Source organism: Scyliorhinus canicula, chromosome 10, assembly GCF_902713615.1.
Source record: "Scyliorhinus canicula chromosome 10, sScyCan1.1, whole genome shotgun sequence".
In the NCBI taxonomy this organism is placed as follows: Eukaryota; Metazoa; Chordata; class Chondrichthyes; order Carcharhiniformes; family Scyliorhinidae; genus Scyliorhinus; species Scyliorhinus canicula.
In genome coordinates this window covers 168,877,449-169,143,370 of record NC_052155.1, presented here as the reverse complement: position 1 = coordinate 169,143,370, position 265,922 = coordinate 168,877,449, and the positions used below count along the sequence as shown (strand labels likewise).

Here is a 265,922-nt window from a genome sequence, read left to right as displayed (position 1 = left end):
TGGGGGGTGGAGTTTCTGGTTGTGGGGGGATGGGGTGAGGGGGTGGGGGGAATGGGGTGAGGGGTGGGGTGGGGGGAATGGGGTGAGGGGGTGGAGTGGGGGGGATGGGGTGAGGGGGTGGAGTGGGGGGGATGGGGTGAGGGGGTGGGGGGAATGGGGTGAGGGGGTGGGGGGGAATGGGGTGAGGGGGTGGAGTGGGGGGGATGGGGTGAGGGGGTGGGGGGAATGGGGTGAGGGGGTGGGGGGGAATGGGGTGAGGGGGTGGAGTGGGGGGGATGGGGTGAGGGGGGGGGGGGGATGGGATGAGGGGGTGGGGCCAGGCAGGGGAGTCTCTCACTTGCTGGTGCGCCTCCGATCTGGCAAGGGGAAACCTCCCGGTCCCCGGCTCCGCCAACAAGGTCCAGTGCCCTCTGCTGGTGTACTGTGAATGGGTGCAGTACAGGTGAACACCCTCCAGTTCTCGCATGCTCCCTGTGGTTGCGGGCGGTCTTATCCGGGGGGGGGGGGGTGGCAAAGCATCAAAGGTAGGCGGTCATACCGCACAGGTACCGCCTAGATGATGGCATGGGAGCACTGGGCACCCCGCCTCGGCGGCTCTCAGATATGTGTGCAGCCCATGAGGGTCAGGTGCGGGATTTGGCACCCCTTCTGGGGGGGGGGGGGGGTGGTTACTGTCACATGTATGGATGTTAGGGGTTGGGTGGTGCCAGGGGCACGTCTCGCTGTGCTCACCCTGGCTGCCCTCGTCAGGTCGTGTATCTTCTTGCGGCACTGTTCGCCCGTCCGTGGGGAGTGCCCCACCGCGCTTACGGCATTGCCCACCTCACGCCAATTCCGCCGGACTGTGCTGACAGGGTGCCGGTGGCCACGTCTCGGGCACAGGATCGCCCTCCTCTCCTCGACCACATCCAGCAGCGTCTCGAGGTCATGGTCCCTGAACCTCGGGTTGGCACGGTGGGTGGTGGCCATCTCACCGCTCGTGCACATTTTATACGTGCAGCATCGCGTCATCGTAGCGTCGCACAAATGACGCTGGTCTGGTTCCACGCCCCCCCCCCCCCCCCCCCGTGCTTTCGGCGCCCCCGTGCTGGCCCCTTTTTGAGGGCCAGAATTAGTCCTCGGAGCGGGCTGTTCACGCCGTCGTAAAATGCGACGGCGTTTACGACGGCGTGGACACTTTGCCGCGTGATTAGAGAATCCCGCCCTGGATGTTTAGACAGGCTTTCGAGTTTTTAGCACCTCCTGTTTGAAATAACGTGGTGCTGGTGGAGAAATGAATAAAGGGGGAAGGATTGCTACAATATTTAAGTCCTGTGCTCTCAAACCCCTGGGGTAAGAGAGGGTGTACCTGAAATGCGCCACTCCAGTGGCAGGAATTTAAGGTGCGACCTGGATCCAATGGTTTCCGCTCCACTTACATTGAGGTCCAAACTGGTGGTTAGATGAATCTTCAACCCAACTTCTCTGAATCCGCGATACATTCCGTGGGTATCCTAGAAATTTCATACATAATGCCCTCCTCTAGAAGCTCAGAAGAAATTAAGCTTGATGAGAGCAAGCCTAGATTCAGTAATGACCTTCAGAAGACTCCAAATATTTGAAGAAGGTAAGGTTGTTAATTCGAAATGAAGGTGACAGATGCTCTTAGGGAAGATCTTAAAAATGTTAAAGTTACTTTTACGTCCTGTTAATCTCCTTGAACTCCCAGGGCACTGTGGTAGTCACCACTGTTTGTATATAGCACGTATATGAGAAGTAATACGGTATGGCTCCTGTACTACAGGTGCGGGGGTAGGTCCCTGCCTGCTGGCTCCGCCCAGTAGGCAGAGTATAAACGTGTGTGCTCACCGAGCTGCAGCCATTTCTCTGCTTAATAAGCCTCAATTACTCTCTACTCTCGTCTCGTCGTAATTGATAGTGCATCAGGCACCACTCTGATTTTCCGCCAAACACTGAGGGTGCCCACGTATGTCATATCTCTCCAGTTTGAGCCACCTGCCTCAACTATTTGTAAGTAATGCTCTCTACACAATTTGGGATTCGTCATCTCCATGGCACAGTGATAGTTGAAAATCTCGCCTCCTTGCACATGAGGTGGTGGAGTCCAGAGAACGAGAGAATTCCGGGCTCTGAGTCAAGATTTTTCTATTTTAATAAGCATCGCAGAACATAGTGTGGGGCTATCAGTCCTTTGCAAAGTTATGACTGACTGAAGCAGCTGCACATGGTTGGATACATTCTGCTCTTGCTCACGTATTTGCTTTGTTTGGCCCTTGTTCTGCACTGTAGCCAATCACTATTTGTCGATGTAGTATTTGTCAATGTGTTCTGTCAATTATTCTTTTTGTCTACTATGTATGCACTGTGTACGTTCCCTTGGCCACAGAAAAATACTTTTCACTGTACTTTGGTACATGTGACAATAAATCAATCAAAAAAAATAAAAGGGAATTACTGCGGATGCTGGAATCTGAAACAAAAACAGAAAATACTGAACAATCTCAGCAGGTCTGACAGCATCTGTGGAGAGAGAAGAGAGCTAACGTTTCGAGTCTGGATGACTCTTTGTCGAAGCTCTTTGTGGATACGTTACACGTTTGTCATTACAGGAGCTGCTGTAGGTGTACCTCTGAACTCTTCATCAGTGCAAAACAAGCTCCGCTAAATACCAGCAGCACGACGTTATGGTTGGCGAGCGGGAGTTTGAAGCACACCCGTCCGCCGACAATTAAGACATGAAAGGAGCCAATTGTTAGTGACTTTACCTGGCCCGTCCACTTTGGAGGACGGGTCAGGCGGCCTTCCCTGTTATCGCCACAACCTCGATCCAAGGGAGGGATTAAAAGTCTGGGGTGAAATATAATGGGGCCCATCAATCGCGTGTGCCTGACAAGCTCAGGATTCAGGCCCTGGTTTTCTTCTGGTCTCTTGACAAGAGGTCAGTCGTGTGATCCCCACCTCCAGGCTTCCAGCAATGCAGCTCGGAGACTGCAGCCACAAAGAGCTAATTAATCAGCTTGAGCCCTCCCAAAAACGCCCTGCTCTGCTGCACAATAAAAGTAGTCTGATACACAGCAAATGATAACTCGAACCCCTGTCCATTCAAGCTGAGGTTGGCCAGCCATGGAATTCAATGGCAAGCTAGAAAATAATAGCTGCTAGTTGTTGATAGATAGATGAAAGCAAAGTACATGTACCAGATATCTGAAGCTGTTAACGTGGGTCATTAGTATATATGAATAATTCGATCCTAGGGTTTGGCATGGAAGTTTAGGTTGGCGAAGAGATTTTTAAAGCAGGTATTCACCGATTAATTTCTTAAATTTGTGGAATTGCTCCTCAAGTGTTGTGGCAGTGTAGCACGATTTGTAATTATTTTTTTAAAATTCCATTTATTTAATTCATTTTGTTCTTTACAAAGAATGAGAATTGTTGCCAATACAAAATGGCTGAATGATGAGAGGTTGGGAGTGGGAAGTTAATGATATACCTCAGAACCTTCCGGAGAAGGGAAAGGAACGTTGCGATGGGAGCAATTAACATGTAAAAGGAGCCATTACAACTGCCTAGATGTTGTCTAGATAGAATACCCTTCTTTCTGTTGGTGACACAACCAGGCGGAATAGTTACAGAAATGGCAAAAAAAAACACCAGCAGGCGGAGCAAATCCGAGGAGAATCCAAAATGATGTTTGAATGAGTCACAGTAAAAAGAGATTTGCTCAACTCAATTTTCTGATTAAAATGATCAACCTTGTTTATAAGGAATACCAGGAATATGGGTGCACGCTGCACTAAATTCAATTTCCTCACACAGTGCACATAAGAGGTTAGATGGAAGTAGCATTTTTGCTAATTTTAGTTTTATTTGCATATGCGCTTTCTCTTTAAAAAGCCTAATTGCGGTCAGTGTTAAATGAACCTGATGCATTATGATCCAGAAATTGTATGTTTTCTATAAACTGTCCTTATACAGCCAGGTGCTGTTGTTCTCACCATATCCCATTTGAACAGATTATTTGGTCACTTATCCCTATTTTCTGTGGGACCTTGCTCCGTGTAAATTCCGTGCTGCGTTTTCATACATTTCAACAGTGTAGTAGCATGACTAGAGGAATTACGGTAACTAGCAATGCCGAGACACCATTGGTGGAGAAGGCTCGCTGCTCATTGGCCCAATGGTATGTAACACTAGTCACCCATTGGCTAGAGCTGTAAGGTAGCTCCGCCCTGTAAGGCGGGGTATAAGAACCCGTGTGTTCCCCACAGCTTCCTTTCTGTACCTGAGCTGCTGGGGAAACATCTTGTCTATTAAAGCCTTCAGTTCGGACTACAACTTTGCTTCTGTCGTCAATTGATCGTGCATCAATTTAATAGACAAGTTTTAAAGGATGGAGCTCCGCATCGAGCCGGAGTGTCTGCAACTCAGCCCCCACGCAGCTAACGCAGCAGCAACCTTTAAGCACTGGTTAGCTTGTTTCAACGGCTACCTCGGCACGGCAGAAAGCACAACCACGAGGGAGCAGAAACTACAGATCTTGCACTCGAGAGTGCAGCTACACTTTATGAGTTATAAAGGCAGATGCTATACAAATGCAAAGGGTGGGATTCTCCACCCCCCCCCCCTCCCCAGCCATGTGTTTCTCCACGGAATGCCGTTCACTGGAATTCCGCCGCTTGTCAATGGGATTTCCCATTGAAGCCACCAAACCGCACTGGGAAAGCAGAAGGCGGGCGTGCTCTGCCAGCGGGAACAGAGAATTGCAACAGCCGGAGAATTCTCATCCACGGCCAGGATGTTCCCGTTTCTCTCCTACCTCCCCCCCCCCCCATCCCAAAATGTTGCGTGTTTTGGATGGTCTGCAAGGTTTGTCAATGTAAAGAAGTATGGCGGAGTCTTCCTCCAATGTAGCAGAGGGCAATTTCTAATAGCTTTCCCTCCTGCAGTCTCTGCTGCATCTCCCAGTCCAAGAGGCAGTGCAGCTGTTGCCCTCATAGCTGCTGCAGTCCTGTTGTGGACAGGTGATCACACCTTCTGCCCTCTTACTGGGGATTGTCTTGTTATGCTCTTGTCGTAGCGTAAGCGGCTTCCTTGATGTGCACTCTGACAAAGGAAGGTTCAGACGTGGAGATAACTTCAACACGTTTATTGAACTATTTACAATTCTCCTACTCAGGTTCGCCACTATTGTTAATCCTTCTATAGCTACTCAGACTGACGAACCAGTCTGCTACAATCCAGTCTGTTGGGTGTGATGTTGAATCAACCCTGTGTACTCACTGAGTGTCTCCACTAGAAAGAGGAAGATCATGTGTGCTGTGTCCTTTATATATGGGTTGGTGTAATGCCCTCCTGTGGTAGTGTCACCTCTGTGTGTATCGTGAATGCCCATTGGTCGTGTCCTATCTTATTGACCTATTGGTTGAATGTCTGTGTGTCATGTCTCTGGTGCTCCCTCTAGTGTCTAGCTAGTCTACGTGTATTTACATTAACCCCTTGTGTATCTACAGTGATGCATATCAGCACAGGGATTATGTAACACTCCCTGTCAAATCCAGCAATTGACCACAATCCACTCCATTGTATTCCTGTGACTTTTCAATAGCAGAAGTTCAAGTTTGCAAACAATGCAGCCAGTAAGGCTGTTTGACGTCACAATATGGCCAAGTGGGATGTTTCCACTGTACACATGACACTCCCACATGACACCCTGATGGACCGTCAATTACCACGAGACGAGAAAAACGCAAAACTGTTGCAAACACAGAAAGACTGTCAAAAATATTGAAAGGTTTCTGATGCCATTGAAAAAAAAAGCTCTTGCAAGTTTTTTTTCCATTTGCAAACACAGTACATGTCAGCTTAACCACATCAATTCTAGTACTTGCAAACAGCAGCAGTTCAGCGCTTTTGTAAATGAAATGAAATGAAAATTGCTTATTGTCACAAGTAGGCTTCAATTAAGTTACTGTGAAAAGCCCCTAGTTGCCACATTCCGGCGCCTGTCCGGGGTGGCTGGTACGGGAATCGAACCGTGCTGCTGGCCTGCTTGGTCTGCTTTAAAAGCCAGCGATTTAGCCGAGTAAGCTAAACCAGCCCCTTTTCCATGTAGACCAGACAGTAGCTGCATAAATATATTAATTGCTAATAAATTTATTAACATGTTCTATCCCTATTTGCATTAAAAGAGGCGAAACAACGTTTGCCAGTTCTATCGACCACGCAGAATATTGAACGAGGAGAAATTCTCTGATATCTAATAATCAGTTCTAACTATGGTTAGACAGGATCTCATTGATACAGGTGCTTCGATAATGAGTCAAATATGTCTGCTGCTCATTAAACCTCAAATAGTTAAATAGTTCTCGGTGAACCCATCCTGGTCGGATAGCTTTGTCACTGATGTGTTGGAAAGGAAAGCATTTCTGAAAGTCCTATATCACCTGGAGGTCTAAAGGATTCCTTTTCCGAATTCGTGCGGAGCACTCGACACTGGGAACACATAGCAGGATTGTTTTTTTTTAAATATTCTTTCATGGGATGTGGCTGTTGCTGGCAAGGCCAGAATTTTTTTTCCCGCCCCTAATTGTCTTTGAACTGAGTGTCTCGCTGGGCCATTTCAGACAATGGTCAAGAGTAAACCACATCGTAGTGGGCCTGATGTCACACTTAGGCCCGACCAGGGAATGGTGACAGATTTCCTTCCCCAAGGGGCATTAGCGGACCATTTTCTACGACGATCGATATGACGGTTGTCACGATCGTCATTACTGAGACTAGCTTTCAATTCCAGATTTATTAACTGAATGTAAATTCTACCAGCCGCCAGGCTGGGAGGATTTGAGCCCTTGTTCCCCCTTCATTGCAGCGTTAATGTAAGTCTACTTGTGACACTAATAAAGATTATTATAATTCGGCATGTGATTATTATACTTTCCTGATATTACCCCCTGTGGACAAGCTACGCAAACAAGCTGCGCAAAATTGCTCCTCTGCTCCACTTGCCACATTTCAGGATCATTTCACTGCTTTCCCGTGGAAACGGATACGGAGGCGAGTGACAAATTTTAAATCAATTTGGTTGAAGATGCCTTTTAGAAACATGCTTTGCAGCTGTCGAGACTTTCTCAATAACGGACAAGGCACTGAAGATTTACATTAAATTGTGATGGCGCAGTTTGATCTTTTGTCCACAGGTAAGGCTGTGCGCCAGTTGAGGTGAGCAAAAAGGGCAATGTATGAATATGAGGAGAAGGGCATGCTTTGTTGGCTGGCCAGCCAGGGGATCGTTCAGGTTCAGGGATGGGGGGGGGGGGGGGGGGGGGGGAGGGAGGAAGTGGGCTGGTGTCCCCTCCGGATAGGTGAATGGGGTTTTTCAAAAAGTTGCACAGGTCAGAGCCACCTGGAGCTGAATCAGATATGGCGGAGAATTTGTAGGGTTTGGAGAGTCCCACAGTGGAGGGGGAGGATGGGGCGGGGTTAGAAGCGCCATCAGGGATTGAGGAGGTCCGGACAGCTATAGGGAGAATGCAGACTGGGAAGACACCATGGCCGGATGGGTTCATGGTGGAATTTTATAAAAGGTTTGCTGATCGGCTGGTGCCGTTGTTGATGGAAATGTTTGAGGATTTGGTCGCGTGGGGGCTGCTCCCAGAGATGATGATGCAGGCATCCTCCTCGCTCCTATTAAGGAAAGATCAGGATGCAGTGGAGTGTGGGTCATATCGACTGATCTCTGTCTAAGATCCTCGCTAAGGTGTTGGTGCTCAGGTCGGAGGAGTGTCTTCCTCAGGATATTGGGAAGGATCAAACAGAGTTCGTAAAGGGTCGGCGTTTGTTCTCTAATATGCGGTGCCTGTTGAATGTAGTGCTAGCCCCCGTGGAAAGGAGGAAACAGGAGATTATTGTTGCTTGATCCGGAGAAGGCTTTTGATAAAGTAGAGTGGCATTATTTGTTTGCAGTGTTGGAGTGGTCCGGGATAGGGCCCAAATTTGTGTCATGGGTCAAGCTGGTATATAAGGACCCCATTTATTTGTGATACTTTCAGCTGCACAGGGAATGAGGAAGGGGTGCCCCATAACGTGGCTTGAGAGATGGTGCAGGAGGGAGGGGTTCAGATTTTTGGGACATTGGGTTCAGTTCTGGGGGAGATGGGGCTACTACAGATTGGACGGTCTACACCTGGGCCGGACTGGAACCAATTTCCTTGGGGGCTTTTGCTAACGCTGTTGGGGAGGGTTTAAACTAATGTGGCAGGGGGATGGGAACCAAATGAGGAGGTTAGTGGACAGTAAGGAGGTAGTAACTAAAGCCTGTAATGAACTAGATCAGGAAGTCAGCGTGACTAAGGGGAAGAGTAGGCAGGGAGCAGATGATGAACGCAAAGGGACTGGTGGTCTGAGGTGCATTTGTTTTAATGCAAGAAGTGTAGTAGGTAAGGCAGATGAACTTAGAGCTTGGATTAGTACCTGGGAGTATGTTGTTATTGCTATTACTGAGACTTGGTTGAGGGAAGGGCATGATTGGCAACTAAATATCCAAGGATATTGATGCTTCAGGCGGGATAGAGAGGGAGGTAAAAGGGGTGGAGGAGTTGCATTACTGGTCAAAAAGGATATCACAGCTGTGCTGAAGGAGGGCACTATGGAGGTCTCGAGCAGTGAGGCGATATGGGCAGAGCTCAGAAATAGGAAGGGTGCGGTAACAATGTTGGGGTTGTACTACAGACCTCCCAACAGCGAGCGTGAAATAGAGGTACAAATATATAAACAGATTATGGAAAGATGGAGGAGCAACAGGGTGGTGGTGACAGGAGATTTTAATTTTCCCAACATTGACTGGGATACACTTAGTGTCAGAGGTCTAGATGGGGCAGAATTTGTAAGGAACATCCAGGAGGGTTTTCTGGAGGAGTATGTAAATAGTCCAACTCGGGAAAGGGCCATACTGGACCTGGTGTTGGGGAATGAGCCTGGCTAGGTGGTTGAAGTTTCAGTCGGGGATTACTTTGGGAATAGTGATCACAATTCCGTAAGTTTTAGAATACTCATGGACAAAGACGAGAGTGATCCTAAAGTAAGAGTGCTAAATTGAGGGAAGGCCAACTATACCAAAATTCGGCAGGAACTAGGGCATGTGGATTGGGAGCAGCTATTTGAAGGTAAATCCACATTTGATATGTGGGAGGCTTTTAAAGAGAGGTTGATTAGAGTGCAGGACAGACATGTCCCTGTGAAAATGAGGGTTAGAAATGGCAAGATTAGGGAACCATGGATGACAGGTGAAATTGTGAGACTAGCTAAGAGGAAAAAGGAAGCATACATAAGGTCTAGGCAACTGAAGACAGACAAAGCTTTAGAAGAATATCGGGAATGTGAAACGAGGAATCAAGAGGGCTAAAAGGGGTCATGAAATATCTTTAGCAAACAGGGTTAAGGAAAATCCCAAAGCCTTTTATTCATATATAAGAAGCAAGAGGGTAACTAGAGAAAGGGTTGGCCCACTCAAGGACAAAGGAGGAAAGTTATGCGTGGAGTCAGAGAAAATGGGTGAGATTTTTAACGAGTACTTTGCATCAGTATTCACCGAGGAGAGGGACATGATGGATGTTGAGGTTAGGGATAGATGTTTGATTACTCTAGGTCAAGCCGGCATAAGGAGGGAGGATGTGTTGGTTATTCTAAAAGGCATTAAGGTGGACAAGTCCCCAGGCCCGGATGGGATCTATCCCAGATTACTGAGGGAAGTGAGAGAGGAAATAGCTGGGGCCTTAACAGATATCTTTGCAGCATCCTTGAACACGGGTGAAGTACCGGAGGACTGGAGAATTGCTAATGTTGTCCCCTTGTTTAAGAAGGGTAGCAGGGATAATCCAGGTAATTATTGTGGTGGTATGGATATGAGCACTGCCATTGATGCAGAGCACTGGCTTCCCATTGGTTCTGGCTGGTCATGTGCCTCTCGTCCGATTGGTTGGGACTAGTCATGTGACTGCTCTCCAATTGGTCGAGAGGCAAGTAGGCCCCGCAACCGAGGCGGGGTATAAGTACCCAGAGATCCCGGCGGTCGGCCATTCTCTGTAGTCGACCACCAGGCTAACAACTAGCTGATTAAAGCCACAGTTCGGATCCTAAATGTGTCTTGAGTCGAATTGATGGTACATCAATTATAGACTGGTGAGCCTGACGTCAGTGGTCGGGAAGCTGCTGGAGAAGATATTGAGGGATAGGATATATTCCCATTTGGAAGAAAATGGGCTTATCAGTGATAGACAACATGGTTTTGTGCAGGGAAGGTCATGTCCTACCAACTTAATAGAATTCTTTGAGGAAGTGACAAAGTTGATTGATGAGGGAGGGGCTGTAGATGTCATATATATGGACTTCAGTAAGGCATTAGATAAGGTTCCCCATGGTAGGCTGATGAAGAAAGTGAAGTCTCATGGGGTCCAGGGTGTACTAGCTAGATGGATAAAGAACTGGCTAGTCAACAGGAGACAGAGACGAGTAGTGGAACGGAGTTTCTCAAAATGGAGAACTGTGACCAGTGGTGTTCCACAGGGATCTGTGCTGGGACCACTGTTGTTTGTGATATACATAAATTATCTGGAGGAAGGTATAGGTGGTCTGATTAGCAAGTTTGTAGATGACACTAAGATTGGTGGAGTAGCAGATAGTAAAGGAGACTGTCAGAGAACACAGCAGAATATAGATAGATTGGAGAGTTGGGCAAAGAAATGGCAGATTGAGTTCAATCCGGGCAAATGTGAGGTGATGCATTTTGGAAGAGCCAATTCAAGAGCGAACTATACGGTAAATGAAAAAGCCTTGGGGAAAATTGATGTACAGAGAAATCTGGGTGTTCAGGTCCATCGTACCCTGAAGGTGGCTGCGCAGGTCAATAGAGTGGTCAACAAGGCATAAGGCATGCTTTCCTTCATCGGAAGGGGTAGTGAGTACAAGAGTTGGCAGGCCATGTTACAGTTGTATAGGACTTTGGTTCGGCCACATTTGGAATACTGCGTACAGTTCTGGTCGCCACATTACCAAAAGGATGTGGATGCTTTGGAGAAGGTGCAGAGGAGGTTCACCAGGATGTTGCCTGTTATGGAGGGCGCTAGCTATGAAGAGAGGTTGAGTAGATTAGGATTATTTTCATTACAAAGACAGAGGTTGAGGGGGCACCTTATTGAGGTCTACAAAATCCTGAGAGGTATAGACAGGGTGGATAGCAACAAGCTTTTTCCCAGAGTGGGGGACTCAATTACTTGGGGTCACGGGTTCAAGGTAAGAGGGGAAAAGTTTAAGGGAGATATGTGTGGAAAGTTCTTTACTCAGAGGGTGGTGGGTGCCTGGAACACATTGCTGGCGGAGGTGATAGAGGCGGGCACGATAGCGTCATTTAAGATGTATCTAGACAGATACATAAATGGGCAGGGAGCAGAGGGATGCAGATCCTTAGAAAATAGACAACAGTTTTAGATAGAGGATCTGGATCGGCGCAGGATTGGAGGGCCGAAGGGCCTGTTCGTGTGCTGTAATTTTTCTTTGTTCTTTTTTGCTATAACCCCCTCCTTGGCGATTGTGCCTTTGGCCATCGCGTTGAGGTATTCAGATAAGTGGAGGGGGAATAGTGAGGAGGGGGATGGAGCATAGGGTTTCCCTGTATGCCGATGATCTACACTTGTGGATCTCGGATCCGGTTCCAACAATGGGGGATATATGGGGTTGTTGAAGCGGTTTGGGGCTTCCTCAGGATATGAGTTGAATTTGGTGAAAAGTTAGTGTTTTTCAGTCACTCCACCTGGGAAGGCAGCTATTATGTGGGTGTTGCCGTCTAACAGCCACTCACTTCAGGTATTAAGGGTTGCAGGTGGCCTGGGATTGGGCCCGACTTCGGACACTGAACTTTGAGTCCAATGGGTAGGGTTAAGGCCGATTTACAGTCTCCCTCTATCGTGGCAGGTCGAGTTCAATCGGGGAAGATGAACATTCTACTGCGGTTTTTGTTTCTATTCCAATCTCTACCAGTTCCTTTACCAAAAGCGCTCCTTGTGGTGATGGACACCAGCTGCGGTGACAGGGAAATCCTTCAGGTGAAGGCGGAATGTATGGGGAAGGGGGGGCGGGTGGGAGGGGGGGGGAGTGGTGTCAGATCCAGAGAGGATAAATGAGGTGTCCAAGACGTTCTTTTTTTTTTCTTTCTGAGGGTTGTGCGACTGTGGATCTCTCTGCCTCAGAAAGTGTGGATGCGGATCACTGAATATTTTTAAGGCAGGCGGAGATAGATTCTCAGCAGGTCTGGCAGCATCTGTAGGGAGACAAGCCCTGGAAATCACGGGGTTCATCGGCAGCGAGGTTGGCCTGCGCGCAAAGGTGAGAATCCACTGCCCCTTCTCCCAGCTGCCTGTCTCCAGTGAGTTGTTCGTATCATAAAAAGGATCCTTCTCTCTCACTGACCACAAGTCCATTGCCTCGCAGGATCTCCATCTGACCGGGCCAGACCATTCCCAACCTTTCCCCGACACCCCCCCACCCCCCGCCACCACCCCACCCTCCCGCCGCCAAGAGCACACCTCGGACGATACGAGAAGACCACCGACGAGGTGTCACAGCTATCACCCCCACCTTCCGCCAGCGCGGAGTCACACACCTCAGTGAGCAACATTAGTGGATGGGCTTCTGGGGCATTATCTGATGAACTTCACAGAGTTGCTGATGCACATCAGGTGCAGGCAAGAACATCCAAGGGAGACAGCAGTCGGAGGTCTGCTGGACCCCAGGACTCAGCTGAGTCCCAGTCAGATGCCGAGCTTCTGGGCAAAGGTTATCCCAGAGCTGATGCAGATGCTAGGATACGGCCGTGAGATTCAGAAGCGACATTCCAGCAAGCACATAGCCGATTGGAGGAGTCCCAAAGGCCCATGCAGGAGATGATGCTGAAAATGCGTGGCACTGAGGCCAACACTGCTAGGGCAATGACCAGAGTGGAAAGCCTGCAGCACGACATCCCCGTTTTGAGTTGTGGTGCCCTAAGCATGGCTCAGTCTGTGATGACTGTGGCTGAAGACCTCAACATCATGTCCCAGTCACAGAAGGGCATGTCCCAGATACAGGTGGACATTGCCGAAGCACTGCAGAGTATTGTCCAATCGCTGAGAAGCATCGCTGAGGACATCAATTCCTGGTGTACACACTGGGGAGCCGCCAGGTCTGGCAGAGCCAGAAGACTCAGAGGTCTCTGGAGCTCACTCCAGCTGCCTCTCTTTCTCATGGAGACCTGCAGGGCTCGAAGGGAGTTGTCAGGGAGGAGGAAGCGCAGGAGGCTAACCTGGGGCCTGCCACCAAGGGGATGATGGCGGTCTCCAGTTTTTCCGAGTCCCCCCCCCTCCTGACACTGGCACATCTCAAGGACAGCAGGCAGAACAGGGTGGCACAGCGTTGCTAGTCACACTGGTAAGTCGGCCAGGGCACCCCAGGCTCCAGGTCCTCCAGAGGACCAAGGGCATCAAAGGCTACAGGGCGTGGAAAGCAGCAGGATGCCTCCACCTCTGATGTGCATCCTGGGTTCCTCCTCGGCCTGATGGGAGGCAGGGTCTTCGCGGTGTGCGGCAGCCCCTTGCACACGGGTGCTGTCTCCAACCTGCATTGACGCTGCTGCCGTCTTCTCCAGCTTCTGCCTACCTCGGCTGCCACCTGCACTGGGAGGGCAGCCACTGCGGGACTGACAGCACCAGCTATATTGTTATATCTGTAAGGAACTGCAGAAGGAGAGAGACCGACAATCAGTTATGGTTTCCATCCGGGGACCCTCAAATCCCCCAAGCCTGCCACACCCTTACGCATCCTGCCTTCGATCAGAATGCCATCCAGTTATGCTGGAAATCCTTGCTTTGCACACTTGTCGCCAATCGGCACCGGAGTAATATTGCCAATTAATAATGATGCCCTTTAGAGTCGCCAGGTATCAAATGATATCATCACAAGGCTTTACCGGATATCGATCAAAGGACCACATGGCCAGTTAGTCAGTTCAAGTTCAAAGATGGTTTATTTACACACAAGGATTACTTCAACATGCAACACAAAACACTACAAGTTAAACTACACCAAACAACTACAATAACCTATACTTAACTTCAGGGCAACCGGCTCTATGCAGATGGACAAGGCCTTTGTTCGGATCTTGTGTGGCTGGGTGGAAGATGTGGCTTCGTTTCTGCTAGGCTCATCCGTCTGGTAGCGATCGTTGGTCTTGAACTTGTCTGTCTGGTCGTTATGCTGCACTTGGGTTGGCATAGGCCGGATCCAAGAGAGACCAAGCACATGACTGTGCCTCTTATCCCTCTGGGATTTCGCACTCTTTGGGGTGGTCCTTAACTTGGACCCAATAATTCGGCAGGCTTTGATCTCTGCCTTCGATTTTGGCCAGTAAAGGGGTGGGTGCCTTGATGGCTGGGCGTATCCCTATCGGTCATTGACCTTGGCTGTTTGGGCTCCCTGAGTAAAGGGAGTGGCGCCGGCTAGTCTGTATCTGTATCGGTTACCTGAGTACATTTCTTTTGTTTTGGGGAAATGGGCCATTAGAATGCAAACGAGCGGGGGTTTCGATCGCGTCTAGCTATCTGGGTTGCAAATACACACAGAAGCTCTGAGTCTGTCTGAGTCCTGGGTTGGCCATAATTCCCATGGTCCTTTGCAGGTGGCCATCTGAGATGGCTACACACTCACCTCCAGCCACAGCAGGGGCCCTAGACCCCAGACCCCTGCCAGGAACATTAGGGAGACCGTGCTCAGACACCCTCCCCTGATTCACACACTCACCCTTTGGTCGCGAGGATATCCCCAGTGCTGAAGCTCAGCTTTTGAGTGTTTGATTGTTGGCTGCTGCCTCTATGGTGGTGGCGATTCTAGAGATCAGGCAAACTGTTCAGACTTCAAAGTTTGATTAAAATGCGATGCAGTACTCATCGTCTAAGATATGGCATGTATACCCATGAGACGGCACTTGAGAATATTTTGTTCATTAAATGGATAACAGTATCTTCATATAAAATAGATGAAAACCAACTAGTTAACAGTTCATAAATCACACTAACCATTAATCGACAAGAAAAAGGCATCGTGCCATTCCAGAATATTGGTACAAACACAAAGCTGCATCAGTTCATTTGTACAAAAAAAACCAAACACACTGTATCCCCCCACGCAGGTCATCAACAAAATGGAGGATCCATGTGGTGTGGTCATTTTATGAATCAATCTCTGTCCGCGAGCCTCCGTTGTACCGGCCTTCTCCTATGGCCTAATTTCATCGGAACCAAAGCTCGGTTTCCACATGTTCCAGTGGCGTTCAAGGTGCAGTCAAACAGTCCTGATGTCCAGCGTGTTAGACTCGCAGCAATGTGTTAGTCGACATGCATTACTCACCACACTCACAATAAAATCTCCAGCAATCTACAAAAGCATTTCTTCAACACCTTCATCAAGTTGCTCATTGGGATCAATCCGCCGCTCTCTCTCCCTCCTACAGCTCCCAGTAGTAGACTCAGCAGCGGGAAAGCACATCAGGCAGCTGTAGCTGCAACAAGCAGCAAACGCCGCTCAGTCGAATCAATCTGCCTCACTCTTCCCATCTTGCAGCTCCCTGGAGTAGACTCCTCAGTAGTGGAAAGTCGCACCAACTCAGAGCATGCCAGAAGAAAGAGCTCCCTTCCCCTTCTCCAGATCAGGCAGCAGGTTATCTTCCTATCCACTCATTCCTTACACCAGGCCACAGAAAAAAATGAAACAGCAGCAGTCTCCAGGCATTTGCAGCCACAGGCAGCAGCAAGCAACAAACACAACCTGTAGCACCACTTGAGAATATTTTGTTTATTAAACGGTCAACAATATCTTCATACAAAAAGATGAAAACAACTACTCAACGGTCCATATATCACATTAACCATATAGCCAACAAGGAAATGGCACCACAACACACCTATTAGTACAAACACAAAGCTGCAACAATGCATTTATAGAAGGAAAACTAAATATACGTTGAACATTACACAGTCAATAATACAATGAAATATCTCACCCCAGACCACAGAAGCAAATGAGACGCAGCATACAACCGCACAGCCTCCAGGCACGAAACATTAAACAATCAACAATACAATAAAGTCACCAGCAACTGAAAACGCATTTTTTCAACACCCTCACCAAGTGACCTATTCAGAGCAGTACTCCCCTCCCTCCCCCTCCAGCAGCCCCCAGCAGTAAACCCTCAAAGGTGGGTAGAATCACACCAGAAAGTTGCACCGACGCAGGGAACGCCAGAAGAGAAAGAGAGAGAGAGAGAGAGCACCCCTTCCCCCTCTAAAGCAGGTCATCGTACATCCTCCCTTTCCTTGCTCCAGGGCACAGAAGCAAAAGAGGCGGCAGAAAACACACAGCATCCAGGCATGAAACATGAAACAGTACAGCTTCCTTCACAGTTCAGTGGCCGAAGTGGTGAAACACCTCTTAATCTTACTAGCCTTAGTCTGTAGCTCGCCCTCAGTTATTTCTCCCACTGACCTACTGCTCTGGTCCCCACTCCCCTGCCAGACTAGGCAGTTCAATCTGTTTCTCTGCCTTTCACTTTTCTCCTTACTAGCTTTTGTTTCTGTCCCCTCTTTACTACCCTCTGACTTCCTGCATTGATTCCCATCCTGCTGCCACATTAGTTTAAACCCTCCCCAACAGCGCTAGCAAACAACCCCCCCCCCCCCCCCCCCCCCCCCCAGGACGTTGGTTCCAGTCCTACCCAGGTGTAGACCGTCCAATTTGTAATGGTCCCACCTCTCCCAGAACCGGTTCCAATATCCTAAAAATCTGAATCCCTCCATCTTGCACCATCACTCAAGCCACACATTCATCTTGTCTACCCTGTCATTCCTACTATTACCAGCATGAGGCACTGGTAGCAATCCTAAGATTACCATCTTTGAGGTCCTACTTTTTAGTTTATCTCCTAACTCCCTAAATTCAGCATGTAGAACCTCATCCCATTTGTTTACCTGTATCAGGTCATGGGATTTGAGGGGGAGAAAGATGATGTAATTAATGGGAAGAGCAAGGGGTTGAAGCAGTCAGGTTTTGAGTCAGTCAGTTTAGGTTTGGCTGTAAACAGGACGGCAGCTTCAAGAAAAAGCTGTGGTTTGACATAGGCAAGAATCGAGGCTGTTCCTGAAGGAAAACTTAAAAGTGGATTTTGAACTGAGGTGGGTTTTGCCTGATTGGCGATAAAGAAGATAGCAGTTAGGATGTTAAAATGTTTAATTTTATTGTTAAGCATTGTTTAACTGGTAATTGCAAGTTAATTATTTTGTGATGTCAATGTTAGTTTAATAATTATTTGTTTTAGTACACCATGTCCCTATTTGTACATCCACGCACTCCTTGAACAAAGTATTCTTTCCTCACAGCTTTAAATATTAAAAAAATATTGGCGCTTCTGTCCAAGATCCGAGCAAAGGTTGGGGTTTGGTCCGGGATCGTAATATTGAATATGCAGAAAGGTTGGAACACATTTTCATCATAAATTTAATCGCAGACAAGGCTAGAAAGTGCTCAATTCTCCTATGTGTGTGTGGGATGAAGGCTTACAAACTAGTTAGAAATTTAGCTCCATCACAAAAAACAGCGCGCATTTATTTGTAGATTTACTTACACTCATTCAGAATCACCACAATCCTAAGCCCTCAATAATTGTAAAATGTTTCAATTCCATAGTCATTTTCAGAAGATGGGAGAGTCTGTCAGTAACTTGGTAGTTGAACTGCACCAGCTGTCTGAACGTTGCGAATTTTGGGCAGTTTTGGAAGATATGCTTCGGAACAGACTAGTTTGTGGCATTACGAGGAGAGCATTCAGCAGCTTTAGCTGGGAGAATCCACATTTACTTTCAAGAAGACTCTAGAAATTGTTCAGGGCATGGAAATGACTGCCAGTAATGAAAAAGATATTCAGAAGGCCAATGGCAGCATGCAGGCAGGGGCACGGCATCAAGTAGAAAAGTAATCTGCAGTTAAATGGTGAAGACAGTGGAGTGTTTTAAGTGTGAAAGATCACACGTTGCAAAAAAAAAAGGGGCAGCAGGGTAGCATGGTGGTTAGCATAAATGCTTCACAGCTCCAGGGTCCCAGGTTCGATTCCCGGCTGGGTCACTGTCTGTGTGGAGTCTGCACGTCCTCCCCCCTGTGTGCGTGGGTTTCCTCCGGGTGCTCCGGTTTCCTCCCACAGTCCAAAGATGTGCGGGTTAGGTGGATTGGCCATGCTAAATTGCCCGTAGTGTCCTAATAAAAGTAAGGTTGGGAGGGGGTGGGGGGTTGTTGGGTTACGGGTATAGGGTGGATACGTGAGTTTGAGTAGGGTGATCATGGCTCGGCACAACATTGAGGGCCGAAGGGCCTGTTCTGTGCTGTACTGTTCTATGTTCTATGTTCTAAATCATTGTAAGTCTATGGGCGCTGTTTGTTACCAGTATGCATACAGTGAGGAGACCTTCAGGAGGATTTGGGGCTCCAAGCAGGCACCAGACCTTATTCACCCTTTGGACGTACACCGGCGAGGATTAGAGGTGGACATTGCATATTACAGCCAAGGAGCAAGTTCACAGCTCTTGGTGGTAAAAGGGTTAGTCTACTCGAGCGTGACTGGCTCAGGAAAATCCAGTTGAACTGGTTGCACACAAAAGTGACAGAGGACGTCATCCAGAACTATCCGGAGGTTTTCAAAGATGAACAGGGTACATATCGGGGCACCACAGTTAAATTGTTTGGAGATCCTTGGGCTACTACTCATTCTTTCAAGTCACGAACAGTGCCCTACACCATGAAAGGTAAAGTGGAGGAGGGGTTGACAGAGTCACCAGTGGTACTGTGCAGATCACAGCGTAGTTGCAAAGCTCCTGAAGACTGACATATAATGAAGGTATTGGTTTTGTTGTATTTCTATCTTTAATGGGGATTAAAATTAAAGAGGGAGAAGTGCTATAAAGTTTTATTATTATGCATCTTATTTAAATCCATTGCTAGTGTTATCAGTGTGTGCTGTGGCATCATTAGTTGTTGTTTTTAATCCATTCAAAACCCCTCTCCACTGTGCGACTGGGGACCCGCAGTGACACACTCTCCTTAATTGTTGCAGTCAACTTGGACTCCATTGTACAGATCCTGTCGCTGTGGTCCGGGAGAGCTGTCTCGATGTCGGTATGGATGTTGGCGTGAGAATCAACAGCTAGTCGAATGGTGTCGAGGGAGGACCAAATTGGACACAGTGACTCTTCGAAAGAATTTTTCACTTCCCGAGCCTAACTTTGTCAGGATTTGTCAAGGTCAGTGGCAAGAATTTTGGTCGGAGTTTCAACCACCAAAGGCATTGGGGAGCTGGTCGGCATCTTAAATGAAGCTGTCTTGGCCAGCCCTTTCTTATCATTCGATTTTTAGCACTATCTGGATACCTGAGTGCTTAGAGCAGATGAAAAAATATATTGGCGTAATGAAAAACAATTTATAAAATATCGTTGGGGGAAACATGTGTGTTTCCTCTATATTTTTCAATCGGAAGTTCCCAGAAGCGCAGCATCTCTGAAGCATTAGCGATGGAAAATCGATTCATGTAGTCCAAAAATAACAGATCCATATGAAGCGTTCAATTCCAGTGGACAATTTCAGAGGTGGTGAAGAAGGTCAAAGGGAACAGACCAGCAGATTCATGGGAACCCAACCATTCGGAGATTTTCCTCCAAGCCACTCCTCCTGACTTGGAAATGTATCGCCACTCCTTCACCGTCACTGGGTAAAAGCCCTGGACAACAGCACTGCACTGTGGATTTACCTACACCACATTGGACTGCGGGGGTTCGGGGGAATTATGGCCGTGCCAGTAATGCCCACATCCCATAAATGCATTTTTAAAAAGCTGGTAGCGTGGTTCAATGCCATATTTCCAACTCCTAACCTGCCCAGTCCCACCCAAAATGATGGGTATTGGGATTGGAAAACTTCTGCTAACTAAACAAACTGCAGCCACCTTCTCCAAACAGTATCCTCATGAAATTCACTTTTTTTTGTGCTAAAAATTTTGAAATATCCAATAATTGTAATTAAGGAACTCTGAATTGGCAGTGGATATTTGACAACCTCTTATGGCCCCTGAACACAATCAACAATTCTTCAAAATGCAGGAAATCCTGATAACTGTTCTAGGAGATTAACAAACTACAGTTCTTCAATCTTGATGATCAGATCTATTGGTGATAAGAGAGATAGAAGGAATGAAAGACTGTATATTGTGCTGTTCTCCAAAAGGTTAGTTATGCAGTACCATATAAAAAAATATACATTGGCGTCGTGAAAAGCAATTTATTAAAAAAATCATCTGGGGGAAAAAAGAGCTGAGCATTAGATTTAGACATTTTTTTCTTTAAAAAAAAATAAATTTCGAGTACCCAATTATTTGTTTTCAATTAAGGGGCAATTTATCGTGGCCAATCTACCTAACCTGCACATCTTTGGGTTGAGGGGGTGTGAAACACACGCAGGCACAGGGAGAATGTGCAAACTCTACACGGATAGTGACCCGGGGCTGGGATCGAACCTGGGTCCTCAGCGCTCTGAGGCAGCAGTGCTAAGATTCAGACTTTCTTTTAATAGATTTCCTGTCCAAAAGGATTCTAAATATATTTGTGTTACAACAGGTAGTTATTTGGTCAGCTTCTGTAAAATAAATTTGCCGAATAATTGTTTTCTTTAAAAAGGTCTGAGGTTGTGATGCTCCTACAGCTTATCAATGCTTATCCGTGACCTGTGGGACTGGAGGGTATATTGAATGCAGGTGGCAATACTGATATTCATAAGCTTTCCTTTTTTCAAGATGTACATGGGATACACAGCACTAAAGCAGGCCATTCGGTCTAACCCGTTCATGCTAGCATCTAAGTTCCAATCAAGCTTCCTTTCACCCTTCGCCGTCTAACTCAGCATTTCCTTCTCTTCTCTTCTCCCTCACATAACTACTTAGCTTCCTATAAAATGTATCTATACCATTTGTCCCAATGTCTCCCTGTGGTAATTCTCACCCCTCTCTGGGTAAACAAATTTCTTCTGAATTCCTTGTTTGATTTCTTGGTAATTGTCTTATATTTGATGGCCTCTAGTTTTCCTTTTCCTCACAAGTGGAAATATCCAATCCTTGGCTACCCTAACCAAACTTTTCACAATTCATTTTTTGAAAATATTTTTATTGCAGTTTTTCATTTTACAGTAGACAAGGGTATGTGCATCAGATACAATATACAAGAAATTTCCATCAGTATACGACCACTCCAGCCCCCCATTCTGATTTTTTGTTGGCCTTGATCTAGACACCCTATTATCCATTTAGGCCGTTCTCCAGCCTCCCCCTGCCCCCCCCCCCCCCCCCCCCCCCCCCCGCCCCTGTCTGTTCCCTGCAGTCTTGCTGGCTCCCATGTGCCTCCCCCTCCCCATGCTCTATAGGCATTTAGCTTCAAACAGGTCCAGGAACAAGTTAGTGAGAAGTATTACAGTTCAGAAAGAAAAATAAGGAGGTCACATGTCACTTGTGAAATAAGAATCTAAATGGGGCAGAGGAGCAAAAATTGATCCAAATTGCTTAACATGGCAATATTGATTAATGAAGCCATAAATTTTGTTGAAGCCTTCCTCTGACCCTCAGATGGTCTATTCAATCTTCTCCAGGTGGAGAAATTCTGACAGGTCTGCCAGCCAGTCTGCAGCTGTGGGTGGTGCTGCTGATCGGCAGCCGAGAAGGATTCTCCGGCGGGCGATTAGGGAAACAAAGGTAAGGGCGTCGACCCTCTTCCCCATAAATAGTTCTGACTGGTCTGATACCCCAAAACTGCCACTCTTGGGCATGGCTTCACCCTCACCCCCACACCTTGGACATTACCTCGAAGAAGGCTGTCCAGAACCTGACAAGTCTGGGACATGCCTAGATGATGTGGGCGTGGCTGGCCGGACCTCCGTGGCACTGTTCACGTTGGTCCTCCACCTCCGGGAAAAACCTGCTCTTGCAGGTTGTCAGGTGCGTTCTGTGCATCACTTGCAGTTGTATGAGGCTTAGCCTTGCGCAAGTGGAGGTGGAGTTGGCCCTGCTTAATGCTCCGCTCCAGAATCCCCTCCCATTTTTCTTGTATTTCGTCCAGTGGGGAGCGTGCCCTTTCTACTAGTCATCCGTACTGGTCCCCACAGTACATCCCTCCCAGATTACCTGTGTCCAGTAGTTCCTCTAACATTTCTCAATTTTAAAGAGCTCCAATTATCTCTCAGCCTACTCTTTCCAGGTTGTAGTTGTAGCCATGCATTTCTGGTATCTTCATTTTAAATCTGTTTTGGCACCCACTCCAATGTCTTGATGTCCTTTTGTAATACGAGGACCAGAACAGCACAGTACTGTGCTCTAAGTGTGATCTAACCAAGATTTGATACATCTCTGGTTTTCAATTCTGCCACTCTAGAAATAAACCCTCGTGCTTGGTTTGCATTTTTATGGCTTCATTAATTAACATTACCATGTCATGCAATTTGGATCCATTTTTACTCCTCTACCCCATTCAGATTCTTAGTTCACAAGTGAGAGACCTCCTTATTTTTCTTTCTGAGATGTAATACCTCTCACTCAACATGGGTTGATCTCATTTATCAATTACATGTCCACCCTGCAAGTTCATTTATATCTTGTAATTTGTTCCAGCCCTCTGGAAAGTGTTGCCCTTTCCCCTTGCAAATTGGCACGAAAGGAGATTGCGCTGCCCAGAAGTGTGATGGAGGCAGGTTCAATTGAGGCATTCAAGAGGACATTAGATGGTTATGAGGGAGCTCAGTTAGCTCAGTTGGTTGGACAGCTGGTTTGTGACGTGATGCTTCGCCAACAGCGTGGGTTCAACGCCCAAACCGACTGGGTGTGGTGACCCAAAGGGTAGAGCCGCCGGTGGTCCTCTGGGGTTGTGAGGGCTTTCATTTCAGATGATTATTTGAAGAAAAACACTTCAATATACAATTTACAGTGCAGAAGGAGGCCATTTGGCCCATCGAGTCTGCACCAGCCCTTGGAAAGAGCACTTAAGGCCACACCTCCGCCCATACCAGTAACCCAGCAACCCCACCCCTTTGGACTCTAAGGGCAATTTATCATGGACAATCCACTGAATCTGCACATTTTTGGATTGGCACACCCGGCGGAAGCCCACACAGACACGGGGAGACCGTGCTGACTCCACACAGTGACCCAGGGGGGAATCGAAACTGGGACCCTGGAGCTGTGAAGTCAATGTGCTAACCACTGTGCTAACCTGAGGGGTACAATGTGCAGGGGTATGGGGGGGACAGGCTGGGGAATGGGCTAAAACCATAATCCTCATTTGGAGAGTGAGGACAGACTCGATGGGTGGAATGACGCAGTGGGCCATTTGTCACGCGGGGGAGGGGGCATGGCCATTTGTTACGGGAGGGCATGGCCATTTGTTACGCGGGGAGGGGCGGGGCATTTGTTACGAGGGGGCGGGGCCATTTGTCACGCTGGGGCGGAGGCCGGCACGCTCCTCGCCGTCACGTGTTCCATTGGCCCCGCGAGGCGTACGACCGGAAATGCCCGTGGCTGCAGCCGGATGTTGCTATTGGCGCGTGCGCAGTGAGTTGCGGCCTGGTTGCTCTGGCGGTTGAACGTTGTGCGGACACAAAGTGAGTGAGTGGTTCAGCTCCCAAGATACAAACCCTCAGACCGCCCTTTTCCTCCTCAGCCGATCTCCCCCGCGTGTCCCATGAGCCGGCTGTGCCTGGACTCCGACCTCGAAGGCAGGCGGCGCCGATAACCTTGGGTCAGCTTCCCAGGGTCAGCGCGGCTGAACGGGAAGTAGCAAAGCCGGAGCCTGCGGCTTAACGTGTCTCAGAGCCCATTGAACCCGCGCTTACTCTCCCACTAGCCGCTCTCTGGGTGAGGGTGGGACAAGGAAGCTGGGCCTACTCACCAAGGTCATGGGGAAGATACAAACATCCCCTGGGGAAGTGGGGAGGGCTCCCTCTGGGGGGAGAGAGAGTTGAGTGGGATGGGGGGCTCCCTCTGGAAGGGGTGGAGGGGGGCTCCCTCTGGAAGGGGTGGAGGGGGGCTCCCTCTGGAAGGGGTGGAGGGGGGCTCCCTCTGGAAGGGGTGGAGGGGGGCTCCCTCTGGAAGGGGTGGAGGGGGGCTCCCTCTGGAAGGGGTGGAGGGGGGCTCCCTCTGGAAGGGGTGGAGGGGGGCTCCCTCTGGAAGGGGTGGAGGGGGGCTCCCTCTGGAAGGGGTGGAGGGGGGCTCCCTCTGGAAGAGGTGGAGGGGGGCTCCCTCTGGAAGGGGTGGAGGGGCTCCTCCCTCTGGAAGGGGTGGAGGGGCTCCTCCCTCTGGAAGGGGTGGGGGGGCTCCTCCCTCTGGAAGGGGTGGGGGGGCTCCTCCCTCTAGGAGGGGTGGAGGGGCTCCTCCCTCTAGGAGGGGTGGAGGGGCTCCTCCCTCTGGGAGGGGTGGAGGGGCTCCTCCCTCTGGGAGGGGTGGAGGGGGGCTCCCTCTGGAAGGGGTGGAGGGGGGCTCCCTCTGGAAGGGGTGGAGGGGGGCTCCCTCTGGAAGGGGTGGAGGGGGTCTCCCTCTGGAAGGGGTGGAGGGGGTCTCCCTCTGGAAGGGGTGGAGGGGGGCTCCCTCTGGAAGGGGTGGAGGGGGGCTCCCTCTGGAAGGGGTGGAGGGGGGAGCCCTCTGGAAGGGGTGGAGGGGGGGCGCCCTCTGGAAGGAGGGGGGGGAGGGTGCGCCCTCTGGAAGGGGGGGGAGGGAGGGGGCGCCCTCTGGGAGGGAGGGGGCGCCCTCTGGGAGGGGGGGGGGAGGGGGCGCCCTCTGGAAGGGGGGGGAGGGAGGGGGCGCCCCCTCTGGAAGGGGGGGGGGGGGAGGGGGCGCCCCCTCTGGAAGGGGGGGGAGGGGGGGGGCGCCCCCTCTGGAAGGGGGGGCGGGTGCACCCTCTGGAAGGGGGGGGAGGGGGCGCCCTCTGGAAGGGGGGGAGGGGGCGCCCTCAAAGGGGGGGAGGGAGGGGGCGCCCTCTGGGAGAGGGGCACCCTCTGGGAGGGGGGGCTCCCTCTGGAAGGGGGGGGGGGCTCCCTCTGGAAGGGGGGGGAGGGGGGGCTCCCTCTGGAAGGGGGGGAGGGGGGGCTCCCTCTGGAAGGGGGGGAGGGGGGGCTCCCTCTGGAAGGGGGGGAGGGGTCTCCCTCTGGGAGGGGCAGAGGTGGGCTCTCTCTGGGGTGGGCAGGGCTCTGCCTGGGGGGGTGTAAAGGAGGGCTCCCTGTGGGGCAGGGGCGAGGCCACTGTCATGGTGGGGAAGGGGTGCTCCTTGTTTGGTTCGGGGGAAGAGATGTGTGTGGATGGCTCCCTACGGGGGTGGGGACCTTGAGGTTTATAATATCTGGTTTATTACTTGAGCCACATGCAAATTGATGCAGTGATGAACTGGTTAAGGACCCGAACATGTTATTGAAGGATTGGTTGGTGGAAGACGGGTTCCATTTCAGGGGACTTTGGTTGCAGTATTGGGAGTGGACAGAACTGTGCTTTCAGGATAAACTTCACCTGAATTAGGCTGGGACCAAAGTGGAAAGGGTAAATCGGGTCAAAGCTAGGACTTTAAATAGTAAATATCAACAAGGGCTCCGGTGCAAAGTATAATAGTTTGAAAACAAATGAAAGGAAAGAGTAACAATTGATAATTGTGTTTTAAGCAATACTGGTAAACAGATAACTAAAAGGCATAGTGATCAGACTGGGTGTGAAACATTGGAAATGTGAGTTAATCTTTACAGTTGAAGGGCAGGTTAGGATCTGTGGCCCAAATAATTTATCCTTGTGCAAATGCATGTAATGTAAGGAACAAATTGAATGACAAATCAACTTTGGGTATGGCATGGTAACCATCAAGAAATGGCTGCAAACTGGGAACCAAATGTACAAATTGGAAGTTCTATAGGAAAATCGGCGGCACAGTGGTTAGCATCGCTGCCTCACAGCTCCAGGGGCCTGGGTTCAATTCTAGTCTTGGGTATTGTCTGTGTGGAGACTTACCCTCTGTGTTTGCGTGGGTTTCTTCCAGGAGCTCCAGTTTCCTCCCACAGTCCAAAGATGTGCAGATTGGCCATGCTAAATTGCCCCTTAGTGTCCAAAAAGGTTACAGGAATAGGGCAGGGGCTTAAGTAGGGTCCTCTTTCCAAGGGCTGGTGTAGACTCGATGGGCTGAACGGCCTCCTGCACTGTAAATTCTATGGCAAAGGGAGAGGCACAGCGTTAACAATTAAAGATCAAATTATTTGAATGACAAGCAGGCAGTGGAGAATTTGAGTAGAACTTAAGAATGTATTTGAAATACAAATAGTTGTTTGTTAGTACAGAACTTGAGTATTGCTGAAAAGAGACCTGCTGTTGAAACCTTTCACCTTCATTCGTCAGGACAGGTCTAAGAATGTCAAATTTCAATGGATGCAATAATTTATACTGCATGAGAAAAGGGTGTTGATTAGTTGGAAAGTTGATTATCATAGAATTTACAGTGCAGAAGGAGACCATTCGGCCCATCGGGTCTGCACCAGCTCCTGGAAAGAGCACCCTACCCAAGGTCAACACCTCCACCTTATCCCCATAACCCAGTAACCCCACCCAACACTAAGGGCAATTTTGGACATTAAGGGCAATTTAGCATGGCCAATCCACCTAACCTGCACATCTTTGGACTGTGGGAGGAAACCGGAGCACCCGGAGGAAACCCACGCACATACGGGGAAGATGTGCAGACTCTGCACAGACAGTGGCCCAAGCCGGAATCGAACCTGGGACCCTGGAGCTGTGAAGCAATTGTGCTATCCACAATGCTACCGTGTTGCCATGGAGCATGCACCAGATAAACATGTGTCATGAAGCTGGTGATAGTATCTGAGGTTTTGGGAAGGGTGGGTGTGGGTTCCTGGAAACTTGGTGGGGTGAGGGTCCTTCAGTTACTGAGAAGGAAGCTCATGCATGGTGGTGGTCTGATTTCAGTTAATTATTGCGGTTAGAAGTTTCACTGTTTAAGAATACACCATTATGGGTTTATTAAACACCCCATAATTGTGTTGATTTCATCCAAAGCTAAGTAATGGGGCATATATCATGCATGTTCCAAATAACCACCTGTTTTCCCCCCAGGTAAACCATGTCTTCTGTGATTGCCAAGCCTGCGATGAGAGGCCTGTTGGCCAAACGTCTACGGTTTCACTTGGCTGTGGCTTTTACTTTATCTATTGCGTGTGCTGCTGCCTTCAAGGTAATTTTGCTACTCGTATTTTATTTTTTGACATAAAACTTTCTATACTTTCTTTCCTTCTTCCTCCTGCATCGCGCCGCCCCCCCCCCCCCCCCCCCTTCCCTGAGATTGGCATTGGGGCCTCTGAAATGTATATAAATGAGCACAATATCAAAATTTTAATGTTCTGAAATATGGAAATACAATCAAAGAGGATAGTGACTGATTTGCAAGAGGCACATAGATGAAATTTTAAAAGAGATGCAGGTACAGAAACTTGGAGGTTAAGTACACTAATCTTTGAATGTGGCAAGTTTAGAAGACTTAGTTTCAGTTAGTCTTTATTAAAAGTAAGGAATTAATGCAAAACCTCGGCCTCAACTGGCACACTGTTCATTTCTGGGCATCACACTTTTGGAAGGATGTCTAGATCTTAGAAGGTGCAGAAGGATATACCAAAAGTTACTAGGAATGAGGGAGTTTAGTTGCAAGGAGAGGCTGACAAAGTTGGGGCTGCTTGTAGCAGGAACGTTATGAGGGGATCTGAATGATGTGTTCAAAATCGAAGGATTTTTTTCATGAGTAAATAAGGAAAAGCTATTTTTAATGGTTGTAGGATTGACAACCAAAGGACACAGATTTAAGTTGATTGGTCAAAAAACTCAGAGCTAACTTAAGGAACCATTTTTGAGTGAGTTTACCCCATTTAAAGCGGGTCTAATAGTAACACGAGAATTGGTTACGTTTTCAGGGGAGTGGGATCAATTGGAGAGCTGAATCAACGAGCTGGCATGGGCCTCTATATATTGTATTTTTTTGAAGGGTAGAAGACAAGGGTCTTATATATTCTTGGATCCTCTTCAATTAGATTGAGATTTGTAATAGTTGCAGTCAGGACATAAAAGGTCAAAAATTACTGATTACTCAACGCCGATCTGTTCCTGATATTCGCGTCATTCTTGCCCTAACTGATGAGACGCGTTTGATGCGAGATAACCCAAAATAGTACCTGTTAATGATGCTTGGTTGATCAGGAGTATTGAGCAAAGTGCTGATTTTAATGATCAATTACGTCTGTGCTTCTTATTCTGGCATCATGCACATCCCAGTATTAGTCACTCTACCCTTGGCAGCAGAATTGTTGGTTGCCAAGGCCTTTGCGCTGGAAATTCTCTCTAACCCTCTCTCTTTTGAGACATTCCTTAAAACCTATCTCTGTGACCAAATATTCGGTCATCTGCTCTAATATTGCCTTCTGTGGCTTGCTGTCAAATATTACTTGATAATACTTGCCTTGTTACATTTTACTATCTTGAACATACTATATAAATGTAGTTTCTGTCATTCAGGTAATGCTGATTGATGTTTGTCATACCCCCAAGTGACCTTTATATTATTTTGTTAAAATTGGTTCTCAAATTTAAATCTCCTGGATTCATTTAATTCCCTGAACTGCCACTCATAAGTTTGACATCCTGGTCCTGTGGGATTTTTTCTTTTAAATTCTCAAGCATGGTCTGTGATTTGCTACTTTTGTATTTCTTTTTGCGGTGGGGGAGTTGGGCTGTGGATGGTGGATCCTGGTTGACCCAAAGCTTCGCTTCAAATCATTTCTAAATCTGTTAGAAATAGGCTGGAGCTTTTAATCATGAGACACCATGGCCCTTTTTTAATGCTGCTGTTTATTTATATTTAATTGGTAGAAATACTGAAAGTGTAATCTTGTCCTATTTTGTAAACCATTGTAGGTTGCAGTAGGTGATTCCAGGAAAAAAGCATATGCTGACTTCTACAAGAAATATGATGCCATGAAGTCATTTGAAGCCATGAGGGATGCTGGTATATTTGAAAGTGTGAAACCAAGGAAGTAGATTCATGCAAAGGTAATTCTTTCAATTGCAATTAAATGCAAAAAGTAGGTTGACTTGTGTCTCAACAGCTCAACGTCAAGATGTTGCTGATCCAACATATTTACTGAAGAATTTACTTATGATTGAATAGAATGCAATGAATATTGTGTCCCTTTTCAAGGTGGCTATAGGGTGCAAATTGTCTCGTCACCCCACCTTTGTAATTAGAGCCATATAGACTAAGACAAGTGTTCATCTCTTTTTCCATGGGCCCTTCAGAGTTCACATTCCATTTCAAACAAATATCACATTTCCTACATTCCATTACTTCCTTTAAATACAGAAAGGTCCCAAGCCCCACATTGAAGCTATTAAGATCAGCAGTTCCTCTCATAATATCAAAAAAAAAAGGTTTCCTTTTAAACAGATGACCTGCCCTAATAATTAATACATGGATTTATTTAAACATAAGGTGTCATCCTAAATTTAAACTGCTTTCAACCATTCCTTCAAACGGATTTTTAAAAAAACACGTAATTGTATTGTGGGCAATGGAGGCCGCACGTGGCTGCTGGACGCAGGAACTTAAAGCCGTAAAACAATTCTGATTTTCGCGAAGAAGTGCCTTCCTGTAAAGAATTCCAATTAGCAGAAACTCTGAACTGAGCCATTTAAAAAGTGGTGGAGGTAAGTTCCATCGATAGTACAGACCCTAAAAATGTGCAGAATTATCAATCTCACAGTAATGTTAAATGTAAAAATGTTTGAGCTTGTTCATACATTACTGCTTTTTGTAAAAACTTAAAAAATGTGATTAAATTTGAATTGATCTTCCATTCTAATGTAGGAGACTTGATGTTGATCTCCATCCCCGCAATGGTGTTAAAATGAACTTTTAAAAAACTTTTTTTTAAAAACAGGAAACTTGGAACAAGTGCCGGGACTGCACCTGCCGACGAAAGAATATACTATGTGCACTCTGTATCTGATGTATAAATAAAACATTTAATTTTCTGACCATTAACATCTGTATGTGGTTCTTGCCTGTTTTAAGTACAGAACATCTTTCCATTTTTAAATACATCATGAGGGAATTTTTAAAAATTCAATAAAATTGACCGTGGAATTTGAGTTCTCGTGAGCTGCGTTACAGATCTTTGGGTAGAGCTGAGTGTGGCAGATGATCAGATGGTAAACATGTATGATGCCTCCCTGGTGCTAGGGTCCAGGATGTCTCTGAATGGGCATTCTGAAGGGGGAGCGGGAGCAACCAGAGTTTGTGCTACATATTGCGACTAACAACATGGATAGGAAGAGTGACATAGTCCTGCAGCAGGAGTTCAGGGAGTTAGGTAGAAAGTTAATACACAGAACCTCGAGGGTTGTAATCCCTGGATTACTCGCTGTGTCATATGCCAGTGAGGCTGGAAATAGGGAGATAGTACAGCTAAACACGTGGCTAAACGGCTGGTGTCGGAGAGGGTTGGGATCTCTTCCAGGGCAGGTAAAACCTGTATGAGAAGTACGGGTTCCATCTAAACTGGAGGGGCATGAATGTCCTGGCCGCGAGGTTTGCGAGTAGCACACAAGAGGGTTTAAACTAGGTGTGGCAAGGAGTGGGAACTGGAGCAATAGGTCAGAGGGTGAAATAATTGAGGGGGAACTAGAGAATGGGGCCAGTAAGAAGCAGAGGAAGAATAAACGGGGAGATGTTGCAAAACACAGCAGGACTGCTGGTCTGAAGTGCATTTGTTTCAATGCTAGGAGTATAACAGGTAAGGCAGATGAACTTGAGAGCTTGTATTAGTTCTTGGAACTATGATGTTGCCATTACAGAGAGGTGGCTGAGGGAGGGACCGGATTGGCAGGAAAACGTTCCAGGATTTAGATGTTTTGGGCAGGATAGAGGGGGGTGTAAAAGGTTGGAGCAGAGAAGACTTGCAGGTGACCTGATCAAGGTGTACAAGATTGAGGGGCATGGATAGGGAGCAGCTGTTTTCCTGAGTTGAAGGGCCAGTTACAAGGGGACGCAAGTTCAAGGTGAGGGGCAGGAGGTTTAGAGGACATTTGAGGAAAAGTGCTTTTACCCAGAGGGAGATGGCAATCTAGAATGCACTGCCTGGGAGGTTGTAGAGGTGGGTTGCCTCACATCCTTTAAAAATTATCACACATCGTAACATTCAAGGCTATAGGCCACATGCTAGCACATGGGATTAGGTAGGAAGGTCTAGTGTCTTTCATGCATCGGTGCAGACTCGATGGGCCAACGGGCCTCTTCTACACTATTATTCTGTGATTGTGGGTGGGAGAGTTGCACTACTGGTTAAGGAGAATATCACAGCTCTACTGCGTGAGGGCACCTCAGAAGGCTCATGCAGCGAGGCAATATGGGTAGAGCTCAGGAATAGGAAGGATGCAGTCACAATGTTTGTTTACTACAGACCTCCCAACAGCCAGTGGGAAATAGAGCAGCAAATATATAGGCAGATTTTGGGAAGGTGTAAAAACAACAGCGTTGTTGTGTTAGGGGATTTTAACTTCCCCTATATTGATTGGGACTCGCTTAGTGCCAGGAGCTTGGATGGGGCAGAGTTTGTAAGGTGTATCCAGGAAGGCTTCTTGATGCAATATGTCGATAGTCCAACTAAGTAAGGGCCTGTACTGGACCTGGTATTGTGTAATGAGCCTGGCCAGATGGCCGACGTTTTAGTGGGGGGGCATTTTGGGAAATCAGTAAGTTTTAAGGTACTGTTGGATAAATATTGGAGGTTGCGTCTCACTAACTTGATCGATTGTTTTGAGGAAACGACACATGGTTGATGAAGATAGGTAGTGGATGTTGTACACGTGGACTTCAGTAAGACCTTTGACAAGGTCCCTCATGACAGACTGGTACAGGAGGTGAAGTCACATGGATCGGAGGTGAGCTGGCAAGATGGATACAGAACTGGCTAGGTCATAGAAGGTAGAGAGTAGCAGTGGAAGGGTGTGTTTCTGAATGGAGGGCTGTGACTAGTGGGGTTCTGCAGAGATCAGGACCAGGACCGTTGCTGTTTGTAGTATATATAAATGATTTGGAGGAAAATGTAACTAGTCTGATTAGTAAGTTTGCGGATGATACAAAGGTTGGTGGAATTGCTGATAGCGATGAGGACTCAGGATACAGATCGGTTGGACAGAGATGGCAGGTGGAGTTTAATCCGGACAAATGAGGTAATTCATTTTGGAAGGTCTAATACAGGTGGGAAATATACAGTAAATGGCAGAACCCTTAAGAGTATTGACAGACAGGAATCTGAATATACAGGTCCGCAGGTCATAAAGTGGCAACACGGGTGGAGAAGGTAGTCAAGAAGGCATATGGCATCTTTGCCTTCATCGGTTGGGGCATTGAGTATAAAAATTGGCAAGTCATGCTGCAGCTGCACAGAACCGTAGGTCACATTTGGAATATAGTGTTCAATTCTGGTCACCACATATCAGAAGGATGTGGAGGCTTTGGAGAGGGTACCAGGATGTTGCCTGATATAGAGGGCATTATCTCCGAGAGAGGTTGGATAAACATAGTTTGTTCTGACTGGAATGACGGAGGCTGAAGGGTGACCTGATCGAAATGTACAAAATTATCAGCATGGACAGAGTGGATAGTCAGAAGCTTTTTCCCAGGGTGGAAGAATCAAGAAACATAGGTTTAAGGTGCGAGGGGAAAAGCTTAAGAGGAGATGTGCGAGGGATTTTTTTTTACACCGGGTAGTGCGTACCTGGAATGCGCTGCCGGAGGTGTTGGAAGCAGGTACGATAGTGACGATTAAGGGGCGCCTTGACAAATACATGAATAGGTTGGAAATAGAGGGATACAGACCCCGGAAGTCTAGAAGATTTTAGATTAGACAGCATGGTTGGCGCAGGCTTGGAAGGCCGAAGGGCCTGTTGCTGTGCTGTACTTTTCTTTGCTCTTTTGAATGCTATTTTTAATGTTCTATTTATTGAGAACAATAATCTGTGATCTTAGAAAGCGACTTTGCAGAGTTTAAAATTAGAATGTAGAAATAGCCTGCACGTATAAAAAATATAAGTGGGTGTTCACTGGCACGGTGACTAATTGTTGCAAGTCAAATTGTTTTATTATTTTAAGATGCCTAGAGGTAAATGTTAGCTCGTGTTTGCCTGATGCCTCTGGGAGTACCAGCAAGGTGTTTGTCATAGGTATTTTAATGAGGCCCCATCTCAAAATGGACTGGGCCTCCTGTCTGAGAGATCGGGTAGGTAGCCAATGGTATTAAGTTTACCCCCAGAAGAGATACAAGAAGAAGACATTCAGCCTATCAAAACAGAAAATGTTTGAAAGTATGCAGGTCAGGTAGCATCTTTGGAAAGAGTTATTGTTGCCTTTGCTGTCACAATTCATAGGACAAACCTCTCATCCCAGGGATCAGTCTAGTGAACCTTCACTGTATGTCCAAGGCAAGTGTATCCTTCCTTGATTATAGAAACCAAAATGGCGCAGCAATGCGGGTAAATTCTAGCAAACCTTTTCTTATTCTGTATTCAAACTATTAAGCCTGTTCCACCCAGAAACCATAGAGTGCTGTTTAAAGTACATCCTTTTCTAAAAGTAATTGAGTAAACTGGTGGAACCAAGAAACCTCTAGTTGTGAGAATCTAGCATGGGGGCTGGGACTTGTAAATTACCCCTGTTATTGAAGATCAAGTCCTCACTAGTGGACCTTTATCAGCCCAAGCAGCAACAGAGGTAAAGGTCTTGTACGTTATTAGACTTTTTGCATAGAGGAATGGGCTTCCGTTTTACAACTAAGTTAGGGTTAACTGCCCAATTACTGCTTTCATACAATTGTTTTTTTTAAAAAAAAACAACTTCCAACTTTGTCTTGCTTCAATTTAAGATAACCAGTCAATAAAAAAGTGACTCATTTGCACTTGCTGGAAGTGATGCAAATTCATATGCAGGAGCCTGTTCTTTGCAAACAAAGAATATGCTCAAGTCTTGTGCCTTTTTGAATTACCCAGGAACTTGGGGAGCCGTTTGTTTCCCAATGCTTCCTCCGTGAGAGCACACCTGACAGTCCGAGTCGACATGCCAAACCAACCAGCATCCCCTTCTCTCCTGTCAAGATTGTTTGAAATTTGGCATTCTTGTGTCTGTCCTCATGAGGGCAAGGTGAAAAGCTTTGGTCACATGTCTCCAGCAAAATGGGAAAAGTAAGAGGATGCGACAGACATGATGGGAGAAATTTTGAGTTGGATTTTGAAGATAAGGTGAGAAAACGCAAGGCTGGAGGTAAATATTTCAGTGTTGGGTCTAGGTCGCTGAACAGTTTCATTAAAGGTGGATGTGGGCAAGAGCCTAGAGTGGGAAAAGCGTAGGATGTATATGAATTGTTGAGGTATAGCCATAGAGTAAGAAACCTGACATTGCGATACAATGATACTTTATTTTGAGAAGTAAAACAAAGGGACAGGTACCTTAGCTGTATTTACCCGTTCAAGCAATCGAGCCCTGTTGCTGCTTCTAGTAAATCCCTCGAAGCTTGCAAAAGCCCAATTTCCCTATTTTATACTCCAAAAAAACTACAGAAGGATACATCTAGAACCATAGAATCCTTACAGTGCAGAAGGAGGCCATTCGACCCTTCAGGTCTGCACCGACTCTCTGAAAGAGCACCCTGCCTAGGTCTGCAACCCCATAACCCCATTTAACCTGCACATCTTTGGACTGTGGGAGTAAACCGGAGCACTCTGAGGAAACCCACGCAGACACGGGGAGAAAGTACCAAACTCCACGCTGACAGTCACCTAAGGCTGGAATTGAACCCGGATCCCTGGCACTGTGAGGCAGCAGTGCTAATGACTGTGCCACCCCAAAGAAACTATATTTGTTGTATATATGTGAAACGAAAATCGCCACAGTCCCAGAGGGCCATAGACTGCTCTCCCCTGTGAGAGATAGAACTGGTTGGTGGTGATTTAACCTGAGGGTCACCACACCTTGGGCGAGGGGCAATGTTGAGACAGTGGGCCCTTTATGTATAACCTCAGCCTGCACGGGGGCTGAACCTGCACTGTTGGCATCGCTCCGAGTCACGAACCAGCTGTCCAACCAACTGAGGTACTGACCCCCTTAATCTAATCAGGTATTTCCCCAGTACTCCCATTGTCATTGTCCTCGATGCAATGTTTCTTTGTTCATGCTGGAGATGGTTCAGTGCTTTGGACTTAATGTTTAAAAAAAAAAACAATTCTTCCTCAGAAAAGCCTTACATTTTCTGCAAATCATAAGCATAATCTGGAGGTTGATTGTTCAATTAATAACATGTAGCATGGTAAATGACCCCAGGTATCTTAAACGGGAAAGAATACCGAGCAATAAAATGGGAAGAGAGTGGCTTGGTACAGAACTTTACTAATGCTGAAAAGGGAGACGTGTTGCCTAGGATTCTCGTCTTGCTCCATTTTGAGATGATCCGTCAATGGTTTTGCTCAGTGGGCTAGACAGCTGGTTTGTAACGCAGAACAAGGCCAGCAGCGCGGGTTCAATTCCCGTACCAGCCCTGTGTACCCAAACAGGTGCTGGAATGTGGAAACTTGGGGCTTTTCACAGTAACTTCATTGCAGTGTTAATGTAAGCCGACTTGTGACAATAAAAAATTATTATTAGAACAATGTGGCTTATTTGCACTTGCTGAAAGTGACGTGAATTCACACGCAGGAAAGATAAATGCCTCATCTGTGAAACCTCTTTCGATGTCTTTTCATACATTCCAAAGAATAAAATAAAATACACCAACAAAGCAATACAATCTAGCAAAGCTTAGTAATACATAATACTGAAAGTAGTAAATTATGTGGAATGTGGAAAATGAGGATTTTTGAATTTAATCTGGGGATGGGGTGTCCATGAAGGCCAAGGGAGGTGAGGGTGATAGGCAAGTAAGAGTTACAGGGGGATAGAATGTGGACTGGATATTCTGGCGGGGGGGGGGGGGGGGGGGGGGAGGTAAGAACAGAGATGGGAAAAAGAGATATTGGTATGTGTTGGGTTTGAAAGGAGCCCAGTATTAAATAGAACCTCAAGCTTTACTGTTCAAGCTGCAGTAGAGTATGGAATTGAGGCCGAAGGAGTGACCTTTAGCCACTAAACAGAAATGACTTTGGTTTTGATTATTCATGTTGGAAGAGTTGGAACGTATGAATTAGGAGCCATTCGGCCCCTCGTGCCTGCTCTGCCATCCAATAAGATCATGGCTGACCTGATTGTAACTTCAAACCCACATTCCGGCCTACGCCCGATAACCTTTCACCCTCTTGTTAATCAAGAATCTATCTAGCTCTGCCTTCGAAACATTCAAAGACTCCACTTCCACTACCTTTTGATGGAGAGAGTTCCAGAGATTCAGCCCTCAGAGTGAAAATTCCTCCTAATCTCTGTTTTACATGAGTGACCCCTTATTTTTAAACAGTGACCCTTAGTTCTAGATTCCCCGACAAGAGAAACCATCTTCTCTACATCCAACCTGTCAATACCTCTTCAGGATCTTAAAGATTTCAATCAAGTTGCCTCCTACTCTTCTAACCTCTAGTGGATATAAAGGGAACCCGTTCAATCTTTCCTCATAAGACGACCCACCTATTTCTGATATTAAGTCTCTAAACTGCTTCCATTACTGTTACATCTTTCCTTAAATAAGGAAACCAATACTGTACAAAATACACCAGATGTGGTCTTGCCAATACCCTGTGCAACAGAAGCATAACCTCCCTAGTTTTGTAATCAATTCCTCTCACAATAAATAATAACATTATATTAACTTTTAATTAATTTTATTTTTTAATAATCTTTATTGTCACAAGTAGGCTTACGTTAACACTGCAAAGAAGTTACTGTGAAAATCCCCTAGTCGCCACAATCCGGCGCCTGTTCGGGTACACAGAGGGAGAATTCAGAATGTCCAAATTACCCAACAGCACATCTTTCAACAATTTGCTCAATGTCACTTCCATGGTGATTGTAATTTTTCCGTGTTCCTCCCTCTTCCATATCATGATTTACTATTTGTGGGTTGGTACTCTGTAGTGAAGACAGATGCAAAATAACTGTTTAACTCATCCGCCATAGCCCTACTTCCATTACCAATTCCTCAGACGCACTTTCTAAAGAACGAATGTTCACTTTGTTAACTCTTTTGTTATTTAACTATCTACAAAAAACTCATACTACCCATCTTTTTTTAAAGAAATTTAGTCTAGCCAATTTTTTCTCTCCCCCAATTAAGGGGCAATTTAATGTGTAACACCACACGGACAGTGACCAGGGGCCGGGATCGAACCTGGGTCCTCAGTGTCGTAGGCAGCAGTGCTAACCACTGCTTACTACCCATCTAATAATACTAGCTCGATTGCTCTTGTACTCTGGGGTTTCCCTCCTTACCAATCTTTTTGCCATTCTTTGCTGTTCTTTATATTCTTTCCAATCTTCTGACCTGCCACCCGTTTTTGCATAAATATGTTTTTTTCTTTAAGTTTTATCATGTCTAACATTTTTAATTAACCACGGATGATAGGACCTCCTCTTAGAATTTTTCTCATTGTCCATTCTTCGTATTCTGAGATATCCCTTTAAATGTCTGAACCTCTATTGATCTATCCTTTAAGCACATTTGCCAGTTCACTTTAGCTAGCTCCTCTTTCATACCCTCATTACTGACTATTCCTGTTAGCCGGTTTATTAATTCTCATATTAGTACCATTCTCACTCCCCTTCTCTCTACTCTTTGGTATATAATATCTCCAATTTTATCCCTTGCTCCCATTATTTAGTTTTGAACTCTCTCTACTTTCCTAGTTATGCGGCTCGCTGGAACATCAGCCCTGGCACAGTTCAGGTATAGACCGTTCCACTGGTACAGATTTCACTTTCCCCAGTACTGCCTCCAGTGCCCCACTAACTGGAACCATTTCTCCCACATGAGCCTTTGAGCCACTCATTAATTTCTCTAATCTTTTGCCCTATGCCAATTTGCATGGCTCTTGGTACAAAGCACCCAGGTACCTCTCGCCCTCCCTGATGTGTCAGTGTCTGCAGCTCAGCCTCTACCTCGACGACCCTGAGCTGAGGCTCCTTAAGCCGCAGCCACTTCCTGCAGACGTGCTTGCCCTGGATAACACTGGCATGAGCTCCCACACCCTGCAGTCCTGACGCATCACCTGTCCTGCCATACCCATGAGCTTTAATGAATTGCTTAATTGTTTTATTGAAGTATTTATTTTCTTTTCACAAATTCCAGTATTATTTTAAACACCAGAAAAATAGATGATTACTTACCCGATAATCACCAACAGCTCACTTCTTCCCCGATAGCAGAGCAGAAACCAACTCTGACAGGGTGAAAAAGTTGGGAAAACTCCCGCTCCTCTTCGCCAAATGCCCGCACTCTGTTGAGGTCACACTCATTGCTGGTCGCACAGGGGAAGTTCTAGCTTGTCCATGTAGTCAGTCAGCACAATGATTCAAATTAAAGGTTCTAGTGGAGACAAAGGGCTCAGTCACTCACTGTCACTCTGTACCTTGCTGTTGCTTGGGTTAGCATGTAGATGAGGAACAGGAATGATTTGTTGGCAAAGAAATCACTTAAATAATCTTGCATTGGGGCAGGTAGAAGTAGAAACCCAAGAATCATAGAATTTACAGTGCAAAAGGAGGCCATTCGGCCCATCAAGTCTGCACCAGCTCTTTGAAAGAACACCCTATCCAAGTTCACACTTCCACCCTATCCCCATAACCTAGTAACCCCACCCAACACTAAGGGCAATTTTGGACATTAAGTGCAATTTAGCATGGCCAATCCACCTAACCTGCACATCTTTGGACTGTGGGAGGAAACCGGAGCACCTGGAGGAAATCGACGCACACACTGGGAGAACGTGCAGACTCCGCACAGACAGTGACCCAAGCTGGGAATCGAACCTGGGACCCTGGAGCTGTGAAGCAATTGTGCTAACCACCATGCTACCCATTAATATAGATGAGCCAGAGAAAAACGGAAGCATGTCGAATGCTATGTGGAAAATGAACAGAGAAGAGGATGCCACAACTGAATTACAGAGAATTAGTGATCTTGGGAATTGGCAGATTGTAGGTCATCAACAAGATTCAGAGGACAATGACTATCCTTCTAGGAATTCCTATCCTCAGGAATTTGAGGATGAGGGTAAGTAGGAGCCGTGATCAGAGGGGGTGCTGCCTCTAGATGCGAAAGGTTGTAAACACTCATCCTTAGTTATCCACGTAAGTAGGTATGTCAGGAAATGTGTCCCTCTGACATGCCAGCCCGGACAAGCACAGAAATAATCTGAATGTTGGGAGGAGAGAGGAGTGCAGTAATTGATTTGCATAAACTGTGAGCTGGTGAATGACTACTAACGCAGCTAGCATTTCTAACAATTTGAAGTGTGAGCCCTTGGAAGATGAGTGATTTTCTATTGTACTGGATGGCATAAGGAGCTAGTATGCATGACGTGCAGTGAAAGAAGCGGAACCAGCAAGGAGTAAATGTGGAACAGGTTGGTAGGTAACGCTTTGTGGCAAGCAAATGTGAACCGTCATATCTGATGTGTGGATTTGCCTTCTGCAAACTGTGGTGTCTCTTGCGTGCCATCAGGTCCTGAAGATTACTCAAGTGTCGAGCCTGATCTCGTCTTGTGCTGCCGGGCATGGTACATGCCTACAGGATCTGCTGGGTGCCTCTGCATTTCTTTTCCATTTTTAAAATTTTTGCCTGGTGCTTTTTATTTCATCTCTTACCCCTTCTCTGCCACCTTTCTCTTTACCTACCACCCTACCCCTCCAGCCCAAAACTTGACAAAAAATAATTCAGAATCTTTATTAGGAAGGAAATAATGTGCTTATATGTAGCCGCTTTTTAAATATCTTCATTAGATTTCTTGCATCTTTGTTGGACTGTCCTCCCCACAAAGCCAAGGTCGCACAGGCAGTTCGGAGTAATATTTCACATGAGCAGACATTGGGGACAAAAAGACAGGAAATGCTGGAAATACTCATCAGGTCAGGCGGCATCTGTGGAGATAAACAGAGTTAATATTTCGCGTGGATGACCAAAACATTGGCCTGAATGTTTCACCCACGGGTGCACTTGGCAGGCCCGGAGGCGGCCAACTAATGGCCATCTAGCATGTCACGCATTCTGTGAAAGGCTGACGCTATTGGGCAAGATGTGTGCGGGCTGGTGTTTCCAATGTGCTCCCTCAGGGGGACAACCACTGCGAAGCTGTCCCATGTAGCTGCTGACCCGTGAAAAATATATATCAATGTTATAAGCTGTGCCACGAGTGTCTGGGCAGCACAATCACACATAGGCCTCAGGCACATTTGTTAAATCTATTTGAGCCCTAAACTTTCAACCCGTCTGGATCGAGGTTGCAGCTTAAACTTAAGGCCGCCTGGCCAATTGGCTTGCCTGCCAACAGTAAAGGCAGATTGGCCACATCAAATCCCAGTCAATTGCTGTTTTATTAATTTAACTTGGCTTCTTGTCAGCAGGTGTGCTTCCGTCTTGCGCACGTGCTCATCGGACAAAATTTGCGCGATGGCGTGATGATGTCAGGACACGTCCACGAAGTCTTCTCACACTGTTTTATGAGCTCCCGGGTCGGGCAAATGGCTGAATTATATACGGAAAATTCTGGCCATGGTCCTGAAACGTTAGGTGGGATATTATGCCCGTCCACGCTGGTGGGATCTTACGGTGCCATCGATCCTGCACCCCCGCCATGGATTTTGCAGCAGTGAGCGGTTCATTCAACTGAAGCCCTGTGACAACAGCAGGACCAGAAGATCCCTGCACTGACGAGCTGCAGCCCCCCTCCGCCCCCCCCCCCGCCCTCGCCATCACTGCAGAACACGCCATCGTGGATGCTGCCTAACCTGCTGAGTATTTCCAGCATTTTCTGCTTTTATTTCAAATATACAGCATCCACAGTATTTTACTTTTGTATTAGAGGCATTGGGTACAGCTTACTCAAAGCTGTGCTGACTAGCTCTATATGAGCTGCAAGATAGCAGAGCCTACATTAAACTGATTAAGGAAATAATACCCCCCTTCACTTGAAGCACAGGCAATTGTTTCCCCCCAGTGCAATTTAAGATAGTTTCAGTCTCCCAATATTGTAACTTACCACTCCAAATCTTCAGTTGCCTGCAACTCTCTTCCTCAAATTTCCTTTGCATTACTTGGTGGCCCATAATGTACTCACAACGTGAGAATGGAACCATTACTTAACTAGCCAGAGACATTGTCTGAGCACCACCGATTAAAGATTATCTGTCCTGTGGGTGTACTGTGCCTTTATTAAGTCATCACTCCTTCATTTGTTTCTACATCTATCTCCTGAAATATTTACAGCAGCAAATATTAATTCCGAATCTCAACCAAAGTTTCTAACAGCACTATATGATCATATTCTTCAATTCTAATTGCTGGTTGCTTTTATTTCTTTAAAAAAAAAAGTATTTTATTAACAAATGTATCAAAACACGTTACAGCTACTAAACAATCAACTATACAGTCTGTACAGATTTTCCCCCTTTTTCACCGCGATGAACAGCCCCTCAAATACGGTCACAAAAATTGGCCACTTTTCCTCAAACCCCCCTGAACTCCCATTTTATCTTCTCTAAGGAAGTCGTACTGGCCACCCAACCAAGCCCCTACCCCCCAACGGCGATGCCGACTGCCACTTCAGCAAAATTTGCCGCTGTGCAATCCGAGAGGTGAAGGCCATGACATCGGCCTTCCTCCTCTCCATGAGTTCCGGCTTCTCTGAAACCCCAAATATTGCCACCATATGGTCTGGGTCCACCTTCTTCGCCACTATCCTGGCTAAGACCGTGAGAACTCCCGCCCAGAATCTTCCCAATTTTTCGCAACCTCAAAACGTGTGCGTGTGATTCTCTGGCCCCCGTCCATACCTCTCACACTCATCTGCTACCCCCTGAAAGAAGCCACTCATTCTCACCCGAGTTATATGCATCCTGTGCACCACATTAAACTGTATCAGGCTTATCCTTGCACAAGAGGAGGTCCCGTTTACCCTAAGCACTGCCACACTCCATACTCCCCAATTGATTTCCCCTCCCAACACCGCTTCTCATTTCTCCTTGATCTTCCCCACCCACTCACCTCCCTGCTTCCCCAGCCACTTGTATATATCCCCAATTCTTTACTCCCCTTCCATATCTGGAAGCAGCAGTCGCTCCAGCAGGGTGTATCCTGGCAACCTAGGGAACCCCCACCAGACCTTTCGTGCAAAGTCCCTAACCTGCAGATACCTGAACTCACCCCCCCTCGGCAGCTTCACCCTCCCTTAGCTCCTCCAGACTGGCGAACCCTTCCTCCAAATACAGATTCTAATGCTTTGTATATTTCCACGTACACATAATACCCCTCAATACTCCTATTCTTTCTGTATATGCGGAAAATACTAGAGATGTAGAGAAAAGCTTCTGGAGTCAAAGTTGGTGATGGACAGAAAGCAATTTCAGTTTGAGAAGGAATCAGGAAGGGGTATCTTCTGCCATTCATGTTGTTTAACGCTGAGGGAGAGAACATAATGAGGAAGCGGGAGGAATTACCAGAGTGATGTGGCTGTATCATGGAAGGTCTTGGCATATGGAATCTCTGGCATGCAAACAGCACCAGTCACAGCCCGAACAAAGGAAGAGCTGGATACCAGGTCAAGCACAACCAAAAGACAGTTATCTGGATTATACATAAATTAGGCAAAGACCAAGTTGGAATCTTATTTTAAGAGCGATTCATGTCCATAATGTTGATGGACTATAACATATTCTCCATTGTGTGGCAAATTGCTCAGCTGTTAACCCACTGTCTGGACAATGGAAACAGCAATACTGTTGTGACATGGCAGAAACTGGCTTGTGATAGAAAACACTTTGAAGCACCTAATTAATCCACAAGGACAGGCCAGGGCAAATCGGTTTGGGATACAAAGACCAGCGTGAAGCAGTCTTGCCCAGCACAACCGGTGTATAAATTTCCGCCAACATTAAGGCCGTAAATGGCAATGAAAAATTCAAGGTTAGAAGCACCGAGATAGAGGCAGTAGATAATTTCAAATACCTTGGCTCGATAATAAACACCAAAGTTACGGAAATGGGAGATGTGGAATTTCTCCCACCTCCCGACTGACTGCAACAAGATTTTTTATTTTGAAGGGAAGTGCATCCTTTGAATGCTGTGACTGCAAAGAACGGACACACAAAAAGCGGACGTTCTGCTCGGCTTATATAAAAAAAAAAGAGGATAAACATTTATTTCTCATATCACGCCCATACGTACGTAACAAACCCATTCACGGAGAAACACACATAAGAAAATAGAAATTTGAGAAAATCAAGACTACTTTAGTCCTTTATGGTGATGATTGGAATGTTGCAGGTATGGAAATTGTTTCAGTCCAGGTCAGAGGTATCTGGCTTTTCAGTCAAAGTTATGGTTAAGCATCTGGAGTGCAGAAATATAATTTTGCAGGTAAAATGGAATTAGCCCCACTTCTCTGCCTACTGTGGCTCTACCTACACCACATGGACTGCAACCGTTCAAGAAAGCAGCTCACCACCACCTTCTCAATGGTAATTAGGAATGGACAGTAAAACCAATTATCGATTTACATATATGGGACATTTGATTCACAGTTGCAATTTTCATTGAACACCTGAAACAAAATATAGATTACTTACAACTATATTTCTATTTGTGGGTATTAGAAATAAAGTTTAGCTTTATGCGAGTTTAATTTTGTGTAAAGGTTGAAACTTTAGTTATCTTCATCATGAATATAGGTGCTTGCATGACTGTAGGTTTTGGTTACTGTATTGTAATTAAATGGGTCATGATGTGAAAGGAACAAAGTATAAAGAAAGACTATACTGTTGCTCGGCAACCAGGGGCCACCATAGGTTCGAAAGAACTTTAGTTTAGTTTTAAACTGGACTGGACCAGAAAGCTGGGAAAAGCAGACTTGCCAAGAGAACAAAACAAAGTCCAGGAACCAGGGAGTTGGGACAAAAGGTATGTCTCAGGAAGACAGTTAAGTTAAAGTAACAAAGAACAAGAAGTTGAACAAGGTCTTGTTGGGGCAAGTTAAAGTAAAAAGCAAAGAAAGTGCTCAGAGTTAAAGAGACAGCTATAAGAATCAGATTTAAAGTGAGAAGCCAGACCTGAGGTAAGTCAAAAGTTTGGTGAAATCTTAATGCAGTCTGTTAAGCGGTAATGTTCTGGTGGCATTGCTGCGTACCTGAGATTGTGTGGAAGCTCGAATGCATGTAGCAATTCAAGGCAGGGGAATGCTGAAAGGAGAAATTGAAATCCTGGAAGTGAATCCGCAGTGAAAGCATCAGGGAAAGTATTGGGAGAAGATTCTAAGGCGTGATTTTTCGAGAATGGAGTTTGGAAACACTCGTGTGGAAGTCAGAGTACTAGTGAGACTGCACATTCTCCCCGTGTCTGCGTGGGTTTCGCCCCCACAATCCAAAAACGTGCAAGCTAGGTGGATTGGCCACGCTAAATTGCCCCTTAATTGGAAAAATGATTGGGTACACTAAATTTATTTTAAAAAAAGAGTACTAGTGAGACCAGTTGGTTCTCAGTGTGAGTAACATTTAGAGAGGTGGGGGGGGGGGGGGGGGGGGGGGGAAAGAGATTTGTTGACAAATTCACAGACGTTATATTGGGTGGTATGTCACGTGGTTTTAGAGTGTGGTATGTCTGACCAGTTAGCCTATTGGTTTACATGTACTTTGTACTTACTGGGAACCTTTTGAGTATAAGATGTGTAATCCTTATAGATGTGTGTGTATCTGTGAAGGTGTGGTGGGAGTGAAGGAGCAGAGTAATATAGTTAATATTTTCTTGTGAACATATGTTTCATTTTTTGTAAAAAGTTAATCCTACGACTTGTTCATTCATCCCTCGTTATGTAAGGGAGATATTAGAGTCCAGAAATTAGATCGAAGATGGAGCAGGCAATTTATGGATTAAACAGACTGAAGGATAAAAAACTGCTAGCACAGACTCAGAGGGATATGCCCACCTCTGGCATGAGTTACATTGCCCCATTCAAACTTAAACTTGTTAGTAGGAATACGCAGGACGGCCCAATTCAGCAAGGGTGAGTCACTCAAGATCCATTGTCCTTTGGGATACTTCTGTCTGACCAACTAAAAAAAAGAAAATCGCTTATTGTCACGAGTAGGCTTCAATGAAGTTACTGTGGAAAAACCCCTAGTCACCACATTTCGGCACCTGTACGGGGAGGCTGGTACGGGAATTGAACCGTGCTGCTGGCCTGCCTTAAAAGCCAGCGATTTAGCCCAGTGTGCTAAACCATCCCCAGCTAAACTATTAGCCCATTACAGAGTCTGATGGCCTCTTTGTCCGTCAACAGGAGGTTAGTTGCATATCAATATCATGGCTGTTCTCTTGTATACATGTGAGTGGACAATCAAACAGTCAAGATAACGATGATGGGTTCAAATCGGAGTACCCCAGAAGAGAAACTTTGTTTAAAGGGCTGTGCAGAGCTGAAAGAGAAAGAATCCTGTTTTGAACAAGTACAGAGAGAAGCCTTTGGAATGTGACCGAGAGAGGTCTTGAAAGTTGCAGAGGCAGGCTTGGAAAAGCGTTCTGAAAGAATTTCCCGAACAGAAGAAAGATTGTTTCATAAATGCAAGTATTGCATTTGACTGCCTAAGTGGAGTGAGAGCTGTCCGTGTAAACTGCTGTTTAATGGAACTGGTGTGTTACAGTTAAGAAACTACATGTAATCTGTTATTGTTAGGATTAAAGTTTGAAAGTTTAAATATTGTTTCGTTTTAATAAAGTTTGTTTATAAAATAACCAAGCCCTATTTCTAAGATTATCACCCCTGGAACGAATTGATCTTTCTGCACGCTTTGAAAGCTTGGTTGCGGCTCTGGTCTAGAATCTTAGCCACTGCTGTGAGCTGACCAGGCATCCGTAACACTCAATAACAAAATAATAATCTAAAATAATGTTTGGGGGAGGCACAGGCAAAACTTGAAAAAGCACCTCTCTCAAACAACACTGTGAAGTTTTTTTCTGAATATGAAATGGCACAGGGAATATTCAGTGAGCTACATGGCGGACAAAAGTATTCTCTGGGTTTGCCAGGTCGAATTGTGTACTGTTGTTCCATGGCAGTCTGACCTTCATGTCTTGGTGCAACAATCGCTCCACCTGCTATTTGGACTCTTTGGGATCAATGAACAGCAAGAGAACTGAGCACAGACCTAGGAGCTAACTACATTAAACCTCACCCACTTTGTGCGTGTCTGCTTCAAATCTTGCAGAGCTGGGACCTGATCATGATGCAGTGCTGTTTCACACTGAGGCCCGCTTGCTGTTGAGAGGATGGTACTGGAAAGGAGTTTGAAACTGAGGGAATGAATTTGCAATCAAGTGCCAAAAAAGGGAATTCATTGATTTTCTCTGTGACCAAAACAATGTACCTCCTTTCTATTTAAAAAAACTAAATGAACTGAATGCAAAAATGCAAGGAAATGGCACCGAGTGATCAACTCACCAGCACGCATGAAGAGAATTGAATTTTGGAAGAGTAATGTCCTGAACTTGAACTAAGACTCTTGCTCTCTACATTCCAAGTTTAACTCTGACAAGGCTATTGAACAGCGTCCATTCTTCTGATGACCATACCCGCCTAGAGAAACACTTTGCATCCTTTTTCTTTCTTTTTTAAAACAAATTTAGAGTACCCAATTCATTTTTTCCAATTAAGTGGCAATTTAGTGTGGCCAATCCGCCTAGCCTGCACATCTTTGGGTTGTGGGGGCGAGACCCATACAGACATGGGGAGAATGTGCAAACTCCACATGGACACTGACCCAGAGACGCGATGGAACCTGGGACCTCTGCGCCGTGAGGCAACAGGGCTAACTCACTGCGCCACCAGGCTGCCCAAACACTTTGCATAATTTTTCCTTGATTTGGATACGACAATGTTTTCTTGGGTCTGAAACCGCGCCCAATGTCAGCCTGAGAAGTTCGATTTGCCAGCAACTGAAATTGAACGGCGTATTGAAATTTCACGTGATTGCTTTTTACAAAATAATTTTCCAGTGTTCCTGTGACAGAATTATGGTTTGGTGTGAAGATCGACTATCCTGACATTGCACTACAGCTTCACAAGTGATGCCAGTATTCGTGTGAAACTGAATTTAGCTCATTGGTCTGCATCAAATCTCAATATCAATCAAGCCTTACGTCACAGTGGAGATATGCATGATCACACACGGTTGGATTTTGAGAGGCTATGGCACAACCTGCATGTCTATGTGTCTCATTAGGTTAGGCTAAGTGTCCTTTAATTACAGTAGTGAATGTCATAATGGTTTTGTCTTCTGACCTTTTGATACAGCAATGACGGTTTGCATGCTGTTCAGACACGCAGAAGATCCGAGACTTTGCATCACAGGATGAGATCATGAATTGGGTATTGTCAAGTTGGTTGGTTGAAAATTAACTTTGAAAAGCTATGTAATTGGGAGGGAAAGAGTGTCCACAGATGGGCGCCTTGCTGGTGTCAACCGTATCAGGGGACTTCAGATGGAATACAGCTGCTGGTGAACGTGTCTTGAGGGTCATATCAATTGGATGAGCAACTGAGAGATACTGTCAGATACTGCCTGAACCCCGCCAAACTGAACGCAGCCAAGTTCTGATGCCCGTATCAAAAGCGGCGTGAGCGACTCTAGCATCAACGGGCCTCCAGGCCCAGGCATTCACTCCTTCCTAGGGGGCTAGTACGACGCTGGATGGTGTCCGCTGCTTGAATGCCAGCGCTGGTCTGCACATGCGTTGCCGTCTCCTGGGCAATATGGCAAAGCCCCGGAATGAAGAAACATAAGCCCCCCCCCCCCCCCCCGGAATTAGTTTGCCTGCCAACCTGTAGGCCCCGATTGCGGGCCTGGCCACCGTGGAGATCCCCCCGCCCCCCCCACCAGGACGGCCCCCGCAGCCAAAACTCCGAGGTCCCGCTGGATATGACCCACACCGGCAGCACTCGGCCCGTCGAATCACCGGGGGATGGGCGCGCGTTCAACGGCCCCCGGCCGGCGACCCCGTGGATGGGATTGCCACCGATTCTCCGGTTGCCGGAGATTCTCGCTCCCCCAGCGATTCTCCAACGCTGCATGGGATCGGAGAATCCCGGCCCCTATGTACCAGAGACCGGGTTGGAAAGACCGAGATTGTTTTGTGCAGGGACTGATGGAAGTGCTGATGTATCTTTATTGTATCAACTATTTAAAGTGAAATTTACCATTTCAGTTAAAGTTGCACCTCCCTGTGAATTCATCTGGAAACTTGTCGGTACTGTAATTTCTTCATGGGGGAGGGGATGGGGGCGATTGCATAGATTTGGTTATTCCCATGGAAATCGTATCAAAATCTTGAAAAACTGCAAACTTGTCCTCTTTCCTCCCCTTGCAATAAATAATCTGTTCACAAGGTCTGATTTATAGCAAATTAACAGCATGTTTAATTGCAAGCTTTGTTCTGTAAATGTTAAATATCAAATGGAGACATTTTTTGAACAATTAAGGAAAAATACCAAGCAAGGATTTTCTTAACTTTAATTTATATAAAACAAACTATCATTGCCCATAAAACAAAGCTAAATGCATACTCCAGCATAATAAAATGAGTTAGTACACCAGTAAGTGGTTTTGACAGCAAATTTGCAAGGAATAACCTCTGTACTACAAAAAGTGGAATTCAGTTACTCGATCAGCATTCAATCAAGAAACCTGGTCTAGGCATCTAGATCCAATCAGGACTAATCACACAGACAAATGAAGTGGAAATAAAGGTTATTCAAAAATGTGCAGTTCTCCATTTCCAGAGTCACTGCCAGGTACAATATCATTTATTTGAGGTTATGCAGTCAATGTCGCGAGAACATGAATATTCTTGTTCCATTGTAAATTCTATGTTAAATTAATTTGTCCAAACACGTCATGGGTGCTGATAACTGGAGCCTTCTAGTTTGAGTTCAAGGCGATTCATAGGCTTGCTATATTGCAGCAGAATTGAAACATTTTTGTCAGATTAAAATAAAAGATATGGCGTAGATCGATTTATTGAAAAAGGCTTGAAATGGAGAGCAGAGAAGCATGATTGTCATTCAGTAATCGTTTTTTTGGCCTATATTCCGTATTCCCCTTTACACAACCCCTAGTCGCCACATTCTGGCACCTGTTCCCGTACCAGTCTCCCTGAACAGGTGCCGGAATGCGGCGACTAGGGGCTTTTCACAGTAACTTCATTTGAAGTCTACTTGTGACGATAAGCGATTTTCATTTCACTTGAGCAACATTAAAAAAGTGATTCTATACATTATAATGAAAGTTATCCCACTGAGAGGCACATTATAATTCAAAGAGTAGTTTTATCTTTTGACTGCTTTATGCAGTCATTAACAGTTTTAATATCTTACTATAAAATTCATAAATTAAAACTGGTTCCATTCTTATGATTAATATTGTGTTGCCTGTTGAGCATTGAAAGAAAACCAAGGTTTCACATGGACCACTTGTTACATTATATGTGGCAAGGAACAACCACTTGCAGATTAATCACATTCTGCTTTTAGTTCCGCATTATTAACCAACCTTTTACTGCAAGTTTTAAAGACTGAAATCTATATAATCTAAATATTTACTCCAAGTGCAGTTCAGTAGCTAAAAAACGAAAGTGCATTACGGCGAGATGTATTCTTTTAGAAGAGTAGAAACTACATTTGTAGCAAGGTACCATTTATCCTTGATCCTATTTTCTGTTTCCATTCTTCCTTTGCTTATTTGATCTCTCCCCAAAGCGCTGAACAATGCTTAAAGATACTGTTGCGTCTCGAGTCTTGTTGTCTCACCCAAACCACCATTTCTTACATGTGAGGCAAGGCTGCTAGTATCAGCCAGCTATTGGATTATGATATTTCAGCTGAACCCAATCCCGCTCTCAAATCAGCAGGCTCACTGGGCAGCAATCAGGAGCGACAACCTTGTTGAGTTCCCCCTCGAGCTCAGGAATGCAGAATCTAACAGTGGCATCATTGCTGCAGACAGTTGTTTGAGGTGGGTAACTAAGCACAGTGTTGGAAACAAAGGGTGCCGTTTACTGGTCTCAATATCACACCATGTAACACATTTATCCAATAACTCAAAGAAGTCCAAGGTCCATATTTTTACAAATTTACACTGGTTAATTTTGCTGTGAATTGATAAGATCACAATTTGTGCATTAAGCTGGATATGCTACTGCAGAAGTTAGTGGTTTGTGGTAATAGCTGGTTTATCTGAACTGTTACTAATTTAAAAACTAGGCGCAAAGCTCTTTAACAGTGTACATTAGATCTGACAAAAGAACATATTGAACATCGTTTGAAGGAAGTGCTTTCATTCTGTAGCTGCTAAGTGTATTGGCTTAGCTGGTCCTATCTCTATCATACAGATGCAGCTGTAAAACCAACTTCTGTTCTGCAATTGGGGTACAGCCCCATAGATACCAACGTTAACTGCACTGCGATACTTAAGTTTGCAGAGGATTCTGATAAAGATGTATGGCACTGACATTAGATGTCGCTTGTGCAAGGTAGCGTTTGGACCCCGAATAATGCTGCACCTTCGACATCCGATGTTAAGGAGGAAGTGTTGATACGTATGCTGACATAAGGTAGGTCTCTATGGGTACTTCTTTGGAGATCCTTGTCGGGTGGTCTACAGCAACTAAATAACATAGTTAACTACCAAGTTAAGATGTAGCACTCGTTGGGAGATATTCTATTTACTTCAGTATTGGATAGAAGTAACATGGCTGGATAAAAATGTCTCTAAACCTGCTTCCATTGCTTTAAAAAAAAAATTAAGAAGGGTGGAAGACCCGACTGAATTTAAATCGAAAATATTGGCCGTTTACCCTGAACTATTATTAGCTGTTTCTTTACGAGCAGTGCACTTCCTATCACGGTTATCACAAGGAAATTTTTAAGCAGCAGCTGCTGAAGCAGTAGCTTTCAGGTTAATTTCATTAGATGTCAACAACTTGTTTACATTTATTGCAAAGCCATAGTAGTACAATTTGATTTCAGATGCATAACTATCAAACACAAAGTTACAAAATAATCACAGTTTGGTTTCCATTCTTGGTTCACACATCAAGAATACAGATACTGGAGTCATCCTTTTAGTAGTAAAATGAATAATGTGAAGGTGGTCCCTTGAAGGGACTGTATGTTCTTTGAAGAAATAAAAAAACAGGCATGCATTTTTCAAAACTTTAGGTGTCTCTGGCTCAGGTAATAAAATGTCAATCAATCCAGTTCTTTATAATCAAAAGCAAACAGCAGTGAAGAAAACAAATTCTCAATTATACCCGAAGGATTAGTGAGTAGTCTGCACTTTCTACCACAGTGACTCATTTTCTATTTACAAAAACAGCCAAATGCCCAGAATGATAAGGCATAATGTTTCTCGTTAGCTGTTTTGCTTTTTGTTGGAGGTGGGGATGGGGAGGGAAAGATTGGTGGAATAATGCACAAAAGAAAATATGCTCCTAATGGGAACTCTCTCTTCCCACAACCTCATAAACCATCACACCTGCTTCAAGCCCACAGTGGAACTCTTACCATCTGCCAGATTTTGTTTGCTAGATAAAGCCTTGTGTCAGATATCACCTCACTGCACAGCCTGTTATTACCTTTACTGACCTTTGTCCTGCGCCTTGGGATATTATACCCAGAAGACCGAATCCTGGGGATTCTCCACCAATATTCACGGTCAACCAGGACTCATTCCATTATGGCAGATAACAGAGGTTCCACTGTGACTCTCCGCATCTAAGGAACATAATGTAATTTACATGATCATTCAAAAATCTTCTCGCCCAGGTAGCCTCTATATAGAGTGCAGGTCAAGCTGGGGGGGGGAAGACAAAAAAAAAAACTTGCATCATATTTCCAACCGTCTTCACTGATGTTAAAATGTAACATACACTCCATCATTTGGAAATCCTAAGAGAGCACAGCATTTAAGCACACATTAATCCCTTTTCTTTTCTACCATGCTTTTCTCTTCCAGTTCTTCATCTTGGAGCTCTTTTGAGTCTTCTTTCACTTCGTTATCAGCTTTGTGATGTTTGTCATGGTTTTCCTCCTTTTCCTCGTCACTGGCTTCGGCATCTCCCTGCTCAATGGCTTCATTCTGAAGCAGCTCTCCCTCCTCTGGTTCATATTCCCCATCGGCAGTCCAGATTCCATAACACATGATGCTGATGACACCCAAAGGCAGACCGAAAAGAAAGCAGCCCAGGAGAGGAGACGTCTTGAAAACAGACTAACAAATGAAGCACAAAAGAACACAAAAAGGTCAGCTTTTGTTTTCTCTCCGTTCTATGAAAAGCAAAAGGCAAAACAGTTCAACCGATGGCACCTAACACGCTTCCTGAAATAAGCACTGAATTAAACTATAGCTAAACAATGTAATGGTTTTACAACACCAAAAACTGTCCTGGACAGTTATTTGAGATTCTTGGTCACTCTGACTGATGGGTGTTTGTGACGTTTTGGGCGTCTTCTCCATCTTTCTCACCTCAGACTTTGACCTATATTTTAGGTCATTCTCACAGACAGTCCCAGATTTCAAACTCTTTGAGAGGAATCTCACTAGCATGGATGTAGGTAACATTTTGGCATCATGCAGAACAACAAGTTACTTTTTTAGCTACTGGAAATTTCCTATACTTCAGTCAGCTCTCTCCCAAATTCAAGTTGCAGTGGAGCACATAACTTACAGTGCAGAAGGGAGGCCATTCGGCCCATCGAGTCTGCACGGCCCTTGGAATGAGCACCCCACTTAAGGCCACGCCCCACCCTATCCCCGTAACCCAACGCAACCTTTTTTTGTACACTAAGGGCAATTTAGCATGGCCAATCCACCTAACCTGCACATTTTTGGACTGTGGGAGGAAACCGGAGTATCCGGAGGAAACCCACGCAGACATGCAAACGCTGGACCCTGGAGCTGTGAAGCAACTGTGCTAACCACTGTGCTACCGTGCTGCATCACATCATCAGACTTCATTTTAGATTTAAACAATTAAAAAAATTATTTAACATGAAAAAGCGAATAGAGTGCATGCAATACACAATCGATTCCCCCATGCCAGTGGGTCATCTAGGTTCTGAGCGTGGCCCATGAGACATTTTGTTGACCGTTGCCCATGCGCAGGGTTGTCACATTCTGCTGATTTGGTCTGGTTTTCTCCCGGTGTGATAGAAGCGATACGCACGTAAAGCAAGGGCAAATTAAGTGAGGCGCGTGCTGATTGCACACTACATTGACTGAGAGAGTCATGCCTATTTTGTTTTTTAAGATTTGAAGTTGATGATAGTTCTATTAATATATAAATGATTTAAGCATTTTCTAGAGCTCATTATGAAATATGCAGAGTGTACTAAACGTATTTAATCTTATTCACTGGGTCATGATTAGTGAGTAAGCCTGATTTCAATCTTGCGGCCCACTGAGATGAAGGAGCGACACTCATGCATCCCACTCACTAGCCTAGGTTGCCCATCACTGCTCCATGTTGCAGCAACATGGCATATTTCTGAACAGTAAAGGCGCTATTGAAATTCAAGTTGCAGAATCACGGTCAAATGTAAAATTCTGGTGAACTGGATAATTGGAGTAGGCATTGGAGATAGAATCCAATCTCTATTTTAAAGACAAACTAAAATGTTTTGATTTTATACCATTTACAGTCAAACAGCAAAACTTCTGATTGGCGTGGATAATTTTTTTTTTAATGTGCTCTTGGGATGCAGGTGACATTGTCAAGATGTCTTATTGCTCAACCATTGTGGCCTTGAACTGTGGGGTGGTGGGCATTCCCCCGGCCCTCTGCAATCCTCATGCTGACTGTGTTCCAGAAATGGTGAGAGGTAGCGAGAGCAGTGGAATAGCTGAATTTTGCTGGAGGTGACAACAGAACAGATGAAAGTTTGGGTTGCAGCAACCAATGGGCTAACAAAGGTGGAGGATGTTGTTGGAGTTGAGTGATATAGAGTATGTGGGCCAGTAATTCAGCTCAAAGTTGAACAGAATGTAGAGCAAAGTGGTTAGCACTGTTGCTTCACAGCGCCACGGACCAGGTTCGATTCCGGCTTGGGTCACTGTCTGTGTCGAGTCTGCACGTTCTCCCTGTGTCTGCGTGGGTTTCCTCCGGGTGTTCCGGTTTCTTCCCACAGTCCAAAGACGTGCAGGTCAGGTGGATTGGCCATGCTAAATTGCCCTTAGTGACCAAAAAGGTTTGGAGGGGTTATTGGGTTACGGGGATAGGGTGGAAGTGAGGCCTTAAGTGGGTTGGTGCAGACTCGATGGGCCAAATGGCCTCCTTCTGCACTGCATTTTCTATGTTCTAAAACTATTTGGCAGACAGGAAACAAAGAGTAGGAATAAACAGGTCTTTTTCCAAATGGCAGGCAGTGACTAGTGGGGTACCGCAGGGATTAGTTCTGGGACCCCAGCTATTCACTATATATATATATATATATATATATTTCCTACCCCCCCCCCCCCAACTTTGCCCCCGGATCTTCCGACACCCCAAATATTGCTAATTCTGGACTCGGAGTTAACCTACCTTCCAGGATTTCCGAAATAACACCTGCAAATCCCTGCCAGAATTCCCTCCGTTTCGGACATGCCCAGAACATATCAACATGGTTGGCCGGACTACCCCCCACACTGCCGACATCTGTCCTCCACCTCCTCGAAGAACCTACTCATCTGAGCTACCGTCATGTGGGCCCTGTGGACTACTTTGAACTAAATCAAGCTGAGTCTAGCACAGGACGAGGACGTGTTTACCCTTTTCAAGGCTTTTTCCCCACAGTTCAGTTTCCAGCTCCCCTCCTAGCTCCTCTTCCCACTTCCTCTTCACCTCTCTGATAGGGGCCCTTTCCCACTCTAACAATTCCCTGTATATGTCCGAAACCTTCCCACCTCCAACCCCTGTTTTTGACAGTGCTTTATCCTGTAGTCCCCTCAGGGGGAAGGAGAGGAAAGCTTGGAACCTGTCTCCGTACAAAGTCCCACACTTGAAGATACCGAAACCCGTTCCCACCCGGCAAATCAAACTCCTCCTCTAATGTCTCCAAGGTCGGAAAGCCCTCCTGGATAAATAGATCCCCAAACCTCTCAATCCCTGCCTGCTGCCATACCTTAAAGCCCCCATCCAGCACCTCCCCCTCCCCCCCCGGGACAAACCGGTGATTGTCACAGATCGGTGACCACACTGACGCCCCATGAAGTCTCATGCTGCCTCCATTGCCCCCACACCCTCAGGGCTGCCATCACCACAGGACTTGTGGAGTACCGAGCCGGCGAGAACGGCAGGGGTGCCGTCAGTAAAGCCTCCAGACTCGTACCGTTGCAGGATGCTGCCTCCACCCGCTCCCAGACTAACCCCTCCCCCACTACCTGACCATCGATATGTTGGCAGCCCAGTAATAGTTAATAAAGCCAATCCCCTTTCCTGCAGGCCCTTTCCAGGAGGGTTCTCTTTACTCTTGGGGTTTTACCCACCCATATAAACCTCAATATCGCCACATTCATACTTCTGAAAAAAGCAGTTAATAAATCTCGGGAGAGCCAATCCCCCTTCCCCGCGCATTCACAATATATATTAATGATTGAAGGAGAGGAGAGCAGTGCCTGAAAGGAATGAACTGTTTACAATGTCAATTAGCTTGGGGCCTAGAAAGGGTACTTGGCCGGTCGGAAGTTCAGTGGGAATGGGTCAAGAGAGTAGGAATTAAGTGTCATAGACAAGATGAGCATGGTGAGGGTAGCAAAGAGAAACTTCAGAAAATTATGGGTTCAGGATAAGGTAAGCAGTCTGGAGGATGTTTGGCCTGACGGACAAGGAGTTGAACAGTCGGAGCTCCTGATAACTGTGGGATACAGTGGTGGAAAGTTCAGGGGGGGGTGGGTTTAAGGAGACTGTTGAGCGTGACGAAAAGATGGTGTGTGGTTTTGGCAGAGGAAAATGTGGCACACTAGTGCTAGATATGGTCCAGTCAGGCCTGGTGATGGATGGTTAAACCTGTGCTCCAGGGGTCTGGTCTTAGTAGAGTTAACGTATTTTAAAATATACAAGTATATTTTCTTTTGAATATTCAAAAGAAGTTTCCTTTTGAATTATATGCACCAAGGTTAATAATGGGACGAGTTATTTATTTTACATTGGTCGATTGACAATAACTTAAAACATTCTTACATGCCAAAGTTGTCATTTTACGCAATTATTGTGCAAAGGCTTGCATCACAACTTTGCCTCCTTTACTCAGACATTTAACTCCAAAGCTAAAATGTGATGCGTGGGCTGGTGATAAATACCCTTTGGGGAGGAGGAAGGAAAGCTTTTTAAAACTGCCAATGAGCCATGTAGTAGCATTTCTGTCATGCTTTATGTGACTTTTATTGTAAGTTATCCTTCCTGCAGTTGTAAAAATACAAAAAAAAAGACACTTAAAAACTTCTCAATCATTGCATTGTACATTGGTATACAAATGAACTGTGAACATATTATTTCTCGGCAGCAAAACATCTGGAAAGCACACTCCTGATAATTCTAAATGTGAGTACAAGTGAAACTTGCTCATACTCACCAGTATGGTGGATTTTCCATCATACAACAATCTTCTAACGCGATAATAGAAACTGTCTCCTCCTTGTGCCTGGAAATCAGGTGCAAGAAATAATTGGATTTACTGTCTAACATTAAAACAAAGCTGTAAAAAAAAAAAAATAGAAACGTAGAAATTTGAAAAAAGGAGTTAAGTGCAAGATGAATCAGATCTGGGTGTTAAGAGCAAATTTGAAACAAGCTTCCTAAATTTACAGTATAATTCAGTCCAAGTAAAATTTGTGAAATTTGGTACTCTGGAAATGTCTGTTAGGAAAATTATACCATCCTTCCATTGATAAACTCATTAATGAGCTGACTTGGTACCAGTCCCACTGTGTAGAACTACTTCTTGAAATTGAAAACAGTCCCCACACACTTTCTGGCAAAACACTTACCATTCAAACTCTCACTAGATTGGTTTCCTTCTGTTGTTCAGTATAAAAGGTTAATCCCATAAGCAGGCCCACACACACCATAATCATAATCTTCCGCACAATGCACCTTAGAATCTGGCTGCCACCATGGTGAAATGGCGAGCGTGGGAATGGGAGAGCAGGAGAAATTTGTAGAGGTCAAACATGCCACCTTTTTGCTTAAAGCGGAGTTGTATTAAAACTATTTATTACGCTTAAACGTACCTGTGCTGATCCTTCTAAGATGTCAGTAATAAACTTAATCAAGTCCTCAATGTTCCCAATTGCTGTTTCTGGTATAAAGTATTGTTGGTTTGAAGTATTCAGTACAACAATGGAAGGAACGATGACTTCACTGAAAGAAAGTAGGCAAGGAAATTTTCAAAACAAATAGTAACTGTTGAAAAAGCGATCCAACATTCTGGGTGATACTTCTCTTGAAGACTTTCATTAACTTTGTGAAATGGGACTGAGAATGAATAAATGAATGATATTGAACTTACACTGCCATCCAGTGGTGGCGATTAGAATTGCGCCTTTAGCACAACAAAATTGATGGACTTCCATACTAAAACTATTCATGTCGGTGTGATCCTTTGCACATTTTACAATTGGTACAATTTAAATAGGGCTTCTGTAGAATGTGGTGCTGGATTTTATTGAGGGGCGGGGGGGAAATAAAGAGATAGAAGGGACGTGCACTGATTGCCCTCCTGAGAAAAATTGGGTCCTGAATGGTGGGCTGGGCTAAACAAGCTCAGGGTCGGACCTTTGCCCCTCACATGGTCAGGTCCCACCCTTCAAAACTGCTGGCCAATCAGACTTCTTCTTCAGCAGTCCCGACACTGCCAACTCAGCACAGGGCTCCGCTGGGACAGTAAGGAAGTGCAGGAATAGCGATGGCCACCGGATTCAGTTAAGATCTGGGGTTTTAACGCAGGGAGGGATCAGAGGTTGGGGGAGGAGAGAGAGAGGGAGAGAGAGAGAGAGAGAGAGGGTGTGTGTGGCTGAGTTTTGGAGGGAGGTGGGGAGGCACACAGGACGATAAGGGACATCTTCAGGGGGGTGTCACCGATGCATGCAGGGCATCCCTGAGTGATGGGCATCCCCGAGTGATGTGCACCCCCTTCCATTCTGCCTTTTCAAAGAAGTCATTTCAAAAATGGCCTTCACACTCGGGCCTGTCTGCCGCTGCAGTGTTTTATGGCAGTGGAAGCAGATTGAGGACATTAAGTGGACAATTAAATACCTCAATAGGGCTACGGACAGGCGGCCTAGTGGGTGAATGACCCCACCTCCCATATGGGCGGCACAGTAGCACAATGGTTAGCACCGTCGGCCGTCAATTATGGGCTTTTTACAGTAACTTCATTGCAGTGTTAATGTAAGCCTACTTGTGACGATAAAGATTATTAATTAAAAATTATGGGAATCAGGTCAGAGGTGGGCAGGAAGGTGGTGGACTGGGTACCCAACATATTTTATGTTCCCCCTGCCGAAAACACCATTGGTGGAGTCCATAAAATCCAACCTGTGAAATTACAAATAAAAATTCTTTAAAGACTCATTAAAAACAAGAAATAGGTTCGCCAATTGCTCATTGGTGCATTGCAGCATAATACTAAACCAGGCGAGTTAGAAATTTAGGTTTGATCCTACATCTGTACTGACTTGGCCAATACCAAATAGGATGAAAGTGGAGCTGCTTTTGTTGATGCAAGAACTTCTGGGTTACAGAAGCAGTCATAGGAAGAAAATCCATCAGAGTTGTTGGTCCTGATCACTGCCCAGTGATCTCCCTACAGAATGCACATGTATGTAAGGGGTAGGATAAGGTCCAACAGTGATGCCACTTATAGTAAAATGTCTAAATCAATTCAGTGAGGCACCAGAAGACTCACAACTCACCAGAAGACTGTTAGAATTTGCTGCACGATCCCATTTATTTCTAAGCCACTGAAAATTTTGCAATAGTTTCTTACCCCAATGTCATCAACATTGATGAAACACACATATTTTAAAGTATTTTCCTCTATGCTGTTACGTGTAGTTCCCCAAACAGAAATAAAGATAAAATCCTTCAAAATATTAAATGATGTGAAACACTTCATAAAACCTCTTCACAGTACTTCAGTCAAAAAGCTTTGCCAGCCAGCCACCCCCTCCCCACCCCACATTGTTGCTGTATCCAAATTCACAGTTTGAGAAATGTTTGGCATCTTTGTTCCTCTCTTGCTGTCATTCACTGTTCTCATAATCTCTAATTTAGCTTTTGGACTGATTTCTTGGTCTATTTCTCCAGTTTATTTAACTTTCTGCATTTCTGCCTTTATGTTCGTAGAATCTATTTTCTCTCTCTCTCTCTCTCTCTCTCTGTATAATCTTCCTTGCCTCCCTTTTTGGAATGAAAAAGAAATAGCGGATCCCACTGCAAATAAATCCAAGGATTTAAAGATGAGCCAGTTGCAGGGTGATTTTCCAGATTAAATAAAAATATTGTAAAACATTATTTCTCCATGTGGATTAGACAGTAAGACTGAACAGATACACTGCTCAGCTCAGTGGGACAAGTCACACAATAGAGAGATTAAACCAGGTACTTCATTAGATAGTTCCCCCCCTCCCTCGATTTGGTCCAAGCAAGTTACTTTTCCAGGGTTTCAGACAACACAATCACCAATAATTTTAACATTCAGAAACATTTCCTATTGAAGATACTGGAATTGAAATTCAAAACAGACAATAGTAAGTTTAAAAATGCTCTGTCCAAAAAAAAATGAATTCTTTTCATAGTAATTAGTTAAAGTGAATAAAGACTTACTCCATTATGACACTGTTGATGTAATCAGCTCCATCTATATGCCCAAACTGGAAATTCCTGGAACAAATTGAATACGGCATGTTTCAAGTAAGTATATTCAGAGGACCCTCAGTGCACCTTTTGAAACACGATTCTCATTTCCAAAGATGTGGATTTTGGTGATGACTAACACAGAGGAAGTGTTGCACTGTCAAGAGGTTGTTGCCTTTCAGGCGAGATTTTAAACCAAAGGCTCATCTGCCCTTACAGCCGGATGTAAAAAGAAAATTCCATGACACTATTCGAGTAAAGGCAGGGGGGGCTTACTCAGTGCCTCAATCAACATCACGAATGAACAAATTATCTGATCATTCATCTCGTTATTATTTGTAGGATCTTGCCTGCACAACTTGGCATCTGCGTTTCCATACATTACAACAGTGACTACACTTCAGAAGTTTGTTGTTGGCTGTGAAGCACTTTGCGATGTCCTGAATCTTGAAAGGTGCTTTATAAAGTGCAAGCTTTTCTTTCATATCTAAGGAAGAATGTGCTGGCCTTGGAGAGAGTCCAGAGGAGTATGACAAGAATGATCCCCCGGAATGAAGGACCTGTCATATGAGGAGGGATTGAGGACTAGTTTAGAAGGATGAAGGGAGATCACATTGAAACTTATAGAATACGGAGAGGCCTAGATCGAGCCTATCAGCTCGTGTTTTAAAAAATCTATTCACCTAGCCCCAATCAATTGCCTTTTCACCATATTCTTTTATTTTTTTCCTTTTAGATATTTATCCCCTTCCTCATTGATACAGAATCCATAATAACTTTCAATGTCTTATTTAAGCAACACTCTTAAATCTGTGCCCTCTATTCATTGGCTCAACAGCTAGAACTGGTTTCCCCCATTCACTTCAGTAAAATACCCCAGAATTTCAAACTCTTGATCTTTCTTTGCTGGACTGAAAAGAGCCAAGTTTTTTGGCCGCTACTCGCAACTAAAGCCTCTCATCCAAAGTGAACTAGGACTAGTTTACTAGTACCTTTGTATAACAAAAAGTGGGAAAATTATGTAACAAAAGTGGAAATAGTTGCTTGCTTAAATGCAGGCAATCAAAAGAACAATACATTGACGTGGTTAGGCAAGTCATAACAATCGCCAACAGCAAATCTTGGAATTACAGAATAGATACAGCACAGGTGGCAATTCAGCCCATTGTGTCAGTGATGGTCCTGGAGCTGCAACAGCAACTAAATTAGTCTCACTTCCCACCCCTTTCTCTGTAACATTACAAGGTTTCTTTCTTCAGGTGCTTATCCAGCCAATTCCCTTCTGAAAGCCCCGATTATAATCTGTGTCCATAACACTCTCAGGGAGTGCATTCGGGAGTCTTATCAACTCAATGTATTTTATCTGATGCCACTGTTGGTTCTTTTGCCAATCACCTTAATTGGTGTTTTCTGATTCTTGACTTTTCCACCAATGCAAAGAGTTTCTCTCTATCTAGATCCTTCATGGTTTTGAACATATCAATTAAATCGCCTCTCAGCCATTGCTTCTCGAAGGTAAACTCCAGAGGTGGGATTCTCCGCCCCGCCATGCCACATTTCTGCCCTGACCGGCCGGCGGGATTCTCCATTATGTAGCTGGTCAATGGGGTTTCCTATTGTTGGGCAGTCCCATGCTGACAGGAACACCCCCCCCCCCCCCCCCCCCCCGGGGGGCCAGCATAACGGAGAATCACGCTGGCGGAGAATCCTGGCCAAGCTTTTCCAATCTATCCACGTTCAGGTCACTCCATTCCAAAATCAACTTTAGAACTGTTCTCATTATGTTGCTTCCACTTATTCTTTCTACCAAAATGCACAACTTCACACTTCTGCCTCATGTCTGCCCATTCCACCAGCCTATGCCCTCTTAGAATCTATCCTCTTCACAATTCAGGATATTTCAAAGTTTTGTGTCATCTGCAAATTTTTAAATTATTCCCTGCACAACCACGTCCAGGCAATTAATACATAATCACGAAATGTGCACCTTCCTTGAAAAACAACTGTTTACCACTTCTCTCCTTTTCTTGCCGCTCAACCTGCTTCGTATCTATACTGCCACTTTCCTTTTTATTCCACGGGCTTCAACTTTGCTGGCAAGTTAACAAACACTTTTAAGGGAGACTACATGTATCAACCACCATCACATTGACCACCTTGGTTAACTTATTAAAAAACTCTAGTTAAACAGAATTTTCCCTTTAAAAGACTATGCACGCTTTTCTTAATTAATCTGGATTTATTCAAGTGACTCTTGATTTTGTTCCAGAATATCGTCGCCAAAATTTATCTCCCCCCCCCCCCCAAACTGACTAGCCTGGAGTTGCTGGATTTATCCTTGCACTCTTTTTTGAATATGGGTGTAACATTTGCAGTTCTCCAGTCCTCTAACACCACCCCTTTGTCCAAGGAGAATTGGAAAATTATGGTCAGTACCTCCACAACCTCCAACCGTACTTCTCTCAGCATCTCTCATGCATCCCACATCCTATCAAATCCTGGTTACTTATTAACTTTAAGTACAATCATCCTCTCAAAAACCTCCTCTTTACCAATTCTTAGTTCATGAAGGAGCTCAACTACCTCCTCTTTTGGCAGCATTTTCTTTGTTAGAAAACACAGATGCCCCCTTTCCGGTGCCTAATCAGCCTCAGTCCTCTCTTGCTCCTTATATTGTTTACATGCTTACAGAACGTTTGGATTCCTTTTTATCTTAGCAGAAAAGATAAGACAGGACTTGGACGAAGCTGTTTTTAGAATTTTACAGTTCCCCCACAGTGGAATATTTGGTATTATGATAGGGACAGTTATGAAAGGACGGGCAGGTACACTGGCAGCTTGCTAAAGTGATAAAATATTTACATCTCTTTTACAAACCTATTATGGTCAGTTTGCTCGGAGATTTTATGGGCAGTATCCTATTAAATATCACTTTAAAATGCAAACACTACATTTTCCACCAGTTAGATATGTAGCTTTTCACGTTTCCATTTCTCTCCATCCAATTTGTTTCAATAAAATTATTTTTAAAATCTCCAAGGCTGTGCAATAATACCTTAATTACATTTATTTAAGGAATCGGATCCACTTTTTGCAATTCCCTATTCTGTTCTGATAAGAATATTGATTATATGTAAACTGCCAAAGGAAATGGGAGTTCAATGTCAGAACTTCAATATTGAAATAAATATGTACATACTACTACAATTAGCTTTGAACAGAATAAATTAAGATTTCAGAAGCTTTCCTTGGAGACAGGAAACATTTATAAAATCACAGAATGTAGCTCATTTGGCCCATGATGAAGATTGTTTCAAAGAGTTATCCAATTAACCCCACTCCCATGTTCCTTCCCCGTAGTTACTCAAATTTCTCCCTTTCAGGAATATATCTGATTCCCTTTTGAAGGTTAGTACTGAATCTGCTTCTACTGCCCTTTCAGGCAGTGCGCTCCAGAACAACTGGCTACATCAGAAACAAATCTCATCTCCCATTTACTTCTTAAATCTGTGTCCTCTAGTTACCGACTCTTCTGCCAGTGTAAACAGTTGTTCCCTATGCACCATAGCAAAACTCTTCTCAAGTTTGAACTTCTCTGTTCAATCTCCCCTTAACATTCTATGCTCTAATGTGAGCAATCCTAGTTTCGCTAGACCACCGACGCAACTGAAGTCCCTCAGCTCCTCGAATTAGTGTAGCAAATGTCCTCTACACCCACTCCAAGGCCTTGACCTACCCAAAGTCTGGCTGCCAGAATTGAACGCAACACTCCAATCTATAAACGTTTAGCATACATTCCTTGCTTTTATGCTTTACTTTCTTTGCAAAGCCCGGATTTGGTAAGCATTTTTAACTGTCTTATCAGCTGCTCTTGCCACCTTCAAAGAGTGTGTGTGTCTCAACTGATCTCTCCCCATTGAACGTGGTGAGGGCTAAATGGGAGAGTGAACTAGGCCCTACACTCATAAGCGAGGTTTGGAGAGAGGCCCTATACAGGGTCAACTCCATTTCCTCACGCGCCTGATCGAGCCTAATTCAGTTCAAAGTACTACATTGGACATAAGGCAAGGATGAGCGGGTTTTTCCCAAATGTTGAGAACAGATGTGACCACTGTTTGCTTTCCCCTGCAGATCACACGCATATGTTTTGGTCCTCTCCCAGACTCGCCAGCTCCTGGGATTCCTTCTTTTACACTATATGTTGAGTATTCTCCGATTAGAATTACAGCCATGCCCGCTGGTGGCCATATTTGGGGTTTCAGTCTCTCCGGCAATTCACTTTGGGGTAGATGCGGATGTTATCACCTTTGCCTCATCGACAGCCTGGAGGTGGTTACTGCTCAGTTGGAGGTCTCCCGCTCTGCCTCGTGCCTCTGGCTGGTTAGAGGATTTAATGTCCTTTTTGCATTTGGAGAAAATGTAATTTACCATCAGGGGTTCTGTTGAGAGATTTTACCTGTGATGGCAACCGTTTGTCTCCTTTTTCAAAGGTTTACACACCATCAGCTGTTTGGGATTTATGGCAATGAGTTTAAGTTATTTGCTTTTCCCTATATTCACAATAATTCTTGTTCTATCTGTACCTGTTTTGCATCGTTTATTGCTTCCTTTGTTGTGTTATTTGTAACAAATTTAAAAATCTAATAAAATATATTTTTAAAAAAAGATTGTGCACGTGAACCTCAGGTCTTGCTGTTTCGGCACCCTCTTTAAAAGTGGGCCAATTTGTTTCAATTGCCTCCCCTCCCCTCATTATTCCTCCCAAAATGCATCACTTCAGACTACATTTGCCACGTGTCTGCCCATTTCATCAGCCTGTTGTCCTGAAGTCTGCTTTTACCCTCTTCAATGTCTACTACATCCTCAAAATATTTATCAACAAACCTGTGAAACTGCTCTCTGTATCCAGTAGCAATTTCCTGAGTCATGGCTTTTAAGCTGGAAGAAAAGAATAATGTCATAATGCATTAACAATTTTACAACAGAGACCATGTGCATTGCATACTTTGTAGGGAACTAGAATTGTATTAGCTTTGCAAAATGTTGGTATTTTTTCCACCTGGTCCTTTAATCAGCTAATTCAGAGTGCATTAAAAAATGTCACCCGAATTATCAAATAGTTTGGCTGAAAAAGACTTCTTTCCTTTCCATCTCTTGTGCAATCAAAAACAGGTGAGGAGCAAGATGTGGAAAGGGGGGCGGGGGTGACAAGGAAGTGCAGGGCAGTGTGGTGTATGAGATGGGGTGATGTACAGGAAGGAGATAATGCATGAGGAGAAAGGGGTGCATTACACAGAGAAGCATTGAATTATGAGGAGTAATGAATAGAGGTTTGAGTTGAAAGGTTGTAGGGCACAAGAAGCTTACTGTGATGAGGAGAAATTAAGCCGTAGAGGGATGCAATTGTGAGGATGGGGATTGTAAATTCAAAGCTTTGGGAGACGCAGTGCCAATGCAGGTCAGTAAGGGCAGAGCGGAGGGGTGGAAAGGGCAGGATTAAGATCGGAAGAGTTTGGAATTAGCTGAGGTTTACAGAGGGTGGCAGATGGGAGGATAGCAAGACGATTATTGGAACAGTTGAGTCTAAAGGATAAGGCACCAATGAGGATTTCAGCACCAGATATTGGGACAGAGGCAATGTTAGAATAGATATTTAGAAGTCCAGGGCATGGTCAAAATGGGACACTGAAGTTGCAAGCAGTCTGGGTTAGCTTGAGTTTGGAGCAATGGCAATGGATGGAATTAGTATCAGGCTGGTGTTTATTTGGGGAAGGAGTGTAGAGAATGTGGTTAGGATAATCAGCAATGCAGTGGGAAAGGGAGAGAAAATGTTCAGTCTTACAGACAAGATGAGACCCTAGGGGGTTTAGCTGAGATACTAAACGTGGCAAATTGAAATAATTCTTAATTCATTTAATAAAAAAGTGAGCAAAATAACGAACTGAAAGGATATATTTCTCTAATGTGCAAATAAGAACTTATTACAGTATTATCTAAACCACCTACATGATAAATTGGTAAGCTAGTCATTAATTCCTCGTATTGCAGCAAGGTAGAAGATCAAACGCAATCTTATTGAATGTTGGAAAAGCCCTCAAGGGTTGAATGGCTTACTCTCAACCCATTTCTTACGTTCGTATGTATGGTCACAATTACATAAAAACAATGGGAGACATTGACTGATAATGGTCTAAACTCTGGGATTTGTACCTGTATCCCGTCAAATCCATGTCTGTGATTAATTGGAGCGCTCTCGGGTAAAAGGAATTCATACATACTTAGCTGAACAGAACTTCCTATTACACCACCAAAATTGCACTCCCAAAAATCTTTACACAGCTCCTTTGCAGTAAACTTGGAGTAAATTGAACTTGTGAATACATTCTCTCACTTGAATTGTAACATTATATTCCAGGTCACTTGCACATTAGTGCGTGATAGCACTGTTTTACAAATGTAATGCAAAAAATGCAAAAGTTTGTTCTAACTTGGAGTTGAGATGCCTCACTGAGGTAGCTATAGGAAAGCTCTAAATATATAGACATGACCTACGAGCACTTAATGATGATATTCAGTTTTGGCATGGCACTTATCACACTTCAATGAAAGTGATAGTTTACATCTTGGTTGAAAGAAGTATCAAAGAAACCTATCTCAGAGTTTTTAGGGCAAGAACCCACAAACCTTTCCTGATATTGCCTATAAGATGCCTAGTTAATGAGGGCGGAAATGGGAAAGAACTTTTCTAACCACCGACAAAATCATAAAAACAAAGAAATAAACTTCCCAAAGACTTGATAATTCTAACTTTTATTCATCTGTTTGAAGGTCAGTGCTGGCCGTTGGGATTCTCAGTTCCCAGAGGCAGAGCACCCCTGGGGTTTCCCGGTGGAGTGGGGTGGCTTCAATGGGAGATCCATTGACAGGCGGCAGGAGTAGGGAATCCTACCGCCAGCAAATGGAGCGCTGCCGAGAAACACCGGAAAATCCAGTCCTATATGTTGAGAATGATCTTTACAGAAAGTATTTGTTCATTATTACAGTATTAGAAATAAAACTGGAGGGAGTGAAACTGGGGCAAGTGTACAGATCACTCAGCATTCATGCTTACCTTACAAAAAGGACCCTTTTTTGTGGGATGTAGCGTTTCAAAGCAGATCAGAGCTCAGAAAACAGCTGCTTGATATACAGAATCTATTTGGAAGGGCTTTGTTTACACATGTTGGGACCAATTAATCAAGAAGCGAATACAAATGCACGAGGGCGAGACAAATACTACAATGAAAGATTGCAAAGTTCAATACTTCTTTCTTGCAGGCACAGAATATCCCTCTAACTTTCCTTCCATGTGGGAAGAAAGCAATGTTAAATTGTCAATTCAAATTTATACTGGTTTTGACAGCCAATTGAAAATTTAATTATTTGGGATAGTAATGTCGAATAATGCATGCAAAGAAACATGCTTAATCAGAATATTTTAATTTTCTTTCCTTCTTTCCTTAAAAATGTAGTTGACTACCCTGCATTCATGAGGAGTGTGAGGCATGTTTAGGTCCATTGAGGAGTTGATAGGGAAGGATCTACAATTACTGTGTTGAAGAACCGATGATTGATATGTTGACTGAGGTAAAAGGGCATTGGTTGAATCTTTCAAAATAGCACGCCATTCACCAATCCTCATAATTGACACCAATTATTATTAATTAATCAGATATATTTTTTTTTAAGAATTCCCTCATCCTCATGTCTTTATTTTGACTTCCATAGGGTAATGGCACAAACATTATGAAATGATGGTGCCACTATAAAGTATCTTGGGTGAGGGTGTGGGTGGGGGCGGTGAAATAGAAGAGAGTGTTTTATACCACTTCCTATAGTTCCCACAAAGGAATAGTTAAAGTACAATTTGCAATGTAAGGTTTTCACTGAGGCAGCAGGGTTATTTGTATTAGGGCCCACAACATCAGGCTCACCCCTGTCCTCATTGTCATGACCACTGCCATCACAGTATGCAAGATGACAAAAAGTTGGCTTCATATGAAAAGTACACAACATGTGTTAAATATTTACTTTGCTCCAGTACATGACAAAACAAATCATTGGAGAAGTGTCAGTTTTTGGAGTACAATGTCAGATACAAAGCTATATTTAGCTGTAATTGTACTGTTGAGGTGCATTATGGCTGTCAACCCTGGTTGAACATATTGCTTGAGGTTTCATCACACCCCATCTTGCCACCTTACCCAGTAAGTTAACCCCCCCCCCCCCCCCCCCCCCCCAATACCTTTATAACTAATACATCTAGTGGTGAATGAAAATTCCAGGAATTCCTAGGAATTCCTAGGGCAATACTGAAGGGCTAGCAAGTCGATTAAGAATATTGTCTCACCTAATATGCTCTTCAGATGAATTTGTGCTGTCAATAACTGCAACCACCACCAGTTTTCCTGAAGAGATAAAGCAGACATGAGAAGTAGTGAAGGATTTTTGATAAGCACAAAAATTAGCAAAGAACAGTCTTACTCCCAAATTAGTTCAAAGCAATTAAAGCATGAATGCATTAAGTTGCCATAGTCCCTGAAGACCATAGCCTGCTCTCCCCTTTTGAGAGCGCGCTGACTGGCGGTGATTTAACCTGAGGGTCACCACACCTCAGGCAAAGGGCAAGGTTCAGAAGGCAGGGCCTTCATGGATAACCTCAGTTGGTACAGGAATTCAACCTGTGCTGGTGTGTCTCTCCGCATCACAAACCAGCGGTCCAGCAACTGAGCTAACTTTCTGCATCTTTATATGTTTTTTCCCCCCATCATTGGTTTTCCATTTCAAGTCTTTCAGAAATATCTTGCTATTTGGCTACAATTTTAAGCTAATCATAGAATCCTTACAGTGCAGGAGACCATTCGGCCTATCGAGTCTGCACCGACTCTCTGAAACAGCACCCTACCTCGGCTCACTTCTCTACTAATCCAGTAACCCCACTTAAGCTACACATCTTGGGCCACTAAAGGGCTATTTAGCATGGACAATTGACCTAACCTGCACGCACATCTTTGGACTGTGGAAGAAAACCCACGCAGACACGGGAAGAAAGTGCAAACTCCACACTGTCACCTAAGGCCAGAATTGAACCCGTGTGTCTGGCGCTGTGAGGCAGCAGTGCTAACCATTGTGCTACAATGTCGCTGTTGTCTCATGGAACAAGTCCATTTAAAACAATTATAAAGAATTAAGTGTGATACGCATTTCTGTCTGGACTAACATTTGTCAACCAATACAATGTTCTAGGGTATTTTAATTTTTGAAGTACTTGGGGCGGAATTCTCCGCACCCCAGTGGCGTGGGAGAATCGTGGGAGGGCCTCCCGACATTCTTTACGCCCCCCTGGCGCCCCCAGGGATCCCCCCCCTCCCCTCCCCCGGCTCGGAAAAATCGCCGCTCGCCGTTTTTCACGGCGATTCTCCGAGCCCGATGGTCCGAGCGGCCGGCCCTTCACCCCCGTTTCACCACGGCAGCAACCACACCTGCTCGCTGCATTCGTGAAACGGGCGCCAGATGCCTGTTTGGGGCATCTAGGGGCCTGATTGGGACGGGAGCACCGCGACTGTGCTCGGGAGGGGACAGGCCCGCGATCGGTGCCCACCGATCGTCGGGCCAGCGTCCAAAACGGACGCGCTCTTTCCCCTCCGCCGCCCGGCAAGATCAAGCCACCACGTCTTGCTGGGCGGCGGTGGAGAAAGACGGCACCGCACATGCGCGGGTTCGTGCCGTCTGCACGCTGATGTCATCCGCGCATGCGCGGGTTGGAACCGGCAACCCGCGCATGACATCAGAAAAGCGCCGTTTCTGTGTCATTTCCGTCGCAGCCGGAAACGACGGGTGCCCGCTCCTAGCCCCCCGGGTGGGGGTGAATTAGGTGCAGGGAGCGGGCCCCGAGGCTGTCATGAAGCTCGGCCGATTTCACGACGGCCATCCCGATTTTTATCGGGAGCGGAGAATACCGCCCTTGATATATTGAGGTAGTTTGTCCAGAGAGAGCAAAGTTTTCACGACTACTGTAAAATTATTTCTGACACTGCAGAAAACCTGTCATGAAACAGATAAAACAGCTAAATAAAACAGATCCCTGCAGGTTTCTCACAGTTCAATAAATATTGGAAGGCACAGCAACTCCAAATTCTGAATTAAGCATTAATTGGGTGTGTTTCTCTGAGGTCAAGGGCAAGAGACTGGGACTGAAAGATGCGGGGCACGGGACGTGCACTGCAATGTTAAGCCGGCATTGAATTAATTCAGGACACTCAAGAAAGTCACCCTGCCAAATTGGAAGTATTTTAATTTACGATCAAATTAACAGGCAGTTTTCAAAGATAAGATTTCATCCGTATTTGAGTTTATGAACCTTTTTCTTTCGTTTTCTTCCCTTCTCCTGGAGATGGGATAGCATGAAACAATTTCTCATAGAACCATTGCAGCTGTTTCGTGCAGCAGAGAACCTGAAGCTCAATGAAGTGTCATTTAATTTACGTCACACCCTAAATTTCCATTTTAAAATTTGGGTCCCGCCACCCCCGTTAGGTTTTGTCAACAACACCCGCCGTTTCTACAACGTTGAGCCCTTTAGATCAATGTATACTGTTCTTCTTGTTCAGTAATTTATACAAACTGTCATTTTTCTGTAAGCATCCAGCTCGCCTTTCACTTGCTAAATCCTCCCCTAATTTAGATAAACCCAGGAACTTACATCATGAGGATGTAAACCATTGGCAAGTCAAATATTAAAAACTATTCAAATTCATTTAAGAATACTCCAAATCATTAAAAAAAAATGTTGTAAGTCAAAAAAAATTCATGAAACATGCAAGAATGAAACTGTAAGGTACCTGTCTCTGCAAGTTCATATAAAGTGAAACCATCAATGTGAACATATCCTAAAAATCTTTCTTTGGTCACCCATGAGGAAAGATCACCATCTTCGTATTCTGAGGAGGGAATAAGTTTAAGAGCAGATATGGTCAATTTTGTCAATTAATTTAAAAATAAAATCACACCATTTAAATAAAACACATTTTCCATCAAGAAATGTTCAATACTAATTCTCACCCTTTTAAAGATATTCAGCATTTGCACACAACTGGGGTAGTACTATCATCCCACCTATTGGTTGACTTGTTGGGGGGAGGGGGAGCAAGAGAAAAGGTGGTGGTTTGGGAACATTGGATGAATGAATAGAACATAAGAAAGAATGCAAAGAGAAAGGTCATTTAGCCAATCACGATCATCCATTCTGTAGACCATGTATTAGTTTCATCGTCTTGGGTTCCAACTAACTCCCATAATATCCCAAGTAAAGCTTTCACAATGTTAGAAAAGTCCACGTTTTGCCTATAATCAAATTTCAAATTCTTAATTCTCCAGAAATAATGTTCCTGAAAATATGCACTGCAGTCCTGCAGTCTTTGATTGCTCAGTTGGCAAATGCACTGCTAAATATTTCATAGACTAAGGGGGACCTTGGTTTCATCTGCAGTCTGTACTAACCTCAGCTAGGGTAGCAACAGCAGTGCTCCATTTAGCCTCAGTTCCCCAGACTAGGGAGAAGGAAGAAATAAATCAGTGTTACAAACTAAGTGAATGTTAGTCAGTCAGGCATGCTGGAAATATATATTGTGAATGTTCAGGTGAAGAGATGATTAGGTTCATCTGCAATGCTTCAGTGTCAAATACATTAACTTGATCACAAATTAAGAAATGGCTACTTAGGCAAGGCTGACCGGACGTACAAAATGGATCCCAGCTGACTCTCTGGCTAACACTTCAAATGAACAGCAAACTGGACCAGCTCAATTTTCTTCTACGTGCTGCACCCAGGCAGTTCTCTATACTGATCACAACAGGAAACTCTGCCCTGATATTTTGCATAAATGTTGGATTGCTGATGAACTCTTATCTTGAAGCCAAACAAAATACATCAAGTCCAGTGGGGAAATGAATAGTACATACATTGAAATAATCGGGCAAACTGTAGCAAACTGTTCATAAGTGCCAAAAAGTCTGATGCCGTTTACACCAGATACACTGACCTATCTTTCCCTTTACATACGTTGACTGATTAGATGCATATTTCCAGCATTTTGCTTTGTCATTTCAGGTTCAAACATATGCAGATTTTTGAAACAGCAACAAGGGCTTCAAGATCAGAAGCCACCAAGGATCATATGCAAGGGATATGGCTTAACTACATTCAAAGACTCGGTTTAGGTACTCTCCATATTCTTTCAACATCCACTCAAATGAATAAAATGTAAAGAGAGCCTAAAGCGTCTTCTCCATGATAGATATAGATGACTCTTTACTACATAAAGCAAGCAGGAATCCTCAAGACATCCAATTAACCATGAAACAAAATCCTGGGTCAACTGGCCAATAACGACAATTGAACACAGGCCTGCCTCACAGTTATGAGTTTATAAAACCAAATCCTGCTGTCAGTAGCATAAGACATTCAATTATGGATGATATTTTTCTTATCCCCATTCTCCTGCCTTTTCCCCATAACCCCTGATCCCCTTATCAATCAAGAATCTATCTTATCTTTGTCTTAAAGACACCCAGTGATTTGGCTTCCACAGCCTTCTGCGGCAAAGAGTTCCACAGATTCACTACTCTCTGGCTGAAGAAATTCCTCCTCATCTCTGTTTTAAAGGATTGTCCTAATTCCTACGGCTTTCCTTCATAGATTTAACATAAACAGGATCAAGTTTTGCTACAGGGGTGCGAAGCCCTGGCTAGATGACATCAGGAGCATTGCGTACAGTTAGTTCCCTACATTAGGGTTAAAGCTAGAATATATTAGCCTTGCAAGGAATGCAGTGCAGATTTGGCAGGATGCAATCAGGGCTTTAAGGATTAGGTTATTAGGAAAGATGGCATAGACTAGGGCTGTAATCTTTGGAATATGGAGGTTAAGGGGTGATTTGAAGTCAAGGATTTTCGAAGGAATAAGGCAGGTAAAGAGAAACTTTGTCCACTGATAGGGAAATCTAGGACAATGACCTGTGCAGGTTAGGTGGATTGGTCATGCTAAATTGCCCCTTAGTGTCCAAAGATATGCAGGTTAGGCAGGATTATGGGGATAAGGCAAGGGAGTGGGCTGGTAGGGTGCTCTTTCAGAGGGTCAGTGCAGAATCGTTGGGCCGAATGGCCTCCCTCTGCAGTGTAGAATTCTATGGCGAGATAACCTTAAAGCCAAGAGCCTGGCCATTGAGAAGAGAAGTTAGGAATCAGTTCTACATGCAAAGAGTGGCAGAAACGTTGACTTCTCTCTCACAAAATGCTGAGCTAGGTTCAAATAATATTAAATCTGAGATTGATAGCTTTTAGCTAACCAACAAGCATTAAGAAATATAGGTGAATAGAGAGGATAGATTTAAGAGAGTTAGAATAGAGTTAGATTAGTTATAGGCGGCATGGTGGTCAGCACTGCTGCCTCACAGAGCCAGGGACCCAGGTTCAATTCCAGCCTTGGGTCACTGTGTGGAGTTTGCACGTTTTCCCTGTGGGTTTCTTGCGTGTGCTCCAGGTTCCTCCTACAGCCCAAAGATGTGCAGGTTAGGTGGAGTGGTCATGCTAAATTGCCCCTTAGTATCTAAAAAAAAAAATGAATGTGCAACCTCCACACCCATGGTCAGGATCAAACCCGGGTCCACGGCACCGTGAGGCAGCAGTGGTAACCACTGCGCCACCCTTCAATGATAGAAAGATATGTTGTTTTGCTGAACAATTCAAATACTGCATCACCTATGTTAGAGTATGCAAATTTAAATTTGCAACGTTCACAGTATGTTATATGTTTGAGCACCCATACTCTAGCCAATAGAGAGCATTATGATACTCCTATTGGCAGAAGGAAGTCATTTTTTGGAACTGCTTGTATCTACACCTCACAAACATGTCTCCACTCAACCCAGTGCTAATTGCACACACAGTATTGTAAACAAGGAAGTAGGGATTTTACTTAACAAGCTAGAATCAAGTTAAAAATTAATAGATGTGTTAGCAATTAAGTTAGATAGAGCTGCTCAAATCAGCCAGCTACCAAGTAGAGAAGTAGACACATCTTTTTAATATTCCTTTAAACTTATAATTAACAAAAAGACGACCAGTGCTCAGCAGAGTCATCAAGTTAAGCAGGTAGGTTATTTAACTTTTTTTTTTAAAGAGAGTAAAAAATACGAATTATACCAAAAGTTTAAATTAAAACTGCAAAAGTTCAGCTCTTTAAGGCAACAAGAACTGAACCAGAGATGCTGCAAAGCCATAAGCCTGAACTATGCTGGGTATGGTTTAAATCAGGCTGGTTGTAGGGGTGGTTGGGTGGAGAGGCAACTAGAAGAATGTTAGAAGAGCAAGAACAAACGCTGCTACAAATCTGTGGATGTTGGACAAGGCCAGCATCAGTCTCTGATGTGATGGTCCCAGCAGTCAATGTTCACATATAGGTTCACACTGTCACTTGGCCACAGCACTAGTGTGCAAGGTAAAGCTGTGGAACTACACCCAGGCAATAAATTAGTGTCTCCAGAGTTAGTGTACAAGCAGAAATGGATAATGTTGTCATGTTTGAGCATTCATACTTTAGCCAATAGAGAACATGATGATACCCTTATTGGCAGAAGGAAGTTATTTGCTGAAAAGGAGACCAAATGATGAACTGGGGATAAAACAATGAAGCAGCATTGTTTGCTTCATCACAACAATCAATAAAGTGTTTTTTGCCTCTTAGGCTCAAAAATTTGCCTATACAAATACTTCTACTCAGGATGTACATTTCATGTTTACAGTTATAAACTGCTGACACATTTGAAGTACATTAATACTCAACGCATTTTGAAAACATAATCACCATAACTTAAAATAATTAAAAATCATATTTGTAAGCACATCTTATTAACATTTTTCATTACAAATTGATTTTGCTGCCAAGATAACAGTGAGGCTGACCTCTTTGGCCGTTGCTTATGTATTAATTTTTTAATTATTTTTTTATTTTTATTAATTTTTAAAAAAATTTAGATTACCCAATTATTTTTTCCAATTAAGGGGCAATTTAGCATGGCCAATCCACCTACTCTGCACATTTTTGGGTTGTGGGGGCAAAACCCACGCAGACACGGGGAGAATGTGCAAACTCCACACAGACAGTGACCCAGAGCCGGGATCGAACCTGGGACCTCAGCGGCGTGAGGCGGTTGTGCTAACCACTAGGCCACCGTGCTGCCCCGCTTATGTATTAATGGTACAGCAACTTCAGACATTACATAAGTATACCTATGATAACATGGTAAATATTAACCTCCCAATAACTACTCTGGAATGGAGTCTCATTCTCTGTTTATGAATTGTTTCAGGAGATTTTAAATATGTCTTTTTTTTCTTCCTCTCGCTCTTAATCCAGTCTTGCTTTCCCTCTATTTCTTTCAGTGCCTGATTGGAAATTGAATTCAGCCCTTCTGCTTCATCCGTTGTTTATTTTCCGACCCCAAATCTCATTAGTTAAGGAAATACCCTGCAGGTTGTTGTGTTCGCTAAGGTCCCAGCTGCTCTGTTCCCTCCCTGCACTGTTAGCGATTTGAGCAATTTTGTGGCAATTTTTCTACCTGAAGGGCAAGTCAAATTATTGGTAAACATCATTAGGTCTGTCCCACTTGGTCAACTATAAATAGTACAGCACACTGCTACAAAGATACTGCACTAAATAAAAAAAGTGCAGCTGGGGATTTGACAAAAGCTAGGTTTTTTTTGGTCAACTACAATGGCAATCTAGAAATGATCCAATTCAAAGCTACCTCTTCATGGCCATTCATCTGCAGCCCAGGGCAAGCAAGTAACATAATTAACAAAAAAATTCCCCTTCCCACCTTCATTGACAGTTTCTCTTTTAGCCTACAGGTTATCTCCATCAATTGACATCATGGCCCAATCTCTCAACGCAGACCACCTTTCTATTAAGGTACTTGAAAACGACGCAGAAAGTTCCTTGTTCATGGTTCAGGCAACTTCCCAAAATCTCGCACTGCTACAATATTGGTCCGAAAAACCCTTTTTTGACAATACTCAGATAAAACAGACTCAAGCCATAATTTCAAACACAAATGACAGCATCCAGTTTGTTTTGAAAGTCTTGCGTCGTTCATCTTCATTGCAAAATTGCGACTACTGGACACCCTTCATTATTGGACTTGTGTTGGATGCACTGTCACGAGGTTATCAACTGCCTTCCAGAACAACGTGGAATGGAGACATTAAGCAACTACTGAAAGACAAGGCCATTCTATTAATGAAGTAGCAATGGGTTTGCATTTTGCAAAACGGTCACCTGTTAATCTCTGTTGTACTCTAGTTATATTCAAAATATATGGTCAATCTCAAACTACTCAACTTGTGTTTATCAAGATTGATCATCATATTGCTTTAATCCTCATTTACAGGTAACTATCTCTCGGACAAATCACTCAATACATCCAAAATTACCAGAAATATTATAGAAATCATAAGTCAACTCCTCCCCACACTGGTCCATTACTTTAAATCAACAGGATGTTTTAAATATTGATTTCTATTTATTAATTTCTTACATGTGGGCATCTACTGCCTATTCCTAGCTGCTCCGCAAAATCAAGGTGCTGGCAAGTAACTAATAATCTGTGGGTTGTTGAGCCAAGGTACATGTCCCCATTTAACATGATGAAATTCAGAAAATCCGAGCATAAACAACTTGGAAGCTATTCACTGTTATTTTGTTGTACATAACCGCATTTAAATCTACAGGCTGCACCATTTTTACATTCACAGCTTCAAATACACTTTTGTACAGGACAATTTTTCTTTCCAAGATACCTTTATTGTATCTTTTGTGCACTAATTAAAGTTAATCACACAAGACAGTGATCTCTGTACACAGTGGAGCTGATTTACAAAATTACTTGCCTTTTTCTTAACCGTCATGAAAATTAATACTGCAAACATGGTGACTGGGCTGCTCCCAGGACACAACGATTATTATCATTCCTTTCCAGTTGCTAGCTGACACATCATGGATCTGGTGAAAATTCTCTCTGATTTTCTCTGCTCTCCACTTCCATGTGGCTCACTGTGCAGATTTGAACTTGTACCCATTGCTCTGTGGACTAATTAATTGTCATTTCTCTTTTTTTGGGAATAATTATATATATTTTTTTTATTCGTTCATGAGATGTCAGCGTTGCAGGCTCACCCATCCCTAATTGCCCTTGAGGGGGCAGTTAAGTGTCAACCTGGTAGATATCCTTCCTTAGAGCATCAGTTTTTACAATTGACAATGGTTTCATGGTCATCATTTTTAATTCCAGATTTTTATTGAATTCAAATTTCACCATCTGCAATGGTGGGATTTGAACCTGGGCCCGCAGAGCATTACTCTGGGGTCTCTGGTTTACCCGTCTAGTGACAATACCACAATGCCACCACCTCCCCTGTTTGCCATGTTTTCTTTGTTAATAAATGTCCCCAAGCGGTATTTTCAAATCCATACATGCACATGCTTTCTGTTCACAAGCATGACTTTATTGTTATTTTTAATGTCAATTGGTAACATTGAAATTCTTGGTGTAGTCACATATAATTGAAATTCGTAATTCCAATATTTACCCGAGTGTTTGTTATTAATTCAACTGAATCATTCAAAATGCTTCTTCAAACAAATTCATCCATACTTTTCCCTCCGTAACTGTCTCAAATGTGGATTTAAACAATTATTTTCAATTACGTATTTAATAACAATTATACTCACTAAAATAATTGTCTTGCGTCTTTTAATGTCTTCATTAGTTACTTCAGACTTCAGCACATTTCAAAACCCCAGGCTTTGACTAGATTTTTGTTAGCTCCTAGCAGGTGGAGAAGTTTAAGACATTGCGGCCTGCATATGCAGTTTTCAGAATTTCTCTAAATTACAATCTGCACCAAAAGGAGTAGAAGTGTGCATCCTTCTTGTCCTGTGAAGATTTGAGACATACTTTCTTTTATCCAGGGGACATTGAAAGAAACTGCAGTTTGAATTGTCTAAGCCATATTCCAGGTGTGTCTAACATTTACTAACAAAAGGCAACGGGCAGAATTTTCCTGAAGGTCTTGCTGCTGGCCAACAGCGGGCCACCTCAGTCGCTGCGAAACAGCCAGCCGCCTCAGCTAGAGCACTAAAAGATGACTGGCCTTCTCCCTATATTCGTAGAAGGGCTGAGCGTCGCACCTGGTTCACTGCCGTACCCGTCGAGAGCAGCTCAAAATCCGTCTGAAGTTTCTTCCTACTCGTCAACAACTCTGACGTTGGGGCAATTGAGTACTGGCAGCCCACCTCGAGGATGGAATCCACCAGCCTCTGCCTCTCCACCCGTGCATATTTATCCTTATGCGCCTTGTAGGAGATTATCTTCCCTCTAACCACCACCTTCAGAGCTTCCCACAGCATGCAAGATAAGACCGCCTCGTTCCTATTGAACTCAATGTACTCCCCAATGGCGGAGGATGTACGCTCACGGAAACCCTTGTCTGCCAGCAACACCGTGTCTAATCTCCACAGGGGTCATTGAGAGGGGCATAGCTCCAAGATCAGGTCCACAATGCGGAGTATGATCACGGATAACGATTGCCGAGTACCTCACCCCCTTCACCCCAGGAAGACCTACCACATAAAGAAGTCAATCTTGGATGTGGGCGGGGGTGGAAAATAAGAAAACTCCTATCCCTCTGCTACATACATCTTCACAATCTGCCCCCGTCCCTTCATCTAATGCACGGTAGCATTGTGGATAGCACAATTGCTTCACAGCTCCAGGGTCCCAGGTTCGATTCCGGCTTGGGTCACTGTCTGTGCGGAGTCTGCACATCCTCCCCGTGTGTGTGTGGGTTTCTTCCGGGTGCTCCGGTTTCCTCCCACAGTCCAAAGATGTGCAGGTTAGGTGGATTGGCCATGATAAATTGCCCTTAGTGTCCAAAATTGCCTTTAGTGTTGGGTGGGGTTACTGGGTTATGGGGGTAGGGTGGAGGTGTTGACCTTGGGTAGGGTGCTCTTTTCAAGAGCCGGTGCAGACTCGATGGACCGAATGGCCTCCTTCTGCACTGTAAATTCTATGATAATCTATGATATTCCAGAAGACCATTCTCACCTGTAAAACCACATCAACCTTTAAATTTCTCTGGTGCGCAAATACCCATGGCCTTTTTATTGGGCCGTTTAACCCCCTTACATTCCAAGTTACCAACCAGACAGGGAGTCTTATACCCCCCCCACCCACCACCAAAAGAGTTGGCCATTCCCACCAAGTGGTGTAATCCAGCAGCAACTCAACGGGTGTTGATATCAGGCCCACCCAAGATGGCTGTCAAACCCCTCATAAGACCAGAACAAATAATCAGTCACCATCAACAGTCTACCCCTCCTCCCACCTCTTGCCCCAGCAATACCACACCCCAATAAACAATCAAACAGCCAAACAGAGAACAAAGACCCCGATCCTCCCTCTGGCACTCCCCCCCCCCCCCAACCCCAAACAACACAAGCACAAAAATCCTAAACTCATTATCTAAAAGAAAATCCTAAAGTAATGAGCTGCAGATACTTCCACTCCTTTGCTCCCGTGAACTAATTTTACAGCTAGCAGGTTGACCCCTGCAGAGTGAACCAGAAAATTAATTAAACCGACAACCAGCACCCCCACCCACATCAACACAAAGTTAGAGGGGGAAATAATCTGACACCCATCCCACAAGTACATAGAACACACAGGACAGAAGGAGGCCATTTGGCCCATCAAGTCTGCACCGACCCACTTAAGCCCTCACTTCCACCCTATCCCTGTAACCCAATGACCCATCCCAACCTTTTTTTTTGGGTCACTAAGGGCAATTTATCATGGCTAATCCATCTAACCTGCACTTTGGACTGTGGGAAACCTGGAGGAAACCCATGCAGACATGGGGAGAACGTGCAGACGCCGCACAGACAGTGACCCAGCGGGGAATCAAACCTGGGACCCTGGCGCTGTGAAGACACAGTGCTATCCACGTGCTACCCTCTACAAAATACAAACTGCAAATCTACCCAGTAAAACCCCCCCAGCAAATCCCCATAATCACATGCCCTCACTCACAACCCAAAAATCCTGCAATAAATAGATACAAATGAACCTAAGATTTAACAATTAGTTCGCCCCCAGTCCATGCTTCTTTACAAACTCTTCCGCATCCCTAAGTGCATCAAAGTGACAATCCCTCTCTTTAAAAGTCACTCAAAGACGAGCCGGGCATCCACACCGAATCACACATACTTTTTTTACAACATGACCATGGCCTTGTTGTACGCACTTGCCTTCTAGCCAGTTCTGCTTCAACGTCTTGATGTATCCTGATGGTGTGGGGATGATCCTTTAAAACAGAGATGAGGAGGAATTTCTTCAGCTAGAGGGTGGTGAATCTGTGGTACTCTTTGCTATAGAAGGCTGTGGAAGCTAAATCACTGAGTGTCTTTAAGACAGAGATAGATAGGTTCTTCATTAATAAGTAGATAAGGGGTTATGGAGAAAAGGCAGGAGAATGGGGTTGAGAAAAATCAGTCATGATTGAATGGCGGAGCAGACCCGATGGGCCGACTGACCTAATTCTGCTCCTATGTCTTATGGTCCCAACCAGAGTCTCGATTGCCTTCACCTAACTCAGAATCTGTTCCTTGTCTTGGTACCTGCGGAACCTGACGATGATTGCTCATGGTGGTTCCCCAGATCGGTGCTTCTGCCTTAGCGACCGATGGGTCCAGTCCAATTTGGGAAGGCATCGCAATCCCCCCAACCCCATTATCTTCTCAAACATTTTGGACATATGGTCTGTCGGCGCTCCAGACTCGCCGGCAGCCCATCAATTCTTGTGCCATCTGGGGCGGTTTTCCAAATCGCCCACCTTGGCCTTCAACGCTTTATGCCCTTCAGCCAGCAATGCCACTTCCTCCTCCAGAGAAACAATTCGGTTATAGAATATAGAACAGTACAGCACAGAACAGGCCCTTCGGCCCTCAATGTTGTGCCGAGCCATGATCACCCTACTCAAACCCACGTATCCACCCTATACCCGTAACCCAACAACCCCCCCCCCCCCCCAAACCTTACTTTTATTAGGACATTACGGGCAATTTAGCATGGCCAATCCACCTAACCCGCACATCTTTGGACTGTGGGAGGAAACCGGAGCACCCGGAGGAAACCCACGCACACAGGGGGAGGACGTGCAGACTCCACACAGACAGTGACTCAGCCGGGAATCGAACCTGGGACGCTGGAGCTGTGAAGCATTTATGCTAACCACCATGCTACCCTGCTGCCCCTAAGGTTACTTTGGTCAGAGAGAGTGCCACCTACATGCCTTGTATCACCTCGCCTTGCTCCTGTACCTTCCAATCAGTCTTCTACAAGGTCGTATGGATGGGGGCGAGAGCCTCTTCAATTGTCTTATCAAGGTCCTCAGAGGCTGCCTGCTGCTGCTTCTTGAATTAATCCACCGAGAAGCTTGCCAACACCTTGGCCGGCCCCGGAGAGGCCAAAGTCGCAGGAGGAGCTTCCGCCATTTTCTCCACCAACGCTTGAGGGGCTTCTGAGTTTGACGACAATTCTTTGCCGTTTGCTGCCTTGTATTTTACTTGTTGGACATTAGTTTTATGTGGGGACCTTATCCCATCGAACTACTCAATTTTCCCTCAAACATCACCTATAAACGTGGAGAAAAGAGCCAAAACAAACGACTCTGGCAGGAGCCACTGCTTGTGTTCATCACATAGCCGCCATTGGAAGTCCCATGTCTTCTTAGTTAATAGATATCCTAAGTGGTATTTTATGAAGGATAGTCATTTTCTGTTTGTATTTCAGATTTTCAGCATTTTGCTTTCATATATATTACTAGTGATGTTCGAACAGTAGCCACCTGCACTCGAGTTCCTCACTGGCAGTTAGAAAATGGATTCTAATTGAAACTGGATAAAGGATGAATTTATGTTTACGAAGATTTCTGCTCACTTAATAATGTCCAAGACTTCATAGGTTTAAGGTGTGAGGGGCTAGGCAAGGTTTAAAGGAGATGTACGAGGCAAGCTTTTTACACAGAGGGTGGTGGAAGTTTGGAACTCGTCAGGGTAGGTGGTGGAAGCAGATACGATAGTGGCTTTTAAGGGACGCCTTGACAAATACATCAATAGGATGGGAATAGAGGGATATGGTCCCGGAAGGTTAGGGGTTTTTAATTCAGATGGCTGCATGATCGGTGCAGCCTTGGAGGGCCGAAGGGCCTGTTCCTGTGCTGTAATTTTCTTTGATGTGGTGATGCCAGTGTTGGACTGGGGTGAGCACTGTAAGATGTCTTACAACACCTGGTTAAAGTCCAACGGGTTTGTTTCAAATCACTAGCTTTCAGAGCACTGTTCCTTCCTCAGGCGAATGAAGAGATAGATCCCTGGTTCGAGACAATTCACCCCTCTTTAACCTGGGATTACCCCTCTCTCTGGCTTTGTAAAGACTTAATTACTTGCAAATGCTCACATTCAAAGTATCGACTTGCATATTTGACTTTGTCTATATATATGTTTCTGGAACCTACTTCTTCATTCACCTGATGAAGGAGCAGTGCTCCGAAAGCTAGTGATTTGAAACAAACCTGTTGGACTTCAACCTGGTGTTGTAAGACTTTGCACTGTAATTTTCTTTGTTCAAACTCACAAAGCATTTCATGTCTCTGAATTTCTGACACAGGAAGACAGATTTGGAAATTGTGCCTCCTTTGTTCATATTTTTCCATCTATGGATGCTGAGAAAGTGTTCGACAGGGAGTACCTTTTTAAGGTGCTTGGGAGATTTGGGCAAGATGTTAATTTTATGTGTTTGGCTATTGTATACAGCCCCTACAGCCTGTATATGTACTGATGCGATGAATTTGGGGTATTTTGTATTGAGTATGGGAATGAGCCAGGAGTGCCCTCAGTCGCCGTTCATGCTTGCCTTGCTGTAGAATCTTTGGCCATAGCACGGAGGTCACTGGGTGAATGAAGGGAGCATAAGGTGTCTCTATATGCTGATGGCCTGCTCTTGCATGTTACGGATACAGTCTCCTCTCTGGTGAAAATAATGAAGCAACTGAGGAGCTTTGGCTCCTTTTCGGGATATGAATTGAACCTGGAGAAGAGTGAATACTTTCCAGGGAGGGGAGCCAATCTGGGGGTATTGCCTTTTGTCTTGCCATGGCTAACTTCTGGTATCCGGGTGTTTGAGTGGCCCATGCTTCACAGATTAAACTATTCAGTCTGGTAAGTAAGGCAAGGTCTGATTTACAGAAGTGGGGTAACCTTCCACTGTCCTTGATGGGCAGAGTCCAGACTGATAAGATGAACATTCTCCCCAAGTTTTTATTTCTGTTTCAATGGCTTCCTGCTTTCCTTGCTAAGTCTTTCTTTGCCCAAGGTTAACAAGTTAATCACCTCTTTTATTTGGGCGCGTAAGCCACCAAAAATTCATAGGGTATTCGTTCAGAGAGACTGACAATGGGGGAGGGGGGGCTGGTGTTACCTAATTTGCTCACTTATTATTGGGCAGCCAATATTGAGGGTGATTGGGGGAGTCAGGTTCCATATGGGAGCAGATGGAGGAGAGTTTGTGTCGGGGCTCGGGTTTACTGGCTTTGGTAACATCTTTGTTCCAGTTCTCACCAGTGAGGTATTCCTTGAACTCGGTGGTGATATCTACCTGAAGAAATGGAAGCAGTTTAGGCAACATTATTGAGCTGAGCTAAATGTCACTGTTGGCTCCTATCTGCGGCAACAATTTGTTTGTGTCGTCGTGTTTGGATACGACCATTAAGTTGCAGGAAGGAAAGGAACTGGAGTGCTTCTGGTCTTGGAAGGATGGTTTGCTAGTTTAATTTGTCATTTTGCCTGCAAGGCCTGTCCTACATTACTTTAGCGGCATGGGGGGGGGGGGGGGGGGGGGGGGATGCATTTCAAACATTAACAGGAAGATCATGTCAATGGAAGATGTCTCGCTGGATCGGGTGAGAGCGAAGTGGGAGGGGGAGCTGGGACCTATTTTGGATGAGGACGTGTAGTCTGAGGCTCTTTGTATGGTGAACTCTACTTCCTCTTGCGTGAGGCTCAGCCCGACTCAGCTCAAGGTGGTACATAGGGCCCACCTAACTAAGACTAGGATGAGTGGGTTCATCACGGGAGTGGAGGACAGGTGTGAGCCATGTTCTCATGGGCCATTAACCACACCAACGTGTTCTGGTCCGGTCCAAGAGTGGTAAGCTTTTGCGTCTCCTTCTTTAGCACCATGTCAGTGCTCCTTAACATGGATTTGGAGCCTTGTCTGTTGGTAGCCATTTTCGGGGTGTCAGACTCGCCAGGGTTTCAGATTAGGGTGAAGGTGGATGTTCTTGCCTTTGCCTCGTTAATAGCCCGGTGGCTCGTTCTGCTGGGATGGAGATCCTCCGCTCTGCCCCGTGCCTCGGTCTGGTTGGGTGACCTCATGGTATTATTATTTGGGGTAGGTTATTTTTGTATTTCTTTGGGTGGGATTTATATGATCAGTTCAGTTGTGTGTATTTTCTTTGCGATAGTGTACTATGTAACATTTATTTTCTGGACTGTTTCATGTTGATGTCATATTGGTTATAAATGAAAATGAATAATTTCATTTTTAAAAAACTGCGGAGCATGGTCAGGGTGCCGAAAAAACAATGATCTGACAATGGTTGCAGCTTCACAGAAGATTTGGGCCACGGTTTCATGTTAGCCAATCCTCTTTCAATGTTAATATATCACCTCCAACACCATAAACGCTTATTTTCTGGAGTGACCTTTTATGTGGCACCTTTTTGATCACCTTGTGGAAATCCAAATACACTAGGACCAGGATTCTCCACCCCCGTTTTCAGCAGGCGAGGAGGCAGCGGTGGGGGATATCCAGTGGGAGTCCCCAAACAGCTGTTACACTGGGGCTGGTGGGATTTCCTGGTCAGCTGGTCCCCGCCAATGCCGACAGGCAGCACACAGCTTTTCCCACCATCATGGACGATTAATTAAAAACTGACAAAACTCTGCCTTAAATCTACTGGCCCTCCTTTATCTACGCTACCTGTTACATCCTCCAAGAACTCTAATAAATTTGTCAAACATGATTTCCCTTTCACAAAACCACGTTGTCTTCCCCCAATAGTATGATTTTCGAAATGCACTACTTCCTTAATAATAGATTCCAGCATTTTCCCAATGGCAGGTATCAGGCTAATTGGCCCATGGTTTCCTGCTTTCTGTTACCCTCCTTTCTTGAACAGAGGTTATCACATTTGATGGAACCGTTCCAGAATCTAAGGAAGTTTGTAATATTACATCCAATGCATTCACGATTTCTGCAGCCACTTATTTTAAAATTCTAGGGTGCAGGCCTTCAGGTCCAGGGGATTTGTCAGCCATCAGTTTTTCCGACACTTTTTCTCCCTTCCTGTTGGCTCTTGTTTTCTGTTATTCTTGGGATGCTCTTTGTGCCTTTTACTGTGAAGATGGATATAAAATACTTACTCAAGGCCTCTGACATTTCCTTGTTTCCCATTATTAAGTCTCCAGTCTCACCCTTTAAGGTGATCAGTGCTTTCAGCGGTTGGAGGGGAGCAAAGAGGAGAAACTGGATGAAAAAGGGAAAATGAAGAGACACCCTTGGGAGCAGACTAGGAAAGAATGGCAGACAACTAGGTTCAAAAGAACACCTGATGGGCAAGATGAGGCAATCCATATTATTTCAGTAAGCATTAAAGTTTCCTGCTACTATAACGTTTCCTTCTCCTATAAAAGAGATAAGAAGAAATTGATTGGATAAATGTAGTGTCTTTCACAACCAGAAGACATCCCAAACCACCTGGGCATCACGCTTTAGGAAGAATGTGAAGGCTTTAGAGAAAATGTAGAAAAAAGATTTACAAGAAAGATTCCAGGGCTGAGGGCTTTCAAATACAAGGTTAGGTTGGAGAAGTTGAGGTTGCTCTCCATTGAGAAGGCGGAGTGGATTTGAAAGAAGTGTTCAAAAGCATGAGGACCCTAGACAGGAGAGATAGAGAGAAACTGTATCCTTTGTGGAGGGGCTTGTGAACTAGGTGACGCAGAATTAAAGATGACTGGCAAAAGAATCAAAGGTAACTAATGAATACATTTCTTAAGTGGCCCGTGATTAGGATCTGGAATGCACTGTCTGGGAGGGTGATGGAAGCTGGTTGAATTATGGCACCTGAAGATAAAACAAACGTGTTGGATTTTTATGGGGAAGGATGGGATAGTGGGATTAGCTGAATTCCTTTTACAAGAAACCAACACGGATTCAAGGGCCTGTATGGACTCCTGTGCTGTAACCATTCTATGGTTCTATAATTAATGAAGTATTTTTGAACAGGAGCCAATGTTGTAATGCAGGAGACATGGCAGCTAACCCGTGACTAACATGCTCCTACAGCCAACAATACGAGAACGACCAGTCAATTGTGTTTTGCAAAGTTGATCAAGGAATAAATATTCGCCAGGACACTGGGGTTAACTCCCCTGCTCTTTTTCCAAAATAGTACCATGGGATTTTTTTTATGCCTACTCGAGAGAGGGCAGACTGTTTTAATATCTCAGCCAAAAGACAGTACCTTCCTTCATACTACAATACGAGTGCCAGTCTCGACTTTTCTGTTCAAGTCCTGGAGTAAGACTTGGAACCCACAATCTTTTAGTTACGAGGTGAGAGCACTGATTTACAGCTGATACCTAAATTTAGAGATGGACCTTTAAAATGTTCTCCAGATTTCAGGGTCTGATCAAATATGAATCCTGGTCAGCATGATGAATCACCAAAGACAGAGTTAAGAGTTAGAGTTTTTTTTCACAGCACGGAAAGAGGCCCTTCGGCCGATCGTGCCCGATCCGGCCATCAAGCACCTATCTACTCTCATTCCATTTTCTAGCACTTGGCCTGTAACCTTGTGTGCTATGGCATTTCAAATGCTCATCTAAATACTTCTTAAATGTTGTGAGGGCTCCTGCCTCGACCCACCCTTTCAGGCAGTCAGTTCCAGATTCCAACCACCCTCTGAGTGAAAAGGTTTCCCCTCACATCCCCTCTAAACTTCCTGCCCTTTCACCTTAAATCTCTGTCCCCTGGTTATTGACCCCTGCGCCAAGGGTAAAAGCTCCTTCCTATCCACACCCCTCAATTTTATACACTTCAATCATGTCCCTCCTCAGCCTTCTCTGCTCCAAGGAAAACAACCAGCGCCGGCCCTAGGGTTGCTGGCGCCCCGGGCAAGCTGAACTTCGGCGCCCTTGGGGGGGGGGGGGGGGGGGGGGGGGGGGGGGGAGGGGGGCGAGGGGCGGAGTGGACCCGAGGGGGGTGTCGGGGCCGAGGGGGACGGGGGGGGCGGAGCGGACCCGAGGGGGGGGGGGGGGGGGGGGGGGGGCGGAGCGGACCCGAGGGCGGACCCGAGGGGCGGGGCGCCCTGGGGGAGTGCGGCCACCGCGCATGCGCTGGTTGGCACTGGCCCAACTGCGCATGCGCGGGTCCAGAGTCTCTGGCGCCCCCTAGCACATGGCGCCCCGGGCGACTGCCCGAGTTGCCGGTGCCTTGAGCCGGCCCTGAAAACAACCCAGCCTAACTAGTCCCTTGACAGTATCCTTGAAAATCCTTTCAAACTAATTTGCCTCCCTGAACAGGCTAGAAGTTGATATTATCTATTACCCCATCTTTAACACACCTTTTGAACTCTTAAAAGCAAAACATTATGGCTGCTGGAAATCTAAAATGGAGAAGGAAATCAGTGGAGTTGAGGAAGTTGCTCAAGACAAGAACAAGTTTTTATTTCAGGCCTTTTATATTGCCCTTCCTATGAAAAATGCAACACTATTATCTTAGGGTACGTATATGGCTATAACGTTTATTTGTCAAAATGTATAGGTTGCATAAATTAAAATAAATGGTTAATCAGGTCAGATGCAAATTTCTTGCAAGTTACAAATAACCCACTTTCACATTCCTGGAATAAATCTAAATAAAATCAATATCAACAGATATGACAAGCAATAGCCCTGTAAATGTGCAGTATTAATTACTATTTCCCAAAAAAACCTAAGCATATGCATTCTGCTCTACTTGTTGGGCCAATGATATGAAAAAGAACAGTTTCAACATTGGAATATGTTAACTTTGCCACCATTTTAGTAAATATTATTTGCGGTAATTGAACGGGGAGGGGGCAAGAAAGAGAGAGTCAGGCTGGCAGACAAGAAAGGAAAAGTGAAATGTCAGCTATTCTCCCTTCCTTCTGTCCTGATGATGCATTAATACTCTGTAAAATTGATCATCTTCAAGTGCTGACAATGCTGCACTCAGACTAAGACCCCACAGAAATTGCAGTCAGGATTTTGAAAGTTGGCTTTCTGAAGTATTAGAGGAGAATATTTAAGAAGTTGCCAGTAAATGCTTTGATGTGGTTACTTTGATTCTCCCCCCCTCCAAGAACAAAAACCCCTTAGGGAGTACTATGAACATATGTTATTCCAGAACAGCACAAAATATGGTACTTAAAAAAAGGATGCGGCAATACTTTTAAAAGGACAATGAAAAAATATTCCTGATGCAACCTAGAAGCTTGCAGATTTTACAAAAGCTAAACAAACATAATGGGCGGAAAGGTACTAGATTATAAATAGAGCAACATGAGGCCGTATTCTTCCTTTGAGGTTGATGCAGACGAACTCCTAACAGAGGAGGCTCCCAATGCGGTCACCACTAGGCAGACCGATAGGCAGTGCTGGGTGAGGATGGACAGCCCCCCAGGTTGAGTCAACACCACCGCCTTGCCCCCAGCACCAACCCCCATCCCACACAATCGTAGCCTGCTCCCTCCCCCGAAGACGGTCAAACCCCACGTGTCGGCAGTTCGCTCGCACCCTACCCTGCACCACACGCCAATACTCATACTGCCCACTATAGCCGGGTATCCTGAACACAGACCACTGGCTGCAGATCCCCTGCGCTTCCCCCGTATCTCACACTGTGCATTAGCTGTTCCCGAAAGAGAAGGTGGTCCACAACCCCAGGGGGAGAGAGAAGACCAGATGGAGCACACCGGACCTGTGGGAAGTCAGCATTGCAGAGCAGATGCTGTTGGACCCAGTCAGCAGGGTTGGAGAGCTGGCACTTGCCGAGGCGGAGGTCAGCATCAGACGCATGTGAGCCCCAATGAATTACAATGCCCTTCTGGCACGTGTGTCACCCCTCCCCCTCACCGACACGTGATCTAACCATGCATCATGTCTTTTGTCTTGCAGGATCACCTGATGATGAGGTGAGACTGGCTGGTGACCCATTCCCCCAGCTGCAACCCCTCAACACCACAGAGCATGGGCGGAATTCTCTGACCCCCCGGCGGGTCGGAGAATGGCCCGGGGCCGGCGTCAATCCCGCCCCCGCCGTGTCCCGAATCGCGGCGCACCAGTCGGCAGGGCCCCCGCGTCGATTCTCCGGCCCGCGATGGGCCGAAGTCCCGCCGCTGACAGGCCTCTCCTGCCCGCGTGGTTTAAACCACCTACCTGAGCGGCGGGATTGGCGGCGCGGGCGGGCTCCGGGGTCCTGGGGCGATCTGACCCCGGAGGGGGTGCCCCCACGGCGGCCTGGCCCGCGATCGGGGCCCACCAATTGGCGGATGGGCCTGTGCCGTGGGGGCACTCTTTTTCTTCTGCCTCCGCCATGACCCTCCCATGCGCATGCGCCAGTATGACGTCAGCAGCCGCTGACACTCCGGTGCATGCGCGGACGTACGTCGGCTAGCGAAGTCCTTTCGGCTCCGGCTGGCATGGCGCGAAAGGCCGTTCAAAGGAACCACTCCGGCGCGGGCCTAGCCCCTCAATGTGAGGGCTTGGCCCCTAAAGGTGCGGAATTCTCCTTTGGAGCGGCCTGACGCCGGAGTGGTTCACGCCACTCCGACACGCCGGGACCCCGTCCGCACCCCTGCTTCCCTAGGGACTCGGTGGGACCGGGAAATAGAATGGCCAGCACACAAGCAGGGATCACTTGGGCTGACAGTGGAAAGTGCTACCGAGGGCAGGAGTCAGACTTCATCAAACAATGCGGAGCACCAGAGCTCATCGCAGAGTGTCATCACCATCTTCCATCTCATGGACCAGGCCTGCTGATACTACCAACCAAGACCAGCAAGCTGTAGTGAAGCAGGTGGGAAGCATGGAACAGGGTGCAGGTGTGTGTGTGTGGGGGGAGGGGGAAAGAGAGAGCTGTGGGGATGGAGTGCTCGAGCTGCTGGTGGCCAGGTCCCCTAGTCGGTGAACCTGGAGGCGATTGGATCCTGCGCAGTGCAGCCCTTGTGCACACGTTGTACTGCCTCCTGTGGCTGCCCATCCTTGCCCTCCTCTGTCTCACCGGATGAGGCCTGGTGTTCTTCCTGCTCTTCAGGATGTCGCCCCTCTGTGCACAATGTTGTGGAGAATGCAGCAGTCCGTCACAATGAGGGAGACCCTCCTAGGGCTGTACTGGAGGGCCCACCAGAACGGCCAAGCACCTGAACTGCATCTTTAGGAAGCCGTGCACCACTCGATTAATTCCTGGTCGCTGCATGCATGTTGTTATAGCGGTTCTCCATGTTAGTTTGAGGCTTCTGGAAAGATATCATCAACATGAGGGAGTGACTCGAAGGTGTCGGGAACCGTTGAGTGTTAAGATGAAGGTGTCATGCACGCTGCCTGGGTATCGGGCGCAGACGTGCAGTGGTGCTTGTAGGGGGGACATGTGTCCTGTTGATTACCCACTGGACCTCGTGCATACCGGCGATGGCGGTGAATGCTGCTGTTTGGGCAACCTGGTGGGCTCGGTCTATATTCGTGGTGACAATATTGTGCCTCCTGAGCATACAGGGCCTCCATTAAAGTACGAATGCACATGTGCACAGAGGTCTGGGAGATCCCATACAGGTCCCCACTCGGCACCTGGAAGGACCTCGAGGCAAAATAGTTCAAGGCGACCTTCACTTTGACAGCCACCGGGGGAGCGGGTATCCTCCCCACAACCCCGCGGCACCACATGCGCAATGATGCAGCAGATAGGCCGTTTGGACTCCCTGGTCAGCTGGAGTTTTTGGCCACACAGTCAGTCCGGCAGGTCCTTGAATAACAGGCGTTGCCTGTGATAGGTTATTGATTTATTGGTGTCGTTAGGTACTGTCAGGTAAGTGCATAGCTAGAGAATGGAATTATTCAAAAGACCATGACTGTGAAAACGTAGTAATTGTTTCAGATAATGAATAAACTTTGAGTCATGCCTGCAGAAATTTGTTTTCAACAAATGGTTTCGTACAATGAATAGACCATTGTGTTGCAGTGCATGTAGTGATAAGAAGGTATCAAGTAAGTAGCTACAGCAAGGTTGCTGGCTAGCCGTGGCGTGAGAATCCCCTTCTCGTAAGGCAGCGTACGTAGACACAAAATTATTCCTGATGGATACCAGTCAATCTTCAGCAATGGTCAATGTTTATTTTTTTTTAAAGTTAAGAGTATCCAATTAATTTTTTTCCAATTAAGGGGCAATTTAGCGTGGCCAATCCACCTACTCTGCACATCTTTGGGTTGTGGGGGCGAAAACCATGCAAACCCGGGAAGAATGTGCAAACTCCACGTTGACAGTGACCCAGAGCCGAGATCGAACCTGGGACCTCGGTGCCGTGAGGCAGCAGTGCTAACTACTCTGCCACCGTGCTGCCCCGTGGCCAATGGTTAATGAATAGATTGCCCGCGAAGTGACAGAAATCTATTTTAATGAACCAGGTCAGCTGAGAATTAAAACCCAATAAGTGTAATTGAGGGACAAAACCATAGATAAGGATTTCCTTAAGAGTAAGGCCTCGTGGTCAAGGTTTGTTCCTGCGTTTCTACCGTCCCAAGTCCTTGATTCATTCCAGTCATTTGTGTTTTTTGATTAATGAACTCTTTGCCCTGTATTTGAACGTTTTGTTTAAAGTTTTGCTTTAATTCTTATGCAAGTCAGTTGATCATTCGTAAAAAAGTTGTATTTTGGATACCCCCAATCAACCGGACAATTGACTCTTATGAGAAGATAGATTAAGACATCCTAAAGCCGGTATACACAAGGCATAATGCAACGCCTCCTTCCCACCTCCTCCTTGGCCTGTTAGGCAGCAGGCTCTCCAGCCTCACCACTGGCTTCTGCTCCTCTGGGGTAGGCTCCGGTTCTACAGGATCCTCCCCGAGCAGCTCCTGCTCATGCAGCCTCATTGTGTCTGCTAGGGTGGCAGCGGCTAGGCACATGCTGACCATTCCTGGTTCAACACCAAAATCCATTGTCGGGGGTAAAATGTTAGCATGGCGAGTATGCCCATCCAGGTCCAACTGTCTGCACGGTGGCCCTGGTTCACCGTGCAGCCCCGGCCCCCTCATACCCCACCCATTCCCCCTGGCCCCAACTGTGCCTGGCACCCTGCCACCTGTCCCTGCCAGCAAGGGTATCAATGGCTGGCGCTACCCATGACAGCGGTACACTCTGCGGCCCCTGTCCTGCAGCCTCTTGTGGGTCAACTGTGGGGGGGGGGGTTACTCCTTGGATGGGCTGTCAGCAGGTTGTGGCGTGGGGCGGGGCATTAACCAGCTCCATGTTCCATGGGTGGGGCTCGGCCAGGGGTGTGGGCACCTGTTGGGATCTTAGCTGTGGTGTTCTGTGGGTTTTGTGCAGTGCATTGGTTGTGCCTACACTTCTTGGGGCAGGATGGATGGAGCCAGGGGCAGAGTGGACAAGCAGGTCTTGGTGACAGCTGGTAGTCCTGCAGGTTGGGCTAGCCGATGGTGTTGCTGGTGGGATGTCTGCCCTGAGAGGGGCTGTGTGCCAGGGAGGGTGTCGATGGTCACAGAGCATGTGTCCACTGGTTGAGGAATGCCCCACGGTCCCACTGCTGCGCTTGAAGTGGGGCAGCACCTTGGATAGGTGCACCGGTTGTTCCAATACCTGGTGGGCCAAGGGCTGCACTGGACTATGCCTATGCTGTGGATGGGTTGGATGGGCTCTTGGGCTCAAGGGGGGTGGCACCTATACGACCGGTGATGCTCTGCATATCTATGGACGCGGTGGGCAATCAGTGGGTGTGCAGCCAGATGGCTGCCTTGCAGGCCGCAGCAATGGCAGCCCAGCCAACCCATCCTGGGGAGATATCCCAACCCCACAGCCCATCTCCCGGTCGCCCCCGCTACTCCCCCCCCCCCCCCTGCCCTGGCGGACACCCCCCAGCCAGTGGCACAACTGGCAGACCACGGTTGTGCTTTTGGGAACTGACTTACCTCCTCTCTCGCCAGCCACAGCGCCGGGTTTTTGATTTTAAATACAAGTGAACCGTGTCGAGTCACTTCCGCCTGGCGGAGGCGGAGCATCGAGGGAGGCCGGAGACTACCCGGTCGAGCCCATTAATGGTGTGCTAACGCCTGTTAGTGTACAATTTGCATACCGGCACGCTGTGTGGAATGCATTCACGGCGATTTTAAGCCATGGTACGGTGTTCCATGGGCGCCGACACCGAGCTCTATTTTCGGCTGAGATACAATTCTCCGCCTGATCGCGATACCGGTGTCGCTGGCCGGAGAATTATTTACGTAATCAACGTAAGTGTCTGCTGTTCACATGCAAGGTTTGGCACAGAAATCACTGATTCTAGTAGACTGGGGAGCACTATTGTTCGGCCATTTCAGTGAGCCATTATGAGATATCCATGTTGCTTTGAACCTAGAAGTCCGAGGGCTGAATTGGTGGTAGGGTTCCTTCCATAAAAAGAACATGAGTGATTCAACAGAGTTCTTTTTTACATCAATGTGACACTTTTACAAAATTCTCAAAACATCACAGTATGATCTAAACTTGCTTTCGATTATTAGTCCAATATGGTTTAAGAATTCAGTAACATAACCACAACAGTAAAATATCCCTGTTCTGAGTAACACCGGGAATTTTCCTCACATCCATCAAACGAGGCAGGTGGAATGGTGATTTATTATCTCTGCTGAAAAAAGCACCTTTGATAACATGCTCCTTCAGTACTGCAGTGAGGTTATATTATTTAATCCTGCAGAGGGGCACAAATTCATAAAGACTCAAGAGTTAACAGTGCTACTATTGAGCCAAGGGTGGAGTGGAAAATAGCAAGGCAGAGCATGTGTGTGCAATGGAGACAAAGAACGCAGGCGTGACAGGTAGATTAAAAAGAGGTGGTGCTACAGCCAGTCATGTGAAAAGTGAATACCGTTGTACTGAAAAGTAGAAGGATGCCTCCTTGTGCACTTTGTCCCATTTGTTGAGTCTAGCCTAGTTAGAGAGCAAAATGTACTGGTTTACTCATGGTTGACACGCATTGATGGTTACAGGGGAGTTCGGGATATTACTTTTATTGTGAAATAAATGATGTTGTGCGTTTTTGCTCACTCTTTACTGAATGTTCACGTTAGTGTTCAGTGCTATACTCACCACACAGTTGGGACCTATTTGAACTGCAGGATCAGCTGAACCTTCCTTTTATACATTGCAAAGGACATTGTCCTAGATCACTCTCAGCAGAGGTAATGGGAATGTTGCAGGTACTGAAAGTTCTGTAAGGATTTTGCCAGCGACACCCTGAGATGGACCAACATTTGGACAGTACTTACACTGCCCCTTAAGCTCTTATTTTCCTACCACGACACCCAGATGGCAGACCATTCCCATTACACTCCTCTATGCCTGTAAATTACCATCTCTGTCCTTCCTCAGATCCCTCTTCCATTTCTCCATGCACTTGAACCTCAACTTGTTGCAATCCCAAAATGGAACCCTGGCTCAAAAGACGATGGGCGTGTTTCTCCCTCCAGCGACAATGGAATCGTGAAGCACGATTAGGCGGAAGAATCGCTCGCCAATTGAAAATAGAGGCCAGAACCGGTGTCTAACGGAATGCCATGCACCGGTGCCTCGACAGCGGCGTGAATGCGTTCCATACCATACACAGCCGGGGTCGGAAGTGGCACTCGAGCGCCTGACAAGCAGGAGCTGCATGTAGGCACTCCACTTCCCATATATCCTCATACCAGCCAAGAATATGTCAGTGGCTGCTCTGGAGCAGCCCATCCCGTTGATGGGTCGGCTGGGGCTAGAAGGTACCTAGGAAGATGGCCTGGGGAGGCACCCATATGACCCATAGCACTAAGTTCACAGTGGGCAGTTAGCAGCGTGCGTAGCTGCATGGCTGTCCTGCAGGCTGCAGCAATTGTTGTCCGTGCCCGTCCACCCCGACCCTACAGCACACATGGCCGCCCCGCTACTGCCCCTGGTCCTTGCGGAAGCCCACCCAGCAAGCAGCACAACTGTCAGCACAATATAGCGATGTTGGAAATTTTCATACCCCTCTCCCTGAAAATACTTTCATTTCAAGTGTTTACTCAATTTTCTTTTACTATTGAATCAGTTTCTACTGCCTCACCCTTTCGGGCAGCATCCACATCACCATGAGGGGGTTCTGGCAGGGGTTCTCAGATGTCATGTCCGAGAATCTGGGGGTAGGGGTGGCCCGGAGTCCGGAGATGGCGACAGTTTGCATGTCGGAAGATCTGGGAGTCCAGGTGGGGGAAGCGATGCTGATGTATTGGCTTTTGCCTTCCTGATAGCCCAGAGACGGATTGCTTTGAGCTGGTATTGGTTGGTGACTTGGTAGAAATTCTGGAGAAGGTCAAGTTCACCTTATGGGAGAGGGGGCTGGAAGCCGTTTATCGATTTCTTCAAGGGGAATTAAGATGTCAGTGGGGTGGGGACGGGGCAATTAAGAGGGCAGGGAGTGTTGTGGGATGGATATCAGGGGATGTTGTGGGCCTGTGTTCTTTGATCCTGAGTTTTGTGGTCTTCTGATGTTTTTATGTACATATGCAAAATACCTTTAGTAAAAATATTTTTAAAAAGGTAATAGGATGGGGGATTGGGCCTGGGTGGGGTGGTCTTTCGAAGGGTCAGTGCAGTCTCGATGGGCCAAATGGCCTCCTTTTGCACTGGAGGGATCCTATGAAAACGAGCTATTAAAAAAAAGTTCTCATTTGTCTGTGCTACAAATAATCTTAAATCTGCTCTTCTGCTCATCGACCCTCCTGACAGTGGAAACAGTTTCCCCATATTATCAAAACTTCTTATAACTCGAGCACCCGATATTAAATCTCCCTTCTAAGTTTCTCCGCTTGAAGAAGAACAATTCCAGATTCTCTAGTCTCTCCACACATGACTGAAGCTCTTCCATCGTACCATTCTTGAGGATGTTAGCTGATGCAAGACTCCCCAAATGTTGCCTGTTCTGTTGTACTTCTTTCAAGCTATCATTTCTGATTTTATCTTGAAAGGATGATGTAATTAAAAAACATTTTTGCACCAATGAGCAATCATGTCATACAAATCTATTACAACTATTGAAACCACCACAGGATGGCATGTGGCCAACACAGTTTATATGTTGCTGATTTAATCTCTGCATCTGAACCCACATTTGGGAAATCAAAATTTTGCTTGCTGCCTACTTTAGTCACCTTGTTCACTATGTTTCCCACTCCTGCGTACTCCGTAAAATTTCCCCCTCAGCTAATTTTAAACATCCTGACTTACAGGAAACTTCCCATGACAGGCATTTGCACAATTTCAAACCCTTTTGTTTCAATAAAACGTGAGCACAAAAGAATTTGTGATTAATCCAGGGAATTTACTGGTTACTGGCTGAAAGAAGCTCAGATTTAAGAATTCCCCCTGCAATTAATGCTGAAAAAGATGCAAAAGAAAAGTAGAAGGATGCCTCCTTGTGCACTTTGTCCCATGAAACACGCAGAGATTTATTCATCTAATTGTGTTATTTTTCTCTTTAGTCTCAATAGTGTGTTAATCAGTCGAGGAACATATATACCATGTTTTGTGAATAAAGCAGATCAGTATGTTTTCTTTATACAACCAAAAAGGGATTAATTCACGGGCAATGATAATTTTGAAAACAAATGTTGCCTTAGGCAAGAGCAAAGAACATGTAACACGACTGAATTGGGTGATGCAAGTTATTGGTGTGACTCGATGATAATTGAGGGAATGCTTGGTTGCGGACGGTCACATGTCCATACTACAACCTGAAGATGATTTACAGGAACCCATAGCCCAGAGAGAAGATATCTCCTATTATGCTTGATAAAAAGCTAAAAGCAGCAAGTTATTTCAATATATGCAAACTTTTAAAATGCACTTCTGTACACATTTTGACGTAGTGATGAGAAAGAGATTAAATTCACAGTGCTCTTTCACACAAGGACTTTGAATAAATGTCTCTGTCAGTTGCAAGGATCCTGCATAAAATATTAGCCCACCTTAATTCACTTTTTCCAGGCTATTGTGGATCCACAGCATAAAATGTCTGTCCCACAATTTGGTAGATTTTGTCAAAGTTTTCCATCACCTTGCAATCATATTTGTAGACTTCCTAACATACCTTCACCAAACCTAATAAGGACTCATTGCTGTGGAAGTGAGTTTTTAAAAAACATTTTTACATTTTGAAGTTCTGTCAAACTAGTGAGATCCATGCATGTCTATGCTCACAAGTGCAGGCCTGGGCGGTCCATCATTTTATAGCCCGGGGACTCACCTACTAAGTGGTGAATGCCGATTCCTTGGTCTGACCGGGTGGCTTTGAAGCCCAGTGTTTCAATGCAAACAGCATGAAATATGATTTGAGATGCGTCTCCCTCCATTTTATGTGCCTATGGTGCAAGGGGCTGTTTAGCACACTGGGCTAAATCGCTGGCTTTGAAAGCCGACCAAGGCAAGCCAGCAGCACGGTTTGATTCCCGTAACAGCCTCCCCGAACAGGCGCCGGAATGTGGCGACTAGGGGCTTTTCACAGTAACTTCATTGAAGCCTACTCGTGACAATAAGCGATTTAGGGGCTGGCTTAGCTCACTGAGCTAAATCGCTGGCTTTTAAAGCAGACCAGCAGCACGGTTCGATTCCCGCACCAGCCTCCCCGGACAGGCGCCGGAATGTGGCGACTAGGGGCTTTTCACAGTAACTTCATTGAAGCCTACTCGTGACAATAAGCGACTTTCATTTCATTTCATTTTCACTCGGCCATATTTATGGAGCCGCAATTTGCCAACATAAATGGTCATGAAAAACTGCGGAGAGAAGGTGATGCAGCAGACCACGTACCATATATATTTTTTCATCTCTGCCCACCCCAAATCCATTGAAAAGCTTTGTGGGGAAAGAGACGACAAAAGCTTAGATTGACATAAATTCAGTTTGAGTCAATACAATTTCATGAGGAAGGGAAACATGTTTCTAACCTCATTTTGAAGACTGCATTTTTACTCAATAATTGGGGTAGAAAAAAATTAAAAATATTAAAAAATCTTAACCCAGGATTGGAGATCTTTTGGTAGCATCCATATCTCTGGGCCAGAAGCTCCAGGTTCAAACCCCATTCTGGGACATGATAATCTGACCAAACTGGTTGATTAACAGCCTCTAAATCCTCCCAATATGCCTGACGGCAGGTGGCTAAGAACAGGTGAGTTTCCTGGTCGGCTACACTGCATTTGGCAATAGAAAACCACTGCAGTATTTTCCCAAGCATAATCATAGACCAATCCTTTGAAGTTGATGGTCGCCAACGTTCACTCGGGGCTTGGTACCTGAAGGAGCAGGAACTCAGGATGCTGCCAATTTTAGAGTTATTATCAGGGATCAGAACACAGCTGCAGAATAGCAACCTAAAATGCTGGGAACGCTTCGACGGTTTGATAGCATCTGTGAAATGAGACACACTTAATGTTTTAATGTTTGTGACTTTTCATCAAAACTCTGTTCCTCACTTCACAGATGCTGCCAGACCTGTTGAGTGTTTCCAACATTTTTGGTTGTTATTCTGTTTTTATTCCAGATTTTCAGTATGTATTGTGGGCTGCAGAATAGGGTTAACATTATAAAAAGGAGTGAAATGATACATTTAGAGTTTGAAAACCCTTCAAATAAAACGTTGCAAATGTGCACATATCTTAAGTGCAAATGTAAGCATTTCAAAATCGAATTTTAAAGTATCCGGGACTCTTTTAGGGATAAGGACCGATAATTCACCACACTAGATTTTCCTTGGTATACATTGAAATACAAGCTGAACACGCCCCATTAGCTTTTTGCTGTGTCTTTTCTGACTGCATAATTTATGATTTTCACTTTCACTTTGTGGTGAAATGAAACTCTCAGCTGATGAAATTGGACTTCCCCCTCGATTTCCCACATAAAGAGAGTAGGTGCAGGAGGAGCATTCACACACCTCAAATAGACCCAACTGCACTGACTGAAGAAAAGATGCCGTTAATCTTCCTGATTTTGTGGTAAGTAACACTTTTCACATTTGATATAATTCCCTTGTAATTTAATTGCTGTTGATTTTTTAAAAAAGGATCATCTTTTCCTGAAATTGCAAAATTAGATGGCAATTTGTTTGCATTTTTTCCATTCTGTGAGAGAATATCTATTGATAAGTAAGAATCTCATACACCTATTACCTAGGCATATTTCGTTCCACTCGTGTGAACAGAAAATAAGAGTATAGACGAAGGAAGTTATTTTTCTCAAATGGCATTAATGATGAGTAGAACAAATATACTTGAGTGGTAGACATTATACATTTTTCAAAAGGGACACTGGGATAAATCCACATTAGATAAACAAAGGTCATTTCCCAACAGACCTGATTTGATTAAATCCGTTTTGTACCAAAAATGATGAATTATCTCACCTATTTTAAGATTCAGTCTAAAAATGTTTTTGAACAAGACTGGTACACATCCGTGACTTCTACCCTGTAACCACGAAAAATTTCCGATCAGACTGAAAAAGTGTGAGACCTGCAACTAGTACAGCCACTATTGGACATATTTACTAAGAATAACTTTGAAATAGCTACAGACAAATTTTTCAAAACAGTATATCTAACCAAATTTGAAAGTTGGTCAATTTATCTTAGTTGCTTTTAAATTCTGCCCAGCTGTAGTTTAAAATTATTTGATTTACTTTTGCTTCCACAGCTGGTACCACTGCGGGCATCCATTCACAGTATCGACCGAGTACAATGCCGCTAAGCACAGAGTGACTTTACAAGCATCCTGTCAAATGCAAACTATAATCGACACCTTAAAAAAGATTTCATACAATATGCCCCCCGGCATTGAACAAGATGTAACAATAGTTAGCAACAACACTGAACTCTCCGTCGACTTTATAACCACAAATAACTCATTTGACTCCATTGAAGATTACAAATGGACAATCATCGAACAAATGTTATCAAGTGTGTCAAAACAAGGGTACAAGTTTCCTAAGTACAACCATCTTCTGAAGGGGCAACAGCACTTGATGCTGGTGCATTTCATATGTTTTAAACGATGTCTCACTTTAACAAGGAGAGGCACTGCAGAACTATACAGAGGGATTACAAAGGAACTGAAAATTGCAGATAGAAATACTAATTTCAAAAGTACGAGACATCAAAAACACAAGTTGATATCAATGCATAAGGAAGACAGTAGCTTGAAGATGAAATAATGGAACAAATCTTCCAATGAAATTCAACAATAATGCCAAAATGCCAATATAAGACAAGACTGATAACACAGAAAATGCTCTAAATAAAACTGTTGAGTTAAATGGATTGTTCCATTGATCATCAAGATACTTTTTCTCTGCCCTTCATGTGGACCTCTTGCCATGTGAAAGCTCACAGCTAATTTTCCACAGATCAAATTGCTGTTTCCCAATTTGCAATGGTATTATTTGCACAATGTTACAAAAACACATGTTATAATATATCAAAGAACAAAGAAAATTACAGCACAGTAACAACGGGCAACTCAACATTTGATCTACTGTTACATTTGTCAAATGTATAGTCACATTTTATGTTCAATAAATTTTTAATAAAATTTGTGTAACACTGACATGTCTCACAAGCTTTCTTTTGAAAAGTTTGGGGTGGAATTCTACCAGTGGCATGCCGTATCCGCTGGTGGAGCTGGAAGTGGGTGACACTTCCGCTCTCTGAGTTATGTCCTGTTTCTTATCTGATTACAATTAAAATTTTAAATGTTCGTGTCATGCCCGAGAGGCACGTGATTCTGCGGCAGGGGAAGCTTTTCAATGGTGAAACTCACCGCCGGCTAACAGTGCTGTAACTTCGAGTGATCTGTAAAAGATCTTGCTGGTCAAACTGGGGAGGCTCCGCATCATGGCCAAAACTTTCCTGCCCAACTCAGTTACCATAAGACTTATTGAGAGTACAAAGGTGACACAGCTATTTTTTTTATTTAAATTTCAATTGTAAATATTTCATATTATATTGGTTTCACTTTATTCATGTGTGCAGCATGATTATTTGTTGAGTCTAGCCTAGTTAGAGAGCAAAATGTACTGGTTTACTCATGGTTGACACGCATTGATGGTTACAGGGGAGTTCGGGATATTACTTTTATTGTGAAATAAATGATGTTGTGCATTTTTGCTCACTCTTTACTGAATGTTCACGTTAGTGTTCAGTGCTATACTCACCACACAGTTGGGACCTATTTGAACTGCAGGATCAGCTGAACCTTCCTTTTATACATTGCAAAGGACATTGTCCTAGATCAATCTCAGCAGAGGTAAAGGGAATGTTGCAGGTACTGAATGTTCTGCAAGGATTTCGCCAGCGACACCCTGAGATGGACCAACATTTGGACAGTACTTACACTGCCCCTTAAGCTCTTATTTTCCTACCACGACACCCAGATGGCAGACCATTCCCATTACACTCCACTATGCCTGTAAATTACCATCTCTGTCCTTCCTTAGATCCCTCTTCCATTTCTCCATGCACTTGAACCTCAACTTGTTGCAATCCCAAAATGGAACCCTGGCTCAAAAGACGATGGGCGTGTTTCTCCCTCCAGCGACAATGGAATCGTGAAGCACGATTGGGCGGAAGACTCACTCGCCAATTGAAAATAGAGGCCAGAACCGGGTGTCTAACAGAATGCCATGCACCGGTGCCTCGACAGCGGCGTGAATGCGTTCCATACCATACACAGCCGGGGTCGGAAGTGGCACTCGAGCGCCTGACAAGCAGGAGCTGCATGTAGGCACTCCACTTCCCATATATCCTCATACCAGCCAAGAATATGTCAGTGGCTGCTCTGGAGCAGCCCATCCCGTTGATGGGTCGGCTGGGGCTAGAAGGTACCTAGGAAGATGGCCCGGGGAGGCACCCATACGACCCATAGCGCTAAGTTCACAGTGGGCAGTTAACAGCGTGCGTAGCTGCATGGCTGTCCTGCAGGCTGCAGCAATGGTTGTCCGTGCCCGTCCACCCCGACCCTACAGCACACATGGCCACCCCGCTACTGCCCCTGGCTCTTGCGGAAGCCCACCCAGCAAGCAGCACAACTGTCAGCACAATATAGCGATGTTGGAAATTTTCGTACCCCTCTCCCTGAAAATACTTTCATTTCAAGCGTTCACTCAATTTCCTTTTACTATTGAATCAGTTTCTACTGCCTCACCCTTTCGGGCAGCATCCACATCACCATGAGGGGGTTCTGGCAGGGGTTCTCAGATGTCATGTCCGAGAATCTGGGGGTAGGGGTGGCCCGGAGTCCGGAGATGGCGACAGTTTGCATGTCGGAAGATCTGGGAGTCCAGGTGGGGGAAGCGATGCCGATGTATTGGCTTTTGCCTTCCTGATAGCCCAGAGACGGATTGCTTTGAGCTGGTATTGGTGAGTGACTTGGTAGAATTTCTGGAGAAGGTCAAGTTCACCTTATGGGAGAGGGGGCTGGAAGCCGTTTATCGATTTCTTCAAGGGGAATTAAGATGTCAGTGGGATGGGGACGGGGCAATTAAGAGGGCAGGAAGTGTTGTGGGATGGGTATCAGGGGATGTTGTGGGCCTGTGTTCTTTGATCCTGAGTTTTGTGGTCTTCTGATGTTTTTATGTACATATGCAAAATACCTTTAGTAAAAATATTTTTAAAAAGGTAATAGGATGGGGGATTGGGCCTGGGTGGGGTGGTCTTTCGAAGGGTCAGTGCAGTCTCGATGGGCCAAATGGCCTCCTTTTGCACTGGAGGGATCCTATGAAAACGAGCTATTAAAAAAAAGTTCTCATTTGTCTGTGCTACAAATAATCTTAAATCTGCTCTTCTGCTCATCGACCCTCCTGACAGTGGAAACAGTTTCCCCATATTATCAAAACTTCTTATAACTCGAGCACCCGATATTAAATCTCCCTTCTAAGTTTCTCCGCTTGAAGAATAACAATTCCAGATTCTCTAGTCTCTCCACACATAACTGAAGCCCTTCCATCGTACCATTCTTGAGGATGCTAGCTGATGCAAGACTCCCCAAATGTTGCCTGTTCTGTTGTACTTCTTTCAAGCTATCATTTCTGATTTTATCTTGAAAGGATGATGTAATTAAAAAACATTTTTGCACCAATGAGCAATCATGTCATACAAATCTATTACAACTATTGAAACCACCACAGGATGGCATGTGGCCAACACAGTTTATATGTTGCTGATTTAATCTCTGCATCTGAACCCACATTTGGGAAATCAAAATTTTGCTTGCTGCCTACTTTAGTCACCTTGTTCACTATGTTTCTCACTCCTGCGTACTCCGTAAAATTTCCCCCTCAGCTAATTTTAAACATCCTGACTTACAGGAAACTTCCCATGACAGGCATTTGCACAATTTGAAACCCTTTTGTTTCAATAAAACGTGAGCGCAAAAGAATTTGTGATTAATCCAGGGAATTTACTGGTTACTGGCTGAAAGAAGCTCAGATTGAAGAATTCCCCCTGCAATTAATGCTGAAAAAGATGCAAAAGAATGTGCTACTCAAAACCTTTCCAATAAGGACATTAGATGATTCATTCTTAACACTACAGTATTTGCTTGGTCAACTGGAATGATAACACAAGAAATTTAGTTACTGGCTGGTACAAACTCAGATTTCAGAATTCCCCTTCAAAGGTGCAGACAATGGCTAAAGAATAAGGGCTTTGAATACAAGGAGTTAGAGTGTAGTGCAGTGAATAACATGCAGACAAACGTACCAATCATTAAATACATAGCAAGACTTCAGAAAAAAAAACTAGCAAGGTGAACGCCCAAGTTAATCTGTTTTTGGTGGATCTATTTAAGACAATGTTGATTTGAACACTGGGAGAACGTCTTGCTATATTTCAGAGATTGCCATAACATCTTTCATATTCAGCTGCAGGAATAGAAATTTAATAACTCAAAAAGTGAGTTCTGACGCTACATTTGAGTGCCAATCTGGATTAAGTGTCTGATGGTCCTGTGTCTCCCCAACTCTTGCCTTCCCTTATATCCACACACCTGCCCCACCCATTGGCCCCAGAGGGGGCTCTGGGTGTTCTGGTACATAATCACAAAACGTTGGTGTGCAGGTATAGCAAGTGATTAGGAAGGCAAATGGAATTTAGCATTTATTGTAAGAAAGAGAAATACAGTATAAAAGTAGGAAAATTGTACAGGGTGAAGTCCTGTGTAACAGTTTGGTCTCCTTACTTAGGATAGATAGAATTGCATTGCCAACTCAGAGACGTTCACTTGAATGATTCCTGGGATGAAGTCTTATCTTATTAAGAAAGGTTGAACAGGTTGCCTTTACCCATTGGAAGTTAGGAGAATGAAAGGTGATTTTATTGAAACATATAGGATCCTGAGGGAATCTCTCTTTGATGGGAGAGGGCAGGGGCATCTAGAACCAAGCAATACAATTCATAAATTAGAGGTCTCCCTTTTAAGACTGAGATGAGGAGAACCTTTTTCTCTGAGGGGTGTTAATCTGTGGAATTCTTTTCCACAGTGAGCACTGGAGGTAGGGTCATTGAATATAGTCAAGACGGAATTAGATATGTTTTAATCAACAAGGGAGTCAAGGGTGATCGAGGGCAGACAGGAAAGTGGAGTTTTGGCCACAAACAGATCAACCATGATCTTGCGGAATGGCACAGCAGGCTTGTGGGGACTAATGGCCAACTCCTGACCTAATGCTCGAGTTCAAGAGCTATATTCCTCTGACTGGCCTCTTGCACATCCCATGCCCTTCACCTTAATATTGGCGGCCATGCCTTCAGCTGCGTAGCACAGACATTGACAAGTGTGTGGCACTCAAGAAGTGCCGAGTCTGAGTCCAAAAATATGCCCAGGAATGCAACCCTATAGTGCCTTTAACCGGAGTTCCAAGGGGCAGCACGGTAGCATGGTGGTTAGCATAAATGCTTCACAGCTCCAGGGTCCCAGGTTCGGTTCCCGGCTGGGTCACTGTCTGTGCGGAGTCTGCACGTCCTCCCAGTGTGTGCGTGGGTTTCCTCCAGGTGCCCCGGTTTCCTCCCACAGTCCAAAGATGTGCGGGTTAGGTGGATTGGCCATGCTAAATTGCCCGTAGTGTCCTAAAAGTAAGGTTAAGGGGGGGTTGTTGGGTTACGGGTATAGGGTGGATACGTGGGTTTGAGTAGGGTGATCATTGCTCGGCACAACATCGAGGGCCGAAGGGCCTGTTCTGTGCTGTACTGTTCTATGTTCTATTTCATAGAGATCGAGTCAAAAATACGTCACTGAGCTTGTTACTGAATTCTTTATGTTGCAGGTTACATTTGGAGTTAAAACCCATTATTCTACTCATTGCAGTACAAAAAGTACATTTGGAGCAATTAGCTTGGCAGTATCTCAATAAAATTGATTTGATGAGACAGGATGTGGGTTTACACCCGTAGCTCTGAATATTGCTACCAAACTGCACTGCAGAAATGTTGTACGGAAGCCTGGTGATTTGACAGAACAGCTGAGTCATCGTGACAACCTAGAACAGTCGTTTGACTCCTTGCTGATGAAGGGTGCCAGTTTTCAAAGCTCTGGAAAAATTGGGCTGCCCCAAGAGGGGGAATCATTTGGCCTGCTCTGATCAGCATTTGCTTGTGTGGATGAAACTAGAAACTAGAAAATTATGGATGTTTATTAAAAAAAGTTACTGTTTAAACTTACTGTACATCCAGGAGCAGCAGGAGTGCTCAGGCCAGCTCCACGGTATATTTTGGTCACAACTACACCTTCCCCAAGCACCTCCCCCACCCCTCTGACTTACCAGAGACTTTCCGGCAAGATAAGGGGCGCGGTTCTCCGCAAATGCGGAGAGTCGTAAAGGCTGCCGTGAAACTGGCCGTGTTTCACGGCAGCCTCCGCGCCCCCTCCCGAGACCCGATTCTGCTCCCCGGTCGGGGCTAGCAGTGGGGCCCCGTGAACCACGGCATCGCAGGCTTAGCGAAAGTCGCTAAGCCCGCGCGCCAAGGGTCACGGCGGCTGACGTGCACGATGGCGTCAGCCGCGCATGCGCGGATGACGTCATCATGCATATGCGTCAAACCCGCGCATGCGCGGGCCGTCATGCCCCTCAGCCGCCCCACGGACTGATCCAGCGGGGCGGCGGAGGAACAAAGAGTGCGTTGGTTTCGGACCCGCTGCCCCCGATTGGTGCCCACCGATCGCGGGCCCATACCACCCTTGGCACGGCCATGCCAATCGGTGCCATGGTTGTCGGGAACGGAACTTTGCGGCCGTTTTCACGAACGGTGAGAGCAGGTGTGTACACTTTCAGACCACTTAGGCAACTCTGATAATAAAACACCTCTGCATTTGAGTGGTAGTTTAAATAAAAAATTTGATGTCCCTACTTGTAAGACATGCAGTATTGGAAAAACAGAAATTTCATCCAACTGGTATTGGGAAGACCAAAATCAGTGTATTTTGGTCCCTGCTACTCTGTTCCTTAGCCACAAACTCGACCCTTATTCTTGGCAACTATCTGAGGCTGTTGAACCTATCTTCCTGCACTTTTGTGTCATAATTTATTCAAACAGCATATTAGCTCTATATCCAACTTGTATTTCCGTAACAATACCAACTCTCCGCCTCAGCTCATCTGCTGTTGAAACCCTTGTCCATTATTACGATCCCAGACCTGACCCCAACAGTGGCTGGGATACAGGACCGAAACACCAATATTTTAGTTAATTTGTTGGACTGTGCGGAAAGAATGATTTGCTCCAGGAGTGATTGCATGAAGAAATAGGGCTTGATTACTTTTAACACAAAAGATTCATTATGAATACATAACCTGTTAACATCAAAGAACAGATTACAATCACCCCTTAAACACCACTACTCAATTTCCCACTAAACAACAAGAAGAAAATCATAGAGCTCTTAATCTATCTCCGTGTCAGGCAGATCAGGGACGGAATTCTCTGACCCCCGCAGGGTCGGGGAATCACCGGGGCCGGCATAAATTCCGCCCCCACCGTGGGTGGAATTCTCCGCCACCCAGGAATCGGCGGTAGCGGGAATCACGCCCCACCGATCGGCGTGCCAACCCCCGCGGCGATTTTCCAGCCCGCGATGGGCCAAAGTCACGCCGCTGACAGGCCTCTCCCGCCGGCGGGAATTGGAACACCTCTGGTGCCGGCGGGATTGGGCGCGAGCGGGCCCCGGGGGGGGGGGGGGGGGGGGGGGGTTAGGGTTAGGGTTAGTGGAGGTGGAAGAGATCCCCCCTGTCGCGCATGCACTGGTGGTGATGTCAATGGCCGCTGCGCACCGGCGCATGCGCGGACCGGCGAAGGCCTTTCGGCCAGCCTCGACGCTGGGCGCCAAAGGCCGTTGGCGCCGGTTTTGGCGCCAGTCGGCGTGGCGGAAACCACTTCGGCACGGGCCTAGCCCCTAAAAGGTGCAGAGAATTCCACACCTTTGGGGAGGCCCGCCGCCGGAGTGGTTGGTGCCACTCCGCTACACCGGGATACCCCGCCCCGCTGGGTAGGGGAGAATCCCGGCCCAGAATTCAACTCTTGTGGGAGAATTATGGACTCAGCGTCAGGCAGATCAGAATTTAACGGTAGCATAGTGGTTAACACAGTTGGTTTTCGCATCTTGTTCGATTCCCAGCTTGGATCACTGTCTGTGCGGAGTCTGCATGTTCTCCCCATATCTGTGTGGATTTCCTCCAGGTGCTCCAGTTTCCTCGAACAAGTCCCCAAAGATGTCCTGTTAGGTAATTTGCACAATCTGAATGCTCACGCAGTGTACCCAAACAGGCACCGGAATGTGACGATTAGGGGCTTTTCACAGTAACTTCATTGCAGTGTTAATGTAAGTCTACTTGTGACAATAAAGATTTTTTAAAAGCCCCTCTCTCCAAAAGCTTTTTTTCAAAAACTACCTCTCTAAAGCTTCTCAAAATGTCCATCTGCGTTTCTTGGCTCCACCCAACAATGACCTCATTTCCTCAAGCTGAGAAATAAATGATCTCTTCAGGGGGACATCAACTCCCCAAAGACTTTCCCAATCAAACCACAGTCCATTAATCCAGACTAAAAAATATATTCCTTTGTCAATTTCACCGTTTGGCTGCCAAAAGCACCCAGGCCATGCAAAACAGATTTCTTTAAAAGAAAACATGACCACTGCAGTCAAACACATTCTAACCAGCAGGGCAGCAGGGTAGCATGGTGGTTAGCATAAATGCTTCACAGCTCCAGGGTCCCAGGTTCGATTCCCGGCTGGGTCACTGTCTGTGTGGAGTCTGCACGTCCTCCCCCTGTGTGCGTGGGTTTCCTCCGGGTGCTCCGGTTTCCTCCCACAGTCCAAAGATGTGCGGGTTAGGTGGATTGGCCATGCTAAATTGCCCGTAGTGTCCTAATAAAAGTAAGGTTAAGGGGGGGGGTTGTTGGGTTACGGGTATAGGGTGGATACGTGGGTTGAGTAGGGTGATCATGGCTCGGCACAACATTGAGGGCCGAAGGGCCTGTTCTGTGCTGTACTGTTCTATGTTCTATGTTCTAACCGCAGGCGTTTAAACCTTAAATTGCCCAACACTTACAATCCAATCGTCCTAAAGTCTTCCAGTCATCATACCTTTTTACCTCTGTACTTGGACTATTTCAATGCTCTGCTGGCCAGCCTCCTACTTTGCACCCCCGAGCACATCCAAAGTCTATTGCTCATATCCTAATGCTCATAAATCTCAGTTTACCCATTATTTCTGTGCTTGCTGACATACAGTGGCACCTCGTTCTGCAATGGCTCTATTTTAAAATTCTCATCCACTTTCAATCCCTCCATCAGGTTGCCCCCACCAATCTCTATGCTATATTATATCAGAATCCAAGCATAAGCACTGCTTTGTATGTTAACTTGCTATCTATAAAACAAAGTACTTTAATAGCTCACACCTGACCTTGCGCACAAATCTTTTCCTCAGTTTGCTTTTGAAAACACTGAGGCAGAACATAAAGGCACAAGGAAAACATAATATCCACTTTATTCCTCAAGGCACTGCACTATTTTACCTGCTAGGTTGTGCTACCATGCAAATAGCAAGAGTCAATTCTGTCACGCGAAAGGCATGGGGTCCGTGCACAGGATATACAACAGCATCGAACCGCGATACATTATCTACAGTAGACAGCAGCCTAACATTTATGGCGTTACCCTTTGTGCTGAAAGTAACACTGAGGATGAGGGCAGGGATTTTCTGTTCCCACTGGTGGGTTTGGCCTCGGGAGTGGAAAATATCGTGACAAGCCCAATGTCACATTTTATGATGCTGTAAAAGCAGGAATTGACAATCACCTTACCCAGTCAGTGGCAGGCTGCAGTTTCCGCTGTTTAAATGTTGTGAACCACATTGCAAAAAAAAATATCAAATCCATATGACAAAATCATGCCCGCGAGTCAAAAAATCCATTAGGATCAAGAACAAACCATGCTTTCTGGACTCACCATCATATGTGTAGTAGGTTCCATCTTTGACCACCAATACGGCAGGAAGTTCCTGGACGGAGACATCCTGGTGGAAAAACATCATCACAAACTCATGCAAACTGCCCAGATTTTTTTTGCATTAGCAATGAAGATTTTTGCAGGCTAACTAAAGGATATATTTTCAAAATAATCCATCCTCCTTGGTTACACTATACTGACACATGGAAACAGCTAGTTAACTTTGCTGTTGTTTTCAGCAAGAACATCCGAAACCCTGCCGCCTTCAGACACACAATTTGTGGTGTGGGAGGTGGTCAAGGGAATGTAGTTACACCATAATTAGAAACAATTTCTTCCTTTAAAGAACACATTTCTACAACTCAGTACACTTTGTCAATTTGTAAGAGCCATGTGATACCATGAGGTGTCAGCCATGGCTCAGTGTCAACACTCTCTCAAGAGTGAGAAGGGCTCAAGTTCAATTCCTGAGCACAGAATCTAGGCTGATACTTCAATGCAACATCAAGGGCACATGCCAATGCTAGAGATGCTGGGGGAGATTCTCCGAGCCCCGCGCCGGGCCAGAGAATCGCCGCAACCGCGCCACGAGATTCTCCAAGGTGCGGAGAATTGGCGCCATTTGCACCGGCACTTTTGCCGTGGCACTAGCCGCGGGCCGCTGAAATCAGCTGGGCCGCTAATTCTCCGGCTTGGATGTGCCGAGCGGATCCGACAAGAGTCCTGCCGGCGCCGTTCACCCCTGGTCACTGCCGGCGGGAACTCTGTGTGAACGGCTGGGGGCTCCTTCACCGGGGGGGGGGGGGGGGGGGGGGGGGGGGGGGGGGCTCCGATGGGGTCTGGCCCGCGATCGGGGCCCACCAATCGGCGGGCCGGCCTCTCCGCGCCCCCCCCCCGGCCTACTTGCTGGCGTGGCCAGCCCCTGAACACCGACGCCATGTTGAGTCGAGGCTGGCGGCTAAAGAAGTCCCTCGCGCATGCGTGGGTTGGCGCGGTGCCCATTTAGCGCTGGGAAAGGAGGCTGGAGCGGCGTGAACCGCTCCAGCGCCGTGCTGGCCCCATGTGGGGGCCAGAATTGGTCGTACCCGGGCCCCGTTCGCACCGTGATGAAACGCAACGGTGTTCACGACGGCGCGAACACTTGGGCTCCATAATTGGAGAATCGCCCCCGCTATTTTTCTGATGAAACATTAAATGCAGGCCCAGGCAGCTCGGTGTGGTGATGCAAATGAGTCAATGGTAATTTTGGAAGAACGGGCAAGTTTTCCTGGTTTCCTGGCCAAAATCCATTCCTCAACTAATAACACAAAGAACAGGTTTGCGCTTGCTCTTGAAATAACCATTTAAACCATGAGCCTTGAGGGACAGCAGGGAACCTGTTCATCAGGTCTCTTCCAACAATCTTCTGATCCGTGGTATCATTAATCCAGGGCAGTTGGGCAGATAGGGTGGAAAACCAGAACAAAAACTCTAGGAGAATATGTCCATTGTCAATGAAGGTGCACAAATTCCATGTTTAATCATAATCATCAGGCTTACCAGGCCCCATACATACACTTCATGTTGCAGGCCAACTATCGTATACAAGCCATTCCTTAAAATTGGGACCCACAAAATTCCATCATCGCACCAGCATTCAAATTACTGAGAAATCCATCTAACTATTCTCCACTTGCCAGGTATGGTGAACAGCAGACTTGGTTCAGGAATCTCCCAGCATGGGTAAAGATAGTTGAATTTAACCAACTAAAACCACAATGTACTGGCAAATGTATTGCTGCTTTTATGGTTAATTACAGATACTAGGTAGAATCGCAGCCCCCAATGACAGGATTGCACCTGAAGTCCCAATGAACTAGTTCAGTTGGACAATCATCAGCACCCCAGAGGGTCTCCTTAGTTTGGGTAAGAGATTATGCAGTCCGCCCACAGAGATCAATTCAAATTCAATCTTGTGCACCTGTTGTGGCACCTGTAGGAAAACTCAACTCACCCAAGGGACACCCAAAACACAACACTCTCTTCAAAGAATAAACAATAATCAAAAGCAGCTTATACACGTGTGTGTATGTGGTGCATGTGTGAATTAATAAAATCAGCACCATGTTACCAGCACGGTAGCATGGTGGTTAGCATAAATGCTTCACAGCTCCAGGGTCCCAGGTTCGATTCCCGGCTGGGTCACTATCTGTGCGGAGTCTGCACGTCCTCCCCGTGTGTGCGTGGGTTTCCTCCCACAGTCCAAAGATGTGCGGGTTAGGTGGATTGGCCATGCTAAATTGCCCGTAGTGTCCTAAAAAGTAAGGTTCGGGGGGGTTGTTGGGTTACGGGTACAGGGTGGATACGTGGGTTTGAGTAGGGTGATCATTGCTCGGCACAACATCGAGGGCCGAAGGGCCTGTTCTGTGCTGTACTGTTCTATATATGGGATCCTGGGCTTTATAAATAGAGACAGACTTATACTCCTGATAGTCAGAAGAAGGAAGAATCCAAAGCCAGTCTTTTCTTAGGACAGATTTATATTTCTGACTCCACTCCAAAACCTGTGTCAGTGTCTCGTTATATGTGCGCAGGTAACCACTCAGTTAATGCTCCCTCAATACTCAACATCAAATGATACAATTAACAAACTGGAGTGGCGGCACGGTAGCACAGTGGTTAGTATGGCTATCTCACAGTGCCAGGGACCCGGGTTCGATTCCCACTTTAGGTGACTATGTGTGTGGAGTTTACATGTTCTCCCCGTGTGTATTTGGGTTTCCTCTGGGTGCTCTGGTTTGCTCCCACAGCCCAAAGATGTGCAGGTTAGGTGTATTGGCCATAATAAGCTGTCCCTTAAGTGTCCAAAGATGCGTAGGTTAGGTGGGGTTACAGGGATAGGATAGGGTGGGAGAGTGGGCCTAGGTAGGGTGCTCTATTGGAGGGTTAGTGCAGACCCAATGGCCAAATGGCCTCCTTAGGCACTGTGGAGATTCTATGGACTGCTCTTTTGAAAGAGTAGGCATTGACTCAGTGGACTAAACAGCATCTTTCCGTGCTGCATCATTAATGATTTTCTGTACAAGCATCTCAGGCTATGAAAATGAAATGAAATGAAAATCGCTTATTGTCACGAGTAGGCGTCAATGAAGTTACTGTGAAAAGCCCCTAGTCGCCACATTCCGGCGCCTGTCCGGGGAGGCTGGTACGGGATAGTTGAGGAATTCTGCATTTCAGTGTTTACAGATTTCAACTCCTGCAAGCTATTCCTTCCAACATCCCTGTATTTCACTACCACTAAACCAGCTAATGTACAGGCAATTAACTGAAATTAAAACTGGAACAATTATGGGTGGCCAACATTGAAAAAGGGTGAAACACTGTTTTGGCAGACTAAACAAAAGGGATAAAGTTGCTTGTGAGTAAAAGAAAGAAAGATTTGCACTTTTCACAACCACTGGCCATCTTTAAACCTCTAACATGAACTCCATTTTACTCCACAGATGCTGTCAAACTTGCTGACCATTTCCAGCACTTTGATACTCGGAATAATTTCCCTTCGCTAAGAAATAGTGCCAAGGGATCTTTCACATCCAGCCAAGCAGGCGGAACCAGAGTTTGATCTCTCATCCGAGATGCAGCACCTCTGATAGTGCTGTGCAGTGCTCCCTCAGTATTTCACTGGAAAGTCCGCAGTGATCATTTTTTTGTACTCAAGCCCTGGCGTGTGATTTGATGCCCAAACTTTATGATTCAGAGGCGAGCGTGCTATCAACAGCGCCATGGCTGACAGTAGGAGAATGAGTCGATAATAGATTTGCTTATATGTGAAAGAAACCGCTGGTAGGACCTACTGGCATTTGCAGCAGAAAAAAATATAATTACAATTTGAAAGGCACATGACAAATAACTTGAAAAGAATCACCTCTGGTAAAGCATCCTCTGAAGCAGAAAAGAAGTAGGTATACACAATCAGTTCTGCCGCCACCTCAAAGAACTTTTCCTAGTGGAGAGCAAAATTATAAGAATGCTAAGGATTAAAACACAGTTCTTGACAGTACTTTTCCCCCCTATCATGTAGCTAAGAACTCATTGCAAGCTGAAATAAATTGCAAATACATTTTTCAGATTTACTTAACATTTTATGACTAATAGTTTTTATTAGATGCATTTCTGGTTTTGAGACATAAACCCTGCAGAAAATCTGGAGCATCCTCCTCAAAATAGAAACGCGTGGACTGCATATCAGTTTCTTCATAGATTTTAAAAATAATTTATTTCTGTACTATTCCTTTTTTTTTAAATTTAGAGTACCCAATTATTTTTTCCAATTAAGGGGCAATTTAGAGTGGCCAATCCACCTAACCTGCACATCTTTGGGTTGTGGGGGCGAAACCCACGCAGACACGGGGAGAATGTGCAAACTCCTCACAGACAGTGACCCAGGGCCGGGATTCGAACCCAGGTCCTCAGCGCCGTAGGCAGCAATGCTAACCACTGTGCCACCGTGCTGCCCTCTTTCTGTACTATTCCAATCAAAAAACGATAGGTAGATGTAAGAAGTGGAAAAAATAGCTCTGCTCTTTTGCTACGTCAGATGCACAGTGTATAAAGAAGTTAAAGCTTTGGATCATAATTATACAGCACAAGAGGCCATTTGGGCCAGTGTGTCAGAACCAGCTGCTGGAGCAACCAATAAATAAATAAATCAGAGTGTTCAATTTATTCACTATTATTGTTGCTTATTCAGATCCAAATATTCATCTATCTTCAGTTAAAAGATACAACAATCAGCCAGCTCACGTCATAATGCATTCTATTCTATGCTGCAACAACCTCCTCAAGGGCAATTAGGGATGGGTTAGCAGTGAAACCCACATCTCTTGAATGAATGAATAAAAAACAAATACGTGGACAAAGATTTCTTCTAATTTGTCTCCTTACTGGCTTAGTGACCATATTGCATTAATGACCCCTCATTACTGAATCCCAGTCAGAGGAATGTCATTATTTATTCATTCTACTAAAACCTTTCATAATTTAAGAAATCTATTAAATCTCTTCTTAACCTTTGCTGTTCCAGTGGAAATTATTTTAGCACATAAAGTCTCACCTCGTAAGCACAATTTCCGTTTCTGGGCATATTTCTGGTGAATCTACATTGTGCATTCTTTTGTGACTTTTATTAATGGCAGTGTTTTGTTCAAATTTATGATTGTTTCTTTACTCATGGGCAGGATTTAGCTAGCAACCTGCTGCGTGTTTTTCGGCAGTGGTGGCGGCCTGCCAGCGGGATCTTCTGGTCCCGCCGTGGTTAACGGGATTTCCTATTGGATGAGCCCCTCGTCACCGGGAAACTCGAGGAGGGGGTGCACCGTCGGTGGGTCCGGAATATCCTGCCGACGTGAACAGCGGTAAATTCCACCCTTTATTCTTTATGTTCTTGTTTATGAAACCCAATGCACAGCTGTGTTTTTTAAAAATGGCTTCAGTTACCTGCACTGGCACTCTCTGGGAATTAGGGTCCCCTCTTCATCCACCTCTATCAGCGCCTTTTCATTTCCTGGATCCATGCATGGCACTGCTCTCACAATATTCTTGGTCTCAACACCTGGTCTATGATACTTCACAGCAGAGTACTGTCTTCCTGTCCAGCAAAGGTCATCACACACACATCTTGCTGACACTCAACTGACTGCAACTATGATCAGAAGTGGAACTCTCCACTTAACCCTCTTCCCCCGACTTCCTGTCCTCTGATGATGTGCATTTTTTTGTGTCATGAATATATTCTGTGTCAGTAAGGAAAGCAGTGTCTGTGGGCCCGGGACTAATCGGAGTCAAATTCTCTGTGGAGTCTAAGGGATGAAAGGGCAAAAGTATTTTATTTTTGCATTTATATTGAGGCCTGATGCTGGCTTTCGATTTACAGTAAAGAGAGTAGATTTGAAATTTACATTTGGAATTAAGTGTTGGAATTGTTGTGTAGCTATTGAATTTCAAAATAGGTTCAAAGATGTCATGGAACATTTGCGCCTTACAGGAGATTCGTAAGTAAGCAGGGGCAGACGCTTTTAAGATTTTATTGATCCAAATTTGAGATATGACAAGAACATGAAACATTTTAATATGTGGGAAACTCAAGTTTGAAGGAATTTGTGAAGACAATAGAAAACAAAGATAAAAGAGCAAAAAGGTATTCAAGAATTATCAACTGGGAGTTGCTATGGGGGAATCTCTCATCGAAGGCCAGCTTCTCTGTTTTGGCTATGAGAGATTTTTAAATGAAGAAAGCAACTCAATCTTAGGTCAGGATGATATTTCTCCTGTGAAGTAGAATTAGTTTGTTCGAATCTGCCTTTGGAAAACCACATCAGCAAGTTTTGGTTCTGGGAAGTCATACATTGCAAATTGGTTTGCAGTGAAAGGCAATTTCTTAATTTGGGTAATATTTCAAGGATTGTTCAATTAAGAATTGATAACGGCTGTTGCTGAACTATATAGTTTCATTGTGTACCGTTGATAAAACATTTTTGGGGATTATTTTGTACGTTCTTTTCTGTGTATCTTTTATCTTGCGTGTTTAAGTTTTATCTTTTCTTTTAATAAACATTCTTCAAATGTTAAAAGTTATCACTGGAGGTCTGTGCTTTTGAGTTCAGTAGCTATCCCTCCTCGTTTCTACAATATAAAAACAAAACAGATTATGATCAGCCAAAACATCAGCTGCGGTCGTAACACCTCACACCTTTTGTGGTGTTCCTCCCGACTGGCTGATGCAAGTTTGGTGGAAGATTGGCGGAAGCCTCGTTTCCATCGATATTTGAGACATCCTCCAATTATCCAAAGTTAAGGCAACTAATCAGGAGAAATTACTCGAGATTGAGCTATGTTTAAAATGCATTTATTTCCAAACCTTCAACGGAGATTCACCGCCAACATACACAAAGAAAACGGGATGTCTCTTTTGCCAGTGGTCAAACAGCTGCTGAGTGGAAAGTGATCTGACCAGTGGCCTATTAATAAAAACAAATGAAAAAAAGGATCAATTTCACAAACAATAATCAAATGTGCATGTATTGCTGTTTCTACATATCAACTCCCATTCTTTCGACAGTTAGCAACTTGAACACAATAACATGGTGACATTTGGCCTGCAAGCGGTATAGTGAGGAAAATTTGTAATTTCTTGAAAAAGATCTGCGGAATTGGTAATTGTTTTTTAATGAGTTTGCATCAGTTGTAAAGAGATCAACTGTAATTTCCTTGGGGAATAAGAAGTACTGGTTCATGTGACCGGGCAACCCTTCACCTGGAAGCATTACCAACAGGAAGGCAATTAAGACTTGAAGCCACTTGGCTAGCAGACACAAAGCAGAGCTGCAGGCATAAAGGAGAACCACAGGCAGAAGAGCTGGACAAGGAAGGGCAAGATGCATACATTTCTCCAACTAGAGAAGTTAAATGGAGAAAGCCATCAGATAGTAAAGTGAAGAGAAATACCTTAGTACCCAGAACCACAACACAATGCAATTTAGTTCATCAAAGAGAAAGTTGACAGGAACAGGACCACATTGAATTCTTGAGGAGAAACAAATCATTTAAGGAAGTCAGTTTTTCTGTTTGCCAGAGATGAGAGCTCTTTGGAAGAAATGCGTTAAACAGCTAAATAAAAAAAAATCTAAAACCTGGAAATCTGCGTAAATAAATAGCAGATGAGAAAAAGCTGTGTGTTTTCCCAGAAGTGGCTAAAACCATGAGCCAGATTAGTTGGTTGGCTGAAAAGAACTCTGGGAAACTATACCATCAAGACTGTCATGACCCTGGAAAGAAAGGGTTCATAGAAAGTGTGTCTTGCTGATGGTAATCATGGGCGGGATTCTCCCCTACCCGGCGGGGTGGGGGGTCCCGGCGTAGCGCCAACCACTCCGGTGTTGGGCCTCCCCATGGGGGCGGAGAATTTCGCCCCATATCTGTGAAAGCTGTTGTCGGATAGGACTCCTGACCTACCCTATGTGACTATTTGACAGCACACTGTGAACCTGTAGTGCTAATCATGCTGAAGGGGAATGCTTGCGGTTATGCAAGATGTGTCTTTGTCGCGTTGACTATTTAAAGTGAAATTTATACATTTTTATTTGAAGTATCATTTGCCTGTTAATTCATGTTCACTTTGTGTTGGCTCGGATTCATATCAAAGTAAAAGCAATAAAAGTTAGAATCTTGTTAGTAATTTCTTCATTGGGAGGTCATTCAGTAAATTTGGTTATTTTAGTTTACAGCTCCCAGCTGGTTCATATCAATGAACATGAACAACCTGAAGATTGATCTCTGCAATCTCTCCTCATGCAAGCATTATTCAGGTTGGCGTGCAGTTCCTCTCTTCTCATTTCATAATTCTGTCAACAAACATGGCTACTTTATGGTGTAATGGCCTGCAAATATAATACAGATTCAGCCAGACCGCTACAAAACCCAAGCAAAAGAGGCAGAAGTTAGCGTTGCCGAACTTGCTTCCTTATTATTGGGCGGCGAATGTGGACAAGGTGTGGCGGTGGTGGGAAGGAGAAGGGGTAAAGTGGGTTAGGATGGAGGAGGAATCTTGTAAGGGGTCTTGTTTGAGGACTATGGTGACGGCAGCATTGCCAATGGCTCCGAGTAGGTACTCAGGGAGCCCAGTGGTGCTTTCCACGGTGAAGATATGGAATCAGCTGAGGGGGCATTTTAGGGTGGAAGGGATGTTGGTGCTAACTCCGCTGTGCAAGAATCATGGGTCTGAGCCGGGGGGGGGGGGGGAAGGGATGTGAGTGTGTGGATAGTGTATACGGGAGGTGGAGGGAAGTGGGGCTGGTCAAGGTGAGGGATCTGTATTTGGAGGAAGAGTTCGCCAGTCTGGAGGAGCTCAGGGAGAGGGCAGAGCTGCCGAGGGGTAATAAGTTCAGGTGTCTACAGGTTAGGGACTTTGCACGAAAGGTCTGGAGGGGGTTCCCTAGGTTGCCAGGATACACCCTGCTGGAGCGACTGCTGCTTCCAGATGTGGAAGGGGAGGAAAGAATTGGGGATATATATAAGCGGCTGGGGGAGCAGAGAGGCGAGCGGGTGGTGAAGATCAAGGAGCAATGGGAAGTGGAGTTGGGAATGGAGATCAATTGGGGAGTATGGAGTGAGGCACTGCTAAGGGTAAACGGGACCTCCTCTTGTGCAAGGATGAGCCTGATAGAGATTAAGGTGGTGCACAGGGTGCATATGACTCGGGCGAGAATGAGTGGGTTCTTTCAGGGGATAGCAGATGAGTGTGAGAGGTGGGGCGGTGTCAGCGAATCACACGCACATGTTTTGGGGTTGCGAAAAATTGGGAAGATTCTGGGCTGAGTGTTTGCGGTCTTAGCCAGGATAGTGGAGGAGGTAGACCTTTGGTGGCGATATTTGGGGTTTTAGAGAAGCCGGAGCTCATGGAGAGGAGGAAGGCCGATGTCATGGCCTTTGCCTCTCTGATTGCACGGCGACGAATTTTGCTGGAGTGGCGGTCGGCATCGCCACCGGGGGTAGCAGTATGGTTGGGTGACCTGTACGACTACCTGCGGTTAGAGAAGATAAAGTATGAGTGAAGGGGCTCAGCAGGGGAGTTTGAGAAAAAGGTGGGGGATGTTTGTGACCGTGTTTGAGGAGCTGTTCGTCGCCCGGGGGGGGGGGGGGGGGGGGGGGGGGGGGTGTGAAAAATCTGTACAAACTGAATCGCTGATTGTTGGAAAGTATGTTTCTCGGGGTGTTTCATTGCTGCAACCTACTTTCATACAAGTTTGTAATAAAATGCGTTTAAAAAAAAACCCAACAAGACCCATGCAAAACAAATAACAGGTAGATTGAAAAAAAAATGTATAACTACCCCTAAACCTCCTATTAAGTTTTGGGTCTGGATGTCAATTATATTATGGATACAAAAATGTAAACTTAAACTAGCTACTATGGCTTTGGATAGAATAACATGCTATATAGCCCATGTACAAGAATGAAGCAATGGGAGAAAGTCCTTATAATAGAAACAAATTGAACAAGGTAAATTAAACATGCGATGTGGTTGTACAACACAAGTGAAGAGAAATATCCAGTGCAGGAGGCCATTTAGCCCATTGAGTCTGTACAACCCTCTGACAGCACTCTATCTAGGTCCATTCCTCCCCCTCATCCCCATAACCCCACCTAACCTGTACTTCTTTGGACACTGAAAGGGCAATTTTAGCATGGCCAATCCACCTAACCTGCACATGTTTGGACTGTGGGAAGAAATTGGAGCACCTGGAAGAAACCCACGCAGACACGGGGAGAATGTGTAAAATCCACATGGTCACCCAAGTCCGGAATTGAATACGGGCCCCTGGTGCTGTGAAGCAACAGTGCTAATCATAGTGCCACCATGTCGCACAAGATCCACATTATGACCCAATAGTTTAAAAAGAATAATGGATACACACTGAACGTGATTGCATCAAATCTTTTCAAAATTAAGCATGGCTGAAACTGCCAATGTAACATATAAAAGACAGCCTGTGAGTGTGGGAGGCTTATTAGGGAAGGGGTTTGCACGTGCAGCTCCCTGCTGAATCTACCTTACAGTATATCATGCTGAAGGTTCACAATAGCAAAAACTGGTATAATTACGGGGATTCAGGAGCAGTTCAGTACAGTAAACACCTGCCATTCAAGGAGGTTTAGTTTGCAAGAATTCTTACAAAGTGTGAAATTGTGAATGGCAAGCTTGAGCACACGCACTTTCTCTGTGATAACAACGTGGGAAAGGAGCGAGTTCAACATTTTAATTTATGGTGAGTGAAGCTTTGGGCTGCAAACAGTGATTAGATGTACAACCATATTCACGTGAGTAAATTAATTCGCAATACAGGGAGCTGTGAAGGACGGAAGTGAACGGTCATGTAAAATTAATACAGAAAGTACAAGACAACACGGATTAAGACTTCTAACTCTTGATACCATTATCTTTTCAACTTAAAATTTATAGATAACAGCATGCATTTTTATATAGCCCCTTTAACATAGTAAAATGTCCAAGACATTTTAGAGAAAAATTATCATAGTCACAGAGATATTAGAGACATAGCAAAAGTTTGGCGAGAGGTAGGTTTTTAAGGAGCATCTTAGAAGGATGGGACAGAGTGGTAGAGAGGTTTAAGCAGAGAACTTCAAACCTTGAGCCTCAGCAGCTAAAGGCACCAGGCATCATTCTCAAGGTAAATAGTTTGAGAACTAATATTTTACTTTTTCAATAATAATTAAAGGCCATTATGCTAAACCCCCATTTAAAATCTTTCGGTACTGCTTCCACCTACTTCACAAGATTAAAGCTGCCCGGGCAACATGTTATAAATGACATCCCTGGTCATTGAGACTCCAGCGCATATCTCTTCTTGACCATTCCTCACGATTGGTTCTCCTCCACTCTCCAATTGCACAACTTCCATTCTCATGGAAAGTTATCAAAAAAAAAGGTGTTTCACCAGCAAAGACTTCCCTTACCCTTGCTGTGCCGCCATCCTTGGCCTTCTCCTTTATCTTACATACATGCTGCCCTAGGTGACACTTTTTGCACATAATGCATAAGTTTGTCGAATGAAAAGTCAGGGACGAATCAAAATTTTCAAAAACTGACATTCGATTTTAATTGAGTAAAGACATCAAGGAATATGGATCAATGGTCTGGGTCAACAACGATCTGATTAAATGGGGACATGCTTGCAGGGCTACAGGACCTACTCCTGTTCCTATGTTTCTTTTTTGTATCCCCAACGTAACAGTCTGTTCTCTTGCTATTGGTTCACCACTTCATCTGTTTAGGCTTAAACAGACCATGTCTAACTTAATCGGTCATCGTGACTGCTTATTGCCACTTTTGTAACATCGGGCGCAATTCTCCGACCCCCACGCCGGGTGGGAGAATCGCGAGTGCCGGGCGATTCACGCCACGCCGCCCTGGCACCCGCACACGATTCTCCCACACACCCCCAAAACGGCGTGTCGTGTTTTGCGACAGGCCGCTCGGAGAATCGCCGCTTCGGTCGAGCGCCGATTCTCCGGCCCGGATGGGCCGAGCGGCCTGCCTAATCCGACCGGTTCACGCCGGCGCCAACCACACCTGGTCGCTGCCGGCATGAACAACGCGCGACCGCTGTGTGTGGGTCTATCGGGGGTGGACGGAGGATCGAGCACCAGGGGGGTGCTCAGGAGGGGGGGAGGGGGGGGGGGGAGGGAGGGGGGGGAGGGAGGGGAGGGGGGGGGGAGGGAGGGGGGGGGAGAGGGGGAGGGGGGGGGGGGAGAGGGGGGGGGGAGGGGGGGAGGGGGAGGGGGGGTTTGAGTAGGGTGATCATGGCTCGGCACAACATTGAGGGCCGAAGGGCCTGTTCTGTGCTGTACTGTTCTATGTTCTATTTGTTCAAAATTCTGGGGCTTAATTCCCATGCTTCTTCCCACTATTCGATGGCAGTGCCCTCAGTTGCTTAGGTCCTATACCATATCTACAAGAATATAGCCCCAGCCTAAACCTTACCATTTTTCTACTCCTCTTAGTCTTAAAGTTCATTTTGACTGTGTATTTTGTCAAATCTTCTATCTAACTCTCACACATTGTCTCAGTATTTATGTCTTTATTTCTTTTTTCCTCCAACTCTGCAAAACGCCAAGGGGAATTTTCGACCTTAATGAAAAGTTGCTGCCGGTTATAACAAAGTGACAACTTACGGTCAAATAGTGATAACAGTGTAGTTCCATTAAGTGAAACAGCACAAATGATTCATAACGAGCTCTGCCTGAAAGCAGATTTTAGTCTTTGTATTAATAAACCAACTAAGAGAATGTCTATTACTCTGCAATGTATCAACTACACAATTGTCTAAGCTTTAGAGAACTGTATTAATAGGAAGCTAAATGAGCTCATTTCAATTTGTGCCAAAGTGAGAATGCAATCAATGCACTCAATACCATTGCATCAGCAATCTCTATTGCAGGATTTTGAACGTTATTGCATCAGCAGCACAAAACAAAGCAGTTAATTAACACATACATTGCTGATTACGGAATAGTAGCAGTGATTTCAGCCAACTTGATTAGAAACTTGGAATTTGCAGAGTAATCCATAATTTAAAAAAGGAAGATTCTCCCAGTGTCTGTGGGTCTCACCCCCACAATCCAAAGATGTGCAGCTTAGGTGAATTGGCCACTCTAAATTTATATTTTAAAAAAAATATGGAGGCACTTCCGCCAGCATTTTAAGCTGAGGGAATCCTCAAGGCTGGTTCCCATTTGTGATAATCAATTGTTTGAGCCGGAAAGGCTGAATGCCACGTTTGGTGTATGGAAAGAGAAAGGGCTGGAGACAGTGACTGATTTATTCATGATGTGGAGATGCCGGCGTTGGACTGGGGTGGGTACAGTTAGAAGTCTTACAACACCAGGTTAAAGTCCAACAGGTTTGCTTGGAATCACTAGCTTTGGAGCGCAGCTCCTTCATTACCTGATGAAGGAGCTGCGCTCCGAAAGCTAGTGATTCCAAACAAACCGGTTGCACTTTAACCTGGTGTTGTAAGACTGATTTATCCATGGAAGGGTGGTTTGCCAGCCTGGAGGAATTGAAGGAGAAATTTGGGTTGGCAGGCTGGGATGGGTTTAGGTACCTCCAGGTACGGAGCTTTGTGAAGAGGATGTCCGGTGGTGCCGCCACCATCCTCATTCGAGAGGATTCTCTCCTGCTCGGGCCTAGGTGCTTCGGGTCAAAGGTGTGTGACACGTCCGGCATGTATGAACAGATTACAGGGGAGGAGTTGAGCTCGGTGGAAGGGTTAAAGACTAAATGGATAGAGGAATTGGGGCAAAGCTGGAGGAGATGTGGAGTGAGTCGCTGTGACCGGTGAATCCCACTTCTTTGTGTGCAAGATTGAGCCTGATACAGCTCAGAGTGATATTTTGGGCGCACCTCACGAAGGTTAGGATGAGTCAGATTTTTCAGGGAGCGGGGGTATAAATGTGAGCGTTGTTTAAGGGAGCCTGCGCACCACCACACATGTTCTAGTCCTGGTCCAGATTGCTGGATTTTTGGCAGTAATTTTTCAACACCATGTTGCCGAACTTAAGTATTGAACTGGAGCTCTGGCCTTTGGTGGCCATTTTTGGTAGTTTCGGATGTGCCGGAACTATAGAAGGGTGCGGGGACTGATGTCCTAGCTTTCGCCTAGTTGGCGATTCGGAGACGTATCCTGTTGGGGTGACGGTTGATAATGGCGCAAGTGCCTTTGTGTGGTTAGGGGACTTACTGGAATTTTTGCACCTCAAGAAGGTCAAATACATTGTGAGGGGGTCGATTGAAGGGTTCTATCGGAGATGCCGTCCATTCATATTTAATTTCGGGGAGTTGGTCACTGTTAGCTATTTTGGGGGGGGGGGGGGGGGGGGAAGAGAGAGAGAGCTCGGAATAAAGGGTTGTTATTTGGGGTTCTTGCTGTTTGAGTTGAGTTAAGGGTTTTTGGTTGAGGTTTTTGTAAGTTTGTATAAAAAGTGTTAAAATTTTGAATAAAAACATTGAAAAATATTGGTGGGAGGGGCTGTACTGGACCTTACAATGTCCTGTCTCCTAGCGTAGTGGATATATGGAATAAATCAACGTAAATTAATGCTATTGTTTTTAATGTTTTGATCATGTTTAAAAATAATAGGATTTGAAGATGGTCACAACACAATTCATTTGAACAGATTTTTAAAAAAAATTACATAGAGCGAACCAATCTCTAAATAACTCTTTTTTAAAAATCCGTGCCACTTTAAGCTCCACAGCAGTTTGAAACATCATAACTATAATCTTCCAATTGTGTCCATGAAATGCAGGGAAAGAGAGTTTAAAACATGTTGTGTTTTCAGCTGGGTGAAGTAGGCGGAATGGATGAATTTTGACTTGCAACTGAAGCGTGTTCAGAGTCAGGAGTCAGTGAACCAACGGGAGTAGGAGCAGTGGAGAGTAAATGACAGCTAGCAAGTTCACTGGAGGGAGAAAGAATGCACAACACAACATCACAACTGGCTGATGAGCTATTCAGTCAGTTATGTTGAAAGTTGCTGTGCTGGCATATGACATCAAAGGTATCTAAAGTAATAAGCAAATGCAAACATCACAGCTATCCGACCAGTTTGAAACTGAACAGGATCCATGCTTTGTTGAAGAAATAGATAGCTCAGTTTAATCATAATCTTAATGTTAATGTTCTGACTCAAAATAAGCTACCTAATTCACTTCAATGGTCTGGAAACACTGGGTTGGAGTGGTCACATAAAATAATCTGTGCATTGAAATGTAATTCACTTTAGTTGGCTATTCACGTATCAGGTACTTACAAAGGGGTCTCTATCTCCTAAAGAACATCAAGGTTTCTAATTTGCTGAGAAGATGGCAATATCCTACAAGAAAATTTAGCTGGTCAAAGTGAAATGAAGGTTAATGTCAGGTTAATAGCCTGGATTCACAGTAGATTGTCTTAAAATTAGGGGGATATTTTAGTTTTCTTTTAGAGATTGAGTATGGTCATTTAACTCCTCAAAAAATTAAAAACAATTGCACAAATTTTGATAGGACAAATGACATAATATAACAGAAGGAACTGTTACAATCCCAGCAGGTGTTACTCCTGGACAAGTCATATCCTAGGGTGGAACTAGGCCTTACAGATCCTAACCTTGATTTGTTGTTTAGAAACGTGGAAGGTGGCTGAACAAAGTCGCACAATCTGGTGAACTTTTAACAAAGTAATAAAACATTTATTAAACAAGAAAATACATAAGCTACACTACACTACTCCTTCACCCACAACTATACCTTGATAGATATGTACAGATTTGTAAGGATAACACAAGTTACAAAATCTATCTTATACACTAATGTTCTCCGTAACTATACAGACCAATAAACCAATAGATGACCTGTGATCTGACACACCCCATTCTGAAGCCAAGTGACCGATGCCACCCAAAGCGACTTCCATATTCGTCTCATTAACCCCCCCACAGGCGCTTGCCACACTATGAGCCAACAGGTCTTACTGAACTCCGTCTTTCACAAGAGGGTTTCCAATCTCGAAGAACACTGCTTGGAATCTTCTCCCAACTAGGCTTTCACTTGGACATTTTCAACAAGGATCCACCTCCAGGATTTGGATCTCTCCTTCCGATGTTTCTCTCTCCTGGATCGATACATGCATTCAAGCTTCACCTTTCGCGCACTCTCTCTTTGCTACTCAGCCGTTCCAACACACCACTGCTTCAGAGACCCAGAAACATTTGGATGTCTCCTTGGATCTTCTGGTTTCTTGCAGGTCTATATAAATCTGCTTCCTGCAGCTTTCTCTTTTCAATTTGGAGTATTTTCCTCTGTCCCTGTTTTAACGTCACTAAACAGGATCAGTTCGATTCCATCCTTTTATTTATTTTTTTTTAAAAATTTAGATTACCCAATTATTTTTTCCAATTAAGGGGCACTTTAGCGTGGCCAATCCACCTACTCTGCACATTTTTGGGTTGTGGGGGCGAAACCCACGCAGACACGGGGAGAATGTGCAAACTCCACACGGACAGTGACCCAGAGCCGGGATCGAACCTGGGACCTCAGCGCCGTGAGGCGGTTGTGCTAACCACTAGGCCACCGTGCTGCCCTTCCATCCTTTTATTTAACGGTTTTCTAGGACCTTTCTCTTTAGGAACTGCGCAGTTTCCTTTCCCAGTGAACTGTTAAAAACTCGGTTATTTTCCTCAGCAATCTGTTCAGATGACCAACTAGTGAGAGACGTAAACTGCTCCCTTTACACTAGAGCATAATCACCAACTGACATCAAACTACTTTCTGTTTCTCCCAGTTTGTGTGGGTTCCCTGCTGCTAGGCAACAACAGTTTGCCCTACTTTTAAGTTCCCTAAACCTCTTCAAGGGTTGTCTAAAATCATTAAAACGTAGGCACACCAAAAGCCTTGCTGTCTCCACTCAAAAATGAAAGGAGATCACAGGTTTCACCTTTTAACGCAGAAAATATAAATTAAACTTAAAAACGACCTTATTCCTAACCCACAGAAATACAAATACAACTTAAAATTATCCCCAGTTCCTGACAGAATGGACACAATGGCCCTTTTCTCAATTGTTAAGTTCTTATCTCAGTTTTAAGCCACAGGCCATTATAGAATCCATACGATCCTGTCATTCGGTCCATCGAGTCAACACTGGCCCACGAGCACGCCCACCTAGGCCCTCGTCCCATCCCCGCACTTTGATCATGGCCAATCCACGTAACTCGCACATCTTTGGACTGTGGGAGGAAACTGGAGCACCCGGAGGAAACCCAGGCAGACACGGGGAGAATGTGCAAACTCCACAGTCACCCAATGCTGGAATCGAACCCTAGATCATAAAATAGAAATCATGGCAAAAGCCACTTCAAAAAGGCTGTTCATAAGCCATTTATAGACTTTGTCAAGTAGTTATGAACCATTGGCCTACATAAAACTACTGGCAATTGTTAAATCTGCAGCCTTTTTACTACTCTTCTGAACGGACCTTAGAGCGGTGGAACTAATACCAGCGGATTCAGTTGGTGGGCCTCTGGTAACAAATAGGAGGAACCCTAGTCCTTTGGCTCAATCATGGAGGTATCCTCGAGAGGATGCCCTGATCAATGTCTTTAGGGTTTGGTAATACTGCTCAAAGCCCCTTGTGATTACAGGTAGCAAGTTCAGAACTTCAACCATGTTAAGCCAAGATTACTCATTACCTGTTGAAAAATACTGGACATCAAATTCACGCCCGATTCCACTGGTGTGCAGCCCATTTCAGGCAAAGAACTTTAGGCCCTCGACCACTACTTCTGGCTGAGTGCTCAGGGCTTATGTGGAAAAATGGTAGCCACATCCATGGTGGCAAGATGAAACTGGTAACTCTATTTTGTTTTTAATAAGGACTCCACACAAATCACCAACACCTTTTGCTGAATGGTTGCTCAAAAGCTGGTGTGGAAATCAGTGGAGAAGGTTTTATTGAGGGTTGGAGCTTCCGCACAACTTGATATGTATGGCAGGTTTTACAGAACTCTACCCATCATTCTGGAGGTGCTGCCAATATAAAATGCTGGCTTATGTGAACTTGGATTTTTCTGACGCCAACATGTCTAGCCATTAGAATTTGATTGGCATCCTCAATATCTCTCTACGGTACCGTGGCAACACCACAATCAGGTGGACCATTGTCCACTCTTCATCCGCAGGTCTGTGAGAAAGTCTCCACTTCCTCATCAGGACTAATTTTTAAAAATAGTAATAGTCCAAACCTGTCTCTGCTTCATCTTCAGGCAGGGCAGTTTGTACTAACATTTTTAACACTGAATTGGCTTTCTGAGCCTTGACCAAAGAATTGCTTAATCGAAAACAGAAACTAGGGCAGGCATGCTGAGGGCGTGACACCGAGAGTGCGCGTGGCTGACGGGGCGAGAGAGAACGCAACGGAGAGGGAGAGCGCGTCAGAGAGAGCGTGACATTGAGAGAGAGCGTGACATTGAGAGAGAGCGTGACATTGAGAGAGAGCGTGACATTGAGAGAGAGCGTGACATTGAGAGAGAGCGTGACAGAGCGAGCGTGACAGAGCGAGCGTGACAGAGCGAGCGTGACAGAGCGAGCGTGACAGAGAGAGCGTGACAGAGAGAGCGTGACAGAGAGAGAGCGCGCAACCGAGAAAGAGAGCGATGGAGAGAGAAAGAGAGCACGCCACGGAGAGAGAGAACGCCATGGAGAGAGAGTGTGAGTGACAGAGAGAGAGTGAGCGACAGAAAGAGAGAAAGAGAGCAACAGAGAGAGAAAGAGAGCGACAGAGAGAGTGAGAGCGACGGAGAGAGAGAAAGAGCGACGAGAGAAAGAAAGAGAGCGACTGAGAGGAAGAAAGAGAGCGATGGAGAGAGAGAAAGAGCTCGACGGAGAGAGAGAAAGAGCGATGGAGAGAATAAGAGCCACAGAAAGAGAGCAACAGAGAGAACAGCAGAGGGGTGTGAAACCCACTGTTCTTTTCGCATCTACTGCTTGTTCTCTTCTGCAGTGAAAGCAGGTCCTTGAACACACAGGGTTGTCTTGTCACATGACTGCCCCTCCCCTCCAAATGTCCAGTGACCCAAATATGGTTGTGGTCAGTATATACCAGTTATCTTGGGTTAGATCATGGCGGTGAACTTCTCTCTCAGCCAGGTCCCCTACTCCAAGTTATCATGTCTCCTTTGTTCTCCACTTATGAGTATCCAGGTGATTATCTGGACACTTTGCTAATTGAATAGGAAAAGACCCCACTCATGTCTTTCAAGGCAATTTTCCTGGTATGGCTTCTAGGTATAGTGATGCAAAAATGCAGCCATCATAAATTCAATTGTTAAGTCAGATGACCTCCACTTCATGCTGATTATCCTGCATTTAACTGTGCCTTTCTAAATGAAAATTAATACTGCTCCTCAGGTTATTTTCCAATTGTTTGCCTAACACCAAGGTTAGGGATGACAGGTCTTGTGCAAAAATCAAAGTAGCTCCACAGCAGCTTAAGGTTTCCATGCTCCACTGAATTATCCAGATAACCCCAGTTTATAACTAAATCCGATTTCAAGACACAATTTAATGCTGTCCCCTCCCTCCATAGACGGGTTTGGAGAAGGGAGACACTTGATTGGGCGTTGGACCCCACTGTCCCAATTCAGACTATCAAATTGCAGGTGGCAGCCACTTTAGAGCCCGATCCTGCCACTGCAAGTATTGAACAGCAGCAGATGGGGAACATGTCAAACAATTTCAACCGTAAAGTACATTCATACGGGTTTGCTTGCGGCTTGAGACTGGGGGTCTCACTACTCAGGGACCCTGGGCGGGATTCTCCGACTCCCCCGCCGGTGGAGGCCCTTTGGCGAAATTGGCACAGCGCCAACCATTGCAGCACCGGCCTGGCCCCCGAATGTGCGGAGGATTCCGCACCTTCCAGGCGGGCCAACGCCGGAGTGGTTCACGCCACTCCTTGGCGGCAGTACGGCCCGCCGGATACCGGAGATGCACGGCCCCTGTGTTTGCTCAAGGAACCTGGCATCAGGTAAGTCATCTCCCTGCCCTTTCTATCAACTCCGTTCCCCATTTTCTGGCACCTCCTCCCTCTTACCCCTAACCCACCCAGGGTTTCATCACAATATCTGGTGAAGGCCAAGTGTAATAATGGCAGTGGCCACTGCTCCTCGTGCTTCTGCCAGTACTGGAAAGCTTTCAGTCTCTGACTGGTTGGCAGTTTTTGGGGTGAGACATCTGCCTTGCACCGGGCTTAATTCAACTGAAGCCTGACCATGCACAAGTACGTACTGTCACGCGTCCCAAAAATGATTGGCACCGGGTTCCCACCAGTAAACATTAGCAATGCTTACAATGTAGTATTGCTGTGTTCAAAACTAATGCAGGGTGACACATTCAAGGGACAGGGGTGAGCATTCCACAAATCCAAATCACACACAAATTATGTCTGGGATTAGGAATTGCAAACAGTAAATGGTGGAACTACTCAGCAGGTCTGGTAGCTCCTGGGTAAAGAGAGTTAACGTTTCAGGCTGAGATGCTGGCAGACCCAATGAATATTTCCAGCATTTTCACTTGAATTTCAGATTTCTACTTTCTACACGAGTTTGCTTTTGTATATTAAGCATTGCATGCTTAATTGATGATTATATTCAAAGCTGAGCATAATGGATTTCTTAGCATGATGGTGCTAAATAAATGAAGGATCTGAGGTTAAGGCAAGAGAGCGGAGTCGATGTAAAGGTTCAGCCAGGATCTTATTAAATTGCACAACAGAAATAACAATGTCTTGTATTTACATAGCATCTTGAATGTGATAAAATGTCCAGAGGTGCTTCACAGGGGATCATAAAACATAATCAGACATTGAGCCACATTATAAGTCCAAACCTTGATGAGAGAGGTAGGTTTTAAGCAAAGTCTTAAAGGGGCAAAGCACAATAGAGAGTCTGGAGCTTTAGGAGGGAATTTCCAGAGTTAGGATCTAGTCTCATGAAGGCATCGCCAGTAATGGTGGAGTGATTAAAGTTGGGGATGCTCAAGAAGCTAGAATCACAGGATGGCTCACAGGGTGAAACAGGAGCTGGCTACTGCAATAGGAAGGATTGAGACCATGGATGGATTTGAAAACAAGAATGGGAATCTTAAAATCAGGAATTGAGGCACCACTTAACTTGAAGCAATATAGGTCAGTGAGCACAAAGGTGGTGGGTGAATGGGACTTAGAATCTTTACAGTGAAGGAGGTCATTCAGCACATCAAGTCTGCACCGACCCCTCAAAAGAGCACCCTAACTACGTCCAATCCCCTGCCCTATCCCTGTAATCCCACATAATTTTTGGACATTAAGGGGCAATTTAGCAAGGCCAATCCACCTAACCCGCACAGCTTTGGTCTGTGGGAGGAAACCGGAGCACCCGGAGGAAACTCACTCAGAGATGGGAAGAACATACAAACTCCACACAGAGTGACCCAAGGTGTGAATTGGACCCAGTCCCCTGGCACTGTGAGGCAGCAGTGCCAACCACTGTACCACTCATTAACTTGCTGCATGCTAGAACACAGACAACAGAACTTTGGGATGCCCTCAAGTTTATGGCAGGTTGAACATGGGAGGCTAACCAGGAATGCATTAAAATAGTCAACTTCAAAGGTAACATAGGCATAGGTGAAGATTTCAGCAGCAAATGAGCTGAGGCAGAAGATGTTTGGAGTAGAAATAGACACTCTTCGTGACAGCATGGATCTCCATTTGAAAGTTCATCTCAAGGGCTCCCGAACAGGCGCCTGAATGTGGCGTCTAGGGGCTTTTCACAATAACTTCATTGCAGTGTTAATGTAAGCCTACTTCTGACAAGAAAGATTTTTAAAAAATGGCACTGAACCTGTGAGCAGTCTTTGTGGAAACTGACCTTGTGTTTTAGAATTATGTCAGCTGACAGGGCAGCAAGGTCAGATTAGAAATAAGAGATGGTCAAGGATAGATTCTCGGAGGACAATAGAGGTAAATGATCTACTGTATGAGCTACCCTGCTCTTAGTTTTTATTTTTGGAGGAATTGTAACCATTGGTAATGAATGGATAGGCTGGGACTCTTTTCTCTAGGAAAGAGAAGGCTAAGCATCCTACTAGAAGTCTTAAAAATTATGAAGTGGTTTGATTGGGTACATGTAGAAAAGACTTGTTGGGGAGTCCAAAACTAGAGGCCAAAAATGAGATTAACACTAATAAAATCAATAAAGAATTCAGGGGAAACTTCTTTACCCAGAGCATGCTTACAATGTGGAATTTGCTGGTACTTGGATTAGTTGAACCGAACAACATGGATGCTTTATGGGAAAGCTAGATAAATACATTTGGGGGAAAGGAATGGAAAGATAAGGCTTGATGAGGTGGATTTCCAGGAGACTAGTGTAGACTATAGGCATCATCACAATCCAGTTGGCCAAACAGAATTTACAGCACAGTAACAATTATATCTAAGTGATGGTCAGGCTTGTGCTTTGGAAACCTGCAAGTACACTGTGCAAGATCAATCATCCCTGCTGTACCAATGGAAAGCTTATAGTGGGCACACCTGCTGATGGGAATGCTATAAATAAGACCGTGTAGCAGGTGCTAAACACTACTCTACCTCATCAGTAAACATTTTTAAAATGGCAATCTCCGGCTTGTGCAGATCGACAAATTCTTTAGGTTTATGCGAGGACAATTTGCTGATGATGAAAAGATTTGTAATTAAAATTGCCATCATATTACTGGAGCTGCTGGGGGTTATTTTAACCAAACTGCAATTTTGCATCAATACTGACCCAGAGTCGATTCAGGAGATGCTAATCTCAACAGTGTGATGGCAAATATGGTGCCAGCTTACAACTTCACAAAGGGTCAATGGTTCAGAAATTAGGTTATCTCAGGTAAAAACCATGCTACATGGTTTACAGACAGCTTTGGCAGGTGCCCATCAACCCGTAATGTTAACTTGCTTTCTCTTTCCACAGATGCGGCCTGCTATGCTGAGTATTTCCAGCATTCTTTGTTTCTATTTTAGAGGAAGATCAGACCTGGATGCAAATCTAATTTTGAGCTCATAGTGGAGCTCACAATGGAGCCTTGGAAAGTGGATATGATGAGATGACAATCTAATTCTGACCATGCATGCTTCACTGATCAGATAAGTGCTAGCAACAGTCTAATCCAGCAGATGGCAGGCATGTATACCTGTAGGAGGCATAGAGGCAAGGATATGAGTGATCAGAGAAACAAATGCATGGAAAACAAATTGTCAAATGGAAGTATTGGAACTTTAACAAAAAACAACAGCAGAGTAATATTAAACAATAATGGTGAAAAATTGAAAGTGAAGGAAGGAAACTTGCTTGAAATTGCAAAATGACTTTGTACTCACACAGAAGTATTAGCATAATTTGACTATAAGTTGACTATGCCACTTTTAATACTTCTTTCTGCTGGTCCTCTGTGCCAGGCACTATTTCTAACTATGGAGCAACATGTTCCTAGGCTTCCGCCCCATTCTAAAATAATCTGTTTTATGGTCACCTCGGATAATGCTTCTTCCATTTTCCCTTCTTTTTCCATTCGACAAAACAATACAATCAGAAATTTAGCGAATGAGAATCAATTCTTAAGGGCAGCACGGTAGCATTGTGGATAGCACAATTGCTTCGCAGCTCCAGGGTCCCAGGTTCGATTCCTACTTGGGTCACTGTCTGTGCGGAGTCTGCACATCCTCCCCGTGTGTGCGTGGGTTTCCTCCGGTTTCCTCCCACAGTCCAAAGATGTGCAGGTTAGGTGGATTGACCATGATAAATTGCCCTTAGTGTTGGGTGGGGTTACTGGGTTATGGTGTAGGGTGCAGGTGTTGACCTTGAGTAGGGTGCTCTTTCCAAGAGCCGATGGGCCGAATGGCCTCCTTCTGCACTGTAAATTCTATGATAATACGAGAAACCTGGTTTTAACCCATTCTGAGCAGACTAGTTCCCCTATGTATTATACTGTTGTGCACACAGTATGTTAGGCAGCATCAACTGCCAGATGGTGGTCATGATAAGAACAAAGAGCAGTACAGCACAGGAACAGGCCCATTAGCCCTCCAAGCCTGTACCGGTCATGATACTGGACTCTCAACCTAGCACTATCTTGTGAAATTAAATTTGATAAATATACCAACTCATGTACTGGCACCAGAAAACCTTTTTCATTAAAACCCAAATTACTTGTGAATATCTTTCAAGGAGGGATCCGGTCAGGTCTGGCCTAAACGTGACTGAATCCCACAACACTTGCTTGACTCTTTATGGCAAGACGCCCAGATTTTGGTGACTTGAGATCTACTTTTTCCAACATTAACCCACAACGATCCATCCATGCAGTCCCCTACTGCATCCTCCCCCACTGGGACATTACGTTGCACAATGTAGGTCATATACCTCCTGTCTATGGATAAAAAGAAAATGCACCAAACACACGCTTCATGTAAAGATTTCCTCCCCGAAAGGGCATCAGTAATGCAGGTGGGCTTTTACAACTATCTGACAATTTTGTGGTCAACTGTTTCAGAATTTTAACCAAGTTTAATTCATTGAATTTTAATTCTTCAATACAGTAGTCCCCCATTATACCGCGCTCTGCAATACCGTGGTTCGCGATATATGGCGGGGGGGCTTATGGACCCCAACTGTCAGCTTCCCTCTCCGGATCAAAGTGAGCCGGCCGCTGAAATTGACACTGCCGGCTGCTCTCTCCCTCCAATCAGCCGGCAGTGTCAATTTCAGCGGCCGGCTCACTTTGATCCGGAGAGGGAAGCTGCTCTCTCACTGAAACAATCAGCCAGCCGCTGAAATTGACACTGCCGGCTGCTCTCTCCCTCCAATCCAACTTTTAAGTTGTTAAAAATGCAGCAGTGCTTGTTTTAATTAGATCCACGATGGGGGTTTTAAATTTATTTTAAAATCTATGCATGCGCTTCCCATTGTGAGTCTACGGGGGTCTGACCTCTCCCCCCGCCCCCCGTAGACTCACAATGGGAAGCGCATGCATAGATTTTAAAATAAATTTAAAACCCCCATCGTGGATATCCGCGGCTCGGATGCAACGCGGGTGGCTGTCTTGGACCCCAACACCCGCGTTATAAAGGGGGACTACTGTAGCATGACGGGATTTAATGAATCCAGGCCTTTGGATTACAAATTCTGTGGCACAACATATGATTCTGTACTCTAAATCGTAAAGTTTAAAGTTGTGTAATATTCAGTTGGCACTTATCCTATGGGTCCCGGATGTATTTTATTTTCAACGTGAATAAGTAAGAATACTTTTGTGCTCCTTACCCACTAGGTATTGGGTTTGGACCCATGAATAAAATCTTACATTATTGCAGTAAATGTTACTTGTATTGCACCTTGTTTTTTCAGTCAACAGGGGTAAGGGGGAGTTACATTTCATCAGCGCGGGCAAAACAGCATCTAATTTTGTTTCCATTGCACCATTATATAAAGTTTACTGTTGCCCTTTTCAGGGAGAAAGCGGGGGAAGAAAGCACCGACTCTGCGCATGGGCAGAAAGCGCGTGGTCGACTGGAAACAAGTTCCCCATTGACCGTGATAGACGTTTTGAACATCTCTGCTTATGGCCTCTGAAGTGTAGAAACTATTATGCAGCTAATTGATGATTCAAAACGGTGCAGAAAGTACATCTCCACACAACAATGCAAGGCACGTGTATAAAAGTTTTTAAAATATATTTTTGTTCAAAAAATTGTGAATGATAACACACAGAATAGTCTAGCAAATTTAAACAACTTTTATAAAAATATCCCCCACCACAGCCCCACCCAACCCATAATAACCCAGAACCCCCTCTACTCCTGCCCACTTTGCTAAATGCTGATGTCAACCAGTTCCTTAAAGAAGGTAATGAAGAGCATCCACCTTGAGTAAAATCCCTCCTCCGATTCCCTAATGGTGACTTATTGTTTCCAAATGCAGGAATTCAAACAAATCCCCCAGCCCTGACGACGCCTTCGGCAGTGCCGATACTCTCCATCCGAGCAAGACTCACCTGCAACCCCAGCAAGTCCGACACTCCAAAGAAGGAAACCCAGAACTAAACCAGCTTAGGACAAGACCAAAACATGTGCGAGTGGTTCGCCGGCCCCCTTGAACAACGCTCACATCTATCCTCTACACCCGGGAAGAACCCACTCATATGTGCCCTGGTCAAGTGCCCTAGACGCCACTTTAAACTGTATTAAACTTAACCTCACACATGAGGAGATATAGTTAACCCTTTGTAGAGCCTCACTCCACACCCCCATCCAAAACCAAACCTATCTCTTCCTCCCATTTTCCCTTTACTTCCTCCATCAAAGTCGTTTCCATTACCACCATCTGCCCATCTATGTCTGATATCTTCCCTTCCTCTACCTCGTCGAGAGACAACACCTTGTCCATAAATGAAGGCGCCGGCAACCAGGAAACAAAGAGAGCTCCTTACAAACAACATTTTGGACCTGCAAATACCTAAAATCATTCCCTCTTGGGAGTTCAAACTTCTTCACTAACTCCTCCAGCTCAGCAAACCTATCCTCCACGAATAAATCCCTAAACCTCGCAATCCCCTCTTCTTCCAGATTTTGTATGTCAAGTCCATCCCACCTGGTACAAACCCATGGTTCCCACAGCAGTACCGGCCGCAACATAGACCCTAATTTAAAGTACTGCCTGAATTGCTTCCATATTCTTAGAGGTTATTACAACTGGGCTCAAAGAGAACCCAGCCGAAGAGAACTGACATAGGGCAGGAACAAGTGCCCTGAAGCTTAAACCTATACAAGCAGCCTCCTCCACCCGCCCCCATACCGACACCCTAAATTGCACCGTACTTTCTCAATGTTTGCTGCCCAGTAATAGTACATCAGATTAGGGAGCGCCAACCCCCAACTCCCCATCCCTCTGCAAGATAATCCTTTGAACCGTGAGGGGGGGTCTCACCCACCCACACAAAAATAAAAATTAACTTGTTGACCCTACTAAAAGTAGACTTAGGAAAGACTGGTAGACATTGAAACACAAACAAAAACCTTGTAAGAATGTTGATCTTAACCATCTCACTCTTCCTGTCAAAGACAACGGGAGAGCATCCCACCTCTCCAAATCTGCCTTCATCCCCTCTACCAGACTGGTCAGGTTCAACTTATGCAATGAGGTCCAATCATGAGCCACCCGTATTCCCAGATACCGAAAACTAGTCCTGGCCAACCAAAACCGTAGCCTCCCCAGATCCACTCCCATCCCAGAGGGTTCACCGGAAATACCATAATCATTCTTGCCCATGTTCAATCTATATCCGGAAAAGGAACCAAACTCGTTAGGCACTTCCATTATCCTGCCTGCGTTAGCGAGAGGATCCGTAACATATATCAACAAATCGTCCGCATATAGGAAAACCCGAAGCTTCCTACCTCCCCTCTCTATACCCTTCCACCAGGCCGATGATCAAGTACAATAGCCAATGGCTCAATTGCTAAAGCAAACCGTAATGGGGAAGTGGACATCCCTGCCTTGCACCCCAAACTCAGTCCAAACATGTCCAACAGGTGAGCTGCCAACACGTGTAGCGAACCGCTTATAAAATTCCACAGGGAACCTGGTGGGCCCGGTACCTTCCGATTGCATTGAACAAATACATTTCCTCCAACCCAAGCGGCACCGCCTGACTTTTTTATCTTTCAACCCCCGGGAAAACCAATCCATCCAGAAACTGCACAATAGTTGAGACTTCCTCTGGAGGCTCAGATGTGTATGGCGCCCGGTAAAACATCTCGAACACCTAGTGGACCTTCTGCAGCGCAGAAACCAATCCCCCAAAACCCTTGTCCTTAACTTGGACCATCTCCCGCAAGGCCGCCTGGTGAGCCAACAAATGGCTAAACTTCTCCCCGTCTTAAAACAACGAAGTTGGCTCATTGTAATCCTCGTTGACACTAACTCACTCCATTTGTAGCTGCTTCCTCTCTGCTAACAGCTCCGCCATTATCATACGCCTTTTTGCCAGTTCTGCCCCAACATCCTGATAGATTCTGATCAAAGGACTCCCCATCCACATTCTTGAGTGTCCTTCACCCACCTCAGGATCTTTTCCTTATCCAAATACATGTGGATACGGACTATGATGGTCCGTCTCCTCCACCTTCTGAATCGTCGAGCCTTGTGCCTCTAGCCATTGTTCCAACCTGTTTGAAGTTACATGAATGGGTGCCACCATCACCTCAAGTGTCTTTGCCAGGTCATCAGAGGCCTCTTGCTGTTTCCTAAACCCCTCCGTTTGGAATTCCACCAGCCTCTCAGTTGTCCACTAAGAGAGCAATGATGACATTGGGGTCTCTGCCATTTTCTCCCCTCCTGCGATATAAGGGCCTTCCAAGTCAGACAAGAATCCCATATTTGACTTGCTCCTCTAGACATCAGACATTGGAGGAGGAACCAAAACTCTCAAGCGACACCATGGTTCTTCAGCACCCATTAAATTGGCAAAAAAGGGCCAAAAGCTAAATCCTCAAGCAGGAGACACCTTGGGCGCGATTCTCCGCAAATGCGGCGAATCGTAAAGGCTGCCGTGAAACTGGCCGTCTTTCACGGCAACCTCCGCACCCCCTCCCGGTACCCAATTCTCCCCCCCGGGCGGGGCTAGCAGCGGGGCCCCGTGAAGCACGGCATCGCGGCCTTAGCGACCGTCGCTAAGTCCGCGCGCCAAGCTTCACGCCGGCTGACGCGCACGATGACGTCAGCCGCGCATGCGCGGGTTGGTCGGCTCCAACCCGCGCATGTGCGGGGCCGTCATCTCCCTCGGCCGCCCCGCGGACTGATCCTTTGGGGCGGCGGAGGGAGAAAGAGTGCGTCCGTTACGGACGCACTGCCCGCGATCGGTGCCCACCGATCGCGGGCCCATGCCCCCCTTGGCACGGCCCGTTTTTACGACGGCAGCAAGCAGGTGTGTTTGTTGCTGTAAAAACGGCCGTAAAGGCCTGGGAACTCGGCCCATCGGCCTGGGGAGAATCGCTGTTCGCCATAAAAAACGGCGAGCAGCGATTCGTGTCATGGGGGGGGGGGGGGGGGGGGAATAGCGGGAGGGCGTGAAAAGTATCGGGGACGCCCTCCCGCTATTCTCCGACCCGTCGTGGGCAGCGGAGAATCGCGCCTCTTATGTGCAACGGTTCACCTCATGGCCTCCACCACAACTCACACATGGATAAAAATAAAAGGAATTATTTTGTGCTGAGTAGCTGAAAAAGAAAAACTAAACACTTCAAACAGAACAGAATTACTCTTTTAATGTCACCATACTTGCACTATAGAAAGGACAGTGCACATTTCAGCTACTGTCTGAAATTGCTCGGCCCCCAAAGACCATAAGTATCTCTGATACAAGACAGAGATCTGGATCTAGAGCTCAGCCTCTTTCCCACTCCCCTCTGTTGCACTCCCAGCATTATGGTAGAAGGAAAGCTGAAGCACCAAGGAATTGTAGCACACTTTTGTTAACTCAAGAATTCACTTGCATCTCCTAGCAGACAATAACAGAATGCGCTTAGACGAAGCTTAAAACAAATCTTTTGGTTTCGAACTGGTACATATCAAGTGCAAAGGGTGGAAAAGAGAGCGCAAAGAGAAAAAATAAAATGTAATTACCACAGATTGTTAAGAGATTATTGGTTTCACTGGTTAAAAAAAACAAGCTATTGACTAAAAATTTTGGAATACACAAGTCCTTTTTAATAAGCATTACTGGTCAGACTCCCATGATAGTGCATATGCTAAAATAAGAGAATATGGCATCTTCCTCTCTTTCCCTTGCCCATTTCTGTCGCCTTCTGTGCTTTTTATCATTTCTTTCTTCATGGACAAAAAGCAGAGATGGGACAAGGAATCAGTATTTTCCGATGAGGGTTGCAGGGAAAGTGTAGTCTGTAGCTCTAAGTGTGGGTCTATCATCATGCACAATTCGGCCAACTGCTTCCGCCCCACTCTCCCACCTCATGACCGGTGTACACCCTTCATTCCCACTCCACTATTACTTGCTTCATGATTAAACCTCCCCTCAATCCCAAGTGTTTTTGCAAGAGGCCTCCTTATCCTCTGGCATTTTACTTTGAAACATTAGATACATAGAACACACAGGGCATAAGGAGGCCATTCGGCCCATCGAGTCTGCACCGACCCACTTAAGCCCTTACTTCCACCCTATTCCCATAACCCACTAACCCCTCCTAATCTTTTCGGACACTAACTTCCACCCTATTCCCATAATCCACTAACCCCCCCCCTAACCTTTTTGGACACGAAGGGCAATTTATCATGGCCAATCCACCTAACCTGCACGTCTTTGGACCGTGGGAGGAAACCGGAGCACCCGGAGGAAACCCACGCAGACACGGGGAGAACGTGCAGACTCCGCACAGACAGTGAACCAGCGGGGAATCGAACCTGGGACCCTGGCACTGTGAAGCCACAGTGCTATCCACTTGTGTTACCGTGCTGCTCTATTATCTGACATTCAGAGGAGGGAAGACTCAGTTCAATATGCTTTCTGAAGCGTATATAAAACAAAACAAAAACTGCAATGACTATCAAATCAATACTGAATTAAACAGCTCAACAATGCACATTAACGTACAAGATTCTTTTAACTTAAAATTTCAAGGGAAATGAGATTTCACTTACCCTGACACTCTGCCAGCAAACTCGATTATATCTTCTTTGGTTCGAGGCCCTCTGTAATTATATGCGAGGTCACCTTTCAACCTAAGTTAAAAGAAAGAAATCTTGAACTGTAAATATAGCAGTTTATCAACCATTATTTGTCCCACAGATAAGTGAGGTTTAGTAGATTAACTACAATGAAGAACACACATGGAACCTAAATAAATGCAAAAGTGCAGGTATCACCAATAGCATACATGAGAGTTTACTTAGAACAGATATAGCCATCAGATCTGTATTGCTGTGGTCACGATAAATTTCAATATTAATGTTTTTCATTTTCAACTTTAATAATACATTTAAGAATGCTGTATTCTCAAAACCTCACATAATAAACATTCTCAAATTAACTAGGAGGTTTTGAATGTGAAAGGCAACCCAGTTATTTGTTGATGAAACACATTTTTATCACTACTGTTGTGAAAGTCTGCTGTGCAAAATCTGATTGCTGCTTCCTCCTAGATTATACAAGTGACGATGTGCAGAATTTAGTTCCCATGATAGGGACCATCCCGGCCCTACCCCCACTAGCTGGAAAACTAGTGAGAGCTCCACATCGCTTCTGCTTGGGGAAACCCAATGCAACTATTTAAACTTAGGCAATTAAGTGGCTAGCGTCAAGCATCCCATGCGATCAAGGCCCCAGTAGAGTGGAAATCCCGCACCCGAGAGCTGCCAGTCAGAGGCCAGCAGCTCTCCACTGGCAGTTTCGGTACTGCAAGCCATGGCTTCTGCTGACAGTAATATTCTGAGCCCTTTATCAGCGATCTTGCTGGATCCCTGGAGATAGGTGAGTGAGCAAGAGGGTCACCAGTCAGAGAGTGGGGGCGATGCCAGGGGTCCTATGGAAATGCATGGGCTGAGCTTTCATCTATCCTGCTCTTTCCTCTACCCCTGCCCCCCACTTCCCAATGCCAGGTTCTCCATTGGGCATGGTGTGTCTGTCAACAAAGGAGCCACCATCCTATACCGTCAATGAGGATACATGCAAATCCAAGTGTTTTCTAGATAGTCATTGGCGAGACATGGGAGATCCGTGCAAGTCCTGTTAAATTTCTGATCCACCATTATACCCCAGTGGGCTCAAGGATAATTGTCTTTAATGGCTCGGTGAATGAACCTATTTGTTAACCTGCGACAAGTGGACAGGATTCTGGGGTGGTCCCTTCCATCTTCCTCTACTAAACTAGGGTCAGTTTTCCCAATGCTGGGAATCAGAATTGGGCACTCTTGCCCTATTCTCTCACCTTCTCTTTGCCATCATGCCCACCCCAATGGTCTCCACTATATTCAGCCCTATATTTCAAAGTAGATACTTGTTTGAAAAGTACTTTCAAGTACTTTTCAAACAAGATCATGAAAAATTTCATATGAATGCAAATCTTTCCTTTTCCTATTTATTGTTAAACAATTTTGCATTGATAGCATCGATTTTGATTGATAGAGTGATTTATATTCTTGTGACGGAACCAATAATTGTTACACAGTCACCAAGATAGTTATGTATGTATTCCCCTAAAACAATGCTGTATATTTAGAAGTGACAAAGGTAAAATTTCCCTCCTCATCCATCTCAAACTGTCTGCTGCCTTTAACAGGGTGACCTTACCAACATCACCTCCAACACCTTCCCATCGCCATTTGGTTGGATGGACAGCTCTCACCTGGTTCCATTCTTATCGATCTAAATGGAGCCAGATGCAATGGCTTCTCTTCCCACTCCTGAACTGTTAGCTCTGGTAACGACAATAATTTATCCTTGGCTCCTCCTATTGCTGGCTTTTAAAGCAGACAAGAGGGCCAGCAGCACGGTTCGATTCCCGTACCAGCCTCCCCAGGCAGGCGCCGGAATGTGCCGACTAGGGGCTTTTCACAGTAACTTCATTGAAGCCTACTAGTGACAATAAGCGATTTTCATTTCATTTCATTTCCTCTATCTCATCTGCATGCTGCACCTCAAAAGCAGAGTGCTGTTTTTCACTGGTATGTGGACAACACCCAGCTCTATCTCCCCAGCACTTTTCTCGACAACTTCAACAAATGTTGTTGTTGTCGATTAGATTTAAAAGGATTAGCAACCAACTTTATATCATTTTGATCAAGCCAAAATTCAAAATCTCCAAACTACCTTGGGCTCTTGATGATCAACTGAAGTGCACACAACTACAAACTCCTGCATGCATTCAATGCACAATACAATGAAGCAATGAGGCTCAGGAAATTAGCAAGTGGCAACTGCAGACGGTGTAGGTAGTGCCAATGAGTGGTGGTGAGAGAGATGGCTCGCAACAAACAAAACGGAACTCACAAAGCATTGGCACGGTAGTGGAGAGATTTGAAACACTATTTGCCAGATTACTTCCATTCTCTAGTATGAAATAAGCCTGGATTACAAGTGCATCAATAATCTTAAAAGCATAGGAATAGTTTAAAGTAACACCTAGTGGCACTAGATGCTAGATTAATTGCATGCAGTGCCAAAAGAAGTCTAAATTTTATTGACACAAGATGATTACCAGCACTGTCCTTTTTATTAAACATAAACGACCACGCAATTAGGATTCATACCCTTCAACCTTTCCCTTTGCATGGGCATATGGAACAGAATCATAGAAATTACAGTGCAAAAGGATCGTGTCTGCACCGGCCCTTGGAAAGAGCATCCTACTTAAGCCCACACGTCCACCCTTTCTTTTACTCTCCATAACTTTAATCACCCAGGTAACCCCTAGCTTTAGAAGCCTGTCATTTTGACTTCCAATGGCAGCCGTGGAGTAAGTGGTCGCACATTAGATTATATATATTATATAGTTATACTTCTACGTTCTAATACGTACAGGAAATAGTCTTGAATGGTAATGCCAAATCATATCATTGTAGGTATAAATCATTTTCTGTCGCATGATCAAATAAGAGTAAAAATTCAAATAAAATGAAAGAAAATATCCTACTTAGAACTTCATCAGAGGATTCAGCAATTACTAGTGTGCTTCAGTAAACACACCACATCATTAAAAATTCCATTCATTCGTGAAGGTTTGCAGCATAGGAAGCTATTCAATACATTACATCTGTGTCAGTTCTCAAATGACTATCCGCCAAATTTCATTCTCTCCCCCACACCTTCCCCACTAAATATTTATTCACTCTCCTTTTAAGAGGTATTTATTGTGTCTACGATTTTGGACATAGTTGTTGATATTAAAGTAGCTTCTTGATTAATAAAATTCCTAACTTCTCCCTTTTGTTTTTGAGGTGATGGCTTTAAAATCACACATTCTGGATATTCACTCACCAACCAGTGGAAACAGGTTTTCCCGACTGACCTCAGCTAAACCTCGCATAAGCTTGACACTTCTGCTCGGCCTGCTCTGCTCTTAACCTTCTCTGTTCTAATGATAAAAACTCCATTTTCTCTAGTCTCTCCTCATGATTAAAACGTCTGCTATCAGCTGAGGTGAACGTCTGCTGCACCATCTCCGTACCTTTGATATTCCTCCTAAAGAAACACGAAGCAATCTTTCAATTCAAATCTTGTTAGCTATTAATTGTAAAACTGGCCATATATGCTTGCATACAGGATCGTCTGCCAGCCAAATGAAATAAATCCCACCCAATAACTATTTAAGATCCACAAGCAACAAGTTTCAAAACTTATTAGGTTCAAAGTTGCATTGTACATTAGTTACTGCGCTATTATCACTGGGATAAACAATCTGAAAGACTGAAATTTACATGGCTCATGGGAGTTTCGACAGGAGGAGAAGCAATATTCAAAGTTTCTTTTCATAAATGTAGAATTAGATTATTAAACTGGTCTACAGGAGAATTTCTATATTTTAGAAAATGTAATTATCCACAAAATATTCTTTGAGGTGAATGCTTATAATTGCAAGTGGACCTTTTCCCCCTACCTGTGTGGCCAACTGTCTTCAGAGTAAGATGCTGAAGGTGGGGGCATAGATTTGATGGTGGCACTGCTGAAGATCAGGAAGAGGTGGGTGGACATCTTTGTGTTGAGGCTTATGTTGCATGAATGCCGAAACAGGCCACTGGCCCAACCAGCCTGAGCTCGTATTTATCCTCCAAATGAACAGTAATCTTAATCTTGCGTGCTGCCCTGCTCCCTTCAGTCCCACCTATTATTATCAACCTCTTATTAAATGCTGTTATCGTCTTTGCTTCAATCACTAACTCTGGTGGTGCAGTCCACAGTCTCACAACGCTAACTGTAACGGACGTATGGATGACAGACTTTTTAAAAATGAGTACTCTGTCTGCATTTTCACAGTGGAAAGAAAAGTACCAGCATTACAAGAAAATCTAAAAATAAGTCGAAGAAACTTAGTGGATGTAGTAAGCAAATAACAATGGAACACAAAAGTGGCAAGCCTCCAACACCTGTTTGTTTCCTACTCAGGGTGTTGAAATAAATTGCTGAGGAAATTGTGATGTGCTGATCTTAATTTCACAAATGTCATGTGAGAGTACCTTTAAGAAATGTGTCTTTATAAATGGGTGTGTATATAAATATCTGTAGTGAGAGTACCTTTAAGAAATGGGTGTTTATTACTGCAGTGATGTCAGAGAGGGGGTGGAGCTGGGCTGTCTGTCAGCTTTTTACTTTTGTTTTAGGCTGTTTGCTGCAGGGTGTGTTTTAGTTTTGTTTTCAGAGCTGGATAGCTGCAGTCACAGCCAGAAGATGTATTAGAGTCTCTCTCTGTAATCTAAAGAATGTAAATCGATCCTTTGGTGCTTTAAAACTAATAACTGCTCTGAGTAGTGACTTTAACCTGATGTGCTTCTACTGAAAGGGTTTTTAATGTCTTCTGGATGTTCAAAGGACAGCTTAAGGATTACTTAGTGTTGTAGTCTTTGGGGGTTGTATTTGATTTAATGGTTGCTAAGATGTTCACTGTATGTTTTAAAAAGGTTAACTTGAGTTCATAGAATAAACATTGTTTTGCTTTAAAAAATACTTTTCCATTTCTGCTGTACCACACCTGTAGAGTGGGCCGTGTGCTCCCCATACCATATCTATTAAAAGTTGTGGGTCAGGTGAACTCCATGATACACTTTGGGGTTCTCTAAACCCTGGCCCATAACACAAAGCTGTCTAGATTCAGGAAATGTACTTGTGGATTGGAAACTTGCAAATATCACTCCACTGCATACTACGGGAGGGGGAGACTAGATAACCACAGCCCTGCCAACTTAACATCAGGTTTTGGGAAATTATGAGAACCGAGACAAGTATGAGTTGATCAAAAAGACTTAAAAGTAGATCAAATTTGACTTATTTAGCTCAATTTCTCAGTGGCTAGAGGAATGCAACTACATGGAGAAGGAATTTGATATGATTGAAGAGAAATGATCAAAAAAGAGACATCATTAGAAGAAACCTTGTAATTGGTTGCAAGATAATGTTGGGATAAAGCGTTTGCTCTCGTGAGAAGTGGTTTTCTGGGCAGCACGGTGGTGCAGTGATTAGCACTGCTGCCTCAAGACAATGAGGACCCGGGTTCAATCCTGGCTCCAGGTCACCGTCCAGGTGGAGCTTGCACATTCTCCCCATGCCTGCGTGTGTCTCAACCCCACAACCCAAGGATGTGCAGCGTAGGTGGATTGGTCATGCTAAATTGCACCTCAATTAGGAAAAAAAAGAATTGGGTACTCTAAATTTTAAAAAAAAGTGGTTTGCCCTAGGATCTGCATGGAGGCCTTAGATTTTGGCAATACTTTATTAAATGAGGGAATAGTGTTGCAAATGACGCCAAGTTAGTGGGAACAGGAAGTTACAGAAAGATCATAGACCAATTAAATGAATGGGCAAAATGTTGGCAGAAAGTTTAAATATAAGGAATTGTGGGGTCATTCATTTCAGATCAGAGATGGGCCAAACAGAAATTATATTTTTATTGGCTAGATCCAAGGAGATGAGGAGTAGCAACATGACTCAAATGTCCATGTGCACAAATAAATACATGCTATTGCACAGATTATGAAAGCAACCACAAAGGCTAATGAAATTTTGGCTTTTATTTCAAGAGAGTGCAGAAATGATACTCCATGCCATGGTCCTCAGTCTGTCCCACCAACCACTGGGGCTGTGCTCGTCAGTTTTTTTTACATCTTCGTCCTTCGAGGTGAAGATGACCATGTTGATTATCTGGGGTGTTTGGTAGGGTTCCCGTGGGTATCCAAGTGACTGCTTGGACTGATCTGCTGCAAATAGGACAGGGTACCGAAAACAACTGAGCTTTGAACGAGTTGCTGGCTCTGGATTTTGTCCCTTTGTATTTGTTGCCCGTTCTTCAGCAAGAATGTATTCAACTTAAAACAGGACAACATTTAGAAGCCAGAGAAAATATTCCAAAAAGGTTGTTTGTAATAGATCATTTTCAGAAAAAATTCCAGAGCTTTGGACTGACACTAAAAAAATCCTTGAAGTGAATCAAGCAGAGGCAATTAAACCGCCCAATGAAACATGTCCAAGTTTTTCAAAGATTTTGACTGACCATCAGATTCCTTGAACTGCTATAGAACTGTAAATAATACTTACAGACTAATGAGCTCTATGAAGCCACTTGTCTGAATGTGCCCCCTGTTCCTTGGAAATGTTAATCCCAAGAAACCGTTAAATTAAAGCGAAACCGGGACTTCCGGTTGCTGCAATGAGTGATTGAGCCGCACATTCGGGGGCTCTCACTCCAGCGGGATTTGAGGACCTGGTTCCCTGGTTTTGCGGGACTGTGGGGCGGTGAAAGGACGGCCACGGAGGTGTGGAGGAGCAGGCAGATCTGCATGGAACCGCGGGAGAGCAGGAAGCAGCGAAAACGGGAGAGAAAGGGACAAATACAAGGTGCAGGGAAAGCTGACCCGGAAGCCAAGATGGCGGACCTGCGGACCTCGGACCCAGCAAGCGCTGGAAAGCATGCTGAAGGTTATTAAGAGCAGTTTTGAGTCATTGAAGCGGGATAACTTGGACCCACTTCAGAAGGCAGTGGATCAGCTGAACCAGAGGCTGGATGCCCAGGACGAAAAAGTCAAGGAGCTGGGAGAGGCGGTGGAGGAGCAGGCGGATGCGCAGACGATTGCGGTGCTAGAAGTCGACGGGTTGAAGGAGAGGCAGAGAAGACTGCTGGATAGCGTAGAGGAGCTGGAAAATAGAGCCCGCAGACAAAATCTGAGGATCAGCGGCCTCCCGGAGGGGGCTGAGGGAGCTGATGCCACAACGTTTGTGGCGGACCTGTTGATGCAGCTGATGGGGGCTGAAGCCTTTCCACGACCGCTGGAGCTGGAGGGGGCACACAGAGTGCAGGCGAGACAGGTGCGTCCGGAGGGTCCCCCCCGTCAGATGGTGATTAGGTTCCACAGGTTTGTGGAAAAGCAGGGTGTGCTGCGGTGGGCAAAGAGCGCCAAGAGCAGCATGTGGAATAACAGTGTTCTTCGCATCTACCAGGACCTAAGCCAGGAGGTGGCTAGGCGGCGAGCAGCCTTTAAACAAGTTAAGGAGGTGTTGTTCAAGAAGCAGGTGACGTTTGGTCTGCTCTTCCCGGCCCGTCTATGGGTTACGCATCAGGGTCAACACCACTACTTCTCCGAGCCCGAAGAAGCGATGGACTTTGCGAGGGATCAGGGGCTGGTCCCGAAAAGAGGTCCATGGACGCAAGCTAGGGTCCGAGAACTACTGTTTGAAGGGATGCCGACTGTGCCTGGACTGTTGGACGACTGTTTACTGTTTTAAAGGTGCCATGTGGGTATTCTTTGTGGGCAGTTTTTGCCTGTGGGGGGAGGTGATCCCCCCCGAATGTTTTTTTCCCCTGTTTTTCTTGGTCTTTTGCTGTGGTGGATACCTTTTGTTGGGCTCCCTGAGTGCACTGGAGCCGGTATGGCAACAAAGGGGTGGCCTGTCAGCAATGGGGATTAAAGATGTTGGTTGGGGGCTTTCGTTTCATTTATGTTTATGGTTTTTATGTTTGTTTCAGGTGGGGGTTGTATGGGTACTGGGTTGTTGCGGGGTTATTTTATTAATGCTCGGAAAGGGAGAGTGGGTTAACACTTTTCTGTGTACACGGCGGGAACGGTATTGCATCTGGAGCAGCCTCGCGGGGCTGTTTGAGGTTTCTGTGTTAGTGAGACTGCTCCAGTGGGTTGGAGTGGGGGATGGTGTGCTGGGGAGTGGGGAGATGAGGTCGGGGAAACAATGGGAGTGGGACAAGTGGGTGCCGGAGTAATGAGTCACCGGGCTAACAGATTGGCTAGTCAAGGGAGTCAGGTTGGGGGGGGGGGGGGGGGGGGGGGGGGGAAGAGAAGAGAGAGAGAGAGAGAGAGAGAAAGAGAGAGGAGAGAGAAAGAGAGAGAGAGAGAGAGAGAGGAGAGAGAGAGAGAGAGAGAGAGAGAGAGAGAGAGAGAGAGAGAGAGAGAGAGAGAGAGAGAGAGAGAATACAGCCAATGGAGTAACGCCCATGGGGTTACCGGTGAATGTTGCCCGGGATGGTATGGGAGTAGTTATTCTGCTGACGTTGGGGGGGGGGGATCTGAAGTAGGCAATGTGAAGGAGGTCGGGGGTGGAGGCGGCCAAGAATGGCGCTGCGCACGGGCCAGGGGCAGGCCCGAGAAAGGTTATGGCTGACTGGCGTGGAGGGGGGTTGTGCCCCCCAAACAGGCTGATCACCTGAAATATCAGGGAACTAAATGGGCCAGTTAAAAGGGCACGTGTGTTCGTGCATTTGTGGGCTCTGAAGGCGGACGTAATTATGTTGCAGGAGACACATCTGAAAGTGTCTGACCAGACTAAGCTAAGGAAGGGCTGGATTAGCCAGGTCTTCCACTCGGACTTGGATTCTAAGTCCAGGGGGTAGCAATTAGGATCAATAAGCGGGTTCAATTTGAGGTGGAAGGCGTAGTCGCAGACAGCGGGGGCAGATTCCTTATGGTAAGGGGCAAACTGGAGGGGAGAAGAGTGGTGCTGGTGAACATATATGCTCCGAACTGGGACGACGTGGACTTTATCAAAAGAGTGCTGGGGAATATCCCGGACCTAGACTCACGTAGGTTGATAATGGGGGGGTTCTTTATCTTGAGCAGGGACTGTGTAGGGGAGGTAAAGAATATGGAATACGGACCTACTCAGGGAGAGACGGAAATTACAGGCAGAACTGGGGGTGCTATCCACGAGTAGGGCCGTGGAACAACTTAGGAAGGCGAGGGGAGTGGTGTATGAGCATGGGGAGAAGGCCAGCCGATTGCTAGCACAGCAACTCAGGAGGAGGGAGGCAGCCAGGGAAATAGGTAGAGTGATTGATGGGGAGGGGAGCAGAGTGGAGGACCCGGCAGGACTGAATAAGGTATTCCAGGACTTCTATAGTAAGCTGTATACTTCAGAACCCCCGAAGAGCCGGAGGAGATTAAAAGGTTCCAGGATGGGCTAACATTCCCAAAAGTAGGCGGGGGACTAGTGGACGGGCTGGGGGCCCCGATTAGAGTGGAGGAGGTATTGGGGGGCATAAAGGCCATGCAGTCGGGGAAAGCCCCAGGGCCGGATGGATACCCAATAGAGTTTTATAAGAAGTTCTCGGAGATAGTGGGGCCGGTCTTGACGAGGGTTTTGAATGAGGCAAGGGACAGAGGGACCCTGCCGCCGACGATGTCACAAGCCACCCATCTCGCTGATATTGAAGCGGGACAAGGACCCGGAATCCTGCGGGTCATACAGGCCAATCTCCCTGATCAATGTGGATGCCAAGCTCCTGGCAAAGGTCCTGGCGATTAGAATTGAGGACTGCGTACCGGAGCTGATTGGGGACGATCAGACAGGGTTTGTGAAAGGCAGGCAGCTGACAGCTAACTTGAGAAGACTGCTTAATACGATCATGATGCCCCTGATGGGCAAGGAGGTGAAGATAGTGGTGGTAATGGACGCTGAGAAGGCATTCGACCGGGTGGAGTGGGGCTATTTGTGGGAGGTGCTTGGACGGTTTGGGTTCGGGGAAGGACTGGTTAATTGGGTCAGACTATTGTACCAGGCCCCAAAAGCTAGCATTAGGACGAACAGGATAATGTCAGATTATTTCAGACCACATCGCAGGACCAGACAGGGATGCCCACTCTCCCCATTGCTGTTCGCGCTGACATAGGGTCTCTCTCTATGCGGACGACCTGCTCCTGTACGTGTTGGACCCACTGGCCGGGGTGGAAAATATACTGGAAACATTGAGGAAGTTCAGCCGGTTTTCAGGGTACAAATTAAATATGGCCAAGAGTAGATGTTTATGGAGCAGGCAAGGGGCCAGGCGAATAGACTGAAGGAGCTGCCATTTAGGCTGGTTGAGGAAAGTTTCTGATACTTGCGGATACAGGTGGCACGAGACTGGGGCAGGTTGCACAAGTTAAATTTGACCAGAGTGGCGGAACAAATGAAGAGGGAGTTTTGGAGATGGGATGCACTCCCGTTGTCACTGGCGGGGAGGGTGCAGACTGTAAAGATGACAATCCTCCCTAGATTCCTGTTCATCTTCCAGTGCCTCCCGATCATTATCTCACGGTCCTTCTTCAAAAAGACTGGCAAAATCATCATGAGTTTTGTCTGGGCGGGAAAAGCCCCGCAGGTGAAGACGGCGATGCTTGAAAGGAGCCGCAGCGAGGGAGGGCTGGCATTGCCGAGTCTGATTAACTATTACTGGGTGGCTAACATAGCCATGATAAGGAAGTGGATGGTGGGTACGGGGTCTATCTGGGAGCGGGTGGAGGCGGCTTCGTGCGGGGCACCAGTTTGGCAGGCCTGTTCACGGCTCCCCTACCGCTGTAGCCAGCCAGGTACTCCACCAGCCCGGTAGTGGGGGCGGCCCTGCGGATATGGGGCCAGTGGAGGAGGCTCCAATGTGATAATCATCGATTTTCCCCCGGGAACATGGATGGAGGGTTTTGAGCATGGCGGCGGGCGGGGGTGAGGAGGGTGGGCGATATGTTCCTGGAGGGGAGCTTTGTGAGTTTGAGGGGCTTGGAGGAGAAATTTGGGCTGGTAAGGGGAAATGACTTTAGGTACTTACAGATGCGGGACTTTGTCCGTAGACAGGTCCCATCCTTCCCACGCCTCCCGCCAATAGGGATCCAAGACAGAATAGTCTCTAGAGGAGAAGGAGGAGAGGGTAGAGTCTCGGATATTTACAAGGTGCTCATGAAGGGGGAAGAGTCCCAGACGGAGGAACTGAAACTCAAATGGGAGGAGGAGCGTGGCGGGGAGATGGAGGACGGGCTATGGGCAGAAGCCCTGAGTAGGGTAAACTCAACCGCAACATGTGCCAGGCTCGGCCTGATTCAATTTAAGGTCGTTCACCGATCCCACAAGACGGTAGCTCGGATGAGCAAATTCTTTGGGGTAGAGGATAAGTGCACTAGATGCGCGGGAGGACCAGCGAACCACGTTCACATGTTTTGCGCATATCCTAAGCTTAGGGGGCACTAGGAGAGATTTGCGGGGATCATGTCCCGGGTGCTAAAAACAAGGGTGGTGATGAGTCCAGGGGTGGCAATTTTCGGAAGACCTGGGAGTCCAGGGGCAGAAAGAGGCCGATGTTTTGGCCTTTGCTTCCCTAATAGCCCGGCGGCGAATACTGCTGGCATGGAGGGACTCAAAACCCCCGAAGACCGAACTATGGCTTTCGGACATGTCAAGTTTTCCGGGTATGGAAGAAATTAAGTTCGCCTTGAGGGGATCTGTACTGGGGTTCGCCCGAAGGTGGCAACCATTCATCGACTTATTCGCGGGAGAGTGAACGTCAGCGGGGGGGGGGAGGAATTAGAGTACAGTAGGAGGGATAAATAGGCGGGTAGTGTCTATGGGAGAGGAGCGGACTTGTGCAGTATGGTTTGATTGAAGTATTGATTTTACGTTGATGTTTGCACATTTTTGTTTTTTTGTTATCTGTAACTGTTTACAATGCCGAAAAATACCTCAATAAAATTGTTTGTTAAAAAAAAAATAAGCGAAACCTGTTGTGATAACCAGGATCTCCCCCATTGAAACACACCGTTGCAGGTTAGTGAACCCAGGATATGAGTCTGTTGTAATATGCAAACTGTCACAAATTTGGGAAGGGGTTTGCAGTACTCAGTGTTACATGTGTGTGTTTAGCAGCAACAAGAGTAGCAGAACCGCACAGTATGGAGCTCCACAGGAATAGAGTATAAGGGAATTGGATGAACTAAAACTGGACAACTAAGCAAAAGGAACAGCCATAACAGAAGCAGCAACTTCACAGAAGAATCAATTTTAAAGATTTATAAACAGCATTATGTGCAACTCAGAAGTAACAGGAACAGTATTTGAGTATTGTTCTGGTGTAGCTTAAAAGCAAGTTGGGTACCGACTTGTAGGTTTCGTTTTTGGAATAAAATAATAAAAGGCAGTTGTGGGCCATGACCATTTTCTCCACCCAGACTGGTTCAGACTGAACTTTAGAGTTAGGAATGTATAAGACCCAGCCTCTGATGATTCATTTTTTAAATGTATTTGCAGCAGGTGCAGTAATCCTGGGGGAGATCCTCTCAGGATCAAAGTCAGTGTCAAACCTTTTAAGTTAAGCATTCAGAGTATCCCCCCAGCACTTTGACTGCCCTGAGAACACAGCCCAGACTCGAGCTCTCAAGAGAATATTTGCTTTCGTGAGTGAGTGTCTGGCATTTTGGCTACACGACCAGCCCAATTCAGTTATGACCGTCTCAATATGGAAAGGATACTCGGAATGTTTGCTCGGGTGATCGCCTCAATGTCAGGTATTTTGTCCAACCATCCAATCTTCAGAAGCTGCCAAAGGCAGTGAAAGTGGTTGAACTTTATGGCAAGTTGCTGGTACAGTCCACATCAGACATGCGTAAAGCAGAATGGGCAGGATTATTGCTCTGTAGACTTCCAGTTTGTTAGGCAGACTTGCTCATCCTCCTAAAACCAATGTTCAAAGCCTGCTCTTGATTTGGCAATTTTTGCATGTGCCCCGCCATTAACATGCATAGTTTGAATGTTATACTAATTATGGAGTGTGCCAAGGCCTGATGGCTGAATTCCTACCAATCGTCAATTCTATTATGGACAGGTAGATTTGAGAAGACAAGGCCTAATGACTATTCCCTCACATTGCTTCCATCTTCGACTGATATTGGCATATTACCTTCAGCATTCCCTCAATGTTTTTCTGCCAACCCAACCATTCTTTTTTAGCATATCCTCTTCTTATTTACCTTACATTTTTCCCATTTGAACTCAATATGGAGGTCACTGATGCCAGCTTTAAAAGCTTGCTACCCTAGTTTTCGGACATGCACCTAGGTACAGTTTTGGTTCTAATGCCACATTCTGCCCAACTTGGACCTTGATTACAAGGGTTGTAAAATGGGAATGTTGGCATTTTCCTGGATTAGTGCTCACACAAGTCAAAAACAATCTCCTGCACTCGCTCAATGTCTTGATTTATTAACGCCTACACGATGCCATTTTCAAAAAGAATGACCTCTTAATGAATGAAGCTGGATTAAATTTAATGAAATGCATTCCCTATGAATTGGAGTTTTTTCTGCTTGTGCAGCCCTGTCAACTTCCAATTCAAATAAGCTTCACATGTGCATGATGTTATAAGGGATTCCACTGATAGAATCGTTACAGTATACAAAAAACATGTGGCGCAAGATAAAAATGGTATAAGCCTTCACTTACAATTTGATAGTTGGATAACCTCGGACTCCAAACTCAGAGGCAATACCTGTGGGGGGGAAAAAAATCAAAAGGTTAGAAACCACCAAAACTGCAACTCTAGTTTACAAATAGCTTCTTTAAATGCTTGCACATTATTTTAATCAGCTAGTTTGAAAAGTATCATTCACTTACACTTTTTCAAAACTAATATAGTTGGATTTGGATTTGACATGTGTGTCAAGGTACAGTGAAAAGTATTGTTCTACGTACAGTCCAGACAAATCGTTCCATAGATGAAAAACATAGGACATACGATGGATACACAAAGTAAATACATAGGCATAGACATCGGGTAAAGTATATGGAGTGTAGTACTACTCAGTAGAGTAGTACTGTTGTATAGTTAACCACTATACAATAGCACTGCGAGTACTTTCACAGCTAGGTTCTGTACGTTTTCCCGATAACTTTAAAACCTTGTAGTTAAAAATAAATCCCTTGTTTAGGAAGGTGGAGGCACAAATTCAATATGGCTGCAATCAATCAGAAACTATAATACTGAGTGCCTAATGAATGAATGTGAATCAAATCTACAGTGGCTGGTGTAAGTATACCAAACTGTTACTAGATGGACAGTTGTTTTTTGACCTGCACAAACATCCATAAAGGATCTTGATCGCTATGCTTTTCAACCAGCCTGTTCTGGATGTCAGCAATTGTGAATCAGTGCCTCCAACACAAAATGTAATATTGCTAATGAAAATGAAGGGAAAGGAACACAGCAGTGAATTAAGTTACGCTCGGTCTACTTTTTTCCCCCCATATAACCATTTTTAGGTCCAAAGAAAACAAATTTCCCCATGCTCCTGGCAGTTTGAAAATTTTCAACAGGTTTGCATTAGTTATTACTGGGTTGACTATTAAGAAAACATTTTATCCACGGAGACAGAGTGAGGGAGTGGCCCTAAGGTGGGTGCTCTTTCGGAGGGTTAGTGCAGACTCAATGGGCCGAATTCCCTCTTTCTGCACTGCAGAGATTACATGGAAATTATGTATGCATTGGCACCATTTCTCTAGCGCAAACTCAAATTCTGAGGTCGAATGAGCAAACCAAACAACGTTGATAGTTTTTTGGAATGTACAATTAAAATACATTTTGACTTGAGATTTGTAACTTACTCAAGAAACAAACAACTGCTAGCATTCAGATTGTAGAGTTTAGCGAACCAATCGAATTTAATTGATTATAAATCCAAATCCACTCAGGGCGGTTTTCATTTTCTGATATATGGTCAATAAAAATAGACATGCTCGAGTTAGAGAGGGCATCATTTCCTGTATCCTGTCCATTTATTAATTAGTTTCCCGTTGTTCATTTTTTTGCTCCCCCCCCCTTCTTTTGGTTTCAACATTTCCCTTTATTGTTGTTCCCTTTCATATGCACTCAAAATGATCATGGGAGGTGGGTGCTGGAACCATGCAATGCCATTTCATCCTTTTAGCGCTCTGATCAAGTTAAAAACATGCCATCACTAACCATAAGAGACATAAATCTGTCAAATTAGTAAAAGTTAGATAATGCAAAAGCAGGGCTTTCATAATTCCTGATAAAAGTACGTAGTTTTAACCCAGTGTAGTTTTACAATTGCCATCACTGAATCATTTTTCTTTGAAGTGACAAACCAACTTCCCCATTTAGCTCAGGAAAACATCCAATGGAACTGCTCGTTTCATCTAATGTGAAACTGCTTTGGTTATTAGGGCACTTTTGCTTTACGTCATTGGTGCAGATACAGTGTGTGTTCATATCACACCTAGCCAATAGAGTTTGGAGCAGTTTTGAGGCTTTTCACAATATTCCAATTTTTTAACTTGAGGATTAAGTCATTAATCCTAATGTACAGCGAAAATAATCATCTGACCAGAGTTTGGAGCATAACCTAACAGATGTTTAAAGTTAGACGTGCCAGAATAAAGTTGGCGTGTGGAATTTTTAGCATATCCATTACGCAAAGATTTGATTTCCACTGAGCTGAAAAGGCGTTGAAAATTACAACCAACTACTGACCAACTTCTAAGCTTATCCTACCAAACTGCACCTAAGGAATGAGAGGGTACAGAGTAGATAAGCCCCAACTTAAATGCACACGTTGACTCATTATACAATTCCCTTGTTAACACACACAGTGAAGCCCATTGACTTAAGCAACAGCAAATTAAATTCCATTGAGAATACTGTCTAGTGCATCTGTGTCCAATCTTAATTGCAGCATTGAACATTTTATGGAACAGTTTTAAAAAAACAACAATTCTCAAAAGACCAACCTGGAATGGAAGCAGAAAATATCTATCTTTTTTTAAAATGGAAGAATTAAATTGCAGTCAACCGCAAAGTGTTAAAGCAGACAATTAGTTTAAATTTGTACATTTAGAATTTGCCATCATTAGGGTCTATTCCCCATGATTCAACGCTGCTTAATTCAAATTATCTGATTTTCAAAGCACTAATTTCCTACTTTGTTGGGCTATTTGCATCGTTTGCTTCAAGTTATTGGTTGATTCAAATTTAGTTTTTTTAAAAAAAATAATCAGTAGCCAGTATAGTCTAGGTCACCAGAAACAGAAATGAATTAAAGTGAGAAGGCTCATGACAAGGGAAAGGAATGGAACTCAAGGTTTGCACCTCTTAAAAGACAATCCAGCATTTTGTCTCGATTGGTTACAGAGCAGTATTAACAGAACTGAAGGAAATTTCCGTAGCGGTGGCTTAATTCTCTCTTTCTTGAACTAGAGCTCAAGTGCACAGGCTGCAAACGAAGTACTCATAGTTCCAAAGTATGAAAGTGCAGACCGAGGAGCTGCAGCAATATTAACAGTTTTGGGATCAGTTCTGCGGTGAAATCGCTGGACTCGCTGCTGAATTGGCTAAAAGATATAATTTGGATAAAGAGAGTTTGCAACACTTAGGCACAAAATGACATTAAAAAAAATCTCTCTACCTCACATGGATACAGATTAAGAAAAAACAACAACAGATGTACAGGAAATTAGAGCCAATATCTTACTAAGTAAATAACCGCACTTAACGTCCAGATGATTCACTTGTTAAACTAGTGGCTAATTTTTACAAAGTGATTAGCAGTTTCCAAAAAATTCTGCAATTCTCCGAAATAGAACTTGAATTATTCATTCATTCTGTTTATAAACCACACCCCTCTTCCAATTCTATCAGTGCGGAATTGATGCAAGCTTCCATTCAAGAATGGTCACAGATGACTCCAATTGTGCACACTGAACATTTATAGCATGGTTTGCCTAGTCATATTATTTCGGTGACTTGACTTGGGATTGTAATTTTCAAAATGTAAATATTTCCATAGACTAATTGAGCTTCTGTCATTCGACATATTGCTGAAGCACAAGTCACGCAATGCAATCTACAGAATGGAATAGTGCATGGACTGTGAATATGGGAAACGGTTAACAGAATGAAAAAATACATTCAACCCTCTATCATTTGAGCAAAGCAAGTGTGATTTGAACAATCATGGGCTCTCTTTGGCTATTTAATTGCTTGGGGGGCGGAAGGAGCAAATGACAACTTTCCAAAAATTCCAAATTCTCTCTTAGCTTCTTTGTAGAAGTTGGTCAAAAAATTCAGATTTTTAAACCGTGACACAATTGGCGTTCGCATTAAAATGTTGTGGTATACAAGAAACAATTCTCTCTCATTAAAAGAAAGCTCCACAGAGAGTTGGATGTTTTCAATTCATTCCACACAATATTAAAATAGTACAATTAGCAGGTGTCACAACAGCACCCCCACAGATTACATTTCTAGGATTCAAACAAGAGAATTAATTTACACGCGAGTATATAATTTGCTGTATCTGCTTTTTAACTCAATATCTGCCAAGTTCCTTTTTAAAGGTGTGACTCACAAAAACATTGGCATCTGATGAGAGTTTCATGCACACATCTAATCTCATCCACTCGGTATTTTTGAGACACCAAATATATCAATCACAATTTAAAATTTAATTGCAGAATCTTAAAATAATTCATTATTTTGTTAATCTTTTCCAAACTTAAGAGCCTTAAATGCCAAACCCATGCTTAGAACCCTCTCTGAACTTTCTCTAACAAAGCAATGCCATTCTGAAGTTATGGTATCCAAGCAGGAAGACAATACCAATAAATTATAAACAGTTCAATTTATTTCATTTTGCCACATATCTTTATCCATCAATCACAGCTAGCAATAGCTAGAATTGTCTCTCGACCCAGCCATAGTTAAGATCCTCCAAGGATCCTCCAAGGATCTTGGCTCCCACCTACTTCATAGCTACATTCCGCCCCTTGGAACATCATTCAAATCACAGTGATAGTGTTCACATGTACGCTGTAGGAACCCAGCCTTTGCCTCACCACCACCTCTCTCAATTTTTCCAGTGTTATTAAATTAGCAGACTGCTTGCCCAACATCCAGTACTAGGTGAGCAAATAGTGCCCCCAGTGAAATAGTAGAAAGGCCAAAAGCTATAGGGTGGTATTCCCGGAACCGGACCCTGACACGAGCTTCTGAACACAGATTCACGCCATCACCAAGACCACCCATTTCCATCTCTGAAACATTGCTCAACTCCCGGGTAGATCCATGTCCATTTGTTTTGGTCAAGTCCGAGGTTTTGGACAGATTTGCGGACGCAATGTCAAAGACTTTAGGGTAGAGGTAACCCAAGTCCAGGGGTGGCGATATTTGGAGTGTCGGAGGATTCAGGAGTACAGGCCAACGTGTTGGCCTTTGCCTTGCTGATAGCCCGGAGACTGATTTTGTTGCGTTGGTAGGACTCCTATACTGAGGGCTGGGTGAGCAGTTCGGCAAAGTTTTTACATTTGGAGAAGATCAAGTTCGCCATTCGAGATGTGGAGGAGGGGTTCACCTCAAGGTGGGTGCTGTTCATCAACTTCTTTAAGGAGTATTGAGTCGCCAGTATTGGAGGGGTGTTGTTTTTTTCCGTTTAGGCTTGGGGGGGGGGGGGGGGGGGGGGGGGTTTGGTAAAAAAAAGAAAAAGTGGGGGCTTTTGTATTTCTTTGTTATGGATATATTTGAAAATGCCTTTAATGAAAATTATATATTTTTAAAAAAAAAGACATTGCTCAACTCCCCCCACCTCAGCTCATCTGTGTCTGAAAACCTCATCAATACCTCTGCTACTTCAAGCTTTCACTATTCCAATGCAATCCTGGCTGCCCTTCTGAATATTTCAATAAGATAACCTCTGAACTTGGCCATCCAAACGTCTGCTGCCTATGTGCACCAAAGTCCATTCACCCATCACCCATGCTCACGGACTTCTACTGGCTCCAAGTTAAGCAGCGTCAAGATATTAAAATTTATCACCATTTTTGAATCCCTTCTTGATCTTCAACTCTCCTCCATCTCTGTAATTTTCTCCAGCCTCACAATCCTCCTACACTTTTAGCCTCCTGAACATGCCGATTTTAATTGCTCCATCACTGGCAGCTGTACCTTCAGCTGGCAAGGCCCAAGATGTTGAATTCACTCTCCAAACCTCTACGGCTCACTTTCCTCCATTTAAGACACTCATATAAACGAGGAGGAATAGGCCATTTGTCTCTTGTGCCTGCTCCACCATTTGATAACATTATGACTGATTGGATCATTGTCTTTACTTTCCTGGTTTACCCTATACTTTTTGACTTCCTCGTCAGTTAAGAATCTAACTCAGCTTTGTGGCGAACAGGGGCTTTTCACAGTAACTTCATTGCAATGTAAGCCTACTTGTGACAATAAAGATTCTTATTATTATATTAATATATTCAATGTCCTTGCCTCCACTTTCACAGGCTAAATGACAATTTGATAGAACATATTTCACCTCATCTCTCTAATAAATGGGAGACTCCTGGTTAGGATTCTCCGTCCCGCTGTACCTGTTTTCTGGTGCGGCGCGCCCCCACTGGCAGTGGGATCCTCCGTCCCATCAGCTGGCCAATGGGGTTTCCCCATTGTGAGCACCCCCACGCCGTCAGGAAATCTGTGGCCGTGAGTGTGCTGCCGGCGAAGTGAGGATCCCGCTGATGGAGAATCCAGCCGCTTATTTTTAATCTGGATCCCCCAGTTTTAGTCTCTTGCACAAAGGGAAATATCCTTTTGCCATCCACCCTGTCAACTCTCCTCAGAATTCTAAATGTTTCAATAAGATCACCTATCATTCTTCTAAACTCCAATAGATACATGCCGAACCTGTCCAACCTTTCCTCGTAAGATAATGCCTTCATCCCAGGAATCAGTCAAGTGAACCTTCACTGCACTGCTTCAAATGCAATTATATCGCTTAAGTAAGGAAACCAAAGGTGTACACAGTTCTCCACCAATGTCCTGTAAACTGTAGCAAAATTTCCTTACTTATATTTTCCATTCATAGTCCAATAAAGGCAAACATTCATTTTGCCTTTCTCATCACTTGCCGCACCTGCACATGAACTTCTTGTGATTCACATACCAGATCCCCAGGTCTACAGGATACAGAGATAATGTAGTCTGAAAAAGGAAGGGGTGTTTCAAAGTTGGATCAGATAAAGATTCAGGGATGGGTGGAAATTTGAAGTCCAATTGGTGCAATTTAAGATAGGAATTGCTGCCGGCGTGGCCTATATATTTAGCCAATCATTCAATGGGAATATTGCTGATCTAAGGTCTAACTCTATATACCTGTCCTCTCAATATCTTTGGTTAACAAAAATCTATCAATCTTTGTTTAAATTCAACAACTGATCAAGAATGATCCAAACTTCTCCCATCTTTTGTGTGTACAGATGATTCGTAACTTCACTCTTGAAAGATGTGCCTAAATTTCAGACTCTGCTAGAGTCTCCAACTAGCAGAAATTGTTTCTCTCTATCTATCCTATCTGTTCCCCTTAGTATCCTAACATCAATGAAGTTACCCCTTAACTAACTAAATTAAAGAATGCAATGCTAGTTTGTGCAGTTTCGCCTCATAATTCTGGCAAATCTGGTGGGGCTGGTTTAGCACAGTGGGCTGAACAGCTGGCTTGTAATGCAGAACAATGCTTGAAATCCCGAACAGGCGCCGGAATGTGGCGACTAGGGACTAGGGGTTTTTCACCGTAACTTCATTGAAGCCTTCTTGTGACAATAAGTGATTATTATTATTAAATCTACGTTGTACTCACTCTAAGATCAATATATTCTCCACGAGGTATGATATCCTGATCAGTGCAAGCAGAAAGCAGCTCCAACAAAGTATCCTCATAACAGGAAAAGAGATCAGGGAGAGTACAAAGAACATCTGTCATATTCGGCAATAACAAAGCCATAGTTAAGATCCATGTGGGTTCCCTTGTCAAAGCCTTTTATCTTGAAGTGAGTGGAATTGAACAACTTTTCCTTCAATATGAGAATAATTATATCCAGATGGAGTTGGTTGGTATTGGACAGGATCTTGTTGGGCCACAAATCAAAGTGGCGGACCAATAACCACGCTAGTGAGAGATTGAGTTTGGAGGGACTGTACGAATGCAGCTCTTGTGTAATGGGAGATGGGTTATATGGTTCTAAGCAATAACAGTATAAACCTCAGGGTCAATGATGATTCAACAAATGTTTGCTACACGTCGGCACGGTAGCACAGTGGTTAGCATTGTTACTTCACAGCGCCAGGGACCTGGGTTTGATTCCTGACTTGGGTCACTATCTGTACGGACTCTGCACGCTCTCCCTGTGTCTACGAGGTTTGCTCCGGTTTCCTCCCACAAGTCCCGAAAGACGTCCTCCTTAGGTGAATTGGACATTCTGAATTCTCCCTCAGTGGACCTGAACAGGCGCTGCAGTGTGGCGATAAGGGGATTTTCATTGCAGTGTTAATGTAAGCCTAACTGTGGCACTAATAAAGATTATGATTTTAAGGCAGCAGTAAATTGCTATTAATAGCCACAAAGCTCAGAAACTGAGGGGAAGGGAGAGTACTGCCTAAAGTTCCTGACCGCGCTGGAAAACTGAAATGCGGATATCTGGTAAGGATAGGACTGCTTACAGTAAAAAGTCTGCTTAGTCTTGTCACATATGCCTTTAAAAATGGTTGGTCCCATTTTTTGTTGACACTTGTGCTTTTAAAAAAAAAATCTTCTTTGTGAATCCCATCTTTGAAAGGTGATTACAGCTTTTACAATTAAATTTATAAACTGAAGTGCTATTTTGTTCTATGATGTTAAAGTTATTTTAATCCTGTGTTAGTAATAAAGTTTGTTTTAATATTCCATATACCTATTTGTCTGTGGAATTACTCCTTTCCTCACAGTCTGACGAGTAAGTTAAATATTGGGATTTCTGTCTAGTATCCTGGTAACTATTGGGGTCTGGTCTGGGATCATCATAACAATGTTGCTTGCAGGTACACATGGCTCATTGCTGGTCTTCCTTTTAGATTATGGGAGTATTCCCCTGCTTATTAAATACAAATGGTATGGGTGCAAGAGGTTACAGTATGCACAACTGTGGGAACCATATGGCTCACATAATAAGAGCAGGAACAGCTCCATAAATTTTCCACCAGGCATCTTTGAGATTTGGAGGGGAAAGGTTCCATATATATGGTTAAAAATAGAAACTTGTCTACTTACTATGAAACCTGCAGTTCAACTGAATGCTGGAAACAGTAAAGCTACTGTTAGCTAGGAAGCTTTCATTTAATTAAACCATAAAAATCTAAACTCAATGCTATGAAGCAATTAAAGCTATAAAAGTTTCCAAGACCTCAAAGGATGATGACATTTCTTTAAAACATTTACTGCCACTCCCTCTCCAGAAAGAAAAGCCAGTAAAATTGTGAATAAAATGGAACTTAAATTTGGACCTGTACCAGTGATTTCTCAAATGTTACCAGCTTTTCCTTCTGGTCTCCACCCATCCACCCCTACATTTAGACCACCAATTGAGGATAAAATCCAAGTGAGGATAAACAATGTCAAATCCCCCAAAGTGTTCAAACCTTTCAAGAGCAAGTCTATACATACAAACATACGAATTTGATGGAGTAAACCACTTGGCCCCTTGAGACCACTCTGCCATTCATTAAGATCATGGCTGACCTCAATTTAACCTCAGCTTCACTTTCTCCCTCTTATCAAGACTTTATATACATCTGCCTTAGACTCTGTCTAAATCAAAGTCTCTCAACCTTCAAAGAAAAAAAATTCTGCCTTAAATGAGTGACTCCTTATTTTAAACAATGACTTCCTAGTTCTAGATTTTCTGATCAGGATCTTGTATGTTTAAATCAAGGCGCCTCTTACTTTTCTAAACTCCAGAAGATACAAGCCTCGTCTGCCCAGCCTTTCCTCAGAAGACAGATCTTCTCTGATTGTCATTGAATCATTTCCAACACATTTATATTCTTCTTTAAATAAGGAGACCAATACTGTACACCAGCTGTGGCCTCATCAATGTCCTGTATAACTGAAGCATAACCTCCCTACTTTTGTATTCAATTCTCCTTGCAATAAACACTAACTCTATTAGCTTTGTTAATTACTTGCTGTATCTGCATACTAACCTTTTGTGATTCATGCATTAGAACATCCAGATCCTTCCAATTCTCAAAGCTCTGCAATCTTTCACCATTCAGATAATATGCTTCTTTTTTATTCATCCTGCCAAAATGAACAATCTTAGATTTTCCCACATTATACTCCATTTGCCAGATCTTGGCCCACTCACCTGATCTATATCCTTTTGTTGTCTACTTATGTCTTCTTCACAACTGATGTTCCTATGTATCTTTGAGTCATCAGCAAATTTAGCAACCCATTAGTCCCTTCATCCAAATTGTTATAAAAATTGTAAGTCGAGTCCCCAGCACCGATCCTCGAAGCACACCACTCGTCACATTCTGCCAACCAGAAAACGACCTATTTGGGCCCAGTTTCCTATTGGCTAGATGAGGATGTGTTTGAGGAAAACCCCAAATCCCCTCAAAGCCTCCATTTAACACATGAAGAATGGAAAAGTCTCAGGAGTGGACAGGATCCCAGTGGAGATTTTCAAACCAGCGCATGATCATCGAAGATCACCTTCTATGCATGACAACATGTTACTCCCAACACCATGGGCTTTTATTTTCACACAAAAACCTTTGGTGTGGCACATTATCAAATGCTTCTGAAAATCTAAGTACAGTATATCCAATGGTTCCCTTTCTCCACAGCACGTCACTCCTTGAAGATTATTTCCCTGATACAAAACCATGTTGATCCTGCCTGATTGCCTTGAAATTTATCCAAATACCCTGCTATAATGTCTTTAATAGTAGCTTCTTATATTTTACCTGCGACAGGTGTTAAGCTAACTGGCTGAAAGTTTTCTGCTTTCTGTTGCTCTCCCTTTTTGAATAAAGGGCTTACATGAGCTATTTTCCAATCTAACAGATCCTTCCATTATTCTTGTGAACTTTGGATAATTAAAACTAATCAACTATCTTACTACCTGTAGTCACTTCTTTAAAAACCCTAGGATTAAATCCATCAGGGTTCGTCAATCTGCAGTTCCAATAATTTGTTCAGTACCGCTTCCCTGGTGATTGTAATTTTCTTGAGTTTATCCCCTTCAATTCCTGATTTACTGCTGTTTCTGGGAGGTTACTTGTATCCTCTATAGAGAAAACCGATGCAAAATACCAGTTTCATTCATCTGTCTTCTCCTTATTTTCCATTATTAATTTCCCAGACTCACTTCCTATTGGACCACTTGAATGTCCTGGTATTTTTCCCGTATATTTTGGCTTCTAGATAATAATCCTGATCTGGAATTCCTTTAACTGTAGACACGAGGTCTGTCCTACTCGAAGGAAAGTCCAAGTTCCAGTGATTCAATAACAATCAGAACTCCACATTGAACAGGCTTGATTAACAGAAGGGGTGGGAGGGGGTGACTTTCTAGCAGATGTGGGGAGGGATAGATGACTTACTAACAAGAATAATTCTGGCACCATCAGGTTGGTGTTCCAGCAGTACATCTAATGCATGCACAAAAAGAGTAGGAAATATCAGTAGGAAAGATGAAGGCAAAGGTGCTGGAAGTGGAAGCCTGTATTTCACAACGTTAGTCCAGGGAATTCTAAAAGAAATGCAAATTTATAGAGGAGCTTTGTTTTAAAATAATAATTTGCAAAAAGTTATATACTGTACTAGGTTGGAAAGCAACAAATTCGCCAAACTTTGAGCAACATGATACTTGGCTCCTGATTGTTTACCAGTATGTACAATTGGATATGTATAATTATATTTAATGTTAAGAGAAAGCAGATGTTCGCAACCTTACTCTCCTCACATTAAAAACTGAAAAAAATGAGCTCTAAATACACACAAGCATGCATAGGCTGTGTTACCAGATTCTGTGCAAGATCCGATCAGGAGTTCCAGCAGCTTTAGCTGCCAGCTATAAATTGCACTTCATGCATGTAGCTTAAGGCTCAGTCAAAGTTAAGTAACAGCCAACATTGACATTTTTATTTTGAAAAGAATCAAATTGATTTTGTCCAATGTCAACGAGCCACAGTTTTCAAGGAATGAAATGAACAAAATGCAAGATAGAATCAATCTCAATGCATCCCAAACTCCTGTAATACCACACAATAAAAACTGAATGCCCACGTTTTAAATTACAACAAGAGATGAATAACTGAGCAAGGTTGCCCCTAACCAAATAAATTCCAGAATTTCAAGAACAAAAAATGAGACTGGACTTCTTCACTAAAAGTGACTCAGGTTAAATGCAACAAAAATGTTTCAGCTGGGATTGTGAAAGAGTAAACTAAAAACATTTCTACACAAGACATTCTTATTTCAAAAATTATCATGGGCCAATGATTCAATACAAGACAGAATAGGACACTGGTGCACAGCCTCACCTGCATAAATTGTTGCATCCATCTTCCCCACTTTTATTGGAGACCCGGAGGAAAACATTTCAGCAGCTACCTCATCCCATATTGGCTCCAACTTCTTGCAGTGGCCACACCAAGGTGCATAGAACTAAAATAAACAAAACAGTTAAGCAGCGGATAATTTAATTCATTTGTGGAGGGCTTAGGGAATTATATCAGAACAATGTTAAGTAATCAAATCAAACTCACCCTCCCCAAATGCTTTTGCCCTTATCATCCCAAGTACCAATTCAAGGCACCAGCCACCTTCCATTAGGTTTTCACAGTTACTATATTTTACAATGTACCTGGGCTGTTCACCAAGATTGGTATTACATACAATGCCAATTTCTGACTTCATCAAACATCTGCATGCATGTATTTTCTATTGATTTTTATACCTGCACTTGACATGTATGTACCTGCACCTCAAAATCTTTTACCACGAGGATTTGATTTTAATTTTTTTTTCAAGGCAATGGAGACTTGATAAAATGATTTTAAAAGACCTGTGACATTCCCTTAAAGGTATCAGTTTACAAACATGTTATGCAAACATCTGAAATGCACAACTGCTGTTCATATAACCAAACTCTAAAATGCATATTCTACATATTTGAAATGTGAAATAGGATGACCAGTATTAACAGATCACACAGGAATCTCCTATTACTTAAAAGGTAGTCAGAGGTGTCCTCACTACCAGCACCTGGTGAGTTGGGACTTGGAACTATAATCTCAGACTGCATTCTAATGTCTGCAGTTATACGCCCAAGTGCAAAAATTTTTATTAAGCTCTGAAATCATAGTAACTAGTTACCCCTCCTGTGAGGAAGTTCTAAATAATTTTAATGCCTTCAAATTTACATGTTTGGAACACACAAACACTTGATGTTGTGACTCCATGCAGTCATGAATGACCAAATAAATTCTTAGCAGATCAAATTAGATTGTGGAGGCACCCATGAGAATGAGGCATCCAAACACAAAGCAAAGACAGGAGTTCAGTAGAATTTGCCACTTGTTGTCATGCTCAACAGGATCAGAGTCAAAGTAACATGCTTTAAATACTGGATCATTTAATATACTTATGTTCTGGTGAGACATACGCAGTTTCATTGGTGCAGGACACAGAGTCTCTGCTCTATGTCAGTTGAATGCTTCATATTTGCATGGGAAGGTGTAGTGGGGAAAGAAAATTGGAGAAAATGCAACTAATGATGCACATTAATGTCCATTACTATTATGCCATTACAAGGACAACTATAAACATGCATTATTAACCTCAACTATAGGAATATCTCACAACATTGCTCACAGAATAATGTGGGATGGTCTGGAAGTGAAAAGCAGGAAAGACCTGTTGAATTAACATGCACTGCAGCAAAGGGAGGAGTGCCATGGGGACTGAATGCAGAGTTTTGGACTAGGAAACAATACAATGGTTTAGCTTCCGAACATGATTGATCTGTACAATCCAGGAGCACTGAGGATTCGATGCCCATATCTGATGCAGTCGTCTGCATCCTGCTAGCCCAGGCATCGGTCCCTGGTGGGAAGTGCTTCTTGGCTAAAGGATGGCAGACAGGGTGATCGAGGTACAAATTCATCCAGCGTTGCTTCCTTTGGAGAAGGCTCCCTGCCCTGGAGGTGGACCACGTGATTTTGCACGGTCCGCTCTCTAGTCCTCACTGTATATGAAACTGGTCCCATTCTCTTCACTATAGTCCCTAGCACCTTCTGGGTGCTGTCCCCAAAATTTCCAACGTGATTATTGTTCCCTGGTGTCACTCATCTAGTGATTGTGATACCTCTTCTGGAGTCCAGCATCCTTTCCACCTTCCCGCTCAGGAATGCTAAACTCAGGCAGGTCCGGAGGCGCGGACCATCTGTAATTCTACCTGCGCTACCCCGGATTTGGGCCATTGTTCAGTAATCAAACAAAAACCATGCCAGCTTAGTTTCAATGGACCCTGTAGTCTGTTTCTTCATGCCCTGTTTAAACATCTGGACTGCCCTCTCAGCCAGTTGGAGAATGGGTGGTACAGGTGGTTTGGACATGTTTTACCCAACTGGTGTGCATAAACATTTGGAATTCCTCGCTGGTAAAAGGGGTTAACATTGTCCATTACAAGCACTTCTGGGATTCCATGGGTGCTGAAGGATTGGTGCAACTTCTCAACGGTGATTCGCATGGTGATGGAAGACATTCAGACCACGTCCATCCACTTTGAATGGGCATCTATATGGGAGCAAAACCATCCAAGTGCATCCAGGGGCATTCTGGCCACTCCCAAGGGTGGAGCGAGGCACACAGAGAGCACTTCTGGTGTTGCTGAATAAGCCACACGTTGCTGCACCGTTCACTCAATGTCGCCATCAAGCCTTCGCCACCACACGTAACTCCTTGCGAGCCATCTTGATTTTGGAAACACCCGAGTGTCCGCTATGCAAATCTTGCAAGGTCTTGTGCTGACCTGGCCATGGGATTAGCTAGTGGGCTCCCCATAGCCGGATGCTGTCCTGAACGCGGAGTTCCTGCTGTTTTGCCAGATAGGCCCACAATTCCTCTGGGAGTTTCCCTCGTAGCCCACCATGTAGGACGACGTGGCGCGGTTTCTCCAACGTAAGGTCCCTTTGGGTCCACGGGTAGGGTGTCCTTAAAATTCAATGTCAGTATGACAATGTCAATATCACGGCCAGTTCTTCCTTCTCAATTTGTGCATAGCGGCGCTCCGTGTCAGCCAGGGTTCTGGACGCTTAAGCTCGACCGTTCCGTCCCATCGTCCCACTGGTAGGACAACACTACCCCAATGCTGAATGGAGAGATGTCACGTGTGATGATGAGTGGCTTCAACGGATCGAATGAGTCAACAGTTTGGATGATAACAATTACTGCTTCACTCTAGCGAATGCGTCCACCTATGGAGCGTTCCAGGCTCATTTCTAGTTCTTCTTTAATTGTGCATGCAGGTGCACCCAAAAAAGGTAGCCAGGTTCGGGATGAAGTTCCCGTAATAACGGATGAGCCCTAAAAACCTCCTCAGCTCCGTCATGCACCCACGTGTCGGTGCTCCTCGATCATTCTCCTCCACCGTCCTTATCGACGCAGTGCTGACCTATATTCTGCTATTAATACCTACTCTGAACCAAAATTTTAGACTTTAAACACTATATTATGACTCCCTTTGTCTTATGCTCCATGACATCTTTGTCATTTAATCTCTCCTGCCCTCTAACTCAATAATTTTCAAACATAGATGGGTGTCGGGAGGGTCGTGGGCCCATGCGTCAAGGCGTTCCCGATTGCAGGAAGTAGTGCCCAACGGCCACAATCGGCTTTAAAAAATGCTTTCAAAATGTCGACTGCCCTGCGCATGCATGCCCCTCAGCAGTGCACAGGCCCGGAGCCCAGCGGGGCAGACCTCCTTCTCCTGATGTCAGCACGCTGACCCAGGAGCAGATTTATTTTTAAAAGTCAATAGCAGTCTTCCTGCCTGGAGTGGCAACAGAGAGCAGGTCATGCATTCCATACACTGACGTCACGTGCCCTGGGCTGAAGATTCCTCCATATTGTTAGCTGCAAGCAAGCAACAGGACTGAAGGATTTTAAATGGATTGTTTCGTAATAAAGGAAGAGAGGGCCACAAACCCAAACAGGCCAGGATCTCTCAACTAAATCTGCTGGAAAGATCTGTTCAGGAGAATCCATAGCAGGACAAAGCAGTGCTGGTGTTAGCTCCAGGGCCTCTGGAGAACAGCCCATTAAGAAGAAGCTGAAATCAGGAACATAGCAGTATAAAGGTGATTTTTTAAGGACGGATTTATTAATTCTGCCAATGCAAATCTGGATGTGAAGCCGATGTCTCTTATATGTAGGGATTTGAAAGCGGGTTGCATGACGGGTTAAAGGACATTTGCATGACGGGTTCGAGGACAAATCTCTTGATTTTTTAAAACGGATGCAGTTGTAACATTGAATGACAAAGCAATGTGAGATCATGAGGACCATACATTTTTTATGCTCACCTGTCACATTAAAGATAAGCGAAAATGGTGGGTCGTGAACTTCTGCCGGTTGGTAAAAATGGATCCTGGGCACTGCTCTAACCTAACCCTGACCTTCTATTTTGCTCCATGTGCCCCTCACATACCAACCTTCCCATCTTTTCAACAGCATTAAACCCATCACCTTTCTACCTCTCTCCAGCTCCGAAGTCATATTGGACTCAAAACGCCAACTCTGTTTCTCCCACAACGGATGCCACTTGATCTGATGAGTTTTTCCAACATTTTGTTTCTATTTCAGATTTTCAGCATCCACGGTGTTTTACTTTTATATAATTGCAGAGTAGGATCTTTTCAACAAACAGCTGTAGCACATTGCGGTACAGAAGGAATGCTTTCTTGTCCAGTTGACCATTAACAGCACTCAACAGATATAAGAATATCAATCCTCCACACTGTAGTGATTTTCAAACTGAGTATAGTAGGGGATATGTGTGTGTGCGTTTGCATGCATGTGTGTGTGTGTGGTCACAAGAAATTTACAAAGAGCTAGTCAGGTGGGCATGAGGTTCTCGTCTTCAAATCCAAAGTTTGTCACTGCATAGAACCAAAGCATCATTGAACGATGTGCTTGGACATTTCAGCATGCTCTAGCTCCAGTCACATACAACTGATGCAAGTGTGATGTTTGGTGCTTGCCAATTGTGAATAAATGAAAGTTTTATGGGCAGTGTAAAGTGAAGAATGTTGCTCCTAAGGAAGGATCAAGTAGCTCTTGAGGAAGGATCAAGTAGCACCAGATGAAAGAATGAGGAACTGTGATCCACTCTATTTGATGAACTTGAAGCTCACATTTACTGGTTTTGACAAAAATCTTTAACAGCAGTGTGAAGTTCGCAGTGAGGGCCTTGCTCAGAATAGCAAGAAACTAAAAGCAAAATAAAATTTACTTGACACCAAACATCCTGCCCTCAAGCATGAGATTTTTTTTTTGAATGAAAACTCCTCCTCTGAAAAGGACAGATAGAAATAATCAAAGAACTTAATGCTACCATTGGGAGCAACAGTTCTGGTCTCCATAGTGTAAAAAAAGGTGAAGGCTCGCAGACTTCCAGCGATGTTATGTAGGAGGGGCCAGGAGAGGGGAAGGAGATGTGCCGGAGGTGGCTCCCACTAGGGTACTGTAATTTTAGCCTTTTTTGCTGAGTTTCAAAACCCACATATTTAATGGAATAAGGAACCTACACAGGTGAAATGCCCAGAAACTCCAGGGGAGAAAGGGCTGAAAGTAGAGGTTTGTCGACAGAGTCAGAGGCCTCTCGGGGCTCGGTGAAAGAAAATGGCCAAGGCAGCCTCTGGGACTCTGGCCACTGCACTAACGGCTGAGATGCTTACGAGTACCTTGGTGACAGAATTTGGTTTGGTGTTGGAGAGGACCAACAAAATGCTACAGGCACATGGAGCCATGATACAAGGCATGGAGGTGGCCCTTTTGAGGCTAGTGTCCAGATTGGCCCTTTGAAAGCGGAGATGTCTCTGACGGCTGATGCGAATAAAGTGCTGACGGCCAAAGTGAATGATTTGAAGAATTGTTCCAGGAGGCAAAACATCCAAATTGTCGGGCTGCCAGAGGGTACTGAAGGCCTAACTCCCAGAGTATTTTGCAGAGAAGTTTGGGAAGATGGTGGGGGAGGGTTGACTCACTTCCCCTCCCGAGCTGGACTGAGCCCAGAAGCCACGTCCTGACAAATCACCGCGAGCAGTAATTGTGAAGTATCACAGCTTCAAAGAAAAAGAGTGGGTCCTGAGATGGGCGAGGGAGCATCACTACTACAGAAAGAAAGGTCACGCCATCAGGTTTTACAAGGATGAGAGAGCAGAGCTGGCGAAGAAGCGGGCTGCGTTCAACAAAGCCAAGGCCACCCTGTACAAAAGTGGAGTCGGGTTTGGGGTGCTGTACCCGGCGCGGTTAAGAGTGACTTTTCCTTAGTCAAAGTGTCCTCATTTATTTGGTCCCAAACTGCTACAAGCACCCTTTCTTGCCAGCAGGTTTGGACTCTATGTTTAGGTCATGGGAGGGCAAGGATTTGGAGAGATTTGGGGACCTGTTCATGGAAGGAAGGTTTGCTAGCTTTAAGGAGCTGTCAGAAAAACCTTTTCAGATATGTGATTTTTGTCCCCTTGGCACCATCCTCCTCCCTGTTGAAGAGGATTTTGTCTTTGCCAGGTCTGGTGGGGGGGGCTACTTCGTCATATATGGGCAGATCCTATCAGTGGAGTCGGCTTGGTTGAATGAGGTACGGTGAAACGGGAGGATGAATTGGGTCCTATTCTGGATAATGAGATATGGAGTGAGGCCCTTCATGGGGTCATCTCCACGCCCTCATGTGCTCGGCGCACTCTGATCCACCACTGCAAGAGTTCCTCAAGGTAGCGTCCTAGACCCAACCATCTTCAGCTGCTTCATCAATGACTTCCTTTCCATCATTAGGTCAGAAGTGGGGATGGTTGCAGATGACTGTACAATGTTCAGCACCATTCACAACTCCTAGGATAATGAAGCAGTCCATGTCCAATTGCAGCAAGACCTGGACAATATCCAGGCTTGGGCTGACAAGTTACATTTGCGCCACAAGTGCCAGGCAATGACCATCTCCTGCAAAAGAGGATCTAACCACTGCTCCCTACTCTGCCTAGTGCCTCCGCCTGGTTGGGTGACCTCATGTTTTTCTTACATTTGAAGAAGCTTAAGTACACCATCACGGAATGGGTAGAAGGGTTCTACCTAAGATGGTCGCCATTCATTTCAAGAGCTAGTCACCAGCAGTTGTCAAGGGGTTTAGTTTAGTTCTGTGGGGTTAAGTTAAATTGTGCTTTTGCTCGTTTGTTTTGCTCTTGATCATGTAACTTGGGTCAATTGTTTTAGATTATTTTGTTTATAATGAAAAATGTTAACATATAAAAAAAAGTGAATGTCACTTCAGAAAGTGTAAAAACAAGTTTACTATAATAACAGAACTGACAGAGTGGTAACCTGATCGATATGTTTCAGCTGATGAAATGGTTTGATAAGGTAGACATGGAAAATGGGTGTTGGGCCAGAAGATAATCATTGATAATTCCAACTGAGAATTCAGGAGAAATGTTTTTGCCCAGAGAATTTGGAACTAAAACCGAAAATGCTGGAAGGTCACAGCAGGTCTGTCAGCAGCTATGGAGAGAGAACAGAGCTAATCTTTTGATTCTGATTGATTCTTTGTCAAAACTGGAAACAGGATGGGATTTATACTGTTGTTTGGGGGGTGGGGGGATTGAGCAGTAGGGTTAGATAGAGGGCTAGCAATAGGTAGAGGCTGGGGAGAGATTGACAGATATGTCCTGGACAAAAAGACAAAGGGAAAGTAAATGTTGGTGATCATGGCTAAGAAGGGTGCTGATAGGAGCACATTAAGATATCAGAATGTGTTAACAGCAGAGCAAAGGTGTGTCAAAGGACTACCTGGAACACGGAACAGATGGCACGAGTGGGGTGGGGAAGGGACGGTGGCAAGGGAAACCCAAAATGGAAAGCGGGCTGAAAAGGGGGATGGAAAATTGAACCAATGGAAGAAAATAAATTGCTAGAAATAAAAAATGAGGTGAAGGTGGAGGAGAGTTCAAAGTCTGAAGTTGTTGTATTAATTCCAGAAGGCTATAATGTGCCTAATCGGAAGATGAGGTGCTGTTCCACCAGTTTGCATCTGGCTTCACTGGAACACTGCAGCAATTCAAGGATGGACATGTGGACTTGAGGGCTGAATGGGGTCTTAAAATGGCAAAAGATAGTGTGTTCTGGGTCCTACTAAGATCACAGAATTTATAGTGCAGAAGGAGGCCATTCAGCCCATCGACTCTGCACCGGCCCTTACAAACAGCACCCTACTCAAGCCCATCTATCTACCCTATCCCCGTAACCCAGTAACCCCCACTGAACCTTTTTGGACACTACGGGCAATTTAGCATGGCCAATCCACCTAACCCGCACATCTTTGGACCGTGGGAGGAAAGCGGAGCACCCAGAGGAAACCCACGCAGACACGGGGAGAATGTGCAGACTCCGTACAGACAGTGACCCAGCCGGGAATCAAACCTGGGACCTGGAGCTGTGAAGCAATTGTGCTAACGTGCTGCATTGTGGACGGACCAAAGGCATTCTGTAAAGCAGTCACTCAAGTCTTGCATTTAGTCTCTCCAAGGTAGAGTAGACCGTATTGGGAGCAGCGAATGCAATAGACCAGATTGACGGAGGTGCATGTGAAGCATAGCTTAACCTGAAAAGGGTGTTTACGTGCGCTGGGAGGAGGTTGAACCTTCTGCGATTGCATGGGAAGGTGCCATGAGAAGGGGGTGATGGAGGAGTGGACCAAGGTATCCTGGAGGGAATGATCCCTTCGGAATGCTGACAGGGGGAGTGAGGGGAAGATATGCTTGGTAGTGGCAGCATGCTGGGGTTGATGGAACTGACAGACGATGATCCTTTGAATGCGAAGGCTTGTGGGGTCAAAAGTGAGGACAAAGGGGACCCCATTCCTAGTTCTGGGAAGAGGGGAAAGGGAAGAGGGCAAAAGTGCGGGAGATGGGTTAAATTAACAAGGATACTGACTATGCCAATGTAATAATCAGTTTTAGTTTGGTCATCCACATATTTAAGTTCAAAATTACCTTTGTATTTTACCATTTTCCCCAGCAAGAATTAAAGTATTAGATTATTGAATGGAATAATTGTGTTGAGATTTGGATGGACGGGGAACTAGTCAAAACTAGATGCAATCGTAAACTTGCTGTTGTGTATGCCACCACTGTTATATACACAGATGCAAGGCAGAACGGCGGCGCAGTGGTTAGCAATGCTGCCTCATGGCGCAAAGGACCCAGGTTCGAACCCGGATCTCAGGTCACAGTGCGTGTGAAGTTTGCAGTCTCCCAGTGTCTGCGTAGTCTCACCCCCACAACCCAAAAATATGTGCGGGGTAGGTGAATTGGCCACGCTAAATTGCTCCTTAATTGGAAAAAAAAAGAATTGTGTCCTCGAAATTTATTTTTAAAAATATACACAATTGCAACAGTGATGTCATTAGAGTTGACAGATACACTGGATGCTGCTTTCAAGGTTGTGGGTCTCAGAAGTTTGTTTACAGATTTATGCTTTTTCTTAAATGTTGTTACGATCTTGGTAAAGACCTTTAACTTGAAAAGAAATTCCAAAGTTCAGTTATTTGCTGAATGAGATTACAATAATCAAACAAAGCAAACACTAATTTTGGCAACCTCCAATGCAGATACTGGGTATTGTACAAGTTAAACATGAATTAACAGGCAAATTGCAGTCTACTATACACTACAAGTCACACATTAAGTGTGATACAACTGACACACACACACCTCACTAATTGGTTCAGCAGTGCACTCAGCATATAGGTCATCAATCTCGGTTTTACGTCCTTCAAAACTCTGACTTCCTCATGAAAAATTTCAACTCCTTTCTCGGGAGCTAGCCTGAACTCCAAAAATGCCACAAAACCTCCTCAGTTTGATCTGGGTGACATAGTTCCACCAATGTTATCTTCAAGTAACAGAAACTGCTGCTGAAACTATGGGCGAGATTCTCCCAAAACGGGAGAAATCGTAAAGCTGCCGTAAAACCCGGGTGGGTTTTACGGCAGCGCGCCCCTTCCCGACCGGGGACCGATTCTGGTCCCCGGTCGGGGCTAGCAGCCCGACGCCGTAGGCTCCGGCAAGACGGGCTTAACGAAAATCGTTAAGCCCGCTTGCCGGAGTTAGCGCCGGCTGACGCGTCATATGACGTCAGCCACGCATGCGCAGTTTGGAAGACTCCAACCCGCGCATGCGCGGGTGACGTCATCGCGTTTTTGCGCGAACCCGCGCATGCGCGGGCCGGGTTGCCCCTCAGCCGCCCCGCGAATGGATACTGCGGGGCGGCGGAAGGACAAGTAGTGCGCGGGCATCGGGCCCGCTGCCCGCGATCGGTGCCCACCGATCGCGGGCCCATGGCACCCTTGGCACGGCCGTGGTACGGCCGTGCCAATCGGTGCCATGGTTATTAATAGCGAGTTTGTGACGCCGTTTTTACGAACGGCAAGACCAGGTGTGTTTGCCGTTCGTAAAAACGGCGGAAAGGGCTGGGACTTCGGCCCATCTAACAGCTGAGAATCGCTGCCGGCCGTAAAAAAACGGCGGCAGCGATTCGTATCGGGAGTCGGGCGTGGGGGGGGGGGGGGGGGGGGAATAGCGGGAGGGCGGCAAAAATGTCGGGAAGGCCCTCCCGCTATTCTCCCACCCGTCGTGGGGGGCGGAGAATTTCGCCCTATATCTTTGCTTATCCTCAGATTCTGAAACTTGCCTCGGACGTCTTCAGCCTGCTTACATTGTCTCACTGGAATAATGAGCTTGGAGGGCTCCGTGTCCTTTTGTGCTTCAATCTCTCCTGTCTGTCTTTTTTTTAAAAAAGCTTCAAAACCATGTACTCCTTCCCAACACTATGGAGATGATGGGGTTGTGGCATGGACAAGTTTTGCTTCATATATTTTTGATGTTTGTCATTGGTAAATTTTACCAAAAAACGAAGAACTCAGGATGACGTATCGCATGTTTGAGCGATTCTAAATCACTTAATCACGCTTTTAACCAGTGCTTCCAGGTTTTACTAGGTTAGTTATCTTACATACCTGACAAGGTCAATGAATTTAACCTATTTTTTCAGCGCAAGAACTATAATATTTTCGTTATGCACTAAAATTACAGATGTTTTCCAAATAATTTTTGCCGTGGAGTAGCTACTTGCCTCAAGGCCCAATGTTGTTCTCAACATTGACATTTATCACATTGGACTGTGAACAGGGGTCCCCAGCCTTCAGTGACTTTACATCTACTTTTTCAACAGTTATCCTAACATGATCTATCTGGGGCTGGTTTGGCACAGTGGGCTAAATAGCTGGCCTGCAATGCAGAACAATGCCAGCAGCGCGGGTTCAATTCCCGTACCGGCCTCCCCGAACAGGCGCCGCAATGTGGCGACTAGGGGTTTTCACAGTAACTTCATTGAAGCCCACTTGTGACAATAAGCGATGATTATGATTATGATTTATCTACTCCCCCACAGGAACATTCAAACATGTTTCACAATATAGGCCGAATACTGCCTCTCTGTGGTTAAAAAGAAGAAAAATGCACCAAGCATACTATTATTCAATTCCTCTCCCAAAAGGCATTAATAAAGCAGGTGGGTTTTTACAACAGTCTGGCACTTTAGTGGTCAACGGTTCCAGAACTTTGAATTTTAAATTGAATTTGAATTCTCCAAATGCATGACAGGGATTAAACTCTTGTCCTCCAGATCATTAATCCAGGCCTTTGGATTACAAATCCTGTCTGAGGCCCAACCATCTTCAGCTGCTTCATCAAAAACCTTTGTTCCATCAGAAGTGGAGATGTTCACTGATGACTGTACAATGTTCAGTACCATTTGCGACCCCTCAGGTACTGACGCAGTAACAGCCGTCTGTACCATCTACAAGATACAAGGTTTCTGGAACACTATGCTCCAAACCCACGACCACTACCTTCTAGAAGGGCAAAGGCAGCAGATAACCGGGAACACCTCCACTGGAAGTTCCCCTCCAAGTTACTCACCATCCTGACTTGGAAATATATCACAACTCCTTCATTATGGTTGGGTCAAAATACTGGCATTCTCTCCCTAACAGCACTATGGGCGTACCACAAGGGCTGCAGAGGTTCTAGAAAGCATTTTACCACCACCTTCTCAAGGGCATCTGGGGTTCGGCAATAATTGCTAGCCTAGCCAGCAATGCCCACATCCCGTGAATGAATTTTTAAAACCATGGCATCTGATTCTGTACCTTAAATAGCAACAGTTTTTTATGTTGTGTGATAGTCAGTTTGCACTTAGTCTATGGATCCATGATGTTTTTTATTTTTTAAATGAATACAATTAAGTGATGACAGCTTTGTCCTGTAGATCTTAAGTCACGAGGAACTGGTTAAGACCCAAGGAAAAATCTTACATTAATGCAGTAAAGGTTACTTGTATTGCACAAGGCTTTTGCAGTCAACAGAAGTAGGTGGGAGTTACACTTCATCAGCCTGGACAAAACAGTAAGTATCTAATTTAGTTTCTATTCCACCATCATTTAAAGTTTCTATTGTATCATCATATAAAATTTACTTTCATCTGTTTAATGGAGAAAGCAGGCGCCACATAGGTGGGCTCTGCACATATTGAGAAAGCACACACCACGTCTGCACCGAGTGGACAGAAAAGGTGTAGTCGACTGAGAACTAGCTGCCGATCGATAACGATTGATGTTTTGTTCACCTCTAGAAGTTTTTGAAAAATATTTTTTTAACTAGAAGTGAAACAGTCACCCCAACTTCACAAGGTATTCAGTAACTATTTCCCAGGAGGTGGCAAATTAATTCCCGTGTTTTGTCTTAGTCGCCAAAATTACCGTGAGTATTTGATCAACATTGCCGATGACTATATTTTCAGAGAATCTTCAAATCATGCCTCTTGAGCAGTTCTGGCTTTTAACTTAAAGGGCATTCCCAAATTGTCCCAAATAAATACTTGTTCACTTTGCTCGAATGTATCTGCACCAGCTGTGTTTTTCTATTTATTTACATCATAAATAAGCACAGAAGATTCATCAATGGAGAGACCGATGAAACTGAAACTCTCCAAAATCAAACAAGATTCTACCCAGTTTGCACCAGCAGTCTACGGAGATAAAAGTGAGCCATGAAGGGTTCTGTTATGTTAACTTTTATTCAGTAGGATAGAGCGTAGGAAAAACCTGTTGGGTTGTACAATGCTATTCCGAAGGAGCACAGGAACAGCAGTGGGCCATCATTCTCAGTGTTAAAACTGGCAAATGATGCAGCATCAATTGCCATTTGCAGAAGAGTTTTTCAACTTTTACCAGCATTTGCGTACAGAAATATTTCTAATTTCACTCCTCGAAAGATCTAGATCCAGTTTTTAAAAACAGGTTCCTTACGCCAAGAGCACCCAACCAGCAGAAATAGTTTCTGCCTACCCTAATCAGTGTCTCTTAATATCTTGAAAACTTCGATTAAATCACTGCTTAGCCTTTAAATTCTCGGAAATACAAGCTTATTTTGTTTAATCTCTACTTGTTGCTTAACTTTTGGAATCCAGATATCACTTGAGTCAGGCGTTATGGGGAGAAGGCAGGAGAATGGGGATGAGAAAAATATCAGCCATGATTGAATGGCAGAGCAGACTCGATGGGCCAAGTGGCCTAATTCTTCTCCTATGCCTTATGGTCTTATGGTCTAAGGTGTGCTGTTGTAAGTGATAATGTCTGAGAAAGAGTAGGGTAGACAGAAACTATTTCTGCTGGTTAGGTGCTCTTGGCATAAGGAACCTATTTTTAAAAACTGGATCTCGATCTTTCGAGGAGTGAAATTAGAAATCCAGACATCACTTGAATCTATGCTGTACTCCCTCCAAGGCCTATTCATCTTTTACGGTGAGGTTCCCAGAACTGCTCACGTACTCCAGTTGTGGTCTAACTAATACTTTGCATAGTTGAGGCATTGTATTCTAGTCCTCTATTTATGAAGGCCAACCTTCTATTAGTTTTTTTGATTATTTTTTTGTACTTGATTATGACACTTTAATGATCTGTGAACCTGGACTCTCAAGTCTCTTTGGACTGGCACTGCTTCTGGATTCTTACTATTCTATCCAATTTATGTTAAGTGTGTTACCTCATTCTTTTATTCTTTGATGGGATTTGATTGTTTTTGGTAAGGCCAGTGTTTGTTGCCCATTCCTAACTGCCCTTGAATTTAGTGGCTTACTTGGCTATTTTTTTTTTTAAAATAAACAATTTTATTGAGGTAGTTTTTGGCTTTATAAACAGTTACAGACATCATCAGAAAGAAAGCAAAAAAGGCAAAAATGTGCAAACATCCACGTACTTTCAATACTTCCATCGTAACATATTGCACAAGCCCGCTCCTCTCCCACCGGTACTACCCGCCATATTTTCCCTCCTACTCTACCCTTCTCCCCCCCTCCTCCCCCTCCCTCCCCTCCCCTCCCCTCCCCCCCCCTCCCCTCCCCCCCCCCCCCCCCCACCCCCCCTCCCCCCCACCCCCCCTGCCGACGCTCACTCTCCCGCAAAGAAGTCAATAAATGGTTGCCACCTCCGGGCGAACCCCTGCAGATCCCCTCAAGGCAAACTTAATTTTTTCCATACCCAGGAAACTCGACATGTCCGCAAGCCACCACTCAGTCTTCGGGGGCTTTGAGTCCCTCTTTACTTGGCTATTTTAATGGTCAGTTAACGATCAGCCACACCGCTCTCGATCTGGAGTCAAATATGGCCAGACCAGGTAGATTTTCAACCCTAAAGATCATCAGTAAACCAGGTAGCTATATTTAAGTTCCATGTGCTGCCATGGTGAGATTTAAACCCATGCCCCCAGAGCATTCAAATCTAGAATATAAAGCCAGACTTAGAAATGGTGACCACAACAACCATCATCGACTGTCGTAAAAATCCATCTGATTCACTAATGTCCTTCAGGTAAGGAAATCTGCTATCCTCACCCAGAGTGGCTTACAGACCTACAGCAGTGTGATTGACTCTCAATTACCCTCTGAAATGACCGAGCAAGTTACTCGGTTTCAGGGCATTTCAGAAAGGGCAACAAATGCTGGTGTTGCCAGTGACACTTGCATCCTGTGAAAGAAAAAAAACTCGTATCTCTGGATTACTAGTCCAGTGACATTACCACAAAGTCACCACCTCCCCAGTGAAATCAATTTGCCATAGTTTTGCCCATTCACTTAATCTATTAATTTCTTTTTGCAATTTTATGATACCATCTGTGCTGCTTATAATACATTAGCAAATCTGGATATGTGGCTTTTAATCCTTTCCACCCTACCACCTAATCCTATAATGAATAGAGTGAATAATTGAGGTTCCAACATAAATCCTTGTAGGACACCACAAATTCACGTTCTGCCAATTGGAATATTGTCCATTACCCCTACTCGGTCTCCTCCCTTGCAGCCATTTTATTAACCAGGCCAATAAATTGCTTTCAATTCATGAGTTTCAACTTTAGGTAACAGTCTTTTAGGAGGGACTTCATCAAATACTTTCTCGGAGTCTGTATAAATAACATCCAGGCAATCTGCCCATTACTCTGTCACCTCATCAAAAAATTCAGTCAGGCTCTCCAGGCATCACTTACCCGTAACAAATCCCATGTTGGGTCTCCCTGAACACCTCAAAATTCTTCGGCTCATCAATCACAATTATAGGCTCTAGCAATTTCCCAGCAACTGATATTAGGCTAACTGGTCTATAATTCTCTGGTTTCTCTCTCTTGCCCTTAATAACAGTGACATGCACAATTATCCAATGTAAGGAAGCGGTTATTTTGCTTTCTGTCTTCAGCAGTATATTAACTGCATAAATGAAATCTTCTTAACGATTCTTAGGAAGTGAAAGCTATGAATGAAACACAAGTGAAATATTTTGGGAATCCCTATTCTACACAATTATACATTGGGTTGGCATTAAAAGACTGCTAATGTTCACACCAGTCAATCAAATGTATGCCAGGAATGTGAGAACTGATGCATTGGCATTACAACATTAAATAAATCCAGAAGAAAACACAATCTTATCTATAAAACTCTTTCTCAGACATTATCACTTACAACAGCACACCTTAGACCATAAGACATAGGAGCAGAATTAGGCCCCTCGGCCCATCGAGTCTGCTCCGCCATTCAATCATGGCTGATATTTTTCTCATCCCCATTCTCCTGCCTTCGCCCCCTAGCCCCTGATCCCCTTTTTGATCAAAAACCTATCTATCTCTGTCTTACAGACATTCAGTGATTTGGCCTCCACAGCATTCTACGACAAAGAGTTCCACAGATTCACCACCCTCTGGCTGAAGAAATTCCTCCTCATCTCTGTTTTAAAGGATCATCCCTTTAGTCTGAGATTGTGTCCTCTGCTTCTAGTTTTTCCTACAAGCGGAAACATCCTCTCCACATCCACGCTATCCAGGCCACGCAGTATCTTATCTATTTCAATAAGATTCCCCCCTCATCCTTTTAAACTCCAACGAGTACAGACCCAGAGTCCTCAACTGTTCCTCATTCGACAAGCTCTTCATTCCAGGGGTCATTCTTGTGAACCTCCTCTGGACCCTTTCCAAGGCCAGCACATCCTTCTTTAGATACGGGGCCCAAAACCACTCACAATACTCCAAATGGGGTCTGACCAGAGCCTTATACAGCCTCAGAAGTACATCCCTGGGACTTCCAGTGGCGGCGATGACGTAGGAAGCCGCACATTTGGGAGCTCCCGTTTCAAACGGCCTTTTCGGCTCTTTTTAGAGCCCAAAACGAAATTTTTTCGACGGAGAAGGTGTGCTGATCGACTTTCTCCGCATTTCATGACTCGAACTCGGAGTGGAAAGGGGGAAAAAACGGCAGCAGCTCCCCAGAAAAAACGGGGGAAGGAATCCAAGATGGCGGCCGGCGGAGCACCAGAGGAGTGGAAGCAGTGGGCCCAGGAGCAGCAAGCTACTCTCCTGCGCTGTTTTGCAGATTTCAAGGCTGAGGTACTGAGCTCTCTGCAGGAAACGAACAAAAGGCTCTCGGAGATTCAGACGACCCAGGGTGCTGCCATCAAGGCGTTGCAGACGCAGGCCACTGAACGAGAGGAGGAGGCCGTGGTCCTCGTGAGTAAGGTGGAGGGGCACGAGGCACTCCACAAGAAGTGGCAGGACCGCTTCGAGGAGCTTGATCACCGCATGAGGCGGAAAAATCTGACGATCTTGGGCCTTGCGGAGGGGCTGGAGGGGTCGGATCTGACAACTACGTGGCTACGATGCTGAACTCGCTAGTGGGGGCCGGATCTTTCCATCTGCCCCTGGAGCTGGAGGGAGCCCACAGGGTACTGGCCAGGAGGCCTAAGGAGAATGAACCCCCGCGTGCTGCGTTGGGCCAAGAAGGTGAAGAGCAGCAACTGGGAGAATGGGGTAGTACGGATCTACCAGGATTGGAGTGCAGAGGTGGCTAAGCGGCGGTCTGGGTTTAATCGGACGAAAGAGGTGCTCTACAAGAAGAAGATAAAGTTCGGAATGTTGCACCCTGCGCGCCTGTGGGTAATTTATTTGGACCGGCATTACTATTTTGATTCCCCGGAGGAGGCGTGGGCCTTCGTGCGGATGGAGAAACTGGACTTGAACTAGGGGTTGGGGGCTGCTGGGTCGGTTGTAATACTTTACTGCTGGTTTCTGCTGTTGCTGTGTTCTCTTTTTCTGTACTTTTGTAATTTTGATATGGTCATTTATTGGGGTGTTGTTCTGTTTTTTGTTGTGGGGCATTGTTTGAGTTTTGTATCTTGCGGGGAGGGATGGGGGGGTCTGTTGTATTCTATATCGGGTTGGGGGTATGAAGTGGGGCTGGTATTTGGAAGCTGCGTCAGAAGGGTGTGGTGGGCAGTGCGAAAGCGCGGGCTTTCCTCTGGTTTCCCGCGTTGCGGCGCTGGGGGGGTGGAGACGATGACCGGGGGGCCTTAACTGGTTCTTCCCCGCGCTGGAGCAGTGCTCTTCTGGGACTGGGGGACTCTTCACAAGCATAATTTCACCAGGCTTGTGGATCAGATGGAGGAGGAGTTCAAGAGGTGGGACATGCTGCCATTGTCGTTGGCGTGGAGGGTGCAGTCCGGCAAAATGACGGTGCTTCCGAGGTTCTTGTTCCTCTTTCAGTGCCTGCCCATCTTCATCCCCAGGGCCTTCTTTAGGAGAGTGACTAGCAGTATTTTGAGCTTTGTGTGGGCACATGTGACTCTGAGAGTGAAGAGGGTTTTCCTGGAGCGAGGGAGGGATAGAGACAGGCTGGCGCTGCCCAACCTTTTGGGGTACTATTGGGCGGCCAATGTGTCAATGGTGCATTCTCTACGGTTATGTAACTTAACATTGTGTTAATTTAAGTTGTTGTTAATGTGTTGTGTTGTTCATTGAGGAGGGGCGAATGTTTATGATTGCTATCATTATTGTTATTGTTGGTATTTTATTATGGTTCGATGTTGTTGTATAAATTCAAAATTTTTCAATAAAAATTATTTTTTAAAAAAAAGTACATCCCTGGTCTTGTATTCTAGCCCTCTCGACATGAATGCTAACATTGAATTTGCCTTCCTAACTGCCGACTGAACCTGCACATTAACCTTAAGAGAATCGTGAACAAGGACTCCAAAGTCCCTTTGTGCTTCTGATTTCCTAAGCATCTTCCCATTTAGAAAATAGTCTATGCCTCCATTTCTCCTTCCAAAGTGCATAACCCTCACACTTATCCACATTGTATTCCATCTGCCACTTCTTTGCCCACTCTCCTAGCCTGTCCAAGTCCTTCTGTAGCCCGCCTTCTTCCTCAATACTACCTGCCCCTCTACAGATCTTTGTATAATTTGCAAACTTAGCAACAGTGTCTTCAGTTCCTTCCTCAAGACCATTAATGTATATTGTGAAAAATTGTGGTCCCAGCACCGACCCCGGAGGTACACCACTAGTCACCGGCTGCCATCCTGAAAAAGAGACCTTTATCCCCACTCTCTGCCTTCTGCCAGTCAGCCAATCCTCTATCCATGCCAGGATCCTACCCTTAACACCATGGGCTCTTAACTTATTTAACAGTCTTCTATGCGGCACCTTGTCAAAGGTCTTCTGGAAATCTAAATAAATCACATCCACTGGTTCTCCTTTGTCTAACTTCCTTGTTACTTCCTCAAAGAACTCTAACAGATTTGTCAGACATGGCCTCCCCTTGACGAAGCTGTGCTGACTCAGATCTATTTTATCATGCACTTCCAAGTACTCTGCGATCTCATCTTTAATAATGGACTCTAAAATCTTGCCAATGACCGAAGTCAGGCTAACCGGCCTATAATTTCCCGTCTTCTGCCTCTCTCCCTTCTTAAACAGGGGATTACATTCGCCACTTTCCAGACCTCTGGGACCCTTCCTGCCTCCAGTGATTCCTGAAAGATCATCACCAATGCCTCCACAATATCCTGAACTATCTCTTTTAGAACCCTGGGGCATAGTCCATCCAGTCCAGGTGACCACCTTCAGACCTTTCAGTTTCCCCAGAATCTTCTCGTTAGTAATGGTCATTGCACTCGCCTCTGCCCCCTAGTTCTCCTGGAGCTCTGTCTTCCACCATGAAGGCTGATGCATAGTAACTATTCAGTTCGTCTGCCATTTCTTTGTTTCCTATTATTACTTCTCCAGCCACACTTTCCAGTCGTCTATTTTTGCCTCTCTCTTACCTTTTATATATTGAAAAAAAAACTCTTCCCATCTTCCTTTATATTACTAGCTAGCTTGCACTCATACGTCATCTTCCCCCCCCCCCCCATTGCTTTTTTTGTTGTCCTCTGCTCGCTTTTAAAGGCTTCCCAATCCTCTGGCTTCCCACTAATCATCGCCATTTTGTATGCTTTTTCTTTGGCTTTTATGCTGTCCTTGACTTCCCTCGTCAGCCACGGATACCTTCTCCTCCCCTTAGCATGTTTCCTCCTCCTTGGGATAAATTTCTATTATGCCTCCCAAATAACCCCCAAAAACTCCTTCCATTGCAGTTCTACTGTCTTCCCTTCTAGGCTCCTTTTCCAATCAACTCTGGCCAGCTCCTCCCTCATTGTAGTTACTCTTATTTAATTGTAATACTGTGACGTCTGATTGCAACTTCTCCCTCTCAAACTGTCGGGTAAATTCTATCATATTGTGGTCACTGCTCTCTAAGGGTTCCTTCACCTTAAGTTCCCTAATCAAGTCTGCCTCATTACACATCACCAAATCCAGAATTGCCTGTTCCCTGGTAGGCTCTGTCACAAGCTGCTCCAAAAAAAACATCTCTTAGACATTCCACAAATTCCTTTTCTTGGGATCCGCGACCAACCTGATTTTCCCAGTCCACCTGCACATTGAAGTCCCCCATGATTATTGTAATATTGTCCTTTTTACATGCCTTTTCTATCTCCTGATTTATTTTCTGCCCCACATCCTGACTACTGCCTGTACATACAGGGGGCCTGTACATAACTCCCATCAGGGTCGTTTTACCTTTGCAATTTTACCTTGTATGAAAACTGTTAACCATCAATTCTGGAAAAATGCATTAAATATGGAAAATCTGAAATCTGCCTGTTCATTCACAAATAAGATCCCTCCAATTTAGTAATCAGAACTAACCGTGTCAATTTTGAGGTGAAGCAGTCCTTGTTACAGCTAGCCCCAACTGCATGGTTACGCAACCTAACAAATAAACCACAAAACTGCAAGCTTTCCTCCTCAAATATGCACATCATTGCCTGTTTCAACATTGCTTTATTCAACTCATGAAACTCAAATCGTGACGGTGTCATAACCTGAGATTAAACCTGTACAGTAATTGCTGAAAAGTGGCCAAAAGTAATCTGAAATTGTCTGTTGGGAAATAACAGCCTACGCTTGGTTGTTACTTTTCACAGAGCTACGTTGGAAATAGCGCTAGTAAAATAACCATCAGCATTTGCAGTACAGCTGTACCTTAGGTAGTGAATTACTTAGTAACTGGTCAAATTACTTCTCTCTCCTGGCTCTGCACAAATCATATTAAAATTAATAAGTGTTGTACAGTACAATACAGCATTGTTCTTAATGAAAATACACGCTATTTGCATACCAAAACCTATTCAAGGAAGAACTGTCCCATTATCAACAACTGCAAGAGTAACAAAATCACCAAAGGAGACACCAGCCCTGCAAACAAGGCGCCTGCAGAGATCATTCCGTACCATTGGCAAAGGACAATTTCTCGCATGGCACTTGTGGCAGACTTTAACTTCGAGAACTGGCTTGTTCAGCTATCAAAAAGATGTGCAAATGATCTTAACTGATCTCACGCACGTTGAGGCTACATTCCCATCATTTCTTACAGATGGAAGGATGCCAATCAATCACCAAGAGTATAATTCTGCATAAATAGCTCTCTCAGCAGTAGACTGAATGGAATTTCCGTTTGAAAAAGTCATATCGGATTTTTTAAAAATACATGTTTTAACTTGGGTAAGAATTGATAAACGAATTCTGGACAGCTAACTATTCAGTTTATACAAATGGGAAGGATGTAACTTTTCCAAATTTCGTGTACATCATGATGTTTTTAAAAAAAAACTATGTTACTCTGATATGGTAAAAGATGAATAATGGGCGTCAAAATTAAAATTACCTAAACCGTGTGTACACCCATGGTCTGCATGTTGAGATACATCAACATCCAGGTTTCCCCCCCCCCAAATTACGATCAGCAGCAGTATCGGGGATGTGAATGTACTAGGGTCATTTATTGTGCACTAATAATTTAGTAAAAATATCTGCTTGTACATCTCATTTTGAAACGACACTGCCTAATCCGATCACATGCCATTCCAGACAGTGCAGTCAGCAATCTAACCCTTCTTTAATAATCACATAAAAGTGAGAGGATGGAAGCATTCTAGTACCAGTGAATAGATGAAGAAGTGTCCTGTATAAACAACACAAGTATCCAACTGAAAAACAAGCTGCTTTTAATCCTCTAAAGAGCATTGTCAACTGTGGTGTTATTTTAGGGTGCAGCTGGAAGTACTAGCTGCACTGGAAAACGTACACTTAAAATTACATTGGCATTAAGCATGCTGCATTTTGTTTTTACATTCTAAAAGTGGAAAAGAAAGTGCATACTTACATCGACTAACCAAATTTCATCTTCTCTACTGTCCTTAAATCTGCAATAAAATTATCACATTGTCAACAAATATAGAATTGTGTTTCCAATACAGCTATATCCAAGATATTACACGATTCATCTTTTTGGAATTAATGGATATTCCAGGTTTTCTTATTGACTGTAACACATCTGTTGTAATGGTGGTCAATCGCATGAATTCACAAGAACCTCAAGGTAGAGTGGAAACTAAGCAGGACTATTTCTACAGCCATGATGGCGACAGCAAAACTTTGTTTGTCCCAAAGTAATATTATACTGGGTGTACATGCTGTGATCATCCTGAATGCAATTAAAAACAGACACCACTCCGCTATAAGTATCTTTCACAAGTGAAAAGACCTGGGACTCAATCAATCAACATCCATGGGAACTATAAGCTTTGGAAATTTTTTGCTCACTAACTTCGGAGCAGATTCTGGAATGCTAAACCGGCAGTATCTGTTGGCCAGTGATAATTCACGTGTATACACCACTGTTATATTGAGCTTAGGTGGATCACTCCACTGCAAAACATATGTACCTTCCCAAATAAATTGAACCTGATTAACAAAAACCCAGCAATTATTTCATGCAAGCTAAACACTTAACATTCAGCTCATACAACTGGAAACATGATGACATGGCATGCACAATTACAGCAGGCAAATTGCATGAAGCATCCATGTCATGGGTACATGTGCGAGGGGCCACTAATACTGGACATCATTACGATGCAAGAGGTGGTGGGGGTGACATCATCACATTGAGACTTAGTGCCATTTGAGAGATGGCGGGGCATGGGAAAAGATAAAAGTGGTTTTCTGCACCTTCAAAGCATTGAGGCTACTGCTGACAGGTACAGGAGTGTGCATAGGTCACGGCCATTGTTTTACTGGGATACATGCACTAAAATATCAGATATGAAGCCATCCATCCAGTAGCTGACAATGGCCAGACTGGCTTAAAAATCAGTCTGCACAGTACAAAATCAGTGGCTGGATTTTCCGGTGCCGATGCCGAAGCTGAAACTGCCGTTCGGCGACCGGCCGGGGAATCCGTGTTCCTGACCAAATTGGGGGGGGGGGGGGGGGGGGGGGGGGGGAGATGACGGGATGGGACATTGCCCGACGCTCGCCCCCTGACCGGTTGAGTTCCCGACGGCGTGGGACACGTGTGGTCTCACCCGTAGGGAACTCGGCGTGGTGGCTATGGACTCAGTCCAGCACCAGTCCGGGGAGAGCTGATCCATGGGTAGGGGGGTGGCATGCAGCATGGCGCGGCCGCTGCAGGCCGCCGCCATCCGCATGCGTAGCCACGGACACGACAATTCTCTGGCGCAATTCAGCAGCTAGAGTCGGGTGCTCCATGCTAGCCCCCAGCAAAACTGGGAATTGGTGGCCGTTTTGCACCATTTGTTCTGACGTAAAACACCACCGGTCCCACGCTGGCGTGGGGACATAGCCCAGAATCGGAGAATCCAGCCCCAGATGTCTGGCAACCCTAGACATGATATTTATTGGGCTGGGTTCTCCGCTTTGCTGGTAGTGAACTCACGCCCGCCGATTTCCCGACGGTGTGGGGACGCCCACAATGGGAAGCCCCATTGGTCGACTGCCAGGATGGAGGATCCCGCTGCCGGCCGGGGAACGCCGCACTAGACGGAGAATCCCACCCGTTATCTTCACTGGTAAAGGATCATGCAGCAGGCTCGTGTGGATATATAAAGTACTAAAAAGAAGCATCCAACATTTACACCAATAACATTTGGAAGCTAAATAAAAAGTTCCTTCAAAACTATCAAATGCTTTTTGTATTCATTGGAAAATAGGACAACCTTTCTCATTTAAAGTATTTGGCTATATTTTGAGTAAACAATAGCTCAATCCGCAATTTTCAATTTTTCTTTAAAAAGTACAACACAAAATACATTCTCTACGGACAGCTTCAGTATTGGTGAAAGAACGAAAGCACTAAAATGGCAATGGTGTTTACTTCAGCAGCAGTACTCGTGCAAGTGCATGGACCATTGGAGGACACACCAAGGCCATGCTCTTTCCTCCCTCACCACCAACATACATCAGAGCATCTTTAGGTTACATTCCAGGGATAGGAGTAAAAAGATGAAACCTGCATACCACTGTGCTGTATTGTTGGAGTTGCGGTCTTTCAAATGAGGCATTGAAACAAGGCCCGGTCTGCCTCCTAAAGTGGGCATAATTGAACACACTATGAAGAGTAGAGGAGTCGTGTCCTAGCCAGTATTTATCCGCAATCAACAACCAAAAGAAAGGTTATCTGGTCGTTAACAAATTGCTGTTTGCGGAACAAAATGGCTGATCCATTTTCGACAGTAAAACAATAACTACACTTAAAAGTACTTAATTGGATGCAAAGTGATTTGGAATGCCTTTATGGGCATGAAAGTTGCGATATGAACAAATCTTTATTTCAAATAGAGGAATCAAAACAACGCACATTCAAGAGGCACTTCATTGAAATTACAGGATACCAAATTTAATAGGTTTAATTTTATTAAATATTAAGCATTGAAGACAGATATGCTAATATAACAAATTCAGATAGTATTATCTAGTGTTCCCCAATCATTTTATTTTGTGAGTCAAAGAGATTAGGAACCTCCAATTCAATCCTTGTCTATGTTAACAGCTCTGCTTAGCTGGGTTGGTGATGTTATTGAAAATGCCCTCTGCCCTTCTGGGTTAGGGAGTGTAAAGCTGGGTTCCTGATCCCGAGCACTAACCATGGGTAAACATACGTATTATTGTCATGTAAGGGTAGCACTAGGCTTATCAATGATGCCCTCGAATCAAATGGCCTGCTGAAACTCACCATCAAGGCATGAACACATGAATAATGACCATGCGGGTGAGGTACCAGAGGGAATTCAGCACCTGTGGAATCATGTTACACAAAAGGGAGTCAGTGCTTTTGAGGGCGGGGGGGGGAAACAGAAAATAGGCATTAAAAATTCTACTGAATGCTTTCTCCCCTTTAATGACCAGCTTAAGGTTTGCTCTCAGTTTACAATGTCACCTGAACCAACAGAGTTGCAACACTTCAGGTATCTGTTACTCTATTTTGGAATACAGAAAATAGGTTAATATGGTATTGTCACCACATTAGGATCACTTTACCGCAGCAGATTACAAGGGGTGCTATTGAAGAATAAGAGAACAAAGGGAAGGTTCAGGTGCTCTTTATAAATTACACGTTTTAATGCAAAGATAATTTTAACCTCACCTGATTTCAATAGAGTTAAATTTGATGAGTGTAAAACACAACTCACATTAGCTACCACCCATGCCCTGCCCTGTGGCTAGATTAGAATTTCCCCACAAGCAGACTGGAATCTCAGGCATTAGACTCCTGCGTGCAGGGCTTTACCACGGACACCAGAAAATGAGCAGACCTGCAGGTTATCACAGATGGGATTGTTTTAATGATCTGGAGTGTCCATTTACCACCATGAACTAACTATGCATGGCACGGCAAGCCTACTCAAGCTTCATCCATCGTAATGACAACCCCAGGCAAGTAATTCCTACATGAATGATGCCCAGAGAAGTCAATGCCTCACCTTAAGCAGACCTCTTGCTCCACATAGCTTGCAATTCAGTCCTAGTGCCTCTTGGTTCTTTGCTCTTCAGTCACAGGAGCTAACTACAGTGGAATTAATAACCCTGCACCATGACTGACTTAGTTTTTCATTTTCTGCCCAGGTCATCCACCCAAATCAGAATCTCTCTCTTTGCAGTGAGTTACTAAACACAGATCTATGACTTTACAGTGCAGCATGCGTTAGCTTTCCAAAGAGTGGCACTCGAGCAAAACAGAAACTGGAAAAGTTAAAAATAATGCACTACATCTCACCATAATCCTTTACAGGATATACCAGCTTGCTACTCGACTGGAGTCAACAATAACTAATTTCTAATTGTGCTCAATTAGCAGATCTGATGTGACATGATCTGAATCACGCAGCTACCTATTGTTATGAACCTCATACCCAATCAGAACGGTTATCTTTTAAGCCACCAGCATTTGCGAGAAAAATATCATTGCTAAGTGCACATTCAGCTATTTTAAAGAAACAAATCTTTTAAACCTTATCCCACCATAGTCCTATGTCTCAGCATATATCCTTTGTTCTTCCAAAATTAGCCCATTGCACAAATATACGCTCCCCAAGTCATGTTCAAATGCAGCAAGACCTGGACAATATCCAGGCTTCGGTAGTCAAGTGGCAAGTAACAGTTATGCCACACAAGTGCTAGGCAATGCCCATCTCCAACAAGAGAGATTCTAACGATCCCTCTTTGACATTAATGGCATTTTCATCAATGAATCAACATCCTGGGGATTACCATCGACCAGAAACTGAACTGGACTAGCCAGATAAATGCCATAGCCACAAGAGCAGGCCAGAGGCTAGGAATCCTGCAGCCAGTAATGCACCCCCTGACTCCCCAAAGCCTGTCAACAATCTAAAAGTCACATGTCAGGGCTGCAATGGCATGCTCTCCAATTGCCTGGACGAGCGCAGCTAAATCAACACTCAAGAAGCTTGACACCATGCAGCATAAAAGCAGGCCGCTTGCCATTCACGCCCATTACCACCAACGCACAGTAGCAAGAGTGTGTAGCACCTACAAGGTGCACTGCAGGAACTCACCAAGACTCTTTCAACAGCATATTCCAAACCCGCAACCACTACCATCGAGGCCAACGGCACCAAATATCTGGGAACACGACCACCAAGATGTTCCCCTCCAAGCCACTCACAATCCTGACTTGCAAATATATTATAGAATCCTTCAGTGCAGGAGGCCATTCGGCCAGTCGAGTCTGCACCGACCATTTGAAAGACCAGCCTACACAGATCCAATCCCCACCCTACCCTGTGACCCAGTAACCCCACCTAACCTTTTGGACACGAAGGGGCAATTTAGCATGGCCAATCAACCTAACCTGTACTTCTTTGGACTGTGGGAGGAAACCGGAGCACCCGGAGGAAACCCATGCAGACACGGGGAGACTATGCAAACTCCACCAGTCACTCGATATCGGAATCAAACCCGGATCCATGCGCTGAGACAGCAGTGTTACCTACTGTGCCGCCTAGCTTTTGTCATCGGTGAGCTCTGAAATATTACATTTGGTCCCCACATCCAAATCACAGATATTGTGAACAGCTGATGTTCAAGTACTTTGACAAAGAGTCATCGGACTCGAAACGTTAACTCTTTTCTCTCCCTCCAGATGCTGCCAGGCCTGCTGAGATTTTCCAGCATTTTCTCTTTTGTGCTCAAGTATTGATCCTTGCAGTACACCATTTGTCACAGCCTCCCAACATGTGAATGGCCAGTTTATTCCTACTCGCCATTTTCTGCCTGTTGGTGCATCCTTAATTCATGTTATTATATTACCTCCTAGCCAGTGTGCTTGAATTTTGCAAACCAATCTCCTGTGGGACACTTTATCAAAAGCCTTCTGAAAATCCAAGGAAACTATATGCACAGACTCTTTTTTATCAATCCTGTCAGTAACATCCTCAAAAAAACTCCAACAAGTATGTCAAACATGATTTCCCATCACAAATCCATGTTGACTATGCCCAATCAGATCATGGTTTACCAAGTGTCCATTTATCACATTCTTTATAACAGATTCCAGTACTTTTGCTACTACTAATGTACGGCTAACATGTCTGTAGCTCCTCGTTTACTCTCTCTAGCTCTCCCTTCTTAAATAGTGGGGTGACTTTGCTACTTTCCCAGCTGCAGGAACCATTTCAGAGAATAGAAATTTGGACGATGACCACCAATGCATCCACTATCTCCACAGCTATCTCTTTCAACACTGTGATGTAGACTATCAGGTCCCAGGGACTTATCAATCTTCAATCCCATTCATTTAACAATGCAACCTTCTTACTAATACTGGATAAAAGGGTCATCTGGACCCAAAACATTAGCTCTTTTCTCTCCTTACAGATGTTGCCAGACCTGCTGAGACTTTTCAGCATTTTCTCTTTTGGCTTCTTGCTAATACTAATTTCCTCATTCTAACTCTTGGGAGAATTCTTGCATCTTCCTCAGTGAAGATAGACATAAAGCAATTGTTTAGCTTGGTTGCCTTTTCTCCATTATAAATTCTCCCAACTCTGTAACGGACCCAATCTGCCATAGCCAAACATTTACTTTTTATGTACCTAGAAGAGCTTTTACAGTCCGTTTTTGTGTTTCTTGTCAGTTTACATTAATATTCTATTCTCCCTTTATCAGTTTCTTGCTGTATTCTAAAAACCTCCCAATTCTCAGGTTTACTACTATATGTGGCAATGTTCTTTCTTTTATTTCTTTTATTCTTATACAATCTTTAACTTCCCTTTGCTAGCCAACAAAGTTGACTGACCTTTCTTTTTGCGTTTTTGTGCCTTGAAGGAATGTATAGCTACTGTAAACCATGCAATAATTCTTTAAAGACTACCCATTGCCTATATATCATACCATTACATTTCCCCAATCCACTGGAGCCAATTTCCCCCTCATTCTTTCGTAACTTCCGTTGTTCAAATTTAACACCCAAGCTTCAGAATGAACCATCTCACTTATCATATTTATCAACAATTTATCATATTGTGGATTCTTAAATTCCGAAATAGCTTTGCAAGCCATTCAATTATATGAAATCTCCACAAAGTCTAACAGAAATGAAACCAACCAAACAGATCACCTGGCATCAACCTATGTGCCGGAAACTACAACAGCACACCCAGCCCTGTTGATCCGCAGAATCTTCCTTATTAACATCTGGGGGCTTGTGCCAAAATTTGGAGGAATATCCCACGGATTAGTCAAGTAACAGAAGGACATAGTCCGTAAGGTACGATTCCATGGGTATGACAATGCATGAGGAGACAGTGGTGACGTCACTGGACTATCAATCCAGAGACCCAGGGTAATGTGCTGGGAACCAGGATTCAAATCCCACCATGGCAGATGAAATTTGTATTCAATAAAAATCTGGAATTAAAAGTCTAATGACGAAACTATTGTTGATTGCTGTAACAGCTCCTCAGGTTCACTAGCAGCCTTTAGGGAAGGAAATCTAGTCTGGCCTACATGTGACTTCAGATCCACAGTAATGTGGTTTGACTCTTAAATGTCCCAGGTACCATCATCGTGGTATGTACCACCCTACCAACAGATCCAGCAGAGGTGGCGATACAGTGGTATACAGGCAGGAGGGAGTTACCCTCAGAGTCTTCAACATTGACTCTGGACTCCATGAACGGTCATGGCATTAGGTCAAACATGAGCTGGGAAACCTCCTGCTGGTTACCTAGCACACTTCCCCCAGCTGATGAATCAGTACTCCTCCATGTTGAACACCACTCAATGAAGCACCAAGGGTGGCAAGGATGCAGAACGTACATTGGGTGGGGGAACTTCAATGTCCATCACCAATAGTGGTCCGGTAGCACCATTATTGACCAAGAATGAGTCTGAGGCAGGTGGTGAGGGAACTAACAAGATGAAAATTCCAACATGACCTCATCCTCACCATTCTAACTGTCACAGGTTCATCTGCCCACAACAGTACTGGTAGGATAGGCCACCGCACAGCCCTTGTAGAGAAGAAGTGCTGTATTCACATTGAGTTTACCCTCCATCAAGATGCATGTCACAATCACCATGCTAAATGGGGTAGATTTTGAACAGATCTAGCAATTCAAAAGTGGACAATCATAAGATGCTGTGGAGCATCAGCAGCAGAGTTGTAAACAACAACAACCTGTAACCTCATAGCCCACTGTATCCCCCAATCTACCATTATCATAAAGCCGAAAAATAAACCCTGGTTCAATGATGTGCAGGCGACCATACCTAGCATACCTAAAGACAAGGTGTCAACCTGGTGAAGCTACAACACAGGACTCTTACTTGCATGCCAACCAGTGGAAGCAGCATGCAACAGATGGAGTTAAGTGATCCCACAACCAACTGACCAGATCCAAGCTCTGCAATCCTGCCACATCCTGTGGTTCAATTGTCCATAATCATTCACAACTCACTGGAGAGGAGTCTCCACAAACATCCCCATTCTCAATGATGAGGGAGCCCCATTCTTAATGATGAGGGAGCCAATTTGAGTGCAAAAGAGAAGGCATTTGCAGCCATCTTCAACCAGAAATGCCAAGTGGGTGATCAGATACCAGTCTTCAGGCAATTCGATTCACTCCATGTGATTTGAAAAAAAAATTAGAATATCCAATTATTTTTCTTCCATTTAAGGGGCAATTTAGCGTGGGAATCCATCTAACCTGCACATCTTTGGGTTGTGGGGGGGTGAAATCCAAACAGACACTGGGAGAATGTGTGAACACCACACGGACAGTGAATAGGGGCCAGGATCGAACCCGGGTCCTCAGCGCCGTACGCAGCAGTGCTAACCATTGCACCACCATGGCGCCCTTCGATTCACTCCACATAATATCAAGAAACAATTGAAGGCCCTGGGTAATGGAAAGGCTATGGGCTCTGACAAAATTCCGGCAATAGTATTAAAGCCTTGTGATCAAGAGCAAGCCACTCTTAGCCAAGCTCTAGCAATGTGGAAATTGCCCAGATAAGTAAAAAATAACTGGATAAATCTAACCAGGCTAATTACCGCCTCATCGGCCTACTCTCAATCATCACAGTGATGGAAAGTGTCATTGGCAGTGTTGTCAAGTGGCACTTACTCAGCCATAACCAGCTAACTCACATTCAGTGGCACTCACCTCCTGACCTCCATTAAAACTTTGGTCCAAACATGGACAACTCGAGATAAGGCAGACTGCCCTCAACTTCAAGGCAGCATTTGGTCATGAGTGGCATCACCAAACACAAAGAAAAATGTTTGTATTTGTTGGAGGTCAATTATTTCAGTGCTGGGACGTCACTGCAGGGGTTCCTCAAGGTAGTGTCCTAGGCCCAACCATCTTCAGCTGTTTCATCAATGACCTTGTTTCCATAGGTCAAATGTGATGATATTCAATGATGATTGCACAAAGTTCAACACTATGCATGAGTCTTCAGATACTGAAGCAGTTCATGTCCATATGCAGCAAGACTGGACAACAGACAGGCTTGGGCTGATAAGTTTCAAGTGTAAGGGCCTTTCCAGTTAATTCCTTTGTTTCCTATTTATTTTACTTTGTCATTATCGATTTTGATCCATGGATCTTTAATGGCGACATACTGCACTGCACCTTCCTTCCTCCCCTCCCTTTCTTTCTTTCATATCACTCACTCAAATGTTTCCTGCCTACTGTTTAGAAGTCTGCAGAAGTCTCCAGACCTTTAGGAGTCTACAGTAAAAACCACTCCAGACTGAGATCAAATACATCAACCAACTGGAGGCCTAGACTGAAGAAAAATCTAACTGGAATATGTCCATCTGAAACAGATCTTGTTCTTTTACTTTGAGAGTGTATATATATATATATATATATATATATATATATAAATATAATATATTATATATATAAAATATTTTATTTGCTGCCTATTTAATTATAACTATTGGTATTAATAAAAGTTAATTATGGGGGGGGAAGGGAGAAACAAAGTCGCCCGTTTGATTGGCACTCCATCCACCACAGTATATATTGTTGCCACTGTGTCTCAATCTACAACATGCACAACAGCAACTCACCAAGGCTCCTTTGACAGCATCTTCCAAACCTGCTCCATCTATCACCAAAAAGGACAAGGGGAGTAGAGGGATGGGAACACCTCCACCTACAAATTCCCCTTCAAGTCACACACCATGCTGACTTGGACATATATCGCCTAGAACTTCACTATTGTTGGGTCAAAATCCTGGAACTCCCTTCCATCAACTTCACTATTGTTAGGTCAAAATCCTGGAACTCCTTTCCGTCAACACAGACTGCAGAGGTTCAAGAAGCACATCACCAGCTTCTCAAGGGCAATTCAGAATGGACAATAAACACTGGTTTAGCGAGAATCACGTGCATCCCAAGTCCGAATAAAAATTAAATAAGCCACAAATTGTATTTCTGTGGGAGGACTACACGGGTAACAGATGAGATATTAAACTGAGGCCATATCTGCCCTCTCATGAATGTAAAAGATTCCACTATTTAAGAGAGTTCTCCCAATACCTTGGCCAACACTTAAAACTCAACTCATACCTCAAACATCTAGCTATTAATTTAATTGCTGTTTGGAGGCTTGCTGTGTGCTAATTGACTGTTGTCTTTCCTGCATTACAACAGTTACATTTCAAATGTGCTTTGCACATTCATTTCTCATTAAATTTGCTGCAGGAAGTTAGGTCTAGTTCTTGATAGTGCAAGTTCTATTATAATAATATGATAAGTTGTCATTAAATATTGGGATGACTAAAGTCAGTGGCATTGGACCCCACCACAAACTTTGTTCCTTAGACACTGACTTAATCCCTTTCCCAGGCCTACCATCTGAAGTAGCGAACTGTTCACAACCTTGGCATCCCATATGACCCCAAGATGAACTTCCAATAATATATCCATGCTGTCACCAAGATCACCTTCTTCCAGCTTTGTAACATTGCCCGTCTCTGTCTCCACACACTTCAGCTGAAATCCTCATTTGTGCCTTTATATCTAGACTTGACAATTCCAATATTTTCACAGTAACGTAATTGCAGTGTTAACCCCACTTGTGACACGAATAATGATTATTATTACTCTCCTGGATGGCCTCCCACCATCCATAAATTCAAACTCATACAAAGCCCAACTGCCCATATCCTAACTTGCACCATCTTGTTCAACCATCACCCATGATCTACACTGACTGCCTGCTATGATAGTGGAGTCGGACACTTTAGGAACTTTCAAGCGGTTATTGGATAGGCACATGGAGCACACCAGAATGACAGGGAGTGGGATAGCTTGATCTTGGTTTCGGACAAGGCTCGGCACAACATCGAGGGCCGAAGGGCATGTTCTGTGCTGTACTGTTCTATGTACACTACTCTTGGTATGGTAATGATTTAAAAATTCTCATCTTTGATTTCAAATCCTTCCATGGTCTGGTCTTTCCTACTCCCATAATCCCCTCCAGCCTACAACCCTCCAAAATCTCTGCATTCCCTCCAATTCTGGCCTCTTGCACCACTGATGACCATGTATTTGGCTGCCTGGGCCCCAGGCTCTGGAATTCCCCACCAAATCTCTACACCGCTCAAACAATGTTCCCTGTTAACTACACCGTCACACAACAACTAGAACATCCTTGTGTAGGTTGTGCATAAATTACTGCAAATGCACGGCTGCGCAAACAAATTTAAAGGGCCACACACTTCAATTGATCACCCAGACTCTCCAAAGAGTCTCCATAACTCTCCATAACTCTCCATAACTCTACCTTGGTTGAATGCTAATGTCTGTTGGGATTCACTGTCAAAATGCTTGCTAATTTCTCCTGTGATGCATGTTGGGATGTTTACTATATTAAAAGGTGCTATATAAATGTAAATTATTGTTGGTGGCTGTTCATCTGCCTCAATGGCCTGTAAAGTGAACATTTAAACTGTTCAGCCATCCCGTCAGCTAATGTAATGTTTCCATTTTTTTTCTATCTTTCATTTCTATCTTTTTTTTCTCCTCTCATATCCCAATATTTGTTTCCCCCTCTATGTCTACACATAAATAGACTCCAATTCACCTACACTAACTCAAACTCCTCAGTATCTTTATTTCTCAATCCTTCACTCAAGGCCCAGAACTACTCAAGGACAAAGCAATGTGTGGTTTTCTGTCTGGTGTTTATAGAAAACTGCTATTTTGTGATCTTGGGATTCGACCATATAGTGCCCCAAGGGCTCCTGACATCGACCACTATCAAGATTTATTTGTGATGCAACACGGTATTTGGGCAGCACGGTAGCATGGTGGTTAGCATAAATGCTTCACAGCTCCAGGGTCCCAGGTTCGGTTCCGGCTGGGTCACTGTCTGTGCGGAGTCTGCACATACTCCCCGTGTGTGCGTGGGTTTCCTCCGGGTGCTCCGGTTTCCTCCCACAGTCCAAAGATGTGCGGGTTAGGTGGATTGGCCATGCTAAATTGCCCGTGGTGTCCTAAAAAAATGTAAGGTTAAGGGGGGGTTGTTGGGTTACGGGTATAGGGTGGATACATGGGTTTGAGTAGGGTGATCATTGCTCGGCACAACATCGAGGGCCGAAGGGCCTGGTCTGTGCTGTACTGTTCTATGTTCTAATAATTGACGGGCACAAGATAAGCTCTGCAGAGTTATTTTTTGTTGTGGCCCGTGACAATCAGAAGCGAGTGAAAAAAAAATGTAGGTGCAGTCAGGAGCTTGACCGGTCCGATGGTCGAGGGTTATCATTGATATTTGCTTACAAAGTCAGGAGCTTGAACCCCGCTGGATTTTGTTTCCTCCACATCCTTTATCAGGAACTGATCAAATGTACAGTCTTATCTTAGTATGGGCTAGTAATTGTTCTGAATAACCTGTTGGTCCCGCTCAGGTGCACTGTCGGGTGCATTTATTCCATGAGCCATCGACAGACTTCATTATCTGCAAATGATATGCAATTTAAAAACATAGGGGTTGAACTGCTTGCTTTGATGGAACTTGCAGTGTTTATATGTAACTAAATTTAGCGTTTTAAAAATATTTATACTATGAACACAAAGAAAATTTGAAGTCATTATTAAAAACATGTGGTTATGTATTTGTTTGGAAGGGGGGGGGTTGATGTCACATTCATGTTAGGTACATCCGGTCATTTTGCAGCATGCTACAAACATTGTACTGCTTCCTTATTTGCAGTGTTCACTAGAGAATGACCCATACTGCTGGCTTAATCTTAACATTGTGCTTGGCAACCATGTGTTTCAGCAGGTCTTTTGGCACAATGACAGGATCTTTTCTTCTGGACCAAAAGCTCCAGCTCCATGTCCAACGCCAGGATTTGCCAGCCACAGAAGGAGTGATCACAACGCAGTTCAATAGGATGATGATCAGCTCTTTCCACCACTCCCACTATTCCCCATAGGGAAAATCAGTGTGGGTGAGGAGGTACATTAAAAACAAAATGTGTTTAAGCTAGCCTTAGCCAGCACTTCTTGAAGGGGAACTGACTTATTATGGGATTCTGCTGCTGATTCCCAGTCGTGTATTTCTTTAAGGAAAAAGATGGCAGCACGGTGGCACAGTGGTTAGCACTGCTGCCTCATGGTGCCGAGGACCTGGGTTCGATCCAGCCCTGGGTCATTGTCAGTGTGGACATTCTCCCCGTGTCTGTGTGGGTCTCACCCCCATAATCCAAAGGTGTGCAGGATAGATGGATTGGCCATGCTAAATTGCCTCTTAATAGGAAAAATATATTTTTTTTTAAAAAGGGAAAGGACATCAAAAGGAGCAACAGCGATGAGAGAGGCTCAAGGCTACAGGATACAGCATTTGAGACCTTAGTCTAGGTTAATGTTTCTACAGGGAGGCCAGGAGACCCTTAAGGTCCATGCTGAGAATGGAATGAATGGGAGTAGGTGGCCAATGCCTGGAATCTCACCCCTGAATCTGGCCATAGTATCGCTAGAAATTCAATAACCTCAGGTGGGTGATCAAGATCACTAAATGCATCCTCACATGACATCTATTAACCATCAAACTCTCAGGTTGCTCAACACACCACGTGTCCATGAAAATAAAACGGGCGCGATTCTCCGAGCCCCACGCCAGGTCGGAGAATCGCCGCAACCGCGCCACATTGCCCCGACACCGGTGCGCGATTCTCCGAGGTGCGGAGAATCGATGTCATTTGCGCCGACGTGTTCGGCGCGGTGGCAGTCGCAGGCCGCTATCCGCGGCTGGACCGCTGATTCTCCAACCCGAATGGGCCGAACGGAAACGGCATAGTCTCGCCGGCGCCGTTCACCCCTGGTCGCTGCCGGCGGGAACTCTGCAGGAAGGGTCGGAGGGGGGGGGGGGGGGGGGCCTGTGGGAGGGGGAGGGGGCCCTCCAATGGGCTCTGGTCCGTGATCGGGGCCCACCAATCGGCAGGCCAGCCTCTCTCTCACAACCCCCCCCCCCCCGGGCCTACTTTGTTGCGCGGCCGGCCCCGAACCCCCACGCCATGTTGCGTTGGGGCCGGCGCGCTGAAGAAGTCCCCCGTGCATACGCAGGTTGGCGCGGCTCAACTGCGCGCGCGCGGGTTGGCTCGGCGCCCATTTGGCACCGGGAAGGGAAGCTGGAGCGGCGTGAACCGCTCCAGCGCCGTGCTGGCCCCCTGTGGGTGCCAAAATCGGTTGTCCCCACTAACGTTTCGCACCATTGTGATACGCGACGGAGTTCACAAAGGCGCGAACACTTAGTCTCTTTTTAGGAGAATCGCGCCCATATTGTTTCTCTTCCAGATTTTCCTGTTTAAATTCTGTTTTTAAAAACGGACAAAAGTTAATTCATCAGCTCCTGGAATGCGACACCCCTTGCACTGTATGAAAATTCCAGCCAAGCCAACAAAGGACTAGCAGATGAAACAGTTGTACCAGCCAGCTGAGGCCGAGCTTCATCTCCAATGTTCTGCCAATGGCTCCAGAATTATCTGCCCACAATACATTGGGTTTAACATGGGTCCTTATGAAAATACTAGGTTAGCTAAATGGCTCGACCAGAAACCACCCTGTCACATGGCCGAGACTTGAGCTGTTAGAATTTCTTTCATTATACAGCTTTTGGATTCAGTCTTCAGTTGCTGTTTAGAGAAAACCGGACCCCAGGCGAGCAACCTGCCACTAACCTTCATCTCTCTCAAAGTTAGATCTCCAAAAAGAATCTTGAATTTCACCTACAGAATGAACTAATTCACAGAATACAAGAATACTTTGCTGCATCTTCAACTGCACCCGCCAAGTTCCTGGGACAAAGATCAGGAATTCTGCCAGACAAAGCCACCTGAAAGAACCTTCATTGAACATGGATTTACTGGACTCTACTCACATGAATTAATTCCAATGCCTTTTTTGACTTTTAAAAAAAAGTAACTCGTAATTTGTAACTGCTTTATTTCCCCGACTTTCTACCTGCTTGCGGGTTAAGTGTGAATGTGTATTGCGATCCATCCCTTGGGTTTTGAATGTGTCAATAAATCCTAGTTCTGTTTCACCTTAAAATAATTTGCTGTGGGGTTATTTTTTAAACATTGGACCTAATAAACCAGGGTATGTGAAACACACCACAGCTCATTTAACAAGGGAAATGATATGAAAGGGAACCAATTATATTAGAAATTAAAACAGCCATTGTCATAGACAGAAGAAGGGAACAGTAAAAATAATTCAATTCACCTTGTCCTCATATCCATACCAGATGCTTGCTGCCATGTAGGCTCAGATTTCTGCCATCATGCCTGTGGATTTCAGTGCTCAAAATAGCATGCAGGTATACACAGCAATCCACCCTCCAATAGATTACTAGGCTTGCTGAGCCATTGACCCAACACGTACCACCTGCGGTCTTCTATCAGGATTTCAGCATTCATGCTCCTACTTCTGTCGCTACACCAGTGTCCTCACAGCGAGCCAGCCCAGATTATTGCCTCTTGAGTCAATGTACTACAGTCCTAAGGAGGGCCATCAAGGCCCAGAAATGCTCGAGGGTGACCAGAAAGGCCGTATGCAGTTTTCCACATTTAAAGTCTTCCATCAGCCATGCTGCAGCTGCTGAGGTACATTGCACAACAGTACGAGGTCAGGAAAAGACACCCACAAGATAGGTACTGAGGCGATGCCCAAGGGTAGTTTTTTTGTATTATTTGGTTATATAGTTGGAGATGGCTGTTATGGAATGGTCTGTAATGGCGGCTTTAATTGTGGAATTTTGGCCAAGGTGATGTGGTGGTAGGATGTCACAGGTAGATGGGATGGCAGGGAACTGTGGTGCAATGGTAGTGAAGGGATGAAACCATAAAGGAATTAGAGTATCAGTAGACCCTCATGGAACAAGGAGATTCTAGATACCTCCTCCTCTTCCTAAATTGGCCTTGGCAATGCCAAATGCTGTGATGTTATAATAATGAGGTTGTCAGCAATGCAGCAGACCGCCAGAAACTTTGAAACATGCGTCAGCCAGTGCTGTAGGGTCCCCCCCACCCCAAGGCAACCGAACCATTACTTGAGAACACTGATGGGGTCTGCTCCACGATCATCTTGGTGGCAGCTGTGAATGGTTACCACTGGGCATTGAGGAGTGTTCCAAATTTGAAGAATGTACTTCAAATCAGCTAGGAAGTCACAATCTGCCCACTGAAAGCTTCTGTTGTGTGCATGCCCATACTAGCACCTCTCCTACTGTGGGATGTTGCACCAGAAGCAGCTAGAAATATTGCATTCGTCATTGTCCTTCCATAGCATCTGCTCCAGCAATGCTCCAGAGTTAACTTTGTGACCATTAGTTTTAAGGTAATGCTAAAGTTATTTGCTTTTCCAGAATTGCAGGAGATGAACACTGTAGTCACAGATCTGGATGAAAATGGCCTCTCAAAGTGAAATGCATAGTTAGTCCCTTTCACTTCTTTATTTCCTGAACAGGAACCTACACACCAGAGGAAGCAACTAAACTAAACAGCAATAAGACACGAGATGTCTTACAGCATCGCTGCATTAAATAATTATAAGGTTTTACAAGTTAAACCCACCAAAGACTGTTCTAAATGTGAACATGTGCATATTATAAACTTTTAGAGCAAATTTACAAATAATACAAAGTAAATGCTCATGCCAATTTATTTTTCTAACTAGAAGGATCATTGAAAAGTTTTATATAACAGAGGTTTCTCAAAGTAAACTCTTGCCAAAAAGCCCACTTTGCTTTCATTATTACAATTAATGTATCTTCATACTCAGCTGCAATCCACAGAAAATCCTAAATCAACACTGGGTGCTCAGCTGATTTACACATCTTTGTTCTGGTCATTGGGAATGGATCTGGGTATCGTGAAACTGGGCAGCATTTACGCAATTTAATTTTGTTCCTTTATCCTGGGGTAAAATTATAGACCCAGTGTTTTATGGATCTATGGTTTTGCTGCTTAGATTCAGTGTTCAAGCACAGGGAATTAGATTAATTACCCTACAGATCATTTGCCCACCATTGAGCACGTAATGGAAATTTAAGTTCTACTACAGACAGTCTTGTTTGTTTCATAAAACCTCAGAAACATTAGTAAAAGAGGTATCTTTCAGCTCACAGAACCAGGACAGGATCAGCCTAGCTCATCAGCATTATCTATTCTAATTCCATTATCTTGCCCTCCCTGTACCCTTTATTTTCCCCATCAAAATATTTGCTTTAGTTCCCTCTTAAATGCCATGACTGATGCTGATTCAACAGCCACGCACAGTATTGCATCATATATTTTAATAACCTTATGCTTCTTCTAACCACATTTTTGTGCTTTTAGATGTAATCCTAAATGTATGCCTCGTTGTCACCCATTCACCAATCAGTTGAAAAAAGATTTAATTTGCTTTCCTTAGCTCTTTCAAAACCTTTTAAACACCTCCTAGATCCTTCCCAACCTTGAACAACTAAAACAGCCCTACTTTGGTAATCATATCTATATCTTGTTTCATCCCTGGTATCATGCTTTTAAATCCTCATTGGATTGTTTTTCCAATACCCTCTGAAACACACAATGCTCCAACCGTGCACACTGCACAAACTGATCACTGCCTCCTACATTCTGCAATTGCAATTTATTTTTACACGCTATTTCCTTTTTAATTCCATTTTCAAATTAAAATTTTTGCTTTAATATTTATTTTGGTTCTTTTCATTCTTAGTCCCACCAAAAAAGTTATTCACTTATTCATTCCATCTGCTGAGCCACCAGTTAGATTACATGAGAGTAGGGGTTGGACTCTGTTATCATTGCTGCTGACAATCACATCCAGAAATAATTGTAAATAAATTTGAATTGTATCAACTGAATTTGTCATACACAATACACCATTTGCATTTTTTTTGTTGTTGTCTACAAATTTTAAGACCCATCTGTATATAGTTTTTGCATTTTGAATAGTCATTATTGCATTGTTGGTTGTGTGACCTTACTGGGCACAAAGTGAAAGCCATGGCCAGGATTCTCCGAAATCCCAGCCAAGTGTTGACGCCGGCGTCAACAGGCCTCCTGGCCCAGGAATTCACCGTTTTTTAGGGGGCTAGCACGGCATTGGAGTGCTGCGCCCTGCTCTGGCGCCAAAAGGGTGCCCTCCATGGCTGGTGCGGGTCCACGCATGAACACGATGGCCGTCTCCGTGCCTGCACATGATCTTGGTTGCCGTCTCCGCGCCGACGCGGAGCAACATGTTGGGGACCTAACAGTGGGCCCGCGCAGAAAGAGGTAGGCTCCCTCCAGATCGCGGCCGCCCGCCGAGCGGAGGCTCCCGATCACGGGCCTGAATCCCGTGGAGGCTCCCCCCCCCCCCCAACACCAGGACGTCCACAGCGGCCGCGGGTCCGAGCTCCCACCGGCTGGTACCAGGTTTGAACCACTCCGGCGTAACCCGGCGGGAGTTTAGCCCGTTGCCTGCGGAGATTCGCCGCGGGGGCCTATTTCAGTGGCCCCCGACCAGTGCCGCGGTGACCGCATTTGGCACCAATTCTCCGGTCGCCAGCCCAGTGTCAGAGCGGCGTGGTGGGCATTTCCCACTCCCCTGGCGATTCTCCGAACAGTCGCGAGCTCAGAGAATCCCAGCCCATGTTTCTTCACTGACTTGGTGCCAGAACCAAGTTGGTATTTGGAAAGGAGAGGTCTCCGCTGCAGCATTTGCTAGATCTTTGTGGGCAACTTTCTTCTAGATCAAGGGCGCGTGCTTTACTGCTGACTGCAAAGTCAAGCTCATTATATATTTGAGCTTTCCTAAAATCTTTGATAAAGGGGAACATTTGTTAGAAGGCCCATTATATTAAAACTGAAATTAGGTGGGGTTACTGGGTTACGGGGGTTAGGTTGGAAGTGTGGGCTTAAATGGGGGTGCTTTTTCCAAGGGCCGGTGCCGACTCGATGGGCTGAATGGCCTCCTTCTGCGCTGTAAATTCTCTGATTCTCTGAGAGCATGGATGAAATGAAAAAAAAAATGAAAATCGCTTATTGTCACGAGTAGGCTTCAATGAAGTTACTGTGAAAAGCCCCTAGTCGCCACATTCCGGCACGTGTCCGGGGAGGCTGGTACGGGATGAAGGATGGATGCCACCCCTACGCCGCAGAGCGGAGAATTGGCGCCTTTGGGGCCGGCGGGTTGGCGCGGCGTCGGTCGCGGGCCGCTCTGCGTGGCCAGCCTGCCGATTCTCCATCCCGGATGGGCCGAGCGACCATAAGAGCCGAGTGCCGCTGGCGCTGTTCTAACCTACTCTGGGCTGGCGGGACCTCGGCGTATAAGGGTTGGGTGGCGGCCTTGGGAGGGGTCCAAACCCGAGAAGGGGGAGGGCCTACAATGTGGCCTGGCCCGCGGTCGGGGCCCACCAATTGGCGGGCCGACCTCTGTGGCAGGGGGCCACCTTTTCTACGCGCCGGCCCCTGTAGTCCTGCGCCATATTGTGTAGAGGCCAGCGCGTTGAAGGAGGCCACTGTACATGCGCGCATTGGCGCTGCGCCACTGCACATGTCCTCGTCGGCGCTGGCGCAACTGCGCATGCGCGGATTACAGTTCGCGCCAGGATCGGCAGCTTGAGCGGCGCGAACTGCTCCAGCGCCTTTGGCCAGAATTAGTTGTGGGCGCAGTCCGTTCACGGCGTCATAAAATAGAATCCCACCCAAAATTTCTATTTCAGGGCCAGTGAGGGATGCAGTGCCAAGGAAGTTACAGAGACAGAGCAGTGCAAAGCCATGGACGGATTTGAGAATGGGAATAAAAACATTCAAGATGATGCTCGACCTGGAGCCAATGTAGGTCAGCCAGCACAGGGGTGATAGGGGAAGTGGCCAGGGTTCAAGGTTTGATTCCCGGCTTGGATCACTGTCTGTGCGGAGTCAGCATGTTCTCCCAGTGTATGCATGGGTTTCCTCCAGGTGCTCCAGTTTCCTCCCACATGTCCTGAAAGACGTGCTACTAGGTCATTTAGACATTCTGAATTCTCTCTCTGTGTACCCGAACAGGCACCGGAATGTGACGACTAGGGGCCTTTCACAGTAACTTAATTGCAGTGTTAATGTAAGCCTACTTGTGACAATAAAAAATATTATAAATTTAGTACACCAATAAAAACCCAGTTACACCTCATTCAATAAGACCCAAGTTTTTTTTTTACATAATGAGGCTATGAGTGCAATTTTTTGCCAGTTCAATGATTGCCAATTAGTTACATCAGGGACACCTTAACAGACCACTCTCTGGAGAAGGGTGGAATCATAGAGCAACTTCTGGATTTCCATATTTAACTGCACACGCGTGGACTAATACATTCCAATATTAACATGCAGGACATCAGCACCCAACAATCGGCTTGAATCATTGCAACTTCACACATGCAGACACATGTAAATATTTTACTGTTCAGTAAAGACAACTTACAGCTGAAATAAAGTCAGCATATCTCCTGCAGGTAGACATTTTATCAACACAGCTGCGAACGTACATTATGTTAAAAAGGTTTTTGCAGCTTCTCATCTCATTCTCCAGTTGTAGATATAATATCAAAATTCTTAAAATACCACATACCATATATTTTTTGGAAACTGTACACTTCATAAATAGTATACTCATTACAGAAGCAATGCATATACATCAGTTCGGCCGATTATCAGCAAAGATGCACAGAACTCAATCCTCAAATGCAAACACATTTAAATGAAACTCACATACCTCACAGCACTTGGATTATAACAAGTCCACAGCTTGCAATTCCCATTCTGCCCTACAAAACATCAATGGTACCCTAATACAACTTATTCCTTCTGCAATTGGTTCTGAACGCAGTAATCACATCTGGCTTGGCAACAAGTTAACTTTCGTTCAACAATGTGATCCTGAAATGTGTCGACCTGAAATGGGAGTACAGCCAGCCTCTTTATGGAGTTTTAAAAAAAAGCTTCACAGTTTCTTCTCCCCACTGGCAATGTTACCTGTCAGTGATTTTCAAAGGCTTGGGCCCGGTGATGACTGACATAGTTTCAGATGACTGAAGGCATCCACGCAATACGTCTCCGCACCGTCCTCCTCATTTGTTTGACACCAATTCTTTCTTGCACCACCCGGAAAATAACAATATTGTATTCAACATAGATGCACACACAAATCAAATCGCATTTGTGACAAACGCACGTGGGGCCAGGGTTACTGCACACAAAAATATATTTTGCACCTGTCGAGTGCAAGGGTTTTGCACAAGATTGCATACCTCGCCGACTACAAAGTGTGGCAGAGCCGATCACTCTCTACACAATCGCTAGTGTACTTACGAGGAATCCAAATCTATAGCAAAGGAAGACACCGCAGCGCTCCGGAAGACTGCCACTGCAACAGAGAGAGAGAAAAATAAACTCATCTCATCAAAGGCACTTGAGGAAGCTGATCAATCGTCATGCTTTGGATGTGTAACCCCCACCCCTCTCCCCCTCTCTTAAACCAAAGGTGTTTAATAATTCGAGGGTGGGGGGAAGCCCGAAACGCCCCGCGGTGAGTCGCTCACCTCCACACAGAAACAGCACAAGATGCACCGCCCCACTCGCTGCCATTTTGCTTGTGAGCGGAGGCTGAGGCCGGCAGCCCCGCGCAGGCGCCCTGGCTCCGCCGCGCTCCCTCCGCTGTCATGGAGACGGGGCCTAGTGCTGAGGGCGGCTCCGCGGTTCGGTACCGCCCGTCGCCGGGGATGCCAACCTGCCTTGGGTTGACCCAAGGAGTTGACCAGTGTGCAACCCTGGGGACCAAAAAATAATATGAAACGTGGGGACATTTTTTTAAAGAAACAATGTCATTTTCTTTGAACCTCTCGCTTTCCCCCGAATTCGGGGGAAGGCTGTTTTGGGCAACCATCACAAGATAATAGACTCTCTGGGCGGGATTCTCCCATGCCGCACCGCATGGGAGAATCACAGTTCGCACCATTTTTTCCCCGTGGTGCCGGTCCGACGGCGGCAGGTGATTCTCCGAGGAACGGTGAATCAGCGCCATTTGCGCCGGGACGTTTGGCACGGCACCGGCCGCTGTATGCGGCTGGGCCGCCGATTCTCCAGCCTTGATGGGCCAAGCGGCTGTGTGGAAACGGCAGAGTCACGCCGGCGGCGTTCACACCTGCTCGCAGCTGGCGGGAACTCTGCTCGTAGGGTCCGGGAAAAGCGCTCCTTCACAGGGGGTGCCGATGGGGTCTGGCCCGCTAAAGCGGCCCACCAATCGGCGGGCCGGCCTCTACAGCCCTGGCCCTATTTTATTACGCAGCCGGCCCTGAACCCCAACGCCATGTTGCATCGGGGCTGGCGTGTTGAGGAAGTCCCCTGCGCATGCGCGGGTTGGCGCGGCGCCCAGTTGGCTCCGGGAAGGGAGGATTGAGCGGCGTGAACCGTTCCAGCGCTGTGGGCCAGAATCGGTAGTGCCCGCGCCCGTTTTGCACCATCGTGAAACGCGACGGCATTCACGTCGGCGCGAACACTGCCTCCATTTCGGAGAATCCTGCCATAAAATCCCTACAGTGCAGAAGGAGTCCATTCGGCCCATTGTGTCTGCATCAACCTTTTTGAATGAGCTACCTATTTACATTTCCCCGTAACCCCATCGCCTAACTTGCACACCAAGGGGCAATTTATCACGGCCAATCCAACTAACCCGCACGCCTTTGGACTGTGGGAGGACACTGGAGCACCCGGAGGAAACCCACGCCGACACGGGGAGAATGTACAAACTCCACGCAGACATTGACCCAAGGCGGGAATTGAACTTGGGTCCCTGGCGCTGTGAGGCATGAGTGCTAACCATCGTACCGCCCCATTCTGAAGAAGTGTCATATGGACACAAAACACTTACTCTGTTTCTCTCCACAGATGCTGCCGGACCTGCCGAGTTTATCCAGCATTTGCTGTTTTCATTTCAGATTTCCAGCATCCGCGGTATTTTACTTTTATTTAGTCGCGTCATCCAGTTGTGATCTGAGTCTTTTTGCTTTCCAATTTACATATAGGGCAGTATGTCGAAAGGATGCATGTGGCCGATTGATGGCTGGAGTGTGAGTGGCATGTCAGGTGATGAAACCTCCAAGAATGTATTCAATCGCAGTTGGCAATCCTACTTGCCGTGCTGTTTTTCGCCAAGGTTTTCAGGTTTAGAGGTGTTGACATTTGATACAGCAAACTTCCCACTGAAATTTTTGATTGGAAAATGAGTAACAAAGTTTACGGAAACAAAATATTGAGCATGTCGGAAATCTGAAATAAATACTGTAAATCAGCACTCCTGGCAACATCTATGGAGAGGGGAACAAAATTAACATTCAAGATCTTTCATCAGAGTTGGGAAAACTGAGCAAATGAAGTGAAGAAACCTTTTTGTCATTTAACCTCTGCGGCCCTCCACTTTGTCACAGACCTTCCCTTTTGTTTCTTCCCATCCTTCCATTTACTCAAAACGTATTACATTTCTAACTTTTCCCAGTTCTGATGAAAGATGACAACATACCTGAAATGTTAACTCTGTTTTTCTGCCAACATAGTCTGCCAGACTTATTGAGTGTTTACAGCATTTTAAGTTATTGTAGGAAGATGGAATGATTTACTATCTGGAACTCTTCATCCCAACCCAAGTCTGACCACATTTTTTGGAGATTTCAGCTAACACAGGGACATACACTATTTTATTATCCTCTGATTTTTCTGCCTTCCCTCCTTTTTCAATTTCACCTCTACATTAACTTCTGCGAGGTTATTCATGAAGGCCCCGGCTTCTCAACCTTGACCCTCGCCTGAGGTGTGATGATCCTCAGGTTAAATCACCACAAGTCAGGGGAGAGCAGCCTATGGTCATCTGGGATTTTGGCGACTTCACTTTTACTTTATAAAGCCTTACAAATAGATGAGTATAAGTTACAACATGGGAACAGACCACTTGGCCTAACTTGTCCATGGCAATATTTATCCGACACGTGAGCAAGTACTTTGAATCACATTTAACTCATCTTGTTCCCTTATTCCTTCAACTTATTTTCCTTCATTCACTAAACTGACTCAACTTTGAATATTAATGAAATTGCTCCCTCAACCACAAATCCTGAAAATAAATTTACATTCTTGAAAATGCATTACTGATGCTTTCTGTACAAAAATTCTTATATGCAATATTTTATCCATTGCCTCTCGTTCTTGATCCCTCAAAGCACTAACCTCAGAAACTGGCACAAGCTGGTCAGCAACTCCAAAAAGCTGATACAACCCCAAAAAAGCTTTATATTTTAGGAATGACTGTTGGCAAGGATATGAGAAGAGTTGTTTGTTCTCCTTTGACTATTACATTTCACACTCCTTCTGTAGCTCACTGAAATGTCAGCCTCCATTATGTCTTCATGTCTGTGGTGAGACTTAAATCAATAACCTAACCCAAATGTGAGGGTGCCACCAACTGAGCAAACTAAATCGAGATCAGTGAAGACAAATACCGAAAATGTGGTTGAACATGGGCTTACATGAATTAATCTAAGTATTCAACATTGATGTATACTTAATAGTGGACTGCATTATTTTTACAACAGGAAAAAATCTAATGTTCATCAGTGGTGAACCTAAAATTCATTGAATGGAAGGTCTGATTGCAAAGGGCAAGAGATTTACAATACTGGTGATTGTTACAAAGTCCTGGAAGGTATCCCCAGAACATTTTAATTGCTGATGTTTTATTTAATGCATCTGGCACTTTGGAAATTGCTGTGCCTTTTAAAGCAGAAAATATTTTTTTCTTGCAAGGTTACAAATATCTTAGATATGAAAATAAAGAAGTTTCAGGAACTTCAATCAAACTTTTCAAAGTACAGTGAATCTGATCTCAGAGATATCATATTGATTTGTAAACTAAAACCTTATAATGACCTGAACAACAATGCATTATACATTAACAAGACAAAGCTGATTCACTGTGGCATCAGTCCCGGCCCATGACAGCCCAGAGGCAGGTGTGGGATTACATGTAATGAGACTGCTAATTTACCTATTTTAAATAAACAACTTTTTTTAAAAAGTAGCTTATGAAGGATAAGAGTCCGTCAATAATTGAAACAAATTTGTAGAACTGAGTTCCCATAATGGGGCACATTTATACACAATCTTTATTATTGTCATAAGTAGGTTTACATCAACAGTACAATGAAGTTACCGACATTTGCCTGTCTTTTCTTTTTTTAGATGCTAATCATAATGCCACACATTTCAAATAATTTCTGCCATTTAAGGTTGTAGATGATAGCAGATGAATATTTAATATAGTCATCTGACATTATGCTGTCTGCAATTGTGAGAGGGGGTTCATCAATTTAAAATAAATGCCTTAATTTATTCCATTAAAATAGCAGAAAGGGGTCACTTGAACCACGTTAAGCATTTGTATGCTATTATTAGCAATACTGAATTGGGCACGAAGAGCCTGCAGCAGCGAGAATGCCCCCGCTATGAAACAGGACTTTGGGTTTTTTGGCCTCGATCGGGAATGCACCACCGAGGCTGCACTTAACCTCACTTCCCATCAGTGCAGGAAGAGATTGGGGCACCGTTTGTAAATGCCTCCCGGATATCTCCAGCCCCTCAGCCACCCCACCACAGCCTCCGGACCCCCCCCCCCCCCCCAACCTACCTCTTATGGGGTCCTCATGCCCCTCTCACCCCTTAAAGGCAGGGCACCCCAGGTCCAATCACTGGCAGGGGCAATCTGACACCTGGGCACCTTGGCACTGCCAGCCTTGTACCCTGGCAGTGACATATATGTCCCAGGCAGGGTGGCACTGCCAGCGTGCCCAGGTGGCAACAGGAGTGCCAGGGTACGACCCTGCCCAGAGCCCGACCAACCTGTGGCCTATGATTTCCTGGGAGACTCCCCAGGTGCCATTACACCTGGTTGATCTTTGTGTAGACCAGTGCTAAATGGAGCCTCGGAGAGGTCTTCCAGGCGTGGGTGTTCAGTCCCCGGGCCTCGGGATAATTCGATGCAGATATACTTAAATGAGCCATTTAAATAAGTTAATCTGGATCTCGCCCAGCGAGAGCAAGATCCAGATCACAATTTCTCGCACAATCTCGTTAGATCTCGCGAGGCGTTCCGAGCGTTGCAAACCTTGCAAGAGGCCTTTCACGAGATTTAATGGCCTTGTCACGTCACCGAGTCGGGCGCGACGTGGCCATTCGATCGTGCCCACTATGTTTTGGTGTATATTCCTATTTTGACTCTGGAAAAGAGTTTATTTTCTTGTTTGAGAAATTACTTCAAAAGTACCTGATAATAATACCAGACATAATTTGTTAGACATTAAAATATGATTTTGAGGAATAGAAGGGGCTGAATCTTGTCCCCAAGAGGACTTGATTGGTTGTTTCCAATTGATTGTTCATTACATGCCTCAAGGATGCTGACCACTCTTATATGGCTCTTTCTATGATTTCCAAAAAGCATTCTTTAAGGTTCCACAGTCCACAAATTAAACTCTTATTAATGGAATTGGAGGTAATTTAATTGATATGGGGAGGGAATTAATATAGTAATTGGCAGGATGTGACTTGTGGTATCCCCCAGCAATGGAATCCATCGAATTTCTACGGTGCAGAATGATGCCATTTGGCCCATTGGGTCTACACCAACCATCCGAAAGAGCACTCTACCTAGGCTCACTTCCCCATCCTATCTCCATAATCCCACACATTGATCGTGGCCAATCCACCTAACCTGCACATCTTTGGACTTTGGCAGGATACCGGAACACCCGGAGGAAACCCATGTAGACACGGGGAGAACATGCAAGCTCCCCACAAACAGTCACCCAAGCCCGGAATTGAACCCAGGTCTCTGGTGCTGTGAAGCAGCAGTACTAACCACTGTGCAACCCTGGATCTGGACTAGTGGCTCAGCTTTTCATTATATTTATCAATGACTTAGATGAAGGAAAAACAGGTCCATACATTCAAGTTTGCTTACAATATTAAGTTAGGTGGCACAGTAAGTAATGTAGAAAGGAGCAGAAAATTGTAAAGGGACATTGATCGAATAAGTGAGTGGGGAAAACTATGGCAGGTCTGGAAGTGTGAGGTTGTCCACTTTAGACCCAGAAAGTTATTTTTGTAAATGGCGAGAAGCTAGGAACTGTGGAGGGGCAGAATGATTTAGGGGCCCCTGTACAAATATTGGTGGACAGGTGCAAATAATAAGCAGAACAACTAACGGCATGTTAGCTTTATCTCAATGGCGCTCAAATGCAAATGGTAGCAGTTATGCTACAGCTGCCTAAAGTTCTGGTGAAACTGCATCTGTGGTACTGCCATCAGTTCTGGGTGTTGCATTTCAGGAAGGATGTCCTGGCCGGGGAAGCATAGATTCGGCAGAATGATACTCGACCTAGAAGGGTTCAATTAAGAGAACAGGTTGCATAGAGGCGGCTTGTATTCTCTCGAGTATATAAGATTAATGGTCTAATTCTGTGCCAATGATGATTTAAAGATTTGATGGAATAGGTAAAAATAAACTTTCAAAACTGAGAATTTTGTCTGACAATTATAAAAAATGATATGGAATCAAGGCAAGTCAATAGTCTTGAGATCAGCCCTTATCTAATCAAATGGAGGAACAAGCTTGAGGGATTGAATTGCCTACATTCCTGGTTGCTGTATAGTGACTAAGGGACCTCCATCACTGGTGCATAAACACATTGCTCACAAAATGCTTTTGAGGATACTCAGGGCCAAGTACTACAGTTAACTTAAAAACAGACTGATGGTCCACATCACATAACACAGTTGTTAACTGTGATAAAATGCAAAATTAAGGAATCTCAGTGTATTTCTTTTAAATAAAACGCACCACACTTCATTCTAACTATTTTATTTTTCTGGCAGTTCATACTCAAATAAAGCTGGGAAGTGTATGCACAGCAGGAATAACTTCCTTATTACAAGAACACATCTGGAACTATTCTTGAAGAAACCTTCTCATTGGCCCTGCTTGAGAAAGTTCCCTTGAGAATGTTTTTTAAAAAACTACGTAACAGGCTACTTATATATAACCCCCTTGGGGCACGCTAAATTGTAGAACACTTGCAATTTGAATTTTCAGAAACCATTAAATCATCTGAAAACATTTCTCTCTCATGCTCATATGCTGCTAACAGTGGGAAACATTTGATGAGTTTTCAGTCCCACCATCCAACCAATTGGATATTAGCAATCTCCTATTCCAATGCAGAAACGCTGAAAAATGCTGACAAGCTGACATATGGGCTAAATAATTTAATTGCCCAATAACCCCAATACAATTATTTACTTACCTCTTCTTCATTCATATCTTCTACCCTGCTCAAGCCCGATCACTCCTACGTTTTTCCCCTGGAAAATACTAACCCGGATAGCAAAGTACTGATTTAAATATCACCATGGGACTGATTGGAGTGCTCTACAGAGGTCTGGCATGGTCTCAATAGACTAAATTGACTACTCCCTTGCAGTTAATGGCTCCCAAGACCTTACATGTGATAAACGTTCCAAGATGCTTCACTAAGATGTAAGGGAGGGCTTGGTTGGGGGTGGGGGGGGGAGCTGCAGTGGTGTCATTGAAATATAAATGTTGCATTTGAATGATCTAATAATCTCTTATAATTTTAGCTCAAAATTGGGGAAACGTCACCCAATTCTGGACCTCCCAGCCAAAACCTGGAATGAGAGTGTGTGAGAGTTACTAAAACTGGATGAACAGGGATCTTAGATACATCACCCTAGATTGGGTGCCTTGGTTTGCAAGGAGATGACCCAGCACATTTTATTTGGCCGTATCATCCTCAGTGAGTGTTAACTGCGTATTATGAGGTTTTATATAACTTTATCCTGGATGGAGGAACTAGGGGGAGGTGCAGTGAAACAACAACCACAGGAGTCTTAGTAATTACCAGTATGTAGGCCTCTCGGAAGACAACGGGCAAGTTGGGCTGTTTCTGGAAGGCCATACCCAGCACAGAACGTCTACAGCCAAAGACTAACCTTTTTTAAATTAACACTACTGGATCCTTTCAGTCAGTTATAGGGGACATCGGACAAATCGTACAACCTGCAGTACGCTACTATGCTAAGAAGATGCCAGATTAGTCTTGGAAGAACAGTAACTCACCTTCTCAATGACCATAACAGTCAACAGAACCAAGAGAGTTTAAGACTATTAGAAGTGGCTGATTTCTCGCACTTCTAGGATGTCATCAACGGTACATATATTGCCATCAGGGTACGGGAACAGCAATGAGTGACATATGTAAATAGGAAAGGATACCACTTCATCAGTGTACATACAGTGGCCAGTTACCCAGGATTTGAATACAGAGCAAGGATGTCTTACTGCAGCTGTACAAGACCTTGGTGAGACCACACCTGGACTATTGTGTGCAGTTTTACCTAAGGAAGGATATGCTTGCCTTCGAGGAAGTGCAGCAAAGGTTCTCCAGACTGATTCCTGGGATGGCAGAATTGTCATGAGGAGAGATTGGGTCAACCAGGGCTGTATTCCCTGGAGTTTGGAAGAACGAGAAAGGATCTCATTGACATGTATCAAATTCTGAAAAAGCTGGATAGACTGAATGTTGGGATGATGCTTCCTCTGGCTGGGGAGTTCAGGAATACAGGCGAGGCCATTTAGGATTGAATTGAGGAGAAAACTCTTCACTCACAAGGTGGTGGACCTACGTAATTCTCTACCACATAAGGCTGCGGAGGCTAAGCCACTGAATATAAGTAGGAAATAGATAAATTTCTGTTAAGGTCTATGTAGCATAGGGCAGCATGATAGCACAGTGGTTAGCACAGTTGCTTCACAGCTCCAGGGTCCCAGGTTCGATTCCCGGCTTGATCATTGTCTGTGCGGAGTCTGCACATTCTCCCCGTGTCTGCTTGGGTTTCCTCCGGGTGCTCTGGTTTCCTCCCTCAGTCCAAAGATGTGCGGGTTAGGTGGATTGACCATGCTAAATTGTCCTTGGTGTCCAAAAAGGTGAAGTGGGGTTGCGGGGATAGGGTGGAGGCATGGGCTTGAGTAGGGTGTTCTTTCCAAGGGCCCGTGCAGACTCGATGGGCCAAATGGCCTCCTTCTGCACTGTAAATTCAATGATTCTATGAGACGTTTGGGTCTGCGGAGAGCGAAGTAGTATGGCGTTGAGATAGAGGATCAATCGTGATCATATAGAATGGCGGAGTGGGCTCGAGGAGTCGAATGACCTACTCTGCTCCTATTTTTTATGTTTCTATGTCTGTGTAAGATAACCAGGGAATTGCCTCAGTGCATTTTCTCTAAAATCCTGCCATCACACTGATACTTGACCCTGTGAGGGATACTAAAGGGTGGCTGTGGGATACAAGAGGATCTCTCCACAGAAATAAAACAGTAAATGCTCAACAGGTCAGGTAGCATCTGCAAAGAGAGAATCAGGGTCAGCCTTTCAGGTCCCTGCCTCTTTTGTATGAATTCTGAATATTACCAGCATTTCCTGTTTATATAACATGTTCCGAGCATCTGCAGCATTTTGCTTTTGTAATCCCTCTTCAGACCTGACTAATGATGCCTGCACAACCCCACTTTTCCCCAGCAACACAGGTTACACGAAAGACAAGGAACCAGCAAGATCATTGTATCACAAATATGCTGAAGTAGATCTTCAAGGTTCTCAATGGGTTGTTGGGAGGAGGAGGAAGGGGGGGGGGGGGGGGGGGGGGGGCTGATGGACCCTGCAATTTGTCTTGGAGAGAGTCTCCTGCATTTTTGTGGTGTGCTACGTGCTACATAACATTGCATTACAGAGAGGTCTGCATTTGGATTAGGCAGAGCAACACCGGTGCCCTCATTAAATATGGAAAACCAAAGTGAAATGAGAAGCAGCAAAATAGGGAGGATCTGCTCATTACCCTGCAGCATGAAACATGAAAGATGTTGCACATGAAAGACCCTGCTCAGCTATTTTTCTGAGATACTCTTAAAACTTAGAGTGCCTCTGCTTTTCACTCCTTGATACATTCTTGACTACCCCCTTAATCCTGCATAAATAAAACAAACTACTCAACCAACCTCTATAGCAATGACATGCCAATGAAGAGCTCAGAAGCTGCTATTAAACAACACTCCAACCAATAGTGATAAAGGTGATCGATGGCAAATATAATAATTGCTATTCATTCAATTTTTGGCGTAGACACAGAAAAAAAAGTGATTGGTATGGGGGAAGGGGAATATACATAGAGAACAATACAGGGAAATGACACGAGACTATCTCAGTTGTGATATTAATGAGGAGGGTAGAGAGGCCATGTAAGTTGACAACATAAGGGGGTGACCGTGCATGTGGATAAGAAAGTTTATAGGCGGGATTCTCCAATTCCACAGCAGAGTGTCCACGCTGCCGTAAACACCGTTACGTTTTATGATGGCGTGAACCTGCCACTCCTACAGCCCCCCTACAGGGGGCCAGCACGGCGCTGGAGCGGTTTGTGCCGCTCCAGCTGCAGATCCTGGCGCGAACTGGGTGCCGCGGGATCCGCACATGTGCAGTGGCGCCGGCGCCAACGAGGACATGCGCAGTGGTGCCGGCGCAAATGCACGCATCACAGTGGCCTCCTTCAACGCGCCGGCCCCGACGCAACATGGTGCAGGACTACAGGGGGCGGTGCATAGGAAAGGAGGCCCCCATCCACAGAGGCCGGCCCATCGATCGGTGGGTCCCGACCGCGAGCCAGGCCACATCGGAGGCCCTCCCCCGGGGTCGGACCACCCTCCACCCTCCCACAGGCCGCCTCCCGACCCTTACACACTGAGGTCCCGCCGTCCCAGAGCAGGTTAGAACTGCGCCGGTGGGATTTGTCTCCTTTCCAACGGCTGCTCGGCCCATCCGGGCTGGAGAATCGGCGGGCTGGCCGTGTAGAGCGGCCCGTGACCGGTGCCGCGCGAATAGCGCCGATTCTCCGCACTGTGGAGAATCGCATGCCGCCATCGGGGCGGCGTGGCCCGTCTGCAGGGATTCTGCGGCCCGCCACGGGGCTGGGAGGATCCTGCCCCACATGTCCGGAGAGATTTAGGGGAAAAGATGGGAAGTAAATGCAGAGGAGAGAGCGCAACAAAAGCTGAGACAGAGGTTGAAATCACAGGAGAGAAATCATTCAGTGTCGAGGCCATGGGGGGAAAGCAGTGAAGATAGCCAAGTAAAAAACCTGGAGTGATATTTGGGTGGGCGATAAAATACTCAAATTTCAAATGAGAGGTGTGAAGGATAGAACTTTGAACCATAGAAAAGCTACAGCACACATTTGGCCCACCTTGTCCATACCAGCCTCAGGATACTCTGATGGCCTGTCTAATCCCACCTTCCTGCACCCTGCCCATAGCCTTGTATCTTAGAGCACTTAAGGCGCCGAACAGGCGCCGGAATGTAGCGACTAGGGGCTTTTCACAGTAACTTCATTTGAAGCCTACTTGTGACAATAAGCAGTTTTTACCTTTGCCTTTTTAAGGTGCAGATCCAGGTAGTTTTTAAAAGAGTTGAGGGTATCTGCCTCCACCACGAACATGGGCAGCGAAATCCAGACACACACTACACTGTGCATAAAAAAGTTGTTTCTCATGTTCCCTCTGCACCTTCTGCCACTTATCTTGAACCTATGTCCCCTGGTTCTAGAATTCGACGCCAAGGGAAACAATTTTATCCTGTTTACTCTATTACTTTCCCTCATAATATTGCACATCATCAGTCTGTTTCAGAAAGCTATCGTAATGTTAGGACCATCCTCCACCAAGAGTAAGAGGCACGAAATAGGCAAACATTCCCATCACAGCTCATTGCCCTCTGGCCGTCTGCTGTCTTGTACTACATGGAAATCTGTTTTTACATCGTGGCTCATTTTATTATTGTGACCTAAATGAAGCCCAGTAGTGTTTGCCCAACACTGTCATCAAGGTGTGAGACCCTTTAAGGGAAACCGTGACAGCACAGGCAACGTCTCGCCTTCAAACTGATATTGGAATGAGATCTCAGTAGGTTTGCAAACTGGGTAAATGTTGGACAGACGTCTGGACAACTTCTGGCTGATTCCTTTAGGAATGAATACGGATGTGCAGAATGTCTGAACAGCTTTTCTTTGTGAAGGGAGAGTGAACAGTGGAAATATTGCCAGCCAGCTGACACACTCAAAATGTTGCTGTTGTAAAAAGTTTGTATATACTTATAGTTGGGACCACAAAAGGAAAGAATAAAAGGTTAGAGGTTGAGAGTGTGCAAGCGAGCAATGAATAATTAGCTTCTCAGGGTTAAGGCTTGAAGAATTAAAGAAAATAGCAAAGAAAAGTACAGCATATCAACAGGCCCTTCGGCCCCTCCAGAGATAGGGGGCTGGATTCTCCGCACTCTGACCCCAGAATCGCGACGGCGGGGCGGAGAGTCCATTTCCCCGCATGGAATCGGGATTGACGGCGGTTCCCCGATTCTGCGGGCCCCGAAAAGCAGCGTACTCGAAGATCTAACATGGATCGAACATGGTCCTGCTGGTCGGGATACTCGCTGTGGACTCAGCCCGCGGCTGCTCTGGTCGGCGGCGGGCCGATCGGAGGGCAGGGGGGGCCTTACATGCGGCCGGTCAATTTTTGGGTGGGCGGTCAGGGTCGGGCGCACGGCCGATCGGGGGCACTATCTCTAGGGTCCAGCTCCGCGGTCTGAGTCCGCCATGGAGCACGGCGCGGCGGCTGGAAGTTGCCGCCGTGCGCATGTGTAGCCTCCAACCCGGAAGTGCGGGGGCCCATAAGCTGCTAGATTTACTCCGGGTCCCTGCTGGCCCCCTGCAGGGTTAGGAATAAGTGGCCCTTTCACGCCAGTTTTTCTGGGTTAGGGGACGCCGGCGTGGGGACAAAGCCCCAATAGCAGAGAATCCAGCCCAGGGAGTTGACTAAATTCTTCACATAGATGCTTAGAACCAGTGCCAGAACTTTCAAACAGTTATCGAACTCCAGAAGCAATGGAATCTTTTAAACTGGCACCAGCCACATTACCAGAAAATAAATAAATCAAACACTTTTGATCCCAGAATCTGTTTATTGTATTTGCGGATTGAATGGTTTTACTGAGAGTTATAAAATACCTGTTGTACCTGTCTGCAGTCCAGTATTTTGACCTAATTTCTTCTTCTGCCGCAAGTACAAAGTTGATGTCGGGCTGGGTGGGAGGAAATGAGGTTTTAATCAAACTACCCACAAACCCAAAATGAGAAATGGATCAACAAAGGCGAGTGCATTTAACAAAGAACAAAGAAAGAACAAAGAACAATTCAGCACAGGAACAGCCCCTTCGGCCCTCCAAGCCTGCGCTGATCATGTGACATATCTAGACCAACCGCCTGTATCCTTCTATACCCTGTCTGTTCATGTGCCTATCCAGATAACAGAGGGAGGAAATCCTGAGCAAAAACCAATCGATGACAGGAGAGATGCTGCAAATAGGGAGCATTGCCACTGAAATTCTCCACATGTCATCCCGCGGTGTCCCATCCATTTCTCAGTGTCAGCTCTCCATCCTCTAATTTACTTTTAAGTTGATGGTTAAACAAATACTCTTCCCATGGACCTATTTTAAATGCTGTGCTACTGGGCAAAGTTGAGGCAACGACATCTTTAAACGGAAAGTTGGATAAATATTTGAAGCAGTGAAACTTGTTGGTCAAGGCCACAGGATATCACGGAAGATGTGCATGGTCCTCGGATTATGTTCTGGACACTGAAGTCACTGAGATGTTCAAGAGAGGAGCAGCAACGCCAACAGCATAAGCAAGGCGATATTCACAGACATTAGACACAAACAGTTAGGCTGAATTATCAATCTGCAGTAAGACAGCCAGTGTAGACACATGGGGCTGCATCCTCCAATTTGAAGACTAAGTGCTGGTGCCGGCGTGGGAACAGTGGCGTTTAAACCAGAAAGAACGGTGCAAAAGCTGCACCAATCCTCCATCTGGTGGGGGGCTAGCAGGCATGCAGCAGGAGGGTCTTTGAAACAGATTTTATTGAGACAAACTGTGTTGGTGCATCCCAATGATAAGATTCACATTCTGCTTCACTCAGTCAGCCTTGAAGACTGAAGAATCACGTTATCGGTGAGACGCTGCTGCCCATCCCCCTGCTTCTGAAAGTGTGCTTCCACTGCATGACTGGTGATTTCCAATTTCTTGGAGGTCCATTCATCTGCTTTGGAATTCATTCACCTTTGCATTCCCCCGCTCTCAGAGAACAAGAGGGAGCTAACTGTCGACAACATCCATGGCAGCAGCAGGAGCAAAATCAGCACCGGCTGCCTTCTCAAACACATGCTGATCCATTGGGCATATCTTTTTATTAGAACAGTAAAAATATATACAAGGCCAAACGGTACAAACACTAATTGTGTATTGGAGGTACCAATGTACGGGGAGGGGGTGGTGGATTCTCGGATTATTAAAACAGTTCGCAACACATTTCTACAAAAAACAAATGGTCCAAGCTCTAAACTTTGCGCTGGAGAGACCAGATACCCTCGCCTCTGTACCAACAGGGCTGTGGGACACTCATATCCAACTGGGGGGCAGGTGAGATCACAAAACAGGGAGAATCAACTCCTTTGAGATCCAAGCTATTTACCTGAATCAGGAGGCTCAGGCTTTCATGGCTGTCCGGTGTTGTGTTAGGTGCACTGGTCTAACACTAGTTGAAACTGGATGCAGTTTAGATCAGAAAGATACTCCAGACCTTGAAGTTAGTTCAATCAGGTTTATTGAACTAATAGCACAGTTCGCACAGTTCTCTGAGTTCAATTCTCTGCTAGCTTAAGTGTGGTTACTCTGTCTGACTGAACCAGACTAGCTCTCAGCCACGTGGTGGAGGTGTGAGATTGTAACAACACCCTTGACTGACTCTATAGATGTTCATCAGTGGAAAGTGGAGGCGGTGTGAGTGTCTTGTGTCTTTTATAGTCAGATCCCACCCCTGAGTGTCCTGCCTGCTTATTGGTCACGTCCTGTTCTCTGTGTTCATTAGCTGCTTGTCTGTATATCAGTATGTGTGTGTCTGCATGTGAGGACAGCCGGTTGCTGACACCTGTAGGGTCCTGGAACAATATTTCCTTCCTAGTGGACTGGGGAATATCATGGTGCCTGTCTCTGTAGAGTGAGTCCCTGTTCTCTGTCTCTTCCTGCAACCCTGTTCCCCGTTTTCTGTACGGAGAAGAATTGTGAGTTCCACCCTTGAAGAACAGGGTTTGAGGGAATACTAGCTTCGTCAAATAGTCATCCAGGCTCGAAACACTAGCTCCATTCTCTCGGCACAGATGCTGTCAGGCCCGCTGAGATTGTCCAGCATTTTCTGTTTTTGTTTGAGATAACACACTCCTGCTTCTCACTTCCGCCAGATCAGTCGATTAGATTAGGTTAGATTAGATTTAGATTTATTGCCAAGTGCACTGAGGTAAAATGAAAAGTATTGTTCTGCGTACAGTCCAGGCAGTGATGCACTATCAATTACGCAAAGACGATAGTAGGATGTAATCGAGGCTTTATTACACTGAGATGTGTGGCCTCCTACAGCAGCTGACAAAATGGCTGCTGTACGGGGAGCACACATATTTATACTCCGTCTACTGGGCGGAGCCAGCAGGCAGGGATCTACCCCCGTACCTATAGTACAGGGGCCTGACCGTAAAGCACCTATATCAACATTCTATATATATAATATATATATCAGTGATAACTACCACAGGCAGATAACCCCATACATGAAAAACATAGGACATACGATAAATACACAGGGCTGGATTCTCTGTTTCAGCGGTTAAGTGCCAGCTGAAACTGAGATTTTGTGGGTGTTTTACGACACCAAAATCGGCGGATGCAGCGGGGTCGCCGAGAACGACCCCACTATCAAACAGGACTCTTGTTTTTTCTGGCCTTGGTGAGGAACGTCCTGCCGAGGCCGCACTTACCTCACTTCTTTTTAAATTCCTCCCCGCTCTCTCACCCCCCCCCAACAAGACACCCCACTGGGGCCTCTGGACCCCCCCATTGCCCCAACATATCTCTTAAGGGGTCCTTGAGCCCCCCCTCACCCCACCACTTAAACAATGGGCATGCCCTGTTCTGATCCCTGGCATGGGAAACCTGGCACCTGGGCACCTTAGCACTCTGGTAACGCCAGGGTTACTGATTGGTACTGCCAAGGTGTCTGGGTGGCAGCGGGAGTATCAGGGTACCATCCTGCACAGAGCCAATCACCCGAGGCCTGGGATATCCACTCAGGTGCTGTTATGCCTGGCCCAGGTTTGTGTGGACTCAGTGCTGAATGGCGCCATGGCAAAGTCTCCCAGGCGTGGGCATTCGTTCTAGGACCACGGGACAATCTGGCGCCGACATATTTCAATGAGCCTAATGAAGGCGAGATCCAGATTGTGATGTTTCATTGATCTCGCAAGGCTTTCCAAGTGGCGCATATCTCGCAAGTGGCCTCTCGCAGGACTTAACGACCTTATTGCGTCACCGCGTCAGACATGACGAGGTCGTTCGATCACGCCCCAACTCGTCGGAGATTTTTCCGAGACATTGCGTTGGTGCATGCCAATTATAAGATCCACATTCTGCTCCATTCAGTCAATCTGGAGAGCCATGTCTCAATCAGAGGCTGCTGCTCTTCTGACAGTGTGCTGTCACAGCATGACAGGGAACCTCCAATATCTTGGAGGTCCGTTCACCTGCCGTGGACTTCATTCACCTTTGTTTGCATTTCCTACCTGTCAGGAAAAGCGAGGAGCTAAATGTTGATAGCATCCATATCAGCAGCAGGTGCCAAGGCAGCTAGCACTGCACCAGCTTCCTTCTCCTCAAACACATGCTGATCCATAGGGCAGGGCTATGGGACCCTCAGATCCAGCTGGGAAGGGGCAGGATCCCCATAACAGTCTCCACAGGCAGAGAATCATGTCTGGTGACATCTGTAAAGACCAGATCAAAGCAATTAAGCTTAATCAGGAGGCTCAGACTTTCATGGCAGGCCGTTGCTGACATCTGCAGCCTCCTGAAACAAGTGGACCAGGGGCACACATTTCCACGGGTCATCATGGTGCCTGTAGTCCCTGCAGTTAGATCATGGAATTTACAGTGCAGAAGGAGGCCATTCGGCCCATCGAGTCTGCACCGGCTCCTGGAAAGAGCACCCTACCCAAGGTTAACACCTCCACCCCATCCCCATAATCCAGTAACCCCACCCAACACTAAGGGCAATTTTGGACACTAAGGGTAATTTATCATGTTCAATCCACCTAACTTGCACATCTTTGGACTTCTTTTTACGCTCTCTTCTACGCTCTCTTCTACGCTCTCTTCTGTAATCATCAAGAGAATTGTCAGTGTTCTCCTTGAGGAACTGTTGCTAGGTTTGAGGGAGTCAGTTGCTGCAGATCACACCTTCATCAATGTGGTGGTATGATTTGCATAGCTGTCTGCCATTGGTGCAGAACACCGGCTTGCCATTGGCCCTGGTCGGTCATGTGCCTCTCGACCGATTGGTTGAGACCAGTCATGTGACGGCTCTCCGATTGGTCGAGAGCCTGAGTTAACCACGCCTCCATTCCGAGGTATAAATAGTCAGAATGCCTGGCGGTCGTCCATTTACTCTAGTCGACCGCAGGGCTAACTTCTATCTTATTAAAGCCTAACTTTTGTACAGCAACTCGTCTCGCGTTCGATTGATGGTTCATCAATTTAATAAGCTAGATTTTTGAAGATGGAGTTCCGGATCAAGCCCGAATGCCTCCGCATCAGCCCGCAAACTCAGAACGCTTCAGAAATTTTTCAACATTGGCTGGCATGTCTCGAAGGATACCTGTAGTCTGCAAACAGCCCCCCCACCATGGCACAGAAGCTTCACATCCTCCACTCCAGCGTGGGCACAGCAGCCTATGCGATGATTAAGGAAGAGAAAGATTACGATGCAGCCATGCTTAAGCTGAATAGACAGTTTCTTAAACCGGTCAACAGAGTATTCGCCCGACATCTGCTGGCCACCAGACAACAGCTCCCCGGTTAGTCATTAGACCAATTTTTACCAGGCCCTCGCTGTCCTGGGGAGGAATTGCTCCTGCCTCCCAGTTTCAGCTACGGAGCACATGGAACTGCTGATCAGAGATGCTTACGTGGCTGGGATGCAATCCCCCGCTATCCGCCAGCAGATGCTGGAGAAAGACGACCTCAGCTTAACTGAGGCATGGATTCTCTCCACCTCCCTGGAGGTCGCCAATTTAAACGCCCGCGCCTATGTCCCCAGCCGCGCTGCACCACCCTGGGCCTCCTGGCACGCTTCCCCACCACCATCCGCCGCTCCCGACCTCCCTCAGGCCTGCGCCGCGGGACACCCCGACAAGTCCACGGGGCCCCGCTGCTATTTTTGTGGGTTCGCGAAACACCCTCGCCCGCACTGCCCAGCCCACTCCGCCCTCTGTAAGAGCTGCGGGAAGAAGGGCCACTTCTCCTCCGTTTGCCAGGCCAAATCGGTCGCTGCTGTACCGCGCAGCGACCGGGGATCCCCCCTCCGGGCCCTTGCTGGCCCCTCCAGTACGCCGCACAGATCTCTCCCCCCCACTGCCCCCGGACCCTGCACCTGGCCTGCGCGCCTCTCTGCCCCGCTCTCAGCCGCTCCGGTCGACTCGCCGGCACCGCTAACTCCGCCCCCCTCAACCACGAGGGCCCCGCGGGCGCCGCCATCTTGGGGCGCCGACTCCACGTGCGGATCCTGGGCGCCGCCATCTTGGGGCCCCGACTCCATGTGCGGGTCCTGGGCGCTGCCATCCTGGGGCCCCGACTCCACATGCGGGTCCTGGGTGCCGCCATCTTGGGATCCCGACTCCACGTGCGGATCCACCTTCCGGGACTGGCACGCAAGGTTCTTCCAGCACCTACTCGGCCGCCGACGACGACTATGGATCTTCTCCACGGCTCGCGGCCATTCAGCTCGACCAGTCACGTCAACGCACACTCGCCAAAATGACAACGCTGATCCACCTCAACGGCCACGAGACGGGCTGCCTGTTGGACTCCGGGAGCACGGAAAGCTTCGTTCACCCGACCACGGTAAGACGCTGCGCGCTCCCTGTCCATCCTGTAAAACACAAAATCGAGTTAGCCTCAGGTTCGCACTCCGTCCGCATCACCGGGTGCTGCATCGCTGACCTCACGGTCCAAGGGACGGTTTTTAAAAATTATAAACTCCTTGTCCTCCCTGACCTTTGCGCACCGGCACTCCTATGACTGGACTTCCAGTGTAACCTGCAGAGATTGACCTTCCAATTCGGCGGCCCTATACCCCCCCTCACTGTCTGCAGCCTTGCGGCCCTCAAAGTGGACCCCCCTCCTTGTTGCTAATCTCACCCCCGATTGCAAACCCGTCGCGACACGGAGCAGACGGTACAGCGCCCAGGACCGGTCCTTCATCAGGTCCGAGGTCCAGAGGTTGCTGAAGGAAGGGGTCATCGAGGGCAGCAACAGTCCCTGGCGAGCCCAAGTGCTGGTGGCCCGGACTGGGGAGAAAACCCGGATGGCCATCGACTATAGCCAGACCATCAACCGGTTTATGCAACTGGACGCGTATCCTCTCCCCCGTATTTCCGCCATAGTAAACGATATCGCGAAATACAAAGTCTTCTCCACTGTGGACCTTAAGTCCGCTTACCACCAGCTCCCCCTCCGCGCGAGTGACCGCAAATACACCGCGTTTGAGGCAGATGGGCGCCTCTACCACTTCCTTAGGGTTCCATTTGGTGTCACAAATGGGGCCTCGGTCTTCCAACGGGAGATGGACCGAATGGTCGACACGTGCGGATTACGGGCTACCTTCCCGTATCTTGATAATGTCACCATCTGCGGCCACGATCAGCAGGACCATGACGCCAACCTTCAGAAATTCCTCCAAACCGCAAAACTCCTTTACCTCACATACAATAAGGATAAGTGCGTGTTTAGCACCGACCGTATAGCCATCCTCGGCTACGTAGTGCCTAAAGGAGTAATAGGCCCCGACCCCGAACGCATGCTGATGGACCGCCCTCTCCCCAATACCCTCAAATCCCTTAAATGCTGCCTGGGTTTCTTCGCTTACTACGCCCAATGGGTTCCCAATTACGCCAACAAGGCCCGTCCCCTCATTCAAACCACGACCTTCCCGCCGTCGACAGAGGCCTGGCAGGCCTTTAGCCGCATCAAAGTGGACATCGCAAAGGCCACGATGCGCGCCATCGACGAGTCCCTCCCCTTCCAGGTCGAGAGCGACGCATCAGAAGTAGCTCTGGCGGCCACCCTGAACCAAACGGGCAGACCCGTGGCCTTCTTCTCCAGAACCCTCCAGGCTTCCGAAATCCGCCACCCCTCTGTGGAAAAGGAAGCCCAGGCCATAGTCGAAGCGGTGCGACATTGGAGGCACTATTTGGCCGGCAGGAGGTTTACCCACCTCACAGACCAACGGTCAGTTGCCTTCATGTTTGATAATGCACAAAGTGGCAAGATTAAGAATGACGAGATCTTACGGTGGCGGATCGAGTTGTCCACATACAACTATGAGATCTTGTATCGTCCTGGGAAGCTCAATGAGCCTCCTGATGCCCTGTCCCGCGGTTCCTGCGCCAGCGCACAGATAGACCGCCTCCGCTCCCTCCACACGGACCTCTGCCATCCAGGGGTGACCCGTCTCTACCATTTCATTAAGGCCCGCAACCTGCCTTTCTCCATCGCGGAAGTCAGGACAGTAACCCGTGACTGCCACATCTGCGCAGAGTGCTAACCGCACTTCTACCGCCCCGAGCGCACACACGGGATCAAAGCATCCCGCCCCTTCGAACGTCTCAGCATTGACTTCAAGGGGCCCCTTCCCTCTAACAACCGCAACATTTACTTCCTGGCGGTAATCGACAAATACTCCTGCTTCCCCTTCGCCTTTCCCTGTCCCGACATGACCACATCGACCATCATTAAGGCCCTCCTCTCCATTTTCTCCCTGTTCGGCTACCCCACGTACATACACAGCGATCGGGGGTCCTCATTTATGAGCGACGAGCTGCGTCAATTCCTGCTCAACAGGGGCATTGCCTCTAGCAGGACGACCAGCTATAACCCCCGGGGTAACGGGCAGGTCGAGCGGGAGGATGGTACTATCTGGAAGACCATACTACTGGCCCTCTGGTCCAGAGATCTCACTATTTCCCGATGGCAAGAGGTTATCCCCGATGCCCTACATTCTATCCGCTCAGTCCTCTGTGCCGCGACAAATCAGACACCTCATGAACGTCTTCTTGTTTTCCCCAGGAAGTCGTCCTCCGGATCCCCTCTCCCGACGTGGCTGGTCGCCCCCGGACCCATCTTGCTCCAGAAGCATGTGCTGGTGCACAAGCCTGACCCGTTGGTGGAACAAGTCCAGTTACTCCACGCTAACCCGCAGTATGCGTATGTGGAGTACCCCGACGGTCGGCAGGACACGGTCTCCCTCCGGGACCTGGCACCCGCTGGCGCGTGGCCTCCCCCCCCTTCACCACAGATTCCCCCCCTGTTTTTTTTCCCCCAGCACCCCACCCAGGCCACCCCTTCCCCATCCATGGCTCGGGTGAAGGAGACTGTTCAAGGACCATCGCTCCCGGACTCCAGGACGTCATCGGAACCACCACCATCGGCTGAACCAATGTCACCTACTCCACTGCGGCGGTCTGCCAGGACGTCACGGGCCACGAAAAGACTGATCAAATCGATTTAAATTACAACAACTCTATGGACTTTGCATAGCGGTCTGCCATTGGTGCAGAACACCGGCTTACCATTGGCCCTGGTCGGTCATGTGCCTCTCGACCAATTGGTTGAGACCAGTCATGTGACGGCTATCCGATTGGTCGAGAGGCTGAGTTAACCACGCCTCCATTCCAAGGTATAAATAGTCAGAACGCCCGGCGGTCGTCCATTTACTGTAGTCGACCGCAGGGCTAACTTCTAGCTTATTAAAGCCTAACTTTTGTACAGCAACTCGTCTCGCGTTCGATTGATGGTTCATCAATCAATCCCTGTTTGATTTGATGGGCTTGCCTTTTCCTCTCATTCGTGGTGAGTATCAGCACATTTCAATTCCTTAGGTCCTACCACAGCATCTCCAGCTAAATGTCCCACACCAGTGGGGCAACCTCCAAGGTCTCCTCTCCATTCCTGTGGTTGAAGCCTAAGGAATCATCTCACTGTTCAGCCATTTTAACCTCTGCCAAGTTCGGATGTTGTCCAGAATCTGCAGATGTCCGCAACGATCTGTCACGGAAGTTTGCACCTCATGAGAAATCCTTCCTTTGACAGAAACAAGATGCTAATGGCATGCTGAGTTAAAGACCGCGGCATTATCTTCCACTGAATCAAACAAGTTCCTGACCCACTACCAATCTCCCCACTGTCTGTAGTTCCATTAGGATCGGATTCCACCCATTAATTCCTATTGATACTTGAAGGATTACATGAGATCTGCCTTGGCACTTTAAGTCGGATTGGATCACAATATTCGGGAGAATTAGTTACACTGTAAACCACACTGACCTGCTGGTGATCCATCTGGTCTTACAGATGGTGCAGAATATTGCAGCAGAAAGTGTTTATACTTCATGCTCTGCTGCCTCCCCAGCTGTGCTTCTCAGAAGCTCCTTGTGTGGAAATCTGCCAGTTTGTCCAAAGTGGACAATGCCAAATCGATAGAGGAGCAATGGCGAGCGACCCTCCTTCAATTTGGTGATCTTTATTTCCCCCAAACATCATCAACTTTTGGCGATGGGCTGGTCCTGTTGGGGCATTTAGATAATAGCTGTGTTTTTCACAGGCACGTGATCTACAAAGTTCATTGGAACTGCTTGGAATTTGATCCCACCAGTGTTTGATTGATGGCCTGGATGTTGAAGTATTTCTAGCAGATTATTGTACACTCACAGTATGATAAGGACCATGCTGGACACAATACTTGTGTTCCCAAATGCACCTACAACATGTGTCAACTTGATGACACTTGGTGACACCTGTTATCAGGAACATGCGTTTTCACTCATGCCTGTGAAATGAAATGAAAATCGCTTATTGTCACAAGTAGGCTTCAAATGAAGTTACTGTGAAAAGCCCCAGTCGCCACATTCCGGCATCTGTTCGGGGAGGCTGATACGGGAATTGAACCGTGCTGCTGGCCTGCCTTGGTTTTGGCTTTTTAAAAATATCTATTATTTCATGGGATGTGGGTATCTTTGGCAAGGCCAGCATTTGTTATTCTAATTGCCCTTTAACTGAGTGGCTTATCGGCCATTTCAGAGGTCAGTTAATAGTCAACCACATTGCTGTGTGGTCTGGAGCCACATGCTTTATTTCCTGTCGAAAAGGACATTCTTGAACTCGGTGGGTTTTTAATGATTGCTTCGTAAGCACCATTACTGAGATTAGTTTTCAGTTCCAGATTTTTCAGGAATTGAATTTAAACTCCGCGAGCTGCCGTGGTCCATTAGCCTGGGCCTCTGGATTACTAGCCGAGTGACATTACCACTACACCATTGATGTGTTGGGTAAGCTGGGTCTGCGAGGACTGCGTTTACTGCAGCAGTGAGAGAGACAGGCTACCAACACTTGAAGAAATGCAACTCTATTTTATTGAACTCTTAACTATCATACATACTTTAACTGTGGGTTGACACTATGCTGAGTTGACTGGAGACCTGAGGCTAACCTGACCAGACTATCTTACTACCACATGGTGGATGTTCTAGTTGTTGCTCACAGGCTCTGACTGTCTCAGAGGCTGGATCCCAAGAGAGCGGGAAAACTAGTGCCCTCTGGCTTTATAGTGGCCGTGTCCCGCCTGGTGATTGGTTGCTATATTCTGTGTGTTCATTGGTCATCCTGTGTGTCAATCACTGCCTGTCTGTGCACCATCATATACTTGTGTGTATATTATGACAACCATCTCCCTTTGTTCTTCCATAATCCTCAGTGAGCCAAGATTGGTCAGCTGCCTGGGTTGTAATGGCAGAGTTCTTACTCATTAAGTTATTAATGTGATGACTTACAGTTCTGCTGTTGCTGATGGCTCTTGGTGCTTCATAAATGCCCAGTTTCGAACTTCTCGATCTGTTCTGACTCCATCTCATTTAGCACAGTGGTAGTGCCACACGACACAATGGAGGGTGCCCTGACTGTGAAGATGGGGCTTCACCTCCATGAGGACGATGGTGATGTCTCTGTGACCAATACTATCATGAATCTGTAGATTGGTGAGGATATGGTTGGGCAGGTCTTTCCCTCATGTTGCCTCTTTCAGCAGCTGCCTTCAAATCAGTCTGACAGCCATGTTCTTCGGGATTCAGTCAGCTCTGTCAGTAGTGATGCTACTGATGGACAATGAAGGTCCCTGTCTCCATGGTTAATGCTTCTTCCAAGCGGTGTTGGACATAAAAGGAGTACTGACACCCCAGCTGAGGGTGTTAAAGAGGCAGAGACAGAAATATTTAGGGATTTAGGCGAATGAAGGCATCTGGCGATCATTGTTTCGATCATGTTTGAATTGATAGCCTGAGAACTTCATGGGGTCTGCAGAAGGTCATTCCTTCCTGACTGTGTACCACTGTACTGCCCCCCCCCCCCCCTCAGGACACACTCAGAGATTGCAGTGAAGAGTTTCAGCAACCCTGATTAGTAGGTGTTATTCTGTGAGGATGACTAGGTCACGAAGCTATTCGATTGTTTTGTGGAAAAGCTCTCCCCGGTTTGGCGCAAGGGGGCGGCACGGCGGCACAGTGGTTAGCACTGCTGCCTCATGGCGCCGAGGACCCGGGTTCGATCCCAGCCCTGGGTCACTGTCCATGTGGAGTTTGCACATTCTCCCCGTGTCTGCGTGGGTTTCACCCCCACAACCCAAAGATGTGCAGGGTAGGTGGATTGGACACGCTAAATTGTCCCTTAATTGGAAAAAATGAATTGGATACTCTAAATTTAAAAAAAAAAGGTTTGGTGCAAGTGCCCAGAGATTTGTGAGAAGAACCTTTCAAATTGACTGGACTTGCGTGAGCCTTTATCATGTTCAAATCCAATACATAGGACAATATCAACCTATCCAACAAATAGTATTCTTCTAGTACTTGTTTGAAGGCATTTTGATACAACTGTGTGGCTTGCTAGGTAATTCAGAATGGACCCAGAGTCATATATGTCATGATAATAGGGCGATCACGGTAGTGGATTCCAGCATGTGTTCATGTTCTGAAAATGCATTAGTAATGAAGTTAGTTTGGTGATGGTCATCCTGTATCATAAAAACAAGACAAGTCTCCGCACCTTTAGGGGCCAAGCCCTAACATTGAGAGGTTAGGCCCGCGGCGGAGTGGTTGGCGCCCCGCCGGTCGGCGGGAACGGACTTTGGTGCCACGCCAGTGATGTACCATCGATTGCACGCGAGGCGAGTGATTTACCAAAGTCTGGCTTTAATTAACTAGAACACAGCTCTGCGATCGTCTACAGTGGAAAGGGACGATTGTCAGGCGTTTGAGCATTTATACCTCGTTAATAGAGGCGTGGTTAACTCAGCCTCTCGGCCAATCAGTCGAGAGGCACATGACCGACCAGGGCCAATGGTAAACCAACGTTCTGGCCCAATGGCAGACGAGTATGCAGATCATATCATCACATTCACCCCTTACGGAGAAGGAAGGCGGGGGGGGTGTGAACGAGACCCAGGGTGGGGGGGGGGGGGGAGAACTGATGATATGAGTAGCCGTCGGGAGAATAATTTTCTCTCCGTACCCTTATCGAATTTGGGGGCTTGCCACTGGCCCAGACATAACAATATTTACAAAAGAAAGTCCATGGGGCTGTAGAACTCTAGAAGGATTCGATCAGTCTTTTGGTGGAGCGATAGACTTCGAGTAGTCTCCGTCACCCGATCTGGCCGCGGAGACGCCATGGATGAGGGATGGGGAAGCTGAGTGGGGTGCTGGGGTGAAAAAGGGGAGGGGGGGTCTGTGGTGGGGGGGGGGGGGGGGGGCCGCACGCCGGCGGGTGCCAGGTCCCGGAGGGAGACCGTGTCCTGCCGACCGTCGGGGTACTCCACATATGCGTACTGCGGGTTAGCGTGGAGTAACTGGACATGCTCCACCAATGGGTCGGACTTGTGCACCCGCACATGCTTCCGGAGCAAGATGGGCCCGGGGGTGACCAGCCACGTCGGGAGAGGGGATCCGGAGGACGACTTCTTGGGGAAAACAAGAAGACGCTCATGAGGTGTCTGATTAGTTGCAGTACAGAGGAGTGAGCGGATAGAGTGCAGTGCATCAGGGAGCACCTCTTGCCATCGGGAAATGGGGAGATTTCTATACCGGAGGGCCAGTAGTATGGTCTTCCAGATGGTAACATTCTCCCGCTCGACCTGTCCGTTACCCCGGGGGTTATAGCCGGTCGTCCTGCTAGAGGCGATGCCCCTGTCGAGCAGGAATTGACGCAGCTCGTCGCTCATAAATGAGGACCCCCGATCGCTGTGAATGTACGCGGGGTAGCCGAACAGTGAGAAGATGGAGAGTAAGGCCTTAATGACGGTCGATGTGGTCATGTCGGGACAGGGAATGGCGAAGGGGAAGCGGGAGTGTTCGTCGATAACCGCCAGGAAGTAAATGTTGCGGTTGTTAGAGGGAAGGGGCCCTTTGAAGTCAATGCTAAGACGTTCGAAGGGGCGGGATGCTTTGATCAGGTGTGCGCGCTCGGGGCGGTAGAAGTGCGGTTTGCACTCGGCGCAGATGTGGCAGTCATGGGTTACTGACCTGACTTCCTCGATGGAGTAGGGCAGGTTGCGGGCCTTAATGAAGTGGTGTAGGCGGGTCACCCCTGGATGGCAGAGGTCTGCGTGGAGGGAGCGGAGGCGGTCTATCTGCGCGCTGGCACAGGTACCGCGGGACAGGGCATCAGGAGGCTCATTGAGCTTCCCAGGACGATACAAGATATCATAGTTGTACGTGGACAACTCGATCCGCCACCGTAAAATCCTGTCATTTTTGATCTTGCCCCTTTGTGCATTATCAAACATGAAGGCTACTGACCGTTGGTCTGTGAGGAGGGTAAACCTCCTGCCGGCCAAATAGTGCCTCCAATGTCGCACGGCTTCGACTATGGCCTGGGCTTCCTTTTCCACAGAGGGGTGGCGGAGTTCGGAAGCCTGGAGAGTTCTGGAGAAGAAGGCCACGGGTCTGCCCGCTTGGTTCAGGGTGGCCGCCAGAGCTACTTCTGATGCGTCGCTCTCGACCTGGAAGGGGAGGGCCTCGTCGATGGCGCGCATCGTGGCCTTTGCGATGTCCGCTTTGATGCGGCTAAAGGCCTGGCAGGCCTCCGTCGACGGCGGGAAGGTCGTGGTTTGCATGAGGGGACGGGCCTTGTCCGCGTAGTTGGGAACCCATTGGGCGTAGTATGCGAAAAACCCCAGGCAGCGTTTGAGGGATTTGGGGGTATTGGGGAGAGGGAGTTCCATCAGGGGGCGCATGCGGTCGGGATCGGGGCCTATCACTCCGTTACGCACTACGTAGCCGAGGATGGCTAGGCGGTCGGTGCTGAACACGCATTTATCCTTATTGTACGTGAGGTTAAGGAGTTTTGCGGTTTGGAGGAATTTCTGGAGGTTGGCGTCATGGTCCTGCTGGTCGTGGTTGCAGATGGTGACATTATCAAGGTACGGGAAGGTAGCCTGTAATCCGTACTTGTCGACCATTCGGTCCATCTCCCGTTGGAAGACCGAGACCCCATTTGTGACACCAAATGGAACCCTAAGGAAGTGGTAGAGGCGCCCGTCAGCCTCGAACGCGGTGTACAGTCGGTCACTCGCGCGGATGGGGAGCTGGTGGTAAGCGGACTTAAGGTCCACAGTGGAGAAGACCTTGTATGTCGCGATCTCGTTTACCATGGTAGAAATACGGGGAAGAGGATACGCGTCCAGTTGCGTAAACCGATTGATGGTTTGGCTGTAATCGATGACCATCCGGTTTTTCTCCCCCGTCCGGACCACCAGCACTTGGGCTCGCAAGGGACTGTTGCTGGCCTCGATGACCCCTTCCGTCAGCAACCTCTGGACCTCGGACCTGATGAAGGATCGGTCCTGGGCGCTGTACCGCCTGCTCCGTGTGGCGACGGGTTTGCAATCGGGGGTGAGGTTAGCAAACAGAGAGGGAGGGTCCACTTTGAGGGACACGAGGCTGCAGACAGTGAGGGGGGTATAGGGCCGCCGAATTGAAAGGTCAAGCTCTGCAGGTTGCACTGGAAGTCCAGTCCTAGGAGTGCCGGTGCGCAAAGGTCAGGGAGGACAAGGAATTTATAATTTTAAAAACCTTCTCTTGGACCGTGAGGTCCGCGATGCAGCACCCGGTGATATGGACGGAGTGCGAACCTGAGGCTAAACCGATTTTGCGTGTTACGGGATGGACAGGGTCTTACCGTGTCAGGGTTAACGAAGCTTTCTGTGCTCCTGGAGTCCAGCAGGCAGTCCGTCTCGTGGCCGTTGAGGTGGATCAGCGTAGTCGTTTTGGCGAGCGTGCGTGGATGAGACTGGTCGAGTTGAACGGCCGTGAGCCGTGGAGAAAATCCATCGTCGGCGTCCGAGTCGATGCTGGAGGGACCTTGCGTGGCAGATCTGGAAGTCGGTGGCCAGGATCCATATGTGAGGTGAACGGCCGCGAGCCGTGGAGAAAATCCGTCGTCGCTGTCCGATTCGATGCTGGAGGGACCTTGTGTGGCAGATCTGGAAGTCGGTGGCCAGGATCCACATGTGAGGTCTGTTCCCCAAGATGGCGGCGCCCAGTATCCGCACGTGGGGTCGGGGCCCCAAGATGGCGGCGCCCAGGACCCGCACGTGGGGTCGGCACCCCAAGATGGCGGCGCCCAGGAAGCCCTCGTGGCCGCTGGTGGCGGAGCTAGCGTTGCCGGCGCTGTGAGCTGATGAGGTGAGGCACGCAGGCCGGCTCCAGGAGGCGAGCCGGGTGTAGCAGCTGTGGGGACGAGCAGGCCGGCTCCAGGAGGTGAGTAACATGCATCAGCTGTGGGGATGTGCAGGCCGGCTCCAGGACGCCGGTTAGGTGCAGCAGCTGCGGGAGGAGGTAAGGTGCGCAGGCCGGGTGCGGGGGGCCGGGGGCGGGGGGAGCAGAGTCGCGCTGTGGGCAGGCAGGGACCGGGAGGGCCCGGAGAGGCGAGCCGGTCGGGCGCCGGGGCCCGGGGGTGGGGAGGAGAAACGTGCGGGGCAGGCTGGCAGTGGCCTGGAGGGGCCGGGGAGGTGCGCTTGTCGGCTGGCGGGGCGCGAGTCGGGAGCGGCTGGAGGGGCCCTGGAGGAGAGAGAGAGGCACACAGGCCGTTTGCAGAGGCCTGGGGGAGGGGGGGAGAGTGCTGTGCAGCTTCCAGAAGCGCTGCAGCCAGCGTTTTGGCCTGGCAGACCGTGGAGTAGTGGCCCTTCTTCCCGCAGCTCTTACAGATGGCGGAGCGGGCTGGGCAGCGCGAGCGAGGGTGTTTAGCGTACCCGCAAAAGTAGCAGCAGGGCCCCGCGGATTTATCGGGGCGCCCCGTGGCACAAGCCTGAGGGAGGCCGGGAGCGGCGGGTGGCTGGTGGGAAGCGTGCCAGGAGGCGGCCTGGCCAGGGTCATAGGTGCGAGCGCTTAGATCTGCGACCTCCAGGGAGGCGGAGAGAGTCAGCGTCTCCGTTAAACTGAGTTTGTCTCTTTCCAGCATCCACTGGCGGATCATGGGAGACAGCATCCCAGCCACGTAAGCGTCTCTGACGAGTAGCTCCATGTGCTCTGTAGCGGACACCGCTACACAGGCGCAACCTCTCCCCAGGGCATAGAGGGCCCGGGCGTATTGGTCTAGAGACTCACCGGGGACCTGCTTTCTGATGGCCAGCAGATGTCGAGCGAATACCCTGTTGATCGGTTTGATGAATTGTCCTTTTAGCTTTTGTATAGCGTCATCAAAATCCGTTTCCTCTTTGATTATGGCGTAAGCGTCAATACCCACGCTGGAGTGGAGGACGTGCAGCTTCTGTGCCCCGGTGGGGGGGGGGGGGGTGGTTGTAGATGCTAGGAACCCTTCGAGGCAAGTCAGCCAGAGTTGGAAAAGTTCTGCAGAGTTCGGAGTTTGCGGGCTGATGCGGAGGCATTCGGGCTTGATGCGGAACTCCATCTTCAAAGTCGTAGTTAATTAAATTGATGTACCATCGATTGCACGTGAGGCGAGTGATTTACCAAAGTCTGGCTTTAATTAACTAGAACACAGCTCTGCGATCGTCTACAGTGGAAAGGGACGATCGTCAGGCGTTTGAGCATTTATACCTCGTTAATAGAGGCGTGGTTAACTCAGCCTGTCGGCCAATCGGTCGAGAGGCACATGACCGACCAGGGCCAATGGTAAGCCGACGTTCTGGCCCAATGGCAGACGAGTATGCAGATCATATCATCACAGCCAGCCGGGGCCGAGGGGACTTCACCGGCAGGCGGAAGTCCGCGCATGCGCCGGAGCGTCAGCGGCTGCTGATGTCATCCCCACGCATGCGCAGGGGACGGGGTCACTTTCGCCTCCGCCATTGTGAAGACTATGGCGATGGCGGAAGGAAAAGAGTGCCCCACGGCACAGGTCCACCCGCTGATCGGTGGGCCCTGATCGCGGGCCAGGCCACCGTGGGGGCACCCCCGGGGCCAGATCGCCCCGCGCCCCTCCCAGGACCCCGGAGCCCGCCCACGCAGCCTGGTCCTGCCGGTACGGTAGGTGGCTTGATTCTCACCGACGGGACCGGCGTGACAGCGGCGGGACTTCGGCCCATCACGGGCCGGAGAATCGCTGGGGGGGGGGGGGGGGGGGGGGGGGGGCGCCGACAGGTGCGGCGCGATTCCCGCCCCTGCCGAATCTTTGGTGCTGGAGAATTCGGGACACGGCGGGCGCAGGATTGATGCCGGCCCCCGGCGATTCTCCGACCCGGCGGGGGGGGGGTCGGAGAATCCCGCCCCTGGTCTCAGGAGTAAACTAAACACAACAAAGGAGGTTCTGACACCACTGGCAGAGCTCAGTTTGGAGGGCAATCTCATAGACAACTGTGATGTGGAGATGCCAGCGTTGGTCTGGGGTGAGCACAGTAAGAAGTCTTACAACACCAGGTTAAAGTCCAACAGGTTTGTTTCAAACACTAGCTTTCGGAGCGCAGCTCCTTCCTCAGGTGAGTCACCTTCTTACTGTGCTCATAGAAAACTGGAAGACATTCCGTCAGCGCATCAGCCTGAACCTCACAGCGACGGGCAATGATAAGAAAGACCCACAGGTGTAAAGTCTTTCACCTTTCTTCAGGCAGCAAGGGAAGAAACCCGAGAGATTTCTAAACACATTCATGTTTTAAAGTGATGAGAAGCAAAATAACTTGAAAGAAATAAACAGAAAAATGTGAAGCTTACTGCAGCCCTAAGAAAAGCATCACGCATGAAAGGGCATAATTTTTTTATGTGCACACAGGGTAGTGCGGCAACAGTAGTCAGTACATAACTGAGCTGAGGAAATGAGTTAAATCATGTGAATTTTGAGAACTTAAAGAATCACTGATGCGAGATAAAATAATTTGCGGGATTGCAAATGATTCTCTGAGAGAAGCGGATCTCGCGCAGGACAAAGCAAATATCGACAGAACGAAATATCTACACAACAAAATGCCAGATTAAACAGTGAGAAGTCTTACAACACCAGGTTAAGGTCCAACATGTCTGTTCCAAACACGAGCTCTCAGAGCACTGCTCCTTCCTCAGGTGAATGAGGAAGCTAGTGTTTGAAACAAACCTGTTGGACTTTAACCTGGTGTTGTCAGACTTCTTACTGTGCTCACCCCAGTCCAACGCCGGCATCTCCACATCAGATTAAACAGGTGACGGAAGGTGAAATGCAGCACATGCTCAAGCAGTTAAGATGCAGTTAAACAAGCGGTTTGCTGGGGAAAAACAAATAGACAGCCTGAAGGTAAAAGGAATACAACTGTTATTAAAATATTAAAATACAGTCGGTGCGGAACAAAGACTTATTACGTGGTTGTCCAGCCTATTAAAAGCAGGGGAACCACTGTGATTAAGTAAATCACTTTGCTAAGATGTGTAAATGGAAGAAAGTGCATGTAATTGCAGATGACATTGCATCTGAACTTTTAATTGGTGCAGCAACAGAAAATTCGAAAGCAGGTTGATGCGACCATCAATTCATTCAGAGGCACGAGTTGAAGTAAACTGTGGCTTTAATCGGCTTACAACTGAGCCTGCCTGCGACTATACTGAACTGAGGGCGGACTCGCAGGACCGCAGCACTTATACTTCCTGCTGGGGGCGGAGCCAAGGGCGGAGCCCTGTACATGCTCTGCATCTCCCCCTGTGGGCAGAGCTGTGCAGCGGCACACAGATGGAGCCCACAGGGACACAGTAATGTACAGTGTGAATTTATAATGGTTACGCATTCACCACACAGGTGAATGGAAGTTTGGTTTAAAAGTTGCCAACGTAATGGTGAATTTCAAGCTTAACACAGGTGTTCACAAGTAAGTGTCTTTCGCATAAGCCTGTGTCGTATGATAAGAAAAGGAAAACAGCCAATTGAAACCAAAAGTGAATGTGCCTACTTACACGCTGAAGAAATTGCTGTAGAAAGCCAATGCCCACTTAAAGTGAGCGACAATAAACCGCCTCAAGCACTTCCACTCATAGTGGTGAAAAATGAGGCACCACCCATTCTGGGAATCAAAGCTCTTGGAAATCTGAAGTTAATTAAAAGAATGATGACTCACCTTTGATGACATTCTGAGTGAGTACAAAGATGTGTTCAAAGGGAGAGCACACCATCAAGATCGACGAAACCGTGACACCCAAAATACACCCGCCCAGGAAAGTACCAGTAATGCTGAGAGGCCGACTGAAAGCAGAGTTGGACAGAATGGAGAAACTTTGCGTCATCATGAAAATTGAAGAACCGACAAAGTGGGTTAATCCCATTGTAATTGTCGAAAAGTCAGATGGGAATCTGCAAGTCTGTCTGGATCCCAGACGGACAAAAATAGCATCATCAGTTGTCCACAGTAGAAAGGAATCATGTGTAAAGCTGGCTCTTGTCAAATATTATTCACTCTTGGATGCGAGTTCAGGCTTCTGAGAGGTCAAGCTGGATGAACAAGCTCCGTCTCTGCACCTTCAGTACACCATTTTAGCATTACAGGTTTTTATGTTTACATGGCAGCACGGTAGCCTTGTGGATAGTACAATTGCTTCACAGCTCCAGGGTCCCAGGTTCGATTCCGGCTTGGGTCACTGTCTGTGCGGAGTCTGCACATCCTCCCCGTGTGTGCGTGGGTTTCCTCCGGGTGCTCCGGTTTCCTCCCACAGTCGAAAAATGTGCAGGTTAGGTGGATTGGCCGTGATAAATTGCCCCATGTGTCCAAAATTGCCCTTAGTGTTGGGTGGGGTTACTGGGTTATGGGGATAAGGTGGAGGTGTTGACCTTGGGTAGGATTCTCTTTCCAAGAGCCGGTGCAGACTCGATGGGCCGAATGGCCTCCTTCTGCACTGTAAATTCTATGATATCTATGATTTTGGTATTAATTCAGCTCCTGAGGTGTCCCACAGAACAGTGAAACACTATTTTAAGGGCTAGAGGGTATGGAAACCAATATCGCCAATGTGCTGGTCTGGGCAGCCACACGAGAAGAACATGGCCACAGATTGAGACAGGTGCTGGCAGTAGCTAGAGACAGGAACTTCAAGCTGAAGAAGGAAAAGTGCAAGATAGGTCTTTATGAAATCAAATACTTGGGACATATGCTAAGAAGTGAGGGACTTGAAGCCAGACCAAGAGTAAAATAGAAACAGTCGTGAACATGCCACCCCCAGAATGTAAGAAAGACTTGGAGAGGTTGTTTGGACTTGGACATTCATCTTGGGAAATTAGGGACATTCACTTTTGGTTTCAATTGGCTGTTTTCCTTTTCTTATCATACGACACAGGCTTATGGGAATGACATTTACTTGTGAACACCTGTGTTAAGCTTGAAATTCACCATTACGTTGGCAACTTTTAAACCAAACTTCCATTCACCTGTGTGTAACCAGGGCCGGCCCAAGGCACTGGCAACTCGGGCAGTCGCCCGGGGCGCCATGTGCTAGGGGGCGCCAGAGACTCAGGTCCCGCGCATGCGCAGTTGGGCCGGTGCCAACCAGCGCATGCGCGGTGGCCGCCCTCCCCCAGGGCGGCCCCCTCCATCCGCCCACCCCTCCGTCCGCCCTCTGTCCGCCCCCCCCTCGGCCCCGCCCCCGCGCCTCGGGCCCGCCCCCCCCACCTCGGGCCCGCCCCCCCCCCGCCTCGAGCCGGCCCCCCCCCGCCTCGGCCCCGTCCCCCCCGCCTCACCCCCCCCACCTCGGCACCCCCCCCCGCCTCGCCCCCCCCCCCCCGCCTTGGCCCCGCCCCCCCACCTCGGCCCCGCCCCCCAGCCTCGGCCCCCCCGGCCCCGCTCCCCCCCCGAAGGGCGCCGAAGTTCAGCTTGCCCGGGGCGCCAGCAACCCTAGAGCCGGCGCTGTGTGTAACCACTATAAATTCACACTGTACATTACTGTGTCCCTGTGGGCTCCATCTGTGAGCTGCTGGACGGCTCTGCCCACAGGGGGAGAAGCGGAGCATGTACAGGGCTCCGCCCCCAGCAGGAAGTATAAGTGCTGCGGTCCTGCGAGTCCGCCCTCAGTTCAGTATAGTCGCAGGCAGGCTCAGTTGTAAGCCGATTAAAGCCACAGTTTACTTCAACTCATGCCTCTGAATGAATTGATGGTCGCATAAACCTGCTTTCGAATTTTCTGTTGCTGCACCAATTAAAAGTTCAGATGCAATGTTATCTGCAATTACATGCACTTTCTTCCATTTACACATCTTAGCAAAGTGATTTACTTAATCACAGTGGTTCCCCTGCTTTTAATAGGCTGGACAACCACGTAATAAGTGCTTTGATCCGCACCGACTGTATTTTAATATTTTAATAACTGTTGTATTCCTTTTACCTTCAGGCTGTCTATTTGTTTTTCCCCAGCAAACCGGGGGGCAGCATGGTAGCATGGTGGTTAGCATAAATGCTTCACAGCTCCAGGGTCCCAGGTTCGATTCCCGGCTGGGTCACTGTCTGTGCGGAGTCTGCACGTCCTCCCCGTGTGTGCGTGGGTTTCCTCCGGGTGCTCCGGTTTCCTCCCACAGTCCAAAGATGTGCGGGTTAGGTGGATTGGCCATGAAAAATTGCCCGTAGTGTCCTAAAAAGTAAGGTTAAGGGGGGTTGTTGGGTTACGGGTATAGGGTGGATACGTGGGTTTGAGTGGGGTGATCGTGGCTCGGCACAACATCGAGGGCCAAAGGGCCAGTTCTGTGCTGTACTGTTCTATGTTCTATGTTGGGAGCGAGACCCTGGAGGTGGACTTCCTGGGGAAGGCAAACACACGTTCATGAGGGGTCTCATTTGTGGAGGTGCAGAGGAGCGATCGGATGGAGTGGAGCGCGTCGGGGATGACCTCTTGCCAACGGGAGACTGGGAGATTTTTAGACCGAAGGGCCAGCAGGACAGCCTTCCAGACCATCCCGTTCTCCCTCTCCACCTGCCCGTTTCTCTGGGGTGGGTTGTGTAGATGGTCGTCCTGCTCGAGGCGATGCCCTTGCTGAGCAGGAACTGACGCAGCTCATTGCTCATGAAAGAGGATCTCCGATCGCTGTGGATGTAGGTGGGGAAACCGAACAGAGTGAAGATGCTGTGCAGGGCTTTGATTACCGTGGCAGAAGTCATATCGGGGCATGGGATGGAACCGGGAGTACTCATCGACCACGTTCAGAAAGTACACGTTGCGGTCGGTGGAGGGGAAGGACTCTTTGAAGTCCACGTTGAGGCGTTCAAAGGGGCGGGACGCCTTCACCAGGTGTGCTGTATCTGGCCGATAGAAGTGCGGCTTGCAATCTGCGCAGACCTGGCAGTCTCTGGTGATGGTCCTGACCTCCTCAATGGAGTAGGGCAGGTTGCGGGCCTTGACAAAATGGAAGAAATGGGTGACCCCCCCCCCCCGGGGTGGCAGAGGTCATAGTGGAGATCCCGGAGTTGGTCCACTTGTGTGGTGGCACATGTACCGCGGGATAGGGCATCAGGGGGCTCGTTGAGCTTCCCCGGGCGATACAAGATCTCATAAAGATTTTGTCATTTTTGATCTGTGTATTATTAACCATGAAGGCAACCGACCGTTGGTCAGTGAGGAGAGTGAATCTGCCGGCCAGGTAATGCCTCCAATGTCGCACAGCTTCCACAATGGCTTGGGCCTCCTTTGCGACAGAGGAATGCCGAATTTCAGAGGCATGGAGGATGCGGGAAAAGAAGGCCACAGGTCTGCCCACCTGGTTGAGGGTGGCTGCCAGAGCTACGTCCGATGCATCGCTCTCCATCTGAAAAGGGGGGGGACCCGTTGACCATGTGCATCGTGGGCTTGCCGATATCCACCTTGATGCGGTTGAAGGCCTGGTGGGCCTCAGCCATCAGGGGAAAATTTGTCGACTGAATGAGTGGGCGGGCCTTGTCTGCATAATTAGGGACCCACTGGGCGTAATAGGAGAAAAACCCCAGGCATCGTTTCATGGCCTTGGGGCAGTGGGGGAGTTCCAGGAGGGGGTGCATACGGTCGGGGTCGGGCCCTAGGCATCCATTTTCCACTACGTAGCCAAGGATGGCTAAACAGTTGGTGCAGAACACCATTTCTCCTTATTGTATGTGAGGTTAAGGAGTTTGGCTTGCGGTGAGCTAGAGTCGGCAGCTGGTGGGGCCCACAATGCCCATGAGCGTGCCGCGTGGTCGGGGGCGTAGGACTGAACGTTACGGGAGGCCACTTTTAACGAATTAGCGAGCTGCCTAGTCCTCGCAAGATCAAGCGTACTCCCTTCCAGTAGCTGCTGGCGGACGTACGCAGACTTCATGCCCGTGACGTAAGCGTCCCTAATTAAAAGTTCAGTGTGTTGCACTGCCGAAACTGCCTGGCAGTCACAGTTCCTAGATCTGCAGGGCCTGCAAGAAATCGTCCAGAGTCTCCCCGGGGAGTTGCTGTCTCGTGACCAGGAGGTGCCTGGCGTACGCGTGATACACCGGTTTACCGTAATGTCCCTTTAGGAGCTTAATCGTTTCGGGGTAGGCGGGCGCATCCTGGATGAGGGGAAAAATGTCAGGGCTCACCCGCGAGTAGAGGACTTGGAGCTTCTGCAAGTCCGAGCGTTCTTCAGTGGCTGCTCTGAGGTAGCCTTCGAAGCAGGCTAACCAGTGGTCGAAGGTAGACGTGGCATTGGCTGCGTGAGGACTCAGCTGCAGGCGATTCAGGCTTGATGAGGAGATCCACCTTTTAAAATCTTGCTCAATAAATTGATGTACCATCAATTACCACGAGCGAGAATGGTGGAACAATCGATGCTTTATTGAGCAAGATGTTGTGCCTCCTGTAGCTGGAACCAGAATGGCTGCAGCACCGGCGAGCACACACTTTTATACGCCGCCTGCTGGGCGGAGCCAACAGGCAGGAATTTACCATTGTACCTCTAATATACAGGCAGTGCCGTAATACATATAATATACCACTAATGGTGATAACCACAAGTACATTCAGATAACCTCTACAAAATGATGGGGAGTGGCTCTGGGAACAATGTCACCAAGAAACATTGACCAGTCTAGCAATTGGGTTTAGCCTAGAAAGCTTCTACCAATTTGCCTATGGCAAAGACATGATGGTGGAGCCTGATCGTCAGACATTGGAAGCTATACTTAAAAAGCCCCTGAACTCTGCACTATCAGGAATCCAAATATTACTTTAAAAAAATAAAATTTGGTTATAGGATGTGGGCATTGCAGGCTGTGCCAGCATTTATTGCCCATCCCTAATTACCCTTGAGGGGGCAGTTAAGAGTAGACCACATTCATGTGGGTCTGGAGTCACATGTAGGCCAGACCAGGTAAGGACGGCAGATTTCCTTCCCTAAAGGACATTAGTGAACAATGGTTTCATGGTCACCATTAAACTTTAAAAAAATTCTAGATAGTTTATTGAGTTTAAATTCCATCTCCTGCCGTGGTGGGAATCAAACCCGAGTCCCCAGATCATTATCCTGGGTTTCCGCATTATTAGTCCAACAACAATACCACTGTGTGACCCCCTCCCCAATGTGTCTGCAGAAGTACCAGGTCAGAGTTAAATACAAACATCGCAAACATTCTGTCACATACAAACCTACCCATCACGGAAAAAAACGACAAAGAAACAGAAGCGCAGTTTCACATGCTGATAAAGAACTTCCTGTGGCTGTAACCAAACTGGATAAGATCAAGGAAGCGACCAAGAACAATGTCACCCTGAGGTCACTGCAGCAAATTGTGCAAAATGGCTGGGCCCACAGGTCGGCGCGGAGCCCCTTCTGCTGTCCAAGACTACAGGAACTTTTGTGAGGAGCCTCATGTAGTAGAGGGGATACTTTTCAAGTGAGAAAAGATAATGGGTGAAGTTTAGCGGACTTGAGTTAAAGTCCGCTGAATGGCGCGTTCAGCATTTCTTGGCGCTTGCTGTGCCGAGAAAGACCCTGCTATTCAACGGCACTTTACCATTATTTTTGACCATGGTGAGGAACTCCCCGTCGTCGAGGCCACTCTTTAAGTTATTTCCTACACTGGCAAGTTCAACTCACTGGTGCGGATTGGGGCGCCATTTTTAAAGGCAGCCCCGATCTTTTGATTCCCGCACCGTGGTCTCCGGACTTGCCCACTTCACCCAATGTACCTTTCCCTGGGTCCTCGAGACCTCACTCACTCCACCTCTTATGAGCAAGGCCACCCCCCCCCCCCCCCCCCCCCCCCAGGGCCGACCTTTGGCACTGGTACCTGGGCACTGTCATCCTGGCAACCAGGCAGTGTCCCTGCCAGCCTGGCACCACCATGGTGCCAGGCTGGAAGTGCCAAGATGCCCAGCTGCCAGAGGGAGTGCCAGGGTGCCACCCTGCCCTGTCCCCAACCACCCATGGGTCTCCAATGGCCTGGGAGACCCCCTCAGGTGGCGTTATGACTGGTCCACTTATGTGTGGAGACCAGTGCCAAACGGCACCCTGGCGAGTTCATCCAGGAGAGGCTGGTGAATCCAGGGTGCCAGATGATTCCGGTGAACATATATTTAAATTAACCTAATGGCTCATTTGCACCTGGATGTCGCCTAAGCAAGTGCATTGCAAGATTCCATTGAATCTGGCAAGATGTTTTGAGAGTCGCGAATCTTGATCCAGGCCTCTCGCGAGATTCAAAGGCCTCATCCCAACACCAAGTCGGTTGCGACGGGGCTGCTGAATCGTAGCCAATAATTCCTGCAACTCCGAGGAAAGAAATGTTGCAACACATACATGAAAGTCACCTTGGCATAGAAGGGGAAGAGCTGGAGGTGTAATTTATTTACCTGGAATGGGAGCACAAATGGGTGAAATCGTGAATGCGTGTGCAATGTGCCAAATGTACAGTAAATCACAACAGAATGAACCGCCTCAACCACACAGTGTTCCAGAGAGGCCCTGTCAAAGAACTGGAGTGGACTTGTTCACATTTGGCAATAGTACTTATGAGCAGTCGATTATTACTCAAAGGTTTTTTGAGTCTGTTTCTGAGAAAGGATAGTAAGAGAAAGGATAATAAGAGCATCATTGTAGTAAATAATTTGAAATCAATTTTTGCGGGTAGGTGATTTGGTCACGCTAAATTGCCCCTTAATTGGAAAAAAAGAATTGGAAAATCTAAATGTATTAAAAAAAAATCAGTTTTTGCTCACCACAGCATACCTGAAGTTGTCATCTCAGACAGCGGTCCCCAATTCGCTGGCACTGAGTTTCATAAATTTGCACGGGACTGGGAGATTCACCAAACTGCGTCAAGTCCCAACTATCCACAGTCTAATGGAATGGTGGAACGTACCACGCAGACCTTTCAAAACCTGTTGAAGAAGGCAAAGGTGAACAGCAGAGACCCCAACCTGGCCCTGGTGGATTTCAGGATCATCTTCAGCACAGTTCCTGATGGGGAGGAGATTAGAAGAACAAAACTTCCAACTGCGCCCCAACTATTTCCACAGTCAGTGAGTGACACGGTGCAGCACTGCTCAAACTGACACAGCAGGAGCAGAAACAGTACTTTGATCAAGAAGCCCGACCTCTGTCTGAACTGAACGTGGGAGAGGTAATGAGGATTCAGCAGGACGGTATCAGGAATCCAGCTGTTGTCACAGGAATCACAGGAGGACCAAGGTCTTACAAAGTGCAGACTTCAAACGGACAACAGTAGAACAGAAACTGGAAATTCCTACGGAAAACAAATAAAACGCAGCCCTGCTCTGAAACAGAAAGTGTAGCTGAAGATCAAGAACCAGAATCCACCAGCGAAGCAATTGACAAGCAGACAAAACGTGAGATCCCAAAAATCGGCTAAGAAGTGAAAGTGACACAGAGCCGGAGAAGGCCTCTGGTCCTTCAAAATAACCTCTGCCACCATTCAGAACATTTAGTGTAATAATTGTGAAAAACAACAGAGGTATAGAGAGGAGTAAAAGACAAAACATAGTGTGAAAGAATAAATAAGAGACTGTGTACCTGAGTAGGCTATGCTCACAGCCTATTTTATTCTAAAATAAACTACTCTGAAGTTTATTGTTCAAAAAAAAGGAAATGTCATGATAATAAGGTGATTGTGGTAGTGGCCTCCAATATTATATACAATATGATACACGCTGCACAACACAGGGTCACCTGACCTGAACGTGTAAGGGAAGATTATAACCAGGCTGCAGATGCCTTGCAGTTGTGTGTTCATGATCGAAAAATATGTTTGTAATGAAGTTAGTTTACGGCAGTGGTGTCAGTCATTCTGCATCATTAAAAACAAGACAACATACAGACCAGATTGGCCTAAGAATGGCAAATTTCCTAAACAATATTGGTTATGTTTTTACAACAATCTGATTAGTTTCATGGTCACCATTACTGATAATTGACACCATATTTCCAAAGTTTTATTTAGCCTTGGTTTTTGACCTATTTTTTCACCTCTCCCAGGAAATAAGACAATTGTGGGTTGAGCTGGAGAAGTCAATATTTTTTGGTGCACAAGGAAGATATTGCTGTTATTAGGGACAGACTGGATGACAGGTCGGATCTTTTTCTGTCCATAATTTTTTTGTATGTTCCTCTGTTTTATTTCAGAGACTTAATGTTGGAAGTTTAAGATCTGGAAATAAACATGGAAGAATATTGACTCACTTTGTGTGGTCTGGTTTGTGCACAGATCCAAGTGAGAAACAAATAGGGGAAGAGTTGAATTCTTTAATGGGGAAATACAGTCTGGGTATTGATGGAACCATCAATTCAGCGAACACGTGTAGTTGGATCTGAACAGAGGCTTTAATACACTTACAACAGAGCCAGCCTATTCGTCATTGAATCTCCAGAGAACTGGCAGGCTGGCTCTGAGGCACTGATCTTTATACATCGGTCTCAGGGGGAGGAGTCCTGGGCGGAGCCAAGGGAGGAGCCCAGTACAAACTCTTGCATACTCCCAGAGCGACTCCCCCTGGTGGTCGGATAGTACAACTGCACTTACAATGGTGGATAGTGAACATATATACACGGAGTTATATTGGCAACTATATACAGCATTGATCTTACAACGGGTAGATAACGAACATAAATACATGGAGTGATATTGGTAACTATATATAGTGTGAATCACATTCACCACAGGTATTATCAGTGGGTTTGTATACTAACTGGGTAAACTCTGAGTCACACACCCAGAAAGGGCCCAGATAAAATGCACAGTCTGCACATGGGGCTGGGTTTTCATCCGCAAGGAGGGTAGCGTGAGTTGGGCAGACTCCTGGCTCAGGGTACTTGTCTCAGGCAAAGGAGCCCATCAGGTCAGGGTTTTTATTGGAGCGGGGGGGGGGGGGGGGGGGGGGGGGGGGGCTGGGGTGGCCTGTAGTCGAGCAAACCAACCCAGGAAAGTGTTTGGAAACAGCCATACAGGGGCTGCTGAGGATCAAGGTGGGCTGTTTTAAAGGCTCACCTCAGTGCTGCAGGACCTCATCCGAGTTAACACAAAGGCCTTCTAGCCCTCACTCTGCCATGGCACTTCATGCACCCTGCCCTTCCCCTACGGTACTCCGTGCCCCCATGCCAAATTCCATGGCACCTCAATGCTCATTCTTGCACTGTACAATGTATAAAATGACAGTGCGATGTGTAAAAATAGGAAAGCAAATTACTGCGGAAGCTGGAATCTGAATCAAACCCAGAAAAAAATGGACAATCTCAGCAGGAAAACTGGCGTCAAAAGGCCATAGATTTAAACCCCTGCAAGGGGACCAGCAGGGAGCCATCTTGAAACTCCCAGCTCCAGCTGCAGATATGGCCCCTCGCACTTCCAGGTCAGAGGCCATACACGCGGACGGCGGCGGCCTCCAGCGGCCGCGCTGTGCTGCAAGGCGGACTCAGTCCACGGAGCTGGACCACAGAAATAGTGCCCCTGATCGGCAGCGCGCCCAACCCGGACTACCTACACAATAAAGGCACAGTCCACCCTGAACACCCCCCCCCCCCCGCCCTCCTATCGGCCCGCCCCCGACCATGGCGACCACGGACTGAGTCCGCAGCCCCCTTGCGAGTTTCCTGAACGCCTGGGACCACGTTAGAAATACGCTGTCGGGCCTTCGGCCAGTCGGGGTCGGAGAATAGCGGGGCGAGCCTCAAACAATGGCCGCAGGTGAGGGATACGTGGTGGGTGTTCCTCCTGGGTACGCCGCTTTTCGGGGGTCGGAGAATCGTGGAACCGGGGCCTGTCCCAATTCCATGCGTGGAAATGGATTCCCCGCCCCGGTGCCGGACGTGATTTTGGGGTGCGGAGAATCCAGCCCATTGCCTTCGGAAAAGCTATTTCTTTGGCAAAGTATTCGTATTCGGATTCTCTACAATGTTCATCAAGATCATTGTTGAAATGCCGCATGACCTTTTATTGATTTATTTTATTAACTGTAAATACTGAACTATTTGTTGATTTTCTTTCATTGATTTACCCCCTGACATCTCTTCGAAACACATTGGATGCTTTTCAATATTAAAATCAGTATATCAGTGCAAGTTGTTTCTGATGTTACATTTCAAAATACATAGCAATAAAGGAAAGAACACAAGAAAAGGGTCCAGAGGAGTATGTTCCACACAGGTAAAATACTGCACTAGCTATCCATGTGAACTGATCTCCGATATAGAACATAGAACATAGAACAGTACAGCACAGAACAGGCCCTTCGGCCCTCGATGTTGTGCCGAGCAATGATCACCCTACTCAACCCCACGTATCCACCCTATACCCGTAACCCAACAACCCCCCCCCCCCCCCCAACCTTACTTTTAAGAACACTACGGGCAATTTAGCATGGCCAATCCACCTAACCCGCACATCTTTGGACTGTGGGAGGAAACCGGAGCACCCGGAGGAAACCCACGCACACGCGGGGAGGACGTGCAGACTCCGCACAGACAGTGACCCAGCCGGGAACCGAACCTGGGACCCTGGAGCTGTGAAGCATTTATGCTAACCACCATGCTACCGTGCTGCCCCAAATCTTTTTGAGCCAGTGCTACAAGGTGCTCAGAATGAGACACATAATGAATTTTTCTTTCCTCCCCTCTCTTCCCAAAGAATGAAATGAAAATCGCTTATTGTCACAAGTAGGCTTCAATGAGGTTACTGTGAAAAGTCCCTAGTCGCCACATTCCGGCGCCTGTTCGGGGAGGCTGGTACGGGAATTGAACTGTGCTGCTGGCCTGCCTTGGTCTGCTTTAAAAGCCAGCTCTTTAGCCCTGTGCTAAACCAAACCCAAAGGACTTGGAAAAGTCAATAACTCAACATTTGGGTCAGCATATGTTAAAAACATATACGTTTTGATCTTGCATTTCACACATCTGTTGTCATATATTTCTATTGCAAACATTTACCTCCTGTGCACAATTTGTGTGTCTTAAATCCAGACTCGTCTATTTCCTTCTCTCTTTCAATTCAATTCTTAAAATCTGTATTGCTTGACTGGGACGCAATCCATACAACTGGATATGTGGAAATCTGCTTGATGCAAGCTGCACCCAGGAAGACAGCTGAATAAACGCGCCCCTTGGTGGAATCATTGTATGGAGACCAGCTAAGGAGCTGTGCCGCCTCCGTTTTTATTTTTCATGCACTGTAAAATGCCATAAAGCCTTACTCTGCCACCTGTGCTGGTGTGGGCCCAGATGTTTGCATGTGACGTGTGAATGGCGATCGTGATTTATCCAGTCTTTTCTCAGCTCGGGAAATAGTTTCAATAAACTTACCTTGTTATCCATCAGACCTAAGGGCGCAATTCTCCGCACTCACGACGGTGCGGAGAATAGCGGGGGTCGTAAAATTTTACGGCCACGCTAGTCCGACGCCCTCCCGCTATTCTCGCCCCCCCCCACGCACGACTCCCGATACGAATCGCTGCCGCCGTTTTTTTACGGCCAGCAGCGATTCTCAGCTGGCCGATGGGCCGAGTTCCAAGCCCTTTACGGCTGTTTTTACGAACGGCAAACACACCTGGTCTGGCCGTTCGTAAAAACGGCCGTAAAGTGCCGATTTTTAAAACCATGGCACCGATTGGCACGGCAGTACCACGACCGTGCCAAGGGTGCCATGGGCCCGCGATCGGTGCCCACCGATCGCGGGCAGCGGGTCCGATACCCGCGCACTCTTTGTCCTTCCGCCGCCCCGCTGTATCACTTCGCGGGGCGGCTGAGGGGCATCCCGGCCCGCGCATGCGCGGGTTTCGCGCAAATGCGCGATGACGTCATCCGCGCATGCGCGGGTTGGAGTCTTCCAATCCGCGCATGCGCGGCTGACGTCATATGACGCGTCAGCCGGCGCAAACTCTGGCAAGCGGGCTTAACGAAATTCGTTAAGCCCGCGATACCGGAGTTTACGGCTGCGGCATACTAGCCCCGACCGGGGACCAGAATCGGTTCCCGGTCGGGGGGGGGGGGGGGGGGGGGCTGGCGTCAAATCCGGGCGGGTTTGACGCCAGCCTTACGATTTCTCCCTGTGTGGGAGAATCGCGCCCTTATTCTTTCGAACCTAAAAGTGTCGACAGTGGGACTCCGACTTAATGGTAAAGCAAATCCTCTCTAAATTCACAAAAAAACCCTATTGACGCCAAACCCGGTGTGGGAGAATTTCACCCCGTCCCACGTGGTCGTAACAATGCAAATTTGAAAGTACGCAGATTTCTAGTATTTATTTTTCACCAAGTCAAGGTTTGTCGCAAACCTAGTACCGACACAGTTATTCTTGAATGTGCAGACTGACTTGGGAACTTTTGCATCAGGCAGCTGAACGTAGCAATATTTCGGAGCACAACAATGTGGCAGGATAGCTAAACATTGCATCTCGCTGGTCCCTACTTTGATTACACTTTTAGCAGCAACCAGATAGAAGAGTATATCCAGAATCCTGGTTCACTATTTACAATTTTAAAATCATGCATCGAAATACTGTTTGGCATACTTGTTTCTTGTGTTCCAATTTTCTTGTAGCTGTTCGTCAGAATTCAGTCTTCCCAGGGTGTAATGGTTGAAAGGTTCTTAAATTGAATATTGCTTGATGCTATTACACCCTTAAGCTCAATCTCTGAGCACCATGCACAGCCACCTCCTCTGTCGCTAACTGTAAAGCGTCTTTTACAAATTAATCAAATGTTCAGTTAAGACCTTCTAAATATTGAATTGACATCACTTTAATTGAATTGGGCTCCAGCTGGCTCGCAAGCAGTTCAAAACAATGGGACTTTTCCAAAACTGAGCTGCTAGGTGTCTCTGAACTAAATTATTAAAGCTAAATTTATGCTGTAAATAAATCAATGATATTAAATTGAACTTGTCAGCCCAAGCCTGGATATTGGCCCGGTCTGGCTGCATTTGCACGTGGACTGTTTCAATGTCCAAGGAGTCGCGAATGGTGCTGAACATTGTGCAATCGTTGAACATCCCTACCTCTGACCTTGTGTTGGAAGGAAGGTCATTGATGAAGCAGCCGAAGATGGTTGGGCTTAGGACACCACCCTGAGGAACTTCTGCAGTGACATCCAGGGACTGAGGCCACTGACCTCCAGACATACAAAGGAAATAGAAGCAGGGTACGGCCTTTCGAGCCGTTTTCATACCCTGATCCCGCTTTCCACCTGTATCCATTGATCCCTTTTGTCCCAAGAGCTATATCTAATTCCTTCTTGAAATCACACAACGTTTTGGCCTCAACTACTTCCTGCGGTAGTGAATTCCACGGATTCACCACTCTCTGGGTGAAGAAAGTTCTCCTCACCTCAGTCCCAAAAGATTTACCCCTTATCCTCAAACTTAGACCCCTAGTTCTGGACTCCCCCACCATTGGGAACATGCTTTCTGAATCTACCCTGTTAGAATTTTATACGTTTCTATGAGACCCCCTCTCACTCTTCTAAACTCCAATGAACATACTCCCAACCGATTTAGTCTCTCTTCATATGGCAGTCCTGCTGTCCCAGGAATCAGCCTGGTAAACCTTTGCTGCACTCCCTCCAAAGTAAAAACATTCTTCCTCAGATAAGGACACCAAAACTGCTCACAATACTCCAGGTGTGCCCTCACCAATGCCCGAGATAATTGCAGTAACACATCTCTATTCCTACATTCAAATCCTCCCGGTATGAAGGCCAACATATCATTTGTCTTCTTTACTGCTGCCTGTACCTGTGCCCTTACTTTCAGCAACTGATGCACGAGGATACTTGCTGAGTATCCACCTCTCTCGATTTACACCCATTCACACAATAATCTGCATTCCTATTTTTGCTACCGATGCGGATAACCACACATTTATACTGCATCTGCCCACTTGCTCAGCCCGTCCAAATCCTGCTGAAGCATCTCTGCATCCTCCTCACAGTTCACCCACTCACCCAACTTTGTATCTTCTGCAAATTTGGAGATAATGCACTTAGTTCCCTCATCCAAATCATTAATATATAATGCGAATGGTTGGGGGTCAAAGTGCAGATCCCTGTGGTACTCCACTAGTCACTGTTTGCCAATTTAATTTGCCACTGCCAAAATACCCATTTATTCCAACTCTTTGCTTCCTCTCTGCGAACCAGCTTTCTATCTCAAGACACTATCCACAATTCCATGCACATTAACTTTACATAGTAATCTGCTTTGTGAGCCAGTGTTGGAAGCCTTCCGAAAGTCTAAATAAACCTCATCCACCTGTTCTAGCTGATCAACTCTACTACTTACATCTTCAAAGATTTCCAGTAGATTTGGCAGGCATGATTTCCCATTTATAAATCCAATCTGACTTTGTCTGATTGTACCAGATGTAATTCTGTGTCTTTGTACCAGGCATGACTCCAAGCAGTGAAGCGTTTTGTCCATGATTCCCATTGACTCCAGTTTAGCTAGGGCTCCTGGATGCCATACTCGATCAAATGCTGCCTTGATGTCAAGGGCAGTCATCCTATCTGCCTCTGGCGTTCAGCTCTTTTGTCCATGTTTGAACCAAGGCTGTAATGAAGTCACGAGCTGAGTGACCCTGGCAGAACTCATCTGAGCATCAATGATCAGATTATTGCGAAGTAAGAGCCACTTGATAACCACTTCCACCACTTTACTGGGCTGGGATTCTCCCCTACCCGGCAGGGCGGGGGGTCCCGGCGGGATGGAGTGGCATGAACCACTCCGCACCTTTAGGGGCCAAGCCCTCACCTTGAGGGGCTAGGCCCACGCCGGAGTGGTTGGCGCCCCGCCGGCTGGCGGTAAAGGCCTTTGGCGCCATGTCAGCCGGGGCCGAAGGGACTTCGCCGGCTGGCAGAAGTCCGACCCGGCGGGGGGTCAGAGAATCCAGCCCCAGATGATTAAGAGTAGACCAATGGGACGGTAATTGGCCGGGTTGGATTTATCCTTCTTTTTTTACACATTGCCAGGTAGATGCCAGTGTTGTATCTGTACTGTAATAGCTTGGCCAGAGGCTCAGCAAGTTCTGGGGCACAGGTCTTCAGTGCTATTGCCAGAATATTGTCAGGGCCCATAGCCTTTGCAGTATCTAGTGCCTTCAGCCGTTTCTTGACATCACGTGATGTGAATCGAATTGGCTGAAGACTGACATCTGTAATGCTGGGGACCTCTGGAGGAGACCAAGATGGACCATCCACTTGACATTTTGGCTGAAGATTATTGCCAATGCTTCAGCTTTGCCTTTTGCACTGATATGCTCACCTGCTCTATATCCCGGAGGATGGAGCCTCTGGCCGTTAGTAGGTAAGAGGTAGACACAAATATAGATAGAGCTGCAGGATGGCATACACAGGGTGAGATTTTACATCTGTTGCACTTTCACATCAGTTCTTTTACTCTGCTGCATGTGAAGTATTGAGTCTTGTATATTTACGTCAAATAATCAAAAGTAACACTGCCACCATGTCATGTTCTTCTCTTCAACCTAAAACTACCAATCATGATACATGGGTTTGTAGAACAATAACGTGGGTTCTTTATTTGAAGCAAAGACTATTTGCAAATAATTAACTCAGAAGACTGAGAAGACTCATGACTGTGTCATGTCCTGCTGCTTCCAAACTACAAGTCATGGGACTAACACATCAAATCTTATCCTAGAATCACAGAGTTTACAGTGCAGAAGAAGGCCATTTGGCCCATCGAGTCTGCATCGGCCCTTGGAAATAGTATCCCACTTAAGCCCACATCTCCACCCTACCCTGTAACCCCACCTAGCCTTTTTGGACACCAAGGGTAATTTATCATGGCCAATCCACCTAACCTGCACATATTTGGACAGTGGGTGGAAATTGGAGCAACCGGAGGAAACCCATGCAGGCACGGGGAGAACGTGCAAACCCCACACAGACAGCGACTCAAGCCAGGAATCGAACCTGGGACCCTGGCGCTGTGAAGCAACTGTGCTAACCACTGTGCTACCGTGCTGCCAATAATGTTATTAAAATGTTGTATGCTATCAAGATGGTAATGACTGACAGCAGTTTGAGATATGCCCTCTTAAGGGTTCACAAGTATCACAACACTTGGTGGACAGGACCTCTGCCCCCCCGAGTTGCGTGATCCTAGCGAAGGCTTGCCACTGTCCAGTTAAGTGCTTGAATGCTACTTAATTTGGAGGCACGTCTTTAAAAGAGGCGACTCGGGATTTTTCCCAGTTCCCCAGCCAGCGGGCGAGACCCCGTCACCTCCAAATGCCGCCCGCTGAAACAGCTTTCTTAGCTGGTTGCTCCTAGAATCTATGGCCATTGCTACTCTGGTCTAACTGGTAGCAACTTGTGCCGAAATTTCCTTACTATATGTCGAAGCTGAAATATGGGTAGCAAAATGAGCAGAAATCGGAAACAAGAGAAGCACAGAGCATATGATGTCTTCCGCGAAGTCCCTCTTTATCTTATTTATGTAATCAAATTATATTTTGAAGCCATCAAATCAGTTATGCACATTCAGCACAAAATATTTCAGAAATTGCAAATGTGCAGTTACCAAAACCCTACAATTCACTTTTTAATATAACATATTCTGATACAATAAAAGACATTAATAAATATACATAATATAGTGCAGGTCTCAGTGAAGAGATATGAAGAATAATTGCTCAAAAATGTGTTATAAAACACCAGGAATGGTCATGTCCCCTGCGGTGCTTAACATCTTCAGCATAAATTTATTCATTCAGGCGCACATTCATGAATCTTGATCTCTCGGTTTGTTATTTTGCATGGTGGCGGTGGATATATGTCAATGAACTAAGTGGGATTTCAACAGACTCAGAAGCAGTGTGAATGATTGAGAAAATTCACAGGTCTTGGGGTTTGGATGTAAAAACCAAGGAAATTCACTAAAATGGAAACTTCCTCCGATCAAAATGGTACGTTGTGGCTCCTACATTGCTGCTGCGCCAGAGACTATGAGGGAATTCCGGGACGTGGCTGGGGCGAATAATATTTAAATAAACAGTTACTATAATAGTATGCATTGTAATTGTACATTAATCAATTGATTGCATTGGATTCAAAGTAGGGACATCTACTATCAATGGCCAACAGGGGGCACTTTTACACTATGATTGTTGAAGGTGGTAGAGGCAGATGACACATGTGATGCGAAGCATTGCATCTGGCATGGTTTATAATAGTACATGTTAACTGGTTGTATCCTTCTACTTTCAAAATGCTTTTTTTGTTTCACAATTATTATCTCAAATGCTCGAACTTGAAAGGGGAGAATCCAAGATGTGCTTGCTGATGTCTGTCCTGTATTCGAGATGGAAAATACTGCTATTATATTTACTGAGCTGGGGCTGTGCAACATATTGGCAGTTCAGCCTCCTGCTGTGGCCGCCCCCGTCATAAGGTATATATATACCCATATGAAAGCAAAATAGTGCGGATGCTGGAGGTCTGAAATATAAACAGAAAATTGCTGGAAAGACCGTGGAGAGAGAAACAGGATTAATGTCTGGTGTTTGATAGGACGCTTCTTTGGAACTTCTACCAGACCAGCTGGGTTTTTCAGCACTTTCTGTTTTTATTTCAGATATGTATGGCTCATGTTTTGCAAAAAGAAAATAGTGGCATGTGACAGTTAACTCAGAGTTTCTGAGTTAATTAATTCATTAAAAAAAATATTTAGCGTACCCAATTATTTTTTGTTCCAATTAAGGGTCAATTTAGCCTGGCCAATCCACCTAACCTGCACATCTTTGGGTTGTAGGGATGACACAGGGAGAATGTGCAAACCCCACACTGACAGTGACCCAGGGCCGTGGGGGGGGGGGGGATTTGAACCCTGGTCCTCAGCGCCGTAGGCAGCTGTGTTAACCACTGTGCCACATGCCACCCCCAGAGAGTCTGAGTTACTGTAGGGCAACATGCAGACTGTTGTCTCAAGCCACGGATAGGTAGAGGATAGAAACACTCTTTCCATCACAACAAAGCCGGCCAGGAATCTCTCTCACTCTTAGTGCCTGCCGTTGCCGTGTTGATACATTTGCAGGTTGATACTCAACCCTTTTGGCTACGTTACGAATGCACCTATGGTTGGCAAGTCCTGGAGAGGGACCTGGACCTGGAGTTTCTGGGTCAAGAGGCCAAGATGCTACCCACTGCACCACGAATTACTGGGGGCCTAATCTCAATTGTGGACCAGAAGCAAGTATATGATTGCAAGTGTTTTGGAGGGAAAAGAAACAGAGGCATCCTATGCCGCTCTCAATCACCGGGGGAATAGATGGTTATGAGTAAAATTGTGGGGCCTTCTGGGTAGGCCACCTACTTCACTTTGGAACCAGGGTTGGTATGTTGTGAAGAAAGACTACAGAAGGAAAAATATAAAGAAAATAACATTAAAAAAACATTAGTGGGATTCAGAACTCACAGGATACAATCTCAAAATACTTTTGACCTCTTATGATTTTAATTACACAACGCAATTTATATCACCCCAGTGTAAAATGTTTATTTTAAAACTGGCGTTCAGGTGCAGCAAGGGAAATTGTTATTACCACGACCACACATTTAAGTCGCTGATGGTGTGTCAGTGAAGGCTGATTTAAGAATGCGTATCAAAGGACAGAGATAAAACCACATTACAGCTGTATTACTCAGTGCTGAGAAATGCAGTTGTTCTGAATTCTGCTGGCTCTCCGAATTCCGTTCTCCTTCCTCCACACAAAAGCGATTATCAAGATGTTCGCCATTCATTTGCAGAGAGAGAGGCGACTTGCCCAATCCACTGGGAAGTATTGAATTGCCCTCCGTATTTGTTGAACTGGGTGAGTGTTACATTCCCACTGCACCTCAGGCCATTTGCATCTGCTTTGCTCGGTGATGGAGAGGAATTGGTGGAAACCTGGAGCAAGTCGCCCACCCTTGCTGCTTCCCTTCCCCGGCAGACATGGTTCGGGCACAGGAGAACTGGAACAAGAAAGGCAGAGAAATAAGAGATCGTGGACAGAGAGAAAATAAATAATGGGGATTACCAGATCTCTTCACTGTGGCACAAGTGATTTATTCCTCAAGTTCCATTGTTTTTATAAAATAAACTTGAACTGAAATGTGAATCACCATCATTCAGATGATCTGAGAGGGTGAATTACTGACATGTGTGAGGCCCAGTGCTGATTTTGGCGGTGTTTTCAGTTAACTGTGCCCCAAAGGATACAAAACAAAATACAGAGGTGAAATTTCTGGGGTGGGGGGGGGGGCTACTATTTGTCAATGGTTGTCCCCTGAGTTTCACAAGTGTTCCCAGATTTTGGCTTTGTGCTTTAGAACATATGCTCCCAAGTGAGAACAACATGTTCTGTGAAAACAGAGAGCTCAAGTAGTTTTTTCCTCTTGTGCTGATTGACAGGCATTAGTACTATAGAAACTTACATCCCAGAAATATGAAAAATGAAAATCGCTTATTGTCACAAGTAGGCTTCAAATGAAGTTACTGCAAAACGCCCCTAGTCGCCACATTCTGGCGCCTGTTTGGGGTGGCTGGTACGGGAATGGAACACGCGCTACTGGCCTTGGTCTGCTTTACAAGCCAGCTATTTAGCCCACTGTGCTAAACCAGCCATTCAGCTCATCTTTACTGGCTCAGCGATCCAAAACAAACCCCAGTGCACTGCTTCTCCACATAACCCAGGCTGTATAATTCTTTATTTTAGATATTCATCCAATTTTTCCTCTTTCCACATGTGCTGGTGTGTGATTCAAACAAAATCTCTCTCCTCACTCTCTTGGTGACAATTTTAAATGATAACCCCTCATCGTAGATGAGCAGTCGGGAAAACCTTTTGTTCCCATCGGAAAAGTGGAGCTGAGTCCACAAAAGATCAGCCATGATCTAATTGAATGGCGGAGCAGGCTCGAGGGGCCAGATGGCCTACTCCTGCTCCTAGTTCTTATGTTCTTATGTTCTTATGTTCTTATCAGGGAGCCCGAGCAAAACTGAAGACAATAGGAATCGGGGAAGACTCTCTGCTGGTTGGAGTCATACCTTGCACAAAGGAAGATGGGTGTGGTTGCTGGAGGTCAGTCATCTCAGCTCCAGGTCATCACTGCAGCAGTTCTTCAGTGTAATATACTAGGTCCTACTATCTTCAGCTGCTTCGTCAATGATCTTCCTTCCATCATAATGTCAGAGGTTTGATATTCGCAAATGTTCAGCATCATTTGACATTGAAGCGGTCCATGTCAATATGCAGCAATATGGACAATATCCAGGCCTGTCTGAAGTGTTGCAGGTTATATTCATGCCATAAGACCATAAGACATAGGAGCAGAATTAGGCCATTTAGCCCATCAAGTCTGTACTGCCATTCAATCATGGCTGATAGGTTTCTCATCCCCATTCTCCTGCCTTCTCCCCATTACCCCTGATCTCCTTAGTAATCAAGAACCTATCTATCTCTGTCTTAATGTCACTCAGTGATTTGGCCTCCAAAGCCTCCTGTGGAGTTTCACAGATTGAGCACCAACTGGCTGAAGAAATTCCTCCTCGTCTCAGTTTTTAAGGATCGTCCCTTCAGTCTGAGGCAGTGTCTAGTTTCTCCTACTGGTGGAAACATCCTCTCCATGTTCACTCTATTTGGGCCTCTCAGTATCCTGTATCCCGGCAAACAATGACCATCTCCGACAAGAGCAAATTCAACCATCTCCCCTTCACATTGAATGGCATTACCATCACTGAATCCTCCGCTGTGATAACTTGAGGCAGGAGCCAGTTTGTTGCAAACAAACGCAAACTTTATTTGGAGCTGTTTTCAGGCTTGTCGCTACCTTATTAGCCAGAGGCACAGGACTGGTGCTGCCCACCGGTTGATTGGCAGGACAGAGGGGAACCACTCCCAATACCACATCCATTGTCCACATCCTACCATTGAACTAGAAATTGAACTGGATCAGCGATACAAATACTGTGGCAACAAGAGCAGGTTAGAGACTTGGAATTCCAAGGGAGTAACTCACATCCTGGCTCCCCAAAGCCTGTCTACCGTCCACAAAGCACAAGTCAGGAGTGTGATGGAATTCTCTTCACTTACCTGGCTGAATGCAACAACAACACTCAAGTTAGCACGATACCATCCAGGACAAAGCAGCCCGCTTTATTGACACCCCATCTACCACCTTCAACATTCACTTCCTCCAGCACAAATGCACACAATGGCAGAAGTGTGTAGCATCTCCAAGATGCTGCACCAATCTATCAACAGTCTATTGACACCACCTTCCAAATCCGTGACCTCTGCCACCTAGAAGGACAAGGGGAGAAGATGCACAGGAATACTGGCACCTGTAGGTCCCCCTCCAAGCCACACACCATTCTGACTTTGGAGCTATATTGCCCTTCCTTCATTGTCACTGAGCCCAAATCCTGAAATCTCCTCCCTATCAGCATTGTGGATGTATCTACACCAAATGGACTGCGGCAGTTCAAGAAGGCGGCTCACACCCACCATAAAAACAACTACGAATGGGTAATAAATGCTGGCCTAACCAGCAACTCTCACATCCTGCGAAAGGATAATACTGTGGTTAGCACTGTTGCTTCACAGTTCCAGGGACCTGGGTTCGACTCCTGGCTCGGGTCATTGTCTGTGCGGAGTCTGCAAGTTCTCCCTGTGTCTGCGTGGGTTTCTTCCAGGTGCTCTGGTTTCCTCCCACAGGTCACGAAAATATGTGCTTGTTAGGTGAATTGGATATTCTGAATTCTCCCTCCGTGCACCCGAACAGGCACCAGAGTGCGGCGACTAGAGGCTTTTCGCGATAACTTCATTGCAGTGTTAATGTAGGCCTACTTGTGATACCAATAAAAATTATTATTATTAGAACAAAGTAAACTCTTGATAAGGTAAAAAAAACCTCCATATGGTAAATGTATCTTTTGCAGCATTTGTAAGGGTCGTCGTAAACAGCAGCGGGATTGTCTGACCCCCCCGCCACGTAGGAGAATCCCCGGGGGGGCGGTGGGAATCCCGCCCCGCCGCCCCGACGCCGGCTGCCGTATTCTCCGGCGCCGGTTTTCGGGCGGGGGCGGGATTCATGCCATGCCAGTTGGGGGCCATTGGCCGCGCGCCCCCCCCCCCCCCCCCCCCCCGCCAATAACCTCCGGGCCCCAATAGGCCGAGCGGCCGTCAATTTCTGGCCAGTCCCGCCGGCGTGGATTAGACATGGTCCCACATGGCGGGACCTGGCAGGTAAATCGGCTGATGCGTTCTCAGGGCGGCACGGGGGGATACGACCCGGAGGGGGGGGGGGCGCAATGGCCTGGCCCGCAGGGTTGCAGGTGGGCCTGTACCGTGGGGGCACTCCTTCCTTCCGCGCCGGCACCTGTAGGGCTCCGCCATGGCCGCGCAGAGAAGACAACCCCCTGCGCAGGCGCCGGAATATGCCGGCCGGTCTGTGCATGCGCGGAACCATGCCGGCGGTTCCGCGCATGCGCAAGATCATGCCAGCCCTTCGGCCCATGCGCTAACTCGCGCAGTCCCTTCGGCGCCACTGGTGCGGTGCCAACTCTTCCAGTGTCCACTATTGACGCTGGAGTGGTTTGCGCCGGTTTTCCCACTGGCGTGGGGACTTAGTCCTGCGAAAGGAGAATCCTGCGTCTGGCTCAGACTCCTTACTCATCTCAATTGGATGATCACTCCCCAGAATTTGTTGGAAATTGGCAAAGCAGGTGGTGGGCCTGCTACACGT

General features: G+C 45.9%; 3 protein-coding genes and 1 long non-coding RNA gene across 5 annotated transcripts; 3 read left to right on the top strand and 1 right to left on the bottom strand.

The window, feature by feature from the left end:
• Nucleotides 1-23,607: 23,607 nt before the first annotated feature.
• LOC119972761 (cytochrome c oxidase subunit 6C-1) lies at nucleotides 23,608-30,217 on the top strand. The gene is made up of 4 exons (XM_038810086.1): nucleotides 23,608-23,750; nucleotides 27,247-27,364; nucleotides 29,092-29,226; nucleotides 30,114-30,217. The coding sequence occupies exons 2-3, from the start codon at nucleotides 27,254-27,256 to the stop codon at nucleotides 29,212-29,214; spliced, it is 234 nt and encodes a 77-aa protein (XP_038666014.1). The 5' UTR covers nucleotides 23,608-23,750; nucleotides 27,247-27,253; the 3' UTR covers nucleotides 29,215-29,226; nucleotides 30,114-30,217.
• Nucleotides 30,218-48,905: 18,688 nt separating this feature from the next.
• Nucleotides 48,906-210,587, bottom strand: LOC119972758 (protein disulfide-isomerase TMX3-like). Of its 2 annotated transcripts, XM_038810082.1 has the most exons (16): nucleotides 210,477-210,587; nucleotides 210,247-210,301; nucleotides 188,725-188,764; nucleotides 166,845-166,968; nucleotides 154,913-154,958; nucleotides 141,163-141,243; nucleotides 117,224-117,323; nucleotides 114,233-114,310; nucleotides 110,329-110,395; nucleotides 71,180-71,278; nucleotides 68,689-68,746; nucleotides 65,184-65,237; nucleotides 60,270-60,326; nucleotides 57,674-57,803; nucleotides 57,016-57,084; nucleotides 48,906-52,675 (listed from the first exon to the last, which is right to left on the bottom strand). In XM_038810082.1, exons 1-16 carry the CDS (start codon nucleotides 210,520-210,522, stop codon nucleotides 52,382-52,384), a joined length of 1,398 nt encoding a protein of 465 aa, XP_038666010.1. In that variant the 5' UTR covers nucleotides 210,523-210,587; the 3' UTR covers nucleotides 48,906-52,381. The 2 variants fall into 2 exon arrangements, with proteins under 2 accessions (XP_038666010.1, XP_038666012.1); XM_038810084.1 differs by lacking the exons at nucleotides 210,247-210,301; nucleotides 210,477-210,587 and adding an exon at nucleotides 209,911-210,136 and having other exon boundaries at nucleotides 52,382-52,675.
• LOC119972760 lies at nucleotides 50,817-78,126 on the top strand. The gene is made up of 3 exons (XR_005462149.1): nucleotides 50,817-51,017; nucleotides 72,448-72,557; nucleotides 76,241-78,126. It is a non-coding gene; the product is annotated as an uncharacterized LOC119972760 (long non-coding RNA).
• On the top strand, nucleotides 99,474-101,845 carry LOC119972759. The gene is made up of 2 exons (XM_038810085.1): nucleotides 99,474-99,828; nucleotides 100,525-101,845. Exons 1-2 carry the CDS (start codon nucleotides 99,701-99,703, stop codon nucleotides 101,039-101,041), a joined length of 645 nt encoding a protein of 214 aa, XP_038666013.1. The 5' UTR covers nucleotides 99,474-99,700; the 3' UTR covers nucleotides 101,042-101,845.
• Nucleotides 210,588-265,922: the final 55,335 nt, after the last annotated feature.

Bases quoted from the DNA above. Each gene is read 5' to 3' on its own strand.
- LOC119972761 (XM_038810086.1), top strand. From the start codon at position 27,254: ATGTCTTCTGTGATTGCCAAGCCTGCGATGAGAGGCCTGTTGGCCAAA. The intron at 27,365-29,091 runs GTAATTTTGCTA...AAACCATTGTAG, and splicing joins CGTGTGCTGCTGCCTTCAAG to GTTGCAGTAGGTGATTCCAG.
- LOC119972758 (XM_038810082.1), bottom strand. From the start codon at position 210,522: ATGGCAGCGAGTGGGGCGGTGCATCTTGTGCTGTTTCTGTGTGGAG. The intron at 117,324-141,162 runs GTAAGTGAAATC...TTTTATTAATAG, and splicing joins TTTGCTGGCAGAGTGTCAGG to GCCACTGGTCAGATCACTTT. The intron at 52,676-57,015 runs GTGAGTATGAGC...TTCATTTGTTAG, and splicing joins ATGGAAAATCCACCATACTG to TCTGTTTTCAAGACGTCTCC.
- LOC119972759 (XM_038810085.1), top strand. From the start codon at position 99,701: ATGAAATTGGACTTCCCCCTCGATTTCCCACATAAAGAGAGTAGGTGC. The intron at 99,829-100,524 runs GTAAGTAACACT...TTGCTTCCACAG, and splicing joins TTAATCTTCCTGATTTTGTG to CTGGTACCACTGCGGGCATC.